The sequence below is a fragment of the Uloborus diversus genome, unplaced genomic scaffold (assembly GCF_026930045.1).
Source record: "Uloborus diversus isolate 005 unplaced genomic scaffold, Udiv.v.3.1 scaffold_13, whole genome shotgun sequence".
NCBI classification, from domain to species: domain Eukaryota; kingdom Metazoa; phylum Arthropoda; class Arachnida; order Araneae; family Uloboridae; genus Uloborus; species Uloborus diversus.
Genome location: NW_026557987.1, coordinates 2,918,884 through 3,174,689, shown reverse-complemented (window position 1 = coordinate 3,174,689; position 255,806 = coordinate 2,918,884). Strand labels below are relative to the sequence as shown.

Genomic DNA, 255,806 nt, shown 5'->3' with positions numbered 1-255,806 from the left:
TCAAACATTACTTGTATAGGCTTTCGTCACGATTTATTTGTCAAATGCAATGTTTTAAAAACTGTATCATTTTCAGACGTGGCTGTACAAGTAAATGAACTTACCTATGGAAAATTGTGCCAAAAATCATTAAAATACGTGTGAATAAATTCTTAAGGGGTTTTAGGATGCTTGAGGTTTGGAAGTTTGGTGGAAAAGGAGGTTCAACACAGTGTTTTGCATTAATACGTTAACAATGGAGTTTTGATTGTTATTGATAACTGAAACAATATGTTTTTAAACAATGTATCTATTGTAACAAAGAACATTCTTGCTGCTCACAGCGACTGGGCATGCGCGCGGACTTCACTCATTTCAAAAGTCTTGTTTATTTATTTATTTATTTATTTTTTTTTGTAGTAAGTTACAGCCCTAAGCCAGGGCTAAGGCAGAAATACTTAAAATACACCACCAGCTCAGTTATTCCATCAATTTTAAAATACACCATTGGTGTATTTTAAGTATTTCTGCCTTAGCTCTGGCTTAGGGCGGTAACTTACTACAAAATACCATGCCTCGCCATCAATCTTTGAGTTGAACCACACCATTGCTGCGGTCACTCATCTGGTGTGCTAATTCTACATTAGCTACCAGTCTGTTTGGCTCTCTTGGCTCCCTTAAGAGGATTTACGCCACCAGCTCATGTGATTCCTATTCCGGGCTGATGAGTGCTAAAAAGCACGAAACTGCAGTCCTCGGATGGAATAACTGAACTGGTGGTGTATTTCAAGTCTTGCTTAAATTAATTACAAAATTGCAGCAAAACACGGAGATTCACACTCATATTTCCTCCATTTAAAAATTCATAATGTGTTATGTTTTAAAGCACGAAACTGCAGTCCTCGGATGGAATAACTGAACTGGTGGTGTCTTTTAAGTCTTGCTTAAATTAATTACAAAATTGTATGTGTTAACAAATTGCAGCAAAACACGGAGATTCACACTCATATTTCCTCCATTTAAAAATTCATAATGTGTTATGTTTTAAAGCACGAAACTGCAGTCCTCGGATGGAATAACTGAACTGGTGGTGTCTTTTAAGTCTTGCTTAAATTAATTACAAAATTGTATGTGTTAACAAATTGCAGCAAAACACGGAGATTCACACTCATATTTCCTCCATTTAAAAATTCATAATGTGTTATGTTTTAAAGCACGAAACTGCAGTCCTCGGATGGAATAACTGAACTGGTGGTGTCTTTTAAGTCTTGCTTAAATTAATTACAAAATTGTATGTGTTAACAAATTGCAGCAAAACACGGAGATTCACACTCATATTTCCTCCATTTAAAAATTCATAATGTGTTATGTTTTAAAGCACGAAACTGCAGTCCTCGGATGGAATAATTGAACTGGTGGTGTCTTTTAAGTCTTGCTTAAATTAATTACAAAATTGTATGTGTTAACAAATTGCAGCAAAACACGGAGATTCACACTCATATTTCATCCATTTAAAAATTCATAATGTGTTATGTTTTAAAGCACGAAACTGCAGTCCTCGGATGGAATAACTGAACTGGTGGTGTATTTTAAGTCTTGCTTAAATTAATTACAAAATTGTATGTGTTAACAAATTGCAGCAAAACACGGAGATTCACACTCATATTTCATCCATTTAAAAATTCATAATGTGTTATGTTTTAAAGCACGAAACTGCAGTCCTCGGATGGAATAACTGAACTGGTGGTGTATTTTAAGTCTTGCTTAAATTAATTACAAAATTGTATGTGTTAACACATTGCAGCAAAACACGGATATTCACACTCATATTCCATCCATTTTAAAATTCATAATGTGTTATGTTTGTGATAAGTGCATTAATTTAGAAAAATAAGCAAACCAATAAATATTGAAGCGTCATTTTTCGCTTCAATATCAAAGTTAGATGTATCATATTCCTATGCGTATAGTTTCACGTAATCACTATGAAAATATCATGATGGTTATTATAATTGAAAAAAACTAAAAAAAAAAAAAAGAAAACTGGTAAAAACCGGCAAAAATTTTCAAAAGCTAGGAAAATTGGCTAAACTTCAAAAAAATGTACTAAAAACAGTGTTATTTTGGCCATAATGCAATTGATGCTTTAAATCAGATTATTAATTAGAAATTTTTATTTATGTGAATTCGGTAATCAAAACTTTAAAATGTTTTTGAGGATAGTCAATTAAAATATATGAGATATGTGATCCAAATCGGATATAAAATACTGAAATCGCATGATTGTGTGAAAAAAACATATCACTAACCATTTTTTTTTTACTACACTTGTAAGTTAATCTATGGATTTTTGTGTCTGTCGATCCAATTATTTTAAATTGACTGCGTGAATTCAACAGGCATGTTGAATTCACTTAGCATCTTCCCCCTCCCCCCCCCCCCCCCCACCCCTTCTTTTTTTTCTCTGCATACAGTACTTTGATCTTTCAAAAATTACTGAATTCTTTAAAAATACTTAAAATCACACGTCTGATAAAAACTTAATCTGTTTTGCAAATAAATTTATACAATGAAGAGGGGCTGCATGAAATAAAAACTTTTCAATGCTTCTCTAACTACAAATTTAAAAAAAAGTAACTTGAATTCTGAAATTTTGAATTCAAATTATGTTTTTCGCAATCACGAGTTGCGACAGGGCCCTCCTCATTGGGGGCTATTGTTTCTAGAAACAGCTCCTGTCCCCCCAAGCCTACCCCTCCTCCTGGGCGGTTACGTGTGTATAGTTGTGTGTGTGTGTGTGTAGGAGCGCGTGCTTGCATGTGTAGGCTTGTGTGTGTGCGTAAACCTGTGTGTATGCACGTAGGCATGTGTGTAAAGGCTTGTGTGTAGGAGCGTGTGTGTGTGTGTTTTTGTGTGCGTGTATGTGTGTGTGGGTGTATGAGCGTGTGTGTATGTGTAGGAGCGCGTGCTTGCATGTGTAGGCTTGTGTGTGTGCGTAAACCTGTGTGTATGCACGTAGGCATGTGTGTAAAGGCTTGTGTGTAGGAGCGTGTGTGTGTGTGTGTTTTTGTGTGCGTGTATGTGTGTGTGTGTATACGTATGTGTGTATGAGTGTGTAGGTGGCTGTGTGTATGTGTGTGTAGGGCATGGACGCCATCGACCAGGAGAAACAGATTCCAAGAGGCAGTGCTCGGAGCAGCGCCTGCAGGAGGCCGGTGGGCGGTGGTGCTGGTGTCCCTGGTCCAAGCTGAAAAAGGCACGGACCTCAAAAACGGTCAAGTGAGAACAATAAGCAATCGTGATTGCTCAAAAACTAATTTTGCAATCTCCCAATTTGAAGTAGTAAATCATGTTGTGTTTTACCATATTGTAGACCGGGGCACGTTTACGGGGATTTCTTTTAATGAATTTTCTAAATTTTGTATTTTAACTAAGGAAATTTTAGACATTGAGGTTTTATGAAGCAGTTAATGGAGTCAAAATTGGCGTATTCAGTTGTTCCTCAGTTTGTGTTTTTAACCGTTAAAAAATTATTTTCGAGTCCAAGTCGGTTGCGTAAACTTGCCCCGGACACGGGGCACGTTTACGCATATTTGACACTGAACGTGGTTTTGCGAGTGTTTTGAACATAGTGTCTTACCATCGTTAAAATAAAGCAAATTTATTACAGAGTGAATCTTCTTTACTAATAATAAAGCTGAAAGTCTCTCTGTCCGGAGGATGTCTGTGACGCGTATAGCGCCTAAACCGTTCGGCCGATTTTCATGAAATTTGGCACAAAGTTAGTTTGTAGCATGGGGGTGAGCACCTCGAAACGATTTTTCGAAAATTCGATGTGGTTCTTTTTTTATTCCAATTTTAAGAAAAAAACTATCATAAATTACGAAATTATCATAACGTGGAACCGTAACATGGGCACAAGCCAATTGGCGAGATACGAAATTATCATAACGTGGAACTGTAACGTCGGTACAAGCCAATTGGCGAGAAAATTCACCATACATTATTTGTAAATATACAGGCGAACCAAAAGACCTTTAATTTTTCTATTACGGGCGAAGCCGTGCGGGTGCCACTATTACTAATATTATAAAGAGAGAGGATGGCTTTTTGTGTGTTTATATGTTCGAGGTAATCTCCGGAACCTCTGCACCTATTTGAAAAATTCTTTCACTATATGAAAGGCATAGGCGGATTTACGGGGGTGCCAGGGGGTGCGCTGCACCCCCAAAATTTTTGGTTGGGTTTTGAAAGGAATTAGTTTAGTATATTTCACTCAGAAACGCAGTTGGGGGAAAAAATTCATAGCTGTTATACTAGTAAGTTTACTTGAACCCAGTGTATCACCACACGTCGATAGTGCAAGAAAAACATAATTGTGCTCATATTAAGAATTAAAGTAATTTTATCCATTTAGAAAAAAAAAACCCTAATAAATAATTTCACGCAAATAAAGAAACTTCTCAAACACTTTATTGTTCAGTGCTGTATTATTGTATAGAATAATTGCATGTTCTGCAATTGGGTATTTGTTCGTATATCAATACCAGTTCTTCTATTTTGAAACAAAAATGGCTAATGAAGTAAAAAAAAAAAAAAACATAGCTATTGCAAGAAACTTTATCAATAAAATGTACACCGAAATCAACAGAAAACCAACATTTTTAAGGTAAATTTTCAAAAATTTTTGAAGGAGAACTCCTGAACATTTTGCTGCAGTGGTGCATCCAGGGGAGAGGGGGCACAAGACTGGTGACCCTCCCACAAAATGCCGAGGCCGAGTAGATGTTTTAAAAAAAATATTCCTTATTATTGAAGAGAAGAAAAGATCTCATTTTGGGAAAACGCAGTTATTTTACGAAAAAAAAGAATGTTGGGAAAAAGTCTTAATTTCTTTCAAAAAGAAATATTGACATTTAAATTTTTCAATAGCTTCAGATTATTTGATTGGCGGCGAATTGTGTGCCTCCTCAACCCTCCTCGCACAATCCTCTTTCTTTCATATCTCCCCCTCCCTTTTTTTTTTTATTTTTTCTATTTCGTTTTTTTCGTTTTCATTTTTTCTATTAGTCCTCAAAATTTTTCTTCGCCAAAGCCCTTTTTCCAGGCAAAGTTATTGCTGAGTACCTCAAATTTCGTTTCTTGGGCTTCACTTTCGCAAAATTTCCAAGGCAGAGCTTCTAATCACCTAAATACATCGAAAATCGTTTAAAATTGCGGTTTTGGAGCTTCAGTTTTGAAAAACTGCAGTGTCCCTAACGTTACCAAGTATGATCTTACACTCAAGTGTTTAAGATTTTAATTTTGGAAAATATTCGAACTCCGACCCCCTTTCTCTAATATTATCAAAGAGTTAATATTTTGGTTTTGAAAAGTACTATTTCGAAATATTTAAGTGGGAGAATCTTTTTTTTAAAGAAAACCATGGAGTATTGCAGAAGAACTTCATTTTTAGGACATCAATTTCGAAAATTTTCCAGGGGAGAGCTCCAGAACACCCCGTCCGGTAACAGCATCAAAAATTGTCCTCCGTAGTATTTTTGAAACTTCAATTATGAAAAGTTAAAGAGGTAGCGTGGGGGAGGGGGGATACGTATTTCTATCTGCTTTTCAAAAAATCGATTGGAAACAGTCTATGAGTCTCATTCCTAACTCAAACCATAAATATGGACTTTCATCACATTTATAAGACTAAAAATTTCTAAAAATAGCCTTGGAGCCACACGTACCTTTCTTGCCCCTAAAATATCACCAAGAACTGCAAAACTGCGTTTTCAAAACTAATATTTCAAATTTCTCCTGGGGCGTGAATTCCATTCCAAACCAGTAGCTGGATTCACCCATTGCTTCTTTATATCGACTTTCGTTTAAGACTTTTTCTGCAGTTTGAAATGTTAAGAATTACCCATCCGCTAATCTTACTAAATATGGTTTACATCGCGTTTTTTAGACTTAAAAGTGTGTCCCGCCCTAAAATTATTTTCTGATTTCGCCACTGCCTTGTTATTCCGGTAATACCCCCCCCCCCTCCCCAGATCCCTGTTATTGTTGCACCTCAAATATTTCGGCCTAAATCCGCCTATGCAATCAAGTACTAAATTTCAGAGACTGGAAAGGCCAATTTAAGTGCCTTAAATAATTTTAACTGTTCTCAAGTCCTTGAAATGGATTAGATGAGTTTTTGAAATTCCTAAGCAAAGTGTGCTTCAACTTTATTTCTTATCAAGTGTATAAATTATGAACTGTCCAAATGGGCCTATTTTCTAAATCTATACACCATTTCTTTTAAAGCATTTTTTTTACTATTGATCATTTTGTATTCAATTCACTGTTGTATTTGTCGGTGGGTTGGAGGCGTGATCAAAAACTGATTGAATTGAATCGACCTGCCAAAGTAAGCAAATAACAATGCATAATCTTCTATTCTTTCTCGCTTTTTCTCTCTGAGAACTGTTGCAATTGATTTGTCAACCCAAAAACAATTTTTACTGTGTATTATCGTATTTTGCAAAAGAGTGTTTTGCTATTTGTCTCCGAGATTTTAGTAGTTGCAATTACCCCTTCTAAGGCTTCAAAATGCAGAATTTTATATCTATTTTACAAAAATTCCTCCGGGGGAGAGTCTAAATCTAGCCAGTTGTAATCAATACAACTAATAATGCTAAAAAAAAAAAAAAAAAAAAAAAAAAAAAAATGCTGCCCCCCCAGGAACTCAGTTCTAAATCCGTCTATGATGAAAGGTGCTTTCTTACTGAGTAACATAGGCTATAATCCGAAAAAAATCCGATAATTAGTTCTTTTTTTATTCCAATTTAGGCCCCAATTTCACGTAAATTGCCTATTATTGGCTATTAAAGGGGTGAAAAATTACTTGCACATATTAATATTATATATCGTTGAAAAGGGTAGAATTTTCCGCGTTTTAAGCAATTTGTTACAATGCTCTAACGTCATTACGACGGGAGCAATTTGCGTTTTTATCTCGAACTTTTTTAGGTTTAGCTGAAATTTTGGCAATACTTTCTGCATTAAATCTATCAATAAAAAGTGAAGGAATCGTCCCACAGTTTTCTTTTTCACACCGTTGGAAAAAGCGACAATTTTTACTCCAGAAATATCTCGACCTATGGTCGAAAAAATAACCTTCTATCTCCAAAGGAAAAAAAGTTACAAGCCGTTAAAAATAAAGTTCGAATAAATCTAATCTCCATTAAAATTACTGATGTTTTTTTTCGCATTGCCATGGTTACGTCTTTTAGCTTTGCTTCATTTTAATTTCTTAAAGATCCACAAACTTGGTAACGCAGAATTATAAGCAACTAGCTGCGTTGCCCGGCTTTGCCCGATCCTACTTGAAAATGAAAATTGTGTCAAGTGACGTATATTCAACAATCAGGCGTAAAAAATAAATTTAAAAAAAACATGATTTCCCTTCCAAACAATGACGGCAAATATTAAAATACTTTTAAGAAATTAAATCCAGAAAAATGGATTTAAATTGCGTAACCATGGAAACACAAAATAAAATAAATAAGTTCAAGGAATTAAAATGCGAAAGAAAATGGTTCACAATTTGAATGGAATCGAGATTTCTGAAACTTCATTTTAAAAGGCTTGTAACTTTTTTTCCTTTTGAGATAAAAACTTACTTTTTCGACCATAGGTCGAGTTAATTCTGGAGTAAAAAAGGTCGCTTTTTCCAATGACGTCAAAAAGAAAGCTGTGGGACAGTTCCTTCACTTTTTATTGATTTATTTAATGAAGAAAGTAGTACCTAAATTTCAGCTAAGCCTAAAAAAAATCGAGCTAAAAACGCAAATAACTCCCGCTGTAATAAAGTTAGAGCATTGAAACAAATAGCGTAGAACGCGGAAAATTCTACCCTTTCGAACGATATGTAATATTAATATGTGCAAGTAATTTTTCACTTCCATATTCAGGAATTTATGTGAAAATTGGGGCTAAATTGGAATAACAAAAGAACTATTCATCGAATTGTTTTCGAACTGGTCTGCCAAACCTTCTCAGGACTTAAAGGAACAAACTGCGAAAATTTCAGCGCAATCGGCCGGGTAGTTCTCGAGTTTTGCGAGTTCAAACACACAGACGCTTTTTGGAGACTTCATTTTATACTATGTATACTATGTAGAGATGGGGAAATGTTTTCGCCAATTCTGCATATTTTACGATCTACGTTATGATAATTCCCCCAAACAATGTAGAAATTGGGGGAAGAGTTTGAAAACTAGGAGTCTTAGCAATTTTCCGAATTGCCGCCAAATTTGTGGACGCTAAAGACCAAGGGTTAATGTACTTCGGCCATGGCCTTGCTGATAGTGACAAAAGCAAAAAAACATAGCCCATAATTAACGATAGCGCCAAACTCCCAGTTAATAACCATGGCAGGATTGAGGGCATTGCCTCGAGATTTTGGACTTTTCTATTTATTCCCACATAAGACAACATGAGAAAGATTTTCAGCGTAAAGAAAGGAAATACACCACTCAGAGCATCCGAGGGTATCGAACCCACTTTTACCGGCATTTGAAGCGAAGTTTCTACCACAAAGCCACGAAGACCCCCAACGCATAATGAATGAGGCCTAATGAGTGATATAGTTTTTTTTGCCAAGGAAAAAACATCCGCTTCACTTGCAAAAGGTCTGGGTTCCGGTAGCGAGGTCGCTTGGCGCGTTAGGCGCTGAGCAGTTCAGTCTAGGATTATTGCTTTAAAGCAACCGTAAATGTAATTCATTGTTTTGGCGATTTGTTTTGGAAGAAAATAAACTTATGGTTTGTTTTTATCCGAGTGAAATGGATGGCATTTTCTTCTTTTTTTCTGACGATGATTTTTAAATGTTCCACTGGGTGTTTTTTTTTTTTCGTTAGACGGATGGATTATGAGAGCGTGGTTGCTGGGCGAGTTTGGCGATAAACAATAGAGTTGTGGAACTATTTTTACATTTGAAAAATATTATTTGATGTCTTTTTTTGTTTATTTGGCGAAATATTTTAAATTTCAGTAAAAACCGCTTCACTCGCTAAATAGAGTTTTAAAGTAACTGTAAATATAATGTAATGATTTGACGAAAAGTTTTAAATTCCAAAGAAACTTTAATAACTTTTTTTTCTCTGAAATGGTGTGCTCGCATTTTATACAAAAAAAAATTATCATTTTACATCAGAGGGGGAGAAATTCAATAATCCTTTTGAACACACTATGGAGGCCGGATTCGTTAAAGCACAAACTAATAATCTTCCTCAAGTAACATTAATGATAGCATTCGAACATTTCCGAGACGATGAGAGGTTTAATGTTCCAGAAACGCGAGAAGTTAATGCGAGGAGGTAAGCCTTACGTTTCGTCTTCGAAGCCAACTGCACGTCCTTCGGTTTCTCCCGCGGCGGAAGAGCGCATGACGTCACTTCCTGTGCCATTTGATGTCACAATCGCTTGAACTTTAAAAATTAATTTAAAAAAATTACTTATCGTGTCGCAAAATTATTTTCACCTATGATGTTCATACATGTTACTCTATCATATGAAAATAAAATTGAAAAATCGAAAACTTCCCTATTGGTATGTGACTTTGCAGCTCTCTACAAACGGTTTACGGCATTTGAGAAAACTTAATTTAAGTAACAAAAGCAGTTTTTCCTAAAAAGCACATTTTTTTCAATTTACGGAATTTGAGAAAACTGCTAATTCAAGTAACAAACGCAGTCTTCCTAAAAAGCAAAATTTTTTCAATTTGACATTAAAATTTAACGTTAAAAATTAATTTCCACGGGATCCCGGTTACTGGCCCCTTACAATCCCGAAATCCCACGGGACTGAATTCGGTACGGGATTGGAAACCTTAGTACTTTAGTCCGTATCGATCAGTTTGAGTGCAATGTTGAAAATTGCTTTTAAAATTAAATTGAAATTTATTTAAAAAAAATGAAAGTAACAAACTGAAAATATAAATCATGCTTGGTTTAAAATGTTGACTGTAAGGAAACGATTTTAAGAGTTAAACAGTCAGTTAAACTTAGATTAATAAATTTTCTGAATTTATTTCTGATTTTTCTTGCAAGTTTGTTGTTTTGCATTAGCATCAGGCGAAAATCAATGCTAAATTTTGAGTGAGTGCGCACTCATAACTCTCATTAAAAAGATGTTAAAATCCATTACTTTGAGACGAAATTCATTTATGGGATTTTTTTTCCTTTTAGTGTACTCATAGATTTTCCTTCCAACACGCGCAAATTGTAATAACATATGTCTCCAAGTGAAAAAATGGTAAAAAAAATTAATTTGAATTTTGATTTCTTGAATTCAAATTATATGTTTTTCGCAATCACGTGTTTTTTTGCTTGTGTGCAGGCATGTGTGTGTGTGTGTATGTAGGCGTGTGTATTTGTGTCTGTGTGCAGGCATGTGTGTGTGTATATGGGTATGTGTGTGTATATATGTGTATGTGTGGATATGTGTGTGTGGGTATGTGTGTGTGTAGGTATGTGTATTTGTGTGTAGGCATGCGTGTGTGTATGTATGCGTGTAGGATATGGACGCAATCTGTAGAAGGTTTTCGCTAGAGGAGCAGCATCGTGAGACCGGTCGATGGTGGTGCTGCAGAGGGTGCTGGCGGGAAAATAAAATGATAGGACCTCAGAAACAGTCAAGTGAGAACAATAAGCAATCGTGATTGCTCAATAAAAACAAACTATGAAAATATGAATATATAAATTTTATTATACAACAAACAGTAGGAAAATATACAAGATTTATTTCAGCTGTTTGAAAAAGCGGATGTCGAGTAACATTAACAGCAGAGGCCACACCCATGAAGTTCATGAAAAATACGTTTCTGATTGGCTAAGTTAACTTATTGATATTAAAAATGCAGTGGGATAAGATGAATACATTAAGTAAAACCCCGCCTTTTAAGCTGGTAAAAGTCAAAATATGTATTGATGAAAATGGAATTTTATACATAACATTTGTATGTATATTTCTAGACCCGTTTTCAAATGAAAAGATTAAAAAAAAAAAAAAAAAAAAGCACAAGGTTGAGCAAAAGTTGCCATGATTTATCTTTCAATCAATAGTGACTACATAGGTCGACAAACTTTCATAAAAACTTCAAACGTGATTGAAAAAAAAAACTGTTTCAGCAGTTATATTTTTATGCCTTTTTTTTCGGTTAGCAATTAATCTTGATTTTGTTTTTTAAACAATTCCAGTATTTGAGAACTCTATTTTAATTTCTATTTCACTTCTAATTCAATACAAAATGCGTTAATGAGTTTTATTGCTAATAATATGCATGAATTATTTAATAAATGGTGTAGTTTTTCTTTATTCATCCACGATTTTTTAAAATTTATATCCGAACAGTTCAACTCAATCTCGTTCAAAATAAAAACTATATCCAGTAATTACAATTGAAAATAAAAAACCATACAATATTTACAACCAATAAATTAACCACTTGAAGTTGTAAGCAAGCGCAGCGAAAGAGGAAAAACTAAATTCGGCATTTAGTTTTAAAAGTACAATAAAACGCATCTGTATGCAGGATATTTTTTTACACAATGGGGCCCTTCGAAAGTGGGGCACGAGGCACCAAGTTGCTGTTGCCTTCCTCTTTGGGCGCTACTTGTGCAATCGGGGAAGTATGGTCTGAGAAGAATCATGTATCCTCTGGCTAAATTATCCATTTTAGGCTAAATAATAAGTTTTTCCTTTTTCACTCTGCTTCACAATAGGCCGTAAATCTCCTGGCTTGTCCAATAGAACTCTTTGTTTCACTGTGCAGCATGGAACTTATACAGATGAAGTGATGATTACGCCTCTTTGTGGAAAGGAAGTGCAATTTTAATTTATCGTGTGTTATTGGTTGTCCTTTTTTTGAGAAGAATTTTTCTAATGGAAGGTCAAGAGACCACGTGCTATGCATGCACAAGTTTTTGTGAATCAAGAATCAAATGGTTAAATTGAAGGAAACTGGTGTGCACTCAAAGCTATAGGTTATATATCGTTCCCCATTAAAAATTTGTTTTTCGCAATTAAAAAATCTGTGATTCTGATAATCTATGAAACCAATTCGCAATTCCAGAGCTCAAATACGCTGCCATTTGGTGATTAACAATACTAAAGAAAAAGGTGAAACATTCCATTCCGTGTGTTTTCTTTGGGGAAAATTACAAGCTTCAGACAGTTTGTGGTGTAATGTAATTTCAGAGGAATAGAAAAGAATGTTTCCCATAAACACGATGAAAAATTACTGTCATTCATTAAGCTTCAAAGCAAGTTATAAGTTACGGCATCTGTTTGTTTTGCCCTTTTCATCCGCCATTAGACAGGGGCTGCAGCGCCACCTATAGTTTATAGGGGTTACGAATAAAAATAAACTTTTACGCAGTTTTAAAAATATTTCTGGGTTTCTTTACGAATTGCATCAATTAGCGATATTTTCGGTACATTTGCAATACGTCGGGACAACTCTTTTTTAAAACGAAGGAAAATAGGATTGTTTTGAGAATGCTTCGAAATAACTAATAAGATTGATAATTTATTTTCCCATCACCGTCATTCCTAAAATTAATTTTTATTTTAGCTGAAATACCAGATGTTTTGTGTTCCATAGAACTTGGACTAGCGCGAAAAAGTTGGGACACTAGCAAGCATAAGGAAAGCGTGCGCTCAGTTTAATTGTGTGAGAGGAATATTAAATTTCTAATTCTCTGTATGTTGATATTTAGTTATATAAAGAGAGGTACCTGAGTAGATTTTCCATGATTTGTCTAGTTTTACATCATCATCACTCCACTGTATGAGCTTCTTGAGATGGAGTAAAGAGGAGATGCCCTTCACATACGCTCATATATAATTTGGAAAACTGAGAACCGAAATTTGTCATTGATTAAGCTGTTAACATGTCTTAATTGATATGTAAACCTTAGATACTTACGTATTATTCTGTCGACGAGTTTTGTCAAGGTCAAAACTTCGCCAAACGATCGATAGACTGCCAATAATGGAATCGCCAAACTTGCTCTACTCATTTTGGAAAACTATCGGATGAAGATTTTTGTCGAGATCTTATGATCTTAATTTTCATTTATCGACAGTTTTAACTTTGACGAAAATGGTTGCCAGAATGATACATAAGAACCAAATATAATGAATTCATTTGAAATCTTCATTACTCGTCAAGAATGCTGAAGTTAAGGGTAGAACAAAATTGTGGGCCAATTCCTACCACTGAGCTACACAACTGATTGGATAGTGTTCTGAAAGGAACGCCATCTCTTCAGCTCCAACGAAAGATGATCTTCAGAAAGGAACATTACAACTGACATTGAATCCCAGGTTTTCTATTTTCGTCCTGTACCTTTCTTTTGAGTATAAAAGCATTCTTGTACTCATAAGAAAAAGCATTTAAGGAAAACTAAAAAGCTTAAAGTCCCACTAGAATCCGAAACTTTTGCGAGCCAAATAGGCAAAAATGTATTCTTCCACAGATTTCCAACCTAAATGAATAAATCTTATGACAGAAATTGCTCCAGTAAGTTGCATAGCTCAGTAGTTTCTATACACGGGAAATTGACCTCATGTAGTCTTTCACTTCAGTTCGTGGTACAAATGACTTTACAGCGATTTCGCATTTTGTTTCCCATAATGCTCTGCTGCCTTCATCGGACGCGTAGACTAATAATAAGAATAGACCGAGCTATGGCAACCCTTTGCTGCTCATGAACCAAACCATGTGACTAGTGGATATCCTAGCAACAGTGGGCGTTGATCGTAGGAAGCGATCAACGCCCGCGAGAAATAAAATAAATAGAATTGATGGAACGCGGAATATTTATGGAGTCCGATTTGAAAATTTGTTATTCTAAGTTGTAAATATTTTGTTAATATAGTGAGTTTTTCGTTTAGATAGTATTGTGCACTTTCTTTAGTCAATTTCAATAACTCCCTAAGCAATTAAAGATGCAAGCGCCCAAATAGAATCGGCAAACGGTAAAAGTTTTACCTACAATTTCAATTTAAGATTCCGATTAGTACATTTTTGCGTTAACGCAAAACGTTTACTCCATTACGTTCACGCCAACGCTGACGTAGCAGTTCGGAATGAAATAAAAGTTACTGAAAACTGTGATCAAAAACTAATTACTAATGTCAAAATAATGCATAACTAAAAGAAAAACAGTTCAATCTCTGCACCTGGGAAAACAATTACAATGAAAACACATTCCGTCTTAAAATACATGTCGAGTGCCAAACTATAGATAATCCTGCCATCTAGCAACCATGCCGCCAAAGTTTTCGCCAAGCCTTCCACCAGTCACATGATGTTTCCATGAACCAATTTTTTCATCAGCAAGTCTGGGAAAGCTCGGTCTACTCTTATTATTAGTCTATGATCGGAGGCGAAGCATTATACGTAGCAGGCAACGACTGCAATATGCAGAACCATGCTAGCCGGTTTCTCAACTCAACCAATGTAAAATCTTATCCTCCTTAACAATAAACTCCATAAAATCCACACCGAACAACATCGGCCATCTTTCGCAGTTCACTTTTAGTTCGAAGAAATATTCCTCCAAAGCTGCGGACGACTTATGAATCGTTTTCTATCGTACACTTCGTCCTTTCTTTTTTGATTAGGCAGGAATGTTCCAACCTGCACCGTGGAATCCTTCACGAGCATTCTTGCAGACGATCCCTGAGAATGAGGGTGGAAGAAAATGAGGGGTTAGCTAGCCAGAGATATCTGCAAAAGAAAAAACAAGCGTTACAATTTTTTTTTGACTATTTTAAGTGGTATTGCTACAGTGTAGTATTTAATTACACACGAAAAAGTTATTAAATGTTTCAAGTTAAATGATTAAAATGCATAAACAACGTAAATAGAGTACAATCATAATTTAAAAAAAAAAACATCAAGTACACAACATCCAGCCCTAAGCATCCAGCCATTGGCATTCATTTGAATTTTGATGTCTTGAAATTAAAATATGTTTTCGCAATCATGAAATGCAATTGGTCAGTACTCGTTGGGTTTCTTGTTTCTACAAATAACTCCTACCGCAATCATAACTGAGAAAAAACATAATTTGAGTTCAGTTTGCCAAAATTCCAATTAATGCCGGGGGCTGGTTGCTTAGGACTGGATGCTAGATGCTGTGTGCTAGCTGATATTTTTGTCTAACGTGAATTGTGTAACGTCGAGAGGGTTGGGTTTAAATAAAGTCCATTCCAGAGGACATGGACGAGGAGCCGGAAAAGTCACCGTCACCGGACACCATTCAAAGGGCAAGTAAAAACAATTTGCAGAAGTAATTGCTCAAGAAAAAAACAAAACAGTAGGCTAACGGCACCAATAACAGACGCTCTCAGGTTAGCTCCATTTTCTGTGCCTTTTAATGTACAGGGTGTTTCAAAATGAATAGCGGGGTTTTAACATGTTATAATATTTATTACACCAAACTTACAGTCACAAGTGATGTATCAAATGAAAGAGAGACTCAAACAGTTTTTTGTTTGTTGGCATCAGTGCGCATGCGCGTGGAATGTTTCTGCTGCAATCCGCTAGAAAGCGCTTGTAGCAAAGATGGCGACTAAAGAACAGAAAGCGTTTTGTGTTTTATCTTTCAGCAAGTTGGTGCGCCGCCTCACTGGTATAGTGAGGTATGCGATTGGCTTAACCTAACTGTACCCGACCGCTGGATTGGCCGTAAGGGGCCTAATGACAGGCCATGGCCCCCACGGTCACCCGACCTAACGCCGTGTGATTTCTATCTTTGTGGGTTTATTAAGGACCGTGTGTATGTGCCTCCGCTGCTAGCCGACCTTCCTGAATTAAGGAACAGGATTGAAACAGCTGTTGCAGCAATGACTAATGAGACACTCATCAAAGTTTGGGAAGAACTCGCATATCGTCTTGAAGTGTGCCGAATGGTGCTCACATTGAACACTTGTAGGCTATTATGTAAAACTGTTTGAGTTTCTCTTTCATTTGATATATCACTTGTGGCTGTAAGTTTGGTGTAATAAATATTATAACATGTTAAAGCCCCGCTATTCATTTTGAAACACCCTGTATTTAGGCTTTTAAAACTATTTTTACTTCCTTTTACAAAAAAGGAAGTATTGTATTCGCGAAAAAATTTTCACTCAAAAATCGCCCTTAATTTCCATTTTGCTCACCCCCAAATGAATGTTGAGTTTTTTTTTCGATTCGACCACATGCGGAAAAGTGCCTAAGAATGTATAGACACGCGAAATATCCATTTTGACCATCACCGAGGTAATTACAACGACTTTTCTCGTGACGTCTGTATGTATGTGCGTATGTGCGTATGTATCTCGCATAACTCAAAAATGGTATGTCCTAGAAAGTTGAAATTTGGTACATAGACTCGTAGTGGGGTCTAGTTGTGCACCTCCCCTTTTGGTTGCTTTCGGATGTTCCTAAGGGGGTCTTTTGCACCTTTTTGGGGGGAAATCATTGTTAATTTCGATGTAAACTCAAGTGGCGTTATAATTTGTCGGACACTTGGCGATATATCGCCAGTCTTTTGGTCGCCAAGTTTTGTCGCCAACTTGGCGACAAATTTGGCGGAGTTTTTTTTTTTTGGTTTCAATTTGGCCATTGTTGGTGATATTTAGATAATAAATATTGAATCACATTAAAATAGCGAATAATGGGGAAATGACATTAAATTGGAGTAAAAGGAAGTCATGTGATGCACACATCAGCTCGTTCATCAACGTTTGGCCGCTTCTGGATCATCTGAATTATTGAATTCTATTTATATTTGCTCAATTTTGGAAAAAGGTCCGACCTCCAGTAGCAGACACCGACCATTCTGATGATACCCAGTAACAAATAGGATGAGGAAAGGATGAGTAAGTGACAGAATTCCTTTTTTCTCTTCAAAATGTGCAAAAGTTTTAATTTTTGGAGCTAAAGCCTTATTAAATTGAAATGAACATGAAACACCGGCAGACCTCGTGGTGGCTGTTCCTAACCTTCCACCACTGCCTTGTAAATATCAACTGGCTCATAAAGTTCCAACAGGCTCATGAAATTCACTCTGATATCACTAGATGGTTGCACCGTATTCATGAGTCACAGCAACATCACTTTCATCCGCCTAAAATTCTTATTTATGATGCTTGGAGAAGTTTATATAACCTTGAAGTATACCATAAATACAGACAACCCAACATCTTAAGAGTAATTAAAGCTAATAGAATCAGATGGCTGGGGCACGTATTTAGGCGTGCAGATCTGGACCCGGTTAAGAAGCTAACTTTTTCGAAGATTGAGGGTACAAGGAGAAGGGGAAGACCAGCAACATGGTGGCTGGATAGTGTTGAGAAAGACCTAGAAATTTTGGAAGTGAACAGGTGGAGAAACCTGGCAACGTGTCGTACCGCCTGGAGGAAGCAGACGGAAAAAGCCTTGGCCTGCATCAGGCTGTTGTGCTGATGAAGAAGAAGAAAATTCTTATTATTTAAATGAAAACTAATGATTGTTTGCTACTGGATTCTTGTCTGCTTCTGGTGCCGTTACCCTTAAACATTTATTGGATGTAACTGATAATGGGGTCGTTTCCAAAATTTTAAAAGTATTTTTTTCTGAAAGAGCATGCTTGAAAACATAGGATCTGACCATTTTTTAAATAATTTAAGTTTAATATTTTCAAATTTTTTTTTAAATCTCTGCGCTTTCATTGTTTACACTTCTGTCGTGTGACATTACAAATGATTAAATGCCATTCAATGTTGCCATTCACAGAACAAAATATTTAATTCGCATCTTTGCTGACGTGTATTGGCAACGATAGGGTTGATAGCAAGCGTAGAGCGCAATTTTAATTCGCTGCTTGATTATCATAACGTGGGAACGTAGTAGAAAGATGCGCCAAAATGCATCATTTGTGACATCATAAGACCACGCCTTGTTTGAAAAATCGCACATTTTAAAAAAATTAATAATAAAAAAAAAATGTTGGAAAAATGAAAGTATTTTCTGGGTCCATGTAATTTTTTTTTGCTCATTCTATCCATTTCAGTGACTAAAAGTAGTACTTTTGACTGAAGGAAACCACCCCATTGCTTCAAGCAACATCGGAACCTATTCATCGATGTGAAACGTTTAAAGTAGCAGTAAGCTAAGAATGAACGTATCAACAGGAATTGATTTGTCACACTTTTGTTGACGATAATTTAATTCTTTGCAGCCAATAGATAATTATTTATTTGAGTTTCAAACACTCATAAACTATTTAATTTGCTCGAACAAATTGATAATTATTTATTTGAGTTTCAAACACTCATAAACTATTTAATTTGCTCGAACAAATAGATAATTATTTATTTGAGTTTCAAACACTCATAAACTATTTAATTTGCTCGAACAAATAGATAATTATTTGTTTGAGTTTCAAACACTCATACACTATTCAATTTGCTCGAACAAATAGATAATTATTTATTTGAGTTTCAAACACTCATAAACTATTTGATTTGCATCGAACAAATAGATAATTATTTGTTTGAGTTTCAAACACTCATAAACTATTTAATTTGCTCGAACAAATAGATAATTATTTATTTGAGTTTCAAACACTCATAAGCTATTTAATTTGCTCGATCAAATAGATAATTATTTATTTGAGTTTCAAACACTCATACACTATTTAATTTGCTCGAACTGATTTACAAATCTAAAAAGGAGCGCATCGTTTATTACTTTTGAAATTTGAAATGAATACTCCTTTACGCTGTCATTTGATCAAAAGTTTTCTGACACGAGAACAAAGGAAAATGAAAACTGATATTTTCCACTTTTCGCTCAGGTTATAAAACTCATAAATCATCCTTCCGGGCGGAGAAACAGTTTTTTTTGACGTGTTTCACAGTAAAATTTCCCACAATATCCATTAATTGAATATTCGTAGTTTAAGCTGTCTGTATCTTTATCTGTTCTTAAAGGAAAATCACAATGACAATCCTTATTATAGTAAAATGAAGTTAACAATAAAAATATTAATTCAGATAATAATATTGCGAGCAAATTTCAAATGATAAAAAAATAAATCAGTGTTAAACTCACAAATAGCAATGAATTTTTCATACACGTGTTTCGGGGGTGACAAGGAATCTTTTTCAAGTAGAAGATGCGTGCTTCTGGTTGAAAGTCATCCGAGGGAATATCTACTTGGAAATAAGTACATTTCCCACCACGTATCATAAAGTACAGCGGTAGAAATTTTCCTGTGGGGGGGGGGGGGAGAAGAAAAAACTTCTTACAGGGAAAAACTTAAACGAGAAATGATGAATGAAAAATGAATAATTTAGCTATTTGCTAAAATACCTGTGCTTTGTGTTGTGTTGTATTTAAATATATAGTTGAATATACATAAAAAGTGATTGTACGGACATATCACTATTAAAAACATACCCCTATGCCGCTTTCTCCCTTAACATTTAACATTAACCCTCTTTATTCTTTTTATGGGAAGTAGCGAAAACAAATTCCATTTGTGTAGTTGATAGTAAAATCTATGCCAAATCCTGAAAAGTCAGATGAAGAAAATTTAAAGCAGAGATGGCAAGTGTGCGTGATAAGTACATTGATCAATCCAAAGTTAGGCTCTAGGTGGAGAGCTTGTTGCTCTGACGCGTATAGAAATAAATATGAGGGCTTATCAGAACCAATCTGCTAAACTGAGGACACCGAAAATGCTCATCGCTATTTTCTAACTCCATCTTTTAATTCTTTATTTAGAGCGTAAGCTTAAAAATGGGAATTGAATAGATGAGTACTTAGAGCTCTAAGCTCGAGTAAAACTCGAGCGCCGTTATTTTCCTCTAAATGACAATGCTTGAGTCAGGTTCGTGTAAAGATGCAAAAGCTATGCAATTTCATATTTTTCCTGAATGCATTCACGTGTAGGCTTCTGATGTTATACAGATCTGCTGTAGTCAGGGGTGCCCCCCCCCCCAAATACGCGAAGACCCCCTCCCCCAAAGTGAAAAATACCCCTTAAAAAACCCAAACTAAAAACTTCAATTGCGCAGTCTGCGCCATGACCCCCCCCCCCCCCGTAGGTGGGCACCCTGGCTGTATTAACATCGATATACATTAATTACTTGACAAATTAATAATAACCAATAAAACTAATATAACCCTCAAAGTGAAAAATACCCCTTAAAAACCCAAACTAAAAACTTCAATTGCGCAGTCTGCGCCATGACCCCCCCCCCCCGTAGGTGGGCACCCTGGCTGTATTAACATCGATATACATTAATTACTTGACAAATTAATAATAACCAATAAAACTAATATAACCCTCAAAGTGAAAAATACCCCTTAAAAAACCCAAACTAAAAACTTCAATGGCGCAGTCTGCGCCATGATCCCCCCCCCCCCCCCGTAGGTGGGCACCTACGGGTTAATGAGTTAATATAAAACTCATTGCAATGAAAAAAGGCCAGGAGCCGTCCTTCATTTCATGTGCAATTGGACTCTCACATGTCACCGAGATGTCAACGACGATCAAGGGGGGGGGGGGGGTATCAGCCTGCGATTAAAAAATCCCTCCTAGAGAAGTTTTTCAGCAATTTTTTCACTCCTCAGAGTTGGAATCAGCTGCCATTTGGATAAGAGATTCAGAAACATTAACTCGTCTCAGTTAATTGCCTTTTCGGGGGATGTGGAATTCCCGGGTCATTGCCATCGGCAGAGTGACTGATCTTTCTTTATTCGTCGTCTCCAGAGAAAGACAGGAAATAATCCCAACCTTACCCGAACTGTCTGAAACGCAGCCCTGTCGGCGAGACAAAAAAGCCTCTGCCCCTCTGAGCGTGTCCAAGTGTGAAAAAGAAAAAAAAAAGGCTTTGCTCTCCTCATTCCAACTTGTCGTCTTCTTCCTACTTCGAAAGATGGATCGATTTCCCCCGATTTTAGCTTTTCCGTAAATACATTTCTCATAACAACGTGATGAAACTTACAGAACTCCAATTATCCGTGTTTCGACTGTCCGAATAGCTGACTATACGAATATGGTTGTTTCCTTCAGTCAAAAGTAGTACTTTTTGTCACTGAAATTGATAGAATAAGCACAAAAAAAAAAAAAAAAAAAAAAAAAAAAAAAAAAAAAACTAAAAATAAAATTAAAAAAAAAAAATTAATTTGAACTTTGACATCTTGAGTTCAAATTATGTTTTTCGCATTCACGAGTGTGTGTGTGTGTATGTAGGCGAGTGTGTTTGGGGGGGGGGGGGGTATGTTTGTGTGTGTGGGGGTATGTGTATGTGTGTGTAGACGTGTGTGTGTGTGGGTAGTTGTGTGTTTTATGTGTTTGTGTGTGGGGGGGTATGTGTATGTGTGTTCGTGTGTGTGTATGTGTTTGTATGTGTAGGTGTCCTGTATGTATGCGTGTGTGTATGTGTTTGTGTGTGTGGGGGGTATGTTTGTTTGTGTGTGGGGGGTATGTGTATGTAGACGTGTATATGTGTGTAGACGTGTGTGTGTGGGTAGTTGTGTGTTTTATGTGTTTGTGTGAGTGGAGGGGGGTATGTGTATGTGTGGGTGTGTGTATGTGTTCGTGTGTCTGTATGTATGTGTATGTGTTTGTATGTGTAGGTGTCTGTATGTGTAGGTGCGTGTATGTATGCGTGTAAGTGTAGGATATGGAAGCAACTTCGAGACGGTTTTCGCTAGAGGAGCAGCATCGTGAGGAGCCGGTCGGCGGTGGTGCTGCAGAGGGAGGCGGATGGAAAATAAAATTATAGGAACGCCCAAAAACAGTCAAATGAAAGCAATAATTAATCGTGATTGCTCAAAAAAAAAAAAAAAAAAATACATGGACCCAGAAAATACTTTCCTTTTTCCAACAGTTTTTTTTTTTTTAATTAATTTTTTTAAATGTCCGATTTTTCAAACAAGGCGTGGTCTTTACGACGTCACAAATGATGCAATTGGCGCATCTTTCTACTACGTTTCCACGTTATGGTAATCAAGCAGCGAATTAAAATTGCGCTCTACGCTTGCTATCAACCCTATTGATGCCAATATACGTGAATAAAGATGCGAATTAAATATTTTGTTCTGTGAATGGCAACACCGAATGACATTTCATCATTTGTGATGTCATCGGCAGAAGCGTTAAACAATGAAAGCGCACCAATTTAAGTAGTTTTTTTAAAAATGTTAAGCTTAAAGAAATTATTTAAAAAATGGTCAGATCCTATGTTTTTAAGCATGCTCTTTCAGAAAAAAAAAAAAAAACTTTTAAAATTTTGGAAACGACCCCATTATCAGTTACTATGGACCTTTTCGTGGGAGTAGAACGTTGTAATTTCGCAAGTAAGATCTGTAATGGGTCTAGTTGTGGTGCTTCTCAAGTGTGCTATTTAATGTTCTAATTTATTGGTTACAATCGAATGCTTTGAAAAACTTTTGAAAGAAACAAAAGATTAACGTAAGATTCCTTTACTAGGTGCCAGATTTACTGCAGAAATGCGTCAGATTTTCCCAAATTAAACTTTCTCGTTATCCATGAAGAAATTTGACCTTAAGGGGTCAGATTGTAACCAATAGCAGGATTATTTCTCTCTTTCTCTTTTTTTTATAAATATTTTCTTTTAATAAAAAGCCTATCTTAATTTCAATATAAATTGAAATAACGCTATTCATTAGCCACCGCTAGTCGATTTATCGCCAAGTTGGTGGAAAACTTGACTTCAAAAACGAGATGCTAAATCTAGTATCTGTTGGGAAATATTCGTAATATTTAGCGGAATTACCATAGAAACAATCGTAAACGTACTCTCTTCCTCCAAGGTTCATACTCTTCCAGACAAAATAAATTTCAGGAGTTTTCAGGAGTCAAAAGCAAAATTTTCAGGAGTCATAACACAAGCGGTTTTTATAAGAAAATTAGTTTCAGTAACATTTAATCTACTTAGCTGTAAAATTTTTAATCGATCAGTAATTTTTTTTTTCACACTATTCAATCAAAAAAAAAAGAAAAAGAAAATTTGGATGCAAAATATTTAAAAATAACAGGAATACACAAAATATTGGATAAATCGACATATTATCAGTACTAAATATACTACAAAATATCAATAGCACAACTAATTAGCAATATAGAAAATATGCTTAATAGCTGTTGCTGTTAACACAAAAACTAGCACATGCTCTTGGTTCGTTCTCTAGTGGCGGTTACAATCAGTAACTGAAATGGGCATGTTTGAACAGAGTAACAGGTCAGTCGGTTCGAACACACCCCATGTCTTTGCAAAAAGCACTGGGTGCTCTGTATGATACGAGAATTTTGATTGGTTGCCAGCGATTCAATATGGCTGCCTAAACGGAGATGACATGGAATTAAAATTAGTGATTGTTGTTGAAAATTATTTTCAGGAGGAGAGAAGGAAAATCAGGAGGTTAAAACAAAAATTCAGGAGTTTTAAGGGCCCTTAGAAGAAAAAATTAAATTTCAGGAGTTTTTCAGGATTTTCAGGAGGCGTACGAACTTTGTTCCTCGTGTTATGAATCTCTGTAAAACTGTCTTTCCTGCAGCGGTTTGCACAGTGTAAGAAAGCGAGGAATTCGTTAGAAAATGAGTTTTAAAAGTGTTAATGCTACCGCGCGTAAATGAGCACACGCACCATTTTTTTTTTCAGTTATTTCGTGTGGTTTATTATTATTGGGCAGTCATCGTTTCAATACAGTAGTGTAGCATCCACATTGGATTTTTAAATGTTTATTTGTTGTTATAGTAACAAGGATAGCATTCTAAGCTCGAATATTCATAAACAAATTCTCGCCTCGTTTCGTAGAAGAATGGTTTTAATATTTGTGAAGTTCAATTTTCCAAATGCTGAAGAAATGAAGTGTCATGTTAAGCACATCTTTACGTACATGTGCAAATTTGAACATGAAATTTGCACTGGTGACTTTTTTTTTTTAACATGCACCATTTAACACGAAATGCTTTTACATATAAAAAAAGTTTCCATAATCACATTGTAAGTGACAGTTCAAGTTTTAGCTACTGTTCATTCTTCGCATAGTTTTCAAACAAGCATAAGAGTTTAGAGTGTTATTGTTGTGGTTTTTGAACATTTTTGTAAGTAGTATATTTTAAAATATGTTCTCTGGAAGGTTAGTTTTGGTAGTCTTAAAGATGAATTATTGATAGTTTATAGGCAAATTTAAATATAGTTTTACTAATAGTTAATATTGTAATTTTAAACTGATTCTTTAAACCAAGTTATTAAACAAGTTCAAAGACCAAAACTGGCTGAAACAAGAGCTCAAAAAATTATTTCCGTGCACGGCTGCAGAAAACTAAAAAAGTTGGGACATTAAAAGCCTACTTTTATGGTATTTTTACAGTTAATCAACTCTTTTGATGCCCTGCAATCTTTATTAGGTAACTTAAAAGGCCCTTGAAGTCCCATTGTACGTATCGTAACTGTATAGCAAATTATTTGCCGCAGATGCTAATTTTTTCACGTTTTCGATGAAATTTTTGTGATATATTTACTGAAATACATTTTAAAAAAATGCAGTATCATAAAAAAATGAATTTTCAGTATTAAAATAAACGTTATGAATTTTCCTACATTTTATTGAAAATTACAAAAAAAAAAAAGGCTTATTATTTGCTGTAACTGCTGATCTCTTCATTGTAACTACTAAGGATGCGCCGATTTATCGGCAGTAATCGGTAATGGCACCGAAATCGGCAGTTTAGCCAATTATTCATAATCAACCGAAATTTTGCAGGTTATTTGGCGGGGAGGGAGGAGGATAGTTTTTAAACGCTTTTTAACAGTGTTTCAATTCAATCTTTAAATATTCTTTGAACAAGAATCCCAGGTGAATAAATTTATTAACAATAGATGAATGTAACAGAAGTGTAACACGTAGCATGAAAGTGTGCTGTATAGACAAACAATACAAAATTTGAGTAAAACTGGATGAAATATTGAAATTAATCTTTACAGATGACGTTCACGCAACACTATTATGAATAATTAAATCAGGGTATTTCAAATTGTAATGGGAAAAAAAACATGAGTATTTCAGGATTGTCAGGACATATTCTATATTTGGGTTTTAAAAATTTCGTGTAAGAGCTTCAAGTTTCTTTTTTTAATGTACAAACATTGATGATTGAAGTAATGACAATTTCGTAAAGTAAACTTTTCTGCTTTGAATAAATATGTTCACTGTTAACTAAATATATTCACTGTTGTTACATGCTTTATATGACAATACTTTTCTCTGCGTCCTACATTTAGCTTGGTGCTTTACCTTATAATTTTCACTAAGATTAAAAGCATCGCATCAAGTGGTTACTAATTAAAAAATAAATAAATAAAAAAAAACGTAACGACAAGGTTGAAAAGTGTCTGCTCAATACAGGCAACTAATTAAATATTTGAATTTTCATGGCTAGTTAACATAATGTATCTTTATTAACAATAACATGAACATTTGCTCACAGAAATTGAATGAAATTTTGAAGGATTATTTTGAAAAAAAAAAAAAATGTAACGGAGAAATTGTAGTATTAAAACAGAAATTATTAAAAGCAGTGGATAAGGGTAAATTTTAAAGGAATTCATGTGATGAAAATGTAATACAACTGCTATTGCAAAATACTAAGAATTTATAGCTCTTATGGAAAATGATCTGCATGTATTAAAGAAAACATATTCCTGGAAAATATAGAAAATTAATAAAAGATAAATCAATAACAAGTTTTTGTGATAAAACGGAATTTTCCTAACTGGATGTATTTTCATCTATCAAATGTGCGCAATACTTTTATGAATGCAGTTGAACTTCGTTTATCCGGCCCCCGTTTAAACGGATCGCCAGTTAATCCGGACCAAATTTGGAGAGTTTATGAAAAGTTTTATATCCCCAAAAATAATTTCAAACTAGCTGCGTCACCAAGCTTTGCACGGTCTACCTCGAAATTAAAAGTTATGTCAAGTGACGCGTGTTCAACACCGAGGCTTGAGCAAAAAAAAAAAAAAAAACTGTAAAATTTTGTCACAAATTGCGGAAAAACATTTTAAATTATTCGATAGCAGGGAAAGCCTCAAAAAAAAAAAAAAAAAAAAAAAAAAATTTGCTTATACTTGAGAGAAAAAATGGCAACAAATCTGTCATTTAACGATTTTCTTCACGCTATAAATTTTAATAAAAGCATTGTTGCGGAATGTTGAGATGAAGCACTGAATAATAATTTGAATGGAGGAAAGCCTTCGAAAAATAGGGATTTTATTTCGAAATCCAAGGGTCATAATTAATAGTTTTTAGTTGATATCTCCGCTAATTATCATCGGAGTATTATGCTAAATAGCCAAACATATAGGCGGGAAGATGACGAATCCATCGATACCTGGTTCGATGGTCAGTTCACTGTCGTTCGAGAGAAGAAACTTGGACATATACATACACTCAGGATTTAATTATATAAGATTATGATAGCTGAGCATTAAGGGTACCACAACTGCAGCTGAACTATAAATGAAAGTGCTTGATTAAATAATATCAATGATAAAGTTTGGATTGTGCGAAACAATCATGTAATTTTGTTACAAAGGATTGTGTTTTGCTGTAATAAAAATTACATAAGCTAATTTAAGGATTTTTGTTGCTGATTTTCCATATTACCCAGATTTCCGTTTATCCGCATTGCCTTTGGTCCCAGTTAGAACGGATAAACGAGATTCTATTGTAATTAATTTCAAATCTGAACAAGAAACATTTTTTCACTTTTTGTTAAAAAAAACAAAAATTAAGAAAAGTTGCATAACTCTCACCTTTCGAAGGGCAGTCCTGCCGCCAAACTTCCGTATTTCCAGCATGAGTTGGTCCCGAGAACCTCCGTTTGAATTTTTCCGTTGCACCCCATTTGGAATTTCCGGGGTCTTGGAACATTTCTCTTTCTGTGCTTCCTTTAAAACGCCACCCACCGGTAATGGGGGAGGTCGGGGAGGTTGAGAATTTGTAGAATTGTTCTTCGTGCACTCGGACGACTGCCTGGACAATAGGTTTGCGCTCCCGTTCACATATTTCAGATCCTTATCGTGATGGGCACTTTCACCATTGTGAAGCCTGTTGATGCTGGAGGAATTCGAAAATCCATTCTTTTCTCCGGCAACCCCGTTCTCCACTTTTTTCGGCAGCGTGGGAGTCGTCTGCGACAGTCGGGACAAGACGTCCTCTTCGCTGTTTTCCGTGATTAATTTCAGCGATTCGAAAGACGGCAAGATGGTCGTCATCATCTGCTTGTCGTCCGTGATGTCTATTTCTCCCTCCTTCCTAATTTCTGGAGGCAGTCTCTGTCTGTTCTTGGTGGAGGCTCTCACCTGGGGTGGCTTGAAGTAGCTCTTCGTCTTCGAAGACCTCAAGGTGCTGGATCCGCAATGAGCCGGGATGCTTCCGAATTCCAAGGAGGGGATGTTGATGGTGGACCTCGGAAGGGTCGAGCAGCGATCCTTCGTGGGCTCGTAAGATAAGGATCGAGACACGAGTGGCACCGGCGCGGAGGAATCTGTGGAATAATCTTCTCCTTCTGGCAGACTGTGCGACTGGCGCAGTGTCCTTGCGTACTGCGGCATGATGCACTCCTCGCGTAGCATGGCGTGGTTGCTCAACAGTTGCTGTTGCCAGAGGATGAACTGCCTCTGCAACTTTACGTATTCTTTCTGAAGTCGTTCCTGTTCGGCTTCGAATTCCTCCTTGTCGTCCGAAGTGAGATCAGACAGCGACCTCTGCAGCTGTCGCACTTTCTTGGAATTCTTGGACACCGCAACTTTCGGCTTGACGTCTGAGAGGTTCAGCAAGGAGGACGACCTCTTCAAGGTGCTCGCAAATTGCGACTGCGGCAGCCTGGGCTCCTCGTCGATGACCAGAGCTTCTTTATCCGGACTTCGGAACTTCGGGGGCGGCTCGAGGATCGTCAGATCATTGTGGTCCACCACTTCGGGTCGCAAATTCAACGACAGTCGGACTTTCGTAACAGGTGGATTGTGAGAAACACTCAGCTCCCTGAACGTTCCGAGTTCCCCATGTCTCTTCTTCTGCTTGATGGCCAGCAGCGAGGGTTCATTCCTCTGGGCACAGTCCACCGAATGGAACGCGGCCTGGATGCTGGAGGCGATCTGCTGTTGCGTCACGTCCTGTTCGATCCGGGCGTTGAGGGCTGCAAGAGCCGCCTTGGTCACTGAAAGGGAAAGGACAGAATGTGAGATGTGAAGCGTCTCTCTCCCCCGAAAGGTCACCGCCCGTGACTCTTGGGACTGGTTTTGTTCTTTTCCTTCCCTTTGTCTCGGTCGCTTGTCTGTCATGCTTGGTCAGCGACAAAACTTGATTTCGCGGAGCTTTTGTTTTTGTTTCGGTGCATTGGTAGGAGTTACAGAGAGAAAAAAAAAGAAATATTGCTCATAAGATTTTTATTGTTAAGTTTTGAGCTTTATTTAGAAATTATTTCGAAGATAATTAAGAAATTCTTAACCATTTCCGTACTTCTTAACCATCCATTGCCCAAATTATTAATTATCGTATAATATATATATATATATATATATATATATATATATATATATATATATATATTGATTTTCACAAAACAGTCAATAAAAATGTATGGCGCGTCCCTAACTTTAAAATGAAAAGTGGGGATAAGAAGAGGGAGTAAAATTGAAAATTGCACAGAAGACAATTACGACTGTTTAAAACTTAAAAACTAATCAGTATGAATATATTGTCAAAGCCAGCTACGGGTTATGCTGAAATTTGCAAATAAAATAATAGACACATGTTACCACTGAAAAATGATTTGATATTCTGCAAGTCCAAAAAATGTGTGGGCAACTTTTATACCAAAACCTAACAATGTTACAACTTGTAATGCATCTGCTGTAAAGGTAATCATTTGCTATTTATATGCTGTAAATAGCAAATGATTTCAGTAAAATTTCAGTTATGTGTTATGTTTTTGACTGACACGGAGACCTGCATTGTTCTATTATTTGATAGACTTATTGTCGAAAATGATTTTAGAAGGTGAAAACCCGACACATATTTTGCTACATAGGGTTAGTGACTAGTTATGGGCATGCTTAAGTTTTTTTTTTTTTGAAATTTGGATACCTAATTCATGGGGGGGGGGGGGAGAGTACGTATCAGTAAAACTGCAATCTACTTAAAAAAAAAACCCAGCTATGTGAGCTTCTTAGAAGGACACTCTTCAAAAACTTAAATGCAAAGAAAATTCACTATTGGTTATTGGTAGGCTAGCCAGATTTCTGAAATGTTCAACCGGGACGCAGGAATGCTCCCCCACCCTCGTCTCTACTATTCAAAAGGTTATACACCTATGGCTGATTTTTGGAGTGTTTTATAGGGCAGTTTACTCTCAATGCTATGACTAAATGGTTACTAATTATGAACCTAAAACAGGGGTGATAAAAAATCACATAAGCAGGTAAAATTTGAACATTTCACTTCTTAGATTTAAATATTTACAATCTATTTTAGTTAGAAAGAAACACTTCGAACGATTAATAAAAAATTGAACAATATTTAGATGTACTTTTCATGTTATAGAACTTTTTTGGTTTTAATCATCTTGTAAAAATTCTCACAAGCTAATCTGGTATTAATTTTACAAGTCAATGTTACAAACGATAAAGTAATTAACCTAAATAATCCTTCACAGTTAATTATTTTTAGACTCTTTTTGGTCATCTATAATCAAATTTATCTTTTCCCGGGACGTGAAGTAAACCGGCCGGGACACCGGGATTTTATCTGAAAACTAAGACTGTCCCGGTCAAACCAGAACGTCCGCCAAGCCTAGTTATTGGTGACTCAGAAGCAACAACATAATAGGGAAGTTTTCGATTTTTTAATTTTATTTTTATATGATAGAGTAACATGTATGAACATCATAGGTGAAAAAATTTTTGCGATACGATAAGTTGTTTTTTTTTAAATTAATTTTTAAAGTTCAAGCGCTTGTGACGTCAAATGGCATAGGAAGTGACGTCATGCGCTCTTCCGATAGGGGAGAAGTCGAAGGTCACGCATTCGACTTCGAAGACGAAACGTAAAAGGCTTATCTCCTCGCATTTAACTCCTCGCGTTTCTGGAACATTAAACCTCTCATCCTCTCGGAAATATTCGAATACCATCATTGATGTTACTTGAGGAAGATTATTTAGATTGTGCCTTAACGAATCCGGTCTCCATAGTGTGTTCAAAAGGATTATTGAATTTCTAAAAAATAGAAATATCAGCGCGCTCAAAATGTCCCTAGCGAAAACAAGGGATCTTCGGCGGAAGGCTGCCCATTCGCGCCCCGTGACGTAGGCTCGTGACGTTTCAGAAGAGCGCACTTTTGCGCGTGGATTTTTAAAAATTCATTAAAAATAAACCACGGTGTTTTAAAATTCGGCGATGGTGAATTTTTTAGTTTTGAGGGTCAATTAACAATATCCAACAGCCAAAATATGAACATTTAATAGGTTGCAACTTCCCTATTAATCATACTGTCGATAAAAACTAATGCCTGAAAAAATATGGCGGCGGTGTTCTTGAAAGACGCTATTTTGATAATCCACTGATATTATTCCTGCGATTACAAACTTTCTGTTGAGAAGACAAGACAAACTTGCCCATTACTAGTTGGATGTCCATAACTAGTCATTTACCCTCAGAAATTTTTGAAAGGGGGGTCAAGTTTCTGTGCTCATGAAGACTCTTCTGTAAAAAGGTATCTTTAAGGCATGAAAGCAACTCCCCCCAAGAGCAATGGTACATCCCTCATATGCACGGGACCCCCCCCCCCCCCAATGTGATCAAAACCTTTTTCGAAACCTCCCCCCCCCCTAAATTCTTTCAGATGCGCAACCTGTGTCATGGATCATATTCCCTCAAATTTTCATAATTAGTCATATTTCCTTAGACAGACAGGCTGGTGACGTTATCTTAAGCTTTTTATACAAGAGATTAAAACTTCTTTACTAATAATAAAGCTGAAAGTCTCTCTGTCCGGAGGATGTCTGGATGTCTGTAGGATGTCTGGATGTCTGACGCGCATAGCGCCTAAACCGTTCGGCCGATTTTCATGAAATTTGGCAAAGTTAGTATGTAGCATGGGGGTGTGCACCTCGAAGCGATTTTTCGAAAATTCGATGTGGTTCTTTTTTTATTCCAATTTTAAGGAAAAAAAAAATCATAAATTACGAAATTATCATAACGTGGAACCGTAACATGGGCACAAGCCAATTGGCGAGATACGAAATTATCATAACGTGGAACTGTAACGTCGGTACAAGCCAATTGGCGAGAAAATTCACCATACATTATTTGTAAATGTACTATTTTTTGGATCCAAAAATTTGAAGTTTGATAATACAGTAGAAGACCGTTATAACGCACACCTTGGGACCAGAGCTTTTGCGTTATACAGGTCTTTGCATTATATAGATCATTTCACAAATTTAGAAACTAATATTCAGAATATATCTATATCTTAGCACTACAGAATGAGTTTTATCTGCAATGAGTATTAAAGCACTAATATTACAATTAGTAATTCACAAATAAATATGTTTCACAATCGAAAGAAAGTGAATTATCCTGCACTTCTGCTGGCTTCATGGTGTGCATAACAGCTGCATCTTCAAGAGTCATCTGGTATTTTCTGTTTACTGTGAGAACTAATTTTCATTCAGAAGCTTTGACTTAAGATAGAAAGATGATAAACTGTCTCAAAATTTAATTGGCCTAACAATTTTTATGTTTGCAAGACAAAACAGAGGGAGTTTTTTTTAACTTCAAAACCTATTGTTTACTTCTGAAAAGTAGTGCGGCTTATAGAGAATTGCGTTATAAAGGTCGGCGTTATAACGGTCTTCTACTGTAGTGTTAAAAAAATTCTTGTCACAGGGGGTCAGCTGATCCTTTTACCCTCCCCTGAATCCGCCCCTGTTTACCCTACATCTGGCACAATTTAACCCCTTTATCGGGACACCTGTGAAGGGCAGCAGAGAGCCGTCTACAAGACGTTTGGTGGAGCGACTGGGGATGATGACCCCACTTTTCACGCACGGATGGCTCATGTCGATGCAAGGTCGGCCCATCCACAGGTGGCGACACTTTCCACGTCGATGGAAAGGTCATCCTTTCGGATCTTGCATATCGAGGAGGAGATTTTTCAAATGAGGCAGTGAGAAGCAAAGGGACGTAAGTGTCGACATTGGAAAATTGGAGATAACCAGTACCATGGACGCCCATATTGTGGGAGGGGATCACAAATGGGGGCTCCATCCCCCCTTTAAAATTAAAACTTTATTGCTTTTAGTACTTTTTACTTCCTTTTACAAAAAAGGAAGTATTGTATTCGCGAAAAAATTTTGACTCAAAAATCGGCCTTGATTTCCATTTTGCTCACCCCCGAATGAATGTTGAGTTTTTTTTTTGACCCGACCACACGTACATATATACCTAAGAACGTACAGACGCCCGAAATATCCATTTTGAAGTTTCCCGATTTAATTACAACGAGTTTTCTCTGACCCCCATTTTGGGTATTTACCTGGGTATATACCCTGGATATTTACCCCTAAAAATAAATACCTGGGTATTTTACATCACTATCAACACCCATGTCATTTCCTCTCTTAGTGCAACACGAATATCTTGTTTGTATATTAAAACAAATAAATACTGTGTATTAAAATAATTGGTGTATAATGTTTGTTAAAAAGCATGCACGTGATAAATCGTTCAAAAAAGTCAGATGAAAGCTTAATTTTTGCTTTCAAGCAATGTCTCTGTAAGCATACAAAAAATTCTGGTGTAACCTTATTTAAAAATGAGTGAAACATTACGCTATAGTTACATTACCACACTGTAACAAATTTCGGAAACGTTTCTAGATATATCGGAAACGTTTCCGAAATAGTAGGAATCCTTCATCCAATAGCGAACTCCTCAATATTCAGAAAGCTTTTTGTTATTTCAAGATATCTAGAAGCGGAAGTGATGACGCAACGCTTCGAAACCTATTTCATCCTTCCAACCAGGCGCCAATGAGTCGGAAATAACGAGAACTTCTTTTTTTCTTATCTATGGTTGCTGCAGTCAGCAACTGTTTAGCATTGGATTGCTTGTTATTTCATGTCTAGAGAGTAGTAAAATGTGTCGAAACTAATTTTACGCCTTTGCATTTTGGACTGCCATTGATTTTTTAGACGATGTACGCAGCTATTAAGTTAGTTAATAACCATTTGCTTCTTTACAATTTCCAATGCGACCATAATTAGATATATATTGTGTGTTCAAGCGTGAATAGTTTCAACACCCATGTTTATACTTAATGAAACGAAACCCTTTGGATTACTTATTCAGTTGTAATGGAGGTACTTAGATTTTCTTCCGCTCATGTTCACTTGTAAGTATTAATGAATATTTTAAAACATGTTGTTATATACATTTATATTTTTGTTGATTTGCATCTGATGAGGCTCCAATTGTAACTGTTTTTGGGTTTATCGAATTAATTTAAAGTTATCCTACATATACCTATGTGCGCGGTGTACTATTTGTTGTAACCAACTGAAACTGATTAATTACGCTAAAGAAGTAAGATTTATATTTGAGAAGCAATCACAGAAAAGTTATTTCGAAATACTTGGATGTACATACATTTTGGTTCAAAAAGAAAAAAAAATCAATTGTTTAATTCATTAGAAATATGGTAATGCAAATATTTTCTAGTATTGTAATATGCTTCACAAAAAATGTACCGGTATAATTTATCTTTTTTTATTATAATTTATTCATTCATTTAAAAATATTTATACCATTAGAAAATGACCATGTTATCTATTAGTAAGAACATAGTTATGAAATTAATTCATCTGCTTATTCATTTTGTTAAATGTGGTTAACAATAAAAAAATTCCTTGACATTAGTTCCGAAAATAACATTTCCTTCGTGGATATACTAGTTTAATGTAGGACAGTCAGGAGGAATGAGTCAGTGGCAAAAATGGAACAGCTGCATTTACATGCTGAAATAAAAAGTAATATTATTTCATGTCATCGTTTTAAAAGTGATCAGTTTTTAAATACTATGTTATTAATATGCAATGCACATATGGTGAGAGACTGTGCCATTGACATTTTCAAGGGGTTGCTTTTTTTAAGGTGGGGGGCGCTTTATATCATTTTATGGGTGCACCATCACTTTTATGGTGTGGGGGGGGGACTCTCGTATATATGAAATGGAATAATCATGTAATAGAGTTCAATGTTTTAATAAATAAAATATATAATGCATTTTGCGCACACTCTAAAAATAAAATCAGTAACCTATTTTGATTAAGTATCTATATTTGTGATAAACTGGAAAAGGGCAAGAACAGAAGAATAAACCCGAATGGTTCCAGCAGGGGGACTTTGGTGTCATATTTAAATTCATCAATTTCTCTGTTGGTACTTTTCGGTACACTTTGTTCGTCAAAGAAATTGACTTGACGTGAACGAATTTCGGAACGCAAGTGTAGGTAAGTTCTGTCAAATTTTATCCGAAAATAAAAGCTATCAAGTTTGATACGATATGTTTTTAAGTTCTGCATTAAAAATACAATATGTTGATAATTTTGTCTTGAAAATATTGAGAGAAAAACTGAAGTTTAATATTGTTTAACAAACAATCCCACTTTTGAGCAAGTACTCCCCTTCCCTCCCCCGACGATTTTGTGATTATGAATGAAACTACTATATTATTTCATAAATTTTCAAAAATTTATAACTGTGCATATGTTATGCTGTTAACCATGCCATTTGTCATTAGAAATTCAGAAAAAAAAAATCCACGAATGATTCTAAAATTGCTTGTTTCATTGCTCTTAGATATGAAAGAATTGAAACTGATATGGCATGCAATACTATAGTAAAGAATTATTTTTTAGAAAAAATCACGGAAAAAGGATTCCGAAATTCTCAGAAACGTTTTTGAAAATTGTTTGGAGAATTCCGAAATACTCGGAAACGTTTTCGAAACTTTCATGAACCACAGCTGCACAGAATACTCAGAAACATTTCTGAAAATTACGGAAAGAGGATTCCGAAATACTCAGAAACGTTTCTGAAAATTACAGAAAGAGGATTCCAAAATACTCAGAAACATTTCTGGAAATTATAGAAAGAGGATTCCGAAATACTCAGACACGTTTCCGGACATTACAGAAAGAGAATTCCGAAATACTCAGAAACGTTTTTGAAAATTTCATGAACCGCAGCTGCACGATATACTCAGAAACGTTTCCGAATTTTTTTTACAGTGCATGGAGTAGCCTTCCACAAGCGATATGTAACTTTACACCAGAATGAAAATTAAGGCCGAATTTTGCGTGAAATTTTTTTTCGCGAATACAATACTTCCTTTTCTGTAAATAGAAGTAAAAAAGAGACTGACACTGAATATTTTTTTAACTGAAAATAAACCAAGACATCGATTCATCTTTTCCGAAGAAAAAGAAAAGCATATCATCCTTTTTTTTTTTTTTTGGTCATCATCCTTGAATTTAATCCTCTTCAAAGTTCAAATAAATCCCTGAAGCGACTGAAGAAAATCTTAGTTTGCAACTAATAATAGAGCCAGTATAAAACAAACTTTTATGCATAAAATAATCTGTTACTAATGATTTTCGTTTTGCTTGATTTGATGAATTTGACTTTGAAGATCATATTTTTCAATGTCACCTGATTTCAAAAAAACAGAGAAGCTGAAAAAGGCCAAAACATCCATTTTCTGTTCAATTTATTAAAAGAGTTGAATTAACCTTTTAAAAATAGTGTATCTCATTAATAAATGAGAAACACAGAAGGTTTTAAAATTTATTCTTTACTGTGAAACGCTACAGAGTAGACTTATGCTTTTTATTGAGGGAGATAACTCAATTAAAAAGTTTAGTGTCCAAGTGATCTATAGTTCAATATAAACTTTTACAGTTGCGGCGTAAGAAAACAATCATTATTCATGCGAATACGATTTTCATTACATTATTTTGAGGTGTTTTCCTTAAAGAATGGTCTTTTTAATTTTTAAAGAAGTTTTTTTCAAAATAAAAATTTTCTAGTTTCGTTTCTTTTTTTTTTTTGAGCAATCACAAATTGTTTATTATCCTTTCTTGACCGTAGTTCACGTTCTTTGATTTTTGACATTACCACGACGACGAAAATAGGTCCAGCTCGTTGACTTCAGCATTTATTTAGAGAGACGAATTTTCATCGTCATGGTTACAAACCGTCTGCGGTCATTCATTGTTTTCAAGGTTTAACTCAAGCATATTTTACGTTAAAAACTTTTTACTTCCTTTTACAAAAAAGGAATCATTGTATTCGCGGAAAAATTTTCACTCAAAGATCGACCTTAATTTCCATTTTACTCACCCCCGAATGAATGTTGAGTTTTTCTTTCGTCTCGACCACACGTGGATAAGTGCTTAAGAACGTATAGACACGCAAAATATCCATTTTGATGATTCCCTAGTTAGTTACAACGAATTTTTCGTGGCGTTTGTATGTATGTATGCGCGTACGTATGTCGCATAACTCAGGAACGGTATGTCCTAGAAAGTTGAAATTTGGTACGTAGACTCCTAGTGGGGTCTAGTTGTGCACCTCCCCTTTTGGTTGCATTCGGGTGTTTTTAAGGGGGTCTTTTGTCCCTTTTTGGGGGGAAATCATTGTTAATTTCGATGTAAACTCAAGTGGTGTTACAATTTGGCGAACACTTGGCGATATATCGCCTGTCTTTTGGTCGCCAAGTTTTATCGCCAACTTGGCGACAAATTTGGCGATTTTTTTTAAAAATCTGGTTTTGATTTGGCCACGGTTGGTGATACTTAGAGAGTAAACAATTGAATCACATTAAAATTACCAATAATGGGAAAATGACATTCACACACCAGCTCGTTTTTTTGAGCAATCAAAAATTGTTTATTATAATTTATTGACCGTAGTTTACGTTCCTTTGATTTTTGACATTACCACCACGACGAGAATAGGTCCAGCTCATTGACTTCAGCATTTATTTAGAGAGACGAATTTTCATCGTCATAGTTACAAACCGTCTGCGGTCATTCATTTTTTTTTTCAAGGCTTAACTCAAGCATATTTTACATTAAAAAAATTTTTGTGTGTTAAATCGCGATTTACACAGAAAACAGGGACAAATTTCTTCTCCGTTTCCATTCCACTCCATCTGTAGAAACAAGAGACCCAAAGGGTAAAGCTCCTATCGCAATTCGCGATTGTGAAAAGCATAATTCGAATTCAACCCGTCAAAGTTCAAATGAATGCCTGCGGCTGGATGGTGGATGTTTTTTTCATATTTTCTTTTATTATAACTTGTTTCCAAGATGAATTCAAGTTCAATGTGAAAAAGTTATAGTTTTGAGATGCACAAACTTCACTGTGGTTTGTGCTGGGTTTCGTCCCCAAACTCGAATTTCCGCTTTTAAAAGAAGTTCTCTCCTGTAACCTCAAAACACGCGTCTACAATGCAAAAAAAAAAAAAAAATCCAGCTTCAATACTCTGGTATTCATTTGAATTTTGACGTCTCGTATTCAAATGATGTTTTTCGCAATGACAAATTGCTATGGAACCCTACTCGTTGGGTTTCTTGTTTCCACAAATGTAATGGGATTTAAATGGAGGAGAAATTCACACTCGTCATACAGTGCTGGTAAAAAAAAATTGCATCACCCACGCATTTTCACAACAATGGGATTATGCGAGAAGTTTTGGTCGACCGATTAACGATGAATGTATGTGAAATTCTGCAAAACTTTGAAAGAAACATTTAACAGCAGCAGGAATCCGATCATTGTTTACGTAGATCGGGGCTGTTTCCCGGCCAAGGCAAACTGCTGACCCGATGCTCATTTTTCCATTTCTGAGCCTACGCGTGAGCTTAGAGAAAAAAAAAATTAATTTGAATGTTAACATCTTGAATTCAAATTATGTTTTTCGCAATCACGAGTGTGTGTAGGTAGGCGTGTGTGTTTGTGTGTGGGGGTATGTGTGTTTGTGTGTAGGGGGTATGTGTATGTGTGTGTAGGCATATGTGTTTGTGTCTGTGTGCAGGCATGAATGTGTGGGTAGTTGTGTGTATGTTTTTGTGTGTGTGCGTATGTGTAGGTGTCTGTATGTATGTGTTTGTGTGTGTGTATGTGTTTGTGTGCGTGTGTGTGTGTAGTGTATGTATGCGCGTGTGTAGGACATGGATGCAACCTGGAGACGGTTTTCGCTATAGGAGCAGCATCGTGAGGAGCCGGTCGATGGTGATGTTGCGGAGGGTAGCGGTGGGAAAATAAAATGATAGCACGCCAAAAACAGTCAAATAAAAGCAATAAGCAATCGTGATTGCTCAAAAAAAAAAAAAAAAAAACATGTCAATTTAAGTCTGATGGCAGGATAAAGATTTTTAAATTGTTACTTGCCAGTTTTGCCCTATGGCACGGAGCAGAATCATCCTGAAAAATGACGTTCGAAACTGAAGTAAAGTGATCCCGGATAGTAGGAAGCAATTTCTCCTCCAAAATGCCAATTTACACCTGAGCGTTTACTGTTCCTTGCACAAAGTGAAGCCCACCAACTCCTTGATCAGAAATACATCCCCAAATCATCTGGGCTACGGGATGCTTGACTGTGTGTTGAATGCAGTCGGGATGATATTCCTCTACTTTTGCGGCGCGGGTGATGCATTTTTTTTTTACCACCACTGTATTATGACTGGTAATTTTCTGAATTAGGTAAAACGGGGTATATCCATAAGAGAAAAAGAAATGAACATTCGGTAATAAAGGTAGGGTTATTATGGCCAATTTGTATTCGTAGACTTATCAAAGATTTTATTCACAGCGTATACCGTGTGATCGTATTTTTATTTCTTATCAATCTTAAATGATGAGAATTAATAATCTGGAAATTTTGTATTTAGATGAAATTTTGCAATTTAAGTTCATCTACGCAAAAAATTTCACGTTTCATGGAAAATTCACGTTTAATGGAAAATATGCTTGAGAAATCATTGGAAAAAAAATTAAATAATGATTGCAACTCGTAGATGAGACGATTTGAAACCACAACGACGAAAATTAGTCCTTCTAAATAAAGATTAGAAACAAAGAGCTACAGTTATTTTTGTCGTTATGGTAATCTGAAAAATCAAAGGAACATCAGTGACTGTCACTTGAAAGCAATGAGCAATCGTGATAGTTCAAAAAAGAAAAAAATATATGCAACTGAAAAACGAGTTTAAAATTTACCTTCATTTTCTGAGAAGGAGCTTCGCCTCTTTTCGGAAAAACTTGGTTTTCTCCTTTGGCTGCTTTCGGTTTCTGTCGGTGCACTCACATCGGCTTTCTTCCCCGAATCATTATGGCGTATTTTAGCAGCATCTGCAAACGAAGGAAAACAAGCCATATTATTACTTCATATAAAGTATATTGGAGTTGAGAAGCATAAATAAAAACGAAAAGATTATGCGAGGAATAAATCATCATTGGCGCTATTGTAGTCAAACTATCACGAAATTCAAATAGTGAAGTTTTACTATCATCTACCGTATGTTCGAATAAGGGTCATTCTCCATAATGTTTAACTTTTGAACTAAAATATTTTTCAATTTCAAAACCTTTTTTTTCCCCTTCATTCTCACATGAAAGCGTTTAAATAGAAAAATAAGAAAAGAAAGAAAAATAAACATTAATACACTTTTGCGATCAATTCAAGCAATTCTGTTGCAAATTTCTTGGAAAAATACAAACTGTATGACAGTTGCATTTTTTTACATGTTAAACATTGTTTTTAACAAACGACTAAAGACTCTTCAAAGTAAAAGAAATTTTTTACAGAGAAATATTTAACAACGATCAATAATAGAGAAAAATGAAATTGAAAAAAAAAAAAAAACATTCATTTGAATTTTGATGCCTTAAATTCAAATTCCTTTTTTTTTTTGCAATCGCAAATTACGACGAAACCCTGGTTGGGTTTCTTGTTTTACAAATGGAATGGAAATGGCTACGAAATTTACACCCGTCACATTATGACTTGATTTTCCAGATTAGTTAATACAAGGCATACCCATTAAAAAAAAAAAAAGGTGATCAGGTTTATATGAACTTAAGTCCTAAATGAAAATGACTTCCCATATCCAACGAAAACTTTACATGATTTTTCATAAAATAAATACTTCTTAAGGCATAAATTCCTATACACATTGAATGTAAAGTTTTTAATTGAATGAAGGATTAATTAAATACAAGTTCTTTCATTTAATCACGACTTCGTAGATTTTTAATTAAATGAAAAAATCATTTGATATGAATTTAAATGATTTAAACTTCCTATTCCCTTATTACACCTATACGGACTGCAGCCACTAGGTTCTGAGAACAAAAAAAAATGACAGGTACTCCCCAAAATAACTTTTTCTGTCGATTACTACCCCATTTCCTCATTCTTTTCGTAACTAAGTTCCAATTCTAAATAACATTAGATAGATTAAAATTAAAAAACAATGAAAATTATACTTGCTTTTTGAAAGGATAGGCGAATCTTAAATCATCAAAATAGTTTCCACGGAATCACTCATTTAACCCAGGACTATTGTGCAGTTTAACTCGGACGAATGCTATAAGTGAAATGTGAAAGTGACATATCCTAAAGACTGTCTTTTCAGCTTCCTCTGAAAACGTCATCGCATGAATAAGTCGTTCCGGAACCATTTAATTTGCGAGCCATTTTGCTCTTTTTTGCTCTAAAAATCCACTTTCACAAATTAAGAGCTACTTAGATGGGCTATTAACACGTTTTAAAGCTGCGCATGCTTTCCGAAAAGTGCCGGAAATAATTTTGAAAGCACTTGACAATGCTGGGTGCATGATATAAACTTGCAACCGGAGATCGCGGAAAAGTAAGAAAAATCGTTCCACCTCGGGGTTTAGGACTTCCCGTTTTCTTAACTTGCGGTAGAAAATAAAAGTCTAGAATTTGAACCAGTTTTTTAGAGATGGGATGTACCGTTTTTAGTTCGAGCACGGTTTTATTCCATATTCTCTTGTAATTTACAACTTTTGAATATCGAGCAGTGAATACCAATTCTATATACTATTTTATATATACACTAGAGGTACCAGCACGGTATTGTCCGAAACAGAAAAATCAAAAGGTCTTTTGGTTCGCCTGTATATTTACAAATAATGTATGGTGAATTTTCTCGCCAGTTGGCATGTACCCATCTTACGGTTCCTCGTTATGATAATTTCGTAATTTACTCGTAAATCTTATGATATTTTTTTTCTTGAAATTGGAATAGAAAAAGACCCACATCGAATTTTCGAAAAATCGCTTCGAGGTGCACACCCCCATGCTACATACTAACTTTGTGCCAAATTTCATGAAAATCGGCCGAATGGTTTCGGCGCTATGCGCGTCACAGACATCCTACAGACATCCTCCGGACAGAGAGACTTTCAGCTTTATTATTAGTAAAGAAAGATATACACTGGTGGGTAAAATTACGGAAACGTTTTGGAGAAATTATGTTTTAGAGGTTTGTTGACTCGATTAATAATTTTGTTAAGAGGTATACCATAGAATTGTAAACTTGTGCACAGTTTTTTATATCAAGATAATTTAATCAAGAAATAATGCAATAGTTGTGTCTGAGCAGCAGTTATAAAGCAGAAAGGGAGTATACATGAATATTAAATTGTGTGTCGGCAAAGACAAGATAGAAGCTTTTATATTTTCTTTTTTTATTCTGAATTGTTACTTGACCCGCACGTTTTCTCTCACGTACGTTTTTGTTCTTTCTACACCTGACTTTGGCCTATTCACAACAGAATTACACATTTCAATAAAGAAAATAAACAAAAAAAAATAATTAATTTGAATTTTGACATCTTGAATCCAAGTTATGTTTTTCGCAATCACGAGTGTGTGTATGTAGGCGTGTGTGTTTGTGTGTGGGGATATGTGTGTTTGTGTGTAGGGGGTATGTGTATGTGTGTGTAGGCATATGTGTTTGTGTCTGTGTGCAGGCATGAATGTGTGGGTAGTTGTGTGTATGTGTGTGTATGTTTTTGTGTGTTTGTGTATGTGTAGGTGTCTGTATGTATGCGTGTGAGTATGTTTTTGTGTGTATGTGTGTATGTGTGTGTAGGTGTATGTGTGTGCGTGTGTGTGTGTAGTTGTGTATGTATGCGCATGTGTGTAGGACATGGATGCAACCTGGAGACGGCTTTCGCTATAGGAGCAGCATCGTGAGGAGCCCGTCGACGGTGATGGTGCGGAGGGTGGCGGTGGGAAAAATCAAAAGACGCCAAAAACAGTCAAGTGGAACAATAAGCAATCGTGATTGCTCAACAAGAAGATTTTAAAATACTCGAAATCCGGGTTTTAATTGTTACCAAAAAAAGAAAAATTATAGTTAACAAACTAATTTCTAGGCTGAACATTGGCAATGTAGATTACGCTTTTGAACTGACGATTTGACTTGAATCAAAGAAATCTTCGAAAACCTGCATTCTTTGAAAAGTTTAAAGTGCTCAAAACATATGCTTGCTTAAATTCAACCTTGATTTTTTTCAATTCATTGACAAAAGTAACCTTGTAGTCACTATTATTTTTAATTGTTCAGCTATTAAAAAGCGGAAGTATTTTAAGTTAATTATTATTATTTGTTTCTGGCAACCATTTAAAACAATTACGTCACTTCCGTCTTCCGCCACACAAAAAGCCTGCGGAATAAAAATTCAAAGCCCTCGCATAAAAGGTTTCACTTCAAACAAAAGGGGGAAATATACTATGGTTCTTCCTTATGACAGTTGGAAATCTCTATCATCAATTCATGATGTCACAAGAAATTTAAATCCTCAGCTGATATTGGGTTAACCAATGTCGTGTTTTATTAACTTACTAGCTGCGTCACCCGGCTTTGCACGGTCTACCTCGAAAATAAACGTTATGTAAAGTGACGCCCGTTCAACGCTCAGCCTTGAACAAAAAGAAAAGAAAAAAAAAATCAGTAAAATTTTGCGGCAGTTTGCGGAAAAACAACCAAAAAGTAAACATTTTAAATCCCCCGGTTACAGAAAAAGCCTTTAAAACAAAATCGAGAATTTTACTTCTTCATATTCGAGAAAGAAAATGGCAACATATCTCTCATCTGAATGATTTTCTTCACCGCTATAAATTTTAATAAAAGCACTGTTACGGAAAGTTGAGATGAAGCACTGAAAAATAATTTAAATGGAGGAAAGCCTTCGAAAAATAGGTATTTTATGCCGAAATTTAAGTGCCCTAATTGATAGCTTTTAATTGATATCTCCGCTAATTATAATCGGAGAATTATGTTAAATAGCCAAACATGAAGACGGGAAGATTACGAATCCCTCGATACCTGGTTCGATGGTCAGTTCACTGTCGTTCGGGGGAAGAAGCTTGGACATACATAGATACGCTCAGTTTTTAATTATATAAGAGATAGGGTTTTATAGAAGAGTAGCTTTTGTGTAACTTAATCATGGAGAAATTTTCGATCAGGGTAAGGTGTTGTCCATATCCAGACTCTGAACTATTCAGCAATATGCCTTGATGTTAGTTCTTACACACAATAGTGTCATGATATCTAGTTGAATTGCATTGAAACATAAATTCTTCATCTGTGAAAAATCCAAGCACAAGATGTTTTAAGATTAAATGGTTCATTTTGGGGCATTTATTTTTATATGAATAGTTCAAACTTCGCTAATATTGTTTGATTGCCCTACATTTCCGGGCGGTGGTAAGACAGCTTAAAAACATTGACAAAATTGCCCAAGTTTGGTAACCGTTAACTAGGTGTTTTGCTGCGGATGTAAGACAAAAACAACCCCTATTCTTTTTCCGTGTTTTATGCCATCGCTACTAAATTACGAAACGTTAGTCCTATCACTCTATATCAGTCTATCCACTTATTGAAATGGAAAAACAGAGAAAATAAAGCCAAACTAGTCAAGATAAAATAGCGTACAGCAATTTCGAGCCTGTCGTCTAGTTAACCATTCGAATACAGTTAAATCCCGCCAAAACGAATACCTATACAACGAAATATTCGTTTCAATGAAATAAATTTTCAGCTTCGATGACACAGTCTCCATTACTTTATTTGAATTCCATTACATCGAAATTCCCGATACAGCGAACAAAATTTGCGTTCCCTTAAAGTTTGTTATAACGGGATTACTCTTTCGATTGTTACCTATTTAGACTTTTTTCATTATTACTCTCTTTGTGTGTTCCCTGTCTCTTACCCGTTACTCTCATTCAGAAATTTAAGGGGGGGGGGAATACTTAACACTTGAAAAAAAGGAAAAAAAAAATCTGGAAGAGATACACCATTGGAAAAGAGTGACGCATTCTACACTGCATCATTAAAATATATTAAATTGTATTCTGAATTATGACTAGCTTAGATGTCGGCTAACTAGTCATGCTAAAATTTTTTGATACCGGAATTCAGAGTTAACCCTTGAAGAGCTTCTTCCGTGAACAAATACAAACCTGCATTTTCGCTAGAGTTCACTGATTTCTTTTACAAAATACAAACACTTTGGCCGCTGTTATTTCGTTACTATGAGTCATGATCTTAAAACTCAAGGTTTATCGCCTTCCTTCTGACATGACATAAAAAAACTAACATACATCGGCAATGAAAATCAGTGGGAATACACTTTTGAATAAATGCCGCTTTTGGTAATCGAGTATAAGGGTGTTTTTCAGTTAATTAGCGCCGGATTCGACGGTCGTCAGCCCCTCGCGATCAGGATAATCTTCACTAGTTATTGCAGTCGGAATGAAGGCGACCCGCGGCTTTTAGCTTTCGAAAGGTGTTTTTGCGGATTTTCTCCAAGTCGGAAAATAATGAGCAAAAAAGAGAATTTGGAAACTAAATCATTCCGCCGTTTAATGAGATCTGGCTCGGGCCAACGGCCAGTGAGAAAACACATTTTACGACTTCCTAGGATGGGTATTGAAACCTCGAAAGACATAGCTTGAAAAAAAAAAACACTAGTGATGGGCATAATCCAGTTCTCACAACCGAATCACTCGATTGTTCAAGATCATTCGAGAACTCGATTATCACGAGTTCTCGATTATCACTACTCGAGTTCTCGATTATCACAACTCGAGTTATCGATTATCACATCTATAGTTCTCGATTATCACATCTATAGTTCTCTTTTATCACGACTCGAGTTCTCTATCACAACTCGAATTCTCGATTATTAAATCTCGAGTTCTCGATTATCAAATCTTGAGTTCGCGATTATCACATCTAGAGTTCTCTATTATCCCAACTCGAGTTCTCGATTATCTTAACTAGAGTTCTAGATTATCACATCTAAAGTTCTCGATTATCAAATCTCGAGTTATCGATTAGCAAATCTAGAGTTCTCGATTATCTCACCTAGAGTTCTCGATTATCACAGCTGGAGTTCTCGATAATCACATCTAGAGTTCTCGATTATTACATCTCGAGTTCTCGATTATTACATCTCGAGTTCTCGATTGTCACAGCTCGAGTTCACGATTCAAAGTAATCGAGAAATCAATCGCTCAAGATCTCGATTATAAATCACTCGATTATGAGAAGTACTTGATTCTCGAGATCTCCAATATCAAAAGTTCTCGATTGTGCCCAGTACTAGTTTCCGACTTTGTAGTGGGTTTGAAAAAAAAAAAAAAAAACAGGATTTTTTAATTTCAAAGAGTTCTTGTTTTTTTTTTTTTTTTTTTTTTTGAATAGGAGGAAGGGACAATTCTGATTTTTGGGGTTATTCAAGAGCATTGCAGGAGATGCGCTGTAGCACTTGGGCGGGATGGTCATCCCTAATTTTTATATTGTAACGGATTTGGTTGAACGACAGCATTTTAGCAATGTTCTTTACAAATTGTACATAACATACATAATTCACTTGAATTGTGCAATGCATTTGTTTTAAAATGGTAGGGAAAATATTTTATCTTCCTTGTGGAATGTCGCTATAGCTGCGAAACTTTTTACTTTTTCCAGTTTCAAATTAAAAAAATTATGTTCATGCAATCCCTGCTGCAACAAATAACTTAATTTGCATTTTCATTAATAATGAAAGGAATAGAAAAACCTCAAACTAAAATAAAATTGATTTAAAGGAAGAAAATAATAAAATCATCAATTACCTTTTCATGTGTATTCCAAGTACAGTTATTCACACAAGTGTTCTCTTATCGAATGTTTTCCACGTTTTGATTAAACGTGTTCTGCCAGAGATCACACCCCGAATCCATCGCGTATTTTTATCACAGTAGCTATCCCAACCAGAAAGCTCTTACCAAAACAAAAACAACATAACCTCCTCCAGGTTAAGGGCACAGTTAATAGCCAAAAGAGGAGCGACGCCAATGAAGTAAGAAGGATTTATTTGAGTTTGAGCCTTCTCAAATGCTCGCTCACCCGTTCGAAATCCTCAGACGACGAACGATACGGAATACGTCACGGAAGCCGGTGTCGGGGTGACCTCCAGCCCGAATTGGGGACGTGTGGTTTTATAAACAACATGGATTAAACACCTTGTTCCGTCTTTTTCACTTCTTTGAAATTTCAATAACAAATGTTTTGTACCCTTCAGTAAATTTATCAAATTTTTCACTTTTTTCACTAACAAAATTAATTACTGAATTACGTAAAATATAAATTATGTTACCTGCCAACGATGGGCGAGAAAAACCAAAATTTACATTCCATCAAAAACTTTCAACTGTTCTAACTCATTTCTTTTACCGTTGCCATTACAAAAACCAATAGATAGCGCAGACGATAGATAAATTAAATATTACGAAGAAATATAAACATTGAGGACGATTATAACTAGACAAATATTAAAAGCCAAACACAGTAGACGACAAATAATGTACAAAAAAACAGAACTACACTTCAACCCAAATTTTACCACTTCGGGACATCATCGAAAAGAATACATATCCTTCTTGAGTCAAGTAAACAAGCAAAGCCCTCCTGACTAGCGCAAAGTAGGTCTGAACCATTTCAATTCCTTGATGAATTTCTTTACCGCGATTGAATTTTTGATGAGATCACGGAAATTTGATGTTCGGGAGAAGATAAAACTGTTTTCGAGAGATTAAATAGACAAAGCGACAACGGGATATGGATTTGGAAGAGACATTCCGCATGCCGCAGAATGAAATAGCCCACGCGAAGTTTGACAACGACTTTGCAAACAATGCAATTGGGACAATACAAATTCATAGACAGTATCACAGCCGATTCCTTAACTTCAAAGATTTTGGTAAACAAAGAACAGAAAAAACATTTCGGAGAATAGGTTCTAGTAACTGGAGGATTTTCGCAAGATATGGAAATAAAGGAAGCTACGTCATATGTTTGAAAGATGGGTATTAATTTTCGAAATTTTTGAAACAAAAGCATTTTTTTTTTTTTGGTTAATGCGGAGGATTTGCCCTCGTCAGTGCCACGAATGTGGTAACCATTTGCTAAGAGGCGACCACCATTACCCCTAACAGAACACGATAACTGTCATAACATTCAAAAGATGGCACCACCAGTCGCATCCACTTCCATAACTAAACACGAGTTTTCTCCAAAAAACCCTTCAAGTTATTGTTAAGAAGAAATACGAAATGAAATATTTTCCTTAATATATTGCTTTTATGCACCAAATTTCATTAATGTTGGAGAAAAGAACACCTAATGAATGAAAAACATGTAACAATATCTACTTTTGCAGATTATCACTCTTACATTTTCTCTCCTAAAGAAAATGTTTTCTGCTAAGGACTGAACATGATGTGGTAAGATATAAATACCTTTACAACAATGGTCTCACATGGTCATAACTTGCCTATCTATTTTTTTTTCTTGATCAATTATGGATCAAGAATCATCTTAAAGTCGACTTTTAAAACATGATTTTGCATTATTTCACAAGAATGATAGCCGAAGAAAGTCCTGTACGTGCCAAAGGTTACGGTTTCTATACTGAATGGGCTATTCGGTTCACTCTAACTGAAGTTTAATTGGGTGAATTTTGCACATGCATGACATGTTATCCACTATCTCGTCCTCTGGCAAGACATACTTACCATAGCATCTCTCAGTTCCTGTGTGTAAATGTGGTAAGGTTTTCCAGAGTTTTTTTAAAAATATCATTGCGAAAGATAACTCTAACTGTCATTTGTCTGTCCCCTTTGATTACATTTGTACATAATTAAAAGCTCAGAATAGGAAATTGGTTGTTGTTGTTAAAGCTTTTTAGACGATCAAAACTTCTTTTGCTTACATAATAGTAATTGCAGCGGAATGTCGAGGCTTCTTTGATTTCTTGCAGGTGGGGGTCCCGAATTTGGCTCCGGGCGATGGGCATCATAGACAACACATCTAATACAGGCAAAGTTATGAAGGAGAAGAAAAACTTTCAGGAGCTCAATGCCCATAATAACGGCTGGCGATCGAGTACGAGACTTTTGCATCCATGGATTTAACAAGCACCTACCTTAAAGTCCTTGGTAGACATTTTAGCGGCGTCGAGCCTCGAATTCGGGACCCACATGATATCGATTCGATGCCCTATACATTAGGCTATACACACGTAGAGTAATGAATTAGTTTGTTGCGCTTAAAGACCCGAAGTTAATGCTCCCTCAACATTTTGGATTAGGACAACTATTGCAAAAGAAACCAACTTTCATACTCTACATTCAGAAGTTCTATCTAAGCGATTTCAAAAATTAAAATAAAAGGAGAAAGCGAACACTGGCAATCTTACCTTCTTTTTTAGTCTCAACTTTGTTGCAATTATTCGATGGTGTTTTCGCAGCATAGTTCTGAGGCTCTCGCGTTTCCCAAGAATCGAGTTTTACCAAAGGTGAGGATCGAACGGCATGCACTTGAGGCACCAAGACCGGCTCTGATTCTCTTCTGCAGACAGCAGCAGGTTTCGACTGGACCCGATGCTCTAATGGCTCGGATTTTCTCCTTGAATCGAGCTCCGGACCAATTCTCAAGTCAACAGGACGTTCTTTTTCATCCTGTGTAACGGGAGGAATGATTGATATGATTTGAGACTGACTCGAGTCTGGATAGTTGATGCCTACCAAATTCTTTTTGGAATCGGCTGGGTGTATCTGTGGTTGAATATTCTTTTGGATTGTCTGTTCCTCCTTGAGTAAATTTTCTTGATGCACCTTGGAAGAAGGAACATTAATTTCTAGATTGCTCTTTCTTGGTTCTTGAGAAACCAAAATTGATTGAGTCAAAGCCTCCTTCTTCTGTTCTGGCCTTTGAGTGGTATGTGGCTCAGACGAAGAAGATAGCTGTTGGCACGTCACTTGTTTAGTTGAATCTTGATGCTCTGGAGATGGTGTTATGTGTTCTTCAACTCTCTGAACACAGTCTTTTAGATCACATGGTTCTGATTGTAAAGATGAACATTGTGAACTTGTTTTGTTTTCGAGCGATTGTTGTCCTTCCCAGGAATCGTGCTGGTAAGGTTCATTTAATTTGTCCTCTGATGACTCCTGATAAGATCCCGAAGAGAATCCTTCACTAGTTTCGCTGCTTAGTAGCAACTCTTGATGTATGGGCGGATCCTTCTTTGGCGCAGGGGCCCGCCCCTTTTCAGTTCTCTTGGGAGGGGGCGGAGCCTTCCGTTTCTTTTGTTGAGTAGTGGGACTGGACACTTTCGCGTCCATGCTGCTGACTCCACTGCTGTCGCTGGACGCCTTCTCTGCTGGTGATACACACATGGGAGGGGCGTGGTCTTCGTGCAGGAAAGAAGAAGTTGCCTCGTGGTATCCGCTGGAATCTGAAGAACTCTGTCTGGAATGCGATGGTGCTTCAAGAGGCGGTGGAGGGGGCGGGGCTGGGCGGCGCTTCTTGGGCTTGTGTCTGGGCGGAACGGAGTTCTTCTGCAAAGAGGAGTCTGTTTGGCTGCACTGTACAGTTGCCATGTCAGCATGCTGTAAAATATAAAATAAAAAATGATTTAAAATAACAAAAAAATATCGTCTCAAGTTAGGCAACGTAGGGAACTGTCACTACTACGAAACAATCATGTAACAACAGAGCTGTCGGTTGAAATCACGCTTCTGTCCAAAATTATGGTTCTCATCGCGTTTTGGGGTAGTTAACTCATATCAGTTCCATGGGGAAACGTAGTACATATTGTTTGTACTACGTTACGTGTGTGTACGTTAAATATTTGAAGAAATCCTTCTCAGTTAATTGAGTTTTCCGCGTTCATCCGTTGTCTTGACAAACGTCCAGAATAAAGGATTGGGTTGCCTTATGAGAGCAATAAATTACGTAAGTCAATTGAGGAATACTTTCTACTCATACTATTTCAAATAAATGAATAAATCTTTCAGGCATAGAAAAGAAAACATTAAAGGGGGGGGGGGAATCGCATGAAAGAATAAAAAACTTGCAGCTTTGGTTTTCAACCGTGATACATCCATTGTACTGAAACTTAATGTAATCAACATATTGCTAAATCAAGTTAAAAACAAAGGAATCCTACCTCTCTTCACCAACAAACGACAAATTTCGGAAGAAGATCGTGACATTGTTGACAGATAAAATAGATCTCTATGACTGACCAGTTGACCACCCCCGAACAACACCATTGATAAACCCTATAAAAAGCTTTCTAGTTTTAGATGGATTTGTGTAGATACTAATTCTTAATGCACGATAGCAGAGTTGTCGAAACCCTTCATGCTACCATTTACTCATCCTCAATACACGAGCGGAAATTACTTCTTTGTACTTGACAAAAGTTACAAGTAAAGAATCCAGTGGAAATTACTTTATGACTAAAAATACACCAACTCGTACATTTCTAAATCTTTTTTCACTTTTATTTCACTCGATAAAATCAATTAATCAAATGAAGTAATCGGCTTACGCATTGTCTACCGGAGCAACATGCCGCACCGAAAAACAATGGCAGCTTCCTCATAATCACGCCAGAGAGGTCAAGTGTGTCTTAAAGTAACTGAAGACAGGAGGGAAAATGTCGGAGTGAGATGGAGAAAATGAGTGAGAAAATCCGTTTTAAAGGTTTTATTTAGAACGTGGATGGAATATAAAATTTTGTCAATTTTCTGAAATAAAGGCAAAATGAAATGCAATTTTTCTACGTTATATTTTAATTCTCAGTAGGGAAATTTGGGGCGAAGTGAAATGATGAATATTTATCGTTTATGCGTGTCCTATTTGGTGATACTTTAAATTATATTGTAACGGATTCGGTGAGACTTCCAACTTTCTTGAAAGGATGACACAGTTCTTGATAAAAACACAGGAAATTTATTCACACTATGTACAGGAAATATCGTCAACAACTGCTAAATTATTCATCAGCAATTAAGCAATTATCACACAACACCGTAAACTCAACGTTTACACACGTATTTACTTCCAAATACGAAAACAACACAGCGAAATGCCTCGCAATAAACTGAGCTAATCCACTCACAGCACAAATTCTCAATCGAAACTAAACTTTTTATTCATCGCTAACGGCTTATATACACACCGAAAAGAAATCTCAAAGATTCCAGAAAATGCTACAACGTTCTACAACTACACTTTCATTGATAAAATCAGTGAATGAAATAAGAAAAAAAGAATAGGGGGGTTGTATACTTCGGCCGAATGTTAAGGGGTTGTATATTCATTACGGGAAACTATTTACAGGTTACGTTACTACAATAATTATTATTTACAGAATTTGTAACAATATGTACTGTCCAACCACGGATTGTATGGAAAGGCAAACATCCGGTTTACACGCGGAAATGGAAGTATCTATTAATTTTCGGGGATGTCAGATTTTGCAGATGTATGTTAGCCTCTCAATTAAGCAGAGTATCATTCAAATGAGCGGAATACGCGCATAAAATTTTTATTTTTCCCCTCATTCAGATGGAATCGCCTTAACTGGATGTTTGCCAATTCCATACAATCCATGGTCAAACAGTAGTGACACAACTTAGTTCTGAAAAAGTTATCTGAAGATCAAATCATATGATAATACAAGCAATTTTCAAGAATGGATACTCATGCTGTAATATTTTGTTGTAAGTCAAAAATTATTTTTTGTCATTATAAAATGACAACGTTCTCGTTATTGACGTTTAAACATTAACTGAGGCCTTCTAATATTCAGTGCAGTATTTATTTATTTAATATTACACTTGTTTTTGTTTTCAATGTGTTGTACAGTTATTCAAGTGCACGTGGGGCGAAGCGAAACAGTTCGTTTCATTTACTTATTCAATCATTTATCAATTCTCTCAAGTATTCATTCATTAATTCATTCATTTGCATTCCTTCATTTAATTATTCACTTATATCTTCATTCATTCATTTCCTCGTTCATTCGTTTCTTCATTCATTCATTTATTTCCTCATTCATTCACTATTTATTCACTCATTTATTTTTCGTATTTATTTATTTGTTAATTGTGTCATTATCTACTCATTTATTTATTTATTCACTTATTTACTCATTCATTTGCTCAAAAATTATTTTCAATAATAAACATATTTTTCTATATTTCAAAATATTTCCTGAGAAAAATATTTTCTTTTTCAGCTTGTCCCATGAAAAATAAAAGTGAAAATTTTGCACTTTATTTTTGAAGTCGCAAATTTACAGCTAAAAATAGAGAATAATCTTTCAGTGCAAGTTACATATTAAAATAAATTTTTCTTTATTTATGAACAGTAGTTTTCGAAACAATTTCTAATTTTATTGATTTTTAAAAAGGAAAGTTACCTTAACTATTCCAACTATTCCACATTCCCTTACTTATATGAACTTAACTTATGTCTTCGACGTCCAAAGACAAAAAAAAAATAAAAAATAAATAAATAAAAAAATAAATAAATAAATAAATAAAAAAAATAAAATAAATTAAAATAAAAATAATTAAAAAAAATAAAATAAATAATAATAATCGGTGAAAGTTTTAGAATTTTGACAAATTAATAAATCGTTATATTTGGCATTATTCCTTTTGAGATGTTTAAAACAACCTTCCGCAAGTTCATATACAGTCATTTAGTGTTTTACCCTCACTGTCTCTATTTTATCTGTAACTCTTATTCTGATCGTGTTCTTACAACTATCGATAAAAAGGAGGAAAAACTCTTAAAGTATTGAAAAGTCATCTAAAGTTGAGAAACATTAATTGTAAAAACCATTTTGAATGAACGATTAATCTAGTTCAGGGCTGTCCAACTGGCGACCCGCGGGCCCCATGCGGCCCGCCAACACATATTGTGCGGCCCGCCTACTTATTATCCAGCATATTTCTTTTTTCGACATTTTACGGTATCAAGAAGCTTCTAAGACTACATTCTTGGTCAAACCGGGGTCTTGAAATTTCCTCTTGATCGTTCTTTTACTCCTTTAATTGTATTGGGAGAAAAAGGTACAGGACATCTACAGGCCAAGATCAAGCAGTTCAACCCTGCACGCTGGTGTTCAAACGAAATCCTAGAAGTAGTATTGTCTCGCATTGGGGGGGGGGGGGGGGAGAGACAGGGAGGCAAGAGAGAAACATTTCAGATAAGCAAAACCTGCCTGCAATTAGTTAAAAATAAAGACCCCCTCCCTTACTCTACGGCCTTATGATTTCGAAAAAGAAATTGATAGCGTGCTTTAGTCATATTTTTGCGAAAGTGCTTTTTCGGTGATGAACTTTATCAAGAATCGTCTCAGGAGCTCTCTCTCTCTCTCCGACAGTTCATTGTTAGACCTTCTTCGACTGGCAACGACAAACATCGATGTTGACATTCCTTCCCTTATAAAGAAAGCGGATTGGCCTAAGTTTTCTCATTAAAATGTAAACAAATTGTTCTATAATCCTTCAGTTTCATTGTTTTAAAATTAACAATTCAACTATTAATTGTTATTGTATAAGAGGTAAGAGGTCATTGTTTAACTTTTCCAAACTGCGGCCCGCCAGGTGATCAGTGAACGGAAATCTGGCCCGTGGTCTCTTTGCAGTTGGACAGCCCTGATCTAGTTCAAAGCAGGGTTGCCTTTCTGCCGGCAGAAACTAGTTTTTGCTGTGCCAGTGGCAGAAACTGGTTATGGTTATAACCGGTAAAAACCGGCATAAACTGGCAAAAACTTGAAAATGTCTTTAATAACTCAAGCAATTAGTAAATGATAATTGTTTAAGTAAACTAAAAAATTAAACATCATTTCATCATGTAAAAAAATAAAATCCCATGCTAGTGCCCTTGATTTAGTTCTGAAAGAGAACTTTCCAATTGCAGAGGCTCGTAGTATTTGGATTAATTTAACATAGGATAAAAAATCATACAGGGGTGCTTAGAAAAGAGGAGTGACATACAGAATTAAACAGGCTTTACGGATTGTATGATTAAAGTGTAAAACAACGTAAATAAAGTACAAATTTTGAAGAAAATACAGCATATAGCTATATGATAATTTTTCATTACTGATTGTAATTTGCTCACTTATATACTTCCCCTAAATTGTTTATGATTGAAATTATCATGTCATGTGCTTCAAGATGAAAGTGCCAGAATTTTACTTGCCTAAATTTTGTACCAAATGTCACAGCTTTGCAAAACAAATTCGCTCCATTTCTCAAAATTTATTTTTCCAGTCAAATTTTTACCACAACCCCAGTTACTACATGGTGGACCAGTTATACAATAGATGAAAGTTTCACGAACATTGCTTGCTCCTTGATGCATTGTCTGCTAGCTCTTCTATTTCAAGAATATTCTAAAGTTTCTCATTTGTGCATATTAAATTGAGAACCTGTTTAGATTTTTGAAACCACCTTCTCTAAGAGACAATTGCAGGGTACAAACAATGTAACATTTGATTTTGAACTGTGATAATTTTGAAATAAAATTACAGTATTTTGGTTAACAATTTATTATTTTTTCCACGCATTTTCAGTTGTATACCAAGAATTAATTTTTCATTTTGTGAGTTTTTGCCAGTTTCTGCCGCAAAGTGGTTTTTGTCATGCCGGGTTTAACCGGTTTCTACCACTGGTTTTAACCGCCTCGGCAGAAACTTGCCAACCCTACTTCAAAGTACAGTCGAGCCTCCATATATCGAACTTCCACATATCAAAATTTTCTATACATCGAAATCCCAACAAATTTCTATGTTCATTACATAGAAAAACTGTTTCTATATATCGAAAAAATCTCTATATATCGAAATTATTTTTAAAGATTTTCGAAGATTTTTTCCGCTTTAGACTGTTTATCTGATGAAAAATGAACGTTGGGGGAGAACATTATGTTCACTAAAGGTTGCTACGAAACTCACAAGGAATCTGAGGTTGAGGGGTGAGTATAGATAGGTCGTTGTTCCGTTCTGGAGTTCTTAAATTCCCTCAAGTTCATTTCAAATCTTAGTTGTAACCAGTAGCACTGTAAAATCAGTTTCAAGTTATCCCTTTTGTCTGTTGATTATCATTCCTAGTCTTTTTAGCTTCAGTAAAAATCATTCAAGTTAAGTAGATTGATTTTTTCACTTTTCTCTCGATTACATTCTCAAAACGAAAATCCCCTCATGTTGCGAATCAAGTTGAACTGCCGAAGAATGAAAATGTATAAAGGCGCAAAAATGTAATTTTTGTTATTTTTTTAATTATTAACTTTCATTTAATCCGATGCTCGTATAAATTAGAAATTAGGTTTCATGCACGAAAATTAGCTTTAATTTTAATGTTTTAGGAGATTTTTAGGATAAAATAGGATTGTTTCTATATATCAAAATTTCTATATATCGATTTTTTTTCCGGCAATTTGCTACTTCGATATATGGAGGTCCGACTGTAATTTTGTCTCTCAGAGTAACTTTGAAAAATGTGAGAAATGAAATGTGAGGGTAATTATTTTAATGAAGATTGTGAAACTTTGAACTAGAGGAGTAAAATGTCAAAAGGTTTAAAAATTTTCCATTTTTATCTTGTATTATCACAAGATTTCTATAATTTGATTTACGTAAACAATTACATTGCTCAGAATACTATAATGTAGGACGAGAATTGTTAGAGAGACCAGGATTCAAGAGTTTCTTCGAATCCATCATTTCAGAAGGGTGTAAAACAAAATGATTACTCTGCTGAATATGCATTCAACACAAAAGTCCAAGATAAAGAATGAAGAAAAATAGAAAGACAATCTTCACAAAGGAGAACGTTTTTATTTTCTAGAAAATATCTCCACTAATTATTAAAATAAAGAAATGGCAGTTCGTTGGAAAACATTTGAAGATGTTATATGTATGATAGAGTGGCAAAAAACGTTGCTGTAGCGTATTACAGAAAATGCATGAATGATGATTTAGAAATTTAAACATTTGCAGGGATATCTGGAATTAAAATGCATTCTATAAAAATGTTAGAACATTTTTTTTTTCAATATTACATTCGAATTCAGGACCTACAACACTATTCGTTCGATGAATCATTAAACCTTTAAGAATAATGTGTCCTTGAAAAGTACTACGGAGTTTCTATGACGATAACTAGTATATTGACAGAATACTACAATTTGGTGAAACTGTCAACTTGTATGAGGTTAGTTTTTTAAAAGATAGCTGTTTAGGATTTAATTAGCCCAAAAAGGATGTTATTCAGTTAGCAAAAGCAGTTTTTTTTTTTTTTTTTTTGGCACATTCAAATTGAGTTAATTAAACTAAATCCTTTCATTCAATTTCTTACTCTAATGTAGAAAGGAAAGAACCGCAATGAAACACAAAAAATGTTCCTAAAAAGTGTAAAAGTAATGAAAGTACAAGAGATTAATTATAAAAGTTTTTATCTGTATGCATCCGACTGTTACGTTAGTCAGTCTTTCATAAAAGTACCACCAAGGGTCGAAAAATATTTAGCTCTTATAAATATGAGGTATAGTATTTTAAAAATTAGACTTTTACAAATTTTTCCGCCAATTTTAAATGCCTGCTTAACTTTCAGAAAAATTTGCCTCGTAACATAAGCATATTGTTTCTCAGGGTTTCAAAAATGTTACGTTATTCACAATGGCTTTTTTTGCTGAAAAAATACTTATAAGCGATTATTTTGCTTCAAAAGTAGCTCTCTTTGTAGAAATGAAAAATAGTCAACTTGTACATTTTGAATCTGCATATTAAACAAACAAAAAAAAAAAAAAAAAATTCATTTTACTTCAGGTTTTAAGTAAAAAGCGTTAGAAAATCAGCTGCGAATGTTACGTCAGTCACTATAGAATGATCCTTATTGGTGACTAGTATGTCCATTGCTAGAACATATGTAGAGATGATTAATATTCATATATTTCTTTAAAGAAGAATGTGCACTTTTAATGAGTGTATGCAATTATAACGATGTATGAAGGGTTAAAACAATGATGAATAAACAATCTTCTCGACAGAATTCTTGAAAACTTGCATTGCAATTGACTTAATGTCCTAAAGTAGCCCATTATTGCGTCTTATAGGTAGATTTAATAGGTAGATTTTTTCCACTAAGTTTTGCTTTAACTTTAGATCTACAATTTTTCCTGAAATTGGTAAAATTGAGTTTTATTTCAGTTATAGTTCTTTGGTAATCATACATTTGTATTAAGTTGAACTTAGTGGAATTATACTACAAAACACTAAAAATCAAGAGCTTTATTATACAGCAAGCTAGAAAACTTCATGTGAAGGTCAGGGTTGATCTTCACATTTTCGTAAAAACCCAAGATTGAGCAAATAAAAATTTTAAAAACTTTAGCGGGCTATCATTGCATAAAATTTATTAACATTTTGGTAATTGCTACAACTGTAGTTGGTGATTAATTTTAGGAATGATAAAGTAAAAACCAAGCTACAAATACTGAAATTGCCATCTCAATAATTATTTCCTTGAAGCAATTTGTTAAAAAAAATGCTTAAAAAAATATCTGCTGAAAAAAATAAATAAAAGATTTTCTAATTATTTCGATTCATTTAGACAGATAATGTAAAAAAAGATAGGCACAGGCAGAAAAGATTTAGGGCATAGAGAAAGATAACATACAAGGCTAGAACAGGGAATTGTGTTTTTGTTTTCGGTTCTGTCCGTTCTTGATTTCGCTGTACTGCAACACAATCATGTTTCAGTGAAAATGTCGTGTTTTGTCCTTAAAATATTTGATAAATATACGTTTTTCATTAATAAAGTTAAAAACTCAAGAATTCCAAACAAAGCCTTTAACAGGGAACCACTCGAATAGTGTAATAAAATGAAGAAAATTGAAATAGTTAACAATCTTAACAGACATTTTTTGATACGAACAGTATTTGTCTTCTTGCTCCTGTTATCGAGATATGAGGTTTTAAAGTCCGCCGAAATTTTAAAAGAAGCGCCACATTTTAAGACTTGGCGAGAATTTGAAGATACCAATTTCTCGCCAAAGATTTCTCCGCCTGCATACAACAGGACATCCGTCTGCAAAAAATGTGACAGATGTCTCTCATTGTTTACCAAAACTAGCTAAATTTGGCGACTTTTCTTAAAATTTCGTCAGACTCTAAGACCTTATATTTCCGTAACGGGGACATGAAAACGAATAGTTAATCCATCCAGAAAAATGTTTTACTATGTTCTTTCAAATATATATATTTTTCACTACATAGTGTAGTTTCTTGGTTAGGGTCAAAGACCTCTATTGAAAATCCGAAATCCTCAGGAAAACCCAAACTTTCGCAGACCTGCTGATAAGTGAAATAAATGAATTTTACAAAACAAATGTTTTATACCTGATGGCTGACGTCTTCTGCGAGTAATCTCAAGATGCCGGTTTTCTTTTGTTCTTCCGCTCTTTTGGAATACGGAATGATGTGAGAGGTGGAACTGCAGATGTGGGATTCGATACCTGGCATGACAAAACAGAAAACAGAGGTTAATAGTCAAGAATAAGTCTCGCACCATTAGTTAACCCATAAGCATAAACCAGTGTCGGGTATTTTCATGCAAAAATCCGATCTGATGGAACGTTTAACGTAAGTGCATGCAACCGTTACTGATCCCGTCGTTTTCTGAAATGGCGTTTGATTCGAAAAACCATAACAATAAAATGTCATTCCAGGGGTAAAAGCAGTGGACTAGAGGAAATTCGGATTTGATTGGGTGAAAAATAACAATGATCCTTGATTGTGATTTTCTATTTTTACAGAACTTAGCATATGATAATAAAAGTAGTTTTTTTTTTGTTCGACTCGTTACAGACGCAAATACAGGGTGTGAAGAAAGTTCCCACAATTTTATTAGATATTTCAATAGGCTGTAACTAACACATAATTCAACAAATCAACAAGTTAAAGCAATAAAAACACTTTATTGAAACAATACTAATAACATTAAACAAAAAAATTATAACAATTGTTCAAAATTGACTCCTTGGGCTTTAATACATTTACGGAGTCGCAGTCTGAAATTGCCGGCGATGCTCGCGCACGCATCCACCATTATCTCATTCTAGGCATTTTGCAGTGGTTGGACGACCACTCCGTGGACGGTCCGCAGTCTCTCCAGTCTCCTTGTAGCGTTTCACAGCGTCATAGACTGTTTTACTCTTGAATCCAGTCGTTCGAATGATATCGGTTGTTTTCATTCCCTTTTTTCATTCCCTTCTTGTGTAATTCAACGACAGTAACACGCACATTTTCACGATTCATAACTCACTAATTCAATGAACTAACAAAGAACAAATGATTAAACCTCAAATACTTTTAATGCCAATAAATAATATGTGCCAAATAAATCGCCAACATACGATTTTAACGCCAAATAAATCGCCAACATACGATTTTAACGCCAAAAAAACGTTTTAAACAAAATTGTGGGAACTTTCACCGCACCCTGTATAAATATTCAGAGTGGTCTGAAAGAGGGAGTATCTTTTATTTTCAGCGTTGTGTCAGTTCAGGGTAAATGTTCGTTACATAGAGTTATGTTGAAGTATTAATAGTCCTAGTCATCGGTAGAACACTATCAATGACGAAATACAGCAGAATTCGGCGCCGTCTTCTTGCAGATGTTTTGCAGCAAAACATCTGGCAATCCCCGAAACTCCGCCAAACATGGTGTGGAATTCGGCTGTGTTATGACATGTAATAGTGTTCTACCGATGAATATGACTCTGAAGACTTTAAGGTAACTGTGTGTAACAAACGTCCTGCCATAATTTACATAATGTTGAAAATAAAAGGGTACGCCCACTTTCAAATCGCTCTGAAAAACGGGGAACCGAAAAAGAATGTCGTCCTTCTTTACATTAAGTTCAATTACATTTTTAACATATTTTCAATCCATCTTCGTTATGTAAATTTTTATTATCTAGTTAAAATACATACAGCCTTATGAGCGCAAACAGCGTAATGCAGGGTACTGAAAATTTTATCACACGGGGAATTGTAAGACTGGTAACTAAAATTGACTGGTAGTTGTCTTTCAGAGCACTTTGAATGAGAAATGCTTAACGTAACTCCTCCAGCCGCAGTATTAGAAATAAGTGGTTGTTAATCGCATTTTGCGACTAAAAATTTTGATCAGGCGCCTAGATTTTCAAACTTAAGCACCAAATTTTCTGCCTCAATTTTTTGATCATATCAAAGTTAAAATTTTCGGATCATATGCTTTTTCCCCCCAGATCATCTTGATTGAGAACCCAATTAATGTGAAAAATAAATTTGCAAATGTAATTTTTACCACAATCAATTTTGTCTTTGTTCAAAATCAATTTTTTTCCCTGTATATTTTACAGACTTTTTTTTAAAAAAAGAATCTCATACGTATGCATCTGATTCTTTAAAATTAACACCAAGATCGTTCATTTTGACATTTAGAAAATTATCCTAGGCGTCATCATGAAGCCTAAATTTAAATTTTAATTTCTAACTCTAACCGGGTCAGAGTAAGCATTTGGGAGTTGAGGATTAATTAGCGGTAAAGTTTTAGTCATGATACATAATTAAAGACGTAAGGACATGCTTGACAGAGTAAATTTTCAGCTTTTGTTTCTTGCGATCTTTGAAAATCACATGTTTGAAAAAATTGAGGGCGAAGATTTTATTGCACTAATTATGGTATTTTGATAGTTTTAGAGAATTACAAAGAACTCAAAACTATAGCCGCTTTAGACATTCATTGCAAAAGCTGGAAGGTAAAATGCAATAATCCTAACACGTTCGCAAAATACAAATCCATGTTTCACTAAAAATTTTAAAGGAAATTTTTTACTTGAAAACTATTTTGTAATTCTTTAAAATGGACAAAGTATAATCACTAAAAGGAAACACTTTAAGCTCTAGGATTGGTTTAAAAATTTTAAAACAAGGAACCTTAAATTTGCCACTCATTATATCAACTAAGGCCCCTATATATACTAAAGCCCCCAACTAAGGCCCCTATATCTATATAGCGGCTCTAATATCAAACATGCACTCTTTGGACTCGACAAAATTTTTGAGCATTATATCTCGCTAAGTTCGGCATACAAATAAAAAATGTAACAATGGGGTTGTTACCTTCAGTCAAAAGTAGTACTTTTAGTCACTGAAATTGATAGAATAAGCAAAAAAAAAAAAAAAAAAGAATAACATGGACCAAGAAAATTCTTTCATTTTCCCAACAGTTATTTTTTAATAAATTTTTTAAAATGTCCGATTTTTCAAACAAGGCGTGGTCTTGATGACGTCACAAATGATGCATTTTGGCGCATCTTTGTACCGCGTTTCCACGTTTATGATAATCAAGAAGAGAATTAAAATTGCGCTCTACGCTTGTTATCAACCCTATCGTTGCCAATACATGTGAGTAAAGATGCGAATTAAATATTTTGCGATGAGAATGGCAACACAGAATGACATTTCATCATTTGTGATGTCATCGTAAGAAATGTAAAGAATAAAAGATCACCGATTTAAGTAATTTTTTAAAAGTATTAAACTTAAACAAATTATTTGAAATATGGTAAGATCCTATGTTTTTAAGCATGTTCTTTCAGAAAAAAATGCTTTATAAATATTGGAAACGACCCCAATTAGATTCTTAATGTATTTGGTAATGTTTGTGTGAAGCATACCTGCACCGATATGACAAATTCACCTGTGGTAATTTTTCGTGCACATTTCCATATACAGTCAAGTCCGCTTCTTGGAATATCAGTTAAAAGAATATCCCGATTTACGTAATTAATTTTCAGTGCATCAAACTATTGTAGATTGTCATTTTGATTTCAGATAATGGAATATCCCGCTCAATAGAACACTTTTTCGTGTCAAATTGACTAATATATAAACATACATAAATTTATTCACCGACTAAATTATTGCACAAAATGAAATTAGCAAGGATAACTTTCCGATTTAACTTTCGTTTAGCAAAAGATTGCAAAATTTTCGATGCAAAAAAATACTTCAACTTTCCTGCTATTTATCCTCATGCAACAAAGCTTCGAATTAGGAATTTAATAACTCTCAAATCGAAAACAAAATACTTGTTGGAAAGACAACATGTTTAGTAGCGACACTATTACAGTATTATTGTTTTCCATCGTGATGTTTTTCAAGCCGGTGGTAATTCTGGAATTATAACGGCTTCGTTATCGAAAGCTACAACGAGGTAAAACATTTCCTTGTTTGTAACTGATATGCATCCTTGAGACTTCCGAATTTAATGAACCGTAGAGTAACTGTCTCGTGCCAGCTTGTTTTCTGGAATCAACTCGAGTTTTCGATAGTTTCGAGAGCAGCTTTCTAAATTACCGCAGCCATTTTTCTTGGAAACTTATTATGATGTGTGTATTAGCTCGAAGAATCTTGTGCTATGAGTGATAATTTTTATTTAAAAAAAAAAACTAAGCCCGTAATTTGAATCACCTCAACTTATTTTTAAAAATATTTGTTACTTTTTAATGAGTAAATAACTATCATGATTTTTAAAAACTTTCCGTGAAAAGATTTAAATGTTTTCTACATTTTTAACCCTCAACTGCCCAAATTGTTAATTCCTTTCGAAAAACTTTTTTTTTTTTTGCGTAGAATGATGCGTCTTATTTTTGCGAAGCTCTAATATTCGCGATTTTCGCGAAAATGTACGTTTCGCGAAATATTTTTCGATGGGAGTTTTGAACTTTCGGTTCCATTTATACTTTGTAAAATTCTAATCTTGCAAAATCACAGATGTCTTTATTTTTGGGAAAATATAGGCAGACAAAAAAAAAAAAAAAATCACCCAAGGAAGTGGTCAACCAAGGAATAACACTCTTATAGGTTAGTATAGTGAAGATACTTGATGCGATCTCAGAGGCACAATGGGCAAAAAGGGTTAGGTTCTTACATGAAGTTTTAAATTTTACTATGAAATCCTTAAAATAACTTCTTGTTTACGAATACATAATAGCGGTTTTACCTATTGTTTTAAAAATATATGCTGCCTGTTTCGTGCTTTGTATTTTGGGAACAACGCAAACTATACGAAATAAATAATTACCTTTGTGCAGAAAGGTAAAATGCGCCATTAATGTTGTTGTATATTCTTTAATGAAGTCTATATTCTATAATGTCTATATTCTATGTAATGTGAAATGCATTGACCCATCGAGTTTCAATCGAACTAAAATGCTGTATGTCGTTTTTTTGGCGAGGAATTTCTTTGCATAGCTCGAGCTTCTTTATTTTTATCTTTTCTTTAACTTTACTAATAATAAAGCTGAAAGTCTCTCTGTCTGTCTGTCTGTCTGGATCTCTGTGAGGCGCATAGCGCCTAGACCGTTCGACCGATTTTCATGAAATTTGGCACAAAGTTAGTTAGTAGCATGGGGGTGTGCACTTCGAAGCGATTTTTCGAAAATTCGATGTGGTTCTTTTTCTATTCCAACTTTAAGAACAAAACTATCATAAGATGGACGAGTAAATTACGAAATTATCATAAGGTGGAACCGTAACATGGGCGCAAGTCAATTGGCGAGATACGAAATTATCATAACGTGGAACCGTAACATGGGTACAAGCCAATTGGCGAGAAAATTCACCATACATTATTTGTAAATATACAGGCGAATCAAAGGATCTTTTAATTTTTCTAAGTTACCGCCCTATATATTCCTATACCGTCCTATGGCTGGAATTGACTGAGCTGGCGGTGTATTTCATGTATTTCTGCCTTACCCGTGGCTATAGGGCGGTAACTTACTGAACATCCGACGTAAACGTTGGATTTGTATAAAGAACACACACACAAATAAACATCCAATTTCATATATCGTCGCCCCAGAGCAACAGTAAGACACTGCTAATCCCAGAAATAACTAAAGATATCCTACTGTTGCTTTGAGGTGACGATACACAGATAAGAGTGAGACGTGGCACCACTTACAAGCGTTAGACAGCAGCGTGATTTCTGTGGCTCCGTAGTCTGCGAGGGTGGTTTCCCCCGGCAGGGGCTGCAGGGGGTCACAGGGGCGCACCAGACGATACTTGCCGGCATCGAGCCCCTTCTCCTTGCACACCATGTCTCTCAGCTCGGAAATCTTGACTCGAGGAGACACGCGAGCCACGGTCAGTTGGTTGCGAGGCAAGTGCACCTGAACTCGGAAAGTGGGCTGGAAGGAAGAAAAAAAACTTAACAGAGGTGGTTAAAAAATATGGGTATGATTTATAAAAGTACAAATGTGCCGACCAGGAGCAGGCTCTGGGCCGAGTTTGGCTGGTCCTGGTCAGTTGTTTATTAGCCCTCAATGAAGATCAATGGCCCTCTTAGAGCTGTCTACGTCCCTTGCCCATTACAACCTCTCCTGGTAACTTCTATACAAAGGCCTAATAAGAACCTTATCCAGAGTGTGCTTAATGTAAACCATCGACCACATAACATTCAAGGAAATGGTACTGCTTTAACCTCTAAAGATCTGAAGCAGTCAAAACCAATATTTTCATTAACACTGACTTTGTTGTCAAATACATAGTTACAACATAGTTACAACTTTTAGTTTATATTGTTATTCAATGTTTAGATATTAGTAAATCAATTGTTTTACTTAAACAAGTCATACGTGTTTAATGAAATGATTGCCAAGTGTTTCTGATATCTCTAAATACTTTGGGGTAAATAATGTCAGTCTAATTCATGTCCTATGGTTTCGTCGGGGAAAGCTATTGTTTACAAAATTCATCAAAATCTTAAGAAAAAGTGAGTTAAGTAGTTAGATTTAAATCAATTACCACTCATCCTCTCTCAAAAACAGCACAAGCTAAATTTTGTACTTTTTTTCATTTTTTTTTCTTTTTTTGCTGCCTCTAAAAGTCCTATGGCTTTTAGCTGTCTTTTTTTTTTTTGCCCCCCCCCCCCCCCCCCCCCCTCCACATCTCAGTCCCAACCGCTGCCTCTGGTTTTAGTTGTGCTGTCCACAAAACAACAAAAAGATTGCCCCATCCACAAAAGCACGTATTTCGTAAAGAAAGTTATTTCATGTCTTAATAATTGAGTTAATTAGAAAATAACATCGATTAGGGATTAGCAAGAAAAAAATCGTGTTACATTATTAAACTTTTGCCGTGTTTCGCAGAGCTTCATAGGTATAAATAAGGGCAATGCAATGTGGGAGAATGAATTTTATTATTTTTTGTCTGTTAGTAATAGTCTGCTATTCATACTTTCACTTAGGTAAGGGTGCTGTGGTTAAAATCTTACCAATACACCATACGATAGTGTGCTAAGTAGCAGTCGAAAGAGCATAGTAAAACATGTTTCTCTGCGCATTAATTATTTGCCCTTACCTCCCCGTGATCGAAATAAGTGGTCTTAAAAACTGCCGAAATTTTTTGAAAAGTCTACTTTAACTGGTTTCGGTGAGCGAGGAAAGACATGTCTCACGTACTTTGCAGATGAATGTCCTGCCATATGCAGACGGTGTAATCGCGTGGTATGTAGAGGTGTCAGAAGTGGGATATTGACTAGACATAACTCGGTGTTTGGTAAATCACTGTTTAATACAGGGGTGATTGTGAGTTCATCAAAAAATACCTGAAAGTTTCAAAGCGAGACCGGTGGGGGGGGGGGATCTTTGACCCTTATTACCTAAGTGCACCTTTGCCATAGTATTAAATAGTTCTGAGTCGAAATATTGTGTGTACATGTGATTAAATTTTTAATAGGTTACAAAGTTACTTTTGAGCTGGTGTTATACAAATTATCTTGACATTTATTTGTCCATCTTAAGGGATAGGTGTCCATCTTAAGGCTCTTGCAGGTATATTTGATGAGTATTATATAATTTAAAAAAATTGCGGAGGTAGGGAGATAAAAGCATAACAAAAAAAAAAACATAATTCCGGTATTTTCGGACATAAAAATACCGGAAATACGTCCGAAAATACCGGAAATTCGGAAAAATACCGGAACACAATCACCCCTGTATTAATACATGAAATTACCTGTTCACTCTTTCAGTGACAATCTTTTTCTGACTGCCAGTGCAGGTTCTCAGTTAGCCTTGTGGGAGTTCAAGTAGTTGCGCAACTGGGGTTTCCGAAATTGCGCAGTTGGGATTTCTCCGATTTCATACTGCTCTGACGAATTTATGGGTTTCCCACAGGTACCTTCCATTCCTCGCCAAGTCTTTAAACTTGGCGAGAAATGGAAGGTACTACGCTTTCTTAAAATGTCAGCAAAATTTAATACTTCATATTTCGATCACGGAGGCACAAGAGCAAATACATCGGACCTCTATATATCGAAGTAGCAAAAAAATTTCGATGTATAGAAATTTCGATATATGGAAATTACCTTATTTTATCATAAAAATCTCCTAAAACATTAAAATCAAAGCTAATTTTTGTGCATGAAACTCTATTTCTAATTTATACGAGCATCGGATTAAATGAAAATTAATAATAAAAAAATTAACAGAAATTACACATTTTTGCGCTTTTATACATATTCATTCTTCGGCAATTCAATTTGATCCGCAGCATAAGGGGGATTTTCGTTTTGACAATGTAACCGAAAGAAAAGTAAAAAATCATTCTACCTAACTTGAATGATTTTTACTGAGGCTAAAACGACTAGGAATGATAATCAACAGAGAAAAGGGATAACTTGAATTTGATTTTACAGTGCTACTGGTTAAAACTAAGATTTGAAACTAACTTGAGGGAATTTAAGAACTCCAGAACGGAACAACGACCTATCTACACACCCCTCAACCCCAGATTCCTTATGAGTTTCGTAGCAACCTTTAGTGAGCATAATTTTCTCCCGTAACCTTCAGATTTCATGAGACAAACAGTTAAAAGTGGAAAAAAAAATCTACGAATGTCTCAAAAATTTTTTCGACACATGGAGATTTTTTCGATATATAGAAACAATTTTTCTATGTAATGAACATAGAAATTTGCTGGGATTTCGATAGATAGAAAATTTCGATATGTGAAAGTTCGATATATGGAGGTTCGACTGTAATTTTTGAGTTAAAAAATATTTCATTATTATTGTTCGATTTTTACCTATTTAAACTTTCTCATTGCACTATTCGTGGGGTCCCCATAAGTTCCAAAAAGGGGTCTTGACTGGAAAAAAAATTGTGCACCACACTCCCACTGACAATATTTTATCGACAAGAAAGTCGCCCGCCAACAGTAGCGGATTTTAGGGGGGGGCACAGGGGGCACGTGCCCCCCCCCCAAAAAAAATTAATTCATTTCACTATTTTATTTCTTACTTTTTAACTGACCTTTCCTTTACACTTTTTTTACGTAACTAATTAAAAAGAACACAAAACACACATACACGCAGCATATTTTGATTAAAAGCATTTTTGTTTGCTAAAAAAGTATTACTGGAGTCAGAGACCCAAAGTTGCAGAATGCATTTAACTCATTGGCTTCAAATTCAAGAGACCGCATTATCGCGATTCGTCCATTAATTCTTCTTTGATGGAATCAAAAATTAACATTTTTTTTAAAATGTGTAGGCGCACCTAAAAGAGTCATTTTGATCTAGGAACCTATTTGCGAAATAATAGATTTCTTTTTTAGCTAATAAAAAATGCAAAATGAAAGAAATCATGTGGTGGTTTCGTAGAAAAACCATGATTTTTAATAGAAACGGCATGTAGTATCAATATGTTATCTCAACTATAGCATGGTTTTAAGAACAAATCAGCAATTGTTTTGAAATTCACACAGAAATAGTTTCTGAACTCTTCAGTGAAACTTATATATGTTATGAAGTTATGATTAAATTAGTTTTAAAAAACTCAAGCGAGGTATGGGTTTATTTAATAACCTTGCCCTCATGTTGTAATCAGTATGACAATGTTCCTAGGTAAAGCCGCTCATTGTCTAGCATCTTGGTGACATTATATTGGGTTTAGTACTTAAATGGCTTGAAACGTTAAAGATATATTCCGTCCACATTCAAAGTATATTAGTGCATAATATTTATATACTTAGAAGTAGATCCATTGACCTTAAGGAATCCTAAAAAAAATAATAATAAATAAATAAAAAAACACGCACATTTAAAAATAAAGTCGTCAAAACTTTGTTATGAAACATCGAAAGCGGGGGGGGGGGGGGGGGGGGGGTATTCAATTTCCCGTGCCCCCTCCAAAAGATTTTTCTGTATCCGCCCCTGCCCGCCAAGGTATGACGGGTGAAAATTGCTCCTACTCTTCTACATTTGAACGAAGCCATTTCCTATTTGGTGTATTTTGAAAGTTGAAATTTTAACCCAAACACCAGTGGATTAACCCTAAACTGCAGTAGATAGCGTTCATTGTTTCGTTTCTTCATTCCCATGAAATGACACAGTCTTACCAATAAAACTGTTAAGTGACCGGATCGAGTTAAGCCTTGTCACATTAAAGCCTTTCCCTGCATGTTAAACATTACCAAAACATACTATCAGATGATCATGCCGTGGCGCGAGTTTCATTGTTGAAACACGCGGGTGACTCGATCATCGGCTATTCTTTATATGAGGACTTTGGTTCAACAGCAAATGCATACCTCGAAGGGTCTGTTGGCTTGCCTGAGCATCCTCTTCCCGCCAGGTTGCAGCAGCGAATCCTTCTTGGACACGATGCAGATGGTGTTGGTGTCGAGGGAGCCAATGGGCGTGCTCGGCTTATAGGGCAGGGGCAGCCCGTCGCCCCCCGGCCCGAACACGTGGATCACGTGACTGGCAGGGCTGATCTTGGAGGCAGAAGCGGCCTGAACCAGCAGGTCCATCATCGGAGTCCTAGGAGAATCAGTCAGTTGAGTTAGATATGGTTGATGAACGTGACATCCCCAACATGCTCAATCTATTTGCATGGGTGTGACATTTTAATGCATGAACAGTGAAATCCCAGAACAACGATACTAATACAACGAAATAAACAAATTGGCTGAATTCCGCTATAACAAACAAAGTTTGAGGTCCATTGAAGTTCGTTGAAGTGAAATTTCACTTTACAGTGAAATCCCGGAATGACGAATACCAATACAACGAAATAATCCATTTCAACGAAATAAGTTTTCAGTCCTGATTTAATCGTCATTATATTGGTTGAATTCCGTTACAACGGACAAAAATTGCTGTCCCTAAGTTGGTTGTAACGGAATTTCACTGCACTATTTGCACCTTGTCCCCTGAATTTTGATCTTTGTCTTTTAATCGATGCGATATATTCGGATTTTTGAACCATTATGTATCATAATATGCAGTACGCATCGATTTTCAGACAATTTTTCTCATATCTACGTGAAAAGTAATGCTTTCTATGAGTTGCAGGTCCGACGTGAGTGTGTAAAAGTGCACTTTAACATTCGAGTTTATGAATAAGAAAACTTATTTAAAAGTCGCTGCTATTGCTAATGTTGAGAAAAATGTTAAACTTAATTTTATAATCTTAGAAATTTATTTTTTAACAAAATTCATTTAATAACTATATTTTATTCACTATTTAAGCTACGAGTTTCATATGGCAAATTTAGGGCTCCTCCTTCTCGTAAGGGTGCCCATTGACTCTTTATGGCACCAGTATGTGAACCTTAAAGGTGCCAATTGGTTCCGTATGACAACATGTGGTACCTCAAAGGATGCCATTTGGCTCTGTCTGGTACCCTTAAGAGTGCCGCAGAAAGCTAAATAGCATCAGGGTTGTATTTTTGGCCGGACAAAACTGATTTTATCCACGCCACTGGCTAAAACCGGTTAATACCGGCCGAAACTGGATTTAACTACCATAGAGCTGGCCAAAACTAAATTACATGAAAATACATTTCTAATTTGTATGTATGTGAGAGATGTGTGTTTTGCAACTAATAAATCTGTTAGTTGGAAGTTTTTTAATTAAGCACAGCCATTTTAGTTAATTAAATATAATATTAGTGAAGTAATTTACATTATTATAACAATAGTAGTGAACAAATTTCAACTTTCTTCAAAATTAATAACTGAAATTGCTCACAACCAAAACAAAAGACATAAGGAATACAAAACAGCCTGTAACATAAATATAGTAACTTTTCAAGTAGTGTTGCTTTTTAATTTTCAAGAGTGTTTCCCCCCTGTACCTTTGGTTTTGTGTTTAAAGAAATGTCTATATATGTTTTTAAAAGAAGCTTTTTTTTTCCTCTCATTTATTCTTCAAAATTACTTGAAATACTTTCAAATACTTTGTACATTTGTGTGTGAGAATTAAAATCTATCTATTCAACTTACAGTGTTTCACTCTATTATTTTTTTAACGTTACTACATATTTTTCACGTAAACCTTATCTTCTAAACATGCTGTAATTTCTACAAACTGTAAAACATACTATTTAGATAAATAATGAAGGATGATTGATTATGGTTTGTTTTGCATTTCTTTTTAATACATAATTTGGTTTTCATTTAAAATTTGATAATTATCTAAGTGGCCAAAACTGGATAAAACTGATTTTATCCTGGCCGGTTTAAACCGGTTTTATCCATGGTTAAAACCACCACTGGTCGAAACTCTTACAACCCTGAATAGCACCCTTAAGAGATTGCCATTGGCGCTACAACGTTTCACATTTATAGGTGCCATATGTATTCCGCAGTTTTAACAGTGTTGCAATGAGTTAGTTAGCGACAAAAATATAAGGTTAAAAGTAAATATAAACATTTAAAAAACATGGAGCATTTCGAGTTAATAAATATTAAAATATTGAACAATATATTTAGTAGTATCTGTTCAAAAATAATTCTTGAGACAGTTTTGTTCAATCCTAATGCAAAAATACACCCGCAAACAAAATATCCCCGAAATGAGAAAACCACAACGCAGTCATATCAAAAGTATTACAAGAAGTTGTAAACTCATTTTTCGTGTTTTTAAGGAACATTTTTTTCAGTGCAAAAAATTGTCAGCTTTTGGAGTCATCTGAGAAAAGCAATGTTTTTTCGGATGACTTGAGATTCAAAAGTTCAAAGTTTTCTCACTTAACAAGAAGTTCTATCTAGAACTAGACGAGCCTACTTTCCCGTATACCCATACTACTTTCTAGTACCTGATCAGTATTCTCAAAAATAGCTAAAATAGCAAATTGTTTCAAAAATATATTTTTTAATACTTTAAGCTGATTTCTAGGAATAAAATATTCCTCACTCATCTTAAAAAAAAATAGCAGCACCTTTTAAACAAAGCAGCTTATACACTTTTTTCCATTAAAGAAATTTTTTAACAGCTTTCAAAACGAAAAAATAATAATTAAAATTAATAAGTTTATTAAAATAAATACATCATATCAAAAAAAAATCGTTTCTTTTTCCCCTGTTGCCAAAAACAATTTTTTAAATGAATTAATGCAGTTACTAAAATAAATAAAAACAATAAAATAACAACTTAAAGAAATAATTTTCATTGTGAAAAACAAAAATCGTCTGCGCATATCTTTATGTAGAAACATGAATGACTTCGAGTTTATTCGCCGAAAATTGAATGCCTAAATTAAAACTTTAGCGTGAAAATAAATATCAACAATAATTATTTCACAGTTAAAACCATAGCTGCGGAGTCGGAGTCAATCTCATTTTGGGATAAAGGAGTCGGAGTCGAATATCCAAGAATCGGAGTCAGTCATCTGTCCTCCGTGTATAAATTTTTGCCAAAGCTAAGAAGTCAGAGTCGAAGTCGGGGAGTCGGAGTCAGGTGCCCCTAAATTCTCGGAATCGGAGTCTGGAGTTTGGCGTCAAGAGCTATTTCCAACAAAATTTGTTTGAAATAAATCCGCCTTCAAGTACAGAATCTACATTGACTTTCAGTTTCCCTTTAGGCGCTAATGTTAAGGGATTTGAACTGTTCAAAATTGAACGGAAAATTGTTCAAATCAAAAAGATATTTTATATACAAGTTTTTCATCAAAAGTTTTTTCCTACAAAGTTTGTTTGAAGCAAATTCGCCTCACAGTTGGCTTGAATTTCCCCGTAGGCGCTAATGTTAAGTTTTTTTGAACTGTTTCAAAATTGAACAAAAAATAGTTCAAATCAGAAAGTGAAATATGGGAATGAGGTGTCCTCGCCGAGATCTTTCGAACAAAAAAAAAGTTTGTTCGAATCGGACTATTCATTCAAAATTTATTAGGGGGGGGGGGACAGACAGACAGACCGACAGACAGACCGACAGACATTTTTCCCCATCTCAATACCCTACTTTCCAATTTTTAAATTTTCGATATTTATTTATTTAATTATTTTATTTATTTTTGACTTTTTTTTTGTTTTTTTGCGATATTTTTAAGATGCATTAGGCCTTCTTTCATGCTTTTTTCTTCTTTCTCTGACTTTTACTGGGAAAGTAGGCTAAAAAGGCGTTTTTAAATCCTAAAACACGCGCTGTTGTTGCTCGCAATATTTGCGCAATGATAACGTTGTGGTGTTTACTTCCTTAAAATTGTCCAAGCAAAATGCCTCAAACATTTTTGAAGAAAAGAGTAAGGTAGCCTTCTTTTCTCTTAACAATTTAGAGAAATCCAAAGTCGATAACAACTGCCAGTCTTCAAAAACGATCTCACATAGTGCATGGAAGACAAGAATTGAGTTAAGTTGAGAAAAAAAGCTAACCAAAGATCGTCGAAGCCGGTTTTCTCAGATTCAATTTGTTACTGCAGTATGCAGAGATCTCCAAATAAAATCCAGTACTTAAGCGATAAGAAATGCACTACGAGAGCCAGGGGTGATTGTTTGTTCATCAAAAAATACCTGAAAGTTTCAAAGCGAGAACGGGGGGGGGGGGGTAATATTTGGCCCCTATTACTTAAGTGCACCTTTGCCATAGTATTAAATAGTTCTGAGTCAAAATATTGTGTGTACATTTGATTAAAATTTTAATGGGTTACAAATTTACTTTTGAGCTGGTGTTATACAAATTATCTTGACATTTGTCCATCTTAAGGGATAGGTGTCCATCTTAAGGTTCTTGCAGGTATATTTGATGAGTATTATATAATTTTAAAAAGTGCGGAGGTAGGGAGATAAAAGCATAACAACAACAAAAAAACAACAACATAATTTCGGTATTTTCGGACATAAAAATACCGGAAATACGTCCGAAAATACCGGAAATTCGGTAAAATAGCAGAACACAATCACCCCTGTAGAGTTTTTTTTAATTAAGTAATGCAATAGCACCCCGTTATACCGAGGAGAGTTAGGAGACATATTCTGCACCCGCGTTAAAATAACCGCCATATCTGAAATCCAACTGTCATAAGTGTAACTAATGACAGTTTTACAACAAAGTACAGTACTGAATAGCCCTTGAACGAAATATCCAGTCACATTTGACTGAAATCGCGTCTTGCATTACTATTGTATGTAGAAAATTGAAGTAAACACTTAAATAAAAGTGAACAGACACAAAATAGTGGACACGGGAAATATATTCAATTTCCCGTGCCCCCTCCAACAGATTTTTCTCTATCCGCCCCTGACCTAAATATGATTAAAACTCATACTGAAGGACAGCTTGTGTACTTGCTTAAATAATAATAAGCATAAAGAGCATTGGAATGGAATGTAGAAATAAATGTCGTCCACAAAAAAATTTGGACATTTGAGACCATGGATTCAAATTTTCAAAAGTATTTTTTTTGTGAAAGAGAATGCTTAAAAACATAGGATCTGACCATTTTTTAAATAATTTGTTAAAGTTTAATATTTTTAAAAAAATTACTTAAATCGGTGAGCTTTCATTGTTTACATTTCTTGGCGATGACATCACAATTGATGAAATGCCATTCTGTGTTGCCACTCACAGGGCTAAATATTTAATTCGCATCTTTACTCACGTGTATTGGCAACGACAGGGTTGATAGCAAGCGTAGAGTGCAATTTTAATTCGCTGATTGATTATCATAACGTGGAAACGTAGTAGAAAGATGCGCCAAAAAGCATCATTTGTGGCGTCATAAAGACCACGCCTTGTTTGAAAAATCGGACATTTTAAAAAATTAATTAAAAAAAAAACTGCTGGGAAAATGAAAGTATTTTCTGGGCCCGTGTTTTTTTTTTTTTTTTTTTTCTTTACTCATTCTATCCATTTCAATGACTAAAAGTAGTACTTTTGACTGAAGGAAGCCCCCCCCCCCCATTGAAAGTACAAAGGACTCTTTTAAGTGCTGCTCTTGTATGTCGAGCTATGACCATTGACAATGCTTACCTCCTTTTGGGGAGTTAAGTGAAAAAGAGACGTATTATTGGCTTCGATTTAAGTTGGAATACTTTCGCAAAACTACAGCGAAAGTAACCCAGCTCTATTTAGTGATAATTACTCTTCCTATTACCTGAGAAAGAGGTAAACATTATCTAAGTTTTAGCTCAACTTATGACATCCACACTATGCCGGAGGTATATCCGATGTCGCTGCTTACTGAGGCGTGATATAATGGGGTTCTACTGAATACAAAAGTAGGCGTTGTCGTAATGCGTTGGAATCGTAACTGGAGGGTTCCGGGTTCGATACCAGCCGGTCGAAGAGCCTCCGTGTTCGTTAATGTCGACTGCCCACGTTTTACTGTCCACGTATCTCTAGGGGTTCTGGATCAGGGGTTTCTCGACTTCTGCTCTGAATCAAAAGCAGAGCTGTCTTCAGGAACCCATCCAACCAATGGAACAGTGATCGGAACGGGGTTCCTAGAGTGTAATGTGATGTAATGTATACCAAAGTAATCTACAGCATTGTCTGCACAAAAGCAGAATTCGATTCCGAGTCACAACTGACTACAACTGTATTTATGTCGAGGACTGCATACTAAGTGCCTTGCCTCCATTATTTTTTATACCGATAGATGGCAGCACCGGATCGAGCAGTTAATGAGAATTTAGAACTAGACCAAGAGCTAATAGCTACCTGGTGCTAGCACCCCCAGAGGTATCGTTTCACTTGGAGGACATTGAGACCACGAGCCTATTTAACGTCGCCCAGTCCCCTTTAATGACGACGGTATGTCTTCAACCATCGAGGTTCGAACGCAGGACCCTCCAGCCCCGAATCCGACACTCTACCGATCGGGCTACCACGGCCCCACAAAAGTAGGAATCTATAGAAGTGGGGAAGATTGTAAAGCGTTTAAAATGAATTCCACCAAAAGTTGAGTGGCCTCTTACCTCCTCTCGACTGTGAGCCTCATCTTCCGGCCGTCCGGCAACAAGACATCCAGGTCCATCCGGCCCTCGAGCAGCTCGTTGATTGCGCAATCGTCGCCCGGACAGTGGTATCCGCCCCCCGACATGCCTGCGTTCTTCTCGGGACGCTGTGGAGGGAGTTGCGCTTGGCAACGGCTGCAAAGAGAACAAAACATTATCACCGCATTGAATTTTAGGAAAGCAATGACACCTAATTGCTCAGCTGTAAGTTAATGCCCTTAAGCTGTGACTACGGAAGAATTTTACTGCGTGTGCAGGTAAAGGGCAGTAACTGCAAAAATGTTTCATTTTTTGAGCAATCACGATTGCTTATTGTTCTCATTTGACTGTTTTGAATTCCTGTGATTTTATTTTCCCACCACCTCCCTCTGCCAGCACCACGTTGACCGGCTCCTCACGATGCTGCTCCTACAACGAAAGCCGTCTCCAGGTTGCGTCCATATCCTACACACACACGCATACACACACACACTCATGCCTGCGCACAGACACAAACACACACTCATGCCTGCACACAGACACAAACACACATGCCTACATAGACACACACACACGAACGCCTACACACACACGCGCCTACACACACAGCACTGCATACACAACACGCACACACATACATACACGCACACGCACCCACACACGCATACATACACACACACACGCATACATAAACACACACACACATGCGCCTACACAAACACTCACGCATATTCATACACACATACGCTCGTGATTGCGAAAAACATAATTTGAATTCAAGATGAAAAAAATTCAAATTAATATAATTTTTTTTTTTTTTTTTTTGCATTTTTGTGATTTTTCTCATCTATTGCACGTTATCTCTATTGTACAAGCTCGCCTATTTGGTTTCCGCTGAAAATAAGGCGCGAAAAAAAAACGTCTAATTCCAACATTTTCCTGTTGTTAGTACTGAATCCATAACAGATTTCTTCAAATTTCTCGAAAACTCGTTTCTGCAGATACTGCTCTTTACCTGCACACGGCAGTATAAGCACATACCGACAGCCTGGTTATGATATCCCAAGATTGCAGTTTCGTTCTTGTTATGGCCTCATCAGTCTGGAATAGTACTAACCCAGTTGGAGGCAGATGCCATATCATTGAAGATGAGAGGGGCAACAAACAGTTCATCTCAACCAGTGTGAGTCCGTATGCAATAATGCGGCGCAATTCGTAAAATGAAGGCAAAAGCTTTCATTTCAGCCACCAGTTTTTTTGACAGTCTCAGCTTCAACGAGAGGACTTCTGCCTCCAGCTCGGCTATTGACTATTCCAGACTGATGGGTCCATAAACTGCAGTCTATGGATATCATAACCACTACATGCATGTATTTGCACAATATTTCAATGCTGTGTGCAGCAGATAGATTTGTTTGATCTGAATTGAACTTTGCCACAGAATTGGAGATACTTAAATTTGTGTATTGTGTTGTTTTATTCCAGCATGTAATATAAGTAGGATTTTAATGAAATTTACTCTGCTAGGGCTTACATAGAGCTTTTTCTGATAAACGCATTAAACTTTGTCTAAGCTGTATGAAGCAAGGGAAAAAAACATTAAAAATTAATTTGAATTTTGACATCTGGAATTCAAATTATGTTTTTCGCAATCACGAGTGTGTGTATGTAGGCGTGTGCGTTTGTGTGTGTGGGCGGTATGTGTTTGTGTGTAGGGGTATGTGTGTGTAGGCATGTGTGTTTGTGTCTATGTGCAGGCATGAGTGTGTGGGTAGTTGTGTGTATGAGTGTTTGTGTCCTTGGGGGCAGAGTATGTGTATGTGTGTGTAGGCATATGTGTTTGTGTCTGTGTGCAGGCATGTATGTGTGGGTGTCTGTATGCTTGCGTGTGTGTATGTGTAGGTATCTGTATGTATGCGTGTGTGTAGGCGTATGTTTGTGTATGTGTTTGTGTGCGTGTGTGTGCGCGTATGTGTGTGTGTGTGTGTGTAGTTGTGTATGTATGCGCGTGTGTATAGGATATGAATGCAACCTTGAGACGGTTTTCGCTATAGGAGCAGCTTCGCGAGGAGCCGGTCGACGGTGATGCTGCAGAGGGTGGCGGGGAGAAAATAAAATCATAGGAATTCAAAACTGTCAAATGAAAGCAATAAGCAATCGTGATTGCTCAAAAAAAGAATCATGCAATGAAGCAATACTAGTTCAATTATTTTTTTTACTGCGATAGGAGAGCTTCTCGGCAACTGTATCAATTGCAATTTTCTTTGCTATGCTGTTCCGTTTGATAAAGAAACCTGTTATGTTACTGTTGAGTTTGTTACAACAAGCTCCTAGGGGATTTTAAATTATTAAGCCCAACACATTCAATGAAACCCAATAGATTTTTCACATCGATTTTTAAATACTCATATTGTAAGTTGGCATAGGTTAAAAAGTTCACCATTAGGAGATGAACTAGTATTTAAACTTCACAATTTAAACCACAGCAAAGTCAACTATGAAACATTTTTTTCTGAATTCCTTGAAAATGTTTCAATAGGGAAGTTTTCGATTTTTCAATTTTATTTTTATATGATAGAGTAACATGTATGAACATCATAGGTGAAAAAAATTTTGCGATACGATAAGTAGTTTTTTTTAAAATTAATTTTTAAAGTTCAAGCGCTTGTGACGTCAAATGGCATAGGAAGAGACGTCATGCGCTCTTCCGATAGGGGAGAAACTGAAGGACGTGCATTCGACTTCGAAGACGAAACGTAAAAGGCTTATCTCCTCGCATTTAACTCCTCGCGTTTCTGGAACATTAACCCTTTCCGGCGCGGTGGTCACAAAAAGGGACACCAATTTTAAAAATTTCTTTAAAAAAAAGTTTTTTCTTTAAAACTCCAAAAATCGCTGCATTAGTTGTTTTTATTTCTCTTTAATGCACACAGATGGCAGCACTATTAAATATGACTCTTTTTGTTGTCTTAATTTCTTGTTCAAAATACCTCGATTTTCAAGCTCAAATACAATATTTTTTTCAAGATTTTAAAATTTACACCATAAACTAAATTAGTCAACCATTTTCCCTCAGGAATCCTGAGCTAATCAATCATAATTTTGTAAAAGATTCGAGTTCATTTTTGAATGCATAAACAAAGTTTCTTTCCAGGTGTCCCCAAATGTGGACACCGCCCGTCTAGAGCATTGATCTCACTGTTGTGGGTGAAAGATGTAATTTGATACATTTCAGAAAAGGGGGACCAAGAGAATAGTCTACAATGGGCTTTTGTTTATTTATTTTGGGTTCTTGACCCAGAACAGGTGAATTTGAAGGTCCATGCCTGCACACATTTGAGATCTGCTTTTCCTACCAGACAGTTGTATACTTTTTTTATTATCAGCTTTGATATTATTTTTTCTGTAAATGGTATTATACAGTCGTATTTTTTCATTTAATATTTTATAGCACAAAAGGAATGCACATAAAGCAAGAACAATGTGCCAAAAATATTTTTAACATTTTAAATTGCTTATTTAGATAATTTTATATAATCTATATGAACTTTCTTGAATTTTACTTCATCTTTATCTTGGAATTTTTATAGTAAAAATATTGAATTTTGTGTACTGAATATTCTTAATGGCATAAATTATTGAAATAATTAGTAAAAATGCTTAAGAGCTTAAAATATTTGAAATTACCCCAATTGTCATACGTGGTAAGCATAACCACTTCAGAAAACAATTTCTGCTCTAGGCGGGCGGTGGTCACAAACGGGGACACCACCCCAAGATGGAGGGGGTGAATTTAAAAAAATTTTGACTGTAAAATCTATGTCCAGATAACCAATTTATCCCATCCATTGTGTTTTTTTATTATATTTCTAAAATTTTAATGACCCGCGCCTGTAAGGGTTAAACCTCTCATCCTCTCGGAAATATTCGAATATCATCATTGATGTTACTTGAGGAAGATTATTTAGATTGTGCTTTAACGAATCCGGTCTCCATACGGCCAAAAGGATTATTGAATTTCTAAAAAATAAAAATATCAGCGCGCTCAACATGTCCCTAGCGAAAACAAAGGATCTTCGGTGGAAGGCTTTCCATTATGTCCCTGTGACGGAAGCTCGTGACGTTTCAGAAAAGCGCACTTCTGCGCGTGGATTTTTAAAAATTCATTCAAAATCAATCACGGTGTTTTAAAATTCGGCGATGGTGAATTTTTTAGTTTTGAGGGTCAATTAACAATATCCAATAGTCAAAATATGAACTTTTAATAAGTTGCAACTTCCCTATTAAAAAAAAAGAGATTTTTCATGGTTAGTTAATAGCATAATTAGTAGCTCTAATTCCTTTTTTTTTTGGAAATGCGTTTTTTTTTTTCAGTTTTTTCCTTGCAATACTTAGGTAGACCATCAGCCAGACACTTTCAGTTTTAAAATGGTTCCTTAAATGTCTAAACAAATCAGGAAGAGTAATTTTTATCTTGTATCTTTTCGTAGCGACAAATTTGTAAGTATTCCCGAAAAATAATTTCTTCCTTTTTTTTTCGGAGCAACAAATTTTTGCAGCCATACACTTCATTTTATCGCTTGGTGTAAAAGCAATAAAACTTAAAAACCAAATTTACAGCACACAACTCAAATGATCTAATGTACTTGGAACTCTTTAGCGCATCAGTGCAAGCATGACGAAAGAACATCGGCTTAAAATGCGAGTCGCGTTCGATCAACAATAACTTAACGACCGACTTGAAGGGATGACAACGTCCTTCGAATGATGACAGGGAGTCATCAGACGATCCATGACACCTGTCATTAGAATATTGCTTAATTGCAGCGCCTGAGAGGAGAGGATATCGACCCATGCCAATTATCGACGAAATTAGACGGAAATGCTTAATCACTGTGCTGCTGATGGTGTTGCGTCGACGATTTGCTCTCGCTTTCGCTCTTCGAATGGTGGAGGGATTTTGGTTTTTATAGTGTCTTTTCGAATGTCGGGCCGTCGAGAAGCCATGCCAGTCTAGTCGGAAACTAAAGGCCTGGCACTTGGAGGGGTGGTTCGAATCATCAGTGTAAGTGTTATTAGTTTTGTGGGAGAGAGGGGGTTCGGTGACCAAACTGACTAGAGCTGGCTCCAGGGTTGTTTGGTTTAAACCACGTTGGTTTAAACCATGGTTTAAACCAATTGGTTTAAAAAAAAAAAACATGCGGTTTTTTAAAAAAATGGTTTAAAAAAAAAAGCCAAAAAAAAAAATCCATTTTGCAGGTTTACATTGATTTCCCCACACATATTGAAAAATGTAAAATTCCATTTATGCTAAGTTGCAGAGATAAATACTAAAATTGCATCTTCAAAATGTATTACAAGCTTTAATCGAAAAAAAATATTAATATATTTTTTATTTCATACTTGTGCGATAAAGCAGATTTCAGTCAACTTCCATCATTATGCTTAATTTGCATGATTAGTTAAGATTTACTAAGGATTGAATCTTTTATTGTAGATGCAATCCATTATATTGCTCACTCCTGTTGCAGGGGTGTGACATTTTTGCACTTTCCTGGAATTTTAACTTTGACTTGTAAGGTAATCAACAGTCTAACTTAATTGTTTGCACCTAAAAATTAAGATTTGTTCTGCAGGTGAACACAAATAATATTTTTTGAATCAAATTTAAAAAAAAAGTTTATACTTCATATTATGATACATAATAGTTCCTTATATTATAATGTAGGAAGATTAAAAGATAAATTTTTAAATTCCCAGAACAAAATGCAAATGTATGTGTAAAAATTGATTGAGAAATATATAAATTTTCACATATAAACTACACTCTCCATTGGTGTTTTTTTTTTTTTTTTTTCTGGATTCTGTGTGCTCAAAAGATTTTGATTGGCTATACACCTATGCTGCTTTATGACTATTGGGTGCAGATAATTCTTAGTCTTTCTCCCCCCTTTTGTTCATTGGAATTGGGATTTTGGTATTTGCTTTGCCTTAGCTAACCTGCGCAGTTTACAAAAGTTACTCACTCAAAAAAAATCGCCAAGTTGGCGACAAAACTTGGCGACCTAAAGACTGGCGATATATCGCCAAGTGTTCGACAAATTATAACACCACTTGAGTTGACATCGAAATTAACAATGATTTCCCCCCAAAATGGGGCAAAAGACCCTCTTTGGAGCATCCGAATGCAACCAAAAAGAGAGGTGCACAACTAGACCCCACTATGAGTGTAAGTACCAAATTTCAACTTTCTAGGACATTCCGTTCTTGAGTTGTGCGACATACATACACACATACGCACATACATACGTACATGCAGACGTCACGAGAAAACTCGTTGTAATTAACTCGGGGATCGTCAAATGGATATTTCGGGTGTCTGTACGTTCCTGGTCGGGTTGAAAAATAAACGGGGCATTCCACGGTATTTTTGACATTTATGTAGAGTCCGTAACGTGACCTTTTTTGCCATAACTTTTTAATTTACTGTTTGATTAGCATATTATTTTATTTTGATCTTTTCCTACCAACACACCAGCTCAAATTAAAATAATTTGCAAATCAAAAGAGAAATTAAAAAGTTATGGCAAAAAAAGGTCACGTTACGGACTCGACATAATGTCAAAAATACCGTGGAATGCCCCAAACTCAACATTCATTCGGGGGGTGAACAAAATGGAAATTAAGGCTGATTTTTTAAGGAAAATTTTTTCGCGAATACAATACTTCCTTTTTCGTAAAAGGAAGTAAAAAATGAACAAAACTGGGAACCTTTTCTTTTTCTGTTTCACGTTTTTTAGAAATTTGAGTAAAAAGTGGTGCAGAAATATTGTGAATGAAAAATTTCTGACTACATTTTCTAGGAATATTATTTTAAACCAATGTCTCCCGAAGTGGTCCATAATGCTCCCTAGGGGTCTATTCAGATGGCCAGTCAATGGCAGGAAAAATTGAGGAGTAATGAGCTTTTATTAAGGATCAACCAGCCTGAATCTCAATTACGCAGATTATCACCAAAATATTTTCAATGATTTATTTATATAAAATTTATTTGTGGTGAAGAATATAATTGCATAGAATAATTAGCTATATTTTACATTTGTGTAAATGCTTATCTTTTTTTTGAGCAATCACGATTGCTTATTGTTCTTATTTGACTGTTTTGAATTCCTATGATTTTATTTTCCCCCCGCCTCCCTCTGCAGCACCACCGTCGACCGGCCTCACGATGCTGCTTCTCTAGCGAAACCCGTCTCCAGGTTGCGTCCATGTCCTACACACACGCGCATACATATACATGCCTACACACACACACACACATTCCAACACATACGCAGACACACACATATACACACTTACACTCACACAGACATACACACACACTTACACACACCTACACTCACACCTACACTCACACCTACACACGCATTCATGCCTGCACACAGACACAAATACACACGCCTACATACACACACTTACACTCACACAGACATACACACCTACACTCACACCTACACACGCATTCATGCCTGCACACAGACACAAACACACACGCCTACATACACACACTTACACTCACACAGACATACACACACACCTATACACACCTACACACGCCTACATACACACACTTACACTCACACAGACATACACACACACCTACACACGCATACATACACACACCTACACACGCATACATACACACACTTACACTCACACAGACATACACACACACCTACACTCACACCTACACACGCATTCATGCCTGCACACAGACACAAATACACACACACACACACTCAAACAGTCGTGATTGCGAAAAACATAATTTGAATTCCAGATGTCAAAATTCAGATTAATTTTTTCATTTTTTTTAATGCTTGCATCAACTTGCAAACTTGTTATCAGTAGAAAAAACCCTCCTTCACCACGAAGAATGAAGGGAATATTTACCCGATAACTCATTGAAAATGTTTCTTAAAATTTTACTTTATAATCTAACTCCGCATTTTCCTACATATCGCTTTCATCTGGCTCTACTGAAACAGTAACTGAGGCGAGAATTCAACCCTCTGACTCAAATATTTTAAGGGTTCATATGAAACATATTTATCTGCCTTTCTTTTGGAATGTCCTCTAAGTCGGCGTCTAACGAAAATCAGAAAAGTGGACAAATGGTACACAGGACAAAAAAGTTCTGAAACATCACCGTAAGATTTATAACCTCTGCATCTTACAGGAAAAACAAACAATATAGGAAAGAAAAAGTCAAATTCCCCACCCCAAATAAAAACGAGCTGATGTGTGTTAAAAAAAAAAAAAAATTAATAAATAAATAAATAAAAAAAAAAAAAAAAGAACATCGCACAATTTGTCGCCAAGTTGGCGTCAAAACTTGGCGACCAAAAGACTGGTGATGTATCGCCAAGTGTCCGACAAATTATAGCACCACTTGAGTTTACATCGAAATTAATAATGATTTCCCCCCAAAAATGGCAAAAGACCCCCTTAGGAACATCCGAATGCAACCAAAATTGAAGGTGTACAACTAGACCCCACTAGGAGTCTGAGTACCAAATTTCAACTTTCTAGGGCATACCGTTTTTGAGTTGTGCGAGATACATACACACGTACACACATACGCACATACATACGTACATACAAACGTCACGAGAAAATTCGTTGTAATTAACTCGGGGATCGTCAAAATGGATATTTCAGGTGTCTGTAGGTTCCTAGGCATATATCTACGTGTGGTCGGGTCGAAAAACAACTCAACATTCATTCGGGGGTGAGAAAAATGGAAATGAAGGCCGATTTTTTAGTGAAATTTTTTTCGCGAATACAATACTTCCTTTTTTGTAAAAGGAAGTAATAATAAAATAAAAACTTTCTTTAACAATAGGATATGAATGCTTGAAGAGAAGAACTATCAACGAACAATATAAACAGCAATAAAAAATAGTTTACTCGTAATGCAGATGTTTTTTTTTTTTTAAAGAACGATATATTTGTTGATGGAAAAATGACTATTCGTTGCTTTTCAAGTCCGTTGAACTACGTCCACTGCAGCTAATTTGCTTTCATCGGCGCCAAATCTGTTCTGGCTTCACGTTGAAAAGCAACTTTTCTTGGAATACATCATTATTCATGAGACGGTGGAAAGACGCATGTGAATGGCCACGAGGAGCTATTATTTCCTGTGAGGCATTTCCCTATTTTTAACTTCGTCGTATTGTCGAATTCCGCCCATTTCTGAGCTGCGAAGTGTGTCACAGTAATGTTTGTTCAATCATTTTTTTCGGAAACTCCCATGGATCTCGTCCCATTTCTCTTAAAGAAACTAAATATGTTGTTCGTTTAAAGCACAACCATTTGGAAAACGACAGAACCTTCCTTCCTTTCTTCCTCAGTGGCACGACGACAGCCCTCTGTGGCCCTGGTCTTCTCAACAATAAGGAAGTTGCAACCTATTAAATGTTCATATTTTGGCTATTGGATATTGTTAATTGACCCTCAAAACTAAAAAATTCACCATCGCCGAATTTTAAAACACCGTGGTTGATTTTTAATGAATTTTTAAAAATCTACGCGCAAAAGTGCGCTCTTCTGAAACGTCACGAGCCTACGTCACAGGGCACTAATGGGCAGCCTTCTGTCGAAGATCCCTTGTTTTCGCTAGGAACATTTTGAGCGCGCTGATATTTTTATTTTTTAGAAATTCAATAATCCTTTTGAACACACTATGGAGACCGGATTCGTTAAAGCACAATTTAAATATTCTTCCTCATGTAACATCAATGATGATATTCGAATATTTCCGAGAGGATGAGAGGTTTAATGCACCAGAAACGCGAGGAGTTTAATGCGAGGAGATAAGCCTTTTACGTTTCATCTTCGAAGTCGAATGCGTGACCTTCGGCTTCTCCCCTATCGGAAGAGCGCATGACGTCACTTCCTATGCCATTTGACGTCACAAGCGCTTGAATTTTAAAAATTAATTTAAAAAAAACTACTTATCGTATCGCAAAAAAATTTTCACCTACGATGTTCATACACGTTACTGTATCACATAAAAATAAAATTGAAAAATCGAAATTTTCCCTATTTTCTTCCAGACCTTTCCTTTTTTTTGGCTATGGCTTGCCAATTTTTCACTTTTATGGTAGAAAAATCCGTATCAACGCAATCAATCCATCCGGGGTTAGGTCGACCCCTTGTTCTAACTCCTGTAGGTTTAGCCAAAAACATTTTGTTTGTTGATCGTTCTTTATTTAATTTTATAACGTGGCCAGCCCATTTGAATCTTTGAATTTTTATGAATTTGATCACATCAGGTTCTTTAGAAACATGAAACAGCTCTAAATTTGAGCGCCTGTGCAAATACCATCACCCTCCTTTCCTCCAAAGACGGTCCTTAAAATGCGGCATTCAAAGACACCAAGGGCATTTTCATAGTTTTGCGTCAATGTACAGGTTTCTGAGGAGTATATGAGTACAGTTCTAATAAGAGATTAAAGGTTTAGTTTTCCTTTTTTGAGTAAACGACAGAACGGCTTACTCAAAATCGTACACATAATTATAATAATGGTTAAACGGTAAATAAGCATAAAACACTACTCCACGTGAGTCCTTACCGTTCCGACGAAGACGTTTTATGCGTACAGGAGATTAAGTCTTATAAAAATTACACAACAACTATTAGGAAAAAAAATACTAAGATGTACAAAGAATTCGTTAATTGAACAAGCGAGGACTGCTTTGCTGTTGTTTGATGTTCACATTTCATTTACTGGTTTCACTTCTTCGGCACAAAAAGACGTAGTAGAAAGTATGGTTTTCGTAAAAACGTTTCTAAAAGAATATTATAGCTTTTTTTTATATCGCAGGTAACATCCGTAATCAGTATTTTTTAGCAGAATTGTATGAAGGGTATCATCCACCTGACATTTCCAACTAAGCTGTACAAAGGGTGCCAGTAGCAGTGGCATGACATTTATAAAGGGTGTCCCAAAATTAACGCAAGATTTGAATTTGCCACCATTTTTTCCATAAATGGTTGGCAGCCATGAAAAAAGAACAATTTGACAGTTAGTTAAGAGTTTAGGGTTAGTAAAAATGGGGTGTTATTGTACCATACAACAAGAGAGAGTGAAACATTTCAATGACTGCATGAGGCATCGCGTACTCTCTCATTTCGGTGATCAAAATTGGCACCCTAGATCGTGTGATTTAACATTATTAATTTTCCTCTTATGGGGTTATTTGAATTCAAAGGTCTATGTCAACAAGCCCACAACCACCCGTGCATTACCGTGTTGCGATACCGAGCGCCAATAACAGTAACTGCTTGACCAGCCTCAACTTTCATTATTTTTGAAACAATTGTTCAATAATGAAAGCGCGTTATTGTATCGTATAACGCTCCATTTTTTTAAACCCTAACCTCTCAGCTATCAATTGTTTTTTTTTTCAGAGATGCCAACACTATTTTGCACAAATGGCAACAAAATCAAATCTTGCGTTAATTTTGGGACACCCTTTAGTTTACTCGAACAAAGGGTACCATGTAGCCTGACATTTCTTATCTGACCGGCTGAATGGTCACAGTAGCGTGACATTTCTAGCAAAAATAAGGGATACTTGGGGCTAGACATTTACAGTTTAACTGGATGAAGGGTACCGGGGACCTCATTAAAGGTAATAGTGGTTTGACATGAGGCGTACTAGTAGGGTAAGCTTTGGTTTAAACGTACTAGTTGGTCTGATATTTCCAGCTGGTTGAAACGAACCAGTGGTGAGATAAAAAGCTTAACTGGAGGAAGTGTACCAGTGACTTGACAGTTACAGATTTTCCGAAGTAAGAATACTAGTTTTCTGACATGTTTAGTTTGCTATCGATGGTTTGACTTTTTTTCAGGTAGCACGCATTTCCATCTGTTCAGGTAGCACCAGCATGAGTATGCTGACATTTGTTGCTTTCTGGATGAAGGGCGCTTGACTTTTTAGCATAACTGGATAAAGGGTGCTATCGACCTGACATCGCAAGCTCAGCTCGATTAAGAGTACCAATCGCCAGCTTTTTCTAGCTTAACTAAAGGAAGGGTCCCGGTGTCTTGACATTTCTTGCCAAGGAAATGAACGGCACCAGTTGCAGTGAAGAACAGAAAACACTTTGTTGAAGTTTTAAGAAGATCGCATTGTGTAAAGATGCACATATCTTCGAAATATCGATATGCTTGATTACAACCGTAAACAAGATTTTAAAACTGCTTTTATGGTTCATTTGTGTTTGTAACGGGCTTTTTGTTCTGTTGTTAGAAAATAAAAGCGTTCTTTGACAACCGAATCAGGGGAAGTCTTCTGGTACACAACAATCAGGGGCTATTATAGACCAAAAATACCACTTCCGGAGTGCTCAAAGCATAGTTCCAGGTCAACCTTTTAGAGGGAATGTGTCCCACAAAACTTTTACTGGCGTCACAGTTCACCAGAGCATCTTCCAAAGAAAGAGCAAGAGTCAGAAATGTTCTTTTTCGGTCCGAAAGGGGTGAAATGAAACGGAAAAGTGTTTTTTGCCACATGGAAGAAGAAGAACGGTCCACGCTTGGAGGGTGCAGAGGAACAATGGCTCGGCCAGTCTGGTATGAAAGCAAAATGGGGGCAATTGGACACGCCGCCGGATAGCTCTTCAGTAGCAGACAACAGACCAAACAGTTATCTTATTACGAAAGTTGGGAGATGGAGAAATAATTTCCGTGATTCCTAACGGAAATATTTCCTTTTAGTTTTTACCACCGTTTACGTGATGCTTCAAAAGCGCCAGTTTAAGATGCCAGTCCCCAATGAGAAATATCTTCGCAAAAAATTGTTTGCAGTGTGCGCTTAATGGATATCGTAATAAATTCGGCACTGACTATAATGTACATGTGATGTAACGAACTTTTAGTTACAGCACAACCTCATTTACCGAGACTAACCGGAACCTAAGGCTATAAGAATAGTAAGGGTAATAAGCAAAAGAGATTCATGAGCCAACATAAGCAGGCTTATCTTTTATTACAATAAAAACAATGTTCAGTAACGAAATTGCATAACATTGTTTCTAGCAAATACTTTGCCGTTTAAAAATTCAGCTGCAGCTGTGTAGGAATGAAGTTTGAAGTACGCCGTGTTGTTTGGTAGATTTAGAACTGCATTTTATTGTTATGCAGGAGTTGCACGTTTAATCAAAATAAAATCCAAATATTTGGAATATTTGGTGTATTTATAATTCAGTTTTTATTGTAATAAGTATAACGTTTTTCAACCCTACAAGTTTAATCCGGATAAAACGAAGATTCATATAAACGGGGGACGGATTCACGAGGTTCTTCTGTACAACGTTTCATATTCTTCAAATGGAAGAACTAAAAGTTTAATGATAATTATAATTGTAAATTAAGAGTTTTTGTGTATTGTTAAGTCTTTTTGTTTCTCAGGGTTATTTGAAAAATTTAAAATTTTTAATGCTTACAACTAATTGTTATGCTATTGATTTGAAGGAAATCACTATGCTGCTGTGTCTTACTCTACAGATCTGGGCGGTCATTCCAAGCTCGTCAGCTTACGAGATCGAGATTCTCGCTCACGTGATTGGTTGTGACGTAGAAATGTTGCAAAGTAGTATTCTAATCTACTCGAACGTAGCTTGCGGCTAGGTTCGAGTAGATTAGAATAGTACTTTGCGACACTTCTACGTCACAACCGATCACGTGAGCGAGAATCTCGATCTCGCAAAATCACGAGCTTGGAATGACCGCCCTGCTTCTAGCAGGCCTGTCATTTTGGGTGGTTTGGGGTTAATTGCTCTCTCCTGGTTTCTAAAAAATTTTTGTTGAGTGACAGAAAATATTTCTATCGATCTGTCACGCCGATTTTGGCAGGTGTGGCTACAAACAAATTAATTTTTGAAAACTTGAACAGTAGTACTTTCAACTGTTCTGAGCATTTGTATTTTAAAAAAAAAAGAGTTATTATCCCTTTAGTAGAGAAGTGATAGAAGTTTTGTCACGCAAAGTGCAATGCAATCTTCTTCTCTTTCTTCTTTTCCAGTAGAGGGCGTCTTGAAACGCACGAAAAGAAAGTGAATGTTTAACCTTATTTATCACCTTTCAAGCACATTGAATGAAAGATTGCGCAGCTGTAATTCCCACCTATTGTACTGTATTTTATGCTTCCGTCCTTATCTTTCATCCCAAGTAATTATAGAAAGAGTTTCCGATCTCGTAGAGATAAGAAATGTTTTATTCATGAAGAAAATGAATTAAATGTGGTAATCTTAAAAAAATCTATAGTTACTAAGAAAAGAAAAGAAAGAAACTAAGCTTAAAATTACTAAATATAATCTTCAGAACTAAATATTTATTTTCTCGTTATTTTCTCCTTGTTTATGTCTTGGTATGTTTCGCGGAGAAAAACAAGTCAAACAGCATTTCAAAGCATAACTTTCTCTTTGGTCATTGTTCCATGGTTTGTTCTGAGATTTGTAAAATTTTGGAAATTCTCTTTGACAGATAATTAACACTGATGAACTTTTTTCACTATTTAAAAATGATTCACATCGCTTCATTATAGTGAAGTACAGTACAAATGAAATTGAATTATAGGAGCATGTACTCATTCTTTAAAAACTTTTTCAAAACAATGAAAAATGATGTAAAAATGTTTAAGAACTTGAAGATAACTAAGAACAAATCATTTTAATCTTAAATCACAGCACCAGATGCAATCATGTATTTATTATAAGTAGGGGAAAGTTAGGAGGAATGGAACAGTTGCATTAATGCCGAGGATACATTTCAATCTGAATTCTGCTGGGCCACTTTTGAAAATAATGCTTGTAGCATTATTTTTTTTTTTTTTTTTTTGAGCAATCACGATTGCTTATTGCTTTCATTTTACTGTTTTAGCGTCCTATCATTTTATTTTCCCACCGCCTCCCTCCGCACCATCACCGTCGACGGGCTCCTCACGATGCTGCTCTTATAGCGAAAGCCGTCTCCAGGTTGCATCCATGTCCTACACACACGCGCATACATACACAACTACACACACGCACACACATACAGACACCGACACACACACAACTATCCACACATTCATACCTGCACACAGACACCAAACACATACCCCCCCCCCACACCACACACATTCATAAACACAATTACCCACACACTTATGCCAGCACAGACACAAACACACATGCCTACACACACATACACATAACCCCTACACACAAACACACATACCTCACACACAAACACACAGTGTGTGTATGTAGGCATGTGCCTACATACACACACTCGTGATTGCGAAAAACAATTTGAATTCAAGATGTCAAAATTCAAATTCTTTTTTTTTTTTTTTTCAATTTTTTTTTTAGTGTGCATAAATATTTTACACAATTCTCCAAAGAAAAAGTATTTGGCCTCGAAGTGGGACTGAGCTCCCCCAGCTTAAAAGGTTAATCAAACCCTGACTATGGGTGAAATACAGGGTGTCCAAAAAGTCCTTAACACATTTGAAAAATTCGATGAAAAACAAAATTGTCGTATCAGTATGTGGTTTGCACACCATAATAACCGATTGGCTGAAGAATTTCGTATGACATCGTAATAAAGAAGAAAAAAAAAGACAAAATTGTAACGATGAGTAATCGCTGTATCGTCACAATAAGAATTTGTTTTCTTACTGTGATGATACTGACCTCAACGTAAATTACTTATACAATTATACTGTTTTCTTTTTTTTTTATGACATCAAAAAATAATTTTGAACCTGTGAAGTATTATAGCCCAAACCGCTTACTGATACAATGTTTATGAATTTAAATGCGTCAAGAAATTGTCGGACACCCTGCATTACATCAAGACTCAAGGTGATGAAAAGGATGTATATAAATTAAAATGAACTGGTACCTAGATGGTGGTTTAGTGCTGCTGGACAATACACTGAAAAAAGTGCTGTAGCGAAAGCACAAATGGTAAAGCACGAATCAGCTCATGAGAGAACCGAAGAAACTTCGACGAATGGTATTCCAATTATGGTATTTTAACTAGTTCACATACTCCGTCTTCAAGGGAGAGAAAAGACTGAAAAAATTATCTCTGAGAGAAAGACGTATCTATATATATATATAAATGAATGTTTGTCTGTATGTCATCCATGAACTCAAAAACTACCCGGCGGATTTGGCTGAAACTTTCACCGTTTGTTATTTTTGGCACTGGGAATGTTTATAGACCAGTTCGAAAAAAATCCGATCGATAGTTCCTTTTTTATTCCAATTGAAGTCACAATCCATTGGATAAATACGAATAAAATGATCGGCTGCAGAAATAAATTCGCGTGAAAGATCTCATTGATAAGAAGCCATTTTTCCTGAGTTTGAACAAATAAATTCTTTCTTTATTGTTTTATGGCTTTTCATGCAACGGGGGGATTTAAAACTTTTTCTATTCGATATTTTTAGCGATGGATTGATCTTGCAAACTGCGTGAGTACAAAATCTGAGTATAGTCACGGCTTCACTCGATACCTGGACCGATTATTATGAAAATTGCTATAGATATGTATTTTTCCACGGAGAAGGTGCATAATATGCTCATTGAAGCCACTCGCCACCAGGTGGCACTGCAGAGTAGCAACTTCTGCCCCATTCATCCAATTGTCATGAAAATCAGTATAATGATGTATTTTTTTGTTGGCGTAGCAACGCGCGTCGGGTACAGCTAGTATGTCATACAAATTAGTTTTAAACCATTAAATTTTAAAATGCACTAAAAACGATTCACCCTTTTTTTTTTTTCAGATTTCTCTTCTGCTTATGTAAAGTAATGAGCAGTAAATGAAAATATTATTTTCTTTTTTTTTCTTTTAAATTTCTGTTAAGGTTTTAAATTTTTCAAATTTTCAAATTTGCGGTTTTAAAAATATCTCGATGTAACGTAAATAAATAAAAATCGTGTTTTGGAATCAGAGCTAAAAATGCACATGACTCGGCGTAAACGTTAAAACACATGACACACCCCAAATTACTCAAACTTATGTAACGAATAAATTGTAGCATTTAAAATATTCTCGGTAAGTTGTTGAGATGTAATGCGTTCTTTTCAGAATTCGCACACACATACAGACAAACTAAGAAGCTACGGAAAACATCGATAAATTGCGCGAACATTCTCGTTAAATTACTTCATCATTGCTAACAATGTCAAGTAACGCGAGTTCTGAAAGAAATATTAAGGGGATGAATCCTGAGGCAAAATCTCGTTGGCTTCACTGGTAATCCATCAAATGTGGTGATCACTTATGAAGAAGAGAATACAGTAGTCTCTAATCCAGAACCTCCTTATTTCAAAAACAAACCCATCCCATTTCAGTACGAAGAACCCAGCTTTTCAAGCAATGACAGATATGGTTCAGTTGTATATGACACTACCTGCCATTCCGCTTCCGAAACGTTCTCGAAACTCGAAGAAAACAGCAGCCCCCATCCCCTGAGCGATGTCCCTGTGAGATAGTTCTGCACCAACGCTCCATTTTCTCCAACCACCAGCGGAAAAAACGCTTCGGGCATGCCATTTCCAGCGCAAATCCCCCGTCCTGGAGACGTCCGACGACGAAATGAGGCGTAAAAAAGACGTAATCCGGACGAAGAAAGAAAAACCATCGTTCGATCCTCGGGCGCACATCGAATTCTGGGAGGGCAGTCGCACGTGACAGACATCCGACGACAGATTTCGTGGCTGGAGGGGGCTCCATTACCGTCGGACGTCCCATGTTTCTGGACCGATTTCTCTCCCCCCCCCCACGCCGCTTCTCTCTCGACTGCGTAATATTGTGATCTTTTAATGGCAACAAGTTTGCCGACCCCTTTGCGCACACGAATCGAACATCTCGGGGTTGTTGCTCTGCTAAGCATGCTGTTCCTGTCAATTGCTCTGCTCAAAGACGTGTTTGATGCACAAAGTAATGTTTTTCGTTCTCGGAAAAAGATTATGCATTTCGAATCGGAAGAAATTGCTAGATGTTAGTAAACAGTGAATGGGGATGGGGGAGGGGGGACTTCATTATGTATTCTTTTCTCTGGAGCACATCTCGTGAAAGAATCGAGCTATTTCCTTCTTTGTATTTCCCTCATCAGCTTGTAGATTTTTACCCTCATCAAAAGGACATTTGCTTGGGAAGACTTTTATGCTTTTTTTATTAAGAACCAAGTTAATTTATGTATCATTTATTTTTCTCAACTTAAGAGAAGCATCACATATGAATTTTGAAAGTTGCCTTTCATAATCAGCCCGAGAACTCGTGGTGTGACCTAGGCATCTTCAGAGAATTGCTCAACTATATCTTACTGTTGACCATACACTTATTTCTGATTTTAAATATTTATGAGGATAAAATTTTCAGTCAGTGTCTATGCCACTTTAAAATTTTTGTTTGGAATTTGTTTTCTCTTGGTTTGAGGCCCGAAAAATTTGGTTGGAATTGACTTTTCTTCGTTTAGTCTTGAATGTCGTCAACTTCGTTTAGTCTTGTCCCTGAGAATTTCATCCGTTGCATTTAATAGACTACAATGCCACTTGTTTGAAAGTTCTCAAATATTTTCCTAGAGTAGAAAATCGCCCGTCAAGATATGACGGGTGAAAATTGCTTTTACATATGAACGAAGCCATTGCCTGTTTGGTGATATTTTGATGGTTAAAATTTTAACCCTAATTCTAGTGGATGAACCCTAAACTCCAGTAGATAGCGTTCATTGTTGACAGCTTTTTCGTTTCTTCATTCCACTGAAATGACACAGTCTTACCAGTAAAACTGTTAAGTTGCCGGATCGAATTCAGCCTTGTCACAATAAAGTCTTTCCCTGCATATTCAACATTACCAGAACATATTATCAAATTACCGTGCCATGGCGCGAGTTTTATTGTTGATGATTTAAGGAGCGTTGCTCGATCGTTGGCTCTCATATATATGAGGATGTATTGCGGGTTTTAATAGTGCTGAAGGGTTTCCACAATATATTTCTTAAAAAATAGCTAACATTATTGCGTTTCTTTTTGGTAATGGGTAAGTTTTTGAGATACAATTTTAAATGGATCTTATAAACATTTTATCGAGTGGTTTTCCTTTTACGAGATTTAAAATTATCTTTCGGTTTCCCAGTAGTGAAATACACCCCTTAAAGACTACCCTCCCGCAAAAAATCACCAAAAATTTCCAATGGTGCAGTTTCTGCTACTGAAATTTCTTACGCATAATCCTTTTTCGCGCAAGTTGAAACAAAGTTAGCGCTTCATTTTATTTTTTGAAAAATATTACATTTTTAATTCAGAAACAGGTTTTTGAAATAACTATCGAATGGCATTGTATTAAGTAATAAAATATCAAAATATTCAGGACAAAAGTGACTATAATCAATGGTTGTTTGCAGGTCATCTAATAATCCGCATTTTTTTAAAAAGCTCAACAGATTTTTCTGGCTCTCCAAATTTGCTCTTTGGAATAATTTTTCTTCTTCAGTTTCATTTGAAGTAAAATATATTTAAAAAATAGCGGTGCGAAGTTGGTCGTGGTACTCACGGCAGCGAGGGAGGGGGGGGGGGCGCAGTAAGGCAGCTATTAAGCTGAGCCATTGAAATTTTCGGTTTTTTTTTTTAAATCGGGTTTTGTTTCATTTTAGGAGTGTAGAATCTCGTTCTTGGAGGGAGTTCTCTACAACCTTTAAGGGTGGGGGGAGCGCAGGGTGGTTAAAAAATACAAGTAAAAAAAGTTTCTCCAAGATAACAGGACACCCCTCAATATTTTTAGACTTCTGGATAGCAATATACTGAAAGAATTTTAGCTTACTGTTTCAACTGAAAGGTGTTCAACCCCTCCCCCAAACTTCATAAGTATGGGGAAGGGGATTAAAAAAATACATTGAACTGAAAACACTACCTTACATATTATAATATACACTAGTAATATGCAAATAGGGGAATGTGGGGCAAAGTGACATGTTTAAGATGACTGTGTTTTTTCAAAGTGAACAAATCCGAAATTTGTTTTGAAAATTACTGTACATGAAGAAAAAACATTGTTTTTTATAATAAAACTTGCATTGAATCAGTATTTTTAATTTTTGGTAATAAATTTGAGTCTTCAAAAAAAAAAAAAAAAAAAAAAGGGGGGGGGGGAATTTTGCACTTTTTCTTTCATGGGGCAAAGTGAAAAATAAAATATTTTTCTACTGAAATAGCTTCTTTTCGATTATAAAGCATATTTTTGATCAAAAGAACCAGTAAACAAAAGGTTTAATTAACAAATGGAAAAATAATGAAGCATAAACGAATAAGTAAATGAATATATCAATTAATGTATTAATAAAAATAAATGAGCAAATAAAAGAATGAATGAATAAGAAAATAAATGAATAAATAAGTGAATTACTAAATGAAGGAATGTAAATGGATTAATAAATAAATGAAAACTTAAGTGATTTATATTAAATAATTCAGTGAGTAAATGAGACAAACTATTTCACTTTGCCCCGCATGTACTTAACTAATTGTACAATTCATTTAAAATACAAATAATCTTAATGTTAATTAAATTAATACTGAAATGAATATAAGGAGGTCCCAATTAATACTTAAAATGTAAATAACAGGAACTTTATAATTTGTAGCAGCAAGAATAAAGTTTGACTTACAACAAAATATTACAATATGAGTATCAATTTTTTGAAATTGCCTGTATTACCAAATGCTTTAATCTTCGGCGGTATTTTTTTTCATGACTAGAATAAACTACATGTGGTACAATATCAGGGGTCTGTCTAGGATTTTTCACAGGGTCCTATTTTTGTGAATTCAAAAAAATTTTTGTGAAAAATCAAATCTTTTTGTGAAATTTCAAAATGTTTAGCCAAAACTTATCCATCAATATAGATTAGATTTCTGGTTTGCGTACTCATTTATTAACAAACTAGTTCATGAAAAATTCGATTTGGTCAATCAAAATTTTGTGAAGGGTCCTATTGTAACTAATTAGAATTTTGTGAAGGTCCTTTTTAACTAATTAGAATTTTGTGAAGGGTCCTTTTAACTAATTAGATTTTTGTGAAGGGTCCTTAAAAGGACCTACATTTCCTCTGGCCAGACCCTTGAATATATTTAAAATAATACCAGATAGGCGGAGCTTAAAGCAGAGTAAATATTTCACCACTTCACTTTGCCCTGCTATTTCATTTTGCCCCATGTTCCCCTACATTGCAATAAAATAATTATTTACAAAAAAAAAAAAAAAAAAAAACTGGGGAAATTAAATGTTTCTAAATTTGTGACATTTTCTATGCAACGGCGAATGTCAGATTGAGGGGTCATTGAGCACCCTCTTAAAATTTGAGTAAAAAGCTAAAACTTTTACAGCATAACGCTATTAGTAAGTCTAAAAAAAATAGGAGGTGTCCTGGACTGTAGATGAAAAAAAGTTTTTTTCGAAACACCCTAGGGGAACGCCATGTTCTTCGGGTGATGACTGATGAGCCTCTCTGAAGTAGCCCACATGATTTAAAGTTACCTTAAGGTGTTACAGTACCTCAAAAATAATGAAACGATCAAAAAAATTTTTATTGCTTGTTTCAAAACAAAAAACAGTTCTAAACGCAGGGGAAAAGTTTCAATGCTTTAGTTCAAATATTTAAAAAGATATGAGTGGTTTTAGGCCATGCTCCCTATGTGTTCTTATGCAAAAGAAAAACTTCAAATTGCTTTTTCTCGATGATGGTTTTTTTTTTTTGTGTTTTCATGTCATTAGAGTCCCTAAGGATTTTTTTTCTATTAAAGATACAGCTTTAAAGTAATACTTTTTGCAATTGGGATAACATATTTGACAAAACTGTGCATTGGATAAGCATTTTATAAATTACTCTAATGTTTAGAGCATGTTAAACCTTTAAAAACTAATTTAAAAAAAAAAAACTTTTATTTTTTACATAATTAATCCCAGAAAATTTTCGAATGAACTCATAAGCAAATGAATGCACAGATTTTTAGAGATGATTATAGTGATCGTTTTGCAAAAAACGTTTTTTAAATGAGTGCAAAAATAAAAAAGCCTTAGGAATTTTAAAAAGTTGAAATTTTCTTCAATTTTTTGAATTTTTAAAAAAGTAGGCAATATTTTTAAATTTTGAAAATAAATTATTGATTACGAAATAAGTATGCATCTTATGGTATCAAATAAATATAAAATTTATATAAATTAAAAGAAATTGCTTGACAGCTACTGTGACCTCTTAAATTAGAGTATGCTTTATAAAACTGCTACTGTCAGATAAATATTTTTGCGCTGAAAAGTAAGGTAAAAAATAAATTTTGTCGGATGTCTTTTCATCCATAAACTCATTTCTTTTGTATTGAAAAAGGAGTTCCTTGTAACGCCGAAACACGTGGATGCAGTAATCTGCAATTTGCTTTTTTGGTGTTGTTATTTCTTACTTTAATACCACTGCATTTGAAAACACTTAATTTCGAACTTGAATCTCCTTGGAATCAAGTTTGGCCGAATTGGACCCAACTGGGTTGGACCCAATGGGTTTTTTTGAAAAAACCCATTTAAGAAAACCCATTATTTAGCCCACTTTTGGATTTTTTAAAATTTTCTGAGAAGTTTTTAAAAAAAATAATTTAAATACTTTCACAATTTAAACTTCTTTTTTATTTGTTCTTCACCACAGACAATGAACATAAAAAAATAATTTTGAACTTTAATAGTATTTCTTAACTTTTAACGGCATTTAAAAAATACTTCAAAGATTTTAAATAAATGTATTTAACTTTTTTCTTTAACTGGTCAATAAATAACTCAAATTATCTCGATCAAGTCCTGTCACGTCTGATTTTCTCAATATTTGTAGATTGTACAGAGGAAACTAATCTAGTTAAAAGGCTTTCATGTGAATTATTTTCTGCTAACCAACACGTCACAAATCTTGAATAAACACAAGGTATATTTTTTAGAAATAAACAGATTTTTCAAACGGTCGACAGAAAACAGAACAGGTACAGTATTTTCATTATCTTACGAAAAAGTTTAATATTTCTTACTCTGTACACAGAAATAGAAAAACAGGCAACATAACATTCAAAGAAATGTCTTGATTAAGCTGGAATTCAGTAAAAAGGGATTTAAACTACTCGAGGTTCTAGAGTAGTTTTGCATAACAAAATGAAATACAATAAAGTAAAATGCAAAAAAAAAAAAAAAAAAATGTAGTAATTAAAAACGAACAAGAGATTTTTTCACTCGAGAAGTAAATTTGCCTTAACTGTTGATAATCTGAAACTTCACCATTCTTTGGTTTTTTCGTCTTTTATACTTTTCTTCAGAAAACGCTGAATTTTAACTAGTCTTCCAGCTTTTTTTACCTAAAGACAATTTTTGCACTTTGTCCATCTACTTGCGCTACAATATGGTACAAGTACCCTACATTTTCCCTAAAAAAGACAAAAAAACCCACATTTCTTTTAAAAAAACCCCAACTTTAGTTGTTTTTTTTTTTGTTTTTTTTTTAAAAAACCTAAAAAACCCTGGGTCCAAGGGCTTTTTAAAAAAAAAACCCAGGTTTTTGCCAACCCTGCTTGGAATTCCTTTATTGCCATTTTTCTTTCTCTTCATGCAAAAGGAACTACTTGCGTTCACGCGGAACAATCGAAGAAAAAATCTGGCTGCACATAATTTACCTACTTTGGATCCTTCGTTTTGGATTTTCTCGAGATGAGTTCAAAATGGTGTTGTCAAAGTTGTGGAGAATAATTAAGCTGTTCTTTTTCGTCCCTTGGTCATGCGAAGGTTGGTATACAAGTGGTGAGAAATGGGTTATTCCATCAAGGCAAACGATTCATTTTTTAGACTCTGATGGGAAAAAAGAAATTCAAGAACGCTTAACAGCCGTTTGACTGACTTTGGAAATTTTAACCTATTTTTTGGAAATTTTTTAGAAGTTTCGATACAGTGGCTAAGGAAATAGGTGTGATTTCGAAATTTACTCGAAAAGCTGGCTTTCTGGATATGGTCATCAACAGAAAGATTGAAGTTTGCAGATTATACCGTTTTTGCCAGAATGGGGTTAATTATCTGGAAACTGTAGTTGAAAACTTGGTGCAGAGTAGTTAGGGGGAAAAAAAGGTATGGAAAAAGGGTTATTTAGGGCAGTGATTACAAAGATCAGCGAGCAATTTTCATGTGGTCCACGACCAGCGATCAGCTGGTGAAAATGATCGATATCATTTTTATACATTGTAATTAAATTTATTAAAGAAATATTTTGGATCCATCACATTTATTAAATGTTGTGAAAGTATTATTTCTGTAGTAAGTGGTCTGCTTAGAATTCGCCTACCTTTTCTCATACCTACCAAATACACATAAAGAATCTCTTAAAAATCGGTCGATCCGTTTCGGAGAAGTACAAACACAAATACCGTGATTTGAGATTTTTTATAACTTAGATATATTTTTTTCTATGATTTTTCAATTTTTTTATGAATTATTAGACACTTTCTTGCTCCTATATAGTATGATAAGTATAGAGAACAGTTCTTTTAAATAAAAAAAATAAAAAAAATTTTTGGTTCTAAGACGTAAATTCACGATATCAAATACGAACGAAACGTGTAATACCAACACAGATGTGACATAAAAATGCCTTTAAGCAGGGGTTCCCGACTTTTTCTGATTCGCGCTACCCTTTGAAGAGTTTTTTCATGTCACGCTACTCGATCTCTGTTACATACACATCGCAGCTTGAAAAGAATAAAGACACAACTCAAAAAAAGCAACTTTTTCAAGAGATCATTTTCTTAAATTGTTGCGATTTGTAATTTATTGTTGTTTCATTCATAACAGTTTTTAATTTTTGTAAGGCCCCTTAAAAATGGTTAATACCTACTATTCTTTTCGTTTATGTCATGCAGTTTTTGTGGCAGTCTTAAAGGGTTCCTACTAATTTTAATCAAATTTAGGTTAAATTAGGTTTTAATCAAAGTTGCATTCCACCGCCAACTTTTCTATCTACAATTTGTGCCTTTATTTCATCTAAAAGATCATTTTTACTTCCTTTTACAAAAAAGGAAGTATTGTATTCGCGAAAAAAATTTCACTCAAAAAAAGGCCTTAATTTCCATTTTCTCACCCCCGAATGAATGTTGAGTTTTTTTTTTTTTTTTTTTTTTTTTTTTGACCCGACCACACGTCAATATATGCCTAGAAACATACAGACACCCAAAATATCCATTTTGACGACCCACGAGTTAATTACAACGAATTTTCTCGTGACGTCCGTATGTACGTATGTATGTGCGCATGTACGTATGTATATCACATAACTTAAAAACTATGTCCTAGAAAATTGAAATTTGGTACGTAGACTCCTAGTGAGGTCTAATTGTGCACCTCTTCTTTTGGTTGCATTCGGGAGTTTTTAAAGGGGTCTTTTGCCCTTTTTGGGAGGGGGGAAATCATCGTTAATTTCGATGTAAACTCGAGTGGTGTTATAATTTGGCGGACACTTGGCGATATGTCGCCATAGTTTTTTTCGCCAAGTTTTGTCGCCAACTTGGCGACAAAGTTGGCATTTTTTTTTAAAATCTGATTTCAATTGTTGGTGATATTTAGAGAGTAAACTATTGAATCGCATTAAAACTGCCAATAATGAGCAAATGACATCAAATTGGAGTAAAAGGAAGTCATGTGATGCACACACATCAGCTCGTTTATTACGCATTATCAATTAAAAATCTCATTTTCGGTATTTTTTGAGTTGTGTCACTATTTTTTTCAAGCAACGACATATGTATTGATACAATGGACACCTCGCGGCACACTCAAGCTTCCTCCTACGGCACCTCATGGTGTCGCGGCACCCAGTTTGGGAAACCCTGCCTTTAAAGAACGTTTTAAATGCTTTCACCCCAACTGCGAAGTGATGCAGAAAAGACCGCTTTACAGCGAGTCTTCATAGAAACACTGAAAACGTTTAGTGGTGTTCTTACTTCCCTCCTTAATCTTGGGGAATATCACCTAAATCACACTGGATTCGGTATATGATGTCACTAAACATTGTAGCGACCTGGATTTAAACGAGATTTAACCCGAGATTGCTTGCGCGATCAAAACGAACGGAAGTGCTCGCCCAGGGTATCTCATATCCAAGTAGGCTTTTTAGCATTTTTGAGTTCAATTTTTTTTTTTTCAAAAAGGTTGAAAATGCAAATAAGAGAAAAGAGTATAATAATAAAATACTTTCTTAAAAGACTTGCATTCAATTTCTACATTTTTTTTTGCAAATGCGTGCTATATGATCCATGCAAATGCTTTTGTCACATTTTTCACACACAAAATTGTTTTTTGTCTTTAATATTGGGGATTTCAGTACAACTTTTGTACGTTGATTTTGCTTTTTTAGCAGGGGATGCAATGTCTTCACTAGATCCTAGTTTTAATTTTAAGTCTCTTGGAAGCATTGCATATGCTTTAGTTCAGAACTGTAGCAGAAATACTCGCGCAGGGTTATACCCCGTAGAAGTCAATTCTAAAGAAACTAATTTTAGAATGTCCCCACCGTTTCTACCCCTTCAAGGTTATGACCTATAGGTCAGCTACTCAAGGAATCGTCCACTTCCAAAAAATAAGGTGGGGAGAAATTTGAAAGCAAAGATGTGGGTATGTCATACCCTGCGCGAGCAATCTCGGGTTAAAGGTAAAGATGATCTCTAGCTATAATAAAAAAGCTTGTTTGCTTTATGATCCCAGTGTATTTTCGAAAAAACACATTCAGTTTGCGTACAGTTGCAGGAAAAACAAGCGAAAGTCAACAGGGTTGAGTAGATCTCGATTAAAAGAATTGACCTGATTCAGACATATTTGAAAGTTGTTAAGTTGAAGCTGTTGTTTATATCCATAGCATCAAAAGGACAAAGTGAATACAGTCAACGTTCTATAGAACGACCTCCTGGTTACTGCGACCCTTCCGTTATAGCGACCGATACATTCAGTCCCATTTCCAGTTCCAATGATGCAATGTTATTTTACCGTCCATTTGAGCGCCCAAACTGAACCGTTCCTTCCAATATAACGTACGAAACTAAGTTTCAATTTTTGTATTCCTCAGGACTAACTATTCTAAAACTAATTCTAACGTAGTTTCTAACGTAAAATATTTCCATTGAAAAGAATTATCTGTTGGTATAGGGTCAAAGAATTGATGAACACCGCACACAAATGGTAGACATCCCAAATTATATTTTTTTGAAAAATCCAAAGAAACGGAAAGCTTCTACAATAATTGCAGCATAAAATCTTTAAAAAGAGAAAGAAACTAACAAAAAATTTTACGTTATTTTGCTAGTTTCTTGATTTTGCCTAAAAAATGCATAATTATGAGAAATTATTCATGCATTTTAAAAAATGAGTGAATAATATGCAATACGTTATAACGACCTCTCGTTACAGCGACCTATTTTGTTTTGACGACAGGGGTTGTTATAATGAGCGTCGACTGTACTGTTGTGAAGACACGTGTTGAGGACTATTGTTTATAGTCATCAATGCCACTCTCGATTTCAACAAACATTTCATTAATAAGATCAAAGAACTATCGCAAAGAAATTTTTCTTACCTATCGAAAACGTGACCTTTAAACGCCCTTTTTTCACCTTGAACTGCAGAACGTATTGACATACTTTCAAACCGTTATTAGAACGTATGCGAGTTATCTAATCACTTTTAAGTTGCTCATGAACTCTTGTCAAAGTATGTTGATTTACTTAGATTCCTTCTTCAGCTAGCGAGTAATTCTTTGCAGGTTTTTTTCCAGCATGTTACATTCCACGAATTTGACCAGAAATAGGGAATCCAGAATCAATGTTTTTGTTTTTTACTTCCTTTTTCCAAAAAAGGAAGTATTGTATTCGCGAAAAAAATTTCACTCAAAAATCGGCCTTAATTTCCATTTTGCTCACCCCCAAATGAATGTTAAGTTTATTTTTCATCTCGACCACGCGTGGATATATGCCTAGGAACGTACAGACATCCGAAATATCCATTTTGACAATCCCCGAGTTAATTATAACGAGTTTTCTCGTGACGTGTGTATGTACGTATGTATGTGCGTATGTATGTCGCATAACTCAAGAACGGAATGTCCTAGAAAGTTGAAATTTGGTACATAGACTCCAAGTGGGGTCTAGTTGTACACCTCTCCTTTTGGTTACATTCGGGTGTTTCTAAAGGGGTCTTTTGCCCCTTTTTGGGGGGAAATTAATTTCGATGTAAACACAAGTGGTTTTATAATTTGGTGGACACTTGTCGATATATCGCCAGTCTTTTCTTCGCCAAGTTTTGTCGCCAACTTGGCGACAAATTTGGCGATTTATTTATTTATTTATTTTTAGATCTGGTTTTAATTTGGCTACTGTTGGTGATATTTAGAGAGTAAACTATTGAATCACATTAAAACTGCCAAAAATGAGAAATGACACATCAGCTCGGTTTATAAGAAGTTCAGTCTCTAAGTATCTTTCTAGCTTTTACTAATGAAGACAAGCATGAAGGCTAAACATCAACAATCAAACTTTTAAGGCGCTCATTCAAATCGATTTTGTTCGATCCAATCCAATTCTATTTACCAGTAACGTAGCTAAAAATTTCCTTCTGAATGGGGCAAAGGGAATTTCTAACCGCGCGAATGGTAGATGCAATTGATTGTATTCGATTCGATCGAATTCTTTTAGTCTTTATCTTTAGTAATAATAAAGTTGAAAGTATCTCTGTCAGGATGTCTGGATCTCTGTGACGCGCATAGCGCCTTGACCGTTTGGCCGATTTTCATGAAATTTGGCACAAAGTTAGTTTGTAGCATAGGGGTGTGCACCTCGAAGCTATTTTTTGAAAATTCGGTGTGGTTCTTTTTTTATTCCAATTTTAAGAACAAAACTATCATAAGATGCACGAGTAAATTACGAAATTATCATGACGTGGAACCGTAACATTGGCACAAGCCAATTTGCGAGATACGAAATTATCATAACGTGGAACCGTAACATGGGTACAAACCAATTGGCGAGAAAATTCACCATACATTATTTGTAAATATACAGGCGAACCAAAAGACCTTTTAATTTTTCTATTATGGGCAAAGCCGTGCGGGTATTACTAGTGGTAAATGAGCCCCTAAATCTTGAAACTCAACTCAAAACTCTACCTCTTCGACTCAAAAAATAACATAGAATTAAAAGGACCCCCCCTCCCCCCAAATATTGTTAAAATACAGTAAAGAAATAAAACTAGGGTATCTAATAAAAGTATTCCGGGAGCATGGTAATCATTTTTCTATGTTTTCTCAAAATTGGTAATAAAACCGTAGTTTTATTTTTGAGCTATAATAAACGATGCAAATAGAAATCCCAACGTTTCTGGAGATAAAAATGCTTTCTGTGACCATAGAGCTAAGTTTTGGAACCACGTTTGTTGCTAGTTAAGAAATATAATGTAACGGATTCGGCGCGACTTCCACTTTCTTGAAATGAAGACACAGTTCTTGATTAAAAATACAGGAAATTTATTTACACTATGTACAGGAAAGATCGTCAACAACCGCTAAATTATTCATCAGCAATTAAGCAATTATCACACAACACCGTAAACTCAATGTTTACACACGTATTTACTTCCAAATACGAAAACAACACAGCGAAATACCTCGCAATAAACAGAGCAAGTACGCTCTCAGTTCGAAATCTCAATCGAAACTCTCCTTTTTATCACGCAGGACGCTTTTATAAACATCGAAGAAGTTTCCACAACATTCTTACTGCTTCTCGAAATGCGTAGACCGTTATCAAATTTTATCAATGAAAAGAAAAGGAAATAGGGGGGCGTATACTTTAGCCATATGTTAAGGGGTTGTATATTCATTACGGGAAACTATTTACAAGTTACGTTACTACAATAATTACTATTTACAGGATTTGTAACAATAAGAATACAGTAAGCTAGAGTGATGGTTTGTCATCAAATGTCGCGGACAGTCCTTAAATTTTGTCTAAAAAAAAACTCATATCCCCCACTTGGTACTCAAAAGTCTCCAAGTTAATGTTTGCAACTTAACTCTAAATTAGAACATCTGCTACAAACAACTTGCTAAGATTCTTTTCTGATAATATGGGGCTCTTGCTAAGCGAAAATATCTCATAATTAAGTGAAAAACGTAAATTTTAGTCTTCTAATTAGTTTGCCGCCTAAGGATATTACATTGTCTAAGGAAGTCTATAAGACCTCCTTGTGGCCCTTTTCACTGCCGGCCCCTAACATTTAGGCTTTTAGGAATGCTGTTTTCTTAGAAACCGGGGTATTTCTTGACTTAGGTTTTAAATGTCGGTATTAGGCTTATGCTTATGTATCCGAACTACCTTACATCACTCCTCTATTGTATTATATCTACTAATAATAAAGCTGAAAGTCTCTCTGTCCAGATCTCTGTGACGTGCATAGCACCTAGACAGTTCGGCCGATTTTCATGAAATTTGGCGCAAAATTAGTTTGTAAAATGGGGATGTGCACATCGAAGCGATTTTTCGAAAATTCTATTTTGTTCTTTTTCTATTACAATTTTAAGAACATTTTACCGAGCAAATTATCATAACGTGGACGAACAAACTAGCCTAACGTGGACTTGCAAATTGCCATAACGTGGACGAGCTAACTACCATATGCGACCATGAGCGAGCAAATGAACATAGCAAATTGGCGCGAAATTCATCATCCATTATTTGTAAATATACAGGAGAACCAAATGACCTTTTAATTTTTCTACTACGAGCAATGCCGTGCGGGTACCACTAGTGTTAAATATAAAAATAATTGTCCTCGCTTTGTACTTTTTAACAGAAAATCATTGGAGAAAATTTAAAACGTAGAAATAAGTACATTTACATTCTGTATTATGTTAGTCAGAATATGCTTTTAAAATATATGGGTATTCAAATATGCAAGGTATGTCCCCAAATAGTTGTCAAAACATATTCTAAAGTGTTCATAAATCATGTCTGCGTTTTAGGACATGTCCCCCAGGTTGACGTTTAAAAAAGCGGTCACCCTACAACTAAATGCATGTAAAGTATAAAAACTAATTTTTGCATTTCTCTTCTATATTGTGTTCAATTTTTATACACAAGACCTCATGTTGTGACCGTATTTCTGTCATGACAATAAAACGCTGATTGCCTATGAGTTAAAGACGACAGGAGTTACTTCCAGTTCCATCCATGATCTAATCTAGTTCTATGATCTTTGGAGTTACAATTTGGGAGCCTTTTTACTTCCTTTTACAAAAAAGGAAGTATTGTATTCGCGAAAAAATTTTCACTCAAAAATCGCCCTTAATTTCCATTTTGCTCACCCCCAAATGAATGTTGAGTTTTTTTTTCGATTCGACCACATGCGGAAAAGTGCCTAAGAATGTATAGACACGCGAAATATCCATTTTGACCATCACCGAGGTAATTACAACGACTTTTCTCGTGACGTCTGTGTGTATGTGCGTATGTATCTCGCATAACTCAAAAATGGTATGTCCTAGAAAGTTGAAATTTGGTACATAGACTCGTAGTGGGGTCTAGTTGTGCACCTCCCCTTTTGGTTGCTTTCGGATGTTCCTAAGGGGGTCTTTTGCACCTTTTTGGGGGGAAATCATTGTTAATTTCGATGTAAACTCAAGTGGCGTTATAATTTGTCGGACACTTGGCGATATATCGCCAGTCTTTTGGTCGCCAAGTTTTGTCGCCAACTTGGCGACAAATTTGGCGGAGTTTTTTTTTTTTTGGTTTCAATTTGGCCATTGTTGGTGATATTTAGAGAATAAATATTGAATCACATTAAAATAGCGAATAATGGGGAAATGACATTAAATTGGAGTGAAAGGAAGTCATGTGATGCACACATCAGCTCGTTTTTATTCGAACGAAGATGAACACGCTTTGAGAAAACGAAGTGGCTCCGAAGTAAGCAGAGATTGTAGACAATAAAACAATTTTATAAGTGTATATATGCAATGTGGATATTTAGGACTCATCAAGTGTAAGTTATTTCATTGACTATTTTGTTGTATTTTTAAGTGATTTCATGCCATTTTAACGTGTTCCTTTTTTTTTCTTTCCTTGAATGATCTTAAAAATATGAATGGTTCACAACTTTTGGTAATAAAAATTCGTGTGCATTTTGATTTATTTCATTAATATAGTAAACGAAGTAATAACAAGTATTGATTTCCATTTATTAATTTGAACATCTTACCGCCATACTGTTGCTTCCAAGTACTTTAAAGTTGATTCTTAACGTGATTTCAATTCTGGCATAAGAATAATTAAAGTTTTTGCAACAGTTTTTGAATAAATTGCAAAACTTATACAATTTTAAAGAATTTTACTAAATAATATTAATAATAGTAATAAATATATATTGATGTAAAGAGAGAGAAAACGCCGATAGAGTGTTGTGAAAAAAAAATTGTGCCCCCCCCCCTAAAAATATTTTTTGGTTGCGCCCCTGATTTGGGGGCCTTTCTTTCTTGGAATTTTCCTCAGTTCTATTAGTAAATGCTTTATATCTTAAAACTGAAAATTAGAAGTCGGATATCTTCAGATCGTCTTGTTACCTTTTGGCCTACGTGCTACAATTATCTTCAATCATGCCTCTATTGTTAATTATTAAATGATTGCCCTAGTATTGCATTTTAATTCAGGCACTTATTTATGAAAATATTCTTTAACGGGGTAGGGTATCGTATTATTTACACTTTTCGGCGTGTTAGTTAGAAACTTTTTTATCTTTACTAATAATAAAGCCTCCTTTCCGGAGGATGTCTGGATCTCTGTGACGCGCATAGCGCATAGACCGATCGGCCGATTTTCATGAAATTCGGCACAGAATTAGTTTGTAGCATGGGGGTGTGCACCTCGAAGCGATTTTTCGAAAATTCGATGTGGTTCTTTTTCTATTCCAATTTTAAGAACAAAACTATCATAAGATGGTCGAGTAAATTACGAAATTATCATAACGTGGAACCATAACATGGGCACAAGCCAATTAGCGAGACGCGAAATTATCATAACGTGGAACCGTAACATGGGTACAAGCCAATTGGCGAGAAAATTCACCATTCATTATTTGTAAATATACAGGCGAACCAAAAGACCTTTTAATTTTTCTATTATTGGCAAAGCCGTGCGGGTACCACTAGTGTATAATATGAGTATACTAATATCTCTGGTATTTCCCAAAACAGTCCTCAAAAATATTCTAATGCGTCCAGTGCACAAACCATTTCTGCATTTGAGGACATGTCTCCAAATTGAAGTTTACTAATACGGTCACCTTATATTAAATGCATGTGTCCACATGCACACTAATCTTTGAGCACCGTTTCAGTATTGTGCTCAGTTTCAATGCAACGGCCTCCCGTTGTGATTATAAAGGGTATCCCAAAATTAACGCAAGATTTGAATTTGCCGCCATTTTTGCAATAAATGGTTGGCAACCCTGAAAAAAGAACAATTTGACAGCTGAGAGTTTAGGGTAATCAAAAATGGAGCGTTATACGATACAATAACGCGCTTTCATTATTGAACAATTGTTTCAAAAATGATGAAAGTTGAGGCTGGTCAAGCAGTTACTGTTATTGGCGCTCGGTATCGCAACTCAGTAATGCACGGGTGGTTGTGGGCTTGTCGACATAGACCTTTGAATTCAAATAACCCCATAAGAAGAAATTTAATAATGTTAAATCACACGATCTAGGGTGCCAATTCTGATCACCGAAATGAGAGAGTACGCGACTAGGAAATGCCTGATGCAGTCATTGAAATGTTTCACTCTCTCTCTTGCTGTATGGTACAATAACACCCCATTTTTACTAACCCTAAACTCTCAACTGTCAAATTGTTCTTTTTTCATGGCTGCCAACAATTTATGGAAAAAATGGTGGCAAATTCAAATCTTGCGTTAATTTTGGGACACCCTTTATTTATCTCATGACAAAAAAGCGCTGATTGCCACTGAGTTCAGGACGACAGAAGTCCACGATCTAGAAACTCCAAGATAAGGAGAAGATTTATAGTAAAAGAGCAAACACTAAAGAATACCTTCATAAACACGAGCTCGGCGGTAATTCAACTTTGTAACTCGTACTTTTGAACTTTCTGTTTTTCGACTCCTGCCAGAGGTGTTGGTCGGGCTGTTTTGCATTGACCCGGTGTCCAGATCAAAAAGCACGTCTCAAAAAAACCCGCTTCAGCATTTTCTCTTTTTCCCGGGGTAGACATTGGCTTTTTATTTCGTTTTCGGTAAAAGAACACCGTTGTGCTCATCCAGCATACAGTTGGTGCCAATTTTCCGATTCTTGATGGTGGTTTTTTGAAAAAGAAATTGACGAACTGCTTCGGAATCTCACGTGGATACCAAGCGTTTTTTTTTTTTTTTTTACGCCATTAAATAATCTATATTTTATTAATAACTGAAGAAATGGTTAACTTAGAGTGAATTTGGTTGATGTAACCCTTTACGAATGCGTATTTTTTTTTGAGCAATCACGATTGCTTATTGCTTTTATTTGACTGTTTTTGGCGTGCTATCATTTTATTTTCCCACCGCTATCCTCCGCACCATCACCGTCGACGGGCTCCTCACGATGCTGCTCCTTTAGCGAAAGCCGTCTCCAGGTTGCATCCATGTCCTACACACACACGCGCATACATACACAACTACACACACGCACGCATACACACCCACACACACAAACAGATACCTACACCTACACACACATACACCTACACACAAACACCTACATACACAAACACATACACACACGGATACATACAGACACCTACACATACACACACACACACAAAAACATACACACACAACTACCCACACATTCATGCCTGCACACAGACACAAACACACATGCCTACACACACATATACATACCCCTACACACAAACACACAACCCCCACACACAAACACACATGCACATGTCTACACACACATACACATACCCCAACACACAAACCCCCCACACACAAACACATACGCCTACATACACACACTCGTGATTGCGAAAAACATAATTTGAATTCAAGATGTCAAAATTCAAATTATTTTTTTTATTGAGTTTAGTTTCTTTCAATCCATCAGTGTAGAGGAGTTGGAGTCGGACAGATTTTGCGGAATAGGAGTTGAAGTCGAAGATTCTAAAATTTCAGAAGATGGGGTCAGAGCCGGAGTCGATCCTGCTTCCTTCGACTCCGCAGAAAGATCGCCGAGAACCAAGCCCCTTGTCAGTTTGGTCAGCGGGTCCCCCTCTCCCTATAAAACTTGTCAAATTTATACTACTCCGATTCCGAGCAAGGCCCCTAGTTTCTGACTTGGCTGAGGTTGCCTATCGTCACCCTGCTCCGTAGCCCTGGTTTCTTTCATGAATTTTATAAGCACTTCCCAATCCTCTTATAAAGTATAGCTTCTCAATTCCTCCAATCGTAAAAAAATAGTTAGCGACATATGTTTTCAAAGAAATAAATAAGTGAATAAATAAAAAGTGGAAGGAAATATTAACTATTATATTTATGTATGATTTTGTATTTATATTATCAACTAGTGGTACCCGCACGGCTTTGCCCGTAATAGAAAATTAAAAGGTCTTTTGGTTCGCCTTTATATTTACATATAATGTATGGGGAATTTTCTCGCCAATTGGCTTGGTTACGGTTTCACGAAATGATAAGATTTTTGAGTGAAAATTTTTTTCGCGAATACAATACTTCCTTTTTTGTAAAAAGAAGTAAAAAACGGGTTGAAAGAAAATGTAGAAACTTATTTTCATTTTTTTTCCTGGGTCGTTTTTCGTATTTCAAGTGCAGTAGTAGATGCTCTCACCCCATAAAAAAAGGTAGAAAACAACCGAAACCGTACTTGCGAAGAATGGCTATGATTTGTTGCATGGCCGATCGTGCATTTACAACTTTCTCCGATTCAAAATTTCGTGAATCGCAGAAGGATGACTGACCCCCCTCCCCCTCCATTCATTGGCGGATTACCAGTCCCGGAAGTAGCACGTGATTCATCGATGGTAATTCCTCGGACAGGACGATTTCCTCCGCACGATTTCCAAATGAAAATCGAAATCCCAAGAAAAAGAAATTGAGCGGGTTGGCGTAGGCATTGATGTTTTTATCCCGACAGGGCCTTCCATTGTTGCGTTTACAGTCGACTCCCGCTACAACGCGATTCGACTTACGCGAAATGGCTATAACGCGAAATTTTCACGAGTTGCAAATTTTAGAGCTAACGCGAATTTTTCGTCTACAATAAGAATTTTTTAGACGGAAGTATCGGCTTCGTTATTAGACACTAAATATTGATTTCATGAATACTATTACAACATCCCTTTAGGCGTCACTTAGAGCGAAAGTTTCCACATCAAACTAGTCTACGCATCGCGTTGTTAGTCACTAAGCATCATTCATTTATTTAATTCTTTTTAATTTGAAATATTAAATTTGATGAAATATAATGGTACCTTAGTGACACCTTCATCTAAACTTTGCGAAAATGGGAAGAAAAAGAAAGTTTCTGATTAAAAAAGGGGGGGGGGGGAGCTAACATCTCGAGATGCTTGAACAACGACTACAAAACGTCGACGGTAGCGCGACAATAAATATGAGTGAATCTTCCATGCGTACCAATAAATATGTTACTGTGTACTGTACAGTACTAATATAGTGTAACATTTTATTATTGCTACATACTGTGCATACCGTGTTGTTTTATTTTGAGTCTTTCTCTTCCGTTGATCATTCATTTTGTGCATCTTAGTATTTTCATCTTGAAAAAAAGTTTTTTATTTTTTTAAACACAGTAAAAGTTCAGTTTTTATGTAAGAAACTGTAGTGTATAGATGAGGAATGCTTTAAAGCAGTTTGAGAGTGTTTATAAGTGTCTAAAAGAATTTGGTATGCTTCTAAAAATATTTTATACACATATTTTTTCTCAACGCGAAATTCCGACTTACGCGAGGAGTCTTGGAATGCATCCCTCGCGTTAGTCGGGACTCGACTGTAGTCCTAAAATCTTCAAGTATTCTTCATCGTTGATTGGAAAAGATTTCCTATGTTTTATTTCCACCCCTTTAACTGAAATGCCAAGTTCGTTTCGTTACGAACCTTTTCAAGCAAACTGACAAGGATGAGCACCCCCGTCGCACTCGTACAAAGTTATTAAAACATAGATATCTTTTGCCAGATTAAGTATATACAAGTCTAATGTTTCTCCACTAAAATGAAGATTCAGGTAAATGCCTGAAATAAATTTTATTGTTGCTAACTTAACATTATTTGAGCAGCAAAACTACAAATTTATACATCAGCCCTTCCTTCTGAAACTAAAAAATTTAAATTGCTGGCAGGACCGCAGAGTGCCAAGACGGGCCACTTGCCAGCTTGGTCGTTTGTCCCCCTCCCCCATAAAACTTATTCTTTTCCGATTCTGAGCCTGGCCCCCTTGAGGCTCAGGCCACTACTTTGCGACTAGGCTGTCACGGCCTCTCGTCGATCCTGGTTGTTAGTCTGATCTGTGCGGAATTAAAATTAATTTCATTAAAACACTAGCGGTACTCGCACGGCTTTGCCCGTCGTTGAAAATTAAAAGGTCATTTGGTTCGCCTGTATATTTATAAATAATGGATGATGAATTTGCTAAGTTCATTTGCTCGCCCATGGCAGCATATGATAGTTCGCTCGTCTACGTTATGGTAATTTGCTCGGTAAAACGTTCTTAAAATTGGAAAAGAAAAAGAACAAAATCGAATTTTCGAAAAATCGCCTCGAGGTGCTCCCCCCTATGCTACAAACTGTGTGCCAAATTTCATCAAAATCGGCCGAATGGTCTAGGCACTATGCGCGTAACAGACATCCAGACAGAGATTCAGAAAGACTGAGATTCAGAGAGACAGAGATCCAGACTTTCAGCTTTATTATTAGAGTAAAGATAACTATATTAAATCAATCATCTTGGTACTTGTACCTATAAAATCGGAATTGTACCACATGGTTCCAAGGGCAAATCGATCTCTATGGGCTGATCTCTGCTAGGGTTCAGCTGGCATGAAATGTAAGCTTGCCAAAGGCATATAGAAGAAAAAAGTTTGAGCTGGCAAAGTAATTATTCATACCCATTTGCATTGTAATTGAATTCTAAGCAACTATTCTATAGAAATATCGAACTTTTTTTGCAGGTCGTATTGATAGAGCGACACAAAATTACTGCGGTTCATATCGCCGAGCTTATGGTTAAAGAGCATGTCATTGGGGTAAGTTGCAAAAGGAGTTCAAGACTGGAAACACCTTGAATGGATCTTACTCTTCCACATTACGTGAATTTGGCTAAAACATAATCTGCTCCTAATATGTAGGTTGCGTCTCTGTGGGCCGTTGGTTGAGCGAGCACCACTGGGTTTAAGGAATCGCGGAAGAGATTCAAGTTTCAGGAATTTATTTTTCTACAAACTTTATTTTTTACAATTAAAAAATATTAGTTACAGAATTAATGCCCCCAAATTTTGGTGCACTGGGCCCGTGCCCATACCTTGATCTGGTTTTCGCTAGGAAACACGATTTTCCCCTCAAGTTCAAGCTCAACACAAACAACGACATCGCAGTTGCCACTCCTTCTCCGGAATTAAGTATTCATTCCAAACCGACATCGAGCTGACAATCGACGCATCGAGTTTCTGTGCCATTCCATCATCGCTTCATCTAACCCACATAAACGGACTGACAGACGTCATTTTTGTTTAACTTGGCAACGATACGGAACCAGATGCAGAAGAAGAACTCATTATATCAAAACCAACGTCCCCCACGCAAGGAGAATGAAGGTCACGAAATGCAAAATGGTTCTTTTCTAATTTTAGCCATTTTCTTCGCGCACCGGTGCGAGACCGGTCAGTTGGGACTTCCACCACCGCCATATGTATGGCGGAGGATTACGAAAGGAAAACAATGCTTCGTCAACACACGTCACGGCGGAAGAAAAGAGTTCCGAAGAGCTATAACTGACAATGAACGGGAATTAAGAGCCATTTTTTCCCCTCCCTTGTCTTTGTCCAGTTATGAGGAAGTTCTATTTCACCTCGTGAAAGTGTCAGACTTTGAAAGCGGAGATTAGAGGTGAATTATGGACGCAGAAGATAATTTGTGGTCGGTGGTAAACATTGCACCAGGAGGATTTAACGAAGGTTTTGGGAAATAGCTCGTGTAGCTGTAGATTTAAAAAGGAAAATCTGTTGGATTTTCGGCTTAAGTAGTTTGATAATAAATTGCAGTTTAGATTGTTAGTTATGAAAAAGTGTTTGAGTTGGCTAACTACTGTACACTAATAGTGTAATAGTGTTAGGTAGGCTCAATTTGTTCTCTACTGGAGTTCACTTGGTACCCTTCCAAATCTTTAGTGAACCACTTACGACAGAAACAATATTTTCACAACAATTGCTAGTAGGTGAAATGCGATGAATCTAAAAGTATTCCGTAACTAGCTGTCAGTGGACCACATGAAAATTATTCGCGGACTACAGGTTGAGATTCACTGAGCTAAAAACACTTGAAAATAAATTAGCTAAATGTTGTCATTGTTTTAGTTTATAAAATAATAACAAAATATCATTGGTTAAGTCAGTTTAAATTTGACTCTTGTTAAAAAAAGTACTGTACATTTGTACTAAGTATAACACCAGTACATAAATTCTTTCAATTCTCTCTGAAATCATTAGTTCACGAATCGTTGAAGTTGCACAGCAGGTGAGAGTTAGGACTGGTGCTCTATCGAGTCTCAACCAAGACATGTTTTTTTCTTAAATTTCCAGTGGCGAGGCAAAAAAACAACGTGGTACCTACAACGGAGTCCTACCTCATCATAGTGTTTCCTGGGCAACGTTTCATACGGAAAAGTGACCTCTAAATTTAGGCATGCGATTGCACGGTCCGACTGAGAGATGGAGAGAATAGAAAAACTCGAAATGATGCAAGGCAAGGCGGGTCAACAATCCAACAATATTTAAGTTCATATGGTCGACTAAGCGTCCTCCCTCCTACACCCACGATTTTTTTTTTTTTTAGCTGAGCCCTCAGTGGTGACTTTTTGAGATTTCCTTGGCAAAGCTTTATTTAAAAATGCTTGTAAGAAAATTTATTACCAAGTTAAAAAAAGTTTTTTTTTTTTTTTGAGTTTTTTAGCTTCCAGTAGCCGGCTGTTGCCCACGGGATGTTTAAAAAACAACTCGAAAAATTCATTAAAGAGAAAATTTCCAAATTTATGGCGGTGGCGTGGAGACACCGAAATGGTCCACATAAAGATCGTTATGAATCTCTAGGAAAAAAAGTTTCTGTTTGGCAATGAATTCCAAATTTTGTTCGCATGGTAAAAAGTCTTCTTTTATAGCAAATAAATACCTTTGTGCATGAAAATGAAATGAATAAATTAGCAATGTTTTAACGCACTAAAATTGCAAATTACTTTAATTTGCAATTTTTGTGCATTAAAGCGTTGGTAATTCATTCATTTAAGATGTCTTTTATTTGCGGATTACAGGACCTATACTTGAAATTTCTTAAATTTCAAACGTTCTGCTTACATCTTAACTTTTTCCAACACTAGTAATTGGGGAAGTGATAATAGGGAAATCCCTGTATTTCAATATTTCTGTGAAAACGCACATATCTTTAAAAATAAAGAGCAAACATCACTTTCCTTAAATGAGGGGGCTCTGAACTTAAATTTTTCGGAAGGTGGGTTTCATTTAACAAATTTTCAGTTTTTCAAAGGTAACTCCGAGTTTTACCGAAAGCGTAAGTTCATCAGACTTATTTTTCTTTTCAATTGCAAATTTACAATTTCATCTCCAAATTTGCCGAATCATCGGACAAAATGTGTCGAATAAAGAACTTTAGGTAAGTCTCAACGACATCCCATGGCTCTCCCCCCCCCCCCCCCAGCAGAGCACCCCTGCGTTGAATATTCGAATCCTTTTGATTCTATTAATGTTTCGGTTTGAGCCGTGACTTTTTGCGTCGTCACGTTCACGTTCTCTCCACGAAGCGAAAGGAATTCGAGAAATGGCTCCCCCATCCCACGCGCATGTTAGCGAGTGTGCCGCTCCTCGAAGTGTGGTCAGGTCAGTATGCAGCCACCGGGCAACGGCAAAAAGCACAAATCCGCCGGAATTTGACCCGAAACTTCTGTTCCTCACAACCTTTCTCACACGCCGGGTTTATACGCTTTCGGAGGAAGTAGATTTTGCCGCGTCATTTAAGGAACCCTCACCTATAGCGAGGAAATTCGTTTTGAAAATGACTGTACAAAAAGTAAGAACATTGTATTTTGTGGTAAAGTCAAAGCTACGGAGTCGAACTGATTTTTGGATAAATGAGTCGGAGTCTTTAAAATCTCTGGAGAGAGGCGATCATTTTATCTCCGACTCCGCGGCCCTGAATAAAAGTTTCAATGAAGCATTATTTTTTGTTTTTAGCAAAAAATATTCATCTTAAAAGTTTTAAAAAAAAAAAAAAGTTGAAAAATTTAACTTTTTTTTTCGTATACGCCAAAGTGAAAAAAAAATTAAATGAAATATTTTCTTTTTCATAATTAAAAACATTTTTGATCAAACGAATGAATGTATAAAAGGAATGAATAAATAATAAAACAATAAGCGAATATATAAATTAATATATGAGAAAAAATAAATGAGTGACTATAATAATGAATGAATAATAAAGGATGGGATTTAAATGAATTAATGAATGAAAAATTGAGTGATTTACCAATGAATTAAAAATTAAACAAAATGAACTATTTCACATTGCCCAGCGTGTATTTGACAAATTGCATTATAGATTTAAAATCAAAGCATGCCTAATGTTAACTAAATAAAGACTACACTAGGCATCAGCAGACCTTGATTAATACTTAAAATGTAAATTACAAAACTATCATTTAATAAACACAAAAAATATTTTTGATAAGCCACAAAATATTACAATATGTGTATCGAATTTCGAAACGAACTTATATTATTATATTCCTTGATGTTTAGAGCTATTTATGTTTTGATTAGACTCAGCTATATGTTGAATACATTAGTTAAAATATTGCTAGACGAGCGGCGCTGCGAACTGTGAAAATATTTTACCATTTTGCTTTGCCCCGTTATTTCACTTTACCCCACATTCCCCTACTTTTTTCCCTGTCCTTTTCGCCAGGTAACTTGAACTCACTCAGTTAATTTCTTCCCTTATGTTTTCCTTCATCGCGATGACTTGTCGCAGATAAATCTTAACAGCACACGTTTCTAATTCAGCTAAATCAATATTGATCTTCAGTGCAGTAATAAGGAATTTGACATCATTTTTGCTCTGCTGAGGTTTATTTTCTATCCGGCACCGCCTTGAATCTGCCTCTTTATTTGATTCCTGAAGCATTTCCTGCAGATTTTCAAATGAGGAAGTAAGCAGTGCAATGCCATCCGTGAACCTCAAAAGGTTATTAATTAATCCTTCCACTAAGTTTTATGCCTTTTTTTCCCAATTACTTTTTTTGAATACATCTTAAAGTAGAGAAATGTGAAACAAAGTGAATACGTAAAATTATTTAATTTGTTTTCAGCGCCACCTGTCTGGAAATATTTCAACCACGTGTAGTCTATTCCTGTCAGTTAAAAGTTAAGTCTGAAGATCAAAGCAAAAGATTTGACGCAAGCAATTTTCAAAAACAGATACTCATTTTGAAATATTTTGTTGTAAGTCAGAACATTTTAGTGTTGGCATAAAATCACTAGCAGTACCCAAACGGCGATGCCCGTGCTAAGAATTTAAAGGAAAAAGTCTTGAATGAAACGCATAATTTAATTAATCTAAAATAATAACAGTAAAACATCCATAAACAATAATGGCATTTTTACCCATTTTTTTAATCAAGAAAATATGAGAAAAGTTCTAGTTTGAGGAAAAATAGAAAAAAAAAAATCTCGTGGTACGTTCAAAATCGTTGTCAGATTTAAATATTTTTCAAAATTAGTCAAGTTCAAGCGGGGAACTAAGAATGTTCTCGATCAAGTCGGTCTTCTGACAAAAAAAAAAAAATTAATTTGAATTTTGACATCTTGAATTCAAATTATGTTTTTCGCAATCACGAGTGTGTGCATGCATGCGTGTGTGTTTGTGTGTGTGGGGAGGGGGTATGTGTGTTTGTGTGTTGGGGGTATGTGTGTGCAGGCATGTGTGTTTGTGTGTGTGGGGGGAGTATGTGTGTTTGTGTGTAGGGGTATGTGTGTGTGTAGGCATGTGTGTTTGTGTCTGTGTGCAGGCAGGAATGTGTGGGTAGTTGTGTGTATGTGTGTGTATGTATGCATATGTGTATGTCGGCATATGTGTTTGTGTCTGTGTGCAGGCATGAATGTGTGGGTAGTTGTGTGTATGTGTGTGTATGTAAGCGTGTGTGTTTGTGTGTGTATGTGTTTGTGTATGTAGGTGTATATGTGTGTAGGTGTATGTGTGTATGTGCTTGAGTGTGTATGTGCGCGTGTGTGTGTAGTTGTGTATGTATGCGCGTGTTTGTAGGACATGGACGCAACATGGAGACGGCTTTCGCTATAGGAGCAGCAGCGTGAGGAGCCCGCCTGTCCACGGTGATGGTGCAGAGGGTGGCGGTGGGAAAAATCAAAGGAACGTCAAAAACAGTCAAATGAAAGCAATAAGCAATCGAGATTGCTCAAAAAAAAATCAGAATCGGCTTGTTCGTGTAGATCTACGGTACACACACAAGTACACAGACATGTCAAACTTATAACCAGGACTGCGGAGTCGGAAGGAAAATGGTCGTTTCTGGCTCCGACTCCCGGAATTTCAGAGCCTCCGACTCCGACTTCTTTACCCCAAAATCAGTTCAATTTCGACTCCGCAAGCACCGGCAGAGTAAGACTTTGAGGGAAAATGACAGATCCAGAACCTGGAATTTTCACCCGTTCGACTCCGACTCCTTTACTCCAAAATCCGACAGACTCCTACTCCGCAGTCCCACATCTTGCACCCCTCTTCGTTGCGTCAGAGATAACAATCACAAGTCAACATAGCAACGCTGCTTCCAGTAATATTCATTAAATACACTAATTGCATTACAGCATTCGTTACGCAAATTTCAACCAATTATTAACACAACACATCGCCAGTTTTGCAAACCACCTTCTACAGCACACCGAATGTTCTAAATTTGTTCCTAATTTCCATAATATCATTCTTCTGAACAAAAAATCAGGTCTTCATGCAGAAAACAAGCGCACGATATTTCTCAACCGATATGTTCGAATGGAGGGTGGACCTCTTTTTCCAATGACCTAATGACGGTATCACCGCTTTAATCTCCCTCCTTTTGTCTCATCATCACACACTTGTTAGGAATCAGGTGCGAAAAAAGTTCCATAATGAGGCGGGTCTTTGTCTCGGCTTAGTGGTCGTTAGTTCCGAACCGATAGGCAACTCCTAAAACATTCGATAATGACTCGTTCCACCGCCTGAGATTTCTTAATTATTTGGAAAAAGGAACCATAGAAGAATATATTACACTCCACTGCTCGTACAAATATCAGTTTAACCTTATTCTCTCTTAGAGATGCACGGAATGGAGAATCTTTTTTTGAAACTAAGTGTATCAAAGACAAAGGACATTTTTCGCGCGCATAATATGTGTGGCAATAGCTCTTTGTCAGCTTTTTCCACTTCTTTGGTTCCTTTCAATTTTTTGTCCGATTATGTAATTAACTGTGCATATATTAAAGGTAAAAAATGAAAACAACAACGCATAATTGCCCAAAAATTAAGGATTACTGCATGCACGTGTTTCGGGGTTACAAGGAACCCCTTTTTCATTGCAAAATAAGTAAGTTTATGGATGAAAAGACATTCGACTGAACTTTAGCAGTTTGTAACTGTGTATGGGAACGGAAAGCCCAAAAAAAAAGTCGTTTTTTTTTCAAACAAATAATTTTTTTTTTAAATTTTTACTTTTAATCAATGATGTACAACAACCTTTTGTCGTGTCTTAAAATCTTAAATCTTGGATGAATGGAAATTAATATGTTTTTGAGTAAAACAGCTGGAGATGGCATTTTGAATATCGGACAAATTTTCAAGTTTTTTATGACATATAGATAGGCATAAAAGGAAATCTGATGGTGCAATGCCAGGTGAGCTTTTTGGGTGAAGCTGCTCATTAGTTTTTTAAGGAAGAGGATTGTGTAAAGTGGATAGAATCGGATAAAAACAAAGTCGATTCCGGGGACGTGGACGCCACCGCCCAGGAGGAGGGACATGCTTGCGGAGGCCCATGAGCTAGAGAAGTTTACATTATAAGCATAAAAAAATAAAATCAAACATCAACTGCGGCAAGTGGGAGCAATAAGCAATTCGAGATTGCTCAAAATACCTTTAAAAATACCAAATGAATGCTTTTGAACCCCTGCGAAAAATAAATACCTTTCCTTCAGTCAAAAGTGATACTTTTAGGCACTGAAATTAATAGAATAAGCAAAAAAGAAAAAAAAAAAGAAAAGAAAAAGAAAAAAAAGGGGGAGGGGGCGAGAAAAAAATTTCAATTTTAATTAAAATGTCCGATTTTGAAAATAGGGCGTGTTCTTTATGACGTCACAAATGATGCACGTTGACGCATCTGTCTAACGCGTTTCCACGTTATGATAATCAAGAAGCGAAATAAATATTGCGCTCTACGCTTGCTATCGACCATATCGTTGCCAACACATGTGAATAAAGATGCAAATTAAATATTGCGCTCAGTAAATGGCAGTTCATCATTTGTGATGCCATCGGCAGAAGCGTAAATAATAAAAGCGCACCAATTAAACTATTTTTTTTTAAATATTAAACTTTGTCAAAGGATTTTAAAAATGTTTAAATCCTATGTTTTTAAGCATGCTCTTTCAGAAAAAAAAAATAATTTGAATTTTGACATCTTGAATTCAAATTATGTTTTTCGCAATCACGAGTCTGTGTGTGTATGTAGGCGTGTGTGTTTATGTGTGTGTGTGGGGGGGGGGGTATGTGTGTTTGTGTGTAGAGGGGTATGTGTGTGTAGGTATGTGTGTTTATGTCTGTGTGCAGGTATGAGTGTGTGGGTAGTTGTGTGTATGGATTGTTTGTGTGGGGGGGGGGGGAGGGGGAATGTGTATGTGTGTAGGCATATGTGTTTTTGTCTGTGTGCAGGCATGAGTGTGTGGGTAGTTGTGTGTAGGTGTCTGTATGTATGCGTGTGTGTGTGTATGTGTTTGTGTGTCTGTATGTGTGTGTAGGCGTATGTATGTGTGTGTATGTGTTTGTGTGTATGTGTGTAGGCGTATGTATGTGTGTGTATGTGTTTGTGTGTGTGGATGTGTGTGTATATGTTTGTGTGTGTGTGTGTGTAGGTGCGTGTATGTATTCGTGTAAGTGTAGTATATTGACGCAACCTGGAGACTGTTTTCGCTAGAGGAGCAGCATTGTGAGGCGACCGGTCGACGGTGATGCTGCAGAGGGTGCTGGCGGGAAAATAAAATCATAGGACGTCAAAACAGTCAAATGAAAGCAATAAGCAATCGTGATTGCTCAGAAAAAAAAAAAGCTTTTAAAATTTTGCAAAGGACCCCATTATTACCCAATTAAAAGAATAAATGCTCATCTTCGCTATACTTTTTCAACTCATAGTTAGTGTCATTCCAAGCTCAACTCTCCCTTATTAACTAAAGTAGATTAGTAATACCTTCGTTTATCTGTTTTCTCGTTGTTCGAAAATACCGGTGTTCGGAAGACGTAAAAAAATGGCTTGCTTTGACCACACACATCCGCCAATTAAAACTTCCGATACAGATTCTTCGCCATTCAAGCAAATCCATTCGTTCCCGCTTCACCGACTCTTTCGATTCTGAAACGATCTTTTTTTCATTCTCTTGCTCTTCCTCGGCGATTTGCCGTCCCGATATTCCATGACCGAATTGCGGCGTTATTCGAACGTTCTTTTGAGGGTGAGAACCGATCCCGATCCTTCCATGTCGCGTTTTAAGAATAGATGCGTGGCTTTGGAATTATTTTTTAGAACGTGGAGCGCATTGTGAAAAGGGTTTGTTCGAAGTGATTCCAATTAATCATTAGTGGAGCCCGGTCTCTAAGCGCAATAAAATAATCAAAATGCAGATATGCACTTAAAAGTCAAAAAATATGCACTGAAAGTTCAAATATTTTCGAAAATTTGTCGTCTTTACGCATTTATGCACAGTAAGTTCAAAAGAAAAAAAATATGCAACTGCTTATGCACATTCGGGCTCTAATCATTAGCGTTGTACGATTAGTACAACATTACAATTAGTACACATTAGTACAATTAGTACACATTAGTACAATTAGTACACATTAGTACAATTAGTACGATTAGTACATATTAGTGTTATCAATTGCACTACATAAAACATTAGTTTTATGTAGTGCAATTGATTTCCTGCAAAAGAAATTAGTTTAAAATGAGGTTGGATAAAATATTCTTAAAAAGAGATATGGGAACTGAAACAAGATTTTTTACTCACCAATAATGGGTTGAATGTATTTTTTGAGCAGTTACATTACTTCTTGTTTTGCATAACATTAAAATATCAGGGGTGATTCTGTTCCGGTATTTTACCAAATTTCCGGTATTGTCGGACGTATTTCCGGTATTTTTATGTCCGTTTTTTTTTTTTTTTTGTTATGCTTTTATCTCCCTACCTTCGCAATTTTTTTTTATTATATATTATTCATCAAATATACCTGCAAGAGCCTTAAGATGGACACCTATCCCTTAAGATGGACAAATGTTAAGATAATTTGTATAACACCACTTTAAAAGTAACTTTGCAACCTGTTAAAAATTTAATCAAATGTACCCTCAATATTTTGACACAGAACTATTTAATACTATGGCAAAGGTGCACTTAAGTAATAGGGGCCAAATATTACCCCCCCCCCCTCCCCGTTCTCGCTTTGAAACTTTCAGGTATTTTTTGATGAACACACAATCACCCCTGCGATTAAAATAAGTATATATAAAGTAGTAACAAGTTACACATTGAGGGAATTAGTAATTTATTTCCTTTCTCTCTAAACAGATTGCTGTTAAATTAAATACAATGAAATCCCGTTATAGCGACATTCAAGGGATCGTTTGTTTTGTTCATGGTAACGGGAAGTTCGTTCTAATGGAATTCAAGAAATGTAATGGAAATCAGATTGGGACTGAAAACTTATTTAATTGAAACAGATATTTCGTGTTCTGTACAGTGTTTGAACGAAAAATTTTAAAATTGTAATTATTTTACTTTCCGGTACAACTGTCAATCATTGAAATTAAACCCCCCTTATTTACCGACATGTTTTTTTTTTTTTTTCATTTTTGCGCTCATTTTCTATTTGAACGCATTTTTTATTGTTATTACTATTTTTGATCACACTTACGATGAAATACATTTTTGTTTGTTCCTCATCCTCGTCTAAAAACGGCCAAATGTATGCATATATATATATATATATATATATATATATATATATATATATATATATATATATATGTAAAGAAAGCAGCTTCAAATTATATTTTATTTTATTTTTCTAGCTTGCGTCTATTTTCAGATAATTTGTTCTAACTCTAATGTTAGTTAACTTTAGCATCATTTACAAATTAAAAATAAAATTACGCGAACCAAACTTCGTTGAGAAACAAATAAACAGTTGCTACCAAAAATGCATTTCTTGTATTGAATACATGAAGTTTAAACAACTAAACCTTAACCCTCAATATCAATAAAACCAGGATACGAAAACAAGTTTTATCTGAAGTTTTGCTTTGTTTCATCAATATTATTTTCTTTTCGAGGAAACTTAATTGTAAGCTACCTAAATCGGTACACGCGCTTCTTTCAAACGTTAAATATCAAGATCGACCTTGTTTTAAAACATTTTATAAACAATAATTACGCGCGTTCTGTTTGAAGAACGAACTTCAGCATATGTTGTTTTTCAAGCTTTATTCGGGTAATTGGTATAGTAATAGAAAAGATGCAAGGTTATTTTTTGATTAACGAATTCCCACGAATATTCTGCTGAAAATTGGCAAAAGAAAAAGAAAATGAAATTGTTTCACATATTAAAATTTTTGTTATGAAAATTTGTAGCCAGGTTTTGAAACACTGTTTCATTATGTTAGATAATAAGTTTTCGAAAGATACTTTTTCTTTTTTTCAAGCTTCTATGCTGCATATTTGATTACCTCATGCTTTCAGAAGCTATAATTTTGTACAAATTTCAGAGTATCAGATACCTTTTTCAGAATCTTCATTCATCACATTAATTATCATGTGTATAAAACACTAATAAATCAGAACACTTTAAGGTTATACGTTATACGTAAAGCAGTCATGAAAGAATAAATTAGCTATTCAATAAAAAAAAATGGTGCACATTGATGGCAAAACATTAATGTTAGTTAATTAAACAATCGATGGCTTTGATACATCGAGAAAAAAGCATCAATCTTTTTACATCTATATAACGTACAGTTTTGATTTACTTACATATATGATAACCTGTATCAAATGTTTTTCAGTGGATCAGTGAATTCTATTGGCAGTGCTTCAATGCGTTAAATATCAGCTAAGATTTCATAACTGGCAAAGCAAAACCAATAGTAATAAATTAATATATATATATATATATATATATATATATATATATATATATATATATATATATATATATATATATATATATATATATATATGCGAAAGTTTGTCTGTATGGATGTATGGATGGATGTATGGATGTTTGTTACTCTTTCACGCAAAAACTACTGAACGGATTTTGATGAAACTTAACAATAATATAGCTTATGCAGCAGAATAACACATAGGGTAGTTTTCGTCCCGTTATGGGGGGCAAAACCCCCTTAGGGGGCAATAAAACACAATTTTTGTATAAATTCTCTAATATTGGGATGAAAAAATACTTGCACATATTTACATTATATGTCCATCGAAAGCTCTGATTTTTCTGCTGAAGATGGCACCTGTTCGAAATTTCTAAGTAGAATAAAAAACGAGTTATGAGCTTTTTAGATCCATGTTCGAAGGCTTTCCTCAACTCAATACAGTATTTAGTGTATCATCTCAACTCCCTGTCGATAGCGACAATTGTTGTTTTGTTGACTTTCTTTGCTTTTCGTGATTGTTCAAGGCTTTTCTCAAGTCAAATCTTGAAGTAAGATTTTTGCACAAGATTGGCAAATAATACATGATTTGGCTGATGATTTTCCATTTAAACGGAACTTTAATGTAATTAATGGTTTTATTATTATTTATGCTGATTGAACACTTACTCATTATCCAAACAACCAAACAGATCGCCAAAATTTATGCAGAAAGATTTCCGTAGCTGATGCATTTGGCAGTTTTTTCAACGTTGCTGTTTTTGAAGCCGAAGACTACGTCATAATGTTTCTCAGCTTTCACCATGTAAACAAAATATCGCCAATCAAAGAATTTTCAAAAGACTTCTTTTACTGTGTGAAATAATCCAGCATCTAAATTAGGCAAATCCATAAACAGTACAAAAACTTCCATTAATTTTCCTTTTTGCACAATTTCAAACAATCACCAAATTTTGTTACTTAATTTGGTAACATTTCGGATGAAAATGTTTAGCGCCATTTTATGGTGACCAAAAATATCTCAGCATCTGGCGACGATATCTGTGTAACGAAAATTAATATCATATCGTTTTACAAAGTAAGGAAAGAATGGGGGAGCATCATCGAAGGTACCCCGAAACGACTTTCGCAAATTCGGTTAAATCGCACCAAGAGCCACAATGATTGAAATTTCCCGATATAACTAAAGCAAGTATAAGGGGATTACGAGCGCAGATACTTTTTTTTTAATTACTTCGTACTTCATTAGCCATACAGAGAAGGTTTTAGACTCCATGTTAAAAAAAAAAGTATCAACAGATTAATCTTTTTAAACATGAGAAGATTAATTTCATGTTTTTTAAATTTGTATATGCTTAAATATAGTGCTTTCGTTTCTAAATCAATACTACTTTGTTCTTTATACTTATTGCTATTTTAGTTTTATGGGTAAGGAAGAAACTCGATTTTTAATCACGTCAAAAAGATGTGTTTTAAATTCTTTTACTTAAAACAGAAAACAAAAGCAAGTAACGATTTTTTCTAATAATTATTACTGACCCAGGCAACGCCGGGTATTTTTGCTAGTATATATATATATATATATATATATATATATATATATATATATATATATATATATATATATATATATATATATATATATATATATATATGAGAGAGAGAGAGAATCACCACCCAAATGTGCTCGTACACTTACCATTTTCAATGAAATGAACTCACATCCATTTGTTAAAATTTATACTTCGGAATAGGTATTCAATTATGAGATCTATGATCTACTTTCTTAAGTATTTTTTTTTAACTTTTAATTTACTGAAACTTTTTTTATTTGAAAGCGTAGATACAGGAAAGGTCAAAAATAGTTTTTTTAGTCTATTATTTCGCACATTTTCGAAAATGGGCATTTTTGCGAGCGTCGTAAAACAATAGACCTAAAAGTTCCATTCTCCGTGAAACGAAACCAAGACTCTAAGGCAGGATCAGATATCAGTAAAGGCAAAAAATAAATAAATAAATAAAAATAAAAATATAAGAAAGAAAGAAAAGACGGTTTTTGAGACCACCCACAGAAAGCTAGTGAGTGTTTTTGGATGACTGATTTTCCAAAACTTGCAAATTGAAAAAATAAAATAATGCGTTTCAGTTTGAAGAACACTTGTTCACGATTTCGAGCATGATAACGTGAAAATATAATTGAATCGATTATTTCAGAAAGGGCGTAAGTCCAATGGATTCCCGTAGGACTTACGCCCTTTCTGAAATAATCGATTCAATTAAACGTTGTGTAAGAAAAATACACACACACACGGCCTTTTATATATATATCTATACATATAGATTTAGACTTTTGATTTAATTCTCAATTTTCCTTTTTATAGGACTTAAAACAGTTAATTTTATTTCTAATTACTTAACAGTTCAACACATTCTTAATTACTTGATTGGTAGAAAATAATGTAACAAAGCTGACTGACTTTGAAGGACAGCGATTTATACCATTTTTTTTTTTACGAATGACCCTTTAAAGTTTTACTTTCTTCACTTCACTCACCACTGTCTACCACCATTCAATATTTTTATGAAACTTTCGCACTTGTTGCTTTTATCGCTGGTAGCAGAAATCGTGCAGCACGCAGATTTGACTTGAAGCTTACAACTCTTCAACTTAAACATGCAAAGATAAAACAAAAACCTTCAAGTTGGATCGCTTTAGAAGCAATTATGTTTCATGCTTTGAAAAATTCCACGGAAAAAGGAAGATTTTCTCCCGTAGGTCACAGCTAATATATTTCATTAATAAAAAAATTTTGAAAAAAAAAATAGAACCGACTTCAAAATTGCTCTAAAAAGTGAAAAATAATTTTATTCTTTAAACACCATCGATAATGCTTTTAAACATAATTTTTGAAGTTGGCGCAAAAACAAAACGTAAAATCCAGTGTAACCATGCTTCGTTCATATTTTTTTTCAGAAAAGCATCCAAAGTTACGAACGAAACATTTATATCGCTATTCAAATATGCTGTCATCAATGCATAATGTATATATATATATATATATATATATATATATATATATATATATATATATATATATATATATATATATATATATATATATATATATATATATATTTTTTTTTTTTTTTTTTCAGAAAATCATCCAAAGTTAGGAATGAAAGATTTACAACATATACTCAAATATGATGTCATCAATGCGTAATGTATGTGGTAGTGAAGAAACTGCGCCGGGTTAAATTTATAGTTGTATTTGAGTTATGGCTGTGAATGATTTTATCTATCGTTTTTGCGCCAACTTCAAAAATTATGTTTAAAAGCATTATCGATGGTGTTTAAAGAATAAAATTATTTTTCACTTTTTAGAGCAATTTTGAAGTCGGTTCTATTTTTTTTTTTCAAAATTTTTTTATTTCATTCTTTTTAGTGTAAATGTAGATATTTCAGAAATAATAAGAAGTTACCATCACGATAATTCACATTTTTTCTTAAAAATGCTCCATACTAAAAAAAAAAAAAAAACTATTGATACGCGTTAAACTTTAAGCGATTGGCACTAAAATCTTATCTTTGTTCCTCTCTGGAAATCATGCGTAGTTAATTTAATTATAACCATTTAAGTATTACGTTTTTCCTAACTAATTTACATTCCACAGCATCTAAGTTGCTCATGATGCAATTCTGTATTTTCTTACTTAGCCCCGATCATCTGTTATCGGCCTAGATGATAACGATAAAAAATACTACAGAGTAGTTGAGTCAAACCTAATGCTTGCATTGTGAAGGCTAAGAAGATCCTAATCACTGCATCACCTCGCTTCCAGGTTAGGTTTACCCCAACTATGGAGCAATAGCACTGAAGAAAGGAAGATTTTGATAATTCACATAGGGTTACTATAAATCAGCAGGGTTATTAAAATAAAATTATTTACGCCAAAAATGAGACGACAGCGTCAGATTCCCCATTATCGAAATATCCCTTGAAGAAATTTGATGCTTGCTTCAGAGAAGCCTTCATTCAAAATTATCATTACAATTACTATTAATGTTATAGGGCACCAAAGTTTTATAACAATGAGTTTCCTATTGTCGCGTAGATGAAGAAAGCGAAGACTATGTGAAAGCGAAATGAAGCGAATACTCGTTAGTCTCAACTCGAGATCTTTATTCAGAACCACGAATGAACGTTACATCTCCTTATATACAACTTGAGAAAGTGCTGGAACTTTCCAGACTTGGAAAGATACAGAAATTAATAGAAGATTCGAGAAAATACGGGAAACAGTAGAAACGAAATTTTAGTAAAATGCACTTTGTCCTAGTCGGGATTTGAACCCGGGTTGCTCATGTGGGAGGCGAGAATTCTACCACTGAGCCACCGTTGTCCACGGATGAAAAGTGCGAACTTCGCTACGAAATCATTTAATAGGGAAATTGCATAAAATTTACTGTTTTTTGCCCATAACTTTTTTTCTAAAGAACAAATATGGTCAAACAAAGTAATGGGACCTAAGTTGAGCCATCCCCTATCCATTAAAAAAAGAATCATCAAAATCGGTTCACTAGGTGAGACGCTATGAGTGGACAAACAAAAAAAAAAAACATACATACGGTATGAATTGATAACCGCCTCCTTTTTGAAGTCGGTTAAAAATAATAGTTTGAAAAAGAATTGAAGAAAATTTTGCTGCTTAAGAAGTCAGAAACGTATGCTTATTTAAAACGCCTTGTTAATTACCCTTTACTATTGTTAGTTTTTAATGCAATGCATGAGTTGTTACGTGCAGACCAAAATGGCGTCTTTTCCGTGGAATGACTTTTGTCTAATTCTTCAAAAAGTGTAACTTTTCTGTCACACACCTTTTACAGTAGAAAGTTCATCTAACAATGTTTTTTAATTTCATCAAAAATAAATCTATTTAAACCTGCCAACAATTTTTCAATAATAATTTTTATTTTAATGTATTTTTGGTTCACATCATGTGAATTTTCAACTCCGTGGCATGTCACACACCTGGTATGTTGCTTAATAACTTGTTTCATTAAAAGTATATACTTATTTTGTAGTAAGTTACCGTCCTAAGCCAAGGTTAAGACAGAAATACATAAAATACATCGCCAGCTCAGTTATTCCATCCGAGGACTGCAGTTTCGTGCTTTTTAGCATTCATCCGCCCGGAATAGGAAGCAACTTAGCTGGAGGCGGAAATCCTCTTAAGGGGCCAAGAGAGCTAAACAAAGTGGTAGCTAATGTAGAATTAGCACATCTGACGAGTGACGGCAGCAATGGTGCGGTTCAACTGAAAGATTGATGGCAACAGGGGCGTAGCTAAGGGGGGGGGGTTGGGGACAAACCCCCCCCCCCCCCCCGAAAAGTTAGTCTCAAAAAAAAAGAGAAAAAGAAGAGAGAAGAGAAAGGAAAAAAAAAGAAGAAAAGGAAAAAATTCCAAGCGATTATACATATATATATATATATATATATATATATATATATATATATATATATATATATATATATATATATATATATGTGTGTGTGTGTGTGTGTATATATATATATATATATATATATATATATATATATAAGAAGTAACCCCCCCCCGAAAGTCGGGTCTAGCTACGCCACTGGATGGCAAAGCTAGGTATTTTGTAGTAAATTTACTACATTCTAGTAGATAACACTTTCATGTACGAATGAAAAAAAAAGGAAACAAAAGGTTTAGAAATTGAAAAAAAAAATTCGTTCAAAAGTTACACATTATTCAAAAATTACCCTTTTGTATTTCTACCACCGTCTCAACGGTCATACGTGAGAATTCGGCATTGTAGCTTGCAATGCATGTCAAAAAGTTCTTTTTGGACTTCTTGCAAGACAGTGACATATCCGACATGCTCGTACATACTACTTAATGGTCCTGAAATAGGATTTAGTGCTATTAGAAACTTTTGGAAAGTGGTACAGATCGATAACTATGGAATGTCTTTCAAATTTTCAAGCATGTATCTATAAATGCTGCGTTTAAGAGTGTTATTGCTTCGGATGCAGTTAGTCAAGTTAGTTATAATTGGAATAAAAGCTTATCGCGGTTTTTCTAAATAAATAATACGGAAAAAACAAGCAAGATTAAGGTTATTTTTCTTTATTTTGAATTTCCCGTTTTGTTCTTAGCAGCTTGGATTAACAGCCGTTTCCAGTTTAAAACATAAATATTTATAGCAATTATTTATTTACTGTTTACATGCATCCAAGGTATCTGCGAGAAAATTTAAAATTCAAATTTTGCTTAAGTATTGCGATTTTTAATGATAGTGATCTTAGTTCCGCATGGTTGAGAGGCACTGATCAATTTCGTCTTGTAAAACTGATGTTGTAGGTAGATACATAGGGGAATTCAGCTATCGGGCGTTTACCTAGGCATTAAATAGTTTGAGGTTATTGACCTAAGTTTCAAATGTGTTTTGAAATAAAAAGTATAGCTATTTAGGTTTGTAAATGACATTTCCTAGTTGGCTATTTAAAATCACATTGCGAGTGAAAAAATCACGAACTATCTTCTACATTTTATTCAAGAACGTTTTCACCTCATAAAAAAGCAATTTTGCTTATTTAAAGGAACGGAAAATTAAGAGATTTAAGACTTAAATATTCAACGGAGAAAATAACATTGTGCTGCAGAAAATTGCACATGTTAAGTTTTGAACTTCTGGTAGAAAGCAGATAGTTGCTTTTTGTCTCGCTTTATTTTACACATTCAACAAAAACTTAGAGATGTGTTTACATCTCTGAGCTCATATCTTTCTTTCCTTCAAAAAGGGGTTAATTGAAATCTCAAAACACGTGTCTACATTTTTTAAAAATTGTTCCTTTTCACATCGTTGATTTTTTTAAACGCAAGTTTTTATTTATTTCTTATCCCAATCTACGTTATGTAAATAACCAGTAAGAAAATTAAAAAAAAAAAAACTTTCTCACTATAAATTAGCAAATTTTATGTTTAATCATGAAATCCTTACCTTTTTGCACGGCAAATTCTTGTTTGAGTATAAAACTGCAAGTATTCTTGTTTGAGTTTTGATCGTACTCTTAAAATATTTAAAATACCGGATTATTATTTTGTTATGTTAAGCACATAACGTTGAATTTTTAAAATGGCATGAAATTTATTTTGATCAAATAGGTTTCAAATTCTAAATACGAATTACTTTGCTAAAAAAAGTATGACGAATGTGTGAAAGTTGTTTAAAAAAAATGAAAAGAATAGAAAAAAGTACAGTCATTAATTGTTTTACTGCGTTTAACTCTTCTGTTCCAACAATGTTGAATAATAGCTCATGATCTTTTCTACTAAAGTATAATCAATCTATATTAAAATAGTCATCACAAAATATGATGCAACAAATGGGTTCAAATACCTATGTCAAAATCCAAGTTCTCGAAAAACTGAATAACTGTTCTATTGCAATAAAATTCGCAGTTTTTTTTTCTTTTTTACATTTAAATCCAGTGCATTTCATTCGTTGCAATTAAATAGTGTCATGAACGTCGAGCTCAAGGTTATGGCGCAAGAGAACGTTCCAAGAACGAGTCGGAATAAACAAGACCGGAACTAATCCAGATTAGCATATGAAACGAACTCTGAGAGTTTTTTAACATCCAGGCACCGACTGCTGATAATCATTAAATCTTCATTTTTAATGATATAAAGAGAAAGAAAAGGAACGAAAAAAGTTATCGTGTTTTGAAAAAGCAAAAGAAAGATACTGCCGCAAAAAAGATCATTAGATGAAAAACTGTTATTTTAAACTTGGATAATGATTTTGAAACACTATTTTAAACTTTTCGTCTGGGTTACCTTTTATTTTGGATGCAAAAAGAATTTTGCTTTTAGTTTAAGAAAAATAGCCACGCATCTATATATATAAAAATGAATGTTTGTCTGTATGTCATCCATGAACTCAAAAACTACCCGGCAGATTTGACTGAAACTTTCACCGTTTGTTATTTTTGGTACTGGGAATGTTTATAGACCAGTTCGAAAAAAATCCCATCGATAGTTCCTTTTTTATTCCAATTTAAGTCACGATCCATTGGATAAATACGAATAAAGCGATCGGCTGCAGAAATGAATTCGCGTGAAAGATCTCATTGATAAGAAGTGAGCTGTTGCCATTTTTCTTGAGTTTGAACAAATAAATTCTTTCTTTATTGTTTTATGGCTTTTCATGAAACGGGGGGATTTAAAACTTTTTCTATTCGATATTTTTAGCGATGGATTGATCTTGCAAACTGCATGAGTACAAAATTTGAGTATAGTCACGGCTTCACTTGATACCTGGACCGATTATTATGAAAATTGCTATATATATGTATTTTTCCACGGAGAAGGTGCATAATAGGCTCATTGAAGCCACTCGCCACCAGGTGGCACTGCAGAGTAGCAACTTCTGCCCCGTTCAACCGATTGTCATGAAAATCAGTATAATGATGCATTTTTTTGTTGGCGTAGCAACGCGCGTCGGGTACAGCTAGTCTTTAATAAAAGCCTGTATCCAGCACAATGATGTAAAGATAAAACTTTGATAACTATAAGAATGAACGTAGTTTTGCGCGGGAAGCTCTAACTGTACCGTTTAGTAGCAGCAATGATTAATCACATTAGAAACATCTCTTTCTCCCCTAAAAGCTCCTCCCCTGCTCCCAAGTCATTCTACTCTCATACAGATATTCAGGGTGCCCGAAAAGTCTTTGACATGTTTAAAAAATTCGTAGGAAAGCAATAAATTGTCGTATGAATATGAAATATTGGACAAAAACGCTTCATAGATTCACGATATTTTTGTGTTTATTTGTGTGATTGTGTAGCATTACTAGCACTGTAGCTTTGAAAATACGAATTATCTAGGTAGGCATATCTGTTCCGCAGTCCATGTCCGCTAGAACATGGAATGAACTTGAACACCGATTGGATGTGGTTCGAGCAAAATACGGTACACGCATTCAACTCTAGTAATCAGGGTTGCCAGATTTAAGAGCAGTAAATACGGGACAGGCTTCTATTAGTGAAGGGGAGGGGGGGGGATAGTTTTGAGATTGAGTACAATTACTGGTTATGGTGTATTTTTAAGAGGTGATAAACAACTATGTTTTTATAACTTTCGGAAGATTCCTCTCGGTATGTTTATGGGTGAGCAATTTTGGAGGAAATCTATCTCGGAGAATAAAGCAAGCAATAGAACGATGTTCAGCATACAGATTGACGCTGAAAGGAACAGGTGCTAATTCATGACTTGCGTCTGCTATAAGAGAAACGGTGACATCGAAAAATTTTCTTGGTAAATGTGACTGTTTTATCGGAATTAGTAATGAAAGGAATCGTGGAGCAAAACTTGTTTTTTAATGCCACACCAGTCAATGGGGAAATTTGACTGAGTAAGCCTCATTGTCTGCCACCAAAACAAAAACATACAAACCTAATCAAAACGATAACAATTTTTGCATTTGCTGCCATAAGATTTTTTTTTTTTTTTTGCTCTTTATTTCACATGTTTTGTTATTTTCCCCCCTTAAAATAATGTCTCGTTTTGTAAAGTATTGTTATCAGCCAGAATACGGGACTTTAGCCGTCCCGTATGGATGTTCCACGGGACGTGGGACAATTTTTCAAAATACGGGGCTGTCCCTAGAAATCCGGAACGTCTGGCAACCCTGCTAGTAGTGCTTATTTACAAACGCCTCATACGACGTTTGTTTCTCTTTCTACGGCTGTACAGCGCTAAATTTAAACACAATTTGAAATCTTTTCTTATGTTTTTTTTCTCTTCTTTTTTGTTTGCGATGCTTAAAAAAATGCGTGAACTTGCGAAGTGCTATTGTTATGACTTTTAAATGTGTCGAAGTCTTTCCTGATTATATCTAGGACTTTTTTCAAGCTGTGAAAGCACTGCGTGATAATTCTTAGTAGAATGAAGTTTATTTTAGCCGAGTGAAATGTACGAAAACGGTGATGGGGGAGTACAATAGTGATCCATTGAACCCCCCCCCCCCCAAAAAAAAAAAAAAAAAAAAAAAACTAAGGATGAAATTGGAGTTGGAAGGAAAAGAAGAGACGCGTACTATTTTGAGTTTCAAAATTTTAAATGTCTGGTATCTTGTACTTGAGGAAAAAAAAACACATTAAATGTAATTTTAAAAACTCCAATTGCATTTTTTCCACGATGCCTTTTTTTAAATACAAAACATAAAACTCTGCTCGACACATTTTTTGAGACGTATATCCGATTTGTAGTTGTCCATAACTGATACCATACTATTCTTCAACATTTTTGACCCCTCCCCCCCTTGTCACTTGTCGCGCTGTTTTTCATATAAGGATAAAGGGGGCATATGTGAACATGAAATGTTTTACTAAGATAACGTCAAGTAAAAATCTTCAAAAATTCAAAAGTAATGGCAGTACCAATCCTACTTCTTGGCCTAACTTTTAGAACAATGAGCCAGTTTATGTTTCTGTGGCGACAACTTCTTTGTATGAAATTTTATTGCTGTCTTCTTCAAGTGAAAACATATTTTAAACAAGTGCTAACTAAGCTAAACTAAATTATTGCAAACCATTATACGAACATGCAAGTAAATGTATGACAATGTTTAAATTTTAAAAATTTTTTAATTAAATTTTTATTTTTTATTAATTACATTTTATTAAATTTTGAAGTTTTAGTTAGTTTGCTCAGCCGCGATAAAATGAGAATTATACTGCTTTTGGATAATTAGACAGTTCGATTAAAGGACTTCGGATAGTAAGCACTCTAATGTATCTATTGCGGAGAAATCCTTTTAAAACCAAATGTTGGTGACCTAAATCCTCTATCATTTCTTTTTTGGTAGATCTAGGTACAGAGAGCTTTTGAATATATTTATTTATCTTTCTATTCTAATTATCGTCTGTCAACTGGAATAAACACGATGAACTTTCTTTAATTTATTTTTGAACAATGAGCATGTATAAACTTGTTTATTCGCAACTAAAGAGCTCGAATACGCTACCTTGCGGTGATTAACAATACTAAAGAAAAAGGTAAAACATTCCATTCCACGTGTTTTCTTTTGGGGTAAATGACAGGCTTCAGACCGTTTATGATGCAATGTAATTTCAGAAGAATAGAAAAGAAAGCTTCTGACAAACACGATGAAAAATTACTGTCATTCACTAAGTATCAAAGCAAGTTATAAGCTACGGCATTTGTTTGTTTTACCTTTTTCATCCGCCATTAGAAAGTGGCTGCAGCGCTCCTTATAGTTTATTGGAGTGGCGAATTTACGTTCTTCCGATGTCATCAAACTAAATAAGATTTTTCAACTATTACACTCTACTCTTGTTCTTGTAATACCAAAGAGCCATCGACAGAATTGAAGAAGAAAAAAAAAAAAAAACGCCGTTTCCTTATTAAGAAATTTCTTGTAAATTTGCGGGTTTAATTTGAATCGATCGAAAAGTTCTGCTTTCCAAAACGGGCCATAAATTTTAGTCTGACTTAAAAGTGTTTTTTTTTTATGATCGCATCTTAATATTTTCGTGAGATCATCGCTGAAAATTGTCGCCTGGAACTTTTCCTCGGAATCGTGCATCCATTGATTCCTCTTAATCGTCTCCTTCTCGGGCCGATTCCGGGACAATGAAGAACAATAAAATCTTCGCGACAAAGGACATAAAACAAAATCCCCCACGACAAAGGAAGCGACGCTCAGAATTCAGTCCAAGGACCCCGCGTTTCCTCCGAAATGAAGACGTCCGAGAGTCCAGAATCGAAAGTTACTTTTTTTCCCCCTACTGGACAAAGAACTTTGAGGCTCACCAATGATTCATTGATTTTAATAAAATTCAGGTATAGAAGGTAAATTTTAAAAATTTAAAAAATTAATTTGAATTTTGTCATCTGGAATTCAATTTATGTTTTCGCAATCACGAGTGTATGTGTATATGTAAGTGTGTGTGTTTGTGTGTGGGGGTATGTGTGTGTGTGTGTAGGCATGTGTGTTTGTGTCTATGTGCAGGCATGAGTGTGTGGGGGTATGTGTGTGTGGGGGTATGTGTATGTGTGTGTAGGCATATGTGTTTGTGTCTGTGTGCAGGCATGAGTGTGTGGGTAGTTGTGTGTATGTGAATGTGTGTGTGTTTGCGTGTATGTGTTTCTGTATGTGTGTAGGTGTATGTATGTGTGTGTAGGTGTATATGTGTGTAGGTGCGTGTATGTATGCGTGTAAGTGTAGGATATTGACACAACCTGGAGACGGTTTTCGCTAGAGGCGCAGCATCGTGAGGACCCGGTCGACGGTGATGCTGCAGAGGGTGGCGGTGGGAAAAATGATAGGAACGTCAAAAACAATCAAATGAAAGCAATAAGCAATCGTGATTGCTCAATTAACTTTCGCTGAGTTTGGCATTGCCGGCTGGATTAGTTCTTGTTTCGGAGATAGAAGTTTGTTATGATGTCTTAATGCTCAAATATCTCTATTTTTACTACGTTATTGAGAATAAACTTATTTTGTGTTATCATCCTCATATATATAATAGCCGATGATGAAGTAACGCGCGTGTTTTAACAATGAAACTCGCGCCACGGCATGATCATTTGATAATGTATTTTGGTAATGTTTGACACGCAGGGAAATGCTTTATTTTGACAAGGCTGAACTCGATCTGGTAGCTTAACTGTTTTACTGGCAAGACTGTCATTTCAGGGGAAGGAAGAAACGAAAAAGTAGTCAACAATGAACGCTATCTACTGGAGTTTAGGTTACAATTTCAACTATAAAAATATCACCTAACAGGCAATGGCTTCGTTCAAATGTAGAAGCAATTTTCACCCGTCGTACCTTGACGGACGATTTTCTAGTAGTACAGAAAATCCTCATCAGTCCGGAACCTAGACAGAAAATTTTCTTTCCCCTTGTTTTTCAGTTTCAATCTTACCTTTTAATTTTTTTAGAGGGGGGAGAAATTTTAACTGTCCGCGAAACGGGGGGGGGGGTATAACATCTCTTATTTATTATAGTTTTTCCATAGACTAATAATAAGAGTAGACTGAGGTTTCCCAGACTTGTTGATGAAAAAATGGGTTCATGGATACATCATGTGACTGGTGGGAAGCTTGGCGAAAACTTTGGCCGCATGGTTGCTAGATGGCAACATATTCTATAGTTTGGCCCTCGACATGTATTTTAAGGCGTAATGTGTTTTCATTATAATTTTTTTTCCAGGTGCAGAGATTGTACTGTTTTTCTTTTAGTTATGCATTATTTTGACATTAGTAATTAGTTTTTGATCACAGTTTTCAGTTACTTTTATTTCATTCGGAACTGCTACGTCAGCGTTGGCGTAAACGTTTTGCGTTAACGAAAAAATTTACTAATCGGTATCTTAAATTGAAATTGTAGGTAAAAATATTACCTTTTACCGATTCTTTTTGGGCGCTTGCATCTTTAATTGCTTAGAGAGTTATTGAATAAATAAAATGCACAGTACTATCTAAAGGAAACACTCACTATATTAACAAAATATTTACAACTTAGAATAACAAATTTACAAATTGTACTTCATAAAAGATCATTCTTAAGTGTTCCATCAAGTCTACTTATTTTATTTCTCGCAGGCGTTGATCGTGTGCAACGATCAACACCCGCTGTTGCTAGGATAACCACCGGTCACATGGTTTGGTTTGTGAGCAGCAAAAGGGTTGCCATAGCTCGGTCTATTCTTATTATTAGTCTATGAGTTTTTCAAAACGGCTTCGGTTGAGCGAGGTTTAGTTGTAAAATTCAACAGAATTAAAGAATAAGCATAATTTCAACGAAAGAAAATTATTGAATTGAAAAATAAGCATAGTTTACCACGAAAGTACGCTCTTCAAATAAAGAATAAAATAGTAGAAAAACTCGTTTATAACGAATGAACAGTTTGCCACGAAAGTGAAAGTTTTAAATAAAGATTAAACAGTTTTTGACGGAAGTTAGCTCGTTAAATAAAGAATATTATACCGAGGAAGTTAGCTCATTGAATAAATAAACAATTTACCACGACAGTAATTTCTTCAAATATAGAAAAAACTCAATTTATGTCGGAAATAAACACTTTAAATAAGGAAGAAACGCATTTTACCAAATATGTCCTGTTCACTTTTTAAGTGCACAGTACATGTTTGTGTACTGTACACACGAAAGTAAGTATGTACTATACAGGCTTTACGTGCAGCCCACAGAAATTTTGCAAGGGGAGGGTCCAAATCGAAAGTCTTATTCGCATCATACTTCAATACGCCATCAAACAAATTGACTTGGTTTTATCGATTCCCGAGAACGAAATAAATAACGAGAAAACAAAATAATTGATGCTTTTACTGTTTTCATAGTTGAAAAATGGATTCAAAGTCATAGAATCTCATTTTAATCTGTAATTACAAAACTAAAAACATGGTTATTACAGTGTATTCATTTATAATCACCATTCTGCTTCTCATAGGCAATTCGTTATAGGAAAAGTGCACAATATTTAAAAAAATCTTTTAGAGTGATGATTTTATTTTTTCTCTTATTAGATCGTAACTTATTGTTACCTATGTTTGAAATTAATTTATGCACAAAAGTCATAGAATCGTAATTAATCGGGGAGAAAAGCAAGACCTATGGGAGGGGTCCGGACCCCCTGGACCCCTCCCTTGTGTGCGCCACTGCGTGCAATACACGTGCAGTATGAGACATCATCACAAAGCCTGACTCAATCATCACCTGTTGATGAGCCAAAAAAGAGTTTTGAAAACAAAGTTGACATTTGTAAACATTTCACGCTATTTTCTTCACAACTGGTTGATTTTTGCAACCAGAAATGCACCTCCAGGATCATGAACCGCACTCTGGAATTCACCACACGGATGGGACGTACTTAAGAGCACGCGAAAATGCGTTCCGATAATGAAGATGGAAGAGGCGCATTCTATCATTTTCGGTGTCGTAGCCAAGCGATTTCTGAACACCCCTTTTTCACGTCACATTCTGCTCGGAGCTGACAAACTTTTGGTACTCAAGTCGGAAATGGCAACCCACACGAAAAAGGAACACGCTTGAGAGGAAATGTCAAGTCTTCTCAAACTGGATTCGAAAAAACGCAAATAAAGTTGACAATTTTGATTTTCTTCTGCATACTTCGATTTTTCTTTGTCAGGTTACTACTGTTGTTAATAGTGAAATCCCATTACAGCGAATACTAATACAACGAAATGCCCGTTTCAAAGAAAGAAATTTTCCGTCCCGATTTAACTTCCACTAGTGTTTGAATTTCATTACAACGATATAAATTTTCTATCCCCGTTTCACTTTCAATAAATTGCTAGAATTCCATTACAACAAAATTGATTTTCCGTCCCGATTTAATTTCCATTAGTGTTTGAATTCTGGTGCCGATTATATTTTAGTGGACTGTAATATTTGGTTGATGAACCTTGACTCAATAGATTTTTCCTAATGAGCTTTAATAAACTTCACAACACAAAATTATATACACTAATTTACATTTAAATGGTAATGGAATGTGGGCTTCACAGAAAAACATATCAATGCCCACGTCAGAATTAAATGCCTTCTCTCTGAGGCGTCCGTTCTTCAACTGCCTGACTACGGCCGAGTGGCAAGCTCGCGCATGCGCAAACAAATTCCATTACAAAGAAATAAATTTTCCGTACAAATTTAATTTCCATTACTTTGCTTGAATTCCATTAAAATGATATAAATTGTCTGTCCTTATTTTACTTTCATAAAATTGTTTGAATTCCGTGATAACGGATTAAATTTTCCGTCCCGATTTAATTTCCATTACATTGAAATAAATTTTCTACCCTGATTTAGTTTCCATTGCATAGCTTGAACTCTATAGCAAAAAAAATAAATTTTCCGTCCCGATTTTATTTCCAATTATATAACTTGAATTCCATTAAAACAAAACAAATTTTCTGTCTAGGTTTAATTTCCATTACAACGAAATTTTCGTTACAGCGAATAAAATTTGCAGCCCCTTGCAGTTCATTGTAACGGAATTTTCTTATTATTTTTGCATTCAAAAATTTAGTAAAAGAAAAAAAGCGCAGCAGTCCACGCAAAAACGGACCACGATTGAGAGAAAAAATGTGATTCTTCTCAACCTGACTTCAAAAAACGCAAATAAAGTTGACGATTTGGACTTTTCTTTAGGAATATCTCTCTTCATCTTTATCAAATTACTTTTTCTTTTTTCTTTACCTTTCAATTTAATAAAAGAGTGAAGTGCAGATTATTTGAAAACTGAACACGCTAGAAGGGAGAAAATGTCAAGTTTTGTCAACCTAGATTCGAAAAACGCAAATAAAGATGAAAATTTGGACTTCCTTACTAAAACTTTGCTTCTTTTTTTTCAGACTACTTTATTATTATTATTATTATTTTATATATATTCAAAATTTTAACCTTTCAGTGGGTTCGTGTTTGAGAGGATACAGACTTAAGTTTCTCTCCCCTCACTCTTACACCTACTTTTTGTCATCATGGAATTTTTCTAGCGTCAGTAGCAGTCTGCGAATCTGCTGTTTGTATCTAAGAGATACGCGAGAAAGTTTAAGTAAGCTTTTGTTGCGTTCGATTTTCAATTAATTTTATTATTTCATGTCTGAAAGTACGTTGCCGATGCTCCACTGTAAATAAATAATAATAATAAAAAGTAAAATTTAAAAACATCCCATAAAAACGTAGAAAATCGAATGTTGTTCGTTTCAAGTTTGGCGTTCAATCTCTCAACCATTGTGGTTTTCTAAAATGACTTTGATTTGTTGGAGTTTAATCAGGGCCTGATTATTAAATAGGCCAACTAGGCCGTGACCAAAAACTGATTTTTCCGGGATCCAAATGGCTAAAACTGTAAGGTACATTTTTTCGGGGCGCTACAGGGTGGCCACAAATTTTTTTTATTCGATGCTTTAACTACGACCCAGGATTAACCATTCATCTACTGTTCCTATTTCTCATATTTAAAACAATATTACTTCAGTTAATGAAAGTTAATAATAGTTATTTTAATTAGAATTATATTAAAAAATATATAATATACATTTTATCTTAATCGTTAATATGAGTTTAGAACTTTGATGTTAAATTATGTGTTGTAGATTACTTATATAATAGAAGATGTTCTATATTTAGACATCAGAACTTACTGACATTTATAATTTGATACTTGACTATTTACATTATAATATTTATAATTTAATTTAATACTTGACTGAAATTATAAGTGAATTAATACCCGAAAGAAGTAAGAACTACGTGTAGATTGTACAACGTGTTGACAATTAGACTTGTATGAACAAAATTTGCTCAACCTATTCCACTCTCTGATAAATCAAGTTAAAATAATTTAAATCAAGTTAAAATTGTTCCGCTTGACATTCTCACTAGTTGAATTCCAACAGTTTTACTTGATCAAAACATTTCTGTTACAAAAGCCAATTACATAAAATGTCTCTCTTAAAAAGGGCTGAACTTTCCATTCTATTAAACCAGTTCGTTGTTTGTTGCATTTGGTTATACAATCTGGTTAATTTAGCTGTTAGTTTATTCATAGTATGTCTTGGTCTGAAAATCAATAAAATTTATAACTATGTGTAAGCAAAATACTCGAGAAATTTAACAAGCGGATTTAAGGCACAAACAAAAATGATTTAGTTTTAACTTCATGGACCGGGGGGGGGGGAGGTTTAATGAAAACAATTTATATTTTGGGCATCGTCTTTTTTACGTTGTTGGGCTAATAATCTAGCTCATTTCTATTGAAATTATGCTTTGTTTTAAATGTTATTTCATACATTTGTTTAGATTATGGCTGCTACAAAATGTTTTACTGAATAAAATTTAACGCCATCTTTAATAACACTGCGTTTAATATTTATTCGTTCATTTATCTATTTATTTTATTTCACAGCAAATAGGAAACACCTTTTTCCTTTGATGATTTTTTTTTTTTTTACAATTTAATAATTCACAGCGTTGATAATGTTTGTTTAGATATAAAAAAAATCTGGTTATTTTGAGTAGTAGTTTTAATTTTGATACTTTTAAATTGCAAAACATTTACGCTGAGGAAAACAATGTGTCATTTTCATGAGGAACAGCTATGAAAATAAGATAATTTGTTAAATACTTCATTTCCATTCCCTTTTGCAACTTATGCATTTGCTTCTTATGTAACTTGCTTATACGTAGTACGCAGTAAGTTACTGCCCTCAAGCCAGGGCTTAGGCAGAACGTCATGTAAAATACCGACAGCCCGGTTATGACATTCAGAGACTGCAGTTTCGTCCTTGCTATGAACTCATCAATATGGAATAGTCAATCACCGAGCTGGAGGCAAATGGTCTCGCATTGAAGCTGAGATTGCCAACAAACTGGTAGCTAAAGCTAAATTGGCACATCAGCGAGAGGCCACAAACCATGGAGCTGAACAACTCGAAAATGAAGGGAAAAGCCTAAGTAATAAGCAGTAAGTTAACGCTCTTAGGAGCCATTGTTAAGACGCATCATTGCTTGCTATCGATCGCTGTGTGCTAAATGAATTTTAGCCTCCAGTTTGTTGGTCATCTCAGCTTCAATGGGAGTACATCAGCCTTCAGCATGGTTTTCGACTAGTCGAGACTGATGAGTCTATAACAAGGACGAAACTGCCACCTGTGGATGGCATAACCGAGCTGTCGGTTTTGCATGTAGTTATACATGTTTAGATTAAACACTGAATAATAAAAGAAATGGATCCTGATAACATACGCTGTGAAAATCAATTGTGATAATAATTTTTATACGAATGAGACTAAAGGGAGGAAAGTGGGGTTTTCACTCTTCCACTCAGGGCCTGATTGCTGAATAGGCCACCTAGGCCGTGACCTAGGGCCCGCGATATTTAGGGGCCCCCAAACGACTGAAATTACTTTAATCTATGGCTAAAATTGTTTTTGCAAAACTAAAGTTATAAAGTTTTTAAATACAGGGGACCCTCCAAAAAAATAATTTGGCCAAAGCCCCTCGATATCTTAATCGGGTCCTGCTTCCACTTAAAAGAAAAAGATGTAGTCACATGTTTTTTTTTTTTTTTTTTTGAGAAATCGCGATTGCTTATTGCTTTTATTTGACTGTTTTGATGTCCTTTGATTTTATTTTCCCACCGCCACCCTCTGCAGCATCACCGTCGACCGGCTCCTCACGATGCTGCTCCTATAGCGAAAGCCGTCTCCAGGTTGCATCCATGTCCTACACACACGCGCACACATACACAACTACACACACACACACACGCACACATACACACACAAACACATACACCTACACACATACACATATGCACACGCATACATACAGACACCTTACACATACACACATACATACACACAACTACTCACATATTCATGCATACATACAGACACCTACACATACACACATACAAAAACATACACTCACACATACACACAACTACCCACACATTCATGCCTGCACACAGATACAAACACATATGCCTACACACACATAAACATACACCCCCACACACACATACACACAACTACCCACACACTTATGCCAGCACACAGATACAAACACACATGCCTACACACACATACACATACCCTCTACACACACATACACATACCCTCTACACACACATACACATACCCTCTACACACAAACACACATACCCCCCACACACAAACACACACGCCTGCATACACACACTCGTGATTGCGAATAACATAATTTGAACTCAAGATGTCAAAATTCAAATTAATTATATTTTTTTTCTGTGATTCGACCTCTGGTTTTCCGACTTTTGCCATCTGTGAGTGTGTGTGTGTATTTTTGGTCAAGCTCTGTGCATATTTTACTTTTTTATACAATTTTCCGCAATTATTGGAGGCAGTTATCAGTCATGACTTGTAACTCACAAAATTTGCCAGATAAGGACATTCTTAGGAGGACACAGCAACCTCTCGTGCCCTCCCATCAGAGCGCTCTTGCCCGTGACCTCCCACACGATATTGCACATCATTGAAAACTTAAGCAAGAAGAAGGAGGATGTTAGCATTTTACTCTTAAACATTTATATTGAGTGTCAACAAGGTTGAATAATTAAAATGCCAATTGAGCGCAAAGGTTTGCTACATAACAGAAGCCTAGTTTGTATTACTTGTTACATCTCCTGTTAAATATTCTCAAACTGTGAATAAAAACAAAATGTTTTTATCCTTACGTCTGAGCATGACCGTACCGAGAAAATATTTTCCATGTTGGGTCAAATCAAGTATAGAAAAGGTGTCGATGTAACCCCCTAAAGAGCAGTTTTGTACAATTTCGTAGGATATCCGGACTCGTAAACGCCCCCTCTGGGTAAGTCCTTGTATGTTGTGTCTCATCACAAAACACCGAAACACCTGCAATTGAGGTATTCAAAAACATTTCAATTAGTTTAGACAGGTGAAGAAATGAAATCTGTTTGTGCAAGCATGTACTAGAACCGATTTTCAACCTGTGGTCAATGAACATCTAGTGAATATTAAGCTCCATCATTTTTATACATACAGTATACTCCCGATTATCCGTGCTAATCACCGGGCGGCGTAGCACGGATAATCGAAAAACACGGATAATCCGAAAAATCATTTAAGGAATATGCAGGCTAACTATTTAAGGGGAAATTAGAAAAAACTAAATAATATATATATATACTCACACAAACCAGGAACTTTTCTTCGAAATGTTATTGCTTAAAAAATCGGTGATACATTTTTGTTTTCTTTGTTTGCTTAAATTGTTGCGTATGTCCGTACAAATTTTTCTTACTGCAATTATTTCTCCGTAATCGTAACTTCTTTCACTCATGTAATTCAATAAATGTTCCTCAGATTGTATAGCAGTAGAATGTGAAATTTTCTTCACGTTCTTCATCTTCGTTTTCGGTATCATCACTTGCGTTTGATTCAGTAACAAGTTCAATTATATTTTCGTTAGTTAGACATTGAAATATTCAATGTCTAACTGACGAAATGTCATCCTGATTCACATTCGTCGCATTTAAACCACTCTTCGACATTTTCAGCATCAACTGATTCGAAACCTTCGATTTCTTTAACTTCCTCAATGATGTTATCGATAACATCATCGAAGCTTTAGAACAGTGTGATTCCGAAATGATGCACGGATAATCCGCAAACCGGATAATCCGCACACGGATAATAGGGAGTATACTGTAGTACTAATTAAATTTATTGAAGAAAACTTTTGGATTCAACTCATTTTACCTTAAATCACTAGCGCAGCCAGAAATACCTTCTGGAAGGGTTTTTTTTTTTTTTTGAAGAAAATATACTTTCTGGAGGGTTTTTTTTTAAATCAAAAATAACTTCTGAAGGGGTTTTTCAATCAAAAATACCTTTTGAAGGGGATTCTTTAATCAAAAATACCTTCTGAAGGGTTTTTTTCAATCAAAAATACCTTTTGAAGGGGATTCTTTAATCAAAAATACCTTCTGAAGGGTTTTTTTTCAATCAAAAATACCTTTTGAAGGGGATTCTTTAATCAAAAATAACTTCTGAAGGGGTTTTTCTGATCAAAAAAGCCCTTTCATATGCATAAGCTACTCTACTAGAATTTACATTTATGTTAAAACTAATGGCTCTTGGGGGTGTCTTAACCCAGTGGCGGATTTACTAGGGGGGGATGGGGGCGACCGCCCCCTCCGTGACCGTGATTTTCTAAATATTTTCGCTGCATAAACCTTCTTCATTTTTTAAATTACAAATATATTTACTATATCGATATTGTTAAGTGCTATAATAATGCTGTAGTGTACATACTGTAAGTACCAATAAACCAATAATATTGAATTGAAGGAAATACTAGCAATCGCTACGAATTTCAATCAAGTACATTCCACAAATTTGCTTTAAATTATGTTTAGACGCTTAGTGTTGTCGTGGATGGACAGCGTTACCCATTTTTTAACTTGAATAATTTTTATATTTCTATATGTGTCTTCCAACCTTTTTCTTCCATGGACTACACTATACTGTTATGATAATACATTGCTATGATTTAGAACAGAGGTTTCCAACGCTGGGGGGTGATAGTCCCCATAGGGAGATTTGACACTTCAAGGGGGCGATAAGTTCGTGAAAGGATTAGTATTTAAAAGACAGGATAAAGGGGGGGGGGCAATTGACTCCCTGCCCTCGTACATGACGGGTTTGGGGGGAGGAATGGCTTTTACGGTTTTTAACCGCCACTCCCTTGAATGTACTGTAAATCCGCCCCCCCCCCCTCACTGCGCCACAGCCTAAAATAATTGTTGCATAAATAATATCTCTATGTGGTCTGCTTAGGATTAGAGAGTTTACCAAGTAGTCCTCAGCAGGAAACGGTTGGGAACCACTGACCTAGGGTTTTCATGTAGTTTGAAACAACAGATAAACAAACTTACTTGACATCGTCTGCGTCCAGACCCCCGGGCGAGTACCCCACTCTCCGACAACACATGTTCCCCATATCATCGCTGGACACACGTCCGAATACCTGTTGCTTCACATGGCGACACTACACACACACACACTACACTCCACACACACGCGCGCGCGTGCGATCCACACACTATTCTCGACACAACGTGCAAAACACAAACACAGAACGCGCGACAGCTGCAACACCAGAGCAAACACAAAGCTCTGTTGCTGTTCTTCGAGCGAAGGGAAAACGGTGAACCTTCCTTCTTTTTGCTGCTCCTTCTTTTCTTCACCTGGCAGCCTCATTCGCCCGGTGAGAGGGGGGGGGGGGGCAGGAGCCGACTCCCGCCCCCCTCGTTCCTTGGAGGACACGTTCGGCAAACTTCGGTCGTGGCTCGGCGCTCTTCGCTTGCCCCAGGTGGAAAAAGGGACGCGTCCGTGTGTGCTTCTCGTGTAGATTCGGTTCTCTGGGATGGGAATCGATTAAAAACTGTTATTAATCGACGCTGCCATTCGGTACGGAAAATATTATGGGGAATGTAATGGGGATCTTGCATTCTGATCGAGTCAAGTCAATGTTACCCTCCTGGATTCGGCTAAGAATGCGAACCGATAGTAATAAAAAACTGTTATTAACCTTACCGAGGTTGCCATTCGATATGCCAAAATTATTGGCAGTGGCGTAGCGAGGAATATTTCTTAGAGAGGGCTTTTATTTATTTTCACACTAACACATCTAGATAAAAATTCGTAGCTTAGAGCAACAGCAACAGATAGGGAGAGGGGTCTTTCGGGGGGGGGGGCATAAATACAGTGGTGGCGCTAGGAAATCCCCGACGGAGGGGCAAGCTTGCCCGACAGGGGGGCATAGCCAAGTTTTAGTTTGCAAGATTCCCCCCCCCCCTCCAATTTAGGTGATAAAGAAACTAATCATTCTTGGCGTCTAACAACACGAATTCCCCATAAAAATTAAAAGCAAAAAAAAAATAATAATAATATAGATAAAATAAAACAATTAAGAAAATAAAATTAAATTTAAAATTAAAAACATGAAACTAGGCATTTGTAAGCGGGTTCATCGCGTGATCAATAAACTAAAACAGTCTAAGAATCAGAATTTGACGAAAAATCTGAATATGATGTAAAATCATTAAAAATGTATGCTCTACAGAGTTTATGCAGTGAAAGAAACTTAAAAACAGTAATGTAGTTGTGAATGTAATGTTGCACTTACAGAAATGAGGGGGGTCCGGGGGTTCTCCCCCGGAAAATTTTCGAAATTGCAGCTCTGAAAACGCAATTTTAGTTGATCTTCAGTGATTTCATGCAGACAAGGGTTGGATGCTCACCCCCAAATAATTTTAAGAAATTGAAGTCCAATAAATGAGATTTTAGCCGATCTGTAATGGTATTTTGTAGGGAGTGAGAGTCGAGGTGCACAACCGAAAAAGTTTCAAAATTAAAGAAACAAAATTGTAGGTCATGTTTGGTAACGTTAGGGTGATGGGGTTAATGACCAATTAAGATATTCAGTGTTCCTCCCCCCCCCCCCCTCCTTCTTCCGTAATCAAATCTTATAAACACACAAATTTACGTGGTGGAAACTCCAGGGCTCAAGAGTATAGCGGTGCTCATCCACTAACTCAACATGTTATTTATTGGGGAGCAGAGAAATCCACATCTTAAGTAAGCAGAAGAACAGTAACTAATATTAAGTTAAGAAATTGAAAAGAAACTTGATCCCGATGCCTAGCTTTATATTAAGACTAGCTGCGTTGCCCGGCTTTGCCCGGTCTACTTTGAAAACAAATATTGTGTCAAGTGACGTATATTCAACAATCAGGCATAAATAAAAGAAAAAAAAACATCATGCAAAATTCCGCCCCCCCCCCCCCAAACAATGACGACAGATATGAAAATACTTTAAAGAAATTAAATAGAAACACAAAATAAAATAAGTTTAAGAATTGAAAATGAGAAAGATGGAAATGAACAATGGATTCAATAAGCGTTACCGTGGAAACGCAAGATAAAATGGTTAAAAACTTAAAAAGAGAACAGATTTTTGAACTTCATTTAATTCGCTTGTAACTTTTTTTCTAATGGAGATAGATGGTTAAACTTTCGACCATAGGTCGTGTTAGATCTGGAGTGAAAAATGTCGCTTTTTCCAATGGTGTCAAAAAGAAAACTGTGGGACAATTCCTTCACTTTTTATTGAAAGATTTAATGAAGGAAATAGTGCCTAAATTTCAGCTAAGCCTAAAAGAATTCGAAGTAAAAACGCTAATAACTCCCGCCGTAACTAAGTTAGAGCATTGAAACAAATTGCGTAGAACGCGGAAAATTCTACCCTTTCCAACGATATGTAATATTAATATATGCAAGTAATTTTTCACCCCCATATTCGGGAATTTATGTGAAAATTGGGCCTAAATTGGAAAATAAAAAAAGAACTATTCATCAAATTGTTTTCTTACTGGTCTGCAAACCTTTTCAGGACTTAAAAGAACAAATTGTGAAAATTTCAGCGAAATCGGCCGGGTAGTTCTCGAGTTTTGCGAGTTCAAACACACAGACGCTTTTGAGAGACTTCATTTTATATTATGTACAGATGAACCTCGCGAGTCAGAGTATGTATAAAATCTTACTAATATTATATATGCGAAAGTTTGTCTGTATGGATGGATGTATGGATGTATGGATGGATGTATGGATGTTTGTTACTCTTTCACGCAAAAACTACTGAACGGATTTTGATGAAACTTTACAATAATATAGCTTATGCATCAGAATAACACATAGGGTAGTTTTCGTCCCGTTATGGGGGGCAAAACCCCCTTAGGGGGGCAATAAAACACAATTTTTGTATAAATTCTCTAATATTGGGATGAAAAAATACTTGCACATATTTACATTATATGTCCATCGAAAGCTCTGATTTTTCTGCTGAAGATGGCACCTGTTCGAAATTTCTAAGTAGAATAAAAAACGAGTTATGAGCTTTTTAGATCCATGTTCGAAGGCTTTCCTCAACTCAATACAGTATTTAGTGTATCATCTCAACTCCCTGTCGATAGCGACAATTGTTGTATTGTTGACTTTCTTTGCTTTTCGTGATTGTTCAAGGCTTTTCTCAAGTCAAATCTTGAAGTAAGATTTTTGCACAAGATTGGCAAATAAAACATGATTTGGCTGATGATTTTCCATTTAAACGGAACTTTAATGTAATTAATAGTTTTTATTATTATTTATGCTGATTGAACACTTACTCATTATCCAAACAACCAGCAGATCGCCAAAATTTTTGCAGAAAGATTTCCGTAGCTGATGCATTTGGCAGCTTTTTCAACGTTGCTGTTTTTGCAGCCGAAGACTACGTCATAATGTTTCTCAGCTTTCACCATGTAAACGAAATATCGCCAATCAAAGAATTTTCAAAAGACTTTTTTTACTGTGTTAAATAATCCAGCAACTAAATTAGGCAAATCCATAAACAGCGCAAAAACTTCCATTAATTTTTCTTTTTGCACAATTTCAAACAATCACCAAATTTTATTACTTATTTTGGTAACATTTCGGATGAAACTGTTTAGCGCCATTTTATGGTGACCAAAAATATCTCAGCATCTGGCGACGATATCTCTGTAACGAAAATTAATATCATACCGTTTTACAAAGTAAGGAAAGAATGGGGGAGCATCATCGAAGGTACCTCGAAACGACTTTCGCAAATTCGGCAAAATCGCACCAAGAGCCACAATGATTGAAATTTCCCGAAATAACTAAAGCAAGTATAAGGGGATTACGAGCGCAGCTACTTTTTTTTAATCACTTCGTACTTCATTAGCCATACAGAGAAGGTTTTAGACTCCATGTTAAAAAAAAAGTATCAACAGATTAATCTTTTTAAACATGAGAAGATTAATTTCATGTTTTTTAAATTTGTATATGCTTAAATATAGTGCTTTCGGTTCTAAATCAATACTACTTTGTTCTTTATACTTATTGCTATTTTAGTTTTATGGGTAAGGAAGAAACTCGATTTTTAATCACGTCAAAAAGATGTGTTTTAAATTCTTTCACTTAAAACAGAAAATAAAAGCAAATAACGATTTTTTCTAATAATTATTACTGACCCAGGCAACGCCGGGTACTTTTGCTAGTTTATTTATATTTTCTTTCATTATTTTATTTTTCCGAGATAACTTGGGAAAGCACGAAAAAGGGAATGCAATTACAATTATTTTATTTGATAACAAATAGAAACTGGAAACTGATAAAAATTTTGCGCTAAAAAAATTAGAAAAGGTGCAAATTTTTACGGATTTTAATTATTTTCTATGGTAATAAAAGGTCTACATCGATTAGGCCTATCTGGTAGTGGATGGAACCAGCGGGAAGCCGGGCATTTGCCCGGTGGGCCGCATTAAATTTTGCAATTAAATAGTATAAAAATAAATCCATGATTTTTCCTTCCCTTCTTTCTTTTGATCATATAAATAATCATGATAGTTTCATAGGGGCCGCCAACATATTTCATTCCTAGATTTTTAAAAATATCATCCTGCAAATCACAGACTATTTGGAAGAAAATGTGTGGGCCGCCGAAGCATGTTTGAAATAGAAAATAAAAGTTAAAGTGTAGTGAGCGAGATTCAAATTTTACAAATGAATAGTCACACCAGTAGTTCTAAGCAGGACTGCGGAGTCGGAAGAAAAATGACCGACTCCGACTTCGGGAATTTTAGAGCCTTCGACTCCGATTCCACAAGAACTGGCAGGGTTGCAGATTTTAAGGGAAAGTGATCGACCCCGACTCTTGAACTTTTAAACTTTCGACTCCTGAATCCGACTTCTTTACCTCAAAATCAGTCCGACTGCAACTTCTCAGCCTTTGTTCTAAGTTTTGAATGCACAAAACGAAAGTTATGTGTGTGTGTGTTGTGTAATCAAAAAATAAATAAATAAATAAATAAATAAAAACCGAAACTTAATAGTATGGTCATCACCATGCTAAACTTAATAAACAAACAAAGGTGAAAAATCGCGAATCTCGTTTTTTAAATTCAATGGTTTGCCGCAGTACTGAAAAAAGGCTATTACTACTTCCAACAATAAATTTTACACTTAAAGTAATCTATAAAAATTAGAACATTGAAAATAACTAAACGCGTCTAATGGACAAAATTTTGTTTTGGCTCTCCTGAAAAGAGCCAATTTTCAGATTCGTTAGTTCAGCATGGTGCCGACGATATTACGCAATAAACAAATTTATGAAGTATCAAAGTGATCAACATTAATTGCACCAATTTATCTTGTGTAAGGTTTTTTTCTTTTTTTTTTTTTAAATTTACTATATACCTACCTTTTTTCATTTTTAAAATTTTTTGAAGCACTTTTCATAATTCGAAAATGCATAACCATTAGTTTCAAACTTTTTATTGATCATGTCAGTTGAAATCTGTCATACTTTCAAATTTTAAGTTTGCACTCACTTTCCGGACCAAGAGGAAAAAGTAAATTCTAAGTCTTACCCCAAAATTTCCATACATGGATCTTTTTTTGCAGATCTACGGAGTCGGAGGGAAAATGGTCGACTCCAGCTTCAAAGATTTTAGAGCATTCAACTCCGACTCCTTTACCCTAACATCAGTTCGATTCCAACTCTCACTGTCACTCCGACCAAGCAATCACTGGCAGTGTAACGGGCATTGAGTGAAAATGACTCCAACTCCGACTCTTGTCATTATTAACCAACACATTCCGATTCAGACTCCTTCTCTCCAAAATCAGTCCGACTCCGACTCCGCAGCACTGCTTTTTTACACTATTTTAGCACTTGAAAAAAAGCATATTTAAAAAAAAAAGAGCATAACTTGCAAAAAAAAAATAAATCTTGAACAAGACTGACCCTGGTACCAGTCTGTAAGTTGGTTTGATCGATCTCGAAGGAGCAATGTTGACTTTTGAATTAGACCTGGTTCAATCAAATAATTACAGCTGTATGGGCTAAGCGCAGCTTATTGTAGGCTTTACTTTAAGTTAGAAATATGAGTTTCGACTACATGATAACATCTGAAAAAATGAAATTTGGAAGCAAAATGTATATTTTCAATTGCCTTTAACACATGATTTATTTATTTAATTTGGCCTTTTCCAAAATTTTCGCCCTTCCCCCTCCTCCAGACATTTTTCTCAAAAAGAACCCAAACCCGATGCAATACCAACCCGACGCTTAATAATCCAATAACTGTTCAGTTGTGCCAAACCAGATGTTTAGTAAATCATTCTCATTTCTTCTTCATTCCCAGCAAAACTATTATGCCTCCCCTAGTATGATCCCCTGATCCCCTAGTATGCAGCCTACAAACAAGATCAATATAAGTTTTTGAGAAACATGTATTTAAAATGTTAAACATGTATTTGCTTTTATTACATTAGTCAAAAGAATTTTTTTCTTGCGTTTAGCAGTTGCCGACAAGACATCATTACACTAAAAAATTAAATCTACTTCAGTACACTTCCGTGTATGAGGTAAAAGGATCGTTTACTCATCGATATGTTTCGTTGTAGAATAATTCAACAATAATCAGAAAAATTGTAAATAACTATAATAATAACTTACTTGTAACTTCAGAGTGAAAATAAAAGATAACATTGCAGTTATTTACCCAGAGAAGTATTTTAAAACGCATCAACAGTGTGTCTGCACACTTGACATGCTGAAGATCTGTTTAGCGAATGTAATAGAAAAGGAAAAATCTCCGAAGCATGTTTTTTTCTCCGATGACCCCCCCCCGTCTTTTTAGCTCGTCTCGTCCTGACTGTTGTCATTCGGTACGTATTTGTCGCGTAACCCGATAACCAGATGACGACGCCTTAGATCTGACCGGAAATCCCCACTACATTCGGCAGGGACGTGGATATTCAAGGGGGGGATTGTACTCTTTTATTAGTCTAAGTCGACACCCTGAGGTGTCGAAACCAGCTCATCGATAAACAGAAATTTCAAGAATGAAAACACACCATTTCCCCCGTAGCAATAGTTATCCCTTATTTTGTCACCATCTGGGCGACGTTAAAAGGGGACTTACGGACCAGGGTCTTTGCTTACGGACTCGGGCTAAATTGCGGGTGTCAAGGTGGGTGGTCCCGAAGGGAATTGATTTTTTGTTTCCTTTTTTTTTTAATATTTAAGATACTTCTACTTTTTTCTACTAATGTTTTTCGAGTTCATATCCGAGGGAAAAAAAATTTTCATTTACGATAAACGCCAAAGCAAACAGATTCCCCGACGAAATACAAAATTTTCCCCGACGGGGGGGGCAAGACATTTCCGACAGGGGGGCAATTGCCCCCCCTGCCCCTCCCTTGGAGCCACGTCTGCATAAATAGGACTCTGAGGGGCGAGATTTTCAAAATATTTCTTCCCAAAACGAATCTGCAGGCAGTCTTTGGTCACTGAAAGAGGGAGGATGTCCTCCATGACCTTTTTCTCTGGATTTACTCTTGGTCACTTGAAACTCACGTGTGAAAAAAATAAATTTTGACCAAATTTAATTTACTATTTAAATTTGTCATCAAAATACTGAAATTTTTGGTGCGACAACCAATGAGATGCAGAGCTCAAGTATTGAATGATAACCATATTTACCAGAATGTCCTAACGGTTTGTTTCTTCAGCCATCAATGGTTTTATTTAGAGCTAAAACTACTGGTGTTAATTCGTACGTAAGGAACAATCCAGCTTCTTAATTTGGAGGGCGTCATTTCCGGAAGCTTGAGGGAGAAGTAAGTTTTTTATTTTTTTTTGGGGGGGGGGGCGGCAAATAGGAGACTAAGGCGAATTTTTCAAAATATGTCTCCTCAAAACGCAGCGGTAGGTTGTTTTTGGTCACTTAAAGGGGAGACCATGACCTCCATGACCCTATCCTCTTAAAGCCGCACCTGGACACTTGTATCTGATGTAAAAATAAAATATTTTAAAATCCTATGTATATTCCTAAAGAAGGCCGGAATACTTGTCTTGAAAGTGTTCAAAATTTCGCTGGGATCGGTGTAAAGATGAAATAGAGCCAGAAACGTTAAGAAACTTGACGACCACTGGATGCAAACTGATGTCTTTGAAATTGGTCGTCGGTGTTCCAAAGAATAGTTATAGGTAGGCAAGTAGAAATAGATATGGACGGATAGATTGATATAAAGAGAGCTAGATGTAGATAGGAGACAAATAAATACATATATATAGATAGATACACATAGATATAAAGAGGGATAGATATTGGTAGAAGACAGATATAAACAGAGACAGATATAGATTGATAAATATAGATAAAAAGGAATATATAGATATAGATAGACAGATAGGTATGAAAGGAAATAGGTAGGGAAAAATAAATAGCGAAATACGGGTTGATATATACGTAGTGTACCTCACACATAGATTATTACATGCTCTGTCTCAACACTTAAGCAACGCACAATAAAAAGGTTATAAAAAAGAAGACAATGTATTGGAACGCAATGAAATTTTCACAGGTTGTTTAACAGAAGAACACAAGCAGTGCAAGAATGCCAAAGCACAAAATAAATAAATAAATAAATGTATTAAACAATTGAAATACATTACAAATATGGATGAGGTGCTGTCTTATATATTAATAGACACGATCATTACGTGGGAACATTGAAAAAGTAACCGGAACGTCAATAGAGGTCGAGTGAGGATAATAAGCAATTCGGATTGCTCCAAAAAAAAAAAAAAAAAAAAACAACGATTGGTTTCTAAATAAGCAGTATACACAAATTATCCCCTAAGTCGTACTAAAATATTTATTTGCGAATACTTGTCAGTGTTGCTCTACTCACATAGGCGTATGCAGAAACTTTTTCGGGACGGCGTAAATGAGAGCAAAAAGTGCCCCCCCCCCCCCCCTCCGTCGTACAATTTTTCGCAGCAAAGTTCTAAAGAGGTCCTTTTTTGGATTCTTTAAAGCCTATCCATCTACTTTAAAGTTCTGAAAAACTATGTACTAGTTAAAATCGAATGTGGACATAAAATATCTTTTTTTTAGCATTTAAGTCAATTGAATACTAAATGATACATAATTTTATTCAAATACTAGCCAAAGCTTTATAGGAGGAGGAAAAATGACCGACTCAGGCTCCGACTCCTAACATTTTAGGACATTTTACAACGACTCCGATTGTTACTCCGCAGAGTTCAAGATTCGGAGCGAAACAGACCGACTCCGACTCCACATTGCTCCAAAATCCTTCCGACTGCGACTCCATGACTCCGCAGCCCTGATAGCAATGAGCGGTTTCAGTAAGAACCATTGTCCCATATCACGAGGTAAGGACTACGTTAATAAACAGACCCATAGCATCATGTTACTTTAATAAATTCATATTTTTCCCCATAGAAGAGTATTATAATATTACCCTCCCACTCCTTCCAAACACTTCCTGGACAAGGCGTTGTATTTACTAGCCTATAAAATATTAAGTAATTAAGAAAATCCTATTTACATAGGCTAGCCACGATCTCAAAATCTCTACAACCAGACTTCATCAACTTCTGGATGAAAATGACTGTTAATTCTACAAAAACCTTTTACACAACGCATTACTTTACGAAAGATATCAAAATATTCTAACGCGAACTTTATTAACATATTATTAGAGACATAAACTATACTATACCCTCTATATTACATCATTATACTGCGAAATAATTTTCGTCAAAGTTGACTGATATAGATATACCTCTGTTTTTCTGTTCATAGCAAAAGAAACTACAGATTTCCTTTTGCAAGTTTGTGCCTTTCTTGGATTTGTTATAACGTGACTTTGCCGAAATTATTGCTGATCCATATCCATTGATTGTTCGTTTGTTGCTAAAATTTTATTTTGTGTAAAACAGACGGTGTAGTTAGTTCATAGTGAAAGAAACTACTGGTTTCCTTTTGGAAGTTTATGGCTTTCTTGGATTTATTAAAATGTGACTTAGTCATGAATATTTTGTTAGTTCATTGATCTTCTTCGTTGCTCTAACTTTTCAATGTAGAAAAGAGACGATGTGGTTATATTTTCTTAAAGATTTTTTTCTCACACAGTACATTTTCAAATTTGAACTACAACAATAATATTACATTTTGCTTTGTAATTTCAAATAGTTCATCCATTCAAAAAAAAAAAAAAGACATAACTTACTAACATCCAGATGATACAGTGGATAGGAAACTTACCTAAAAGAAAATAAATAAAACATTACAATTTTGTTTTAAAAGCATAAATAAAACGAACAGTGTATATCACAACAACTCAAATACTAAGCAGAAGTTTCTAGCTCAGAAATGATTCAGTTTTAAACACTGAAAAAGGTTACTTTCTTTTTTCAAAAACATGTTGTCCTCTACAACAGTGGTTTTAACCTCTTCGTTACTAATAACCACTTGGTGCCCTCATAGACACCTTTCACATTACCCCTTCCCCTCTCCACGCCACATATCATAGATTTTCTTCAGCATATGTAAAATAGTCGAAATGGACTCAGCACACCTCAAAACGTTCGAATCCATAAAAATTCGAAATTCAAAAATTTGCACGAATCCAATACTTTCTTCTATATATTAGATATACAGTAGACTCCCGATTATCCGCGAGCGGTTTATCCGCGGGGCGGATTATCCGCGAATCAATCAACAATCACGAACATGTATTTTCGCAGTAAAAAGCGAATACCAGTGACTGTTTTTTTTTTTTTTTTTTGAAAAATTGTAAATTTACACTTAGTTGTTTTTGCTTGATTGATTGATTTCATTTAATTTTCATTATTATTATTATTATTATTTTTGTGCGTTCTTCGTCGTACATACACTTGTTTGTTATTGATGTTAAGTTCGGTTGTGCAAAAATACAAAACATTTGTACTGTACTCTATATATATTTTCACTGTTTGCAGAAAGTGTTATGCATCAATACAGTTAAGAATTTGAGATAGGACAATTTTTACCTGATTTGTCCCCCATTTTAGTCTTTTTGCGGTTATCCGCGATTTTTATTATCCGCGGCACTTGTGCCACCCAATTCCGCGGATAATCGGGAGTCTACTGTAGAAGAAAGTAAAAATGTGTGACATCACACTTTTCGTTACCCCCTCCCTCCCCCTTGTCACAAACTGTCGCAATTTTATGAACTCCCCTTAACGCGTGACAGCATTTGTGGACGACCCCTTAGTAAAGTTTGAGAAATAGGAATTGTTTGTTTTTAATTTTTTTTCCAGGACGGTACTCCCCTCCAGTCTTTTGCATACACACAAAAACAGTTCTGTTAAATATAATGCTTGAACAACTTTTTATTTAGTAATCCAACGTTGTGAAGCACAAAAATTGCAAAATTATTGCAGACACGTGTTTCGGTGTTATAAGGAACACCTTTTTAAATGCTAAGAAGTGTGAGCTTCTGGATGAAAAGTCATCCGAGAAAAGCAACATGGTGGAACAGGAGATAGTATAAATATCAAAAAATAGAAATTAAACAAAAACAAAAAAAGATAAAATGACACCTGGAAGCATAATTTATTATATAGTTCCATCAAGGAAAAACCGTTAAGTAATAAATTTTCCAAGAAAACCCATAAACAATGCAAAAAGTCCAAAAATGAAACCACTCTGCATAAATTAGCAATAAATTTACCAGCAGGAACTTATTATTTATTTATTTATTTATTTATTTTTGACGGTTCAAATATATTTTTTTTTTATTTTATTTAAAAAAGTATGAAGGAAAAAAAAGAACCTCTTTTGAGCAATCATGAATTACTTATTAAGTTCACTTGATCGAAGATGATGTTGCTCTGATTTTTTAGATTACTATGACGACGAGAATAGGTCTAGTTTGTTTTAATTTTTTTTAAGAGGACAAATTTTTTTCGCCAAGGTTACAAATCGTTTGAGTTCATTCAAGGCTTAACTTAGGCAGATTTTACTTTTAAAAGGGGGGGGAGGATGTAAAATTATATTTTTTCTGGAAAAACATCAACCTAGATAAAATTAAAAAGTAAAAATTCATCCAAATACAACGTTCCCAGATTACTAATCCCTATCATTTGAGATTGATGAGAAATAAAAGTACCGTAAAGGTATACACTGTAAATTTAATCTTTATAATGAGTATACGGATGCAAATTTGCCATAGTAACCACAGATCGTTATTACCGCATCCTAAAGACCCTTTCTTCTTTTATGCCTCGCATTACTTAATCTAAAAAATCACCAGTCATAATATCTGTACCTCAGAGCCAGAGTGTCGTAAGTCCAAAAATTGCGTTTATTCCGCATCGAGCCACGTAAACGTCATTCTTAAAAAAAAAAAAAAAAAAAAAAAAAAAAAAAAAAAATTATTCTATTAGTATTCTACCAAATCAAGATTTGGTAGAATACTGCTGAACGTACGGTGTACAGTCAAAACTGGGAGTGGTTAATTAAAATAGAGAAGTTGCAACCTATTAAATGTTCATAATTTGGCTATTAGATATTGTTAATTGACCCTCAAAACTAAAAAATTCACCATCGCCGAATTTTAAAACACCGTGGTTGATTTTTAATGAATTTTTAAAAATCCACGCGCAAAAGTGCGCTCTTCTGAAACGTCACGAGCCTACGTCACAGGGCGCGAATGGGCAGCCTTCCGCCGAAGATCCCTTGTTTTCGCTAGGGACATTTTGAGCGCGCTGATATTTTTATTTTTTAGAAATTCAATAATCCTTTTGAACACACTATGGAGGCCGGATTCGTTAAAACACAATCTAATACTCTTCCTCAAGTAACATCAATGATGGTATTCGAATATTTCCGAGAGGATGAGAGGTTTAATGTTCCAGAAACGCGAGGAGGTAAACCTTACGTTTCGTCAACTGCACGTCCTTTGGCTTCTCCCGCGGCGGAAGAGCGTATGACGTCACTTCCTGTGCCATTTGACGTCACAAGCGCTTGAACTTTAAAAATTAATTTAAAGAAAACTACTTATCGTATCGCAAAATTTTTTTCACCTATGATGTTCATACATGTTACTCTATCATATAAAAATAAAATTGAAAAATCGAAAACTTCCCTATTGTTAATCTTGTAACAGCAGCGATTATAGGGAGAAAACCAACCATATGCCATCAACTGCTCGTTACAGTGCTTATGTCATCGAAATCGGGCACTTTCTAATAACGTTCGGACGGAGTGATGGCCGATAATTAATCTCTCAGTTTATCTCGAGATGAAGGATGCGATGAATGACGGAGCAAGTGCCATGATCCGAGACATAACAATGTCACACTCATTACCAAACCAGGGGAGGCATAGGCCACAATCGCTTGTGACGTCACCATCGAAAGAGACCACGGCTCTCTCACCCTTTTGGAGGGGAGATGACCCGGAGTTGGACTCGTGCATTTGGAGGATGATGGGGAATCGTGCGTTTTGAGAGTTTCTGAGAATGATGAGGAATTGTGGACCTGTTGATTTCGAGGATTTTTGAGAATCTTGAGGATTTCTGAAAATGATGAGGAACTGTTTACACGTGATTTTTTAAGAGTTCTGAAAATGATGAAGTATTGTGAACGTGCGCGTTTTGTGAATTTCTGAGAATGGGGGGTTGAATTGTGAACGAGGGCATTTTCAGGATTTCTGGGAATGTTGAGGAATCGTGCGTTTTGAGGATTTCTGGGAATGGTTGAGGAATCATGCGTTTTGGGGATTTCTGAGAATGATTAGGAATCGTGGGCCTGTGCACTTTGAGGATTTTTAAGAATGGTGAGGAATCGTAAACTCGTTGATTTCGAGGATTTTTGAGAATCTTGAGGATTTCTGAAAATGATGAGGAACTGTTTACTAGTGATTTCTTAAGAGTTCTGAAAATGATGAGGAATTGTGAACGTAAAAGTTTTGTGGATTTCTGAGAATGTTGAAGAATTGTAATGGAGGTCATTTTGAGGATTTCTGGGAATGTTGAGGAATTATGCGTTTTGAGGATTTCTGAAAATGATGAGGAATCGCGGACCTGTGCACTTTGAGTATTTCGAAGAATGATGAGGAATCGCGGACCTGTGCACTTTGAGTATTTCGAAGAATGATGAGGAATCGTGAACTTGTTAAGTTGGAGGACTTTTAAGAATGTTGAAGATTTCTGAAAATGATGAGGAATTGTGGACTCGTGCTTTTTTAAGTTCTGAAAATGATGAGGAATTGTAAACGTGTGCATTTTGTGGATTTCTGAGAGTTGAAGAACTTTGAACGAGAGAATTTTTTGAGGGTTTCTGAGAATGTTGAGGAATCGTAAAATCATGCACTTTGAGAATTTCTAAGAATGCTGTGGAATCGTGAACTTGTTAATTTCGAGGATTTTTGAGAATCTTGAGGATTTCTGAAAATGATGAGGAAATGTGGACTCATGCATTTTGAGAATTTATGAGAATGTTGAGGAATTGTAAAATCATGCACTTTGAGGATTTTTTAAGAATGATAAGGAATCGTGAGCTCGTTAATTTCGAGGATTTTTGAGAATGTTGAAGATTTCTGAAAATGATGAGGAATTGTGAACTCGTGCATTTTGAGGAGTTCTGAAAATGATGAGAAATTATGAACGTATGCACTTTGAGGATTTCTGATGATATCTTTTTGCTTTATTCATTAGTACGGGTGTAGGGTTGGTAAAAGGAACTTTTTTTTTTGAAAAAAAAACTTTTTTTTTTTGGGTTAAACCAGGTTTTGTCGGATGTCTTTTCATCCATAAGCTCATTATTTTTTGCATTGAAAAAGGCGTTCCCTGTAACGCCGAAACACGTGTCGGCAGTAATTTGCAAATTTGTGCTTCTTCTAACGTTGTTTTGTCTTACTTTACAGGTGTTTCTAGTTTAAACGGGGTTTATTTGGTTTAAACAATATTTGTAAAAAAAAAAAAAAAAAAAAAAAGGAAAATCTTGAAGATTTTTTGAATTAATTGTTAAGGAATGTATAATATTCATATTTGTATCTAATTTCTTCGTAATTAACGAAATAATTAAGAGTAAAATCTTGTAATTTCATTTCGTTATACGTAGAGTTTACTATAGAAATATATTGTTTGAAAATCTTTAGCTATTATTAAAAAACAATAAAATACGTAAATGGGTCTTGGTATAAATAATCAAAGAAATAATTCACTGTGATAGTTCAGATATTATTAATTACAAATAACCGAGATTGAGTTCTTGTAAATTAATTTCCTCGTAATCATAGCCATCTGCAATAAATACAAAAATAAAAACAAAATTAAAATCACGCATTCTTAAACACGGAGAGTATTTGTCAGTATCTACGAATGAATCACAAGTCTGATGTGCATTACAGAACTGTAAAGATCAACGCATATTTGTTTAAATATTTTTAAAAAGTTATTATTTACCTAACGTATCATTGGCAAAAATATATAAAATCATTATGTTTTCCGTTTTTAAGAAAATCATCATGTTTTCCATTTTTAAGAAAATCATTATGTTTTAAATTTTAGACATTATTAAAAACTTCTTTTCGCTCTTGTTACTTCAAAACTTGCTTATTTTTAATATATTGATTTACTTATTTTTTTTAATTCAATTTAAAATTTATCGAAGCACCAAGTAGACTATGATGATCCTAAACCTCATGATTATTACTAATATTTCCTCCTTGACATAAATGGAATATATTTATGTTGATTTTTCATTTATCCTCATTCTTTATTGTATAAGAACGTTCCTGTAGTATAAACCAGTCAATAACTTATAGTTTGCAATTACTACCAAGTATTTCTGAAAAAAAAAAGAAAAGAAAAATAGAAAGCAACTTTTAAAAATTAACTTCTGAAATTTTACTCTCTTCCGGGAACCTCTTCGTTTCTTCTGGACTCTATGTTTCAGCATCCCCAGTGATTCTAGAAACCCTGAAGCACTGAGAATAGTAAAGAAATGTTCTTGAATTTCTCTATATATGTTTTAACGAAAAATTTTCTATAGATTTTTTTCTAAATGCCCCTTAAAAAAAAACATATTTTCTAAAGAATGGTGATTATATATTTGTCTTAAGTAGAGATGCACCGATAAGCACTTTGATCGATTACCTATAAATCGGGTGTTGATAATCGGCGATAATTCGGCTAAGGCCTATTAATGATCACAATGATTACTTTTGATGCTAAAAATTCCTCTGTCACTTTTTTTCTTTTCTTTTCTTTTTTTTTACTTTAGAAATAGTTAACAGCTAATTTATGAGAGACAATTTTTCTCCGCTTTCCTAATTTTACAAAATTAATTTCAAAATTTCATGCAATGTCTTTCAGCGAATCTTCATGTTAATGTTAATAAAATCACAATGTTAACTATGCATGAAAAATTGTAAAAATATTTGGGGCATCCTGTGAACAGCAGGCAACTTTAGGAGTTTTTTGAGCAATCACGATTGCTTATTGCTTTCATTTGACTGTTTTGATGTCCTATCATTTTATTTTCCCGCCAGCACCCTCTGCCGCATCACCATCGACCGACCGCCTCACGATGCTGCTCCTCTAGCGAAAACCGTCTCCAGGTTGCGTCAATATCCTACACTTACACACATACTTACATGCACGTACACACACAAACACATACACACACACGCATACATACAGATACCTACACATACACACAACTACCCACACACTTATGCCTGCACACAGACACAAACACATATGCCTACACACATACACATTCCCCCCCACACACAAACACTCATACACACAACTACCTGCACACTCATAACTCCACACAGACACAAATACACATGTCTACACACACACACATACCCCATACACACAAACACACATACCCCCCACACACATAAACACACGCCTACATATACACACACACACTCGTGATTGCGAAAAACATAATTTGAATTCAAGAAGTCAAAATTCAAATTAATTTTTTTTAAATTTAAGTTTATTTTTAAAATCCAAATTTTCCTTTGTTATAAAAATAATACCGTTATCTAAAAGTACTATTCTAAAGGGGAAAAGTATTGACTAATGAAACATGATGCAACATTGTATATATGTGCGTATTTATTCAAAACTAAAAAAAAATAACTAAAAACTATAATTTTACTTCAACCATCAGTTTGTAAAAAAAATATAAAAAAGTAGAGTTTATCAACATTTTTTTTTTAATTTTTAAATAAAATTTTTTTTGTTGAATCTTAATAATTAAAATAGCAAGTTGTATGATGTAATCATATGTATAGTAACGAGGAACAAAATAATTGAAAAGAAAAATCTAGTTGTGTCACCGAAAATTGGGGTTAGGGGATCATCGTAAACTTTAGGAAATGATCCTGATTTTCTTTCAGAAATAAAACAAAAGAGTTAAGGGGGGGGGGAGTTAAGCGTAGGTTCCAGTGGGATCATATACACATTTGTTTATTTCTGTTACATTTCTGTCCTTTAAAAGATAAATAGAAATAACGATAATAACATAAAAATAAAAGTAGGTACAAGGTAAGTGATATGAAAAGTGTAGGGGAGGGGGGTGCGGGAATAAAAAAATTTCGCATTGCAATTTGTATGTCCTGTAATTTCATTATTCTTTGTAGTGTCATGTGAATTTCAGCTGTAAGAATTATTCTTTAACATTTCATTCAGTTTTACGCACTTTCTAAACTATTTGTTTTTACTCTGTACACTTTCATACTGCAGTTCTAAAATTATGTTTGCAGCAAATTGCGTTTATTAATTGTTCATAAATATATTCATCAAAGTTTCTTGTTAATGGTATGCTTTAAAAAATCTTATTTGAAAAAAAAAAATCTCCGTTGATTAATCGGCCAAATTTGGCCGATTATAAATAATAGGTAAAGTGGCCGATTTTAGCCGATTAATCGGTAATGCCGATAAATCGACGAATCCTTATTCTTAAGTATCTTTTCTTTCTCAGCATATTTATTTAATTAGGCAAAATGTTAAGTTTTTATGAACACTTTAAAAAAAAAAAAAACTTTTATTATTGGAGGAGGGGGAGAATCTAAGAATACTTGATAACATCAGGTTTTTTCTGAATCTATAACGTAATATTTCTTTTTTTCTTCTCTTTTTCTTTCCTCTTCTTTTCTTTTTCTTTCTTTTTCTTTTTTCTTTTCAGTAAGAGATTTGAATTTCGCCCGTCGATTGCACATTAACGTTACGCACTTTGTAAAATATTTATCTTAAAGCATTACAATCAAACACATATTTTATGCATGAAATGGCAGAAGTTCTTTTTATTACATTTTTTGTGAAGTATATATTCGCCCGTAGATCAAGCAAAAAGTGTCAAAGGTATTTTTAGTTATTCAAAAGTGAAAGAAATATTGACAGTCCCAAGAAATGAAACATCGAAATGGCGTGTACGATCAAAGATGCGCCCCCCCCCCCAAAAAAAATCAACTGCTTTCAAAGAAAAAGAGAAGTTTTAGTCCCATTTTCAACACCCCCAAGTACTTACTAAATAGACATTTTTCTGGTATTCATTCTTGTATGCTTTTTGTTTCTTGATTTACTTTTTCGGAAAAGTAAGCTGGCAACTAGTATCAGTTTCAAATTAATTTTGGTTTTAAAAATTTATTTTTAAAAAAAATTTCATTCTACTTATTTCAATGCTTTAAAATTTTTCAAATCTTTTAAACTGCTGAAAGACGCTACGTCTCTGTCCGTCCACAATTATATGTTAGTACCAAACTATTCTACTAGATGGCAGCACCACTTGCCTTTTATTCAGAGCGAAATTCGCGAATAAATTAATTCGAATCTCTCTCTCCCGTCTCCCCTTCCTTTTGCTTTATTTTTCTCGTGTCCTCGTGTCCGAAAATGATGTCCCGTTTGAGAAGGTAAGGGAGATTAAGAAACTGTGACAGGTTGGCAGAAACTCCGCACACATTTTTTTATATTTCGTGAAGAAAAAGAAAGGAGGGGGTCAAATATGCTAACGCTCCCCTATCCCTTGCAATGATATTTCTCAATTCTGGCGCGTTGACAACGAAATTTCATACCCCTGCGGAAGTGAATAGGACATTGGGGGCAGTGTGACGTGAATTTCATCCTAAAATTTTTCAACAAGCGGAACACGAGTTTTTTGCTGCTTATTTTTTGCTGCATTTTGCTGCATTTTTTTTTTATGTAAAAGCAAAAAAAAAAAATCTGTGTAGGCATGTGTGTTTGTGTCTGTGTGCTGGCATAAGTGTGTGGGTAGTTGTGTAGATGAATGTGTGTGTGTGGGGGGGGGTATGTGTATGTGTGTGTAGGCATATGTGTTTGTGTCTGTGTGCAGGCATGAATGTGTGGATAATTGTGTGTATGTGTATGTGTTTGTGTTTGTGTGTGTATGTGTTTGTGTGTGTGTGATTTGTGTGTGTGTGGTTTGTGTGTGTGGTTTGTGTGTGTGTGTGGTTTGTGTGTGTGTGGTTTGTGTGTGTGTGTGGTTTGTGTGTGTGCGTGCGTGTGTGTGTGTGTGTGGGTGTGTGTGTGTGTGTGTAGTTGTGTATGTATGCGCGTGTGTGTAGGACATGGATGCAACCTGGAGACGGCTTCCGCTATAGGAGCAGCATCGTGAGGAGCCGGTCGACGGTGATGCTGCGGAGGGTGCTGGCGGGAAAATAAAATGATGGGACATCAAAACAGTCAAATGAGAACAATAAGCAATCGTGATTGCTCCAAAAAAAAAAAAACTTTTTCTCGTGGCAAACATGAGGATGGAGTTTAGCTTACATGCATCGCTTATAATTTTTTTATGTTTGTCATAAAAATCATCTCGTCAGATTCTCCAATTCGGAATATTAACGACTCTCCCCGCATAATATTGCTTCCGTCGTACTTTGCTTTGGTGTGGATTAATAACAATAATTAGTATTATTATTGTTATTAATATGTATTATAATTGTTGTATCATCTTCATTATTATTATTTTGCTTTATGTTTGCCGCCTGTAATGAATTAGCAAAAATAAATTCAATTTGAACGACTCATTGAAAAGTTTACATTGATTAAATAAACTTAATGGTGTCGTACTTGCGAGCACAACTTTCGTTACATGTTGAAATAATACCCTATACTTAATTTAAGTTCATCCAAATAACAGAAAAAATAAGTTTATAAAGAAAAACTATTGCTTTAAAATCCAAGATGCCCATACAAAAAAATCACTCACTTTCTTTTTTTTTTTCAATTCCATCTCTTTAGCAGAAAACTTATTTTTGGAGCTCATAAATCTAATAAATTCCAAGCAATTAAAAATGATACTGAGTGAAGTACAAAATGATAGATAGTTAAAATATGTATTTTCAATTAATCTTTCATCTAAACAATAAGTAATAAAAGAGGTTTGAAAAAAAGAAATTAAAAAAAAAAGAAACGAAATGAAGAAAATAATGATAACATGTGCAGTTTTCGTGCTTCAAATTAAATGTTTTAAGCAACGAAGTATTTCTTCTGTTTTTTTTAATAAAATTAATTAAATTTGTAAATCGATTTAGGTAGACAAATTTCCACTCTAAAAATTTCTCTGTATAAATCATTGAAAAAGTGGTTGAAATTATTTTCGTTATGCTGTTTATTGTCTATTATTGATGCAAAGGTCGGAATAACTACTTAGTATACACTTATCTGTCATGTAAACAATTAATTTACCCTTTTCTTTTATATAAGGTAGGATGCACATTTTTGAGCAATCACGATTGCTTATTGTCTTCATTTGACCGTTTTTGATGTTCCGTGCCTTTTTCAGCTTGAACCAGAAGCCTCTGCAGCACCACCGCCCACCGTCCTCTGCAGGCGGCGCGGCGCGGCTGTTCTAGTCCTGAGCTATCCGCTTCTCCTGGTCGGAGGCGTCCATGTCCTACACACACGCACGCTCACACACTCACACACACGCCTATGTGCATACACACAGGTCTACGCACACACACAAGCCTACACACTTACACAAACAACTATGCACATGCCGCCCGGGAGGAGAGGCAGGCTTGGGGGGAGGGGGGACAGGAGCTGTTTCTAGAAACAATAACTCCAATGAGTAGGGTCCTGTCTCAGTTTGTGATTGCGAAAAACATAATTTGAATTCAAAATTTCAAAGTTCAAATTAATTTTTTTTCTTTCCCTTTCTTTCATCTCTCCTGCTAAATTGTAATCGCTTTTTGTTGCATAAGCAGAAGACTGCGCCATTGAAAATTTTAGGGGAAGGGTGTTTTTAGGGGTGTTTCTTTTTCCTTTTTTTAGGGTGGGGGGCTCTCGCTCTTGGTGCTGGGAAGGGGGGGGGGAGTGCGATATTTCTCTTGGCGAGGATGAGCACTTCTGCGAATAAAGTTTGATTCCGGTTGAGTCAACTATTAAAATTAGGTGAACATGTTATTTAAAGGATAATAATAATAATAAAAAAAATTAATTTGAATTTTGTCATCTAGAATTCAAATTATGTTTTTTGCAATCACGAGTGTGTTGTGTATGTAGGCGTGTGTGTTTGTGTGCGGGGGGTATGTGTGTTTGTGTGTAGGGGGTATGTGTGTGTAGGCATGTGTGTTAGTGTCTGTGTGCAGTCATGAATGTGTGGGTAGTTGTGTGTATGTGTTTGTGTAGGTGTCTGTATGTATGCGCGTGTGTATGTGTTTGTGTGTGTATGTGTTTGTGTATGTGAGTGTATGTGTTTGTGTGTATGTGTGTGTAGTTGTGTATGTGTGTGTAGTTGTGTATGTGTGTGCGCGCGCGTGTGTGTGTACGTGCGTGTATGTTTGCGTGTAAGTGTAAGATACTGACGCAACCTCGAGACGGTTTTCGCTATAGGAGCAGCCTTGTGAGGAGTAGCCTTGTGGGTAGTTATGTGTATGAGTGTTTGTGCGTGTGGGGGGGGGGAATGTGTATGTGTGTGCAGGCATATGTGCTTGTGTCTGTGTGCAGGCATGAGTGTGTGGGTAGTTGTGTGTATGTGAGTGTGTAGGTGTGTGTGTGTGTATGTGTTTGTGTATGTGTGTAGGTGTATGTATGCGTGTGTAGGTGTATATATGTATATGTGTGTAGGTGCGTGTATGGATGTGTGTAAGTGTAGGATATTGACGAAACCTAGAGACGGTTTTCGCTAGAGGAGCGACATCGTGAGGCCGCTCGACGGTGGTGCTGCAGAGGGGTGCTGGCGGGAAAATAAATGATAGCACATCAAAGCAGTCAAATGAAAGCAATAAGTAATCGTGATTGCTCAAAAAATAATTTGATCAGCCTGTAAATCGGTTTTCTTAACGCAGATAGATGCAGTGCAGAAAAACGAAATCATAGTTTAAGGAAAAAAGCTACATAAAAAGGAATATTTGACTAGCCTGTACATCAGTTTTCTTACCGTGGAGAGATTGTGTACAGCAAAACCAAACATTAGTCTAAGAACTAGTGATATGCCCAATGTCCGTTTTCCTAATCAATATCCGCGGATATCCGAGGTAAAATATCGTGAACAACATATTTCCCTAGAATATGAACCTAATTTTTATCAAAAAAGTTGAAAATTTCACGTTTTTGAGGCGTTTGGGGGGGGGGGGGGGGGGGGATTACAATGTTATGTTTTTCTACCGTTTTTTTTTTCACATTTTTTTCGTTAAAAATATATTATTACTAGTGGTACCCGCACGGCTTCTCCCGTAATAGAAAATTTAAAGGTCTTTTGGTTCGCCTGTATTTTTACAAATAATGCATTGTGAATATTCTCGCCAATTGGCTTGTGCCCATGTTACGGTTCCACGTTATGATAATTTCGTAATTTACTCGTCCATCTTATGATAGTTTTGTTCTTAAAATTGGAATAGAAAAATAACTACATCGAGTTTTCAAAAAATCGCTTCGAGGTGCAAACCCCCACGCTACAAACTAACTTTGCCAAATTTCATGAAAATCGATCGAACGGTCTAGACGCTATGCGTGTCACAGAGATCCTGACAGACAGACATATATCCGGACAGAGAGACTTTCAGCTTTATTATTAACTAGTGGTACCCGCACGGCTTTGCCCGTAATAGAAAAATTAAAAGATCTTTTGATTTGGCTGTATATTTACAAATAATGTATGTTGAATTTTCTCGCCAATTGGCTTGTACCCATGTTACGGTTCCACGTTACAATAATTTCGCATCTCGCCAATTGGCTTGTGCCCATGTTACGGTTCCACCTTATGATAATTTCGTAATTTACTCGTCCATCTTATGATAATTTTGTTCTTAAAATTGCAATTGAAAAAGAACCACATCGAATTTCTCGCCAATTTGCTATATTCATTTGCTTGCCCATGTTACGGTTCCACGTTATGACAATTTCGTAATTTAGTCGTACACGTTGTAATAATTTGCTCGGTAAAATTTTCTTAAAATTGGAATAGAGAAAGAACCACATCGAATTTTCGAAAAATCGCTTCGAGGTGCCCACCCCCATGCTACAAACTAACTTTGTGCCAAATGTCACGAAAATCGGCCGAACAGTCTAGGCGCTGTGCGCGTCACAGAGATCCCGACAGACAGACATTGATCCGGACAGAGAGACTTTCAGCTTTATTATTAATAATAATAAAGATTAGTAATATCATCAGTGAGTTCGGGTTCATATAGACTAATTGAATCTAGAATATTTACACAAATTTTCAGAACGATTGGTCAAAAACTCTTTGAGCTAGAATGCACACCACACCAGTTGAAAAAAAGTTGTTTCGAGAAAAATTTTACATTTGGATCGAAACTAAATTACATAGAAAAGATGAGGTACGTATTAGTGGATATGGGCGCTAATGATCCGTATCTGCGGATTTACATTTTTTTTATCCGAAACATCACTAGTCAGACGCAAAATAAAAATTATCTACGACCAGCCTGTAAATAAGCTTTCTTAACGTGGACAGTTTAACTACAGTAGAACCGAACAGCAATGTAAGATGCAAAGTAAAAATTATCATTTGACCGACCTGTACTGTAAATCATGTTTCTTAACTTTTAGTGGGTCATTACAGAAAAACCAAGTTACAGTGAATGAACCAAAATCAAAATTGCTATTTCACCAGCCTGTAAATAAGTTTTCTTAACGTGGACCGTTCAGTTACAGTAAAACCAAACAATAGTGTAAGATGCAAGAAAAAATTATCATTTGACCGATCTGAACTGTAAATCATGTTTCTTAACTTTTAGTAGCTCATTACAGAAAAACCAAGTCACAGTGAAAGCACCAAAATCGAAATTGCCATTTTACCAGCCTGTAAATCGGTTTTCTTTACGTGGATGTATTGAGTGCAGTAAAACGAAATAATAGTATAAAGAATGGGGAAGTATAGAAACTGGGATTAGTTTTTGACAAATTAAAGCTTTCGCAATCAAAAACTGCTGGCAGGTGATAACTCCTTATTTCAAAGAAAAATAATTTTGTATAAATTTTCGTTTATGTGTTCAGATTTGTTATTCTTTCTCAGATTAAATACGGTTAAAAGTAAGTTTAAGGCGGCAGTTCCGAAATCATTCCAAACTAAACGTTTGTCGTAACAGTAGTGCTGCCATCTAGGTATTTGGATTGAAGATAAAACTGTTTCAGAACACTTCTTCAGATCACTTCATAATAGAGTACTTTTATGGGATGAAATCCCCCCCCCCCCAAAAAAAAACTGTTAACTTTGCAAGAAAAATAAGTAGATATTAACTGTAATTTTTGCAGAAAAGGAAATTCTAGTTCAACCATTTAACAACACATATTTTCATATTTTATGCTGTCAATCTTAAAATAGAAATAAAGAATAAAATAACATTTTCTAAGCTGAAGCGAGATGACTAAAATAATTTGAAAGGAACAGAAAATATGTACATGGATAACCTCATGTATTTTAATACGCTGTTTACTTGATGTATGCGAGTATGTATGTGATGGAATTTTTCGATTCAACTTCCACCTACTTCTTAATTTCAGATTCATTTGAAAATTGGTATGCGACCTCTTAAACATGGTTTACCACTTAGCAGTTTCTTTATTTTTCAAAAACGTCGAAAAGAGTCATTTTAAATTGCAGTTAATGACGTGTTCGTATCATGGACGCCCGCAAAATTTTAAGGGGGAGGGCTCAGATATTTTCCCTATGGTTTATCAATATATTTTACCCACAGAAACCGATTTCAGTACATACAGTCGGTTCCCGACTTGCGCGAGGGATGTGTTCCAAGATTCCTCGCGTAAGTCGAAATTTCGCGTTGTGGAAGTGTGTTGTGTATGTGACATTTTAGAAATTTTTAAACACCTTTCAAACTGTTTCAGACCATTTTTTAACTATATATTACTGATACTCACATAAAGAGCTAAATTTTTACCGTATTTTTAAAAAAGCTGCATTATTTAAACACGGCACTGTAAGAGTACTATACAGTAGATACAATAAGTTTTATTTATAACTTAAAAATTGAAGATGATGATTTATGCTGCGTAATCTGATCGTCATTCTAATATATTTTTAAGTACACTACAGTAGCTTCGCATTTGCTTTTATAACATTTAAATCTATTTTGACAACCCTCTTTCAGGGTCTCTATTCTCCACAATATAAGAGCCGATTCCAATTTTATACTGTTTGCATTTTGCTTAAACATTATTCTGCGAGCTTCATATTAAAACTAAGGTCTGAACGTATACGGATTGCCTTTCTCTTGACTTTTAATTATACGTATGAAAGATTCACTCATACCATATTGTAGTGTTACCTTCGACCCACTTTCTAGTTGTTAAAGCGTATCAAGAATCTTTAACTTTTCTTATATTGTCGCAAACTTTCGCTTTTTGTTTCCATCTTCAAATTTTAGGTGAAACAGCGTGCCTAAGTGCCACAATATTTTATTACCTTTCATATTTAGAATAAATAGATGAAAAATAAGGAGTTTTGATTATACACACGAATAAAGCTATGTTTATAGTGCAGTGTGTGGGAACTTGCGCAGTCAGTGATGCTGAAAGGATGAAGTACATTCACGAAATCAATGTTTAGTAGCGAATAACAAAGCCGAAACTTAGCATCATGATTGATTTCCAAATATTTTCGTGTTGAGAGCGAGAAATTTGCTTTAGCTTTAAAATTCGTTGCTCCTGAAATACTCGCGTTATAGCCATTTCGCGTAAGTCGGATCGCGTTGTAGCGGGAGTTGACTGTAGTTTGCATAGTTGTTGCAGATTTAGAAATCGCTTCTTTTCAAAGCACTTAGAACATTTTAAATTATTCTGGGTTTTTTTTTGAATGAGTCACCATCCCCTTTTTGACTTAGGAAAAAGCGAAAAAGACAGTCTTCAAAAGTGTAAAGCTTATTAGAAAAGAAGAAGAAGAAAACGCATGTAGTAGAGAAGATTCAAATAAGAAAAAGCAAGCGGGGGGGGGGGGACGTAAAACTTTCTCACCTGCAACATACAGCAGTGGAATCCCAGATTCGTTGCAATATGACACCCCCTCCTCCTACTGCTTGTACTTCTCGAAAATAAATAAATTCCATCAAGGTCAGGCTTCTGAACCGGATCGATTACTTTAGTTACTTAAAACAGGGTGCTCACGAGGAGGTCTCATAGCGCAAACTGCTCATTGGAGTTTTTTTTTTTTTTTTTGGGGGGGGGGGGGAGTAATTTTAAAGGTTCTTTAATTTCATTCGGGGGCTGGAGTGGATACAGACTTATGTCAGTCTTATGTCATTACAGACTTATGTCATTATGTATACAGAATGAAATCAAAGGTTCTTTGATTTCATTCGGGGACTGGAGTGGATACAGACTTACATTTTAGGGGGGGGGGGGGGTATGCCGAAAAATATAGTTTGCGTACGAAAAATGTCTGGAACTATTTCGATGTCGACAAAAAATAGCCAAAAAAAGTCAGGGAAATGGGAGCTAGTAAGGCACACAATTTATTAATTAGTTTCAGAAGCATTGAAGGAAGTATTATTTCAAATATTAACTTTAACAAAAAGGTAATAAATTAAAAAGATAGCAACAAACACTTACATTTTATTCGTTAAGTATTTGAACACAATGTGTAATAATATATTTGCATGATATCCTACATCCATTCATCTTGTGTGCAGTTATTAAATTATGACCACATCCATTTGTGATGAATGCATAATATTGTCAGCGGTTTAGGAGGGAGGGAGACATGAACCCCCCATGCCTCTCTTCTTGTATTCACCCACTCCCGTTTAAGGGGGGGGGGGGGGGTACCATCGCACTGAGAGTGGATGGATACCGCTGTTTAAGATTCGTCTCGATTTACTCACAAATTTACAATTTACTTTAATAAATAATTTCTATGATACCATGGATTACTTCACCTAATTACCTCGAACGATTACCTAATTACCTCTGAGTCCTCGAACTAAGCTTATCCAAACACTTCGAGCCGGCAATATCTTATATCTTTAAACGTGCAATTCTTGTGAGTATGTATATATATTTATATTTCTTATCTTGGAAACGGCTCTAACGATTTGGATGAAATTTTGGATTTTATTGTAGTTTTACATTCCAAGTTCATCTACATCAGGGTTTTTTTTCTGTAAAAACGCGATTTTTTTTACAAAAAACAGTTTTTTAATATAAAGTCTAATTAAGTTAAGCCTTGAAAAAAAAAAAATGAATTGACACATCAGGCAGACGATAAATTTGTCTCTTCTCGCTTTAAAATTTTAAACTTGCTTAGGGTTGCCAGGCTTGACTGATATTAGCCACTTTGGCAAATTTCAATCATACTTGGCCAAAAACAAATTCAAAGGCATTATGTAAGTCAATGTAAGGCTTTTTTTTTTCAGCAAAACTATTGCTTGACCGTCTTATTTTATTTCTTTACTTATTTTCTTCTTTACACTTCGAATGGTTTGAATTTTTTTTTTTTTTTTTTTTTGATCATGCATCTAAATTTTATTTCGGAAAAACATGTCTTGAGGCTTTATATTTTGTTGTTATAATTTGTTAAAGTGGTTTGTGGATCATCGGTTTTTATGGATAGCATGCTGTATGTAGCTATTCATAAATACGCCATTTTCTGGCGTAAAGTGACCAACTACTCTAAAAGTACTTATTCCAAATAAAAATCTCAATTGGGATAAAATCGTGAATCGCAACTCTTTTGATAAATATCAGGAAAATTGTATAGTGGAAACAAAAATGTAACAGATAGTTTAAAGCAAAATGTTGATTTAATTGTATTCAGAATCTTCTTTGTTTGCTACTTCAATGTTATAAGAAGGTCGCGACGCATTTTCAGTCCAATTTTTCATACTTATTGTCGCCATGCTTGGTCTTAGAAACTACTTTTTTGTCAATACCGTGCGTTCAGAGATTCCCTTGGTGGATGTCTGTGGGAGAGAGGAAGCCTATATATTTAGTAGTAGGCTTCTTATAGCTGAAATGATTATAATGCTGATGAAGTGATTACATGTATATCTCTCGTTTCTCGGAAGCATATCCAACGACTAGCGAGAGCCTTAATACTTTGTTAACGTGATGCTTTTCAAGTATATTGGAAAAAGTATCGAACTTTAGAAAAAAAAAAAGCTGACAAAAAATAATTCTTTTAAAGCCGAGCGAGACTCGGTCGTCCAGGTACTTTAAATATTAATAAGCAGTAATAAGTAGCACGAAGAATAGGGAAGTTGCAACCTATTAAATGTTCATATTTTAGCTATTGGATATTGTTAATTGACCCTCAAAACTAAAAAATTCACCATCGCCGAATTTTAAAACACCGTGGTTGATTCTTAATGAATTTTTAAAAATACACGCGCAAAAGTGCGCTCTTCTAAAACGTCACGAGCCTACGTCACAGGGCGCGAATGGGCAGCCTTGCGCCGAAGACCCCTTGTTTTCGCTAGGGACATTTTGAGCGCGCTGATATTTTTATTTTTTAGAAATTCTATAATCCTTTTGAACACACTATGGAGGCCGGATTCGTTAAAGCACAATCTAAATAATCTTCCTCAAGTAACATCAATGACGGTATTCGAATATTTCCGAAAGGATGAGAGATTTAATGTTCCAGAAATGCGAGAAGTTAAATGCCAGGAGATAAGCCTTTCTTACGTTTCGTCTTCGAAGCCAACTGCATGCCCTTCGGCTTCTCCCGTATCGGAAGAGCGCATGACGTCACTTCCTATGCCATTTGACGTCACAAGCGCTTGAACTTTAAAAATTAATTTTAAAAAAACTACTCATCGTATCGCAAAAATTTTTTCACCTATGATGTTCATACATGTTACTCTATAGATAAGCCTTTTACGTTTCGTCTTCGAAGTCGAATGCGTGACCTTCGGCTTCTCCCCTATCGGAAGAGCGCATGACGTCACTTCCTATGCCATTTGACGTCACAAAAGCTTGAACTTTAAAAATTAATTTAAAAAAAACTACTAATCGTATCGCAAAATTTTTTCCACCTATGATGTTCATACATGTTACTCTATCATATAAAAATAAAATTGAAAAATCGAAAACTTCCCTATTTACTTTAATAAATAATTTTTTTTGATACCATGGATTACTTCAGCTAATTACAAACATGAGTCCTCGAACTAAGCTTATCCAAACACTTCGAGCCGGCGATATTTAAATGTTAATGACCAGTAATAAGTGGCACGAAGAATTCTAATCGTTAATTGAACACAACTATTTGCCGAACCTCATAACCCGCGGTGGAACGTTTTCCATTTGTGTTCGCTGTCGATCCACCACTACTTGTTGATTCATCCTCATTCCCCAGTGACCGACTGGCGGAATCGTCTGTTCGTCCCAAGGCCACAAAACTCATCTTTTCTCTGCTCTCCTCTGCCTGACAGGTGTGTCATTATCAGGGCGGGTTTCCATCCGGGAGCCGGTCTCTAATTTCATCTTCAGGACGTTTGGACAGTATCGTTGCCAGTTATTATTGTCGAATTATGCAGACGATCTTAAACAAAAGGCGATGCAGTTACGTTTACGAAACAGAGGTGGCACAAGAGGGAGGGGGAGGGGGTATCCGGGTATCTTTCGGAACCATTTGAGCAACGTTGCCAATTTTAGTATTTTTGTACTAACCATCAGCAATAGTGTCCATTATCCCTCCCCCCCGGGTGATGGCACACTCCCTGCAATTACCACGTAGCACCACCCAAGGAAAGAGACTACCCAAAATGAGATCAAAAATCCACCGAAAGCAACAACCCTAAATTTTCAACTGCGTTGTCTGTGAAATGCCCGCTACTCGTGAGCACCCTATCATAAGGTTTTGTACTTCCTTTTACAAAAAAGGAAGTATTGTATTCGCGAAAAAATTTTCACTCAAAAATCGACTTTAATTTTCATTTTACTCACCCCCGAATGAATGTTGAGTTTTTTTTTCGAACCGACCACACGTGGATAAGTGCCTAAGAACGTATAGACTCGCGAAATATCCATAATGATGATTCCCAAGTTAATTACAACGAATTTTCTCGTGACGTCCGTATGTACGCATGTATGTGCGTATGTGTGTATGTATCTCGCATAACTCAAAAACGGTAAGTCCTAGAAAGTTGAAATTTGGTACGTAAACTCCTAGTGCGGTCTAGTTGTGCACCTTCTCTTTTGGTTGCATTCGGATGTTCCTAAGGGGGTCTTTTGCCCCTTTTTGGGGGGAAATCGTTGTTCATTTCGATGTAAACTCAAGTGGTGATATAATTTGTCAGACACTTGGCGATATATCGCCAAACATTTGGTCGCCAAGTTTTGTCGCCAACTTGGCGCCAAATTTGCGATTTTTTTTTATTTTTAAATCTGATTTCAATTTGGCCACTGTTGGTGATATTTAGAGAGTTTTCGAATCACATTAAAATTGCCAGTAACGGGGAAATGACATTAAATTGGAGTAAAAGGAAGTCATGTGATGCACACATCTGCTCGTTTTTTTTTTAGTGAAAACCGCTCTAGCTCAAACCAAGCTTTTTTTGCGCCGCCTGTTTTGTATTACATCGAAAATAGAGTATTATATACAGGCGTCCCTCGTATAACATGGTTAATTCGTTCCGTGTAGTGTCAAAACCGTGTTATTCGAGACTTTTTTTAACATAACATTTTTACTTATTTTTAATACTAATTATGTACGTGGATGAGCAAAATCCGGTTAAGATGTATCGTGTTATATCAAAACCGTGTACCGTGTTATATCAAAACCGTGTTATACGAGACTTAGAAATAATGTAAATCAAGGGATGTGTACCGTGTACCAGGGTATATTTTAATGGGGTTTTTTTGGGCAATTGCCCACACAGTCAAATAAAATTGGCCCCACAGTCAAATAAAATTGCCCACCTACATTTTCCTAAATTTTTCCATCGGTTATGTGTTATGGCCATTTGTCATAAAATTTCTGCAAATTAAAAACCGAAGAGAAGGAAAACCAGAAGCTGAACTTTACAAAGAGAGATTCTATATGAAATCTTTTTTTGAAAAAGACAATGTTATTTGAATATGGTTGTATTAAAATGAAAATGAATGGTTGTAGTATAATGAATGAAATTAAAAAAATTCAAAAACTCAGTGACTGTTTGAACTATTTTAAACGCTGAGTCACAGCCTTTATGTTCTTTACACTCTTTTCCTATCGAACAAAACGACCATTAGCAATAATTTCCCTAATTCCAATTTTCACACCTTAACTCTTTTTTGACGATTATTCAACTAACATTAACTGCACATTTACACCCCCAACCCCTTTCCGAGGAAGTTGGAGTTGCCCACACAGTCGAATTTCCTTAAAATATGCACTGCCGTGTACTATCGAAACCAAGTTTCATAAAAACAAAGTAAAAAACTTATTAGAGTTATCAATCATTAACAGAATGCATTAAACAAAAGTGAAATTTCTTCTTTTATAAATAACATTCGAGATATATCGAAATCATGAAGTATTGAATTCAAGTATCATACCGGTGTAATATCGAAACCGTGTTGTAGAAGTTACGTATTATATACGATGGATGCTTGTATTTAAAATGATGGCTTCTGTTATTATCTTCATTTTCTATTTTAGAGCTAAACAAGAATTTGAATTCAAACTGAAATTCCAGTGAGCTGTATTTTGCTCTCTTACGAAATAAGCTCACGCTGAGGAGTAAACGATTACGTGTTTTAAAACAGGGGTGAGAAAAGGCGGTTTACGTTACTGATAATAATTATTGGCACTGTGCCAATCTAAGAATTTTTCCTCTTTCAACCTAAGTATAAAGGGGCTCGCCCAAGGTGGAGCATCAAGTTACCAGAGCTACTCTATATCAGAACAATATCAGCAAATAAACTCAATTTTTTCTATTAGATGAATGTAATTAGGATGATTAGATGGGTCAGATGATCAGTCAATAGGACGAAATTGTAATTTTGACTTAATAGTTGTAGAAGACTAATGTTTACCCCGCAATAAAACGTTTTACTAATAGGTAACTTTAAAGGCATATCATAAGACAAATCATAAAGACGTTAAATTTCTGCATTAAATTGGTGAAAAGGAATGAAAAAATTGAAATGAAAAATTATCATAAAAGCTTAGTGCTACAATATGAATTAAATGAAAAAACAACGTAAATTAAGCACAAATCAGCATATATCAGCTAACAAAGATTTCTACCGTATTCTTGGGGATGTATTTTACAAGTAGCATGTTCTTGTTTTTGCATCTTATTTTTAAGCATTTGTCGGATCCGACTTAGAATTTATAACTTTTCTAAAGTCCGTTTATCTTGCAGACTATATTTTGATTTTTGATTTGCATTACATTTTCTTGAAATTTTTTTTGCTACCGGGCTGGTAACAAGTGTCTAAAAAATGTGAATTCATTTATTTTATGTTTGATTTACTATCCTGAAACACATAGGGGAGGGTGGCCCAAAGCGGGTAGGTTTTCGAAGAACGCTCGAAAATTGTAGTTTTTGAATTTTTATCACAACAATTTTGGTTTTATTTCCTAGCAGGTTTCTTGAACTTCAAAATCAAAAGTGGTTTTTTTTTATTATTTCAAACCCAATATTTATTTATTTTCAAACTTTACAAACATTTGAAAAACCCGCTTTGCCCTACCTGGGAGCCCAAAGCCGGTAAGCTTAAAGAATTTTGGTTTAGTACATTTGTCAATCAAATATGAAGTTATAAATAATTAAAATAGTTGACTAGCTGCCTGCCATTTAAATATATATATATATATATATATATATATATATATATATATATATAACAGTTGTACTTATATCCAATTTAAAGTCAACATATTTGTTTATATGACGTAAAGAAATAATTGATTAAATTAATAGACTAATTAATTGCCATCCTAAAAAATAACTTTTTGAAGTTGTACTTATCTTATTGAAATCGAAAAATCTGAGTCAGCACATAAGTCAAGAAATTTTAAATAAATAATACATGATAAAATCGTATACCCGCTTTGCCCGATGGCCCGTTTTTTATTTCAATAGTTATAACCTTAAATTTAAAAAAAGAAACAAACGAAATGACTATCGTAGTTTTTAGGTGGATATAGTGTCAGAATAACGTAATATTATTGACAATCAATAAAAATAAATAAATTAAAAATAAACTGATCTTCGACTAATCACGTTACAAAACTTCTTTTTTTTTTAATTTTTAAACCTGGTTTCTCCATGCCGATTCACTGCTGCTTCGCTGGGACTGATTGAAACTCGGGGGTGTTCATGTAAATACGACATACGTATGCATCGCCTCTTACACACCATCGGGAGGCATACGAAGGCGTACCCGCTTTGGGCCACCCTCCCCTATGTTTGATGAAATGAGATAAATCCAAAAGTTTTTCTTAATGAATGTAATTACAACTATAAAAACGATGTAGATTAATATTCACTAGTTTTAAGAGGAACACTAGTGGTCCGTTGAACACTGGTGTTCCGCTGTGTTCCAGTATAATTTGTTGAGGATATTATCCATTTAACACAAAGCAAAAACAAACTAACGATAAAGAAATCTGAACGAAGACATATTTATTATTTGTACAACAGTGCGTGTATTTTCCAGCATTTGTACACAACAAAATCTGGCTGAGCTTATTTTACCTCTCTAATATCGTTTTAATTAGGACAAAAAATCCAAATTTTATCCTTTTCAGTACTTTTGCAACATAAATTGCAACACTTGCGTGTTGTTAACAAATAAAACTGCTTCTTTAGATCATCTTACTTTGGCTTCTCAGAAGGATGTTCGAATTTTAGCATGGAACAAAAAAATAAAATATAGCCTGACACCATAAGACAGACAGACTTCAACACTATCGAAGCGGAACAATCGAAACATTGTAATTTTCTAAATGTTCGATGTAAAACGAATGTAGTGGTGCAGTTTCTAACAAAAGCTTCCAGCTACAGTAATTCCATTCATTTGGATATTTTGGTATGTTGTTAAGTTAAATGTTACTTTAATGTTTATTGTATGACACACGATTAAGCTGATACATAAAACTGGAAAATACTTTATCGAACTTCAATTTATCACTGGAAGAGAATTTGCTGTCTCTTAAACATTTGCGTCAACATTTCTGGCATTTGTATTCCTCTTGTGTCCATTTGTATTCCGTTTCGGAAGATAAAGAAGAAAGATTAAGTGCACTCTAAAAGTCTTCCGAAGACGAAGTTCATGTTTATTGTCGTCGGGTCGCCAACAATGATGGACGATGTCATCCGCATTCTTCTGAGAGGGATTGGACAACAATATTCTTAATTCTGCTAGCATTTTTGCAGAAATATTTATTCAGTGCCCTAACATGTTGTGCAAAAGCAAATGTCAGTGGAAAATACCATGCTCTTGAAACATTTTTATCGAAAAACACGTGAGAAAGTCGACAATAAAGTTTAAGCTGAAGCTATCAGCTTGTTTTTGAGTTCATTGAAGCTTAACTGTCCTCACACATTCTGTTGAAAAAAAAAATAATTAATTTGAATTCTGACATTTTGAATTCAAATTATGTTTTTCGCAATCACGAGTGTGTGTGGGGGGGATATGTGTGTTTGTGTGTATGGGGTATGTGTGTTTGTGTCTGTGTGCCGGCATGAAAGTGTGGGTATAGTTTTGTGTGTGTGTGTGTAGGTTTTTGTGTGTGTATATGTGTAAGTGTCTGTATGTATGTGTGTGTGTGTGTGTGTGTGTAGTTGTGTATGTATGCGCGTGTGTGTGGGGCATGGATGCAACCTGGAGACGGCTTTCGCTATAGGAGCAGCAGCGTGAGGAGCCCGCCTGTCCACGGTGATGGTGCAGAGGGTGGCGGTGGGAAAAATCAAAGGACCTCAAAAACAGTCAAATGAAAGCAATAAGCAATCGTGATTGCTCAAAAAAACTCAAAATATCCAATTTGATCTTGACTATCCACGAAAGGTAACTACTTTCAGTAACTTGTTGAATATGAACAATAAAATTTTAGAACAAATTTCATTTTACGCATTTCTTTCCACCTTTAAGCTGATAAAAAGAACATCGAAAACGAACATTTGTAAAAGAACATTGAGCTGGTTAACTTATTATATCCAAGTTAATCGAGAGGCCCTGAAGTGTGTAGCGTTCAAACTGACACACACAAATGTATTCGAGTGGATACGGATTAAATGCCGAAATTGATGGTTCGCTGTCTCGCAGTTACTTTTTCCTCTATTCTGTATTATTTACTTGATCTCCTCAGTGATGACGTATCGAGACTTTACTTTAGTTGAACAATGACTGCTGTTCAAATGACTTTGATTATACACTAGTGGTTCCCGCACGGCTTTGCCCGTAATAGAAAAATTAAAAGGTCTTTTGGTTCGCCTGTATATTTACAAACAATGTATGGTGAATTTTCTCGCCAATTGGCTTGTACCCTTGTTACGGGTCCACGTTATGATAATTTCGTACCTCGCCAATTGGCTTGTGTCCATGCTACGGTTCCACGTTATGATAATTTCGTAATTTACTTGTCCATCTTATGATAGTTTTGTTCTTAAAATTGGAATAGAAAAAGAACCACATCGAATTTTCGAAAAATCGCTTCGAGGTGTACACCCCCATGCTACAAACTAACTTTGTGCCAAATTTCATGAAAATCGGCCGAACGGTCTAGGCGCTATGCGCGTCACAGACATCCTACAGACATCCTTCAGACATCCTCCGGACAGAGAGACTTTCAGTTTTATTATTAGTAAAGATTGAAAACATTTGCATCTGATTTCCACCCCTTCGACTGGCGTGTTGATACAATGTGGACTTTTAGGTCCTCCTTTGCCCAAACTTACTCCATCAATCAATCAATCTTGATAATATTCACAAATTCGAGGTTAAACTCGGCTCAGAATCCATCATTAATATGAGCGCAGAATGCTACCCGGAGGGAATCGTGATCGAAACAGGTGATAGAGGGGGGTGGGCAACGAAGGAATGATCTGTAATGGCCATCGAAGTATCCTCCTCGACCCTCGAAGTATCTGACCAAGTCATTGCCCTATGTAGGAAAAAATGTAATACGAGCCACTTTGCCTATTTTAAAAACAGCGCAATTACAGCATAAATTTAAAAGCTAATTTGGCACAGCCGTTTTGAGATCGTAATGGATATTTTGAGATAAAATAGAGAAAAGTAAAAATTACTCAATCCATTGATGTGACGTTCTTTTTGCATATATTTCCGCTTTATTCCGGGAATCTTAAATTGCTTTTTGAGTTTGGTATACATTGATACATCGATAACTTGACACGCGGATAACTCGATTATCTGGGTATCTCGACATTCATTTTTCTTATGGTTGGCCCAATGCTAATTCAATGGGAAAAAACCTCTCTAACGTGAGACACATTTGCAGAAACTCCTCTAAGTCGACATCCGATTGCTATTGTAGTCCAATTTTTGCTATCAACATTCTTTCATATTGACCTCTTCTCAGAATGTTACGATGCGGTTTCTTAGTCAGTTTTTTTCTGGAAAGCTCTTTTAGAGAATTCCACCCTTTATCCAGTGGAGTCAGCCACCCCACTTTACGCTGTTGGTGCCATTGTAAAATACTAGGAAAGGGTAGGATAAATATACCCATGGAAGTACACTAGATCAAGAAGGCACCATGACATGTTTTGGCTCTATGTCATGAAGGCACCATATGACAACATGTGAGCAAGGCACCATGCTCACATGTTGTGAGTAGGACTTTTTATCTTCAACAGACCTGACTGACCAGAAGCTTTTTCACCTCTTTTCAGAAGTTACGGGTTTATTCCTCCAGAGGTATTCAAATAAAATTAGTGATTTTATTGTGTACTTTTCAAGAAAAGAAAACGAAAAGAAAATTTATTTACTAAAACTAATTTTCATAACGTGAAGGTGAACATTAGTAAGTAAGTGATACAAAAACTCGAGGAATTAAATAATGAAACCTCAAAGTTGACATCCGCTTAAGTCGACATGTTTTCATGCTTCCTTAGGGAGTCGAGTTATCGAGGTTCCACGGCATTTCAGAAAAAAGAAACCATTATGTATCACAATATGAAGAATCAATTTCCTAAAAACAATTGTACTTGTAACATAAGGATTTTTACGTTTGCGTATTTGACCGTATGATATGACCTATGGGTATGATATATATTCGAATACGTAAAAAATTAAAAGTCAAAGTTAGTAACCCCGGAAATTAAAGCTCAAATATATATGAGGCAGTGAGAAGCAAAGGGATGCAAGTGGTAAAATTAAAAATTTGGAGATAACCAGTAAAAATAGTAGGGGAACCTGTCCTCTGTCTTGGGGCAAGAGATTGTACTAGTAGCCCTGATAGGTGCTGCTGTATAGCATGATTTAGAAAAAAAATTCAATGAAAAACTATCTAGGATACACTTACATCCCTTTGCTTTCCACTGCCTCATATATAATATGATACAGTAGGGGCCGCTTAATGTGATCACTTTGGGACAAATACAATTTGATAACAATAACCGACTCATAACAATAACTGAAAAGAATCCAGGAGACACAAAATAATGATTTTTTTTTTCAATTAAGGTGCATTTATTTTGGCAACATCAAATTAAAATCACAGTGACTCAATTAAAAGCACTTTCAAATTATAATTTATTAAATTAACAGAATGGAAATATCTGAATTATAAAAAGTTAAAGCTAAATTATGCAATTTTTAATCACATAGTAATAGGTGAAGTAAAATATGACCGTTTTCCCTGACATTCGTAAACCAGTTTCAGAGCACATTCAGCTTTTCTATCTTTTCCAGCATGGTTTTGCTTGTTGTTTAAATATTAGTTTAACTTCGCTTCGTTTTCAATCTCGACACAATTCTTTAATAGTTTACAAAGCAATGGCAACAGTGGAGGCCCTACATCAATGCCTGCAACATGTCCAGCGACTGATTTTTTTTTAGATGCAAAAGAAAGTTTTCTTAGGGGGAGTCTGTGGTCACTGGGGGGCGAACTTTCTGTAGCTTCATTCCTAGAAAAATTTTGAACTGCTATTGAAAACCACAAAATGCTGCACAGAAAGATAGTCTCGTCAGGGTTTGCCTATGTATTTCTGTTAATTGAGGAACAAAAACAGGAGAAAAATAGAAAATTTATGAAAAGTGATAACAATAAACGAAGACGCTGATTACAATACCCGACTTTTTTAACGTGTGTTAACATAAAAAGTGTTCAGGGACTTCGTGATTCTGATAACATTAAGCGAATGATAACATTAACCGTGATCACATTAAGCGGCGCCTACTGTACTCACTGTATTACGAACGATTCTTTGGTGTTACTTTTTCGACGTTAGTCAGTTACCAGTGGAATTGCCCTGCTTCAAAGCATCTATTGGTTTTCGAAATCTCCATCGACAGTGCTTATCTTTCGGGCCCGAAAACATTGAGATTTTCTTCTCCCACCTGCGGGAAATACATAATGTTTACTTCCCGCAATGACCTTGGGCCCCGATCCCGGACTTTGGGGGTCGAGGCATGACGGAGGGGTGGGCTACTGGGAGGTGGAATCCACAGGTAGGCGTCGATCCTCTCGTCTGCCAGACCACGAAGACGCCTTTGGAGATACCTCAGGAGAATGACAGAAAATGAGTGGTTGGGGGTACGATGTGCAGTTTTTCAGTGATTTAAGAAAATAAAAAAAAATGAATTGCTGGCATTGATGTCGTTGTTTGCTTGTTTGACTGTCATTACCATAATTTGTGCCATGCAGGGAAGCTTTAAGATCTCTAAAATAATTTCGAAACTGATATTAGTTCACTCGTGAAAAATTGCTTCAACTTCTCTTCTCCCCTAGTAAAAGATTCGACTTAAACTGACATACTTTCATCGAGTTTGACAATAAGTTTGCATACAAATATAGATAAAACATTGCAAACACAATGTCATAGGGTTGTTTAAGGAAAAGTCGTCTAGGATTGTTGCGATTTAAAATTTTAATAGTCGAGTGGTTCTGCAGATTTTCTGCAGGTATCTTCAAATTGAGTAAGAGACTTTGTAGATGTCTGCAAAACTTCTGCAGAATTTTCTAAGGGAGGTTTTGTAGTTAAAGAGAAAAAAAGTCGTCTGAAAATTACATTGTGCTTCTTAAAAATAACTATGTTGGATTTTACTTTTAAAGTTCCTGAAACTATATTTTCTTTATTTCTTTACTAATAATAAAGCTGAAAGTCTCTCTGTCTGTCATGATCTCTGTGACGCGCATAGCGCCTAGACCGTTCGGTCGATTTTCATGAAATTTGGCACAAAGTTAGTTTGTAGCATGGGGGTGTGCACCTCGAAGCGATTTTTCGAAAATTCGATGTGGTTCTTTTTCTATTCCAATTTTAAGAACAAAATTGTAATAAGATGGACGAGTAAATTACGAAATTATCATAACGTGGAACCGTAACATGGGCACAATCCAATTGGCGAGAAAATTCACCACACATTATTTGTAAATATACAGGCAAACCAAAAGACCTTTTAATTTTCTATTAAGGGCAAAGCCGTGTGGGTGCCACTAGTACGGAATAAAACGTAAAAAATACATAATGTACTATTTCAACTCAGAACCAGAATTATAAAATAATAAATTTGGAAATAACTTTCTAACGCACTAAATTAAGGTTAAAGTAGCAGAAGAAACAGAAGCTGTATGAAAAATATATGTTGGAGCAAATAACTTTCTATTTATCACCTAAAAAAGCTTTACTTCATCGAGGAATGCACTCGCAATTCCAACAAATTATATGAGGCTCTACAGTCTCTGACTAATGGCGGCTAAAAAAGGTAAAACAAACAAATGCCGTAACTTACAACCTGTTTTAAGCTTAGTGAATGACAGTAATTTTTCAGCATATTTATGTTTCTTTTTCTGTTCTTTTATAATTACATTGCTCCATATAAACTGTCTGAAGCCTGTATTTTACCACAAAGGAAAAACGTGGATCGGAATATTTTAATTCTTTCGGTAGGTCTTAAGTCACCGCAAGATAGCGTATTCAAGTTCTAGAATTTTAATTTCATTTCTGAAATAATTTTTTTTGAAGAAAAAATGGCGTGTGAAGATTTTACATAAGATAATATGCTTAACCATGTTCTTGACATTATTTTATAGGACAACAACCAAGCTTAAGACGATATCGACTAGAAAACATCATTGGAAATTGTGTTCTTTGCATTTTAGTAAATCTTCAAACGGATCGCAAAAATCTTAGTCAGCATCAGAAGCATTTTCATATGTTTTATGTACTATTTCTTATGTTCATGTTTCATATGTTTTAATGAGACGTAGTAGAAGTGCTTGAAAGCTATTGGACTGATTTTGATTTTGTATCTCAGTGAATAGAAAATGAGCTTTTGTAACATTGTCCGATGTCTCATCGAACTTAAAACATTCAGGTTTCCCTTTTTAGAAAAAAATAATTATTATTTTTACCAGGGCCGCGAAGTCGGACTTGTTTTGCTGTCATCGAGCCGGAGTGGATAGTCGAAACTTTTAAAATCCAAGAATCAGTGTCTGTCATTTTCCCTCAAAATCTAAAACTCTGCCAGTGTTGCTTAGTCATAGTCGGAGTGGTTTTGGGGTAAAAGAATCGGAGTTTGAGTCGAAAGCTCTAACATTCTAGGAGTCAGAGTTGGTGTTGGTCATTTTCCCGACGACTCCACAGATCTGATGATTATTCTAGCACCTTCGTACTGCAGATAGTTTATCCTTTGAATTGTAAACGATTACTTTTGTGGTTAGATTAGGAGTGGAAAGAGATTGTTGCAGCACACAAAAACAACAGAAATTCGATATGGATTTAGGCATATTCTGACGGAAAATTCGTCATTGTAAGGAAAAAAATACAAAGACAACTATTATATAAGTATATTAGATATCTGAGCATGATTACGAAAACTTCTTTTGTTGAAGTTTTTCCCTTCACAAATGGACTTCTTTGATGGAATAGAGCAGACGTCATTTGATGGGCAGTGTTAATTAGTTCTCGTTTCTTCCGCGGAAATCGACCTTTCATCAACTAACCCAAGTTCAAGTTCTCACTCAATCTGGTGGAGGGAGGTGTCAAAACCCGGCACTCATTGTCTTTGGAACAATTCAGGCATGAAGAAGACTTCAACAGGTGTGGGTTGCGTTACCCCGATAGCCATCGGGACCTTTCAAACTTCCGTTAGACTATCGTCCTCTCCCTTCTTCCATGTTCCAAAAGAGCCTGATGATATGTTCTTTTCTCCTCGATTGTTGTTCCTCCTGTCCATCATTCTCGAAAGCTGAACCCCTTAATAGATTTCTGCCGGACGTCTCCTGGACGTCAAGCATGGATGATGTGGGTGCAGAACAATCACAGCTCTTTGGAAAGTGAAGGCGGCCTTTCGATTTGTATCTGACAGTTGAAGTTATGACTTTGACAGGTGACATTTTCTTTTTCAAACCCTTGCCTACACTAAGTATAGATACCGTGAAGATGATTACCGGCAGAAGTGATTGAAAACGGATCTATGAAATGATACATCAGTTGCACAATCAAAGGATACCTGGTCGTTTGAAATCAATTGGAAATCAATCAAACCATAAAACTCTGCAGATTTTTAGCACAAAAAGCGCTATATTCATTGTGAACCATCCGTCTATTGCGCTGATGTGTGACACGAAAAGGTACCTGGTACATCACTTGATGCCTCTTTTACTTTTGACGATTTTAATTTATTTATTGCTATTGCAAACTAAAATGTCGCAGTTGGCGACATGCGAGTTTATCTTTCTAAATTTTAGGGTTGCCATTTACATATTCTAGTAGTTGTAGATATCGAGAATCGCTCTGAGCAATTTTTTTCCTGTCGTCAGGTAAAAGTAAACAAGTCGGCAATCTGAATGACGCACCTTCAACAGAAAAGTACCTACTAAAATGTGAGCAATGCAGATGAGACTGCTTCAAACTGCAGTCCTCATCATTTGTCTGATAAATCCTAAAAATAAAATAAAGAAATATCTATTCAACATTCTGCCTGCCATCCATTTCAATTTTGACTCCTTGAATGTAAATTATGCTTTTCACATTCAAGTACTGAAATAGGACCTTACTTGTGTTTCCTGTTTCTACAAATGGAATGTAAATGGAGAAGAAAATCGTAATATTATGACTGATAATTTATGTAATACGAGGTATATTTGTTAAAAAAGAAATGGTGATTAAAATGCCGTAATAAAAGATGTCATTATTATTGCCAATTTGCACCCGTACACTTTTCATGAAGATTATATTTACAGCGTATACCTCTATGGTAGTTTAATTCTTCATGAATCTTCAACGGTGAGAATTAATATAATCTGGAAATTTTGGATTTAGATGAAGTTTTGCTATTAAGTTCGTCTATATAGGTGTTTTTCCTGAAAAAACGTGGTTTTGCACAAAATAACTCGTTTTTTAACGTACAATCTGCTTGAGAAAAGCCTGGAATGAACGCAGACGATTTGTAACCATGACGAGACGAAAATTAATTTGTAGAAATAAATGTCTAAAACAACGAACTCTCCTTATTCTCGTCATCATAGTAATCTGAAAAATCCGACCAACGACAACTACAGTGTCAAGTGAAGATAACAAGCAATTCGTGATTGCTCAATTCTTATACAAATCCAAATTCAAGCATCCTACTAGCAGGACATTTTGACATTCACTGAATTTCAAGGATAAAAGAAGCAATTAACAATGTAGCCCTCAAATAACTTTGAACTTACTTCGTGAATTTGAAGAAATTTTGAGTGTAAAGAAAAGTTCTTTATGACAAAATTTTATTCAATCGTGATGAGCTTGCGAAGATGAATAAACATAGTAACAGATAATGATTCGTACGTGTTGCGAGTGTAATCGTACGGTCACGCCCGCAAACAATTACAGTGTCCACAAAAATCATTGTCGGGCCTTGCCTGTATCTACTTGCAGGGCATCTGCTCAGTTAGAGCTTTGAAATTCATGACTTTCCATGACTTCTGCTTGTAACTTTCCATAACTTACGGGCCTCAATTTTTTCAGGAGAAACATAAATTTTTCACCAGAATATCAGCATTACTGCTTTGCGATAGTAAAATTGCGACCAAATGGTCGCAATTATACCTATGGCGACCCTATGGACAGTGGACATATATTTTTCTAAAAATATATAATTAAAGTAAAATGTAACAAGTTGAGCTATTATTGTAACTAAGAAACAATCAATGCAACAATGACTAGTAATACACATTAAATGGTTAGAGTTTTGAAGAAAAAAAAATAATTGTGGATTTTCCAAAATAAAAGAATCTTCAAACTTGTGGCAATAATGATGCAAACCTACTGTTGAATAGCGAGCCGTTGAGATAGTTTTGCTTGATTATTACTTCCTTTTACAAAAAAGGAAGCATTGTATTCGCGAAAAAAATTTCACTCAAAAATCGGCCTTCATTTCCATTTTGCTCACAACCGAATGAATGTTGAGTTTTTGTTTTTTCGTTCCGACCGCACTTGGATATATGCCTAGGAACAAACAGACACCCGAAATATCCATTTTGACGATCCCCGCGTTAATTACAGCGAGTTTTCCCGTGACGTCCGTATGTATATGCGTATGTGTGTATGTACGTATGTGCGTATGTATCTCGCATAACTCAAAAACGGCTTGTCCTAGAAAGGTGAAATTTGGTACGTAGACTCCTAGTGGGGTCTAGTTGTGCACCTTCCCTTTTCGTTGCATTCCGATATTCCTAAGGGGGTCTTTTTCACCTTTATGGGGGGAAATCATTGTTAACTTCAATGCTAACTCAAGTGGTGTTATAATTTTTCAAACACTTGGCAATATATCGCCAAGTTTTTGGCCCCCAAGTTTAGTCGCCAACTTGGCGAAACATTTGGCGATTTTTTTTAAATTTTTATTTTTAAGTCTGGTTTCAATTCAGCCAATGATGGTGATATTTGAAGAGTTAACCACTGAATCACTTTAAAATTGCCAATAACGGGGAAATAAATCTGTGTAAAACCTTTTTTTGCTTCGGTTAGTAAGAAAGTAGGGGTGCAAATATTTAGTGTTTCCTTGCTTACTCCAAGGCGCTATTATCATTAAATTGGCGTAAATGGAAGTCATGTGATGCACACATCAGCTCGTTTTTACTTCATTATTTAATAATTACATCACATTTAATTATTACTTACTTATTGTTTTCAGAAATACTTTATTTTAAAACGAAATAACAAATCTAACGTTTAATTATTTTAAAAGCTAGTTGCTGCGACTACCAATAATTTATTAATTACTAAAATTAATTTCCCCACATGTTATATAAATAAACAGTCAGAATAAAAAACAAAGTATTGAATAAACTTAATTAATAATTAAATTTCCTGATATGATTGCCAAAACTTTGAAATATTTCCCAACTATTGAAATTTTCCCGAATTTTTATAATTTAACATTTTTGGACTTTTAATTTTTTACCAATTTAAATTCTCTGATTTCCATACTATATTCCGTCTTCCTAAACGTCTTTAATTAATTCTTAGACCAATGTCCAAGCGGTAGAATCACATTAGTAAGGGAAAATGAGTGAGTTTATAGAGGCGGGTACAATCGGATTTCTAAATATCCAAAAGAAAGAAAAAAAATCGGGACTGACGCATAAAAGCCTAAGAAACGGCTAAATGTGTAAAACTTAGTAAGTATGTATGGTCTACAACTAATAATTCAAGACTAATTGTCAATTTCCATGATTTATGAGCATTTTCTGCTGAAAATCATGATGTTCCATGACTATTTTCCATCATAGGCTTTCCATAGACTACATAGACCATTCATGACTTTCCATAATTTTCCCTAACTTTGCAGGGGGGAAACCCTTTACATGCAAATGGTGTTATTGTTGGAAGGTGTAAAAATGACTCTTGGTCGGGCATTGCCCATCCCTGTCTGGAAATTCCCACTCGAACTCGATCCAGTGCGCTCCAACAAGACAAAATCCGAAGATCAGTGAATCTTCGAGTGGTGGTCAAGGATTCGCGTCCACTCAACTCACCGCGGATAGAAGTCATCGAACCTTTTCTCCGGCATCGTCTGACCCGATCGAGTTTCCACCCCCACCACGTCTCCTCCCCCTGCTCTCCTTTTCATCCAGTTTGCCACTCGATAATGGATCGGCCGGATGACCAGTTTCGGAGAGAGACTCTCTTATAGGATCGAAGAAGAAAAACCGTTTTGTTGGCTGTTGCTTTTCAATGTGCAACGGTCAAGGCAGATTGGATGATCAGATTGCTTTCGGACGTTTCCAGCAGCACAAATAGAAAACAGGGGGAGGGAGGTGAGTAGCTTAAATAGAGATTAAAGATGAAAATGATATGAGGAGAAAATGGTTTTCTCACGCAAATTATGTCTTTCATTTCAAATGCCATTGTAAATGCCGGCGTATCCGAGATGCCATTGTACATCCAGCGTGCAAGTAAAAATATCGGATTAAAAATGGAGAAGTTTTGCAGTTTAACCATTAAAAAGCTTCATTTTTCCTCCTTACCTTGTGTTAAGAACATCAGATTTTTTCATCGCTTTCACAAGTCATCAAATAATAATAAAAATAAATACGTTTTTTATCAATGTTGGGTAGAATAGAACCGATTTATCGAGCTACTATTTAGTGGAAACCACATCATCTATACTACAAGATCAAACTGTTTTAAAAACAAAGTTCAAACACTGGTGAAATTGGAAAAGCGAAGAGGTTAAAGTTGCTTGAGTGGCATACAGAACAGATATAAAAATAATCCCAAAAACTGACGAAGAACAAATGTTAGCGACAAAATAAACGTCCACGACACTATCCACAATATCCACTCAGCGAAATTCAACTACGAGCGCCAACGCCCGGAACTTACAAGTATTCCATTCATTTCTCGCCACGAACAGTGAACACTCGAGTCCCGACTTACGCGAGGGATGCGTTCCAAGACCCTTCGCGTAAGTTGAAATTTCGCGTTGTGGAAAAGGGTATGTGTAAATACTTTTATAAACATACCCATACGATTAAAGACACTTGTAAACACCACCTCAAGTTATGGAAAACCATTTCTAAACTATACATTACTGTTTCTTAAATAAAAAATTGAATTTTTATTTATTGTATTTAAAAAAAAAGTTTTTTTTAACATAAAAAACTGCTACGATGCACAAAATCAATGAGCAATGGGAAAGGAAGACATAAAATAAATCACTACGTTACGTATATTATGTAGTAAGCAAAACAAATGCACTATAGTTGTTGAAACTTTCTCTTTTTCCTTCTATCTTCACAAACTTTAAATGAAACAGCGCTCTTAGGTGTCATTATATTTCATCAACTTTCCCATATAGAACGAAAAAAAATAAATAGAAAATGAGGAGTAGTTATTTGTATAAGCGATGTTTATACTAGTACGGTGTGGGAACTTCCGCCCTCAGCGATGTCAAAGGGATGAAGGTCCAATCACGAAAAAAACCACGATTCCCTTCAGAAAATTTTCATGTTGCGGGTGAAGAATTCGCGTTGGGAATAAAATTCTTTACCTGGGAAAAAATCGCGTTATAGCCATTTCGCGTAAGTCGGATCGCGTTGTAGCGGGAGTCGACTGTATTATATCATTTCAGTCCATCAGCAATCATTCCGATGTTAAGAGATCATTTGAAACTGAGTTCTTTTTTGTGCCAAGTATCAAAGTGCTTCTATGTATAATCCATTAACACCCAGTGTCATTTATGCATATGACAGTCCCACTTAGTAGCACACCAGTTTTTTTCAAATTATACTTTGCAAATTGCTGCCAAGAACAGACGTATGCTCTCACCGCAAACCTAATTTTGATTGGTATATGTTATCTATGTGGCTGAAAGGATTTGAACAAATGTTACTGATTTTTTGTTTTGAATTAGGAGTATGAATATTAGTAACGCGCGAGCAACAATGGGGTCATTTCCAAAATTTTAAAAGTATTTTTTTTTTCTGAAAGAGCATGCTTAAAAACATAGGATCTGACCATTTTTTAAATAATTTACTTAAGTTTAATATTTAAAAAAAAAATACTTCAATCGGTGCGCTTTCATTGTTTATACTTCTTTTGTGTGACGTCACAAATGATGAAATGCCATTCAATGTTGCCATTCACAGAACAAAATATTTAATTCGCATCTTTACTCACGTGTATTGGCAATCATAGGGTTGATAGCAAGCGTAGAGCGCAATTTTAATTCGCTGCTTGATTATCATAACGTGGAAACGTAGTAGAAAGATGCGCCAAATTGCATCATTTGTGACGTCATAAAGACCACGCCTTGCTTGAAAAATCGGACATTTAAAAAAAATAATTAAAAAAAAAACTGTTATGAAAATAAAAGTATTTTCTGGGTCCATGTAATTTTTTTTGCTCATTCTATCCATTTCAATGACTAAAAGTAGTACTTTTGACTGAAGGAAACCACCCCATAAGCGGCTTGCCTATTGATTAATCTAAAACTAAAGTAACATTCCTCTTGTTGCCAAATACCAGAGGTAGCAAATCTTACCGATAAATGGTCCCGAAGAAAACTATACGCTAAGAATATTATTGGAGCGACAAAAAGATTATTTTTAAAAAAGGATTAAAAAGATTATTTTGAAATTCTTTCTTAAAAAAAAAAAAAAAAAAAAAGGCTTTGCTTAAAGAGCAAAGTTGAGAACAGCACAGAGTGTTAACCTTTCCTGAATTTAAATGATTTTCCTTCTCGTCGAACTTTTTGTAACCTTACTCTCCGAAAGAAAAAAAGAAAATGGCGCGGGAGCGTCAGTGTCAGAAACTCATTTCTCGGACAAGCCAAATGAACACATAAGGAAATACCGCAATTCGAGTGAAAAAATAGCAAATAAATAATCCGAAACGCTTCTAATATCACTTCCATCCGTGATAGCATCGGCGTTAAATCTCACCAAATACCGCTAAGTTTTCCTTCTGCTAAGATCTCCCGATAGTGGCCATTTCGAATCCAGGTGCATGTGAACTCTTTTCCCAAGGAATAAGAAGACCAAGCCTCAGGGTCAATGCAAAACAGGATGGCAAAAACCACTGGCAAGACATCATTTCGAGATTTTTTTTTGTTAGTTTTTAAATGAGTTCGATAATAGATTCTTTGCATGGTGTCCCGATTTGTGTGATGATTCGTGCTAAATTATCCAAGATAATTGAAGGTGATAAAATGGACTTCAAATGAACTTGATGATTTTTAATCCTAATGTTCGTTTTATAAGCAGCGATTGCCACAAATTGCGTCGTTATAATACATAATTCTATGCCCTTGTGCGAATTGATGGAATCAAGTTGCGATTTTTCAATTTTTTAACCTTTTAGGTTATTCAACCTTTGTTTATAACAGTTTAACCTACCAGTTGATTAGGCGCTATAGCGTCACGTATTTTTTTTTTGTCATAAATATTGTGTTTTTTTTAAGTGTCATAAATTTCAACATATTGCTGCTGTTTTTTCCCAATCCGGTCACTTTATATCTTTTCGTTAGCCATGGGTAGTTCTTCATGCAAGATGCAGGCCAGTGTGACATTGAGTGAAAATCTGATTGCACAACAAAAGAAAAAATGATTGGTGCTTTGCTAAAAACATAGTTTAGAGATCAAGAATTCAAAGAAAAGTGCAAAACTCTAGTTGACTCTATGCTCAATAGAGTGAAAATGGTGCTGGACAAAAGGGGGGAGAACGGCATGCTAAGTGATGAGTGATGATTTTGATTTTATAATTAAACTAGTGGCACCCGCACGGCTTCGCCCGTAATAGAAAAATTAAAGGTCTTTTGGTTCGCCTGTATATTTACAAATAATGTATGGTGAAATTTCTCGCCAATTGGCTTGTACCCATGTTACGGTTCCACGTTATGATAATTTCGTATCTCGTCAATTGGCTTGTGCCCATGTTACGGTTCCACGTTATGATAATTTCGTAATTTATGATAGTTTTTTTCTTAAAATTGGAATAGAAAAAGAACCACATCGAATTTTCGAAAAATCGCTTCGAGGTGCACACCCCCATGCTACATACTAACTTTGTGCCAAATTTCATGAAAATCGGCCGAACGGTTTAGGCGCTATGCGCGTCACAGACATCCTACAGACATCCAGACATCCTCCGGACAGAGAGACTTTCTGCTTTATTATTAGTAAAGATTATGTAAATCAAAGGTGATTTTGTATAAAAAAAAAGACTTGATTCCATTAATTCGTTCAAGGGTGTATCATAGACTATTGTTAAAAGTTTACGCAAAATCCGATGACTTGCTTAAACTTTTACGTCATAATGCGATCAACCAATCCTGAGCTCAGGAAAAAGAAATTTTTAACGATGAAGCAAATGACAGTCCAATGAGTAAGAGATCTCGAGCACGGAGGGCGTGTTCATTGGATTAGTGACATGAGAACAATGCTGTCACGAAGATACCGTCGCTGCTAGAATCAATGGAAAATCAGCTTTTTATAATAGTTCAATAGTTACGATTACAACAATAAACCCATAACTGTTGAGCCGAAGAAAAAATACAGGTACTTTCAACCAGCTGTTGCATTAATATTTTCATTAATGTTTATTTCTCGTTTAGTTGAAGTTTTCCTGCATTAGAATTTACTTCCTTTGGTCCTCCACAACACTTCATAAATTGGTTCCACTATGTGTCCCTATTTAAACTACCTATGTCCAGACATTTCGTTTGGAAAATTATTTATTACACTTCATTTGCATATTTTGTAAGTAAATAATGTGTAATAATACTTAAGCAGTACACGCGTATAAGTATACCCGCACTTGCATCTAATTCCCCCCCCCCCCTTATTTAGAAATAATCGTCTTAACTAGCTGCTTTCCAATTCCATAACAAATGGAACTATACTTCGCAGTATTTTTTTTTTAATGGTCATTTCTGAAAATAAGATCGCTTGATTAAATGGCCAAACAGTACATTCACGCGATCTGCAAAGGTCTTTTGTTTGCGCAGCGGAAAAACATTACTAAACTTTGTTTGGCAATGCTAGTATTGCAACATTTTTTTTTCAATGCTATTAAACTACTACAGAGCCACGAGCAAGCGCGGGCACAAAGGAGTGGCGATGGGATTTATCACCCCCTCCCCTTGAGCCGAGATTCAGGATTCTCGGAGTTGTATTGAATTTCGAAAAACATTCCTATATGACCTTCGATGAAAGTTAGGAGAAAGAGTATCTCATCTGGATTTTTTTTGGAATTGAAATCTTCAAAGCGTAGTTGCACATCATCTCTTACTACATTAAGAATAGAGATCTTTTACTACTTTCTAGAGGACTTTCTATTTTGCGAAATTGAAGTCCAAAACAACGCAATTGTAAGATGCCTTTGATGACATTAGCGTAAAAGATGGGGTTCAACGCACTCCTCCGGAAGTTTTTAGAAATTGAAGTTTCAAAAGAAAAGAAAACAAAAAACAAACGAAGTTTTTGACGATCTTCCACTGTGTTAGGGGGAGATGGCTTAGGAACGTATAAAGGAATAATTATTATAAATAAATAGCTCCCCCCTCCTCCGTGAAAATTTGCTGGATCCGCACTTGATCACAAATATTGCGCTACGGAGTCGCTGGATGTCTATACCAATAATTAAAGAAAAGGCTGTTCAAATTCAAAACGTACTCATGGAGAAATTACCAAACAATGCCCGAAATGAAAGGCAACACAAAGTAAAGGAAATACAAGTGACTTACATTTTATACAGAAAGGGCAAACACCGCAGTTTTTATTGAGATTCAAATCAGTGTAGCCACGCGTTGCCCATTAAAGAGAACCCGCTGTGATAATTTATTCAGAGCACCCGTTTCAATTCTTTTTTTTTTTCTTTTCTATTCCCAAATCATCCTGATGAAATCAGCTGCGGCCTTCCTTGCTCTGAACAATAAACCGAGAAACAGAAAATTAGAGTCGCCATAAAATGAAAATAAGAAAAAGTCCGAGGCTATTTCCATAAAGATAAAAATCTGACATCTTTCGGAAAACAATATCGGCGTCCAGCAAAGCGCGAAGCCGGGCAACTCCGCGAGTTCCTGCTCTCCTCGTGAGACTATTTCGGTTACCAAGTTGGCAACGGTGAGCCATCTTTGATTTATGAAGGTCATCGCTTGCTTCTGGCGGTCGTTTGCGATGTCGATAATTGAAAATGGTATAAATTGGGAGCATGACATTTTTTTGGCGATGCTTTTTAGAATTTTTGTATCGCCATTGGGATGGAATTGGGTCGTCAGAGTGAATAATGGGTTTTTCGCGGTAGATTGGGTGATTGCCAGCTGTTAACGGAAAGGTAATGGGTTAAGTTTTGATTTCGTATCTCAGAAAAGAATGAAATTTTTTCAATGGAAAATGTTTGTTAACAAGCGAGTACAACGCAATCTATTATTTATTTTGTATATCAAAATGTGAAAATCGGCGGAAAAGAATACATTTAAACATCCGTACATGCGTATAAAAGAATGCATACAACAGCCTTGTCAACGAATAAAGATTTAACAAATGAGACAAAGAATATTTTTTTCTCATTTCATTTAGCAATTGTTGCATGAAATCCAATTGTTTATGTATGTATCAGGAAGAAAAGTGTCAAAAAATTCAATAACTCAAGAGAGTAAAGAAAATAAAAGAATTGTGTGTTATAAAGATACGAAACAGAAGTGAAACTTTTATGTCTTTTTTTTTAAATTCGGAACTGTCACTTTACCCGTATGGTTTCTCTCCCGCCATGCTCCTGTTTTTTCAGCACCTGACTTCTTCGTTAAAAATAATAGTAATTATAAAGTTTATTTTGTTAATAAAAGTTTAAAAACTAATTTCAAGGCTGAACTTGAGCAATGTGGATTACGCTTTTAAACTGATGACTTAACTTGAATCAAAGAAATCGTTGAAAACCTACAGTATTTTTAAAGTTAAAAACGCCCAAAATCCAAGCTTGTTTAAATTCAGCCTAGTAATTAGTTTGTTAAATTTATTATCGAAACTAACTTTAAAATTTCTATTGTTTTTCACTGTTTTTGGCAACAGTCAAAAAACAACTACGTCACTTCCGTCACACAACAAGGTTGCAGACCAGAATTTCAACGCCCACGCACAAAAAGTTTCACTTCAAGAGTGTGGCATCCTTTACGGGCAGCAACTTAGTGCACAGATCGTGTGATTCACACTTGAGGCGGTGGGTTCGACTCCCACCCTCGCTTCGGTTGTACTTTCCCTCTTTGTGATCTAAATTCTTTCATGCGTTGTTTATATGTGTAATAAAAATGTATCATGCGTAAGGATGGCAAGGCACTCAGATTGTAGTCCTCATCAAAATAAACTGTGCAATTAAGCACCAGAGCCGTGGTAGCCCGATCGGTAGAGTGTCGGATTCGGGGCCGGAGGGACCTGAGCTCGAACCTCGATGATCGAAGATCCACCGTCGGTCATTAAAGGGGACTAGGCGACGTTAAATATGCTCGTGGTCTCAATGTCCTCCAAGTGAAACGATACCTCTGGGGGTGCTAGCACCAGGTAGCTATTAGCTCCCGGTCTAGTTCTAAATTCTCATTAACTGTTCGATGCGGTGATGGTGCTGCCATCTCTCGGTATAAAAAATAATGGAGGCAAGGCACTAAGTATGCAGTCCTCTACATAAATACAGTTGTAGCCAGTTGTGACTCGGAATCGAAATCGAAATTAAGCCCCAAAAAAGGGGCCGTGGTAGCCCGATCGGTAGAGTGTCGGATTCGGGGCCGGAGGGTCCTGGGTTCGAACCTCGATGGTCGAAGACCCACCGTCGTCATTAAAGGGGACTGGGCGACGTTAAATATGCTCGTGGTCTCAATGTCCTCCAAGTGAAAGGATACCTCTGGGGGTGCTAGCTATTAGCTCCTGGTCTAGTTCTAAATTCTCATTAACTGTTCGATCCGGTGATGGTGCTGCCATCTATCGGTATAAAAAAATAATGGAGGCAAGGCACTTAGTATGCAGTCCTCGACATAAATACAGTTGTAGTCAGTTGTGACTCGGAATCGAAATCGAAATTAAGCCCCAAAAAAGAAAAAAAAAAGATCGTGTGACTCCCTGGTTAGTATTTTTTAAAATTCCCTTTTCATTTTCTGCGCATCGAGATTCAGCTGGTCATTATTATGTGAGTTATGCGCGCGTGAGAACAGAGATCGGTCGACCTCGGTGGTTTTATTAGTGTCAGGGTCGAGGGCAGAGTGACCAAGCGCGTCCCAGTCCTTTCTCTGCAGCGTCTCTTCGTGCGACGCTGGCGTGAAGGGATTCCGAAAATTTCTCTCCTTGCTCCACTAAAAAATAATTCCCGCGTTTCACTTCGGCTACGTTTTTTGTTTCCTCTTTTCTTGGACGAGATACCTTCCAGGAGGTGGCATGCATCTTTCTCGCAAGGCCTTTTCCTCGAAATCTCAATCCCTTACGAAGTTTTAAAAAGGGTGTCCCAAAATTAACGCAAGATTTGAATTTGCCGCCATTTTTGCAATAAATGGTTGGCAACCCTGAAAAAAGAACAATTTGACAGCTGAGAGTTTAGGGTTATCAGAAATGGAGCGTTATACGATACAATAACGCGCTTTCATTATTGAACAATTGTTTCAAAAATAATGAAAGTTGAGGCTGGTCGAGCAGTTACTGTTATTGGCGCTCGGTATCGCAACACGGTAATGCACGGGTGGTTGTGGGCTTGTTGACATAGACCTTTGAATTCAAATAACCCCATAAGAAGAAATTTAAAAATGTTAAATCACACGATCTAGGGTGCCAATTCTGATGACCGAAATGAGAGAGTACGCGACTAGGAAATGCCTTATGCAGTCATTGAAATGTTTCACTCTCTCTCTAGCTGTATGGTGCAGTAACACCCCATTTTTACTAACCCTTAACTCTCAACTGTCAAATTGTTCTTTTTTTATGGCTGCCAACAATTTATGGAAAAAAAGGTGGCAAATTCAAACCTTGCGTTAATTTTGGGACACCCTTTAGTACTTGTTTACATAATCCGAACCAAGGTTACTAAACTTTTCAGACTCTGCGTTAGTCTACATCAGCAGGGACTACAACAACATATTTTGTAGCTGTCGCGTTTCTGGGAAAGTAGCATACGATTCTGAACAAGTCGGAAATGTTTTTCAACATTGCAAAATCACACCAATACTGCAACGATTTCATCAATATGACTTGCGGTCGTGCTATACAAGCTTCTGACAGCAAACTAAGGTTGGTTCAATATAGTGATTACATGTACGAGTTCTCTTACTATTCAGTATGAACAAGATGCTAGAAACGCTTAATTTGCACGGCAGTCGATTTCTATTTTTGAGCAATCACGATTGCTTATTGTTCTCACTTGACTGTTTTGATGTCCTTTGATTTTATTTTCCCACCGCCACCCTCCGCACCATCACCGTCGACCGGGTCCTCACGATGCTGCTCCTATAGCGAAAGCCGTCTCCAGGTTGCATCCATGTCCTACACACACGCGCATACATACACAACTACACACACACACGCACGCACACACACACACACACATACATACACACACATACACCTACACACACATACAGAAACACATACACAAATACAAACACATACACACAAGCATACATATAGACACCTACACATACACACCCACATACCCCGCCCCCACGCACACATTCATACACACAACTACCCACACACTTATGCCAGCACACAGACACAAACACACATGCCTATACACATGCCTACACACACATACACATACCCCCTACACACAAACACACATACCCCCCACACACAAACACACACGCCTACATACACACACTCATGATTGCGAAAAACAATTTGAATTCAAGATGTCAAAATTCAAATTAATTTTTTTTTCCTTAAGCGTCATGAGGACTTTTACAAAATGATTGGTCGGAATTCAAAGTATTGACTTAAGAAAACAGACTTTGCAAACATTAGAGCTTCCACACTCCTTTTCTAAAAAAAATAACTCTGGATGTTGTTATTATTTAAATAGGAATTTCAACTAAATTAAGGTAAGTGCTCCAAATAGGCCAGCCTGAGTAGCGTGGCCTAGTATCTCACTCAATTATGATTCAAGTGGCTCCAAATTTTTCACATTTATCACGTGACTGATTAAGGGGTTACAGTACCCCAAAAATGATGAAACAATCAAAAAAAAAAAAAAAATTAATTTGAATTTTGTCATTTTGAATTCAAATTATGTTTTTCGCAATCACGAGAGTGTGTGTATATGTAAACGTTTGTGTTTGTGTGTGGGGGGTATGTGTGTGTGTAGGCATGTGTGTTTGTGTGTAGGTGTGTGTGTGGGGGTATGTGTGTGTGTGTGTGTAGGCATGTGTGTTTGTGTCCGTGTGCAGGCAGGAGTGTGTGGGTAGTTGTGTGTAGGTGTGTGTGGGGGGTATGTGTGTGTAGGCATATGTGTTTGTGTCTGTGTGCAGGCATGAGTGTGTGGGTAGCTGTGTGTAAGTGAGTGTGTAGGTGTGTGTGTGTGTGTGTGTGTGAGTGTGTGTAGGTAGGTGTATGTATGTGTGTGTAGGTGTATGTATGTGTGTGTGTAGGTGTATGTATGTATATGTGTGTAGGTATATATATGTATGTGTGTGTAGGTGTATGTATGTATGTGTGTGTAGGTGTATGTATGTGTGTGTGTAGGTGTATGTATGTATATGTGTGTAGGTATATATATGTATGTGTGTGTAGGTGTATGTATGTATATGTGTGTAGGTATATATATGTATATGTGTGTAGGTGCGTGTATGCAGCTTGTAAGTGTAGGATATTGACGAAACCTGGAGACATCGTGAGGACCCGGTCGACGGTGATGCTGCGGAGAGTACTGGTGGGAAAAATCAAAGGAACGTCAAAAACAGTCAAATGAAAGCAATAAGCAATCGTGATTGCTCAAAAAAAAATCATTGCTTATTTCTAAACTAAAAGCTATTCTGAATACAGTGGAAAAGTTTCATTGCTTTAATTCAAATATGTAAAAAGTTATGAGTGGTTTTAGGACATGCTCGCTATGTGTTCTTATGCAAAAGAAAAACTTTAAATTGCTTTTTCTCGATGATGGTTTTTTTGTGTTTTCATGTCATTAGAATCCCTAAGGATTTTTTTCTATTAAAGATACAGCTTTAAAGTAATACTTTTTGCAATTGGGATAACCTATTTGACAAAACTGTGCATTGGATAAGCATTTTATAAATGACTCAAATGTTTAGAGCATGTTAAACCTTTAAAAACCAAATTTTCTTTAAAGAAAACTTTGATTTTTTACATAATTAATCACAGAATATTTTCTAACAAACTCATTAGCAAATGAATGCACAGATTTTTAAAGATGATTATAGTGATCGTTTAGCAAAAAACTTTTTTTTTAATTAGTGCAAAAATAAAAAAAGCCTTAGGAATTTTAAAAAAATTGAAATTTTCCTCAATATTTTGAATTTTTAAAAAAAAGTAGGCAATATTTTTAAATTTTAAAAATAAATTATTGATTACGAAATAAGTATGCATATTATGGTTTCAAAGAAATGTAAAATTTACTTAAATTTCAAAAAAAAAAAAAAATGTTTGAAAGGAACCCTCTTGACAATGGTGACCCCTTAACAATGAGAAAATGATGATTAAATGAGAAAATGTCAATTTCAATTATGATTTTCAACAGTCTTCACAAGGATAGGCGATTTAGTCTTACTAGGAACAAGGCTCCTCAACAGGGGCCAGTCATTTGGGCGATCAAGGGTTTAGAAACACGATGCAATTATGCATTTTGTTGTTTTCCCCACGATGTAAATCGAATACGTACCTTTTGCCCCCCTCCCCCCGGCTAAAAAACTTTGAAATAACGGGCTTGAGTCGTCAACAAGGCGAACTCAGAAGGTACTGTTAGACCACGGATTGTATGTAATCTGGCAATCTGCCAAGTAAAGACGATTCCATCTGATTCAATCTAGCAGGGAAGATGGGAAAATAGCGATGGCATATTGATACACGCGTTTTATAATGTCACTAGTGCCTTATTCATTTATTGCATTCTCAGAAATAAAATAAGGGGAAACAAAGATAGTTACCATGGAAACAACAAAAAGAAAAGAAAATATTTTCATTTCGTTCAGGAACGTAAAAGCAAAATGGCAAGCTCAAAACTTTGTTGTGGATAAATAAATCAATTAACTTTTGCCGTGAGAATATAGATAGAATATACTTTAGTTTTAAAAAATGTTGCTGTGAGCAAATTTTCATTTTTATTAAACTAAGGCTAAATAATAGAGATGCAAAAGTGCACATCTGAAACAAACCAACTAACACCCCTATAAACTAATAGATAGGTCCATTTCCGCCTATAAACCGGATATTAGCCTTTCCATGTAATCGATGGTCAAACTGTACTACCAAACTTGCTATCTCAGATCAAATAATGGGGGTTGGAACGGTTTCTTTACTAATCTACACGTCTGTACTTAGTGCACCCACCTTGGAATTGCAACATAATCTTAAGATAACCTATCCAGGCCCGGATCTATACATTTTGGGCCTTCCTGCAACAAAATCTGTAGGGCCCCTCCCCACAGGTCAGCATTGTATATTTGTAACGTTAATAGGTCTTAGTGCTAGTTTTATTTCCTTTTTTTTTCGATTTCTCGGGCCCTTGGGCCCTTTAAGGACGTGTGCCCTCCCGCAGTGCGAGGTCTGCGGTACGCAGATCCGGGCCTGAATCGATCGGACAAAACTTCAAGAGTGACGCTGATTTCACATCCACCAATGCAAACACTAAATATGTTTATATTCATTAAATTACCGCCCAATAGCCAGGGCTAAAGCAGAAATACATGAAATACACCGCCAGCTCAGTCATTTCCAGCCGAGGACTGCAGTTTCGTGCTTATTAGCACTCATCAGCCCGGCATAGGAAAGTGACTGAGCTGGAGATGGAAAATATAGAATTGGCTAATATAGAATTAGCGCAGACCAGACGAGTGACCGAAGCTTCGGTTCAACTTCGGTCACTAGTCTGGTCTGCGCTAATTCTATATTAGCTACCAGTTTGTTTGGCACTCTTGGCTTTCGTAAGAGGTTTTCCATCTCCAGCTCAGTCACTTTCCTATGCCGGGCCGATGAGTGCTAATAAGCACGAAACTGCAGTCTTTGGCTGGAAATGACTGAGCTGGCGGTGTATTTCATGTACTAAATATGTTGTTGCCATTCTTGCTGCTGAAGACTGTTTCTATGGCAATAGAACATTAACTGTAATTTTATCCGTAACAGCCCCTTCACTTACCATCCACTTAAAATCGATTTTATCCACAGCGCACAACTTAGTGGGAAATTTTTATAAACGGATTTGATTTCTTTTATTTCCTGATTCTTGTTGTCTGGTAGAAAATGGCGCCGCTTTTTGATCCGGTTAAGCTCTTGTCACACTTCGAGACGTGAGGTAACAATCGCGTTCCGTATTCCGGAGGCGTCACGTGATGGGTGCGAATTGTCGAAGCAGATCCGAAATTGTTCCGAAGAACAATGAATTTTAAATTATCGCGAGCTGATCCGGAAAAGCAACCAGATCGGTATAATTCCGTTTGATGATATTGTTAACTTCCGGAATCTTATAAAATTGATTAAGATGAGAGAGAAAAAAATGCTGCTGAGGTAAATACTGGTATTTTACCGAAATGTATGGTTACAAAATCATTTATCGGGACTAACTGGGAATAATGGCAATCTGAAGATTCGGAACTACAGATAATCCGAGAATATGGATAATAAACAAAACGCAAAACAAATCCTTAAACGGGGAGACTTACCATATATTACGATTGAAAAAAAAAATTTTTTTTAACAAAAAAGAGTAAAATTGAATTGTTTACAAGATAATAAAAACTGTAATTTTCACATCATTTCCACAAAAAACGGTTCACCCTGCCTTCTATTTCAAACACGAGCGGTACTTAAATTAAGCATTTCACGTAATCAAGCTATTAATAAAACAGATTAAACAGTGAATGGTTTTTTGTTCTTGTAGTTACATTCTCGCTATTGTGATTTTAAGTTATTATCTATGTGAACATAAACTTTTAAAAAGTTTACAAAAAGTCAAATCATTGGCTTAGCAAAAGCTGAGGCAAAGACCTCAAGTTACGTGACTCAACATCGACGAAAGGATGACAATTTTTGCATGAAACTAGCGAAATAAACCGAAGCGAACAATGCTTGTCTTTAGAATCTATTACGTCTCTTTCTTCACGGATGAAAGTCTTTACTGCCCCTACTTTATCTCTTCTCAATGGACTAAACGCACACTTATAGTAAAAAACTGATTGCCAAAAATTGAAACTCTACAACAAGCGGTCTTTTAGGGCCGTGGTAGCCTGATCGGTAAGGCATTGGACTCGGGACCGGAGGGCCTCGGGTTCGATCCTCGCTGGTCGAAGACCCACCGTCGTCATTAATGGGGACTGGGCGACGTTAAATATGCTCGTGGTCTCAATGTCCTCCAAGTGAAACGATACCTCTGGGGGTGCTAGTACTAGGTAGCTATTAGCTCCTGGGCTAGTTCAAAATTCTCATTAACTGTTCGATCCGGTGATGGTGCTGCCATCTATCGGTATATAAAATAATAGAGGCAAGGCACATAGTATGCAGTCCTCGACATAAATACAGTTGAAGTCAGTTGTGACTCTTGAATAGAATAAAATAGAAGCGGTCATTTCGGAAGAAATGTGGCGGTTTTTGCTCTTGTTGAAAATTTTAGCTGTGAAAGTTGAACGGTCAGACTCAATAAGTGCAAACACATTACATATTTCTAAACAGGGAGTCCAAACTGCTGTTTGGATCAGCAAATGTTAATTCGTAAAAGATAGCTGCAAGGAAACATTTAAGCTGTGTAGGGGGCTCATTTGCAAGACGTTATTTCCAACATCAATCGCAATATTTGGTTCTTCAAAATAAAACAACAAAATTATTCTATTTATAGAAATTTGCGCATCACTAAATTCAACCAGAAGATTTAATTTGAGCACCTTCTCGCTTTATGACGCCAAGTAACCATGACAGACCCACCAACTTTTAAGGCACTGCAGCTATGATCAAACGTTTCATTGAGCCATAATTTTTAATAGGGAAGTTGCAACCTATTAAATGTTCATATTTTGGCTATTGGATATTGTTAATTGAACCTCAAAACTAAAAAATTCACCATCGCCGAATTTTAAAACACCGTGGTTGATTTTTAATGAATTTTAAAAATCCACGCGCAAAAGTGCGCTCTTCTGAAACGTCACGAGCCTACGTCACAGGGCACTAATGGGCTGCCTTCCGCCGAAGATCTCTTGTTTTCGCTAGGAACATTTTGAGCGCGCTGATATTTTTATTTTTTAGAAATTCAATAATCCTTTTGATCACACTATGGAGACCGGATTCGTTAAAGCACAATCTAAATAATCTTCCTCAAGTAACACCAATGAGATATTCGAATATTTTCGAGAGGATGAGAGGTTTAATGTTCCAGAAACGCGAGGAGTTAAATGCGAGGAGATAAGCCTTTTACGTTTCGTCTTCGAAGTCGAATGCGTGACCTTCGGCTTCTCCCCTATCGGAAGAGCGCATGACGTCACTTCCTATGCCATTTGACGTCACAAGCGCTTGAACTTAAAAAATTAATTTAACAAAAAACTACTTATCGTATCGCAAAAATTTTTTCACCTATGATGTTCATACATGTTACTCTATTATATAAAAATAAAATTGAAAAATCGAAAACTTCCCTATTGTGGCAACGGGCTGTTTGCTGTTGTTTGCAATGGCTGTCGTAAACTTTTGAACATAATACACGCTAGAGGTGAAATGGTCCCTTGGAATTTAGCACCTACTTCTTTAATTGAGCGATCAATCACCATTGTGCTACAATGGTGTCGTTTCCAAAATTTTAAAAGTATTTATTTTCTGAAAGAGCATGCTTAAAAACATAAGATCTGACCATCTTTTAAATAATTTCTTTAAGCTTACTATTTAAAAAAAATTTACTTTAATCGGTATGCTTTCATTGTTTATACTTCTGCCAGTGACATCACAAATGATGAAATGCCATTCAGTGTTGCCATTTACAGTGCAAAATATTTAATTCGCATCTTTACTCACGTGCATTGGCAACGACATGGTTGATAGCAAGCGTAGAGCTCAATTTTAATTTCCTACGGTAAGGCATTGGACTCGGGACCGGAGGGCCTCGGGTTCGATCCTCGCTGGTCGAAGACCCACCGTCGTCATTAATGGGGACTGGGCGACGTTAAATATGCTCGTGGTCTCAATGTCCTCCAAGTGAAACGATACCTCTGGGGGTGCTAGTACTAGGTAGCTATTAGCTCCTGGACTAGTTCAAAATTCTCACTAACTGTTCGATCCGGTGATGGTGCTGCCATCTATCGGTATATAAAAATAATGGAGGCAAGGCACTTAGTATGCAGTCCTCGACATAAATACAGTTGAAGTCAGTTGTGACTCTGAATCGAATCGAATTAATTTGCTGCTTGATTATCATAACGTAGAAACGGGATAGAAAGATGCGCCAAAGAGCATCATTTGTGACGTCATCAAAACCAAGGCCTTATTTGAAAAATCGGATAGTTAAAAAAAAAATAATTGAAAAATAACTGTTGGGAAAATAAAAATATTTTCTGGGTCCATGTTTTTTTTTTTTTTTTTTGCTTATTCTATCAATTTCAGTGACAAAATTACTACTTTTGACTGAAGGAAACAACCCCATTGTGGCAACGGACTGTTTGTTGTTGTTTGTAATGGTTGTCGTAATGTTTGAACATAGTGTGGGGCCTCGGTAGCGCAGTTGGTTCGCGCGCCATTTTAGTTCGATTCCCGCCCTTTGCCCTGGTTGTTACTTCCTTTCTCTGTGCTGTTAATTCTGTCCTACACTATGTACCTGTATTGGGCTATCTGTCATATTGGACGTGGGTTCATAAACGTGTCCTGTGAGACCAAGAACACGAACTCAATGTATGTTGTCAATAAACCAAACCAATAAACAACTTGGCAACATCTGTGCTACAATTATGGCAACGGACTGCGTTTATTGCGTTGTTTGTAATGGTTGTCGTAAATTTTTTAACATAATACACGCTAGAGGTGAAATGGTCCCGTGGAATTTAGCACCTATTTTAGTCTTTAATAAACAATTAATTTCCATGCGCTACAATTGTGGCAACGGACTGTTTGCTGTTGTTTGTAATGGTTGTCGTAATGTTTGAACATAGAGTGGGGCCTTGGTAGCGCAGGTGGTTCGCACGTCATTGTGGTTCGATTCCAAACCAAACATAGATACAGAGAAATACAGATACAATTTGAACATAATGCACGTTACAGGCAAAACAGTTTCTTGGAATTCCAAAAAAGTCCTATTTTGCACCATTTCAGTCGTTTATGAACGATTAATTTCCATGTTCCCAAAGACTTAGAGGATTCGCACTAAGTTGTTCAACTCTTCGAACACAGCTCGTTCTGTGTGTTATCGGAACAAGTAACGTCGAAGATTCTTCCGTTGATGTTTGTTCAACCTATTTCTTCATCTTCCGTTTGTTTGCATCAATCCGAATAATAAAGGTAAGGATGTCTCTGTGTTTCAAAATGCATGCATCACTGAATACCGCTTAGTAAAAAAAATTGTTTGACAAGGGATTAGTAGTTTGGATTGCATTTATTAGGTAACCATGACCTCTGCCAAGGTCGAATTTCATGTAGTCATTGCATTCATGAATGCTTTAGTTAATCTTTGGTATGAGACGTTGTAAAAATGCAGAAATAATCTTGAAGTTAAAAGGAAATATATCTTTAATATTATTGTTCCGTTGAGGTAGATTGTTTAACGATAAGGAATGCAATCGCTATAATGCGCTTTGCGTGGTTGTTGACTTAAAAAATTAAGGTTAATATTATAAGGCGCATCATCTTATACATTTATTCATTGTGTTTTATTTAGATTGTATGTAGATTTTTACGAGATTACCATTCAAAATTAAAATTCTTGATTCTATAAGCCTTTTTATCAGCATACAAGTTAAAAACATTTCTTTGCTTTATTTGAAATCATTTGTATTTTTCACAAATAAGCAAAAATATATCTTTTTTATATTTTGTTTTGTATTTCTGTTTGCATTTCTCTTCTTTAAATATGTTTTTTCGTAACATTATTTGTGTCTGCTTTCCGCTGGAGATGGTAACTACAAGTTAAAGGTAAATGGCTGTAATGGTGTATTAAGACTTTTTTTCATCCGATTGAGAACAAAAAACAAATAAAAGTAAATGTATTGAAATGTTTTAACGTACGTTACTACCTAAAACTAAAAACAGGTAATTGTATGATAAACCGAATGCAAAGTTAGTATAATTAACGTAACTTATTTTTCATTTATTGTTTCAAATTTTAAAGAGTTTTCAAGGAATGGGCTACAAGGAATTCACTTCCAGATCAGAATGGTAGAAATATTGGAATTTAATTTCTAAGTACATAAAAGTGAAAAAAAATGACTGGTACTATTTAATGTCAAAAAGCCTTACAAAATTTTTCGGTACTAATCAATTTTTCATTTAACGAGGGTTTGGGCCAAAAATGAACAAAATGAAACATGCTCGTCTTAGTTTTACAAAGTCTTAGTTTTTGATACCTCAGCTAGAAAAAGGAGTTTTTACTAAAGTTTTGATACTTCATATTTGTATGATCCGAATTTTTTTTATTGTGCTTGAACGTATTGATTCTATTGTTGGTTATATTGATCTAGCAATCGTTAAAAAAAAAATTAATTTGAATTTTGACATCTTGAATTCAAATTATGTTTTTCGCAATCACGAGTGTGTGTATGTAGGCGTGTGTGTTTGTGTGTGGGGGTTATATGTATGTGTGTGTATGAATGTGTGTGGAGGGGGGGTATGTGTATGTGTGTGTAGGCATATGTGTTTGTGTTTGTGCGCATGCATGAATGTGTGGGTAGTTGTGTATGTGTGTGTGTGTATGTGTGGGTGTCTGTATGTATGCGTGTGTCTAAGTGTTTGTATGTGTGTGTATGTGTGGGTTTCTGTATGTATGCGTGTGTGTAAGTGTTTGTATGTGTGTATGTGCGTGTGTGTGTGTAGTTGTGTGTGTATGTGCGTGTGTGTGTAGGTGTAGTTGTGTATGTATGCGCGTGTGTGTAAGACATGGATGCAACCTGGAGACGGCTTTCGCTATAGGAGCAGCATCGTGAGGAGCCAGCCGGTCCACGGTGATGGTGCGGAGGGTGGCGGTGGGAAAAATCAGCGTAACGCCAAAAACAGTCAAATGAGAACAATAAGCAATCGTGATTGCTCAAAAAAAAAAAAAAAAACTTGCTATTCACTCTAAAATAGATGCAAACGTGTGTATCAGGGTGTTTCACAAACTTTTTTTAAAATACTGTTTTCTTCCCCTATTGTTATTATTTCTTATATTTATCCCTCCTAAGCTATTGGCAAAATTTCAAACTTCTATTTATAAGCAAGTTGGTACTCATTCCTCAAATAGTTGTCATGTTTAGGTAAATTTTGAGTAATTTATGCATTTGTAATGGAATTTGCAAAAGGTTTTAACTAAAGCCAAATTACTTAAACTCAATCACGTTATTGTAATTCTTATGTTTTCGTAGCTACAGATAAGTGATTTTTTTTCTACGTTTTGTTTTTGGAGAAACGTATTTTTTCAACCGTCCGCTTAATTTATTTTTTTTTTACTTCACATCCTCCTGTACCGGATCTGTTATTTGAGCGAATAATCGGGACTTCAATCTAGTTATATGAAACATGTATATTTCATGAGTAAAAACGATAACAACGTGCATAAAGAACAAATAAAGTAATAAAATAGAGTTAAAATTTTATTACTTTATTGAGCAATCACGATTGCTTATTGCTTTCATTTGAATGTTTTTGGCGTGCTATCATTTTATTTTCCCACCACCACCCTCCGCACCATCACCGTCGACCGACTCCTCACGATGATGCTCCTATAGCGAAAGCTGTCTCCAGGTTGCATCCATGTCCAACACACACGCGCATACATACACAACTGCACGCACATACACCTACACACACATACACCTACACACATACACCTACACACAAATACACATACACACACGCATACATACCGACACCTACACATACACACAACTACCCACATATTCATGCCTGCACACAGACACAAACACATATGCCTACACACACATACACATACCCCCCACACACACATTCATACACACAACTACCCACAAACTTATGCCAGCACACAGACACAAACACACATGCCTACACACATACACATGCCCCACACACAAACACACATGCCCCACACACAAACACACATGCCCCACACACAAACACACATGCCCCACACACAAACACACATGCCCCCACACACAAACACACACGCCTACATACACACACTCGTGATTGCGAATTAATTTTTTTTGTACTTTATGCACGTTTTTGTCGTTTTTACTCATTCCATAGTACAAAGTTTTCGACTGCTTTTTTACAATGTATATCAAAGTCTATTAACTGTATAATTTGATTTCCATTCATTGCAATGTTCAAAATTTTGACACATTATTTTAACATATTTAGCGTAAATTGCGCAAAAGTAATAACCTGTCATAGCTCTCCATGATACTAACTAATTACTGTACAAGAATTACAAAAGGGTGAAGTGGACCGTGGGAAGTCACGTGACTTGGAAGTCTAACGGGTGAGCGAGTCAAATCGAGCGCTCTCCTGACGTCGCAGTTGACTTCGGATGGAATAGTTAATATTTTGCCGCACACGGAAGCGAGGACAAGAATGGAAATGTCATCAACGTCGCATACGAAAACGTTTCGTGCCCCGTTGGGAAAGGATGCGCTTTGTTTGCCACAGCGTTTTGGGAAATATTTTATACAGCAAATTAATATTTGGCGGGAAAAGGCTGGATTTAACTTAGAGCAGCGTTTCTTAATTTTTTTTGTATTCCGCGGAATCCCAGGTTCCACCAGGTTTTTCAAGCTTGAACTCTTCCTTTTAATTAAAAGGAACTGAGTAAACAAAGTTCCTTTTGTTTTTCCAAAGTTTTTCTTTTGGAAAAGGAACACCCCAGGGTTCCACAAGGCTTACTCAAGGGTTCCGCATATCTTTAATTCTTCCTTTTACAGTCGAATTCCGACTTACGCGAGGGATGCGTTCAAAGACCCCTCGCGTAAGTCGAAATTTCGCGTTGTGAAAAAGGTGTGTATACGACTTTTTTAAAAACATAAACAATTATTTTAGACACTTGCAAACACCCTTCAGACTGTTTTATACCATTCCTTAAGTATATGTCAACGTTTTCTACATAAAGAACTGAATTTATACTACATCAAAAAAAAAAAAAAAATTAAGATAGTCAATATAAAATTCTGTTATGATGGACAAAATCAATGATCAATGGGAGAATAAGACAAAGTGCAATACTGGGTGTAGAGTATGAAATAATAATAACAACGAAATGCAACACTATTACACTACTGTTACACTACTCTACTGTACTATTACACTACTGTACTATTACACCCAAAGTGCAATACTGGGTGTACAGTAGTGTAATAGTGTAACAGTAGGGTATATAACTCTACTGTTACACTATTACACTACTGTACTATTACACCCAAAGTGCAATACTGGGTGTAGAGTATGAAATAATAATAATAACAACGAAATGCAACACTATTACACTACTGTACAGTAGATAAAGTAATAATAATTATTATTATAACTAAAACAGCTGAGCATGATGATGGTTGGTGCTGTGAAGCACATCCGATCGGTACCAATATTTAGTAGCCAGTATCGAAGTCTATGCTCACATCCAGCGATTTCTTCACGAAAACTTTCGTGTTACGGGCGAGGTATTCACGTTAGCTCTAAAATTCGTTGCTTATGAAAAACTCGCGTTATAGCCGTTTCGCGTTAGTCGAATCGCGTTGTAGCGCGACTCGACTGTAATTCAAAATTAACTTAAAAACCGAGAAAACAAGGGGTTAGTGCGAAGTTTGTAATGAATATTTTCATGAACACTGTCAGAGAGAAAATATTGTTACGCGTTCGGTGCAGCTTCAAACTTTCTTTGAATGACGACACAGTTCTTTCGAAAAGCACAGGAGATTTATTTACAGCTATGTACAGGCAATGTAGTTACAACTGCTAAATCAATCATCAGCAATTAAGCAAATATCAATCAACACCGTAAACCCAACGAATGGCACACGTATTTATATCCAAATACGCAAAAACACAGGGCTAATGCCTCACAATAAACACTGTAACGGCTCAGAGGAATCTCAGACAGTTAAAAAGCATAACTGACTCTCCACTCATTCACAAGACGCACGGCGTTTTATACCGCTTTGGAAAGTTCGACAAAATTCTACAACTTTCTTCCAATTTCTCATATTTTCTTTTTATTCATTCACGAATCTTATCAATGAGAAATAGGGAACCATATACTTCATTCGAATGTAAGGGGGTTGTATATTCATAACAAGAAACTATTTACAGGTTACGTTACTAAGACAATTTTAGATGAAAGATAATAGAATAAACGCCGAATTTAGCCAGATTACAACAGATTAATCATAAAAATAATTACTATTTACGGAATTCGTAACAATATCAAAATGAGTTGCAGATTAAAAACCATTTATGTCGATCTACAACCTTTGACCTGCGCAGGACAAGAAGACAATTTTCTTAAAACGATATTTTTGATCATTTTTACGACAGAAATTCAAATTAATGCCAGTATTTTGTTTTAAAAACGATTTCAGAAATCTGGGGTTAATTTTTGAAGCTAATATTCGGGGACGATAAGTATTGTTTGAATATTTTTTTTTTTTGTTTGTTACAAGAAACCCATTTTCAGAAAGTTACAATCAAACTATATTGCCGAAGAAATACCAGGGGTTCCGTGAAAAAAAAAAATGGACATTAAAAAAGGTTCCATTAATTAATCAACTTAAGAAACGCTGACTTAGAGGAATAAAGATAGTGATGGGACCGGTTGTTAATCTGTCCATCAAGTTCGTCAAACGGTCATCTTGTTCAATTCACTAACGAATAGCTTTTATAATTGAGAGAGCAATTAAAATTCGACTTGAGAAAATGACAGTTCCACATTCTAAAGCGAGTTACAACTTTAATTTGAACATTAGAACATATGAACATAAAAATTGAGTTAAAGAGGCACATTCCGAAATACAACATCGACGGCGAAAAGAACATTCAAAGACTCTCGATTTAACAATTCAACGCCATTTTTGTAGGAACCACACTGCTTCCAACAAAAAATTTGGAAACCATTGAGTATCGTGACACAACTCGATACTAGAACTTAAGGTTTTGTGATTTAGTTGTTCCTCAGATTCTAACTATGACACCAAATGATAGTGTAAAAATGTGGAAAATAATCTGAATAAGAAGCAATCCGAAAAAAAAACCATCGGAAATCATGTTTTAGGACGCGATAATTATTTGTTCTCGTGTCCCCGTAATCGATATCTGAGGTCTTAATGTCCGCCGAAACTTTCCCAAAAGTCACCAAATTTAGCGAGTTGAGTTTCGGTGAGAAACCTTTCACACGCTTTGCAAATGGATGTCCTGCTGCATGCGAGCAGTGAAATCTCTAAATATTTTCAATATCTCGCCAAGTTTTTAAATTTGGCGACTTTTCTTATTGAAAATAAAAAAAAGTGAATTTTCACTTTTTTTTAATAACATTGTTGATAACATTTATTCGTATACTTTTTGAATTTTTTATTTCGAGCTGTGGTAGTAAAAATTATGTTCAGTGAAATTAGACAATAGTTCTAAAAATATACAGAAAAATGAATAAACGCATCGAAAAATACTCAAAAAATTACTAAATAAGATTTAACTGTATCAAATAAAGTTTTTTTAATTGAAATTATTATTTTTTTTAATCCACAAAGTTGCGCGCTTTTGGTAGTGGTCCACAGTAGCCTGGACTTGGAGAATCTCTGACGGTTGGCGTCGGGACTGATAGCTGTTCAGTGTCCATAATACTGAATGTTGTCAAAATTTTACCTTACAAGTTTTAATTGGTCGAGATCGAACTCGATCTTTATTGACAGTTTTTTTTTTTTAAAGGAAAAATTTTAAATAAAAAAGTTGAAACCAAGTGAGGCTTGTTTAGCTCAGTGAGACTGAACACATGAGTAAAAAACGCATTACGAAATCATGGATTATTTATCATTCGAAAACATTTTTGAAACGAGTTCAAAAACCTTTTTGAAATCACAATGCGTACTTTGTTGATATTGTGCTGGAATTTTAATTCTTGATCTGTCATAAAGTAAATACAAACTGCTTTATTTGTTTAACTCTATGCAGATTTCAGTAGCATGGAAGAGTATTCAAGCAGTCGATAGCGTGTGGAAGTAGTTCGTTTTTTGTGAGTCAAATATCTTGTTTTGTAAATAAGTTGATTTTTGTTTCATTCTTCAGAATAGAATAAATAAAAATATTTTCATTCTTCAGAATAGAATAAATAAAAATATTTTAAATAAAAATGTTAGTTATTTTTAAGGTTGACTGCACCAGAAGCGTCCAAAATCTCTGAAAATTGAACGGAATGCATATATATTTTGGTTTAGAAACAGCATACGTTTTCGGGCAATGTTTCATGATGTTTTCTTCACATTAAATTGCATAAATTCTTCGCATGTTTAGGCGATGATTTCCCACAAACAGGACCCTTGATGCGTGCAAAACACACACAACCACTTGTTTCTATGCTGTCTGTACCATTAGGAAGTAAAAAAGTTGCCAATAACACTCTTCCACGACGGTTTCCCACGCGGAAAATGCACCCAAGAAGAAACAGTGTTAAAGTGTTAGTGACCCACGCCGCAGCATGTGTTGCCACCACTCTCCGTGAAATGAAGTGGTTTTATTTTGGAAAGTGGGCAGGCATAGCCGATGACCATTTTCTCAGGCTTTCATTCCTTTGTACCGAGCGTGAATTCTTAGAATGTTTCACTGCAGTTCAGTGAATTCTAAGAGAAGTGTGAATCTATTTGTTTCTGGTTGCCGAGGATGATGGGCGTAGTTATACGGTTATACTGCCCTGAACAGGCAAACAGCAGTGACAGAAAGTTTTGTTTTTAAGTTTTTTTGCATTTTGTTATCCATTTTATTTTTATTTGATCATACAAATTTGCTTATTTAGATTCCGCTGAAAATAATGCATGAAAAGAATGTCAAGTTCCAACATTTTACTAGAGTTTGCGGCAGAGGTGCCCCCCCCCCCCAAAGAGCAGTGGTGCACCCCCCAAGCATCAAAGACTCCCCCAAGAGCAAGAGAAAAAAATATTAAAAAATACCCCTGAAGTTTCTCCTCTAAAAGTTTCAATGATGCAAATTGCGTTATGCCCCCCCCCCCCTCCAGGAGGGCACCCATAGTTTGTGGGCAGTGAAAAAGTGTTTCTTAAACTATCTCAAAAACTCATTTTTGTAGATAACGTGGTTTACCGGCCCGCAGCAGTATAGGTCTATGACGGGACTAGTCGATGTCGCAAGTATTTGCTAGAAATGGTAGTTTTGGCTTTGTATTTACGTGGAATGTTTAGTGACATCATCGGTTGGTTCGAAAAACCAGACAGGGGACAAACGAATCTTTTCTGGTTAGTTAATGGTTGCTGTTGTGAAAATCGATTAAAATTTAGCAATGCTATCCATATTTGATGTTATGGGAAGATTTTTTTTCTTTTTTTCTTCTCACAATTATATAAAACTAAAAGATTGGTATAAGTAGCTGTTTCATACCGAAATCTTTTGGTAGTTTAGTTTTCAGTTACTCATCTACTCATGAATCTGAATCTTTATTCATTTCACAACCAACTCTCCCTCCAGAAGACGCATATTAAATACCTGAGCATGACTTCAAGGAAGATGTTACCGAGTAAGTTAATTAAGAAATAAGTAAGTTTATTATAAATTGATGCTGTAAGTTGATGAATCTTTGGCATTTGAGTTTCATCTGGCATTCATTTACTGCCCTGATAGTGTATTTTATTGCCATCAGTCACGGTTTAGTTTTTTCCTTATGGTATGAGGGGGGATGGGGAAGTGGAAGAGGATAGTAGAGATCGGATTTAGCATTTTTCACAGGTCTGATATAGGGGCGGGATGTTAAATGTGGTCTTTGTAAAGGTTATTGAAAACTGAAATAATTTTTATTAAGTGCATTTAAGCAGTTGAACGTATTTTTATAAGATTAATGCCACGGTAAAACTCATTTTTTTTGTAATATCTGCAACAATAAGAATAAAAAATTCGGTAATGTTAGCCTGAGCCCAAGATTTTCCCCAAATCATACATTTTTATATTAACTTCAAAAAATATCCTCATAATCTCTAAAAGGTGTTAGAAGTGCTCTTCCTGTGGATTTTATCGGTTGAAAAATTTTTGAAACCAGAAGGATCTAAAAAAAAGTGCATCTCTCAGATCCAACTCCTCATCTTTTCCGTCGCTATCTGCTGACGCTACAAAATCGGATGCTTCAGAAATTGCAAAGCTGGTGACATTTGCGCCACAAATCGGGAATTCTTCAAAACTGAGCTCAGAGAATCGGTCAATGTTCCCTCTTGAACAGAATCACTGTCAAATATCAGGGAAATTTACATTTCTCAATATTGAATGAATTCATCCAATGTTAGGAATCACATCCGGACATAACTAATTGTTTAACTTTATACTAATACACTAGGGTTCCCAAAGTGGGTGCTGCAGAGAGGGAGACGCCAGTTAGTAGGTACGATATCACGTGAAATATATACTAAAGAGATAGAGTAGGGTGACGTGATAAACTTCTAAATTTTTAAAGAGAGCCGCGAATTCAGGGTTAGCTTTCTGCCGGCAGAAACTAGTTTTTGCCGTGCCAGTGGCAGAAACTGGTTATAACCGGTAAAAACGGGCAGAAACTGGCAAAAACTTAAAAGCGGTTTTAATAACTCAAGTAATTGCTAAATGATATTTGTTTAAGTAAAATAAAAAATTAAACTTCATTTCATCATTTCAAAAAATAAATTAATTTGCTAGTGCCCTTGATTTAGTTCGGAAAGGGAACTTTTCAATTGTAGATGCTTGTAATATTTGGATTAATCTAACGAAGGACGAAAATTCATATGGGTGCTTAGGAAAGAGGAGTGACATAGAGAACTAAACAGGCATTACAGATTGTAATATGCTCTCTTATATGCTTCATCTAAATTGCTTGTGATTGAAATTATCATGTGCTTCAAGAAGAAAGTGCCAGAATTTTACTTGCCAATATTAAGCTAGATTTTGTACCTATCATCACAGCTTTGCAAAACAAATAGGCCCCATTTCGTGAAACTTATTTTTCCAGTCAAATTTTTGTTAATACTCCAATTACTACATAGTGGATCAGTTTAAAAAAAAAAAAGAAAGTTTCACAAACATTGCTTGTTCCTTGATGCATTCATTGCCTGCTAGTTCTTCTATTTGAAGAATATTCTAAAGTTTCTCATTTGTGCATATTAAATTGAGAAACTATTTAGATTTTTTAAACCACCTTTTCTAAGAGGCAACTCCGGGGTCCAAACAATGTAACATTTGATTTTGAATTTCGATAATCTTTTAATTAAATTGCTTTGGTTAACAACTAATTATTTTCTCCATGCATTTTCTACTGTATGTCATTAGTTAATTTTTTGTCATATTGTGAGTTTTTGCCAGTTTCTGCCGTAAATGTGGCAGAAAGTAGTTTTTGTTGCCATGCCGGTTTTAACCGGCTTCTACCAGTGATTTTAACCACCTCGGCAGAAACTTGCCAACCCTGCGCGAATTGGAAAAGTTAGGGAACGTTTGCTATTTACGATTGGTAAGTTTGTATATTCAACTCCATCGATGCCTTAGAGAGTCATCTATTCTTTATTGCAAACTTCAAAGGAGTAAGGCCTTAAAGTCCCCCGGATGGGTTTTACTTGTGCAATTTAGAGGAAAAACTATGCTCTGTTGCTGATGTAACACTAGTCAATGTCTCTTTTAGACACAACTTCTTCAACCCTGCACACGTAGCCTTTGTTTTTATCAGACAAGTTTTAATCCGCTCTATTTATGAATATACTTTAATCCAATGTTAGGGGCAACCCCCCCCCTTCTTCTCGTGCACACACACACACACACACACAAGAGAATAGAGTTTGACGGAATAATGAACGACGCTAAGAATATTATTTCCATAAAACCTATTGTTCAATGACAAATCATGTAATTAATTGATAAGTTCAAGAAATAAACTTCTAAAACTGGAGTTATGTCCTAGCTGTCCAAAAATGTGGACGTTTTGTCCTTGGACTTTTTGTCCGTCGGACATTGTGTCCGTTGGACGTTATGTCCGCTGGACATTATGTCCGCCGGACGTTCTGTCCCTCGGATACTTGTCCCTCGGATACTTGTCCCTCGGACGTTTTGAACCTGGACGTTATGTCCATGGACGTTTTGGATCTGCACTTATGTCCGGCATTCTGTTTCTACAGACTTTTGTCGTTGGTATTGAACATTCTTTCACTAAACAGTAAAGAGACATTCATTTAAGTTTAAATAGAGTGTGATTTCATTCTCGGCAGCCGGATCATCGACGAAGCCAGCAGAATTAATTCCGAATCCGTCCCGGATTGCTCAAGTGCATGTTCTGCCGCCTATATCGAGCATTGACTGCGCGGGGAGGAATGCGTCTCACATCACTTGTTCTAGAAAAGAACGGCAGCGGCACTCCAAGCGTGACACCAGGAACAGGGTGCTTTCAACTTCCAAACATCGATACAGTGTCGTCGCTTCCGAGCGAACATCGATTTCATGGAAGGAAGATGTCGACATTGAAAAATCTTCCGCTTTCGAATGGTGATTTAACTTTCACTGTCGACACGAAATGGAAGCACGTGTCGTCAGAGCCAGTAAAGCTTTTTTTTTTTTTTTGAATACCTCTTGCGACTAGGGTCATTTATAAAAGGCGGTCCACGTCTGATGAAGATAAAATGTTTAACTCTTACCATCCTCACAGTGTCGTCACTTCCCAGCGAACATCGATTTCAGGGAAGGACGATGTCGACATTGAAAAATCTTCCGCTTTCGAATGGTGATTTAACTTTCACTGTCAACACGAAATGGAGGCACGTGTCGTCAGAGCCAGTAAAGCTTTTTTTTTTTTGTTGGAGCACCTTGCTACCAGGTACTGTATAGATCTATGCATTTAAAAATGGCGGTGCAGGTCAAAGGAAATTTACAGATTTAATTGTTATCAGACTGTTGCAGATTTTATTAGATGAAATATTACTATCTATGTTAGATATCTGAAGTACTAACTTCAGATATCTCATTCAAGACTTTCTTTTAATAATATCAAATGTCTACTAAAGAACATCTTCAGGGATTCTTTTCATGAGGAACTCAGAAATCGTAATCCGAATAAACCACGGCTAAAACAGATTCTCAATGTCCCTCAGTGGCTTAGGATGAAGTCTGTCGCCATGTTTTGTCTGATTTCTGAACATGTTTGCTTAAGAAAACATCTGGTGCCCCATCAAAGGGGTTTCTGATCCTTTTTTTGCGCTGTATCTTCACGAAGAAATGGATTTTTTCATCTGTCAAGATACCCTGCTTTTTCTCAGGAATCACCCTGGGAACGCTACCGGACTGCTTATTTTCATTTATAGATTTATTGCTATTTTTTGAATTACAATTGTTTTTGAATGTGCCATTGGAAAATTGAAAAAAGAAAATTAGGTTAGTCTTTCAAATTCAATAAATGTTTTTCAGTTGTATCAGTATAATCAGTAGTAATTAATAGTAACTAACCATTTTTTTCGTATGTAGAACATACCAGTCAAAATACAATGCTCCTTCAAGCAATAACTGAATCTGTGACTTAACTATAAAAGGCTCGAAAAACATACTAGCACACGCCGTCCGTCGCTCTCCTTAGTGCCTAGGTATCGGCTAAGCCTGGTTGATATTCGTCCTGAAGCTGAACCTGGTAACAATACATTGACTCTATAATTTTTTTCTGAGGGTATCTACTTTCTTGCAGATAATCAATACTATTTTATAGGGAAAAAAAAGAGAGAGAATCGCACTCTGAAATGGTGATTCAAACATTCTTTAACAAAATTTTGCACACAGAATCTAGATATTATCACTTTATATTATGAATTATTCTTCATAAACTCTGCTGTCTTTATTCATAAACGATTTAAAACATACTGTTGACAGTAATCTTTCGCAATGGATCAGACCTCTTCAATGGACTTCTGATGCATGCGTTGACACCATAGACGTTTTTTTTTATATAAGTCTGAACGATGCTTAGCTGAGCTGCGGTCGAATTCTCGATTGCATAATTATTTTTCTTCGAATTTTGACTTAACATGGAATTTATTTTCACATCCAAGTCGCTGTTCGAAATTAAACTTGGCTACGAATATTCGTCGAAATTAAACTTTTTTAGGAATAGAAGAATAGAAAAATGAGCATTTTTGAGTACGCCACAAATCTTTTTTATTTTGGGCCGCTTATCAAGTACATAAGGGGGAAGATAAATTGCATTTCTGCCGATATCACACAGAAAATGACGATTACCGATTATGGTTAAGCTGTTTGAGTATTGTGTGTTTGGTTTGTCGTTAGTATAATTTATTTGTACTTCACGTTTTCTGCTGGGCGTTGAGCATACCACCTTAGACCTGAGGCAAATTTCATTTATACAGTAGAAGACCGTTATAACGCCGACCTATATAACGCAATTCTCTATAAAACGCACAGCTTTTCAGAAGTAAACAATAGGTTTTGAAGTTTAAAAAATCCCTCTGTTTTGCTTTGTAAACAGAAAAATTGTAAGGCAAATTAAATTTTGAAACAGTTTTTAATCTTTCCATCTTAATTCAAAGCTTTTAAAGGAAATTTAGTACTTACAGTAAATAGAAAATACCAGATAGCTCTTGAAAATGCAGCTGTTATGCAAACCATGAAGCTAGCTGAAGTGCAGGATAATGCACTCTTTTTTTTATTGTGAAACATATTTGTAAATAACTAATTGTAATATTGGTGCTTTAATACTCATTGCAAATAAAACTCATTCTGAAGTGCAAATATATAGATATATTCTGAATATTAGTTTCAAAATTTGTGAAATGATCTATATAACGCAAAAACCTGTGTAACGCAAAAGCGCTGGTCCCAAGGTGTGCGTTATAATGGTCTTCCACTGTACTGCCCAAATTTTGTGAAACATTTTTTTTTGTCACGGTTATAGCCACTTGTGGTAACGTCTCATTGAAAAAGTTGGTTGACAATGAAAATTAGAAGTGAAGTATTTACAAATAAAAAATTTTACTAGTCTTAATTCCAAAATTACATAAATCAAATTGTTGTTCCATAGAATCTTCTCACTGATAAGGAATATAAGTAGTTTTTCTCGAAGATTAAATACGTTAAATGTTATCATTATTTTTTAAAAAGTTGTTCAGCGTGGATGCTGCAGATTGTGCCATTTCCCATTTTATGATTCACTTTTCTGATACTGAAATCGTTAGCAGCGCCATTTTTCTTCCGAAGTATTATTCTAACCTGAATATTAGCACTTGAATCACGTTCTAGAATGCGATAAGAAATTTTCCACCCGAAGCACAGACGACATTAACTTTTCCTCCGGTAAATTTCAAATTAAGTGTAGACAATATTGAACAAACAATCGTTTTTTCCTCCATTACCAAAGATGCGATTGGCCAATCTGAAGTTATTTAACATACTTTACTTCCAACTTCCTTGTTTGGTACATTTCTCAATTCTGTTGCCTTAAGCTGCGGCTTATGTTTTGGAAAGTAAACTTTTCATTTAATTTGTTTTCTAAACATACACGTAAGATAAATTTAATAATGTAAATTAAACTGCGACTTAACGAGGAAAGATCCTGCCCGTTAACGATAATGTCCGAGATTTCTTTTAATGTTTCGAAATGCATCACGAAAAGAAAAAAATACAGGAAATAATTTTCTTTGCAACCTTGTAATTTTGCCTGTTGAGCGAGCGTAGAAAATTTGATCCAGCTTCATGATTTATCCACTTTTCTAAGCAGTGAAAGTCATTTCATATTTTCACTCGAAGAAGAGAAATGATGTTTTTTCTTTTAGTTTTTGTAGCTCTACTGGCGAATATCAGAGATGAATATATTTTTCTTTGAATAAATGTATGTGCGTGTGTATGATTTTTCTTTGAATGAATGTATGTGCGTGATGTGTGTACGTTCCTTGTACAAATCCACAGTTTGCGTCAGTTGTTTTCCAACTTCCGCACAGAGGTCCCTTGATTCTCATGGGTTCACATAGGGTGTTTTCTGGAGCTTTAAGAAATCCATAGAGATCAAAATTTAAAATGTGAATCATAAAATTGCTCTTTTCTGCTCATTAACGGGAAAATTTTCATTATTTTCTTTTGAGCACTCACGATTGCTTATTGTTCTCGTTTGACTGTTTTGAATTTCTATCATTTTATTTTCCCACCAGCACCCTCTGTCAGCATCACCGCCGCGTCGACCGGCCTCACGATGCTGCTCCTCTTGCGAAAACCGTCTCCAGGTTGCGTCCATATCCTACGCATACACTCACACGCCTACACACACATACACACATACACACACTCATGCCTCCCTCCACACAGACACAAACACATATGCCTACATACACACACACACGAACGCCTACACACACACAGCACTGCATACACAACACGCACACACATGCATACATACACACACGCACCCACACACATGCGCCTACACAAACACACACGCGCATTCATACACACACACGCTCGTGATTGCGAAAAACATGATTTGAATTCAAGATGCCAAAAATTCAAATTAATATATATATATATATTTTAATTTAAGCATGATTGTTAAACATGCGTAACAACAATGCACTAACATTTTATATAGAATCTAGTGCCTCGGAAGATAATAGTCGGCTTTTGAGATAAAATAGCTTCTAAAGGCAAGACTTCTCCTGTGAATTCATTTGCGCGCGAAATAAGTTTGAGACTTGTCAGGCAACAAGTAAGACAAAAACATCCTATATGGACTATACCCTGTAAAAGCGGAAAATAGCTATGCCATAATGATCTCAGTTTGCCGAAAACTTGATTAAGCGCAAATAATTATTATGAAAAGATAGTTTGTCTTGTAGGTAAAACTCGAAATCTTTCATTTGTCCTTGTTGCTTGCAGAACCAAAAGCAGACCTGCCTATGGGTACACATTCTTATTTCGCGAATGTTTTTAAGATATGTTTTCGAAAATGGTTTTTCTCAAAGAAATAAAAAACAACTTGTACATTAAATAATGTAACATCTAAGGCAGGTAGGCAGGGGTTCCTAAACTTTAAGGATTCGCGGCACCATTTAAAGAATTTGGATTTTCTCACTCCACACTAGCCTAAGCGTATGATAACATGGACAATACGTGGAATCCCTGGTCTCTTCTTGCAGATCCCCAGAGTTTCACGGCACCCAGTTTGGGAATCCCTGATTTAAGGTTTGGTACACAGCCCTTAATTTAAAAAAAGGTTTTAGCTCCAAGTGCCTATGGACCTAAGTCCTTCCCGCGCAACAGGTGAGATACATGAAGGGGGGGGGGGAGTAATTTTTTTATAAGTGATATAAATGTGGGAACATAGCTGTTTATTGTTGAACTCGGTAGTTATCGTTGTGTAACACTGATTAAATTCCAAACGTAAAAAAGAAAAAAAAATCGAATAAATTAATTCAGAAGGAAGAGTTTTTTTTTTTTTTTTTTTGTGGGAACTACTTTGATATACCCCCCAAATCGGAAATTTGGCGACTTTTTTTTCTCGCCAAGCAAAATACTTGTTTTTGGCGTTGGCGCAAAATACCTGGTTTTCAACAATACTATATACAGTAGGCATATTGAAAGCTAAAAGATAAAAATAATCAGAAAAAAAATATAATTGGAAAATACAACCAGATTTGCGGCAAAATACAGCAAGTCAGAAATCTGCTTGATCACTTCACAAAGAAATGGCGGATGAATGAAATAGCGCTAAAACATATATGAAATCCAAAAATTGTTGCCACAAAACTTTCAAAAAAAAAAACTCAAAAAATTTTACAAAATACAAGAAAATACTAAATTTGGGTACAGCAAAAACCTAAAAGCTGAAAAAACCTAAATTGGCAACAAAAAGATAAGAAACAGCAACCCTAAAAAGTCCATAGGGAGTGCCAGATTTGGCGCGTAATTTTTTTTTTGGGGGGGGGGTATATCAAAGTTATACCAAATGTTATCTATCAATGTGTTCATCAAAAATGTTATCTGCAAAAGAAAATCGATAACTTTTTAACAGATAATCCATTGCCTACAGAATTGTGTAGGGCAAAGTCCGTTAATTTATGGAATAAGATAATCTTAATTAGATTATGATGTCTTTTCCCCCAATACCGTCCGGACCTTCAAAGAACTGGACCATGACTGGCACACCGCATTTGAAAAAGAATCGGGCTCTAATGCAATGTACACCAGCTCTTTTTCCACGCAATTAATTACGACCGTCAACCGGCATTGGCAAAGAAACTCCATTTGTTGGCATTTCGGTGCGGCTCTTTCTAAACAATGAGATCCATCTAACGAGCGGCTCGCGTCCACTACGGTCGCAGTTAAGGAACCGCTACCGAAAAAAGAGTAATGAAGTGGCTGGAGTTCCGCCCGGTTAATGATTACTTTTTCATTGTAATTGCTGCAAGGAAAGCTGGATTATTACACGCGTGCGATCAATTAAAAAGTGGAGAACGAGTTGAGATACTCTTTTCGCAATAGATTTAGTGTGCTTTTAATTGGCGAGTGAGGTTGTGCAAAAAGAGTTGTTGCAACTTAAGAAATATGTAATTTGCTTTGGTGTCAACGTACTTCGGTGGCCTTAGTGAAAGACTATAAAAGAAATTGCTCGTTTACATAGAGTTTGTGTGCGGTGATCACGATTTCGAGAACTTTTATGTACTCTTCATTCCTTTCACTGCTACAACTTCCGGATTGACTCAACTTGATATCTTCAAATACTGGTCCATCTGGACGGCACTGGTCAGCGAAAAACTTTTACCGGTTCTGAAATTGTTACTTGTCTGCATCAAAACAGTTTTTTAATTCAAAATTAGAGCATTGAAATTTTGCACATTTTTACTTCGATGCCGTAAGTTTAGAATCTAGGATCTGAGATTTTCTTTTTGAGGATTAGCAACACCGAGGAGTTCACAAACCTGTCACTTCTTACGCCTCTTATATATATTACATTTGATACATTTAGGATCTTAAGTTGGCATCACCGGAATGAGTTTTAATCAGCTGGTTAATCAACATCGCCCCGTTTATATCCTCAAAATTACGTTAAACGATGTTGGGTCTTCTTGAAAATCCCACATTTGTTTATTTTTATTACTGAAGGGGAAAAGCCAGCTAATGCATGCTCTAGAATGACTAAAGTGAATGGTGAAAACTGTATGAACCGTGGAAATTTTCATAGGTGGTCAAAACAGTTCAAAAGTGGTAGACAATCATTGTCTGACAAACGCCGTTCTAGCCGGATTACTGAAGAAATCTTGCTTTTCCTGCAAATCAGTATTTTTATTTAGAGCTAAAACAAGCAATGTCACTTATAACGCAAGTATAAAATTGAATATAATTTATTAATGTTTCATGAGATATCAACACCTTGAAGTATCAAAAGCTTTGTTGGGTTCGGACGTGTATGTTAAAAAAAGCAAAAATAAATAAATAAATAAAAAAGAAGACTTTTACAACCACCTTATGTAAAATTGATATACTTGACATTAATACTTAATACATAAAAAGTAGTCGAAAACTTTGTACTGCATAGTGAATAAAATATGACAACGTATATAAAGTACAAATTGAGAATGAAAAAAGGTTAAAAAACCAGCAAACAGCTGTTTCGGCACTCTAAAATACAAGTGCCATCATCAGTGCATTAAAAACGAAGACAGGTTCACCCGACTAAAACACAGTCGAGGCGGAAAAAAAATGGTTCGCCTCGACTGTGTTTTAGTCGGGTGAACCTGTCTTCGTTTTTAATGCACTGATGATGGCACTTGTATTTTAGAGTGCCGAAACAGCTGTTTGCTGGTTTTTTAACCTTTTTTCATTCTCAATTTGTACTTTATATACGTTGTCATATTTTATTCACATTGATTAATACTGTTGTTGATGTTCCGAAGTCTGTCGGTCTAATCTGTCTGTCGAGATCCCCCGTACCTGTCATACAGTGAAACCTGTTTATAAAAATACTGTCTATAACAATAAGCCTGTATATAACGATATTTTCCTTGGTCCCAGCAAAATGTCAGCATAAATAATCTGTACATAGCGATAGCCTGTCTGCAACAGTATTTTTTTTAGGTCCCAACAGTATCGTTGCAGGCAAGTTTTACTGTTTATCGAAACTCATCAAGTACGAATTCGTAAATTTTCCAGAACCAGAGAGCCAATTGAATCCCGAGTCACGATCCATGTAATGTGAAAGGGAAATTGATTTTTTCAGATAATTAGTTCTGCAAAATCAACTTCGATACACACGCACACTCAAAGGTTACATGGTTGCGCAGCTGGTTGTTAAACAAATAAAACATTCTTGAAATTTTTGTTCAGAGCATCCATTGAAAACATTTTTTTTTCGAAGAATTGCCAAACACATTCCGCCACATCACGCAAAAGAAAAAATGAATATTCCTTCTCCGAAGGTTATCGCCTCTCCGAAAATGAGAGCAATTATTCCTTTTCACTGTCACTTTTTTTTCCAGCCGACCTTTCGTGTGCTGTAACACAACAAGGCCCTCTGGTTCTGATTTATGTGGCCGGCCAATTACATCGGCAGCACTAAAAGAGCGTAATTGCGTGCCGCTGCGATCTGCATGACCTTAACCCTCCGCGAAACTGGCGAAAAAACGAGCGCAGCTTTAAAAATAGGTTGAAAAACAAACTGTAGTACCTCGGGTTCCGATAGCGATTAATTGATCGGTGTAAAGAGGTATCCTCGTTTCCTCCTACTTCTCAAATTCAATTGAGTTCATGACGAGGCAGATAGAATGGGGGGGGGGGGGGGGCAGTTGCCCCAGGGGGGGGTTCCTTTTTCAGGAGCTGTATTTTTTTTAAATAAAACACGCACTCACATATATAGCATTTTTTATGGATGGTGACCAAAAGTCTTGGAGGGGAAAAAGGTTAAAAAAGTTAAAAGGTTTGTTGTCGATTGCACAACTAAAGGGCTGATTACACATCTGATAGGGACTCTATATAGATCTATTTTTTCTGCGTAAAAAATCATGAAAAAAGAGGAAGTCATACATCTAATTGCAGAAGGTTTCGTTTTGCATTTTCAATAATGCAGCTGGAGAGAAAATAGTAACACGGTTAAATTTTGATTTTAATTTTTGTACTTAACAATATACAGGGCATCTCAAAAATACTGCAATATTTCAGAGGAGGAAGATTACATCGAAATATGTGACAATCGCTTTAGAACATATAACTAAAAACGTCAGTGACAGTTAGTAAATGAGACGGATCAGCTGAAATAACTCAATGAACTGTTAATGGAAAACATTTATTGGATGTAATTAGTGCAAATGGCCTACTAAATTAATGTAATGCGTAGTGCAAAAAAGATGCAGAAATTTTCCACCAGCAGACATGGTGCGTTCACTATCACAAATCCAAAAAGTATGTTTGGTGACAATGTCACAAATTTGGAGCTGAAAGTTCAGATATCGAGTTTTGAAAATCATATGCATTTAATAAAATAAGCATCAAGTGATGATAGCAACAATTAAGGCCCCTATAGGGGTTCTAGCAGCAATGTGTCATGGCCCGCGAGAATTGACAATAATGTGGAGTGCGGCACTTTGGCAGAAAAAGGTTGAGCACCACAGATCTAGGATTTTTTTGGCTATAGTTTCTCCTAATAAGTTTCTTGTAAACGATAAGGCCCCTATAGGGGTCCTAGGGTAGCTAGAACCCCTTATAGGGGTTCTAGCAACAATGTGTCATGGCCCGCGAGAATCGACAATAATGTGGAGTGCTGCACTTTGGCAGAAAAAGGTTGAGCACCACAGATCTAGGATTTTTCTGGCTGTAGTTTCTCCTAATATGTTTCTTGGAAAACCTAAGTTCAAAGCGAAATTGGAGATTTGTGCTTTGAAAATGTCAGAGACATGTCAGGATAGAATCATCTTCGATGGACCACTGCCTACAGACCCGAAAGGTAGGTGTTGAAGGCTCCGCTGATAAAGATTCAACAACCAGCAATGTAACAGATTCATAAAGAAATTGCTATCCAGTTCAGTTATAATTAAATCTTTCATAGGTCATCAATAGCACCAGAGCATTTTAACAATGTCTGCTCAAATTGAGCAAATGAAAGTTGGACACATACCAATACAAGATGAAATCAGAAACAATGTAGCAGATAATGAGGTTATTGCTGCTACATCTATAATTAAATGTGCCTTAAATTGACGATTATTAACCGCACAATAAACTCTGCAGCGTGTTTGTCAAAATGAGATCATTTCTCTTCAAATTGAAAAAAAAAAAAAAACGGAATTGCTTTCTATTCTGGCTTTCAAACCATTCATCGACTGCTTACTTATTCCCATCTTTACGCGAAAACAATAACACTGTACCTGTTTCGTATGCCCTGTAATCCCAAAATGAAGTGGCTCCCCCGCCAAGAAGGGTCTACCGTTCACGAACGGAGTCGTGTGAACGGTTCGCAGATGAGCCAGAACGAATCTGGAATAATCCACTTCCCGACCACTCAATCACAGCCTATTTAGAGCATGCACCGAGGGCTCCCCAGCTAAAGAGGGCCTTTTGTTTCAATTACGACAGTGTAGCATGGACTTTCTCTTTGTGTGAGGAGATTCGATACATTGTGCGCGAGTGGTGGAAGATATATACGGTGTCTAGTCAACCGTTGCGGTCTAGATGGACAAAAAACAAAAACCGTGGAAGGTTGCCTATCTATCGAAGGTATCATGTGAGCGGTGGGGAAACTCTCTTATTGTGTCTTTTTATGGCTGATATAGGGGTTTAAAAAACCAGCTAGAGCCCTTCATAAAAATCCATCGTTGGACTGATTGAATGAAAAAAAAAAAATAAAGATTTAATTCAATGGTAATGGAAAGAATATCTGGCAAATGACTTGTGCAAAAGAAAAGTGGTTAAAAATTCTTCACGCTGAAATTTGCTTAAACAAACAAAAAATTTAAGCGTGTAGCTGCAAAATTCCCGGTCTAATTTTTTCTCAAATTCGCCTTTTTCAGATTTTTCTTTAGGTAGGTCAACAGTCTGAGCAGCTAGAGGGTTTCCAGAATGATCCCCTAATTTGTTTAAACAGAACAGGAAAACAGGAAAAGTGATTTTTACTCATCTCTTTGTAGTGACTGTTATGGGTACTTCTTTTTTTTGAGCAATCACGATTGCTTGTTGTTCTCACTTGACTGTTTTTGGCGTCTTTTGATTTTTCCCACCGCCACCCTCTGCACCATCACCGTCGACCGGCTCCTCACGATGCTGCTACTATAGCGAAAGCCGTCTCCAGGTTGCATCCATATCCCACACACACGCGCATACATATACAACTACACACACACACACGCACACATACACAAACACACACAAACACATACACACACATACACCTACTCACACATTCATGCATACATACAGACACCTACACATACACACACAAACACACAAAAACATACACACAAATACCCACACATTCATGCCTGCACACACACAAGCATATATGCCTACACACACGTACACATACCCCCCCCCCCCACATACACATTCATACACACAACGACCCACACACTTATGCCAGCACACAGACACAAACACACATGCCTACATACACATACCCTCTACACACAAACACGCATACCCCACACACAAACACACATACCCCCACACACAAACACACACGCCTACATACACACACTCGTGATTGCGAAAAACATAATTTGAATTCAAGATGTCAAAATTCAAATTATTTTTTTTTTTCTTTTTGGGGATTTCTACTTCTGCAACCAGCGCTTTAATCAAAGCACTAACTATCAAAGAATTGACCAAAATAGATAATTCAAAGCAATAAAGAAGCCTCATCATCAGTTAAATTGTTACTCATATAACAGCAAAGATACAAAGATGCATGAAATTGAACTGCTCTGTGATGAGTGTGTTTACATTAAGGAAGAGTCAATCTTGAAACAGATGTTTAATTCGTTGAAAATTACAGTTTTTATTCACTTTTCGGTAAGTATTCTCTCATATTCTTTGAGATCTTGCGGTTAGAATCAATACGTCTCACCCACGCGACTCCCTCTGAACGAGAGGACCTGATTGCTCTTCCCACACAATGCGGTAATGCTCGGTAATCTAAGGCTTCATAATATTAGATAAAAATTTTTAAAGTTTTTTCCCATTTCTCTAGAGATGTGTACACTACCATTTTGATTTTTACACATTTAATTTTTTTAAAGCAGGAATAATATGTATATTTTAAAAACATTAAAAAAAAAGTCCCAAGAAAGATAATTTTTGATAAAAAAAATGAAACAATGCCAGAAATGCATGTAATTTTATGAAGTTTTGGACTTTCACTTGGGCATTAAAATGCATTTTAAATCCTGTCAAACATCTCAAAAGAGCCATTCACAGTTAAGATAGTGTAACACATCCGGTGCGACTTCCAACCTTCTTGAAAGGACGACAGTTCTTGATAAAAACACAGGAGCTTTATTTACACTATGTACAAGAGAGATCGTTAACAACTGCTAGATTAATCATCAGCAATTATGCAAATATCACTCAACACCGTAAACTCAACGGTTACACACGTATTTATTTCCAAATACGAAAAAAACACATCGAAATGCCTCGCAATAAACAGAGCTAATACACTCTCAGTACAAATTCTCAATCGAAACTAAACTTTTTATCACGCGGGACGCTTTTTATACACACCGAAAGAGAACTCTCAAATATTCCACAAGATTCCAAATGCTTCTCGAAAATAGTAGACCGTTATTTTATTTCTTCTTTTTATTCATTCACGAATCTTATCAATGAAAAATAGGGGATCGTATACTTCAGCCGAATGTATAGGGGCTGTACATTCATTACGGGAAACTATTTACAGGTTACGTTACTACAATAATTGCTGTTTAAAGAATTTGTAACAACAGATAATTTTCTGCATCACTTTTGACAAACAACCCTAAAGACAGAAATTCTGACTAGGGACAGTGGATGGTAGTCACATTTAAGTACTTACATTAAGCCTCCACATAAATAGGTATTATCACTGCTAAATGCATATTATTTTGTTCGTCAGAAGATATATATCTCTTCCGGTCAAAGTATTTTCAAAAGTTGTGAGGGCTACCTACACTTGACACTACTTTCAATTCTGCTTCCATTGATTTTTTGATGGATATTTTGTGGATGGTAACGCATGAAACGTAAGAGGCGTCTACCGAAAAGATGTGACGATTGCGCTGGGAAAACGTGGAAATGTGACGAAACGCTGCGATTAAGCCCACTTGCCTCCTTCCTACGTCTGCCCACATGTGAGGAGTAGCCGTGTCAGACCCATGATAATTCTCGGATGGTTTGGGGCTACTGGAAATTTAAAGCTTTAATTCGTTTCAGAAACTTTAGGTTTAAGATATGAGTACAAACTCTCTCTCTCTCTCTCTCTCTATATATATATATATATATATTTGTGTGTAGTGAAAAAAATAAGTTTTAATGAAGGGAGAGTAAAATAATTGTAATACTTGAGTGTTAATGATAAATATGAACTTTTGAACATCGCGTCTGTATTGGAAAAAGTTGTATGAAATTTAACCAATATACAGTATAAAAACTCTCTATATATACATATGTATAATGTGTGCATGTACACATAATAGTTATGTTTATACATTCATTGCGCAGAAACTCTGCTAGCCAATATCCACTTCATCGAGTTATGATTATTTGTTAGAATCGTTAACTTTTTTTCTAAAATTATTTTTATTTTATTTAATAGCGGTAGGAAATCTCAAAAGGTTTAGCAGTGCCAATGATAAAAAAAAAAACACTCTTCAGAGTTAACTTGCAAAACGTTGCCTTTTTATACTTAAGAGTTCAATTTATACGGAAGCTTCATGCTGTATCTTATTCAATATGCATAAGTGTGCATAGGCATAAATAAAAATTGCATGAGTGACAAGTTAACAAATAACAGCAGATATGATATTCTTTATAAATCAAGTATAGTCAAATATTTCGTAAAGCGTCTGAGCTCCTTTTGAAAGAGGGTGAAATATCCATACCCTGACTTACGAGCGTTATACTAAAACGCGATTTAACAGATAGTCGCTGAATCGAACCTATTAATGTAAGTCATAGAAAGACCTTCCTAAACCAAATACCCATTTGAAAAACACGGAGTTATTTTATGTATTGACTAGCAGGCTATTTCTTCTCGATAGCTGCCTTCAGCGGCTGCTTTGGAAACTATTTCGCGATCATTTTGCACCTTAGCGGCAAAGTGGAGCTGTCAAATTTGGAACCAAAACTTCCTTTAAATCACGTTTCGAATTAACTTATTAAAAATCCATTACTTTATAAAACTGATTCATTAAAAAAAAACTGAGTCGCATTAAAATTAGATTTACAACTGAAACAAAAAGTACTTTTCTGACGCAATTAGTTCGACTTCTCTGGAGTTATAATGCTTAAAATCGCATAAATTGTGAAATTTCTCATTTAAAAAACAATTTGAGAAAAAATCAAACTCGACTGGTAATATCTAGCAAAAGCTTTTCTACACATGTAGTAATAATGTCACATCATTACAAAAGCTGCCAGATTCGGTTTGCCTGTAACTATGGGTCTTACTGTTTTTCCACATTTTTCTAGAACGCGAGCCACAAACAGACAAACATGTTATTTCAGTCATACACGAATAGTTTTTCTTTTCTGCTATTCGAAACTTGACCGTTTACAGGAATGCTACGTAAAACGCCAAACCACTTATACAAAGAATTTTTAATGGAGCAGTACATTTCGAAGTTAGTAGATCTGGAAGTTTAATTTACATACCCGACCTGAGAATCTGACAAAAGATTGGTGTTAAAGCAGATTAAGCTATTATATGTGAACTAATTACATCGTTCAGTTCAAAAAGATTCGCTCAACGAATGCTTTCATAAATAAACGCGTTTATTAGTTCAAGCAATTTCATTCTAAGTAAAATTTTCTTTGAGTTTGCATTCACCCTTCAAGTTCCGAAAAAATCCGGTTTTTTTTGAGAGACGGCGGAGTTTTAAAATAACTCCTCTGGTGTTGACAGTAGGTATTTAGAACATGCTTCGCATAAAACAAAACGTTAACCTTATTATGGTGGAATTGTTTTTGGAAGGGTTTAAAGTTCAGTTGAATTATGTAGGGGGAATTGCTACACGGACAAGATTTTCCTAAACACTTGCATCCGAGAGTATGCATCAAAATTTTTGTGTTAATGTGTCTTTTTGAAAGAACCGTTATTTATTCGTTTTCCGCAGTGACTATAAACGGTTTTTTGTTCTAGAATTTGAGTTAAAATAATGCTAAATTGTAGAACGAGGTTTTATTCAGGATGTAATGTATTAATCGTTGTTGAATACGATATCCTAGTTCGGCGTCTTTCCAAATTTAGAAAGGCGACATGTTTCCATTCCGTATTTTTTCCCGTTTAAATTTTCCATTCCGCCGTGTTGTTCAAGAATATACAGAAACATCTTGCAATACCACATATCACACATTATTTAGTCCACCTGATAAACTTTAAGTTTTTTTTTTTGCAGGACACTATTTTTGAGCAGTATTTACGCTAGGGTGCATAATACAGTGAAATCTGTGTAAGTTGACCACTTGCGGTGCAGTACTTTGGTGGTCAACTTATAGAGGGTAGTAATAAAAACTTTTTTTTTTGTCATTTATTGTCCCATGCATTCATTTTTCAACTCAATGGAACACTTTAAACTTACTTTCATTGTTTAACATTACTTTAAAACAATAAGAAAAAAATGTTGTTTAAATATTTTTAGAGATTATTTACCAGAATGACGCGTGAAGTATCATACAAATTTAAAATTTCTGCGAATCGATTAAAAAAATAAATAAATAAATAAATGCCTCATTGCTTATGAAAAACTACTTACTTGATATTAACAATTCCTAAAAATTCATAGCAAGTCAAAAGGGACCCAAATCTTTCATTTGATTTTTTTCTTGTACATTTGTAACCATGGTAATCTACTTTTCAACAAAATAACTCTTTATTGAAGTTTGGTGCATTTTCTGGGACTTAGCCCAATGTTTTTTGATGGAAACATAAATACTCATAAAGGTTTTTCTAAAATGTCTGGTTACTTATTTGAGGCGTATTTGATGAAACTTTTAGTACAATTTAATGCTTTTGCCTAATGGTCAACTTACAAAGGGCTTTTTACAATACTCCAAACCAAAGCTGTGTATATTAGCGGTCAAGATAGACAGGTGGTCAAAATAGAGAGGTGTTCAAGTTACAGAGGTTTTCCTTCATTATATAAGATAGGACTGATTCCGTTCCTGACTTAGACAAGTGGTCAACTTACAAAGGTGGTCAATTTTACAGGTTTTACTGTAACAGCTTATCCTTCGGGCAGAACATTGGAGACCAAGATCTGCAAGTACGGGAGTCAAATCCGTATTCTGTAATTTTGTGCTTCGGATCTTCAATCTTTAGGAGCTATACCAATTTACCTTTTCTCATGAGACTTATGAGTCCTTATTAGATTTTTGATATTTTAAAGATTCTTATGCAAAAGGACTTCGTCCAGTCTGAGACTAGAACATGTGGAATAAGTCAACAACAACAACTGCTTATACGGCGACGTTTTTTTTTTTTATTTTTTTTTTTTTATTTTAACAGAATTCTTGGAAAAATGCAGGGTGGAAAGAACTGAAGCAAAAAATAACTTCCCAAATTGCCGCTTTAATAAAACGAGCCGTTAGTTAGGATTGAAGGATGTAATAAAATGTAAAATTTCCTTCAACAAATTAAATCACGCATTAATAACCATTACATGGTCAAGTGTGGAAAAAAAAAGACATTAACTAACATTAAAAGTTACATCAAAACTTAAAATAAATCACCAACTAAATTAAACAATGAAAAGAGTTCCATTAAACTGAAATAATCCGCTGAGTAGCTAAATCAAGTCATTTAGAAAACATTAAAACTTCCCTTAAGGTATGCGTAAAGGTTTGAATTTTTTTTTTCGAATTTCAATTTAAAAATTAACCCTTTGCACATTGAAAAGTACATTGTTTATTAAAGTGTTTCCAATGAAAAAAGTTAAAGATAACAAATTTGTTATGATTGTTAATGTTTTTTTTTTTAATCATAGCTCAAGACTTTTTTATGTTAATTAACTTTAAAAAAAATCTTGAGCAATGATTAAAAAAAATATCTATTTCACCCGCTTATACAATATTAGTGTTAAATGATGTGCTATACTATGATCTATGTTTGGAAACTGATGGCAGATTTTCATAGTGCGTAGTTTTTGTGGTATCTTTTTCTCTGTAAAGCACTTGAAAAACTTAGAATTTAGGGTCAAAATATCCAGCATGTGATTCAGTTTTTATAGTAAAAAGCCAAAAAAAAAAAAAAAAAAAAAAAAAAATGGAACTTAAAAAAAAAAAAAATGCTGAGAAAAATGCGTTTAAAGTTTAAAAATGACACTTTTGACATCGGAGTGAAACTTCTAGAAAATTTAAAACTCTTTTACAACCTTGATGTCCCCTATTAACCAAATAGTTCAGGTACGTTTTAAATAAATAAAAAAAAGTCAGTTTTCTTAATTTTTTGTGATTTGAAACCAATGTGTGTACTTTAGAATGAAAATTTTAAAACACGAGAAACAAATACAGACTCCCCCCGGTGAAGAAGCAAACAAGTCACCAGACATCAATGTACTTCTCCTCTACAATAATACTAAAAATGCTTCTAGTATGGATGCCCAAGGTTATAACAGTTTTCTGTAATCCTCACTTATCTGTTTTCTACATCAAACAATTTCTTCTTTTGCCGCACAACATCAGTCAATTTACCTCATCCATCAAACCAAGAAGGGAAAATGTCAATTTCAATCCTCACACTTGAACCCCAGAAAAGTGTTATTCACCCACCCAAACCCTACGAAACCCATAAACAGAGAAATCGTCTGAATTCGCGGGGTGATGCCACCGTCTAATTCCCAATTAATCCAGAAAACAAAGAACAATGCAGAACAAAGCGGTTATAAAAAGAATTCTTTTCTCTACGGCCATGCAAAATCTCGCAGGAGGGAGACGAAGCGGAAAATCTCACTTTGTTCCCATGTGGTACGAAACAGAAAAGGGTGCACCGGCTTTGTGTGGGAGACACTTTGTTTTTCTTTTTCCTCTCCGTTACTCAACTTACAAGAAACAAGGACGCTATTACAAGAAACTTCGAATGATTAGATGGTCAACGGAAAATAAAGGATGTTGGGATAGGACCCACATCTTTAGCAACAAAGCATTGTGCTCATGCGTTACTACTGAAGAGTGGTCATGTGCTCTAGAGAACTTTGGGGTTTAAAGGACATGTTATTGGGGACATTTTAAATTCAAGTACTTTTTACTTTTTTAAGATATTTAAGATTACAAAAGTAGAAGAAACAAATTGCATTCTGCACAAAGTAAAAGCTCTACACAGACAAGGACGTAGAAGTCGCGAAAGCGTTCTTGAAGCTTTCAGCTCAATTTGACTTTTTTTTTTAGCAATCACGATTGCTTATTGTTCTCACTTGACTGTTTTTGGCGTCCTATCATTTTATTTCCCCACCGCCACCCTCCGCACCATCACCGTCGACCGGTTCCTCACGATGCTGCTCCTATAGCGAAAGCCGTCTCCAGGTTGCATCCATGTCCTACACGCACGCGCATACATACACAACTACACACATACACGTACACACACAAACACATACACACACGCATACATACATACAGACACCTGCACATACACACACAAAAACATGCACACACACATACACACAACTACCCACACATTCATGCCTGCACACAGACACAAACACATATGTCTACACACACATACACATACCCTCCTCCACACACACATTCATACACACAACTACCCACACAGTTATGCCAGCACACAGACACAAACACACATGCCTACACACACATACACATACCCCCTACACACAAACACACATACCCCCACACACAAATACACACACCTACATTCACACACTCGTGATTGCGAAAAATATAATTTGAATTCAAGATGCCAAAAATTCAAATTAAGATATTTTTTTTTACTGTATTTCATTTTGTACTTGCCATACGATAACAACAACAACAAACAAATTGCTGAATGAAATTACAACACAAACTTCTCCCAAATTCCCCTCCTCCCCTTTAATAAAAAAATTCGACTATGAAAAGGTAAAAGAAAAATAAATAAGGGAGCACAAATAAAGTGTGAACAGTTTTTAGACAGTACTTCATGCAGGCAGAAATTATAAATATTAATTGTAATTATTTTTCCACTTGTTAATAGCCAAGCAACGTATAGTATTCACTTGCAAAAACAAGTCCCAAATGTTTCTGTGCGAATCCTTTTCATCTCTCCTTGAACAATTGATTCTATACACATTAATTTTTTTTTTACTTATAATATCCGATCTATTTCATTCGAATGTCTATCACTTATATCAAGTTAATATTCAATTTCTTGTGATTTTTTGGGCTTTAGTATTAGAATACGTTCTTTTTAATTAAAAATAGTTGTTTTCATCTTCATTGGGTAATCTTTTAACCTAAATATGTCTTTCATAATTTAACAACCATACTTAAACCGCTTAAAGTTATCACTATTCAAAATGCTCATCATTTTTAAAGCCGGCGGACATTCCCACAAGATTAGGAGAGAACGACGTGCCAAAACGCAAGTTAGCATTGCAGATGTGCCTTAATACTTGTTTTTCTTTCAACCCAATTACGTCGCAATGGTAATCATTTACGATGCATTTTTTCCTGCTTGATCCTATATCTGTTAATAAGCTCTACTTCTTTTAGCAAATTGATTGAACGTTTATATCGCTAAGGAGCACTTATTTCTTTGACGTTTTAAGAGCTTTTCTTTTCAAAACATCTATGAGGCAATGAGAAGCAAAGGGATGCAAGTAAACATCTTCAAGTTTTGGGTAAAACGCGTATAAAGATTACGTTCTAGGTAGACTTTCATTGAATTTTTGTCCTAAATTATGCTGTACAGCAGCACTTACCAGGGCTACTAATACAATCTCTTGCCCCAAGACAAAGGAGAGGTTCACCTACCATATGTACAGGTCAGGGGCGGATCCAGACATATTTGGAAGGGGGGGGGTTAAGTTTTAATAGCCAGCGTTATATATCCTACGTAAAAAAGCTACTCTTAATCAGGGGTGCCCATCCTCCCCCCTCCCCTCATATAAGATGAAAACTCATTCAAAAATATCCCGTCCCTACAATTTTTCAATGATTAAGCTCATTAGAGATGCTTTTGAAAATGAAAAAAAAAAAAAAAAAACTGAAAATAGCAATAGCCCATTTAAATGAACCCAGTCAATTCTTTGAACTGTGATGTGCTGAAGACCTTACAGAACGAAGCAAAAAACAAACAAGAAAGTTAATTTGAATTTTGACATCTTGAATTAAAATTATATTTTTCGCAATCACGAGTGTGTGCATGTAGGCGTGTGTGTTTGTGTGTGGGGGTATGGGTATGTGTGTGTAGGCATGTGTGTTTGTGTACGTGTGTGTGTAGGCATGTGTGTTTGTGTATGTGTGTGTGTAGGCATGTGTGTTTGTGCCTGTGTGCTGGCATAAGTGTGTGGGTAGTTGTGTGGGGGGGGGGGGGGTATGTGTGTTTGTGTGTAGGGTGTATGTGTATGTAGACATATGTGTTTGTGTCTGTGTGCAGGCATGAATGTGTGGGTAGTTGTGTGTATGTGTATGTGTGCGTGTGTGTATGTGTACGTGTGTATAGGTGTATGTGGGTGTAGGTGTATGTGTGTGTAGGTGTATGTGTGTGTGTGCGTGTGTAGTTGTGTGTGTATGCGCGTGTGTATGACATGGATGCAACCTGGAGACGGCTTTCGCTATAGGTGCAGCATCGTGAGGAGCCGGTCGGCGGTGATGCTGCGGAGGGTGGCGGTGGGAAAATAAAATGATAGGACGCCAAAAACAGTCAAATGAAAGCAATAAGCAATCGTGATTGCTCAAAAAAAAAAAACACAGGTTAACATTAATTCCATGTACTATTTTTTAGAATCTAAAAATTTGAAGATGGGTAATATAATCATAACAAAATTCCTGTCACAGGGGGGTCGGCTGACCGTTTTGACCCTCCCCTGAATCCGCTCTTGGTACTGGTTATCTCCGAATTTTTAATTTTACCACTTACACCCCTTTCCTTCTCACTGCCTCAAATAACATCATCCATTTTATCTAATAATTGAAACTATTTTTAGCCAAGAAAGCAATATTGTATAAATAGAATTTTGTAGAGCTATGAAATTCCAGAATTGCCTACAGGGCTCAGTAGAATCCTTGCGTATCAAAAAGGCTCCAGTGATTTTTAACCGTCATTCGCTTAAAAACTAATTTCGTTATGCTTTTTACTTCCTTTTACAAACTAGTATGTTGTGGCCATCACGAAACTTTCTTCTATATTTTTCTTTTTTTTTTCTGATCCCTCCCCATGCTTGACGAGGAAGCAATATTCCCAACAAAAATGAAATTACACATGCAAAAACTTGACGACCATCCCAATGTCTGAATTATTGCAAAAGCAAAGCAAAGAGCGAAAATTGAAAGTTATTTTAAAAGCCTTGCTTGAATTAATTACAAATATTTTATTTGTTAACAAACATAAGATGGCAACAGTTAAAAATTTTAAATCATCGAGATAATATTTCTGATGGCCTCGGGTTCGATCCTTGCTGGTCGAAGACCCACCGTCGTCATTAAAGGGGACTGGGCGACGTTAAATATGCTCGTGGTCTCAATGTCCTCCAAGTGAAACGATACCTCTGGGGGTGCTAGCACCAGGTAGCTATTAGCTCTTGCACTAGTTCTAAATTCTCATTAACTGCTCGATCCGGTGATGGTGCTGCCATCTATCGGTATATAAAATAATGGAGGCAAGGCACTTAGTATGCAGCCCTCGACATAAATGCAGTTGAAGTCAGTTGTGACTCTGAATCGAATCGAATCGAATATTTCTGATCATTTTCATACAATTAAAATCACGAGAAATACGCAGACGACAATCTATTACGATTTATCTTTCTTATTGTTGCATTAATAAAACTATTTTTATTCGCTAAAAATTAATGATAATAAAAATAAATCAGCACCTCTTGGCGCGATTGGCGCCAAAATTGAACCAAAGCCTGTTTACATATGGATTCACATATATTCCAAATTTCAACCAGAACGTAGCATTACTTCTTGAGATAGGGCACTCACAATGGAAAAAAAGAACGGGCGATTGCGCTACCCCCTTTTTAGCTGTTGACACCAAAATAAAATCAGCTCTTATACCCACTAAGGGCTACTTGCCGATAAATTTTTCTTTCATTCCGTTCATTATTTCTTGAGATACAGCAGTCAAAATTGAGTACAAAAAACGTTCTATAGCTCAACCTCCGTTTGAGTTATTGACACCAAAATTGAATCAGCACCTGTTCCTGTTAATGGCAACATATGGACCAAATTTTGTTTGATTCCGCCAGTTACTTCCTGAGGAATAGCAATCACGCGTAACTCAAAAAACGTCCCATTGCTCCACCCCCCTTGGAGGAATTCGCGCCAAAAACCAATGGGCACAAGTTCACATAGGGGCACATATGTGTACCAAGTTTCGTTCGATTTCATGCGGTAGTTTTTGCTGTAGAGCGGCCACAAAAAACTGGTCACACACAGACGTGACACGCACACACACACACAGACAGACAGACATTTTCCAAAAATAGTCGAAATGGACTCAGCACACCTCAAAACGTTCGAATCCGTCAAAATTCGAAATTCGAAAATTTGCACGAATCCAATACTTTCTTCTATATATTAGATATAGAAGAAAGTAAAAAGGAAGTATTGTATTTACGAAAAATTTTTCACTCAAAAATCGGCCTTCATTTCCATTTTGCTCACCCCCGAATGAATGTTAAGTTTATTTTTCGACTCGACCACACGTGGATATATGCCTAGGAACCTACAGACACCCGAAATATCCATTTTGGCGATCCCCGAGTTGATTACAACGAGTTTTCTCGTGACGTCTGTATGTACGTATGTGTGTGTGTATGAATGTCGCATAACTCAAAAACGGTATGTCCTAGAAAGTTTAAATTTGGTAAGTGGACTCCTAGTGGGGTCTAGTTGTGCACCTTTCCTTTTGGTTGCATTCGGATGTTCCTAAGGGGATCTTTTGCCCCTTTTTGTGGGGAAATCATTGTTAATTTCGATGTAAAGTCAATTGGTGTTATAATTTGGCTGACACTTGGCGACATATCGCCAGCCTTTTGGTCGCCAAGTTTTAGCGCCAACTTTGGCGACAAATTTGGCGATTTTTTTTTTTTTTAAATCTGGTTTTGATTTGGCCACTGTTGGTGATATTAAAAGAGTAAATTGAAAGAGTCTATTGAATCACATTAAAATTGCCAAAAAATGGGAAAATGACATTTAATTCGAATAAAAGGAAATCATGTGATGCACCACACATTCCGTTTCCTCTAAATGACCAATATTTTTTGCTACATTTCGTTTAAATTTTTAAAGAGCTTTTAATTTTATTGTGTTTAATCAACCAATTCGATTAATGAATATTTTATTTTCTTGGTTCTTGTACTTTTTGTTTGACTCTTTACGCACTTTGCTTATCTTAATGCTCATTTTAATTACAGATTCTCGTCTTGTTTGTTTTAACTAATACTCTTCTCCGAATGAAAATTGTCCTGAAATCTTAATTTTATTACCAAGTTCCGTTACCTATTTCATGTTTTCCCTGTTAATACATCCCTGTAGCTGCTGATCGGGTTATCTTTATTTTTCTTTGGTCATTTAATTTTTGTAGCAATTTTTCTACTCCTATTTTTTTAATTACAGATTCTCGTCTTGTTTGTTTTAACTAATACTCTTCTCCGAATGAAAATTGTCCTGAAATCTTAATTTTATTACCAAGTTCCGTTACCTATTTCATGTTTTCCCTGTTAATACATCCCTGTAGCTGCTGATCGGGTTATCTTGATTTTTCTCTGGTCATTTAATTTTTGTGGCAATTTTTCTATTCCTATTTTTTAATGTAAAATTGCTAATCATTTTATTTAACTATTCCTAGTGTTGGTAATACAACAGTTTATTTTGATCTCATTTTTTGAAGCTAATAACAGCTAATCATTATAAAATTGATTATTATCTATTATTTGATTTCTAATTTAATTCATTTCAAACAGAATATTTCAGAGTGAATTACATACATTTCAATCCAAGCTTTTAAAATTAAAAAGAAATGTTTTGTCTCTCTATTTTGTTTTCATTTTTTATTCTAAAAATACAATTCCCCCTCACAGTGTGTACGTTTACAAGAGTTATTTATTCCACACATTAACTTGTCCATAATACGATACGCATTGTGACTACAAAAATGTGTACAACGTCAAAAATGCCTTTAAAAAATCACTATTGCTCAGCCGTAGTCAAGTGTTAATGAAGATTGTAATCTGATCACAACCTTAGTCATAAAAACTACTCATGTATTCAGGTATGTTTTAAATTTTAAGGGAAAAAACTTTTCTCTGGGCTCAAGGCACCAGGAACCCAACGTTGTCAGAAATAGAAATCTTTTAAAATTTGTACAAAAAAAAAAAAAAAAAAAAATACTGAGGACAGAGATCCTAATTGGGGTTGGCGTGGGAATTTCTTTTGATTGTGCAAAAAATCCAAATGCTAAGCGGGAAACAATAGTGACTAAGAGAAAATCCCAAAAAATTAGGCAAACAGTTCTAGTGACTAAAACAAAAGTCTTTAAAAAAAAATTCCCAATGCGTCACGAAAAAAAAAAAAGAAAGCAAACACAATTAGATAGTACAAGCGACAGTAAATGTACAATCGACTCGCGTTTCGACCTACGCGAAATGGCTATAAACGCGAGTTTTCATGAGAGACGAATTTTAGGACTAACGCGAATTCCTTGCCCACAACACGACAATTTTCGGCAGAAAGCAGAAGATCAATTCATTACTTTTTCTTGTTCTTCCTCTTTTCATCGATACTTTAAAAGCGACTAAATGCAAAAGCAGTTTAACAGAAAACGACAAACGCAATATGTGATTCTGTATTCAAATTTGCCGGATCGTCAGTAAAATATGCCGAACGATGATTTTTCGGAGGTCACAGTGGCATCCCGTGATCTCCCCATCGGGGCGCCCTTGTTCTTGGTACAAAGTTGAACTGCTTACGTTAAAAATTTATTCTACACCGCACTTATATAATTTCAAAGTAACGCAAAATGGAGGATAATTATGCTTCCGATTATGGCCAATAGATGCAATAACACTTGAGTGGGGCATTTAAAAATGAAGTGCGGACCGAAGTTACCTTAACTGACTGCCTAAAAATAGGTGATTTTGCAGACTGTGTTGCTCGAAATTTGATGTTGGGTAAAAAAAATGGACATAGTAAACGATTCCTGCTGCAGTCAACTCGGGACAACTCGATGCCTTTCCACAATTCCCTAACTGTTGCTTCTGGGTATTTTTCATAATTCAAACTACCATTTAATCGATGGTTTTAGCCGGTTCCTTGGGATTTCGAGTTATTGAAATTTGACTGTATTCATTATACATCTTCTTTATCTTTACTAATAGTCTTACTGAAAGTCTGTGTCTCCGGATCTCTGTATGTCTGTTACGCGCATAGCGCCTAAGACCGTTCGGCCGATTTTCATGAAATTTGGCACAGAATTAGTTCGCAGCATAGGGGTGAGCACCTCGAAGCGATTTTTCAAAAATTCGATTTTGCTCTTTTTCTATCCCAATTTTAAGAGCATTTTATCGAACAAATTATCATAACGTACCGCAGCGGAACCGTAACATGGGCCAGCAAATGAACATAGCCAATTGGCGAGAAATTTATCATCCATTATTTGTAAATATACAGGCGAACGAAATGACCTTTTCATTTTCTGCTATGGGCAAAGCCGTGCGGGTACCGCTATTTCAGCTAATAGTAAAGCTGAAAGTCTCTCTGTCCGGAGGATGTCTGTAGGATGTCTGTATATCTGGATCTCTGTGACGCGCATAGCGCCTAGACCGTTCGGCCGATTTTCATGAAATTAGGCACAAAGTTAGTTTGTAGCATGGGGGTGTGCACCTCGAAGCAATTTTTCGAAAATTCGATGTGGTTCTTTTTATATTCCAATTTTAAGAACAAAACTATCATAAGATGGAAGAGTAAATTACGAAATTATCATAACGTGGAACCGTAACATGGGTACAAGCCAATTGGCGAGAAAATTCATCATACATTATTTGTAAATATACAGTCGAACGAAATGACTTTTTCATTTTCAACTACGGGCAAAGCCGTGCGGGTACCGCTATTTACTAATAAATCGGAACTTATCAATTAGAAACCAAAATTTAATCAGAATACTCACTTGGACTGCTGACTGGTGGAGGTAAATTCCAGAAGCATGTCACAAACACAACACACAGCGAATTACGTTCGACGAGAAGAGACTTGAGGCGCGAAAAAAAAAGATTAACAATTCCTCTTCGATCCTTCTACAGAAAATTCCGAAGATTGCTGAGGAGAGAGCTCAGCATTCCGAGCGGGATCCAGGGGAGTTAAGGGCGGTGGGAGGTGTATATCCTTATTATTCGGACAATGTCCGATCGTCTGTCAAGATCCGTTCCGAGCAGCGGACATCGAACTCTCCGCTTCTCCGGCACAGAAGAAACTGAAAACGATTCTTTCTGCTGCCGCCTCCGAAGCTCAAGAAATCAAGGTCGCTGACGTCACAGGGATGCCGGGGAGGGTTGGTTTTTGTTTCTTCTTTTTCTTTTTTCTCCTCGGACCGGCTCTCGTGCGTCGTGTGCGGTGCGTTCGCAAAAATGGTTGAAGTGAAATTTGTGTACATCGACCACCTGTCGAAACAGCCACCACATCAACAAGAGGCAGGTTTATCATAAACCGCTTTCAGCCTGTGTCATTTGAATTGGAAAAATCTATAACTGTACGTTAAATTATGCTACTAAAACCAATAATTTAAACAGCTTCTATTCTGAAATAATTTTCTCTGATATCTTTAAGCAGTGGCGTGCCTAGCGTGGATGACATCCGGGGCAATAATTTGTGGTGTCAGCCCCCTCCAAATCTATAGGAGCAAGAGAAGAAAAAAAATATGGAAACATAAAAACATGATATTCATGCAATTTTCAGAAACAACTGTATTTGTGGTGTAACGAAATTTTAAGTGGGCTAATGTACAAAAAAGAAATGAGAATGGTTTGTCCGGGAGTTTGCTCCTAGAAAATTTTCAAATTTGTAGTCTTAAAAATGCATTTTAGGTTCGTATTTCTCAAAAACTTGCAACTACACTTTGGGTGTCATATCCCAGACGGTTGACACACGGGACGGACCCCCCCCCCCCCTAGTGACGCCACTGGTTTAAGTATCTCTTTTTCTCAGTCAATTATTTTTAGTTCTTGAAAAAGTTTGATTTTGTTATGAAAGATTTAACATTGGATTTGAGGAAAATATAATATTTCCCAACAATCTATGGATACAATAAATTATTTGGTTCAAAGTCCTGAAAATCTAGTTGTTTAGAAATCAAGAAAAAAGAAGGAAGAAAGGGCTTAACCCCTTTTGCCACTTATATGTATAATTTACACCGTTTTGGCAGACAAAAATGACATGAAATGACACACTACGATTTGAAAGTAATCCAAGTTTTTATTCTTATAAATACAGCTTAAATTTCAGATACACAATTTCGGAAAGTAGTTTACACCAATCTTCATTTAAAACTTCTTTTATTTCACTGCTATCCTTATTACTTATGCAAACATTAGATGTATCGCTAGAAGATTGGTTATAAATAAAAAGAAAAAAAACAGTCGTACATTTTGCTAGTTCTCAAACCTTCAAAAGATTTCAAAACATCTGTTCTTCGTCTTACTTGTTTCACGTTGGTTTTTAGGTTTTATTTAAGAAGGGGTACACGAAAGAATGTTTTTCCCTTGCGTCCTCGTGAAACAAACTACGTAATTTCAAAGAAAACTGCCATTGGTTAAACTTGACTTGGCATAAAGCTTACTTGTGACTTAATTCTTTTCGGAAAAAACACAAATTTCACCCTGTCTTTCATGCGAATAAACTATGTTTGAAAAACCTACTTAATATAAATACAGTAAAACCCTTCTGGAGTGGACTCTAAAAGGGCAAACTTTATATTTTTTGTCAGATATTTTGTCAGATTGGCTTGGAGAAATATTGCTAATATTTGGTCGGCTGACAAAGCTTTGGGTTTATCGTGCTTTTCATGTGTCGCAGCTGCGTTAATCAAGCTTTGTTGGTACGATGCTTGAAGTTTACGTATTTTATTCTTTTTGCTTCGTTCACCAGAATCATCAAAGTCTTTACTTGGTCTCCCAACACATCCTGTAGATTCCTGCTCCGGTATGTTCAAAACGTAATCATTTTCCATTCACTCATTGAACATTTTTTTGAACCTCTCCCGGTCTCGATTTACTTTTTCTTTTTTTTTTTTTTTTTTACTAAAATGAGGCAAGAAACTCTTGCTAAGAGCTGGCAGCATTAAAGAAATGTTCCCTTCGTCAAGTTCAGGGTGATTTTGTCGAAGGAATACGTCGAAATTTGTACCACTCCACAAACACTCACACAAATCACGGTATTTAATTTTGATAGAGCTCATGACTAGACAACGTTAGCAACTATACTGAACTCAAATAAAAAAGGTTTTGACGTGGGGAAATGTTTTGTCTGAGCCAATTCTATGAACAAAATAGTGCAACAAACAAATACGTACTCTAATCCTTTCCTTTCTTTTCTGTGTTATGATCGGATAGGCAGATAAAGGCAGGTGATTTGTGTTCTAATGTTTACTTAAACACCCCTAGTGATAAATAACCTTCCCCATCGCGGAGGAAGCCGGAGCTTTTTTTGTTATCTTAGCTGTTCTCAATGCTAATTTAAAATTCGTAACTTATAACATTGTAAAGCGCTCTAATATTTTTTTGCACTGTTTAACTGTAATTTAGTGAGTGGTTTAATTGACCCTCGTAGAACAGGGAAAAAAATTTGATTATTTTTTTTCTAACTCTTTTACACTTTTTTTATCACTCATCTTAAGTACGGTGGAATTTGGTCAAACTTACATAATTCTGACTTTGAGCCTAAATAAATGGGAATACCCTCGATACAGCGGAAAAAATCATGCCGTTCCTGTATCCTGTACCTTATATAGTGTGAGAATCATACACTAGATAATCGAAATAAGCTCTTTCGAAAATCGAATTTTTTCCACTCTGGCACCACTGTGTGTCGGGGTAATAACCGTTTACACATTGAACTATCGATGGAAGATCAGATTTGAGTACTTTTTTGAAATTATGTCTGCATAGTCTTTTATTATTATGTCTGTGTGTCTAGTAAACTGAAACCAAACATTACATTTCCGGAAAATAAATTCTCATTGTGTTTTTTAGTGTGTTCCGTTTTTGGAACATTGGCGATTTACATGAAGTTTTTTAAAAAAAATTTCTACATTTGGAAACACAGGTCGGACAGTTTCAAAATCTTCTGATTGAATTAATTTGTGAAAATTAGCTTCTTTCCGCCAACTGAAAAGTAAGTCTTCATTCTTTTTTCTTTTCTTTTTTTTTTTTTTGTTTCCTAATGATCTTTATTTTTTATTTATTTTTATTTTCAGTTTTCCTTTCTTTCTTAGTAATGGTCTTAGATTTTACTCTGATTTTCTTGATAAATTTTAGAGTTCGATGAAAAAATATTTACCCGACCACATTTCTGTAATCGGCTCTAAATCATTTTCTAAAATATTTTCTGAGCAGTGGCAACGATTTGGAGGGGGAGGGGGCAAGGAAGGGCGACTGCCCTCGCCTCATTTTTCATCATCAAAGATTTCTTTAACGTTAAAATTTTAATTTCAAACCATTCTGGGTGAGATTACCCGAACGTCACTAAATATTGTTTAAAATTTCAGTTTTAAAACTTCAATTTCGAAAATTTTCCGAGAGAAAATCTCCGCGAGCACTCCTTTCTTCCTTTAAAATTCAAAAATGACCTAAATTTGCATTATAAAGACTCTAGTTTGAGGGGGGAATCAGGAAAAGAATACCCCTAGATAGCGTAAAACTGCATTTTTAAGACTACAACTCAGGAGGAAAAAAAATCCGAAGATTTTTTTTATTAAGTCTCCAAAAGAAGTTCAAAACTGAGTTCTTAGGATTTCATCAGTTCAAAAAAAAAAAAAAAATACTAGGAGAACTTTAGAGTTTTTTTATTTCTCCTTAAGTCAATAAAAGAAAAGTCTGAAATAATGTTTTAAAAGACGTTTAAAAAACGTTCTTAACTTTGCAAAATTTCTGGTAGCGCACCCCATACCCCTTGCTCTAAGTTTGCAGAAGATGGCTTTAATTTGTGTCTTTAAGACATCAATTTAAGATTTTTTTTCCCGGGAAGAACCTTTCTTATCCTTATGTACCAAAGACAGTCCAAACTTCTTCGGTTTTATTATTATTATTAGTAATTAGACTATTTAAAAAAAAAAGAAAAAAAAACACTACGGGGACAACCCTGGAAACTCCTTTCCGTTCCCCAAACGTTGACAAAACTCTACAAAAGCGGCGTTTTTGAAACTTCTCATCCAAAACATTTACACGAGAGAACACCTCCCCCCCTCCCCTCAGTCACTCAAGATAGCCTAAAATAGTTTTCTACTTCCTAAAAAAATTGCTCCCGGACTTTTAAGCCCCTCTCGCCGCCTCTGTTCCTAAGTAATATTGCCTGTACATATATTCAGTAACTTACCACCCTATAGCAGAGCTAAGGCAGAAATACATGAAATACACCACCAGCTCAAGGTATTTCATGTAGCTACCTTAGCCCTGCTATAGGGCGGTAACTTACTGATTATACCATGTCTTTGCCTGCAACCTTCGAGTTGAACCAAACCATTGCTTCGGTCACTCGTCTGGTCAATGCTAATTCTCTACTAGCTACTAGTTTGTTTGGTACTCTTGGCTTCCTTAAGAGGTTTTCCACCTCTTAAAGATGCCATATCCTTCCAGCTCAGTCACTTCCTATTCCGGGCTGATGAGTGCTAATAAGCACGAAACTGCAGTCCTCGGCTGGAATGACTGAGCTGGTGGTGTATTACATGTAATACTGGGGGGGGGGGGGGGCTGGTTAACAGCAGGAGGTAACTGGCATACTCTGCATTGCGTCTCATAAATCCGAATCTAATGATGTTTCTAAATACGACACAGCTTATGCTACAAGAAATCTCTTCGACATTATTTAACATTTATGAACAGGGGCTGCCCATAAATGATGTCACTTTTCTCCCCAATTTCGACCCCTCTCCTACTTGTCAAAAAGTGTCATACTTCAGCTTACTCCCCCCCCCTATGCCACATGTCACGCAACATTTCATAGATATCCACTATAATATTAAAATCTGTTCGCGTCCGTCTGTCTGTCTGTTTGTCTGAAGATCGATCTTCTCAAGAATCGCTGCGAATCGAGAGTCGAACAAGATACCGATCAATTCGTAATTTTCCAAAGAAAACAATAGGACCAATCTCGTAATTGTACGACTTTAATTAGCGAAGATATTATAATAAAACGTTAATTAGCATAACGTTATTCAGGAATTCTTATTTCTTTCCTGTTGCCATTTTGCATATGGGTGAGCAAACGAAATTCTAAAAATTGTTTTAAAAGAGATTTTTTTGGCTGCTGTCCAAATCTTGAAACAACATTTCCATCTAGAATTTCATTTGAAATTAGTTTAAAATTGGTTGCTCTGTTCGGACATATTCTTATTATCGTCTGTCCTTTTTTTAATTTTTTACATTCAACGTTCTTAACTCTTTTCAGCATTTGAAAAATGTTTCTTTAAGAACGTTTGTTGATTGTAGTGTAAGTTTATTATTCACCGGCCTTATATTTTGGTACATTTAGGATGTGCGACTAATTATGTTTATTTTGTTGGACTTTTTTCCGTCACATGGGTGAGTTTTCGAATTGTAATAACTCTCTTTTTCCTTCCTGTTTCTATTTTTGACATACAGTTTGCATCGTTAAAAGAACACGTTAAATTGTGATGTTTTGGATTTCTTTAAGTGAAACAGAGTTGAACAAAAAAGATTGTTTTTAAGTATTTTAACTAAAGCTTAATTGGAATCTGATGACTTGGTATTAAATTAATGCTCATTGGTATTTATTAAGTCTTGGTGCTTTAGTTTCACGTAAGCAAATAAAAAGTATGTGTCATTTTATGTAAAAAGCTGATCGTAGTTGTACATAAATATTTCAGATATAGTCCATCAGATTTAATTCAGTTTAAATTGAGCACAGATTGTAGTTGATAATGCATGTATTTTCATCTTTTGTGCTAATTGAAAGTACTCATTACTTGTATCATTGATAACTATGATTAACGTTAAAGAGATTTTTGCCAAAAATATGCCCTACTGGTGTTTTGCAAATCTTGCAATACGCGTATTTATTTATTCCTCAGCGCTTTAGGAACTGATGTCAGAGTAATACAAAAACACCAATTGGACATCTCTTTCATTTTTTAAGTAGCCCGTGCAACGCCGGGCACGCAACTAGTATTCTTATAAAAATACGTGATTTCACACTTCTTTTTACTCCCTTACTCCCCATCGTCACAGACTGTCCGTTTCACAGCCCCCCCTCAAAGCATGACATCATTTGTAGACAGACTTATTACAGTTGGAACACGTCAAACGAAATTTTGCATAGCTCGAAAAAAACATAGCAAATTAATAAAATGTTTTTAAACCATGAGACATGAAACATATCCTAAGTCCACTAACAAAACATTGTCAGTGTCACGTGACAATGCAGCTGTTGGAGCAGATGTGCCATCTCCTATATCCAATTATTATTGTTATTGTTTTCTTATTCGGTAGAAACCTTCTGCCCTTGTAAAATGTAAACTTGTTTGGTTTTGCGAACATCTACATGAGAGTACATTCAAAACGAAAAGATGAAAAAAATCATATAAAGAAAATTAATTTGAATTCTGAAATTTTGAATTCAAATTATGTTTTTCGCAATCACGAACTGCGACAGGACCCTACTCATGGGAGTTATTGTTTCTAGAAACGGCTTCTGTCCCCCTAAGCCTGCCCCTCCTCTTGGGTGGTTACGTGTGCTTAGTTGTGTGTGTGTGTGTAGGCGCGCGTTCATGTAAGTGTAGGCTTGTGTGAGTGTATGTGTGTGAAGTCGTGTGTTTGTATGTGTGTGAGCGTGCGTGTGTGTAGGACATGGACGCCTCCGACCAGG

General features: G+C 35.7%; 1 protein-coding gene across 1 annotated transcript; it reads right to left on the bottom strand.

The window, feature by feature from the left end:
* Positions 1-14,630: 14,630 nt before the first annotated feature.
* On the bottom strand, positions 14,631-148,408 carry LOC129232621 (cordon-bleu protein-like 1). Its single transcript, XM_054866752.1, has 9 exons — positions 148,288-148,408; positions 75,819-75,992; positions 69,209-69,440; positions 64,578-64,803; positions 58,958-59,073; positions 48,947-50,138; positions 39,380-39,511; positions 26,845-28,250; positions 14,631-14,746 (listed from the first exon to the last, which is right to left on the bottom strand). The coding sequence occupies exons 1-9, from the start codon at positions 148,350-148,352 to the stop codon at positions 14,729-14,731; spliced, it is 3,561 nt and encodes a 1,186-aa protein (XP_054722727.1). The 5' UTR covers positions 148,353-148,408; the 3' UTR covers positions 14,631-14,728.
* Between the last annotated feature and the right edge of the window lie 107,398 nt (positions 148,409-255,806).

Bases quoted from the DNA above. Each gene is read 5' to 3' on its own strand.
- LOC129232621 (XM_054866752.1), bottom strand. From the start codon at position 148,352: ATGGGGAACATGTGTTGTCGGAGAGTGGGGTACTCGCCCGGGGGTCTG. The intron at 64,804-69,208 runs GTATGCATTTGC...TCTTCCTTCCAG, and splicing joins AAGCCAACAGACCCTTCGAG to CCCACTTTCCGAGTTCAGGT. The intron at 28,251-39,379 runs GTAAATTTTAAA...TTTCCCTTTCAG, and splicing joins CTCCTTCTCAGAAAATGAAG to TGACCAAGGCGGCTCTTGCA.